This window comes from Anabas testudineus, chromosome 24 (assembly GCF_900324465.2).
Source record: "Anabas testudineus chromosome 24, fAnaTes1.2, whole genome shotgun sequence".
Classification (NCBI taxonomy): domain Eukaryota; kingdom Metazoa; phylum Chordata; class Actinopteri; order Anabantiformes; family Anabantidae; genus Anabas; species Anabas testudineus.
Genome location: NC_046632.1, coordinates 12,459,479 through 12,706,611, shown reverse-complemented (window position 1 = coordinate 12,706,611; position 247,133 = coordinate 12,459,479). Strand labels below are relative to the sequence as shown.

Here is a 247,133-nt window from a genome sequence, read left to right as displayed (position 1 = left end):
AACAAATTAAGCACAAAATAGCCCTGGAAATCAATCAGAATTTAATTTAATCAATTAAAGTTTTCTAAAATTAAAAACAAGTCTTAAGTAGATTTAAATTTGTTGAGTCATTCAACAATAGTTTATTTCACCCTCATTCATCATTCATGAATGAGGATCTCATTCATCCTAAAAGTTCTGGTTACACCTCTGAACGGGATATTAATATTTTAAGATCCTACGCCCTGTTTAATGTGAACCATTAATCTAAACAGAAGCTGCGGCTGTCAGATGAATTATAAAAGCAGTTAAATGTACTGTTGACTGTGGAAAATTATTTTTGGGCTAAAAATAAAAATACAGATATTGAAGAATGAGTACCTCAAACGGCGATCTGCTGGTCTTTTGTGTCACCGTCCACAGCTCAGTCCTGATGGGACATGAGGGGAAGAGGTGACCTTGTCCACATGTTTTGAATTCTTGTGGAATGATAAAAATCGGGTGACAAAGCGAAACCTTTCTCAGGCCTGTGAGTTGTCAGGGAAAAGACTTTTGGTTAATGTTTCACTGGCTGATCGCACTGGACCGCCTTGCAGACTTTGATCACCAAGAGTTGAGTGGGTTCGACCAGCAACAATTAATTCCCCACTGATTAACTCACATACACACTCATGCATACAGTAAAGATAAATTAACACCTGTTATGTGTTTTATGAGTTGTTATCACATACTTGACCTCTCAGAGTGTGAAGACTGCAACGCCTCATCACATAGGGCAAAGTTAAATATTATTACAATGGTGTGATTATCACTATATACATATAAGTATATAGTGATAATCAAATCATTGTATATATGTAATGATTTGATTATCACAATATATATACATATATATATAATAAAATACTATATTTAATATATTATTATTAATAATATATTATTGGATTATAATGTAATTATTGATGCTTGTCATTAATAATTTAAGAGCAAACAGGTGCATAATCTATAATAATCTATAATATATTTAGTACTTGGCATCATATTTTGAAATAATCTGCATTGAGTAAAAAGGACGTTTCCCTCTAAAGTGTAACACAAAATGAAAATACTCAGTTATTTACAAGCACCTCAGCTTTGTGTGTCTAGTTATTTTACACTGTGATAATTTAATCACGGCCAGATCTGGGACTCCTCTGCATTTTGTCGTGTGTCATGATGAAGCTGTGAACAGATTTTTGCTGTTACACAATGTGTTTGCTACTGTTCCTTCCTCCTGATGTCCCCCCTCCTCCAAGTTTTTTTTATGGTTCAGATTTATCTTTGGAAGGAAACACACCATCAAACGCTGCACTCACGCTGTCATGACTCACATGTTATCATGAGGGTGTGTGTAATAGCTGACAAGTTATTGTGATTCTGCGAAAACAGCAGACCCACTAGGATGAAGCTACTGTACCAGAACAGCACATCACTGACGTGTGTGGTTTGATATGTTCTTCTCTGCCACAGTTAAAAATAAAATTCAGTAAACGTCTCTCTTTTTCTCTCTAGATCGACATAATTAAACCACATTTAAACAGTTTTAACTGTAGCAATTCATTGTCTCTGTGGAAAAAAGGTTGATATGATCACTTTATTATCAGAAGCACACAGTAATTAATGCAAACGTGCACTGTCAACTTGTAACCACTAGTAGCAGCGTGGACTCGTGTTGCTTTAATTAGTTTAATTCCACTGATTGACAGACGGAGGCTGTGATGCACAGAAACGTGCAACGTTTTTTAGAAGTCAAGGAAGTCACACAGTGTCTGTTTTGAGAAATGCTGAATAGAAAAGTCTGTTTGTTTATCAGAAAACATCACATGGCACATTGAAGTCGGATCAGAACAAATGTTCTCTCCCTGTTGTGCCTATTTATTCTTTTCTTCTTGTTTTATTTTGGTGATTTGACCACATGCATTACCAATAAACCACCAGTGTGTTCCTACTCTAAGCTGGAAAACAGATACTTATCTAAAACATTCGTATACTTTGTTCTTTTTAAAGGGCGGCCTTGTTGAATGAACTTCTGGGACAGAACTCTGTGTGACCTGCGGTTTGCGATCGTGATGCAACTCCCGAAGATCTGATTAGCTGTTGAAGTTGAAGTTGTGTGCTAGCAAAGGTGAACAATAAATATGTATTGAGTCTTCATCTTTTCAAGTTGTAGATGAATGATGAAGGAGAATCAGAGTGAGAGTCATGATGGCTGCCTTTTACATTTTGGTTGTCATTGGTGCTGCAGTGTATGTATGAAAAGCTAAACCTGTGAGTCTATATAAAACATAACAGCTGGTTCCGACTGTAACCTGTGTGTTTCGGTGGGATCTTATTTTGCAGGAATCAAGCTGAGCTCCTCAGCTAAAAGTTGTTTTTTATATTCATGTACAAACTGTGCAAACACTTTCTCCATACTTGTGCTAAATGTTCGCCGCCTTGAGTCTTGTGTTTACTCAAGGTGCGGAGCTTTTCACCAACTTTCTTTTTTCGTCTTTTTATTATTCGGTTCATTTCTGTGAAACAGTTTGGACTCACACGTCTGCAGCTGCTCTCCCAGCATGCACTGGGTGGGAGCTCATCAGAAGACAAGCACACCCACTGCACATCAGCTCGAGGGGATTTTAGCCCATTTGCCTTTAAATAACAGCTTCAACTCAGGGATGCTGCATGAACTGCTGCTCTAGATTTCTATAGAATTCCATAGCAAGCAAGGGAAGCTAGACTTTCCCCTTGCCTTTGACCTCCTGGACTGTTACATGTTTTGCTCTTGGTGTTATCTTTGTTGCTTGACCCCTCCTTGGGAGGCTCACGTTGGTCGTTGAATGCTCTTCGTGAATACATGATCTAACTGTCAACTGGTGGAGCCTTTGTAGCCTGATAGGCATCCACAACTGCACTAAGTGATACAGCACATCTACAAATTAGTCGTGAAACATTTCCGTCAATAAATAAAGTTAATACTGAATATGAAGCTATTACTAACTTCCTGGGAGTAAAAACGCCTTGTTAAAACAAAATGTTCAGGATGTCCTGATTCATTAGAGAGAGACAAACAGAGAGAGTAAAGAGGTCATGAGTTCAATGTGTTATCTTAGTGCTTTTGGGACAAAGCAGTAATCCTCGTGCAGTTGTGCAGCAGGCACTGACTCACACTGCAGATAAATCAAGCTGACAATGTTTTTAGTGTTATCAAGACTCAAAGACTAAATAAACTGCCAATAATTTGGCAACTCCTAGAATTAAGAGACAACACTCAGCACAGAAAGTGAACTCGTGCAGGAATTCATTATATAACTCCGTTGCATTTCCAACCATCTGGTCATGCACTATATGTGAATCTGGCCTCGGGCTGTGTCGGCCAAACGGACTATCTGGCTGCAAGCTGGCACGCTGATCTCTACTCAGTCGGGTGAGCAGGAAAAACTGGGATGAGTTTTGTGTCATGAGTTTTTACGCTTACTAGTACCTGAAACATGTCACAACATGCAAATGAAAGTTAAACTGGTTTAATATAAATTAATGGGAAATACACATATTCACCTTCTACTTCAGAGTCACATGACTCTCATAGTGGTCCATTAAGTTTGGAGCTATGGAGCCTGGAGGTGAAATCTGTAGAGGACTATAAATGACACACCTCTGATTTCACAGCAGGATGTCCAACAGTCTTTTGAGGTGCTGGTAAGTGTGGTTTTGAACTTGAGGCAGTGCCAGGCTGGCTGCTTCTGTCTCTGTGCGAGCTCAGCTAATCACCTCCAGACTCTTACTTCATACTTACAGTAACAGTCAGACATGAGAGAGGTATTGATCTTCTCCTCTAACTCCTGCTAAGAAAGAGAATCATGCAGCATTCACGTCATGCTACATTTATCATCACTGCAACAAATAGTATTAACATCAACATTCAAGTCAGTACCACCAAATGGAGACAGAAAATCTTGAGAGTTGCAGTAAATTAACTGAGGCACAGTTAAGTTAATGGATATAATGTTATATGATCAGTTCATGCAGTTACATGCTTTCAAACATGGCACCTTTTCATATGCCAATAATTAGGTAACAATAATATGTGTCAGTATACCTGAAAGTGTAAAAGCTGCACCTATAGACCTTTATAAGGTGTCACTGAGCCTCATTCTTTATTCCTGACTTTCCAACAGCTCAGACCACAATGTACTATGAAAATATTCAGCTCTCAGTGCACATTCACCGGCTCTAGTCTGCAGTCCACAGAGGCTTTTCTATTGAAATGGGACACTGGACAAAGGCCAATGAAAAAGGCTATGTCAGCAATTCATAGTTTTTTTTTCACTGCACTCGTGATCTTCCCTGAACTTCCTTCTGTATCATCACACCAGAGGGCCGCTTGCTACTTTGCAGCCGAGCCGATTTCAATTCCAGTCAGACGTTAAGGAACACGTCTGTTGTTGCTCAGCTTTAGGATTATATAATGGAGTTTGAACAAGGGTGGCTGCTTATTGAGACAGATAAGGAAGAAGCAGCACACATGAAATAATAAGAAATCTTTAAAGAAACCTTTACAGCAGCAGAATTACACAGAGCGAAAAGCCACGAGAGCAGTTAATACCTTCTGAATGATTTTTTAAAGCACAATCCTTATGTTTACATTTATTTGCTTCAGTTTCCAGAAATCAGACGGCTTACAGTTTCTCATGAACTGCCCTTTAAATGTGACAACAGCATGAGGAAGTAGGGAGACACTTAGTAAAAGTAGTAATACTACAGCCTAAAAACACAGCACTCAAAAGTTTAGTAGTATTTTAAATACATTAAAATATCAAAAATGACTTAAGAAAAGTAAAGTAATGGAGGACTGCTCCATCATGTGAAGTGGTCCAGCATGTATTTGTAACACACAACACAAATCACTTGCATAGATAAATAACAAAAAGCGTTTTTCGACGTATTAGACCTTTAACATCCTCATATCAGTGTTTTATGCTTGACTCATCATGTGACTGTTCTTCAGTTCACTTCATGGTGGAGTGCACAAAGCTTGACATGTGTACAGCCCTGACAATCAAACAAAGCTCACATTCATTTCAGTCTGCATCTGTGCACATCATTTCACTGCTTGTTTCTTCACTGAAGGAACTAAAAAGGCCTGATTGTATTTTAATGCGCTCAACAACAAGCTCTGAAAGTTTAGGTCGTTTAAAATCTGGTGTTAATTCAGTGTAGACTTCAATGTAAATGCTTATCCTCTTCTGAAGCCCCTTCCTCTTGTTTCTTTGTTCATATAGCAGGAATGTGTCCGTGTACTATTATTTATTCAGTAGGCGAGGCAGCGTGTTGTATATTTTCTCAAACCTTTCAGGCCTTTCATCTCAAAAAATGTGAAGTTTGAGCTCTAACATCAAAAACGCTTATTCCCTCTGCACACCCAGGAGCTCCTTTCTCTCCACCCAAAACCCGTTCAACATCCCACACCACCTGTGGCGACCATCACCCCACCACACACTGAGATGTTCCAGCGGAGACAAAGAAAGAAGAAGGTCAGCGAGTTGGAAGAAAACCTCTCAGCAGCTACAGCGGTGAGAATCCACCCTCTAGTGGCGCTTTTAAGTGCTGACAGCTTCCTGGAGCCATAGAGGTTAATTTCCCTTCAACAAAAAGATGTCACATAGTTTGCAATAAAACCAAAAATGACATATAAACAGAAATTTGTGATACTGATATAAGTAAACAGAAAGGAGCTCTTGACAGTTTTAGAAAATGCACACCACCCTTAGATGTGTTGCTCATCTGTGCTTCCCTTTGACTCACACTGACTCACTGTTCACATAGACGTGTGCTCTCAAACTGTGGGAGTTAATCAACGTTATGTATCATGATGAGCTAATGCACATGATTAGGAAACCAGGGATTCACTAACAGAGAAAATGACTTTTATTCTCAGTTTGTACATCTGACAGAGATCTGATATCTCATGGTGATATGACGCCCTCTGTTGAAATTCCTAATAGCTGCATACATTAAAAAACACCCCTTAGCAAAATAAAATTAGTTATTATGTATTATTATTATATTAGTAGTAGTCACATTGAGAATATTTGGCTTCAGAAAAAAGAAGTATTACTATTACTATTATGTTTACTCAGTAAAGTCAAATTATTAATACAATAGAATAGAATTACAAGGTAAATCCTGCATTAAAATCCTAAATACAGTATTATTCAGTATCATGTATGTCTTTTGTCTTACACACATTTTCTTCCCCCTTGTTGTTAAAGTCTGGACTCTGTGGTGGCCTGTCCATGTGTATGCTCACATTAAAATCTTAGAATACGCCTCTGACATCAGGTAAGATAAAATCCACTGATAGAAAAACCTACACATAATGGTTTGCATCAATCATGTCCAGTCAAGTGCATTTTTCTGTGAAAAACCGTCACCGCTGCCAAATGCAGCACTCCACTGAACAGCAAACACACCAACACAGAGTGGCAGCACGGTGTGGCCCAGGACCCCGGATGTGGATGATGAGCACATTAGCTGATGGGAGGTGGGTGTTTAAAAGCTCTTGCCTTGCGTCAGCACACTCAGGTGTCTCTCTGTCATCCCCCAAACAACATCAGTGCCCGATGACGCACCGTCAGAGCCCCGTGGCTGCTCGCTGCGTGAGGTTAACATGGAGTTGATGGAGGGAATCACTTTAGAGGATTAGCACTGTCATCTGTTTGGATTACAACAGAGCTTACCTGCCCATCTGTCATCTTTAGGCTGAGGCAGACGCTCAGTCTGAAGCTTTTACATGTACGAGGCCTCACGCTCACTGTGTGAATATTTATTTATTCAGGCAGATTAAAAACACTTAAAGACACTTTGTCCCTGAACAGGAGCAGCGCCCATTGAATAAATATTTTAAATATATAAAACCTATTTCTGAAGTTATACAGAAGATAGGGGGTTGATCACAAACTATATTTAGTACAGTTTACACAATAAGAGGAGGATTGAGTTGATCGTGTGGGTGCTGGGTCAGGAGGGAGGTGGTCCTGGGAGGCTGAGCCTTCACTGTCCTGTGAAACACCAGTTCCGGAGATGCTGCCACACGAGTGAGGGTTGCTGGACTTTTGCTGCATCAGAATATTTAAATGACTTGATGTAATTTCGGCGAGTGTTGGCGTTTCTGCAGTTGCTAAGTAGAGTTCATAGTTGACCCAGCATTTTATTTAGCACTCAAGCAGAGGAGGAGGAGGAGGAGGAGGAGGTTGGTGCTGTGTTGGAGGTGTGATGAGGATTTTAAGGTTACTGTGAATATGTGCAGAAGGGAAACGCCTGAGGTTAGCTGTTCACACCTACACACGGAATAAACCAACAAACCTTGATAACCACCTACACAACAACAGCACATTCAGTTTCTCTCTCTGCTCCTCCATCGTCTGCACGTCACACACACAGTAACAAACACTTCCTTATGCAATTGGCACCTTTCCAACCCTCCTATAATTCGTGCACGTCTGTTCTCGGCCAGTGGGACTCATCATCTGTAGGACGTTAATTTACTCAGCCTGACCTCTTGCAGATGTTGCACCTCTGGCCGCCTAACCACGCTGTTGTGGCAACACAGTGAGCACACGCTACACTAACCTTGTCCTCAAAACAACATCCTTTGATTTCCATCTCACTGTTCAACCCACTCTGTCCTTTTTATCTGCCTCTCCATCTCCCTCTAGCTCCCTTTCAGCTGATGGAGCTTATTGTGGACAAATAGGCTTAGGAGCATCACTATGGCAACAGCGAATCGTAAAAAGCTACATAAGCACTTCATCGAGGGCCGTGATCCAATGGCTCCCGTTGGAGATGGTGCCCCCAACCTCCTGCAACAAGTAACGGCAGGCCAGCGAAGCTCCTGGGAGGAGGAGGGGAGAGACGGAGAGAGAGAGAGAGAGGTGGAGATAATACTCTGGGACTGAGAAGATGTGAGAGCACAGAGGGAAACCATTTCCCTTTTCTCTCTGCTTTTCATTCAGCCGGTCTTTCCTCCTAAGTATCCACCCAGCCATCTGCTTTCTGAAGACCTTCTCTACTTTGGCTTTTCAGTGATTTTGTTTCTTAAGACAAACTTAAGAAAAAGAGGCAGAAGAAGAGGTAAGACATGTTTCATGTTTTCTGGTTATTTTCAGTCTGCTTCGTTTGTTTTGTCAAAACCGGTATGTGCCAAAAGTGGGCAGCCATGGAAAAAAAGTTCAAGCTAGGACATTGTCCTCATTATGCAGAATAACAGAATTGTTTAATTATAATCAATTTGAGAGTTAAAGTAAAAAAAAAAATGCTAGTTAAAGTTAAATGAGAAAATGAATTGCTGCTTTTCTTAATCTTCCATCACAGTAAATTGAATATTATGGGTGTTTTGACATCAACTTGAGCTCTAAAAACAGTCTAACTGATAAATACTCTACCCGTTTATGCCTCCTGCAGAATAATCCACACGTTTGATGCCAAACTATTAAACAAATTGAATTAGATGAAGTAAAAAGCTACTGGTGTGGGCACTGTATATATTTAAAACACTGTACCGGCTGCCTGTGTGTGACTCCATTTTGAAGGCTCCGAGTTAAAGTGTTGAGTTGAGAAAAAAAAAGCCGGTCTGCAACTAATCTCAGTCTGTCACTAATGTTAAAAAGCTCTTATTTGCACATGCTGCTTATCTGACCTACTCTACAGTACAGCAGAGTGGCAGAAAACATGTCCAACTCAGCAGGTCAACAGATTAACTCAAGATTAAAAGAGGACAGTTGCAGAAGTAAATGGGCACCTTATAAAAGAGGAGTATTACACCATGAAGAGGTTACCTAAAAAAAAAAAAAAATTAACAATGATGTTTAATAAGAGAAAATGTCTGCTAATTAATTAATTCACTAATAATTTTCTGTTGGTTGACTATCTTATTAACTAAATAACCACTTCAGCTCTAATCCAAAACATAAATCTTCACACAGGATTCATTTGGATCAGTGGCCTTTTTCTGTTATGGTTTTGTACAGTATCACAAATAGAAAGACGAACGAAGGACTGACGACTGGAACTAATTGAATACAGAACCCGTGAGAGCGAATATGACACCTGCAGAACAAAGAGCTAGTGAGCGGGATAATAAGAGGACGCTCTGTTGGGAATACGTCCAGATGTAAAAGCAGGCTTCAGAGGATGTGGTATAATAACCACAGATGCTGAATTAGGCAAAGGTGCATATTTCCCATGTTAAAGTAGAGATAAATTAAAAGAGAACTAAAGAATTGTTTTCAAGCAGTGTTTATAAGAAAAAACAGCTGAAGTAGAAATTCAATGTAAATGATGCAGATTAACTGTGTTTGTTTTGTTGGCCTCACCTTTTTATTCAAGTTGTAAATCTCATCTGTAGGCTATTATCAAACTGAAAATAAAAGACAACACAACAACAGAATCAAGAGTTTAGTAGTAATATTCTGTGCTGTAGTTTAATCCAAGGTCATGTCTAATTATTTCTGTGTGATGATTCCCTGTGATTGTTCTTCCCTCATCAAAGGGCTGTGGAGGAGACCAAGGCCATGGCCTCCTGGTTCAGCTGGAATGAGCCTTATTACCGGAGCCCCCGGCGGGACCCGGCCGAAGTGGTCACAGACACCCTGATGCTGGAGTTCAGCTGGCAGCTGAAGGAGGCGGAGAAGCAGCAGAAAGAAAGGGAAAACGAATACCGACGCCTCAAGACCGGAGTGGACTACAGCTGGCTGGCCAGCACGCCCCGCTCCTCCTACAACATCAGCACCGCGGAGAGGCTCAGTCTGGAGGACCTCTGCTCCAAAGTGCCACCATCCTGCTGTGGGCTGGTCATACTCAAGTAAGGGGACAAAATCATGCATTGTCTCCATCCTGACAAAATGAGATTAGATCTATCTTAAGTGTAAAAACAGTACCATGTGGCACAATTCATCTGTCTGTAGGATCAGAAACAATGTGACTGCACTACACCTGGGCATTAATGTAAACTTTAAACAGAAGGAACCATCCATCATCATTAAAACATATACGTGTCTTTTAACAGAGAGAGGTTTCTTCTTTCTTCGCCCTCAGGCGACCCTCTCTGTGATTCAACGTGTTTTGTCCTCTAATCTGCAGCAGAGACACCCTGAGCTTGTTTGAGCATCTGTTCACAGAAAGCTGTTGATGTCCCAGATGTCTTGTTTGACAGTTTTTTGGAAGTAGCTGAGGAGGAGGAAATGTAAGGGATCAGTGAGGTGCTAAACAACAGCATGAGTGGAAATCACACATACATCGATCAGGGACTAAGTGGAACATGTTTTTATGATTTTAATTAGCTGCATGAAGGTGGAGTCCTCAGTGTAATTAACTCAGAAGGAGAGTTACTTCTGGGATTCTCCCAAGTGTAGGCTGTCCTTGTGAATTAGATTCTTTATTAACCATCTATGTCCCCGCTCAACTTTCATAATGCGATCGCTTTTGAGCTGTTCTTCCAGTTACTGTTTTATGTCTCTACAGCTCACTCACCTGTATTTGTCTTTGCTTTTCACAGGTTCAGGGAGGTCATGCAGGCCAATGAGCCTGAGGTGCAGGAGGTATCGGGCCTGTTCCGCTCCGTCCTCCTCGAGGCTCTGGACCACCTAAAGGAGGAGCAGGAGGCGCAAAGGCTCGCCCGGCAGTGGAACAACAAACGTGCCATGAGCATGTCACTCATGAACTTCAGGTCCCGGATAAAAATCAATCCGTTTGGAAGCACAGTGGGCCTGACTTCCACTGTGACTGACGGCGCGGGGCTGAGCGACCTCAAAACCGTGTCAGAGGATGTGGAGAGAGGAATGGAGAGTGAGGAGAGGTCACAGAGGGTGTGGAGCATGCCCGACTTCAGATACAAAGGAACCAGCAGCAGTAAGCCTGTCTGATGTGGACAGGGAAAAAAGGACAGAAGCCGAAGGAGGGTGAATCCCATCGTCCTCCTCCTTTTCCACTGTGCATTTGATCCTTTACCTTTTGATCTGAAAGGGTGATGTCAGGCGTTTTTCTGAGATCTTCTGTACCGTGACCTTAACAGTTTTTCAGCACTTGAAAGAGTTTCAGGTTTTCATGAGATTATCACCTCTTATGTCTCTTATATTGTTTAGAGATTTGACATCTACGTCAGGACAATTTACTGCAGTCAATTAGAGACATGTATTTTATAGTTTATTATTTTTTGTTGGAGGAGAAAATGGTCAGGTCTGGCTACACAAATTGCCTGAGAGTGACTGATGTTTTATGGCAGAATGTTTTGCGTGAGATTTCTTTATATAGATGTTAGTCAGTCTTAAACCAATAATAATCAATGAGTCATGATCTCGCCACAAGCAACGCTTTGTTTTCACTTGGAGACTCGGCACAATGATTTATAATCCAAGGTCTGCAAACCAAAAGCTTCTATATTCTTCCTTTGCTGATGGTTATCAAAGAGAGAAAGACAGAAATGAGGAATAAATGTCATCACGTCTTTCGGAGACAAACACAAAACCATTCCAGCAGTTTATTGCTGTTTCTCACACAGTAGGATTCAATAGTAAACAGTGGGTTTACTCCATCATCCATTTACACCTTATACGTAACTGCTGTAAGGGTGATTGTATTTTATATTTCAATTTACTGAATGACTGTGGCAGATTTTGGAGAATGAATGTTATTAATAAAAACATACAGTAACAAAACACAGTCAACTCTTCATTTTAAGCAAATTTTACATTACATTAAAAACTATCAGTTCACACTGATAACACTGTGGCTCCCACAGAAATGTTTTACTATAGAAACATAGCATCAGTTTTGTACAAAAAATAAACATATGGACAGTCCTAAATTAATGTTTGACAAGATCAGCAGGTAGAATATGCAACCCGCTGAACTGTTGGTGGTGGAGCTGCATTGGAAGTGGCGTAGGCACCAGGTTTTGACAAGAATGATGAATGCGTTGCATCGGTTTTGATCATTTTTTAAACTTTCATTTGTGAGTTTGACTATTTTAAATGTGTACTTCTTTAAAAGATCAACATGCATTCAAACCACAAGCAGGAGAATTTCTACAGTCCATCCACTTTCGATGCTCTGACTGATCATACCTGATGACAATTTTTAATCTTCCTTTGAGTAGCAGCACAGTAAAAATGTAGCTAGTGGTTTGAACACATCTCACTTTGCTGCTAGAGATACAGTTACCTCACTTCATTGAGTTTGTTGCTGTCTGTGTCGATGCACATTAAATTCATCATTTCTTCCTCAAAACTCTTTCATTTTGATCTCTGGCAAAGCTGTAGCTGTTGTTTCCTGAGATCTGCGGATGTGTCCAAGCCTCAGCACCACTACTGGCATCCACAGTGGGATCACAGGGTAGAGTTTAAGAACTCAAGAAGTTCTGCTCGATTTTTATCCCGCTGTAACAAACAAGGCAAATGTGAGCCAAGGTGAATAAAGATCCATGAAAAACAGTGTAACGTCACACCTGGTCACAGCAACAAGGTAAGATTACCTGTTTGTCTTTCTTTGACTTCTTTACTTTCATCTTTATCTTCTTCCCTGAAATCATGCTGTACTTGCCTTTCTTCCTGTCCTTCAAGTACTGAAAGAAAAACAACAGAACATTTAACAGGGCTAGAATCAAAAATACTTTTTAAAAAAATCACGTTGAATGACAAAATTTCACATGGCCTGTGATAGCAAGTGTAACAACACAAATGCAAGCAGGAAAAGCCTGGCATCATCTAAATATGAACAGAAAATTTGATAGTTCTCATTCACTCTCATTCATTCCCACTTTAAAGGAGAATCAGATGGGCACAACCAGGAGCAATAAATTCAACTATTGGTGGCTGCGTGAAACCAATAATGTTGATGACAACGTGGTGGTAGAGAAAATAGCTCTACCGTTTTTACTACAGCTATAGACCAGCATGTTACAAGTCATAGGAAAGGTTGGCTTCAAATCTATAGCCATACTTTTAACGATGGGCTATGTTTATAGTGCCTGGACAGAAAATATAGGAACTACATAGAACAATGCGGAAAAGCATTTCTGATTTACTATATGTATTTATGCTCACTATTGTATAGGACACATACCTTGGAGATCTGTACAGGTCCCGAGTTATCTTCTCCTCCTTTGGTTTTCTTGTCCTTTTTACGTTTATGCCGCTTCTCTTTCTTTCCTTTCTGCTCCAAAACGCAAAATAAAATACACTTAGTTTACAGTAAGTTGAAAATAAAATATAATAAAAACTAAATATAAATTACATGAACTACTATACCATACTTTTTTGTGTTGTTTCTCTTTTTTCCTTTTCTTAGAATGCTTTCTGGATTTTCTGCAGGAGTCTAAAAAAATGATAATACGTTAAATCAATTTATGATTTTATTAGTGTTACAGCAAAAGAACTATACACTTAAACTAAATGTAAAAGCATAAATTCTATTCAGCATGTATGGAGAAAATAAGGTTTGCCAGCTGAAGGTACTCAGCTGCTCTGCAAGATTAAAAAAAACAAAACAAAACAAAACACATACCACTACTGCTAGAGCTACTCCGACTGCGGCTGGAGGAGTGTGATGAACCTGATGAAGAAGAGGACGATGAGGATGATGACGATGACGAAGATGATGACGAGCTAGAGGAAGATGACGAAGATCTACTACGGCTGCGTTTCCGCTTCCTTTTTTCTCGTCCTGAAAAGAAATCAATGTATATCAACAATATAAACATATCCAGCTTCCACAGGTTGCTAAAATACAACACACTTCTATATCACAGACCCAGAGTGCTGCGTAGACATGTTCAAACTATTAGAAGAAAAAGAAAGGAACTTCATTATCCACTAAAAATGTGATAAATCACAGGAAAACATTGAATATACATTAAAAATAGGAGTAATTAAACTGTAAATCTTGCCTTCTTTTCAAGGATTTGGAGACAAAGTTAATAAATTAAACAATAAATCTAATTTTTGACCATCTGTACACCAAGTTTCGGTGCATGGAGGAAGTTTACTTGCACTAATCCAATGTTTGATGTGATGTGAGTTTAATATTTGTCTATTTCAGACTGTCCTACCTCTGCTGCTCGATCTCCTCCTTTCATCTGTTTTTGAGCTGGAGCTAGAGACTTTGCAGTCTCCTGTCGAAGACTAGAAGCAAAAAGAAGTGTTTGTAAGGGACGTGTATTTGTTAGCATCTGCCCTGATTGTGACAGGACACACATTGGCATTCAATAAAGTATATCATAAAAACATTGATGTAGATTGTCCGGTCCACTTCTGTTGTTATGTCACTTTTGGGGAGTCTGAGGATAGGTGGTGTCATATGCTGGCAGCTATTGTAAAGCTGATTTGCAGCAAGTTTGTAATACTGGGGATATAAAAATAATAATAGATACGACTTAGCTGTCGTTGCATCTAATTAAGTCACAGCTAACCGTTTAAACAAAAGGTTTATTGAGAAATTTCTTTACAAACTCGCCATTTGTCTGGTGCCTGATTATTCTTATAACAGTTAACAGGGCTAACGTTACGTTTACTAAGCTGAAGCTAAAGGTCGCTTTTTGCATTTACATTAAATGAAAAAGAATAAAAATGAGGTTATGTACTCACCATGGCGACAGCAGAATAATATGTTAGTTATATACCGTCAATACATCGACAGAAAAAGCTTGAATATATATTGTTATCACAGTTATCGCTCTTAAGTTAGCATTAGCTAGCATTCTTAGTAGACATTTTGTATCCCATGATGCACCGCTGCAGCTACAAAACAAATGAGCGTAAACGTGTAGCTAGAAGTGTCTGGGTGGAAATTAATTACTAATCTCAAGTCTTTCACCGTATTTTTAATCTAGTTGTGTTTCATGAAGCGTAGTCTGGCCATTTAATCGTAACCAGTTATAACTACAACACTACTTCCAAACTCTGGGCTCTAAACGTTAGTTAGCGATAGCGGGGATTGAATGAAAACGACATTCAGCTAATGTTAGCATAACAGCGCCCCTGCGACAAATCCTAGAAATTACATTTGTCTGTGTTGGACCACAATTAAATGAGGTAAGTTAAAAAATATTAGTACAAAAAATACCAGACAAAAATATTAATATTATAAGATACCAATGCTGCGCTTAGTTGTTAATATTTGGCTAGCTTAGCGTAGCTGTCTAAGAGTAACACCAGTTGTGAAGTGCAATACAGGTAAATGATCAGTCAAGTCACTTTCTAGAGTAAAAATATTACAGTTGTCAGTTTATCAGGTAACATTAACACTACACCTTGCCTAATTAACCATATTTAATGGCAAATTGTACTATTTTTAGTCACTGTGTCCTCATGTGTCTTTTTATTGCTGCTTTGTGGTTATTTGCATTCCTTTCGAAGTAGTTCTGTGTCTTCACTTTTTTTTTGCTTAGTTAAATCAATGTGGTGACTTTTTCTGGACGGGCAGTGTATTAAAGACTTCAGTATTTGCTATGACACTTAAAATTGAGCTCTGGTGCATCCTGTTTCCACTGATCATCCTTGATTGGAGTCCACTTGTGGGAAATTCAGTTAATTGGACATGATTTATAAGGACATGAATTTATTCAATTTTGGGATAGGACTGATAAGAAATTCTGACATAACAGAATGAGGGGGAAAAGTTAAGTGCTGTAAATACGTTGTAGATGCTCTGGATGCAAATTTTTTTGTTGCACCATCTGCCACTCACTGCAATCTAACGATTTCTGTAACTCTCGATGAGACTTGTGCACCTGTTGACAGGTAGTTTGGCCCACTACTCTTGAGCAAACTTCTCCAGCTGTCTCAGGTTTAAAGGGTACCTACTCCAGACTGCATGTTTCAGCTCTGTCCACAGATGTTTAATATGATTTAAAACCTTCATAGTCTTGATAGGTTGTCTGTCTCTGTATATCTGCCCTGCGATAGACTGATGACCTGTCCAGGGTGTACCCCACCTCTCGCCCGATGACAGCTGAGATAGGCACCGGCACTCCTGTGACCCTTCAGTGGCCAATCTGTTAGGAAAATGCAATGGTACCAAAAACCTTTTGGCCTATCTGTAAATACTGATATTAACGTTATGGTGTTAAACATTTATGCATATGTTCTACGCTCCACTAACCGACACTAATCCTGCAAATAATGACCATGTGTTTAGTTTTGTATTCACCAGAAGAAAATGCAGGGGGACACCGGTCACTAGCATAGGCCCTATATGCAACAAATCTGCTGATGTAATTAAGGTAATATACTGTTTACTTCTGTTTACACTGACTATGTAATTACTGTATAAGAAACTTAGTTAGTCATTAGTCTGTAATATATCTGCCTTTACTGCAAGATTGGAAGAGGTAATTGAAATAACAATTCAGATTGTTCTGCCTTTTATTAGGTTCAGAGTAATAATTAGAACAAGTTGTATTCCACATTTTGCGGTCTTTTACTTTGAAGGTGTGGTAAAGACAGGATGTTGTGACAAGAAGTCAGCCATCTTGTAGTTTCTCTCAGCAAGCACTTGGACTTAAGTTCATCCGCTGACATCTGCCCTTTGTGTTCATGCTTTTGACATCATCGTCTGTAAGTTGCTTCATTTTCACAAGAAGTACAGTATTGAATCTTTATTTGTGTAAAGAAATTCATGAAAAATGGGTATTTGTTGATAATTAGATGTTTGAATGATCGTGGGTTAAGTGCCATACAGTGACTACTCCATCTGCAATTCTTGTGTATGTGAGCTAATTTTAGCCATATTGTGACTGTTCTAAGGACAGGTTTATTTTCTGTTTTACAGTTTTTTACTCTGTTTTGGAGACATTATTGGAGCAATAAATTGGAGCTATGGACGCTACATCCTGACTCTGCACATGTTTCCGAAAGGAGTTAGGCTTACTGCTGAATTGTGTTAGATACACACAAGGAGAGCAGGACAGTAAAAAAAGACGATACACAACTAGCTAACAACAACACGGCAGCTAGATAACCTCAAACATGGATGAACCATTTCAAGATGGAGCATCAGTAGGAAGTCGGAAAAGTGCCAGTTCGAGTAGATCATCCGTGAGTGCTGCAGCAGCAAAGGCCAGAGCTGTAGCAGAGGCTGCCCGTGCACGTGCAGCATTTGCAGAAAAAGAGAAAAGTATTAAAGTTGAAAAAGCTAAGCTTGAGGCAAATCTAGAAGTACTGAAGTATGAAAGAGAGGCTGCAGCCACTAACGCCCAAGCAGAAGCATTGGAAGCAGCAGCGGAGCTAGAGGATGAAGAGGTGCGTAGCAGGAAAAGTTATCCCAGGTCACTTCAAAATGCACATGACCGTGTTAGCGACTACATTCAAAACCAAAATGCTTGTTATCACAAACGCCCTGAATCAGCCCACTTGCCAGAGCCATTGGAGCAGTCTATTGAGCCTCGCCACAATCTTCCATCACCGCTTGTTTACAGGGGAAAAGAATATATTGTCAAAAACTCCTGGCATGTTCTACCAAAAAATGAGTACAGACCAGGTTCCCCACATGCTCACCAGATGGGAATCAGCTACAATCCATCTGTTCAACCCGCTACTCGAAGTCACTCCCAAATCAGCAAAGAATCTGAGCCTAACAGTCCTAATCCCAGGGGAGATTCACCAAAGTACATGGATACGGTTCACACAAGTGTTCCAGAGTCTTCAGCCTTTATGGACATGGCAAAATATCTAGCACGGAAAGAGCTCGTTAGCACGGGCCTTTCACACTACGACGACCATCCAGAAACGTACAGAGCATGGAAGTCTTCCTTTTCCAACACAATCAGAGACTTAGATCTAACAGCAAGTGAGGAGCTGGACCTACTCTCAAAATGGCTTGGGAAGGAATCAGCCGAGCACGTCAAACGTCTAAGAGCAGTCAATCTAGCTAATCCAGTAGCTGCATTGAAATCAGTATGGAAAAGACTTGACGAATGTTACGGGGCTCCAGAAGTGATAGAGAGTGCTCTTTTTACAAAGCTTGACAACTTTCCCAAGATCACAAATAAGGACAATCACAAGTTGAGGGAGCTGGGAGATCTCTTAAACGAGCTACTTTCAGCCAAGGAGGATGGCTACTTGTCAGGCTTGGCATACCTGGACACCGCACGTGGCATAAAACCCATTGTGGAGAAGTTGCCATATAACTTACAAGAGAAGTGGCTTGCTCAAGGATCAAATTACAAAGAAACTTATCAGGTCAGTTATCCACCATTCTCCTATTTCACCTCTTTCGTCTGTTATCAAGCTAAAACCAGAAACGATCCCAGTTTCACGCCTGCAGTAAACAACCTCCAGACAGAACGCACACTTTCGAAACGTACCAATCCCAGAACTGCAATCTCAGTGCACAAAACTAAGGTCACCAATGTCAAAACTCCAAGCGAAGCAGCATCAAAAGACGACATAACCAAATAGTGCCCTATCCATAATAAGCCACACCCCCTAAAAAAGTGCCGTGGCTTCAGATTAAAGACTCTGGAAGAAAGAAAGACTTACTTAAAGGAACAAGGCATCTGTTTTAGATGTTGCTCGTCCTCTTCTCATCTAGCTCGCGACTGCAAAGTCATGCTGAAATGTGATGAGTGCGACAGTGAAAGTCACATAACAGCTCTCCACCCTGGTCCACCCAAATGGGCAAGCAAACATTCAAATCCCTCACAAGATGATGGCGGGGAGCAAGGGACGCAGGATACTTCGGCTTCTACAGTTATCGGCCCTTTGTGCACAGAGGTCCATGGAAACAAAATCAAGTCAAAATCCTGCTCAAAAATCTGTCTCGTCAAAGTCTACCCCAAAGACCACCCTGAAAAGGCTGTAAAAATGTATGCAATGCTCGATGACCAGAGCAACAGATCTCTTGTCCGGTCACAGTTTTTTGAGGCGTTTAAGATCAAAGTTAACGCATACCCCTACACGCTAAAAACCTGTGCAGGCCTCACTACAACATCTGGCAGGAGGGCAACGGGATTCCAGGTCGAAGCAGCTAATGGTGGTATTGGCCTTTCACTCCCAGAGCTAATTGAATGTGACGATTTACCAGACAATCGTGAGGAAATACCGACACCGGAGGCTGCTCTCCACTATCCTCATCTCAGGGATCTTGCTAAGAAAATCCCAGCTCTGGACGACGATGCCCAGATCATTCTTCTTTTAGGCCGTGACATTCTCCGCGCTCACAAGGTGAGACAACAGATTAATGGCCCTGGTGATACACCCTTTGCTCAAAGACTAGACCTTGGATGGGTATTGGTTGGTGATGTGTGTTTGGGGAAGGTCCATAAGCCAACAGTTTGTAGCAGCAAAACAAACGTACTAGAAGATGGCAGACCCACTCTTTTCAAACCCTGCATGAACCGCATCCATCTCAAACAAGCAATCAGCCCCAGTCGAGTGAATGGATCCATTCACATTTGCAGTAACGGTACTATGGACACCGACACTCTTGGCCTCACAGTCTTTGTGAGAACTCCAAACGATGACAAGCGTGCCTTCTCAATAGAAGACGAACAGTTCCTCAAAATAATGGATGAACAGGTTTTTCAGGACAAGTCCAACAGTTGGGTCGCCCCTCTCCCCTTCAGGTCACCGAGACCTCCTCTGCCAAACAATCGAAACCAAGCCATGACACGTCTCTCTTCACTACAACGCACACTAGAGCGCAAGCCAAAGATGAAAGAGCAGTATGTTGCCTTCATGCAAAAGGTATTCGACAACAACCATGCGGAGCCAGCACCTCCACTGCCGGACGGAAAGGAGTGTTGGTATTTGCCATCGTTTGGAGTCTATCATCACAAAAAACCTGAGAAAATCAGAGTTGTGTTTGACTCTAGTGCAAAATGCAACGGCATCTCCCTGAATAGCATCCTGCTTACCGGACCAGACCTCAGCAACAGCCTCTTGGGTGTCCTCATTCGATTTAGGAGGGAAAGAGTAGCTGTGATGGCAGACATTGAACAAATGTTTCATTGTTTCATTGTGAGAGAAGACCACAGAGACTACCTACGTTTCCTTTGGTTTCGAGATAATGACCCCAGCAAGGACATTGTCGAGTATAGGATGAGGGTCCATGTGTTCGGAAATAGCCCTTCTCCAGCCGTGGCCACGTACTGCCTCAGAAGAGCAGCAATAAGTGGAGAACAGGAGTACGGGTCAGACACCAGACACTTCGTGGAGCGTGAGTTTTACGTAGATGACGGACTTGTCTCGACACCCACTGAGCAAGAAGCTATTACTCTGTTACAAAAAACCCAGGCTTCCCTCTCAGAGTCTAACCTGCGACTCCACAAGATTGCATCTAACAGCATCAGAGTATTGCAAGCGTTTCCGACCGGAGATCATGCCAATGACATTAAAGAGCTATACTTAGGGGCAGAAACGGTCCCTGCACAGCGAAGTCTTGGTCTGAGCTGGGAAGTTAAAATGGATACCTTTACCTTTCAAGTATCCATCAGCGACAAGCCATTCACGCGTCGAGGAGTCCTCTCCACCATAAACAGTCTCTTTGACCCTCTCGGGTTCGTTGCCCCTGTGACTATTCGAGGAAAATCTCTGTTACGAGAACTCACATTAGAGGGAACAGATTGGGACGCTCCACTTCCCCAAGACAAACACGATGCGTGGAGGACATGGAGGGACTCGCTACAGGAACTTGAACACCTTCATATTCCTCGTGCTTACACCCCCACCTCTCCTTCCAGAGCTAAGCAAAGAGAAATCTGCATCTTCTCCGATGCTTCTACAAAAGCTATTGGTGCAGTAGCATATCTCAAAACCACAGATGAAGATGGTCGAGTTCACGTGGGTTTCATTTTAGGGAAAGCCAGACTTGCTCCCGTAAACGAACCCACCATACCCAGACTAGAGCTTTGTGCAGCGGTACTGGCTGTGGAAATGGCAGAACTCATTGTGCAAGAGATCGATCTCCCTCTGAACGCAGTCACACTCTATTGTGACAGCAAAGTGGTGCTGGGATATATACACAACCAGTCCAAACGTTTCTACGTGTATGTCCACAACAGGATTCAGAGGATTCGCCAGTCCACAGAGCCGAAACAGTGGCAGTACGTGCCCACCGAGGATAACCCTGCAGACCACGCTTCCAGATCTGTTCAAGCCTCGCTCCTCACTAAAACTAACTGGTTCACAGGCCCAGCCTTCTTGTACAAACCGCACACAGTAAGCGACCAGCACCAAGTATTTGAGCTTGTGGACCCGGACTCTGACGTTGACATCAGACCACACGTAACAAGTTGCATAACAAGCCACAACGATGAGTCACTCAATCCTAAAAGATTTGAAAGATTCTCCTCCTGGAAATCACTGCAAAGAGCAGTTGCAACCCTTATTCACGTGGCACAGTCCTTCAAGTCGACAAACAAGAACACCACTGGTTGTAGTGGATGGCACCAGTGTAAAAGACCTCACACAGTTGATGAGCTGTACAAGGCAACCACAGTGATCCAATGCACTGTGCAGAAGGCGTGCTTTCCTGAAGAACTTAAAGTACTGTCAAAGGGAGCGGAAGTAAACAAGAAAAGCCCATTGGCAAGATTGAATCCAGCTATCTCTCCAGAGGGATTGTTGAGAATAGGAGGCAGGTTCGAGCAAGCAGATCTGAATGAAAAGGAAAAACATCCAGTTATTTTGCCAGGCAAACACCATGTGTCTACACTCCTCATAAGACATTATCACGAGCAGGTTGAGCACCAAGGCCGCACATTTACTGAAGGTGCTGTAAGAGCTGCCGGCGTTTGGCTGATTGGTGGCAAAAGATGCATAAGCAGCATCTTGCACGGATGTGTCTCCTGCCGAAAACTCCGTGGGAGAAGAGAGAGCCAAAAAATGTCAGACCTCCCACAAGAGCGACTGAGCATCTCACCTCCTTTCACATACACTGGTGTAGATGTCTTTGGCCCCTGGTTCGTCACCGCCAGACGCACAAGAGGTGGTGAGACAAAGAACAAGCGCTGGGCGGTTCTCTTCACTTGCTTGAGCACACGTGCAGTCCACATAGAGGTTGTGGAATCCATGGACACTTCTTCCTTCATAAACTCCCTGAGAAGATTCTTTGCAATCCGTGGCCCCTCCAAACAACTACACTCGGACTGTGGAACTAATTTCGTCGGAGCTTGCAAAGAGCTGCAGTTTAACAAAGTACAAAAGGAGTTAGACGTTCAAAGATACACTAACAGTCAGGGCTGCTCATGGCACTTCAACTCGCCTCACTCTTCCCATAAGGGTGGGGTGTGGGAACGTATGATTGGAATTGCAAGGAGGATTTTGGACTCAATGTTAACGCACACTCCCTCTTCTAGATTGACTCACGAAGTCCTATGCACTCTTATGGGAGAAGTGATGTCAATCATCAACTCCAGACCTCTGGTCTCCGTTTCCTCTGACCCAGAAGTACCTCAGATACTCACCCCAGCCATGCTTCTCACCCGTAAGCAATGTGTGCCACCTCCACCTGGGGAGTTCACTGAGAAGGACATGTACAAGCAACAGTGGCGTCAAGTGCAACGACTGGCAGACCAGTTCTGGTGTCGCTGGAAACGTGAATACCTGCACACATTGCAAGTTCGACACAAGTGGCAAGAGTCCAGTCGCAACATCGAACAAGGAGACATCGTCCTGCTAAAAGACAGTCAAACCTGTCGTAACGACTGGCCTATGGGTCTTGTCACCAAAACCTTTCCTGGACGGGATGGAAAAGTCCGCAAGATCGAGATCAAGACAACTAAGGATGGGTACCTGAAGAAGTTTCTTCGGCCCGTCACAGAGATCGTTCTTCTTCTGACAACAAAGGACTAAATGTTTTGTGCATAATGTTTGTAGGTTTGTATGGTATCCTCACACATACCAGACGGGGAGTGTTCTGCCTTTTATTAGGTTCAGAGTAATAATTAGAACAAGTTGTATTCCACATTTTGCGGTCTTTTACTTTGAAGGTGTGGTAAAGACAGGATGTTGTGACAAGAAGTCAGCCATCTTGTAGTTTCTCTCAGCAAGCACTTGGACTTAAGTTCATCCGCTGACATCTGCCCTTTGTGTTCATGCTTTTGACATCATCGTCTGTAAGTTGCTTCATTTTCACAAGAAGTACAGTATTGAATCTTTATTTGTGTAAAGAAATTCATGAAAAATGGGTATTTGTTGATAATTAGATGTTTGAATGATCGTGGGTTAAGTGCCATACAGTGACTACTCCATCTGCAATTCTTGTGTATGTGAGCTAATTTTAGCCATATTGTGACTGTTCTAAGGACAGGTTTATTTTCTGTTTTACAGTTTTTACTCTGTTTTGGAGACATTATTGGAGCAATAAATTGGAGCTATGGACGCTACATCCTGACTCTGCACATGTTTCCGAAAGGAGTTAGGCTTACTGCTGAATTGTGTTAGATACACACAAGGAGAGCAGGACACAGATACTACCAGAAAAATGCACATCAACTCTGGTATTGTACAAAAACATATTTATTAGGACAGTATAAGTATATTATACACAGAAAAGCATTTGCCCTGTGTTCACTGCATAGTGTTGGGCATCATAAATCATTTGACAAACCAAAATATTGATTAACTCTAAATGCAGTCAGTTTTATCAAGCCCTGCTGTCCTACTATGTTTTGATGTTTAACGATGCCATCCAACCTTCCAAAGCCAAGCACCTTATTTGAGATGGAAAAGATGTAAAATAAATCCAACAATAACTCTTACAGAAAAAAGTAAGTGATGTAAAATAGACAAACAAATGAAAATATGTGTTATTTGTTTGTGTGCAAGGTCTGTTACATTCCTTTTAAAGATATCTGAAATATGTTCAGTACCGGTTGCTCTTATTTGACCTTGCAGGGCCATGATTAAACTGACCATGTCAATCCAGCTAAAAGCAATGTATGTACATACTATATTGGTACATTTTGATGGAAATAGGAAAAAAACGTAGCTTGCTAAGTCTAATATTAAATGTTAAATGCATAGCCCTGAATGTTAACATCCTTGCATTAAAAAAGTTTTACAGCTGCCCTCAGATAGAAAATGCTTAGAAGAATTAGAAAGTTAATTTGTTCATTAGAATATTGTGCGACTATCACTGCCCACATCAGAGCCACTTCCTGGGTTCACACAGTCTGACTCACTAACTGGGCTCCAGTGAGGTAATGTGAAGCAGAATATCAAAACAATGTTAAACTCCTTTCTTTGACCTAAGCTCCAGCAGAAATACTGAAGTCAGGTTTATCAAAATAAAATAATTGTATGAAAAATACACACTATGCTAATATCTCAGAACATGCTTTTGATAATATAAAATGACAAAGAAACAATTGTCAGTGTTCAAATGTCTGTAGATTATTTGTTTTTCCAACTTTAATGTGCTTTTCTTTAATATAAGTAGGATTAATTTTCATGTTATGAATTGTTTCAGTAAAACTACTTCAGTATATTTTCTGGTCTCTGTTCTGTAAACCTTTCACTACCCTTCCTAATAAAATTAATAAGTGTCTTATTACTCACATAAACTCACAACACTTTTAAACTTGACTGAAGTTGATGCATAAATCTTTAGGTTTTATAAATATTAATGACATTAATACAACCGAATATTGTTGTCTGTGGTCAATGTGAAGCTGATTAAGGATTCTACTTTAATTTTGAGCTTAGTGGAACAATGGGTAGATATTTAAGCCTCTGTTTTATTCTTTGAGTGATCAGCGTGTGCCAAGCTCTCCTCATTTTCCTCCTCTTCCTCGGGAACCTGGAAAAAATGCAGCCCCAAATAAGTGTACATGTTACATATGCAAAAAATAATTATATTACATTATGTATTAAACCCCATTCATCTCATATGAACCACAGATGTAATAACTACTGTAAAAAACCCACCAAGCTGCCACTACTGTTATTTTAAATTTTTGACAGTCAGAGAGTTGAAAGCATTTATAAGGAACAAGATTTCTTACCTCCCAGTAAACAGAGTCATCAAAGCAGTTCTGGTCTGGAGGCTGTCCCCAGATTGGCAACTTCATTATTAAACCTTAAAGTGAAAATTGTATTATTTGGTCACTCGGATGTAGTTCCTCTGGTAAATTATATGATATTTATGATATCATTTTTATCTCCACTGACCTGTAAGAGCACCTCCAACCAACGCAAACCCAAGGGATGAACCCAAGGCAGCAGCTTGCATGGTAGCTTCACCTTTTTTCTTTCCCAAGGCTACAGCCACAATACCAGCCAAACCTCCCAGGATGCCAGGCATGCCATGCAGATTGTGGACACCACAGGTATCCTGGATGCCCAGCTTGGATGCCAGGATGGGCTACAGAGGAGGGGAAAGCATCTTGTTAAGTGTCTTTCAAAGCTAAATAGTGCTTTGTATCTAACAATTTTGAGTAATTTCCTAATTAATTAATTAAGTTATGAAATTTTTAGAATATTTCTGGAACAATATTTCTGTAACATAAGCAACCTTTTGAAGGTAAATAATAAAGCACATTTCGGAATACAGCCATGGTCTATAGGGCTTGCACCTTAAATATAAATGTTCCTGGTTGCCCCCCTCCGCCCCCCTCCACCCCCCTCAGAATGGCAAAATATGGCAAAGAACACATTTCTAATTTGGCCTATCATGCATAACGTTTTGTGATGAATACTATCATAGTAAGTTATGGTTATTACTTATTGGTAGGTTAACCAAAGTATTAATGACTAATTCAAAAACGAACTGACTGTTTTTGACAGATATTTAAACAAATATCTTTATTAGTAGTTTCTACAAAATGATCTACTATATTTTATTTCTGACTTTGGACTCACCGATAGGTACTTGAACCCAAGGGTAGAGATGATGCCGGCCACAAATCCAATCACCATGGCTCCCACTGGTCCGATGCTCATGTCAGCGCATGTTCCCACGGCCACACCGCCAGCCAAGGTGGCATTCTGGATGTGCACCTGTGGAGCATAAAAGTATAAAAACAATTCAATTCAACAATTCAACAAGTGTGTGTTAATAAGTGTGAATGGTAGAAAAACATTGTTTGACCATGTCCAGTTTCCCTTTGTGCTCCACAAGGCTGGATATGGCGTAGGCAGAGAGCACACAGGCAGCCAGGGAGAGGTAGGTATTGATCACTGCGGTGAGCTGATCGTTGTCCGATTCAGCTATGGCAGAGTTAAAGCTGGGCCAGAACATCCACAGAAAGACTGTTCCTGTAGTAGCAGGAGATAACGAAGAAGAGTTTGCATCAGGACCATTCTACTACTACCACCAATACTTTCCCGCTTTATCATGTATGTGGTGTATGTGTTTCTGTCCACTAGGTGGCATAAATAATACATATCCTGGAGGCCAGTGATGAACCACTGATGTAACATTATAGCCAAATAAAGCATTCACTTACACTGTTGAAGATTAGAGATGGTTAATACATACAGTAAAAATGTCCAGACTTGCAATTTAACTAGCTCTTACCAATCATTGCAAACATGTCAGAGTGATAAACAGATCCATCATTTTCATGTCCGTTTCTTAAACCTGGTCGGTAAAGTACTCGTGCCACTGCTAGTCCAAAGTAGGCTCCAAAAGCATGAATGATCATTGACGCTCCAACATCATTAGCCTGTAAAAGGAAAGGTGAACCATGCCAATCTCCATTTAGTTAAGTTCAATTTAGACAGTGAATGTACTGTGTTTTTAGTTTGATCAGTGCGCTCATGAGTCCTTCTGTACTCACCCCCAATATGTTGGCCACCAGATGTTCATTGACGGAGAAAATGGTGATCTCCAGTATGGTCATAATGAGGAGCTGCACAGGGCTAGTTTTACCCAGGACAGCTCCAAATGAGATCAAGACTGTAGCTGTGCTGAAATCTGCATTGATTATTCTGCAACAGGAAGGAGGAAAAGGAAATGTTATTAAAATGTAAAATCTTATTATAAATACTATAAAACAATATGAAAAATAAATGATAAATAATGTTAATGCAGATGTTACTAAAAACTAGCACATGCAGAAGACAGTCATACTTGAAGATGTTGACTTTGATCTTTCCATCCTTCAGATGCCAAATGCCCTGCATGAGGAGACCCCACTGCAAGCCGAAAGCAGCCAGAAGTAAGTTGATGCCCACACTGCTGAACCCATATCTCTTGAGGAAGGTCATCAGGAACCCAAAACCAATGAAGATCATGACGTGGACATCCTGAAACACTGGCGCACATAAAAAAAAGGGGTCAGGTATGCTTGAGATACAGTGTCAGTACCCTGCTCTGTTGTAAAACAATCCCATTTTAGCTGAAGCTAAGTGTGGATATGAAATTTAATTAGATGAAACTAAAGACTTATTAAGCACTTGACTTCACATGAGTAGTTTATTGTCAGCTGAAAACACAATTCATGGGGATGGGATTCTGGGAAAACACTCCCCTGTTCCTGTTCAGTTTTTGGACCTTGCTCTGTGTCTGTTAAGTTCAGAGGAGCTTAGTAACTTTAGCAAACCCTTATCTATTAGTCTCAGTTGCTGGACTGACTCTGTTTTTATGACTTCTATGTTATTTAACTATACTCTCAACTCTAAGAACAAAAAAAGTGGACTCTTTAGTGGCTCTAAAAGTGGACATAGTGTGTAAATCTGGGTTACTGCCATGCAAGTCTGAGGAAGGATTTGGGTACGAAGGAGCATTCAATCATTGATGTGAGAGGAAGCGGGACTTTCCCTTTCCTAAAAACTTTGCCTGAGATGATGAGCCCTTCATGTGGAAAATGCATTAGTGTGGAGATATGCACAGTGTGAAACAATAGGCCTCATTTTCTTTGTTCATAATGAACATGAACGCAGCCGTTATTGTTGGACATGTTTACTTTCATCTTTGAATAGGCAGGACTGCTGCTCTACTGCTGCTTCACATTTGTACAATTGCATACCTTCTCTTGGCTTTGAAATTTCCATGGCTCACAGTTTGGTGTTTAGTTGCCACATAAGTGTACACATTGTACATAAGTGTGAGTATAGGCACAAATAGATGCGTGGCTCATTGAAAGTAGTACAAATTGAGTTGTCACTAGCCATTTCCTTCATTTCCAGTCTTTGTGCTATAGTAAGCTAACTGGCTGCTTTGAGGTAACATACTAATATTGGCATTCTTATCTGTCTGTGAGCACCTGTTTAAAGTGCAGCAGCTTTAGATTGATAGGCTAACGAGGGAGATTAAATTAATCTACGTATACTTTTCTACCCAGTAATTACATACACAGTGTCAGTTTGTATCAAGACGTTTAAAAGGAGTGACATAAAAACACCTACATCTACTGCAGAAATCAAAGATGGTTCCTGTTGATTGTTGGGATTTTTAGTCTTTTGTACACTTTCTTAAATAATATGTTTAAACAACTTTATACTTATTAACTAATATACTAATATGATTCTTGACTGCTTGGTAAAATTGTAATACATCAATTTAACTTAGTACTAAGTAGTACACTGGTAAGTACAGCATTGACTTGAGGTGGCAGTATCTGGTTTGCGTCACTCCCTGGAGTTATTTAGAAGAAAACTCAATTGAACTTTGCACTTTGACCCCCACAGTGCAGCCACAGTGGCTTGCTTGTTTTGGATAGTGGATATTTCTGCCCACTTTTTATGCATTTACAATGATTAAAGTTAAAGAAGTTAACGTAATAAATAACATGTTTTAGATGTGAGTTTTTACCGCAATTGATTATACTGTAGATTACTTTGATGGTTAAAAGTCAGGGCTGAGCTGAAAAGGGAAAATGCCAGTATTACACAAGTTTAGAAGCAGCTAATGGTTCAGTGTACAACTTACAGAAGTGCAATGTGGAAGATTAACACTTCAGTGAAGTGGAAGATATCCTCAACCTTATTGAGACTGCTCAGCTAATCTCTCAGAGTCACACCTGCCCCGCCCAGCCATGAGCAGACATTTGTACTGTACGGTCAAGATGCAGAGAAACCCACCAACTGTAGAGACCCCTCCAGAACTGAGTACACCATTTAAACAAAAACACAGCGCTGCACAATGTTCAAACAGCATTCTTCCATGTGGACCAACGATCTTTGCTCTTGTCTTTGAGACATTAAAGTAAAATGCACGTGACCTCCACTGGATGACACCTAACACACTCCTGGGCTGCATGTGTGCGAATAGACATGAGGGGATCCTGTGACTTCTTTTATTTCGTTCAGCAGACCTACTCTGTAACAGCATTTAAATAAGTCTCTTTCTGTTTGCAAGTAATTGGAAAATTACATCCTTAAAAGTGAATTTGCATTATCATAATAAGGTTTCATGACCTTTTTGAGTTCACTCAGTTCATTCAACACTGGAGAATCCAAGCTTTTACTGGGACTCTTGTTGTAGTTTTTTACACAACACAACAGACATTGTGTTTAAATCATTAGATAAAACTTAGATTATAATTTAAAATAAACATAGTCACACAACCAAACACTCAGACATGCAGCAGCACAGCACCTGCCAACATGCAGCCCAGGTAAACTTACTGGGGTAGAGGTCCATAGCCTTCTCAGCGTGAGTCTCATTGCTTTGTCCGTCGTGTCCGTCGTGTCCGTCGTGTCCGTGACTTTTGCCGTCATCATAGACCGCAAACACCCCAAACAGTATGATAGTGATAACTTCCAAGACTAAGGCCACAATGGGGAACTTCAGCCTCATGTTGGTGGAGTACACAGGCATCCTGAGTCCAACTCTGATTATCTCTCACGCAGTGCGACACACTCACTGACTCTGTCTGTTTTGTTGAGAGTTGTGAAGGGAGGGAAGAAAGTTGTGTCTGGTTTTAAACTGATGCATGTTTGGTGTTGACCAATGACAAGCCAGAAGACTGGGTCCTCAGTGGGGAACACCCCACTCATACAATGTGCTCACAGGGATGGGTTTCCTCTCTTGTTGTCAGAGGGGACAAAGTAAATTACCATATATGTATTGACACCTGGCCAGTGAGCAGACATGAGGGGATTGATTTTTCACTCAGTGTTTGTTATTTATTGACTTAAGATCAGACCAATATTTCAATAATAGCTTCCTCTGCTGTATTAAAAGTGCATGAATCGCTATTTTATATTTTAGTTCAGCTCTGCTGAGCATGGTTCCTCTTCCTTAGTGCAGACTTTAGAGATGACTTCCTTGACATTACAGTATATGATTTTGCAGTTGAGAGAGTCTTCACCGGTCTGAGGAACTGGGACTAAATTCTGCTCAGTCGAAGTAGATTGGGTCAGGACTCCTCTGAACCTGTCAGGTCTTGGGCCTGTGTCTCAGTTTGTGCAGGAGTCTATCGGATCTGAATGAAACCAAAACTGTGCATTGTCGGCTGCTGATGACTGCTGATTTGTTGCCATCCCCGTGGGAGAAAACAAGGAGAAAGGGAAATGGAACATGTGGAAAGGAGAAATGAAGGTGTTTGCAGATGTATGGAACAAGTTCAAGGAAAATTAGTGCATGGAAGTAACCTCTCTTCCTTGCTCTACTTGGGCCAACCACACTTTAGATCAGGTTCAATTGTATTCGGGTCTATTTGTGTTGGGTTTCTCTTTTTTAAAAATGAAACCTTCCAAGTTTATACCTTCTCCCACCGACCGGCAGGTTTTGATCCAAAGAGAATGTGCTGACAATCTGACAATCAGCAGTTACTTCACGTCAACAGTCCTCCATTTGTCCAGAGAGAGGTTTGAGTATTTCACTCCCTGACCTTTTGGGAAATTACTCCCAAATGTTGAGAGATATCTAAAAGCTCTGTAGCAGCTTGTGCTAATCTTGTGCAGATTCATTATTCAATCAGTTCGCACAACAGTTTTGCAGTAACATTTGGCAGACAGTGGAGGCTTTTTCAGGCTTTCATGTCAGCTAGTGGCAACTTGAACAGCATGGGAGGATTTGGTCCACTTGCCACAGTCAATCATTCATGACAGTTACAGACACTCCCTCACTCTTTTGTCCTTTTTAAAAATTTGAGTTAATATCCCAATAAAAAATGAATATTTATATTATTGATTTACCACAGAACCAACATTGGATGTTTGACACCCATTTAACAAATTATTTTTGCCTCTAAAGTAGCTCAGAAATGTTTATTTAATGTTTAAATCCAATCTTTAGTATTTGAAACCATTATTTTGTCTGTACAGTAGTTTAAAGATCTGAGCATTTATCATTTAACATTTAACATATAAGGCTTTCAGACAAAACATACATACCCCAGTTATTGACTTAACTTAAGACTAATATTTTAATAGCAATGACTGGATTAATTACTCAATAAAACAACCAAACTTAGCTTTGTTGCTTTTATTACTCTTTACAGAATGAAATGTTTTTATTAATTTGACTGAATTTGAATGATGACAATCGTGTTACTGTCCAACATGGACCTAATGTTAGATATGACTGATTATCTTTTATGCAGCCTTTTGTGGAACAAGTTGGCAGTTTCATCAAACAATCCCTATTATTGCTGCAGGAAATAAAAGTGTTGATCTTTCTAGCCTTACAGAATCTGAGAAAGTTTGAACATTAAAGCATGACACGAGGGGTAAAGAGGCAAAGTATTCTTTTATCAACTAAAATCTGTTTTTAATCTTGGCTCCTTGTGAACTTCACATTCCCGGAAAGCCATTAAGCATTTTATCTCGATGCACCCCGTCTTTTGTTTCGGATCCCCACGTACCATAATGCAACATACATGATGTGAGCTGACACACAGTACATGTATATAAGACTCACTTCATGTGATTCTTTTCAACTGGTTCATCTGTCGTAGTCGTGAGACTCGCTGTAATGACCTAATGACTTGGTAAATGTGTTGGATCAAAGAGTGAAGGACTCGGATGATAGATGACTGCTTTAGCTCGCTTTAGTCTACTGCGTCAGAGCATTCCTGGAGGTCTTATTCTGCCACATGTAAAGTTCAAACTGAGGTTCTCTGCCTCCTACATCATTATACGAATTTCTATTACATTAAACTCCCCATATACAGGAAATCTTCTAGATTGTTTTTATCTGACTAGTAAAAGCAGATAGTTTTACTGGAAAGTCAAATCTTATCATGGCAAAGATGAAACATTTTCTGGAAAAAAATCCTCCTATGGATAAAATTCCTTCTCACATTGTTTTTGTAAGTCGGTTTGGTGCATTTTTATTCACATTATCTTGTGTTGACTGTCGACTTATGGAAGGTGTACTACCTTGAAGTTGATAGATTTGTATTTATATTTCTCCATATGTCCATATTGTTTGTTCTGCTCTCATGTAAAGTTCACATTCATCATTATTGCATGCCCCAGCTTCTACCATATCACCTCCCTATAACTTATAATGAGGACCAGTGTGTCCTAATGTGTCTGCATGATATAGACTCTATATCTATAATGTCTAATGTCTATATAGACATTCGTGTGAAGCTGGATATATTAACATACTTGTTAGACACTCAGGTGATCAACACTGCATGTCTCTGTTTGGAGGGACTCCCCCTCCCGATGTGGAGATACAGTATGTAGCAGATTAGGAACAGAGACTAGTTAGTGTGACAGACACAACCCAGGCCTTTTCTCCAGGCCAGTTAATCAAAACTCAACAGCAATCAACTTTTTCCTGGGTGGAGTAACTGAGTAAAGTCACATACAGCTTTCCACATTCATGTGCGTGAGCTCCGCTCTGCTTCACATGAGCGCTATCTTTAATAATCCCGCTTTATTTATGAGGCTTGAAAAACAAGGCGGGTGCTGACCTTATCTCGAAGTGAGAAGCACTGGGAAATGTTGTTTTACTTTTTCTGTCTTCAGTATGTTTCAGACACTGCTGACTTTCTCCTCTAGTCCAGTCATAATTAATAAGGCTTGTCAAGGTCACCTAACTTTGTACCTACATACCTAATAACCTAAAACATAACTAATGCTTGTAATAAACTGCTTGCACCAGGTACCTGTAGGGTTGTTTTTTGTTTTCTTTTCTTACGGGAAGCGGACTACCATAACTAATTAAACTGTTTAGAGGGAATTAATTCTGATCATGTGGTCTTTAATTTCAGTGTTAAAACAAGGCCACATCAATCTTTTCAGCAGATGTCCCAAAACATCCTGTATTTATTTATTACTAAATTGATGAATTAACCCTTTAGCAGCTATAGCAATTATGACAAAAAGACACCAGCAAGTATTTGTTTCTTGTTTCGAAACCATGATTGTTGCCTAAATCTCTCTCCTTAAATATAGTGGTGATATAGGTGAAATGTATTCCTTGGGGCCACTGATAAAAAAATTGTCTGCACATCAAATTTGAGCTTTGTAAAAACATTATACATTGTTTTTAGTACACATGGGCTTTCTGAGACTCATAAAAATACTGTAGGTGTAGATGTTCAGTGTTTAGGCTACTGTTTTCAAACAGTCACTATATGTTATAGACTTTAGAGTCTTTTAGGAAACAGCTTCTTTCCCCAGTGTTGTCTTATATCTTTCTTATATACAGTATAGTACAGTATAATACAGTGGTATAAAGTACCACTCTACTATCAAGCATTTCACCTGAGAAATGGGACTGTATTCCTAACAGTGACTTATGAACGAGCAGAAAGTTTGTTATAAGTTAACTGAGAACAGCCGACACATAAATCAGAGCAGCAGGAAATTAGGAACAAAACACAGCAGCTTGATTGGTGAATGAATCCAATTAGATCAAAATTGGTCCACATTAGACTGGTTTAAGCAGCAGCTGCCTGAAAGATAAAAAGAAAACCTCAAGAATTCATGATAGACAGGTAGATGTCAATCCTTATGTATAGCTTAAAGAAAACCACACAGCTAAACAGTAATGTCGTTTTTGTATTTATGTTATCACCAGCACTTAGTTCATCCTATTAGTTACTTTGTTTGTATGAACGTGATAACGATATGTATTCAAAGACGATAATATCTGTTTTTGAATACACTGGTTTCTTTCCCAGAAATGCACTTTTTGTTTCACACCTATCATCTAACTTTAATATGTTTTAACACTGTTGTTAATACTTTGTACTAATGAACTAGGAGCATTTTGTGTCTACATGAAAAATTCCATGGTCCAACTGTAACTTCGATAATATGATGATGATAAGAGAACAGTTCCTATCAGCACCAGGAGGAGGATTATTGAGCAATCAGGCCTGTAGTTGTCAAGAAATATTGTTGCTGAGTTGAAACCATTCACTTCATGCACCATTAATAGCAAGGTAAAATTATCCAAATTCCAAAACACTGGGAAAGTAATATTTTATGTCACTGTGTAGATGTTTGCATTGGGGTCATTGGCCTTGACGCTTCGTTCCCAAACCACTGGAATGCAGAGAATGATAGCACATAGATACTCCTCCTATCTATCCCTGGCCCTCACTCACCACGCACCACGTCGCCCTGAACGTACCCCCCACCCCTCGTTTCCTGTGGCTGACGCTGAAGAGAACAGTTGCACACCCTGATAAGGCCGCTCAGAGGGAAGCCTATGCAGTGGTGTAATCAGCATGTTAGATAGTAGCAATCAAGAACAATCACAAGTTCTCATCATGTTTATGTTGCGGTGGCCCTTCATGCTATTTAAGTCAAGAACAATTGTTTCCCTATATAGCATCCCGCAGTGTTTTTCACATCACTTCTGTATGTGCTTGGGTTGAGATCGCACACATGGTAGAATTTCTGTTTCGGGTGCGGTGGAAAGGTACTGTGCCAACATATAGGGGCCAGATAGAACACTTTAAGTGTAAAATAAATTCTTAAATGAGGTCTGGACCTTTTTGTTAGTTAAATGTTGCACTGCTAGAACATGAACATGCCCTCTCACTGCAGCACCTGTCTACTTTAAAGGCTTTCCACACAACTGCAGATATGCTGATAGGCAGACAGTGTTGTTTGAATATGGCTGAGAGCACTCAAATGTTTAACAGGTGTGTTTGAAGGATTTAGCACCATGCCTATCATGTTACTGTGGTGTGTGCAGTGGGCATCAGTCAAAAGTAAATAAATATATATATATATATATATATATATATATATATATATATATATATATATATATATATATATATATATATATATATATATATATAAGTGTGTGTGTGCACACAGAAGTGCGTGCACACAGTATGAAATCTGTGGCACCAAAACCACATTGCAAAACATAGTACAGTGAAAATGCAGTTACAGCAGGAAGATGTACAGCAGCTGCCTCTAAGAATCTTATTCATGCTTTTTAAAAACATTGGATTGTTACTGGAAAGTTACTAGTTTAAATCCTGTAAAGTTAGAGATTTAGATCATCTCGTCTTTTAGCAGTAACATGTTTAATATTCGAACACATGGGTACTGTAAACAGCTACCATATGTAGCCTGTTTGACGGAGTAGGTGTAACAAATCAGCTGTAGAGACTTGGTACAGAGACGGTTGGGGTAGTTTGGTAGCTTTCGGGTGTCGTGGGACTTCTCCTATTTACTCAGAGATAAGTCTTTGCTTTGCTTTGCTTTGCTTTGTAGTTTCCTCAATTACAAAGATAAAACATTCCCAAGACACCTAAAGCACGAATTGTACGAAGCAGCTCTGTGAAATTTTAATTCTGACATTTCTTCTGGTGACAGGAGATGCAGTCAAACGGGGCCGAAGTGTGATAGGTGAATAGCTGGACTCATAATGTCACTGCTAAGTCATAGTGTTCTTTTAAATGTCAAGTTAATTGGATGCATAACAGAGCAGCAGCACGAGTGGAGCTGCGTTAAAGGACATGCTACGTCAGTCCTTATTCCTGCTGCACTTTTAAATCCCCCAGCCTAAAAGCAATTGCTGTCATATTATTACTTTGATATCCACCTCTGCAGCTTCCTCTGTAGCAGCACACCCTGATACCATGCTGCTTCCCTCCAGCCTCTCTGCAGTGATGTTGTAATGTCTTTATCTAGCACTGGCTTAATGCAATGATGCCTAATTGAGAGCCTTCGCCGCACCCTTTCCTCACGTGGTCGCGTTTGCCAAATGAGTTGTCATGTTATCACCACATCTTAGTAAAAACTTTAAAATTTTGGGCCACAACCCAGAAGTTCCCATAGAAATAGGAAAACAAAGCAGGAGGGGGTAAGAGAGGCAACCAAAAAAAAAAACAAAACATCCTGAGCTAAATGATGGGGAGTGGGCTAGTAATGAACAGGATGTAGCAAGATCTGTGGATTGAAGCATGTTGGTGAAACAGAAGAGGGAGGAAAAAAGAGAAAACGACTTGTCACGCAAATGATTGCACAGAGCAAACAGCTGGGAGGAGCTTTGTGTATATGATATGATTAATGAGTCTTGTTAAAACTACTGCATTTAAAATGCTTTTCCACTTGCGTCAAGTAAATGCGAACAATCATTCAAGCTGTGTAATGAAATCGCTCTTAAAAGTCCTAATTAAAGCAATTTACTGATCGTTTCAGTTAATCTTCAAATGTGTTTTATTATCCAGCTGTGCCTGCATGTTAATTACATAACGACTGTCCACGTGTGTGAAGTATCGATCCAACCGTATCCCTTCAGAGGATTTGAGAAACCATTTCTCCTCAGAGCTTTTCTCTTGATGCTTTTATACCTGAAGCAGCAACATAAATATGGAAAGACATGGTTTATTCCAGTCTAACAAATTGGGTCCAGACTGAAAAGTAAAAATAGTTTATAAATAAAATAGTTTGATGTGCATTTTTGTATGTGTTTGTATATGTGTGCATAAATGCAGTGTCCTGGCTGCAGGTTACAGGGAGGCGTACAGGAATGCTTAATGTTTTTTCCTGTTCAGTGAGCTTATCACCTGTGGTTTTCTTTTTATTTCATTTTATTGTTCACTGGATCCTCTTTTTTACATGCTACACATTTCTACTATATATGGATTAGTTTGTCCTGATGTCCCATCACAGGACAGTCATTGCTTGCATTTTATGCCCCCATATTTTATTTTATAAAAATGTTTATTTATTTGTTTTGTTTTAGTTTGTTTTAGTTTGTTTTTTCAAATTTGGTAAAAACTTCCACATAGATTGTGGTGATTAAAGATCCGGGTCACAGTGATTCTCTGTCAGTATACATCCAGTCCAATTGCCTACTTGGACTCATGGATGAACTGATTAGAATTTAAATCTGGATAAGCATGCATGTAAACAGCAACTTAACTGGCTACATGCAGATACTGCAAAAAGAAAATATTTCTAAAATGTTGCCAGTGGGTGTTTTGAACTGAAATGACTGTATATACATTCATCCACAGAGAATATTTTACATGCCTGTGGTTAAATACATATCGTAGTAACAGCTGCACAACTGTTGTCAGTCACAACAGAAGCATAAATTAAAAGAATATTGTGATACTTCACATCTTGTTTACCGAGCTCAGAGCACTCCACAGCTGATGACTGTAAAATCATTCAGGACTGAGCAGAGACCTCTGATTGTGCAACAAGGGACATCATTTGTCTATCTATTATGAATCTCTCTCAGCTCCGTATTCCCTATGAAACTTCAACCTGTCACATAGAAAATATATATTTTGACTCACAACAAGCTCCAGATGTGTATCCCATAAAAAATATATAAAACACATATGAGGAATTTCTAGTATTAAATGTATGTTCTCATTTGGAAGTGAAAGTAATTATAGAGTAGTTAAAATACTAAATGAAACACTCAAAATGTGAGTGAAGTCAAGAGACGCTTTACAAATATAAATAAAGATGCTTCACAACGAGGTGCAAAACACTGGTAACCCTCATCTTCAGAAAGATCAAGGTCAGGCTTTTCTAGAAAAGACCTTTAAAAGCATGAAAGCAGCAAGAGACAGCATTCAGTCAGGTGCAGGGGTCCCAGAGTTCAGGACGTCTGACAGTCACTGACTGCAAAGGATGTTTGCAAAGTATCAAAGTTAATTGTTAGATTTGTAGTGATGTTAGTTTGTTCCATTATTTATGAGTCCCCATAATAACTGTGAACCAAATAGGGATGTGTGTGAAAATGGCTGTAATTGCTGAATGATTAGTGCCACACACAAATTCAAAACATTACAACAAATAACAAATTCCAAAAATATTTTTAAATAATTTAGTCTAAAAGCTTAAATACTCTCAGGTTGACTTCATCCACACACTCTTAGCAGACTGAATTTAAAGATTTACCCACATTAACAAAGGATTGTCAGTTAAATGTAAGTTTAATACGGTTTCCTGTATCATTTGACCTGTTCACAGACTGTAACTGCTGTACCAAGAAAGCATCTGTTGCCCCAGAGATAATGAACCGTGACTGACTGACCCCGGCACGACCAAGTCATTTCTGAGTGAAAGTTATGGGTTTTCGTCCCTGCATCTGTTTGACACTGGCTAATGGCAAACAGATTTACCAGATCAAAAAAGGAATGTTCTCCTTTTCTGCTGTGTAAATGTCAGGCCTGGCAAACATCTCTGTTAGATTACTGTGGCAGCACAGATAAGCAGATGTAAGGACCTTTGGGCTTTATTTATTATTAAAGCCAAGAGTGGGGAGAAATTGCCAGAGAAACAGCAGTGAGAACAGTGCTCTGGAGAAAATAATGTGCTGCTCTCATGCAATATTTGTCAGGGTGTTAGGCCTCCCTTATGTAATACACCATGATATACAGCTCATGAACGTCTCCCAGACAATTTTCCAGAATTCATACAGGATATATGAAAGTTAACATGGACGTTTGCATGTGTTGTGCAGCTGAAGTACAGACTTAATTAAATCTTATCATTTATAACGTCCAAGGACTTATGTGTTGCTGTGAGACTGTAATTTTGTCATTAGACATTTTTAGAATACTATTTTGCAATAAAAGTTGCACAACAGAAAAAAAGATAATTACAGACAACAACAAACAAAATAAAAGCATATTTAAAATAGAATAAAAAATATAAATGTAGTCCATTCCTCCTAGTGCATTGTACTGAACCTTACTTAAAGTCTTCACTCGGTCTCTAAACTGTGCTCATAACAATGTGAGAAAACTAAAAATGACTGTATTTGTTGAGACCTTGAGTCAGTTGTTAGTTTTGATTTTATTTTTGCTTGTGTATGAATGGATGTTTTGCCATATATTGTTCTGGATACTCCTAATATAAACATTTCCTCTGCTGCAGGCCTGGGACCTCTCTCCAAATGTTTTTTTAAAACATTTTTTTATGCATGTTTGCTGCAGGACAACAGTCATTTGTTAATGGTTGACTTGAACCGGGCGTGTTTCATTTAACTGGGCATGTTGGGAGATCTCAGCCTTTGGCTACTGGTTGAACTTGAGCAATCGTGGGAGATCATAGAACAATAACCACTGTCAGAGTAAAAGGCACTTTAAGAAGCGCTGGGTAACCATGTTGTTTACAAAAGTCCATAGATTACAGGCTTCTCAGGACAATATAAGGAAGTATGTGGTTACTATAGAACGAGCTACCACATATAGATTAGAACTACAGTGTTGGCCATATCTACAGTCATCCTTCCTGGAGGCTTTTATTGATGAAAGTTATCTGTCAGTGCTTTGTCAACTGACAGAGATCAGTTTTCAGAGTGATGAAAGCTTAAGAGGTGAGCTGACGAGCCTGTTAGCAAGTTTTGTTGTACTGCACTTGTACCGTATCACAAAACACTTAAGTGACGGGAAGGAAGCAACACAACTACCAGTGGGAGGCCTGAATATTTCTGTGCAGATGATCATTACATCATCATCTTCACAGCACTGAATATGGACTATGTGACGCACAAAGGTGTCTGTCAGTCTGAACCACAGTGGTCAGTTCAGATTATGTTCTTGTGTTTTTGGTGTTAACTTCACTGCTGCTTACTGTAAAGTTTGCTTTTGCAAGGTGTAGTTAAACTAGATGCAATAAAAGATGTGAATAAATAATGAGAACTTGATGATTGGACAATCATAAGTGATACCCAAACACTTTCAGTGTCATTGAGGATTCAAGCTTGGTTTTAAAGTCACTTGAACATTATAAATCAACTTGAGTTTGTTCCACTGAGCTCTGAGATCTTTGGTCAGTTTCAACTCAAGTTTTTTCTTCCCAGCATCCTGTTTTAAACCCAAAGGGACTGTGATCTTGCGAGATAACAGCTCAGACTAAATGAACAGTTTTCAGTCTGGACAGACTGATTTAACTGATCTACCAGTGTCTTCCTGCCTTTGTTTTTCTGTTAGCTTGTTTTACTCCCTTACTTTCTATCTTTGTCAATCTCTTTCCTCGCCAGCATTATTTTATTAAAAGAAATTTCGAGGGAAAAGTGTCCTCTGAATGTGATTACTGTCACTACACGCAGAGAGCTGCCTGACAGAGCTGTGATAAGATGTGTTAACATATCTGATTTTAGTTGAGATTAGGTAACACAAGTCTGCATCAGCTTTAACAATGCAGAACATGTTCCTAGTCATCATTTTTTTCATATTGCATAATCTGCTGTTTGGGAAGACAAACAGACGCCAATGTCATAAACATTTTCTGGCTCTGGGACTAACTGTTGAGGCTCGCTGTTGGAGTTGATAAGCCCCACAGGATGGCACGGCCAGGCTTATCGAGCTCGGCCAAGCCAGAGGACCTCTGCTATCACTGGACCAACTGGCAGAGGAAAAACTCATCCCCTTATCTCCCCTCTGCTGGGGGAATAACACTCCTTCCAAGTTGCCTGTCCACTCACTTCAGGTGGTCCTCTCATCTGACACCTTAGTTAACCTCATGGGTATTGCTGTGACTGAGCAGAAACATTCGTAGGACTTGTGCACGCTGTGGTGTGAGGAGTGAGTTTCTCTTGGCATGTGGACAAGATTACAGACATTCAGCACAAGTGTTTATTTTCAGTGAAAGACTTTTGTTATCACATGGAAAGGGAGCTCATTTCAACACATTGGCAGTGCATGTGACAATATAGCAATAGGAAATCTCCTCTTTAAGTTGAGCGTGGAAACTCAAGACACGCTTACAAGAGAGGAGGAAAAAACCAAAACAAAATGAGGTCTAGTCTGGATTAATTCCAACCACTCGAGCCTGTAAATGCTTCTGGGTTTCTCAAAAGTACACTGCATGTGCCTAACACATAGAAACACAGCCTTATTTGAACCAGGTGTCCTCTGTGCCACCAACATGTGTAGTTGATGCCTGAAGAGAGGTGCAATCTCCCAGCCTTAGATCTGTGTAAAGATCCTATTTTCTCTTTAAATTGGTAGATAAATGCAGTTTGAAAGAGAAGTCACAGGCTGACGATGAAGGACGTACCAATAATGACAACATAACACATCTAATCATGTTGATTAATTCAAAATTAGAATAAAAGTAAAATAATGGAGTGGAGCAGTATGAACAATTGAGTGTGTTGTGTTAAATACTTGCATAAAGATACTTGTTGCATCTTGTGGCTGTAAATTTGTTGCATACAGTAGCTCAATTCTTCCTTCTACTGATGTTTTTCACAGCTGCCATCTTATCTCACTGGATGGTAATTTCTATGGCTTCCTGGCAGCTTTAATTAATATGCATCTGCAGTGTTCTCAGTGGCCTAAACCAGCAGTTACATGTTTAAACTAATATTACTGCACATTTCAAAATATCACAGGAAGTCAACCTTGCCTGTGTTGCATAAGACAAAAGAATAAGATATTACTAACCATGACCCTGTTTTAGACTGGCGACCTGTCCAGGGTGTACCAGTGACAGCTTGGATAGGATCCAGCATCCCCTGGAGTGAGTGATGAAAGCTCTGATGAAAGCATCAGAGTGATGAAAGCTTAAGAGGTGAGCTGACGAGCCTGTTAGCAAGTTTTGTTGTACTGCACTTGTACTGTATCACAAAACACTTAAGTGACGGGAAGGAAGCAACACAACTACCAGTGGGAGGCCTGAATATTTCTGTGCAGATGATCATTACATCATCATCTTCACAGCACTGAATATGGACTACGTGACGCACAAAGGTGTCTGTCAGTCTGAACCACAGTGGTCAGTTCAGATTATGTTCTAGTGTTTTTGGTGTTAACTTCACTGCTGCTTACTGTAAAGTTTGCTTTTGCAAGGTGTAGTTAAACTAGATGCAATAAAAGATGTGAATAAATAATGAGAACTTGATGATTGGACAATCATAAGTGATACCCAAACACTTTCAGTGTCATTGAGGATTCAAGCTTGGTTTTAAAGTCACTTGAACATTATAAATCAACTTGAGTTTGTTCCACTGAGCTCTGAGATCTTTGGTCAGTTTCAACTCAAGTTTTTTCTTCACAGCATCCTGTTTTAAACCCAAAGGGACTGTGATCTTGCGAGATAACAGCTCAGACTAAATGAACAGTTTTCAGTCTGGACAGACTGATTTAACTGATCTACCAGTGTCTTCCTGCCTTTGTTTTTCTGTTAGCTTGTTTTACTCCCTTACTTTCTCTCTTTGTCAATCTCTTTCCTCACCAGCATTATTTTATTAAAAGAAATTTCGAGGGAAAAGTGTCCTCTGAATGTGATTACTGTCACTACACGCAGAGAGCTGCCTGACAGAGCTGTGATAAGATGTGTTAACATATCTGATTTTAGTTGAGATTAGGTAACACAAGTCTGCATCAGCTTTAACAATTCAGAACATGTTCCTAGTCATTATTTGTCTCATATTGCATAATCTGCTGTTTGGGAAGACAAACAGACGCCAATGTCATAAACATTTTCTGGCTCTGGGACTAACTGTTGAGGCTCGCTGTTGGAGTTGATAAGCCCCACGGGATGGCACGGCCAGGCTTATCGAGCTTGGCCAAGCCAGAGGACCTCTGCCATCACTGGACCCACTGGCAGAGGAAAAACTCATCCCCTTATCTCCCCTCTGCTGGGGGAATAACACTCCTTCCAAGTTGCCTGTCCACTCACTTCAGGTGGTCCTCTCATCTGACACCTTAGTTAACCTCATGGGTATTGCTGTGACTGAGCAGAAACATTCGTAGGACTTGTGCACGCTGTGGTGTGAGGAGTGAGTTTCTCTTGGCATGTGGACAAGATTACAGACATTCAGCACAAGTGTTTATTTTCAGTGAAAGACTTTTGTTATCACATGGAAAGGGAGCTAATTTCAACACAATGGCAGTGCATGTGACAATATAGCAATAGGAAATCTCCTCTTTAAGTTGAGCGTGGAAACTCAAGACACGCTTACAAGAGAGGAGGAAAAAACCAAAACAAAACGAGGTCTAGTCTGGATTAATTCCAACCACTCGAGCCTGTAAATGCTTCTGGGTTTCTCAAAAGTACACTGCATGTGCCTAACACATAGAAACACAGCCTTATTTGAACCAGGCGTCCTCTGTGCCACCAACATGTGTAGTTGATGCCTGAAGAGAGGTGCAATCTCCCAGCCTTAGATCTGTGTAAAGATCCTATTTTCTCTTTAAATTGGTAGATAAATGCAGTTTGAAAGAGAAGTCACAGGCTGACGATGAAGGACGTACCAATAATGACAACATAACACATCTAATCATGTTGATTAATTCAAAATTAGAATAAAAGTAAAATAATGGAAGCAGTATGAGCAATTGAGTGTATTGTGTTAAATACTTGCATAAAGATACTTGTTGCATCTTGTGACTGTGAATTTGTTGCATACAGTAGCTCAATTCTTCCTTCTACTGATGTTTTTCACAGCTGCCATCTTATCTCACTGGATGGTAATTTCTATGGCTTCCTGGCAGCTTTAATTAATATGCATCTGCAGTGTTCTCAGTGGCCTAAACCAGCAGTTACATGTTTAAACTAATATTACTGCACATTTCAAAATATCACAGGAAGTCAACCTTGCCTGTGTTGCATAAGACAAAAGAATTAGATATTACTAACCATGACCCTGTTTTAGATTGGTGACCTGTCCAGGGTGTACCAGTGACAGCTTGGATAGGATCCAGCATCCCCTGCAACCCTTAACAGGAAAAGCTTTTAAAATAACAGATGGATTATTCAGAAGAAAGGAAGTGTTTTGGCTGATTGGTGTGCACTAGCATTTCTTACTGCTGCATTGTCACATATACCGTACTGCTGTTGTGTTGAAATGTATTTTTCATTGATGAAGATGAGTGTGTGAGCAGAGTGATTAGGCAGTGGCGTTTATACATTTTATCTTTTAACTGTATGGAGGGTAGGAGATATATTTCTGGAGTTGAAGTGGGGAGTGAATGAAGATCCTTTTAACATATTCTCATTTCAGATTTATGTGTTTCCTTTTCTTTCCTTCGTCAGATTTATTGTATTAAAACACAGCTATTTTGTGGGTGTGCTAGATGTTACAAAGATGCTCTTTGGTTCCACTCCCAGTAAGTTTCCCATCCTTTAAGCATCCATTAATTTTCTCCTGTCGCTACTCTGATCTGTAGAGCAACTGTCCTTGAGCCGAAACAACAGTGGGGCTGCAGTAACAAAGATGTAGCCTCTTGGCATCCTGCCTCCTGCAAGTGCTTCACACAGATTATTTAAAGGCCTCAGTCCACATGGGCTCTGGTTCAGTTAAGATGTTTATCTTTAAAGCTTGTGTTTGTACTCTGTATCCTCTACTTACTCACAAAAAAACACATCCTAAAACTGTCAGCTCTGTGTGCTCTATGTGAATAAATTCTCTTTGATTTACAATAGGACTTAACACTTTGACCCGTTCAGCAATCAGCAGAAAGTAAGGAGGGAATTTACTTTGGCCCAGCATCTCTCCGGATAAAAAAGACCTTTGGCTGTGTGTGGGGTGTAAACTCACAAAAAGGGAGGAAGACATACTCGATGTGGTGGACTTGGCACAAGTCAGGGGGAAAAGTTTCCCAAATCTGAGCCAAGAAACACACACTGAAGCCACACCTGCTGTCTGTGGCTAATAAAAGCGAATATTAACCTTTAACGTCATCACTATGAAAAAAAGCAATTTTGTTTTTTTACACTTACTGTACTATGTACTGTACTAATTTTGTGTATATATATATAATATAACAGACCTCACCCCAGTGGTAGAGAAGTTGACATTGACAGCTTTAGTTCTCATGTTAATACAGTGGTTCCTTTACTGTAAACTTCAACTTAAAATACAACTACATTATAAATTATAAAGTATTTTAAAATGTTTTTAGAGCCCCACTCTATTGTCATTCACAATCTTCCTTTGCCATGTTTGCTACAGCACTTACCACACAGAGACCAGCTGCTGATTTTCAGGAGTTAAATAATGACCTGATACAGAGAAAGGATTGTTGCCATGTGCATGTGGCCAAACAAGTGGTAATAAAGAGTCTTTATCACACAAAAATCTTTTTGATTTAACATTTTTATAACATAAATTTGACAAGCTGAGGCTGAAAGAACCTATAAATCTGAAATGAGAAAATGTTTGACCTTCCCATGCTCTCACATAAAAAGACTCCCCTTCCTCCTGCAAACATAAACAGTTTATACCCCCTTCCAAATAACTTTTCTACAGCTATGTAGTCATCTGAACTGTCTTCAGCAGCTACATTTTGTGAACACAATACACCAATGACCATAATAAAATTGGTGAAAGCACAGCCACTTCCTCATAAAGAAAACAGCTGCAAAATGTTTTATATCACACTAGATAGTAATAATAATTCCCAACCCTTCGTATGAGCATTCATAAGTGGAGGCTGGTGTATAATGACAATATACCGCATTGATAATTACTGACAAATTCTGCACATTAATAAACACTTAAATTACAACTAGATTATAAATTAGAAAGCATTCATTAAATGTTTTCAGAGCTCCACCCTGTCATCATTCACAAACTTTCTCTTGCCATATGTGCTACAGTATTTACGACACAGTTTGTTGTCACAGGCGTTGGAGCTGTCTGGACTGGATATTAGAAACATGTCAGTGTAGTAGAGTCTACTCATTGCAACTTCATGAACATATAATTTAACACTTAACATTATAAGATTCATAATGTTCATGCTTTAGATTGTTTATAATTGAGCATGTCAAGTGAGTGTTGCAGACTTTTACGCCATATAGCACATATTGTGTAATGTACTTCCTGCTGGTCTCTCTGGAGCTGGCAGGGCTGCGCGTCATGGAGCAGGAGCTGGCCCATCTCTGAGCATCGGCTGCTGCCTCGCTGTTCCAGCTCTGTGGGGAGCAGAGGACAGGCACAGTTAAATCGACACATGTAGACATATACATGATTTACACCATAAGATCCTGCAGGAAGTGCTGCTTTGTTTTGGTTTTTCATTGGCAGTTCAGGAGCCCTCATATTTTACTCATTGCAATTACACACTAAATACACTATAATATTTTGTTAGCCTCCTTTAGCTTTGATTACAGCACACATTCACGTGGCATCGTTGTGATAAGCTTCTGCAATGTCACAACATTTATTCCCGTCCAGAGTTGCATTATTTGCCAAGCTCGTCTTGATTATGGGAGTCGGACCGCTGCACAAATTCTTCTCCAGCACATCCCAAAGATTCTCAATGGAGTTAAGGTCTGGACTCTGTGGTGGCCAATCCATGTGTGAAAATGATGTGTCATGCTCCCTGAACCACTCTTTCGCAATTTGAGCCTGATGAATACACACATTGTCATCTTGGAATATGCCCGTGTCATTAGGGAAGAATAAATCCATTGATGGAATAACCTGGTCATTCAGTATATTCAGGTCGTCAGCTGACCTCATTCTTTGGGCACATAATGTTGCAGAACCTGCAGCAACCCCAGATCATAGCACTGCCCCCACCGGCTTGTACAGTAAGCACTAGGCATCATGGATACATCACTTCACCCACCTCTCTTCTTATGCCATCACTCTGGAACAGGGTAAATCTGGACTCATCAGACGAGATGAGCTTCTTCCATTGGACAGTTCTTAACCCAGTTTTAGTGGTTTCATTAATCTCCTTGATGTTTTGTTTTCCACGACCACTGGATGTGTCTTCAGACATGGTTGTTTAAGAAATGAGAAGCTACTCACTGCATCAGTTAGAGTTAAATAACTAGTTGCCAGCTGAAAAATAATCATTATTTTAAGTAGGAGACTCTTTCCTATTTGCTTAAATTCAGGTGGTGACTTTATTTTTGGACGGACAGTGTATTTACAGTGTGGCATCACTAACCAGGGATCTGAATAACAACTACCACCATAAATGTGTCTGTAAACCACTTTATTGTTTTATTGTTGCATTCGTCGTCTGGCTACTTGTCTGTTTGTGTACATGTCGGTGACATTATTATTTACCAGAAAAAATGTGAGCTGCTGCTGTGATGAACACTTGTAGGTGAACTCCCCACTGAGCATGCGCAGAGCCGCGGATCGCCTGCATTTGTTCCCAGACATCATCACAGGTTCAGCTGAGCATCTCCATCCACAAAGAGGGATTTCTCTCTCTCTCTCTCTGTGTGTGTGTGTGTGTGTCTATTTTTATATTTACCTGCTCTTTCTCTGTCGTCGGTGCCGCTGCTGCTGCGGTGTCACATCACCAGCACGGAGGGAGTCGAAGCCATAAGATGAAGAAACGATATGTGGACGCGACCAGGATACGGAAAATGAAAAAACTCAAAATAACCGAGAAGCTGTCCGAAAGGTAGCTACCGCTGCGAGGCTGCTTTTGTTGTGGTCTTTGTGTAAATGTCATCCGGGCTCACCTGTCTCGCCTCGCATCCCCATCACTTCATCCCCATCACTTCATCCTCGTCTCCCATTTTCCGGATGAAGGAGGCGAGAGCTCGCATTAATGTGGCGACTTACTTCAGCCTGCATTGTTTACAGAGAGACAGGAATCAGCAGCTGTGCAAGTTAACGTCGGCCTGGTTTCTCCTCGGGCTCCCAAGTCTGCTTTCACATCGTGCGCACTGGGCGAATTGCGTGCACAGTTGTTCCCGTTTTGTTGTTGTCGTGGAAAATGGGAAATCTCTGCAGCTTCTCGGTAGACTGGAAGAAAGAAAATTGATTTTGCACATGAAAGCATGACTTGAAAGCGTCTAGACAGAGTCCAGACAAGAAAAGAATACCCAAAGGAGGAGAAGCCACTTGTTTTAACTGTGCACATTTTGCACACAAAGTAAAACATTGCATAAAATAATATGGATTTTGGGGATAATGTACTGAATTAGCAGGACTTAAAGAGCACTGCTCCTCAGTGTTATTGTTTTAATTTACATATTTAGCAGTGATATAAAATCTTACACCAGGGAGATCATTCAAAACGCACTCAGTTGGTATTATTGTGTATATTTGAGCTCAGATGGTAAACATCAGATGCTGTGGTGCTGTCTTTGTGTGATTTAATATTTCCCTTTTATGCTCTGGAATAATTTGCATATCTAGCAATTGCACTTAAAAGCAACATCGATTAAAATCCACTGAATCAGTAACATTAAGAGGCTAATTTGAACTTGTAATTAGACTTTAACCTGCTGTAGTGCTCCCTCTTTGTACATTTTCCAGTAATAAAATAAATAACTTGCACATTAGCTACAATAATAAATACCAGAGGTTTGAATTGAGAAACACTTTCTATCTGTAACATTAATAGGTAGATATAAACTCGCGTGTGTAATGGGATGTTGTGGTGCTCCCTCTCTCCTCCAGATGAAATATTGCCATGGTTACCAAACAAAGAAGGGGTGATGTGATAGCAGCCTATGGATGAGCAGAACAAAGGAGGAAACCGCAGCTCCTGTTTGGCTTGTGGTCGCCAAACAAAACGATCGAGGGAACAATCGTTCTGTAGTGTCTCGGCTTAAATGCATTTTTTAAGATGCAGATACTCAATTATAGGTTTAGCACTGCGTGGTTGATCGCCCCTGTTTTATAAGCTACTGTGTGTGTTTAATACCATGGTTTAAGAGGCTTTGTTGTATTTTGTATGCATTTTATTTACTAGAATCAGTCATTTCCTTCCCACTGAACACATACTACTGCTGATATGTAACCCCTAATATATAAAACCCATAATAAGTGAAGTTTTTCTCATTTCTGCATGTTCTTGCAGTGCGTGCACCTTCCTGAAGTTTATTATGATGTGGACACTAGTGCTGCTGGCAGATTTCATCCTGGAATTCAGACTGGAGTACCTGTGGCCGTGCTGGCTCTTCTTCGGGAGTGTATATACCACTTTCCACTGCCACGGGCTGGTGAGAACCCCCCTGCTGAGTGATTTGAAATTGTGTGCAGTGGCCCACATGATGACAGTTACACACAACGGATGCAATGGTTTTACTGAAATGAAGGTTTTTCTCTGTTTGCAGGTGATTTGTGTTGTTTTTGTTTGTGCTGCCTTCACTCTGGACATCTTTTGTTTAATATTTGTTCCTTTGCACTGGCTGTTCTTTGTGGCGAGCACCTACGTGTTATTCAACTACATATGGCACACAGGTGAGTGTGTGGATTGTTTGTTTTGTGCTAAAGTATTTCACAGTCAATATTTTAAAAGATACTCCCAATTCATAATGAACGATAACTGTTGTTTCTGTTTGCTGTGATTTTATTTGATTAGATGCTGCTAGATGTCTCTTTATTTCCGCCACTTCACATCTAATTATTCCATATTTCCTTCCAGAAAAGGGCATCTGTATATCAACAGTGTTCCTGTGGATTCTTCTTGTGTACACAGAGGCGTCACTCAGACTCAAAGACCTTAAAACCTCTCATGCCAACCTTTCTCATCTTTTTGCTGCACACTGGTAAGTTGCCATAATAAAAGATGCCCTCTCTGCTTTTGGTAGCGAGGGAATTTACTCTAACTTACTCACAGTATGTGTTAACGTTTAAGCTGCTAGTTAAAGACCAACCAATTACGAAGGAGAATGTAAAATATGCAGAGTAAATATTAATAATAGAAATCAAGTGTTTATATTTTTATTGTGTGGCACCCGTACTCAACTCTTTCTCTTTCTCTCATTATTCACTTTCAGTATTGGATATCCTGTAGTGTATCTGGGGTTTGATGCCACCTGCTACTTCACCAACATTTTTAAGCTTCGCATACAGAAAGCTGTGCAGAGTGAGAACGATTTCCACATGCACCTTCTGCAGCACTCGCTCCCTCCAGGCCTGCAGGTTTATCCCAAGACCAGCACAGATGGCAGCAGCAGTGAGTCTGTGCACCTGCCCCATCGGTTCATTTACACTTTAAACTACCGTTCACACAATCTGCAGCATGTTTCAGTTTATTTTGTCCTCAGCTTTAGTGCTGCGTGCTGAGGTCATGAGATTACTTGTCATGTAGTGGTGTGTCCAGCGGTGTGATAATAGACATTCAACTTTCTGCAGGTGGTGCTAATGCTAACTTCTCTGTACTCTACTGTTTAATATAATGAACAGTTATTGTTTTTATACATTACATGAATTAATAGCATCTTTATCTCTTAAAAACAGCCATCATGGGAACAAATTAGTGTACAAGTTTTTTAAAAAACTTTCTCTAGGAGAGGAATTTCTCACATTTAAAGAGACAGATCTGTTTTAGTGAATCTGAGTGTTCTTGAATAGTGCAGAAACAGCTTTCTAGGAGTAAAAGTAGGTCAAAATGAACTTAAAGTGCCCATATTTTTCCTAATTATACTTAAAGAAGTCTTTGAAGCTGAAGATGATGTATTTGATGTATCTTTGTTTCTAGAGGTTTTCAAATGCTAGGTAGCATAGTAGCAAAGTAGCAGTTAAACAGCAACACAGAACATAAAGTAAGCACAAGAAAACAATATAAGACTATTGAAGAAAAGACATTGGCAGGTAATACAGTGTTTGCATTGGCAACTTCTTTGTTTTTATCTACACTTGCAGACTCAAAATGGAAGACAAAGCCTGATTTGACTCAGTACCAGTGTCAGAACGGTGCTGCAGTGGCCCATGATGAAGCACATACAGTGGACTGCCTCCAAATCCGCAGCGAGGAGAGAGCATCAGAAAAGGGAACTCAGGAGGTGAGGTCAGGTGAATCAAGCCGTCGACTGTCTTCATCCAAACACGCCGTCAGCGAGCACAGTGGGTCAGGAGGACCAGAATCCTCTACGACCCCAGATAATCTACCTCAAGAGGAGCATGGAAGCAAAGCCGCACGACTGGCTAAAAACTCCTCGCCAAAAGCTCGCAGAGGCAGCACAAACACTTCTTCACCACCCGCAAGCTCGTCCGAGAAGAAACAAAGATCCAGTCTAAAAACAGTCAGCCCCAACCGGGACGTGGCAGACAAAAGTACCACAGGGTCTCAAAGTTATCACGCTGAACAGATGAGCAAGTAAGGCCCAGCTAATTCAGCTTGTAACTAGGCACGTCACGGTGAAATCAGCGCTAAAGAACAGTCTTCATCCTCTTTTCCTGCTTTCAGGTTGGAGCAGGAGCTGAGGAGGCTGAAGGCTGAGGTGCAGACGAGCAGGCAGAGCGAGCAGGAGCTGCGAAGTCACATCTGCAACCTGACCAACAGCGAGAGGAGCCTGAGGCCAGAGGTGTCCCTGCTGAGACAGTCCAACATGCTGCTTCAGAGCAAGTGAGTGCTCCAAAACCCACTCACACACACTCACACTTTTTCTTTCCAAGCCACTAATGAAATCCAGTGTCGTTAATTATTGACTAATCATGTAGATTATCTTTAGGCCCCAGCTAATACAAGTGTAAGGCTTTATGTAACGTTAAGGCCTTTTCTGTGAGCATGTGTTAAGTGGTTTCTTGTTAAAAAGGTTTTTCCACAACATGTGAATCCACAGTTTGTCTGAAAATCACATTTAATCTCCAAGCTCATTACAATCTTAAAAAACCCTGTGTTGAAGAGACGAGTAGCTTCACCGGTTTGGATGAGTGTTTTTCATGACTATTAACGATTTGATCATCTTAGTTTATTTGACCCACTTCCTCGTGGTCTTATTTTTCACATTATTTAAATTGAGTTTCACATTTTTCCGTCAGGATACTGTGTCTGACTAAAACCAAGCAGCGGGACAAACAAACAAGCTCCATGCTGGAGAAAAAGACCAGAGCCGAGACGGACGCCAGACTCGCTGCTGAGAAACAGCTGGCTGAACTTCATGCCCAGAAGCTGGAGGAGGCTGCCTGTACTGCTCGTAATCTAACAAAAAGGTAATCACACCTGTACGACCTTTACATTTGCCGATCCTCAGTGAATTAGTGTTGGAAAAATAAGGCGGGAACTGCATTTGTATGCAGCTAATTACAATTAAATCGATGTCACTCTGATGCCTGTATGTTCAACATTAAACTGGACAGCAGATAGCTTAGCCAAGCCTGCGTCCGCCTGTTTCCTGGGTTTAAACTCAGCTAAGCTAAACAGCGGCTAGTTCCAGTTTCATACTGAAGCACTCACCAGAGTGGCGTCAATCTCATAGTTACATATATTTCAAATAAAGTCAAACTATTCATTTAATGTGACAGTTTTACAGATTGTTTTCCTCTTCCCTTGTATTCTATATACAGTAAGCGTCATCATCAAAACTGCAAATGAAATGTTTCCTTCTGTGTGAACGGGTCTTCCCTTTAAAGGAAACCCCTCTCTTACTGTTCCAAACTGTGATTTTCTCCATCTCCTACACCAGGCAGGAACACTCTGACACCCAAATGTTAAGGAAAAGATTTAAAGATCTAGAGACAGAGTACAAACAACTACAGCTGGAGTGTCAAGTGAAAGAGAGTCGTGTGGTAGACCTAGAGAGTGATATTGAGGTATCTTTTCCTCTATTTGGGAATGAACTTTTGTGCATCTGTCCTTGAGTCTCAAGTGGTCCAGTACTTGATTGTCTTCAGTTTCAGTCTTTGAGTTGTTTCTGGGTTTTTTGTGACCGTAATTATTTGTGTTTGTAAAATGTTTTAGTGACTTGAATGGTGTTATTGGGGGATACTGAGTATTATTAATTTTGTTTTGGCCTGAATTTTGCACTTTATCATCACATCAGAATGCAGTATTATTGTATGATTGTTTTTGTCTGACATCAGTTGTGCACATTGTTGTACTGTGTGGGATTTCAGTGGCATATTCTCCATGAAGCATGCTCAAACAAAAGCCAGGTCTTTCATAAAAACATCACACTGCTTTAATAATAAATGTTCCTGAGTGCAGGTTATCTCCTTCAAATGTAAGAAACACAGAAAGAAATCAGCTTTCACAGTATTTGTGTATTAATGTGTGGCTTCCATGTTTTTTGAATGGCTGGCCGGTTCATCATCCATGTGTGAAAACTCTTGTATCTCTGGTGCATTGGTTCCCTAAGTGAATAACACCCTAATTTCCTTAATACTTAAAAAAGAACTAAAGAAGAACTGACTGAATTTATAAAAGTACACAAAATATTTAGGAAACCAAAGCACTGTCTCCCTCAGGTGGTCGCTGGAGGAGGTAAAACTGCCGTGATGATGCGTTCTCACTCCCGTTGTGTTTTTGAATCCAGGCTTTGGGAAAATACCGCTGTGTGGAGAAAGACACGGACATGCTGCTCTCTACTCTGTCAGCCATGCAGGAGAAAGCTCAGCATCTGGAGTACAACCTGAGCGCTGAGACTCGCATCAAACTGGACTTGTTCTCGGCTCTGGGAGATGCCCGCAGACAGCTGGAAATCGCTCAAGGTTCGCACACTAACGCATTGTGCAGCTTCATTTTAATACTTCATAGGTTCCAGTTAGTGGTGGTGGTCATGTCTGTGAAAACATGTCATCTGATCATCTTGGCCCAGTGGCACCACCAAGTGGACACTCCACACGTAAACAATCAAGTCAAACCATTACATACCATGTTTTAGCATGGTTCATAATAAATATTTCATATTGTTATGAACATTTTAATGACCAAAACCCAGTAGTTATGAATCTGAGTCAGTTGAAATTATAAACAGCATACACGGTATCTTGCTGGATATGATTTAGGTGTCAAAAAAATCTTTTCTACGATCAGCCAGTGGGCACTGGTGACATTTAGGATGTGTGTGCAGACAACAGTAATCCACATTAGACTACTAAATATTTCAAAAATTATTATTGCAGTTTTTGAGACTCTGTAGTTTAATATATATTATTATTATTATTATTATATAATAAATATGTATATGAGGGTGGGGAAGAGTTCAAAATCATTATATAACTTTTATATAATTATATAACTTGAATCTTTTCATTCAAACACACAGCATTGCGTTCGCAATCACTAGAAATGTTGGAAATTTCTGTATCATTAAATCAAATTCATTTCTCCATACTACAGACAAATTGATGAAGCAGGACCGAGAGATAAGGGAAATGAAGCAGAGGATTGCTGAGGTGATGGCCGTCAGCCCCGGCGTGTCCTACATGGCTCCTCGCTCTCCGATGCCGCAGTATCTCACCAAGCTCCTCAACTCTGAGCGCTACATGCTGAATCCACGAGCACTGATGTACCAGTGTCTCAAGAAATAAGGGACGTCGTCGCGTTTTTCAAATCCTCCGACCTCCTCATCGGACCCCTCCACAATAAAACACAAGAGGGAGGGACTTATGGATTTTATTACAGGTAAATGATGCCATGAAGTCATCTGCTTCCAACCACGAGTGGAACCAGAACAAGCCTCCACAAGTCAAATGCCTTTTGTTGCACTGATGGTGCTAACTTGACTACACTCTGTATTTTCCTGTTTCCTTCCACAAAAACGGTTGAAGAGTCTCACTCCAAAATAACATGTGATATGCAGAGCTGCTGTAGACGTGATTTTTCTATAAACATACACATGACTTGACAACAATACAGAAAAAAGCACAAATTCTCTGGTGATTCAGATGCTGCACGTTTGTCTGATATATTTGGTGCTGGGTTTGGACACTTCTACACAGGAGTCAAACACACATGACTTGTCCTAACATAGCTCAAGCCAATTATTTTATTATTTACATTTAGTCATTTGGTAGATTCTATCCAAAGCGACTTAGAAGTAAGCCTAAGGACCTCTACTGGGATTTGAACCCCACCCGTGACAACAAACAACCAGGACACAGTCAAATTCAGCCGTTAGCTGTTATTTTATTTTCTAACTCCTCTGTGAAAAGTTATTGTTAAAAATGTGTTCTCACGTATTGAGAGTACTGATTTATGGAATTCTCTCTTAGCCCTCGTTAGTTGCGTTTATAGACCATCATTTAATTTGAAAAAATGACATTAGTCCAAACAATATTCTAAATACAGCTCTCTGAAGACTTGAGTCTAATTATTTACTGACATTAACATGATCCAAACTTTTAAAGCAAATATGCAAGAAAATGTTCTTGTCTCTAAATACTGGATTAAGATTATTTGAATTGTGCCGAAAGTGAGACGAAACTTCATGGGTTCATCATATAAAACAGTTTTTTAAATCTCAATGGCAGCGCTTTGGAATGAGACCCTTTGAACTTGGACTGTTTCTTCTGGGAAAGAGAAAAGCGTGAAAAGGTCGATGAGAGATTTGAGGGGAAAAAAAAAACAAAACAAGGAATGGCGTTGACCAAACATGGTTCATGAATTGAATTACCGTGCCTATAGACGATGCCGTCAAACCGAAAAGTAAAAACAGATTTAATGTGAAAGAGTAACGTGTTTGATTGAAGTGCTATGTACCGTTTTTGTAGGATTTTTCGTTTGTTTTTTTACTCACTATGTACAGAATTGAAAATACCCACACTCATGAACTGGATGTCACCATTTTGGTAGCTTTTATTTAGAGTGTGTTTCTAGGGTATTTTCTTAAAAAAAAAAAAAAAAAACTTTTTTAGTGTTGCTGTACTTTTATTATTCTGCTGTAATTTTGTACGGCAATGTGCTTGTCAGCATGAAATGTGTTTTATTCAGCTGTTATATGAACACACATTGTGACTTTAAGTATGTACATGAATATACTTGTACAAGGGCTACAGTTTCTTAAAATTTTGAACAAATAATTGTTAATTCAAACAGTGATGATCTGAGGATAGAGATCTCACTGATACACCAGGACGGTGTTTTTGTATAAATAATATAAAAAAATTTGAATTTTGCCTCAGTTGTGTGTCTGAGTGTACATTATTTCATATTTACACTTAAAGCCTTATTTTTTAATGTTAAAGTTAAATTAAACCAAAGCTTTACTTGTTGACAGTAAATGAACAACAGATATTTCGCCTCAGAAAAAAAAAAACTGAGGGGATCTAGATTATCTTAGGTAGAAGTCACCCTAACATAGTGGTTATTTATGCAAGTAAAAGTATCACAATGCAAAAATACTCCAGCAACGCATTATGTAAAAGTATCAGGACAATGTAGAAGTACAAAGCATAGAGCTCAGTAGTAGTCAAATTGTTACAACGTGCACCATCGAGGCAAAGTTTGCTTTGGAAGACGATGCAAGACACTGGCAGTTCAGTATAAACTGAATTTGTGTTTTGTTAAATGAGTGGAATTCCCCTTGATGAGCAGGTTTAAAGTTGCCACAACACAAGATGACACCAAACAAGGCCTTGAAGTGCTGATTGTGTCATTTTTTTATTTCAGGAAGTGAAAAAAGGGCTTAAATGCGTAGCAGAAACAGAGCACAGTGTCCAGCATACAGTGTACAAGATGGTTACAAGCATGCCAGGCGGTCTCACACTTGTCTCCTGCAGTATCTACAGACCCTAACAACAGGTGGTCACAGCATCGAGCAGTTAACTGGATCACTGACTAATGGTTTCAATGATTTCCAAAAAATCTAAGTTCCTCCTGATGGTGAGAAGAAGCTGGAGGCTACAGGACATTTCCAACAGGACATAAAAGTATACCGTAGTGCAAACTAGCAGAGAACTCATCAAACAGTTAACACATAGAGGTCTGAGCCCAAACGTAATTTCTCAGCGGTAAGAACACATTTTAGCGCTGGTGTCAAGCAGAATACCTCACCTATGAAGGGAAACTACTCAGAGCCACAAAATCTAAAGACTGTCAGGGGCCTAAGTTGAAACTATTGACAAATGACCTGAATCTATCACCAACGTTAAAATGGGAACTGAACCGACTCCAGAGGCAAGCTCGTCGCATGCATTAGTTTCCATTTAGATGTAGAAAAGCATACACATGTTGACCAAACCTGCTGAAAAATATCCTTCAGATCGTGTGCTTTAACACCAACGCTTTCAAACAAACATCTCCTGTGTAAAATTCCATCTAAAGACAACGCATTGACCCAATCGATAAGTGCTGCAACGGGCTACTTGAAAACAGAAGCTAGTAGTAGTTGGACCTCAGTCGACACCTTTGTCACAGAATATAACATGATTTAAAGTAGGAGAGCAAATAAAAGCATACATTCAAACAACCACCGGCCTTAGTGCTGGAAGTGAAGTACAGTGCACACTTGGGAAAAGATCCACAAATAAATAGTTTGATTTTTCATATTTTATCTGTAGCTTCAGATTGTTGCAGCTTCATGTTTCATGACCACACAGAGTTACAGAAATTTGAAGTAAAAGTGACAAATCTGTTGCATTAGAAGCTTGACCCGGTCTTCGAAAACCAATATAAAAGGTAGGAAGATGCCTCACCCACTGCTCAAGAGAACGTTTAAAGAACCAGACTTAACCTTACAACACCATAATACATACACTTCAGTTTGCCTTGGGACAAAGATGATTTTTTTTTATACAGACAACTATTAAACAGTTTTTAAGTAAAAATGTTTAAAATACTATTTTAATACTGACTTAAGGAAAATACTGCTGTTATCCAGTTTTATTTTGCTTACCTCTCCCATTTCTACGCTATTAACTGAAACAGATAAGCCAAAAATGACAACATGTGCATTTTCCTTTAAGTTGCAACTAGGATTTCCTCTTTTAAAAGAGAAGCAGATGGCTGTATTGGGTGGGACGAAAAATAAAAAGTAAGCAACAACCACTTAGTGGCAGCTTTTCCCACCAGAAGTAACAAGGACAGGTTGCAGGATATTTAATCAGACTAAGGCTTCCTCCTTTGTCCTTGCAAAGCTTTCCTGCAACTCGGAGGCGGAGCAACAAGCTAGTCCTGTCGTGGAGGACGAGGAGGGCTGTAAGAAGGCCTGGCGAGTCCTCTGCTATGAGGAAACTGTGACCGGATTGAGAGAATCATTCCGGCTATAGAACTTTGAGAAGGCCTCTTCAAGAACGGATGCAAGCCGTGGCTGATCTCCCTGAAATGCACAATCAGTGAGGTCAAATTATTATGTTTAGCTGTTTAAGCTTAAAGTTGTGATGTTGTCGTTGTTAAAATTGAGGTCAGCAGGGTCACGGTGATGAACACTACTTACCTCACTGATAAATCCAAGCTGAACTAACTCAACAGCCAACTCCTGCACATTCTCATCTGGAGAAAAATGCAAACCAGGTAGATTACTGTCATTTTTTAATGCTAACATGTTTAAACTATAAAATAATGTGCTTTTAAAGGCATTTCAGTTTATAACCCAAACAACCATTAGTGGATATCTCATGCAAAGTTTTCGTAACATCTTAAATCTACAGTATCATCATTCACACAGAACATACCATCACACATGACACATTGATTCACAGAAAGAAGGTAACGTTTGCTGATGCTAATGCACCATGAAAGTAGAAATTCATAAAAACATTAGAACAGAGGAAGACTACAAGCTGATCTTGAACAGTGAGGAACATTATTAAATGCTAAATTAGATAGAAAATGTTTCACAGATACATGACAAACTCTAAATGTGAATAAAACACATCCACAGAGTAACTACTGTATAACATCACCTGCATCGTCTTGATAAAGCAGTTCACCAACCATGTGAGTTGTGAAACACTTAAGTGATTATTAAAGTAACAGACTGATGGTTGCTAAATGTAACCAATCTACAAATGTTTGCACAAGCAAAGTCTAGAAACAACTACTGTGCAAATTGATCTGAAAGAAAATAAAGATACTCACTTGGTAACAAATCACAGCTCAAGTGCCTGTTTAATTTATCCTCAAGCTTCAACAGCAAAGTCAGCTACAGAGGAAAAATAATAAATGTATCAGAACAGAGCACTTTGTCAGACAGTACAATGCACCACAGAGAGCTTGTCATTATTCATTAGACTTACATGATGCTTAGCGCCCTCATCAACAGGCTCAATGTTACACTGCATCTGAAGGACCTGAGGAGTTATAAGGAAAATGTTTAATATTTGTCTTATAAACAAAAACTTTTAAGCAGTCGATAAAAACAGTAAATGATGGTATTCTAACATGTCTCTACACAATCACAGAGTTGGTGCAATTGAATATTTCTAGTTACTGTGAGAACAAAGACTCTTCACTGACACTACCTGCGCTCCACTTTTAGTTCTTACCTTCCTGGTTTCAAGCTCTGCAGGTTCAGGAGTTGGGGTTTTGACTGACGGGGGCACTATGGGTGACTTCACTGCCTCTTGCTGAGGTTGTTGTGGACAGGGTATTCCAAACGCTGTCAGAGGATAAATCCCATTCCTGGTGCACCAGAGAGAAAAAGTGATCAAACGTCAGCTGGAGACATTCTGAATGACTTTTTGACCAACTGCAAGAGTTTTCATGTTGCGTAGTTGTATCCTGAATACTGGAAGGAACGGGATAACGTTTACCTTCTCCACCTAATCTGAACAGCCACAATCCTCAAATCACAGCAAATCAACAACAATTTTGGTTTCATGTATGCTTGCATCTGCACTGTGGCATCATTTTTTTTCGTACCTTACATCTTCCAGGAACTTGTCCAACTCAAGAGCAGGAAACTGAGAGAGCCTAAGGTAGAAGAAAAAAAACTGTTAACATTCAACTCCAAGAACCGTCAGACAATTTGGAGCAGGGGAACAACTTGTGCCTGATATGATACTTACTTCATCTGAACTCCCTCCTTGCCTTCAACGATCACCAAGTTAGGGTCCATGTTCTTTGTCATCTGCTCTAAAGCATTTTCTGGAATCATATCTACAGGTAAAATGACAACACTGCAATCAGAGAGGAGCACTCAGCCTTGATATGAAGTCACTTCCCTAATATTCCCCACTGTTACTGTCTGATTTATTGTTATACTGAAGAGCTCACAGCTTTGTGGCAGCCAAGTGCTATTTTGACTTTAACAAAGCAATTGATGTCTTTAGAGTGTCATCTGCATGATGGGGGTTTGCATGACTGTCTTATAGGCCAAACTGATTTTTATTAGAACCAACAGTGATCCACAAATATTCAGTTAATATGTGCTCTGTCAACAGCTGAATCTGCTTTTTCATGTGTACTTTCACTCACGCTGGTGGCTGACGATGCAGTGTGCAGCCAGCAGCTTGAGTAGTGGCACCTCAAACAAGGCCTGGTGAAACAACAGCTCCTTGGCTGTGGGTCGTTTACTGGGATCTACCTCCAGACACTTCTGGATAAATTCCTGAAAATGTAATAAAAGTAATTCATTTTTATATTTTGTTTCAATAATTTGAATTTAAAACTTTATGTTCTCTCTTTAGTTTTTCTCTTTGGCTTACCCGCTGCAAAGGGTCCTCTAAGGACTGAATGGCACTGTTTATGGCTTCTTGGGACACGTAAGACGAATCTCCATTACTCTGGATTTCCAACACAGCCATCTGGGGGAGTGATTGTACAATGAAGGGTGTGGATTAGATGTGATTCACAAAGTGTAAGCCAAAAACAGCCACTCCCATATTACATAACTCATTTTGACAGTTTAGGCATTACTGCAAACCTATTATTAATCATAGCAAAGGTATTAGTATTTCCACATATCCTTTCTTACAAAACACAGCGATAAGGAACATCCTTAATTCTAATACTGTGACTTTCGGTGAATGACGGCACTAAGCATGGCAAAGCTGCAACAACTGGCAAGTCTGTTAAGAATGCAGCTTATACTCAGACAAACTGTGTGCTCTTATTGTTTTTGTGAATCAGGACAAATGAAGGAATAAGTAACTATGCTCATCTTTACATGACTAACAGCTACAAGGTTTCCTCTCACCTCTAAGGCGCACATTCCAAAGGAATAGATATCCACGGCTGTGGTGACGTTGGCAACAGCTGAACAGACAAACGCTGATCAGTTTCATAGAAACACCACTTCACACCATCAGAGAAAAGTGATAGAAAGGTAGAATCTTACCTCCATATTCTGGAGCAAAAAAGTGAAGGCTCTTCTGCTCTTCCCGACAAGTTTTCACATGGTTATTAATGGTGTCTGGAGCGACTAAAACAGGGGGAACAAAAAACTTTCTAAGCACCACTAAAAATAGGAATAGTTGTAATAGTGAAGACAGCAACAATATATAGAGAAAATCCTTTTACTCACATACTCCCTGCTGATAGAAACTACAAAGTACCAACTAAAGCTCCTGCAGAAATCAAGTTGCCACTGGCTTCACAATGTTGTATTTCACTTGTCTGAAAAATCTCAACTACTGAACAGCCTGCGTCCTACCTGAGCCAATCTTGATGAGGCCGTTATGCTGAATGAAGATGGTGTCACAGGTCAGGTTGCCATGGATGATGGGAGGTTCACACGAGTGCAAGTAGCTGGAAATAAGAGGAGGAAAGTATATCTGTTATAAGATGCTACCAAACCAGGCACAAGTGATGTATTGTGAACATAACTACATCAGCTAGCTTAAACGGATGTGTCACTTCCACATTATTAAGTTGATTAATGTAAAAACTATTAGATATGTGTTAAATATACCTGAGAGCAGACAGTATTTGTGTGCACCAGCGCTTCCAGGCCTAAAATTGGTTTAAAAAGACAATAGTAAAAGGTTTAAATAAACATTTATCAGAATTATTTTCAAAGAAATTCATTTTAAAATCCATTGGTGAGTTACAGCTGACCTTTTCATTCATTGTCTTGTGGTTTTTCTTAGTCTTTTTCAAAAACTGTTTGAGGCTTCCTGATGACATGTATTCAGTGATGAAAATGACCTGCAAACAGGAAAAGGAAAAAAACATGCAAACAGAAAAGCATTAAAGTCATTTTGTGTTTATATGGATGAACAGGGGGGGGTTTGATTTAATTTCCTACCCTCGCTCTGTTCTCTTTGACATCCGCCCAATACTTGTGAAACTTCACAATGTTTAAGTGTTCCAGCTGGATCAAATTGTCAAACACTGCCTTGACTTTTTCCTGCAGGAAATAAAAAACAAAAATATGAATTAATCACGTCTTAGTATTAATAAATCACATATTTACAACTGTAGCATGTAATCCTTATTAAAAGTGAGTGGTGCTATTTCCGCTTTTACGTCTCAAATTTGTCAAAGATTCAATATAATGCATTATCATAAACTATCAAGCAGAGGTTAGGTTCTTCAACTAATGACCTTTTGCTCTTTACATTTCTGAAAATAAATTCTGCAAATTCAGGGATAAGATGTACTTTGCTATGTTACTGGCAGCAACAAGCCCAACAACTTTCTAAGGAGCTTAAAGCCAAATAGGAAACGACTAGGTTTCCACATTGCTAGCGAGATCACAAAAAAGAAAGCAGCCTAACAAACAAGAATGCAATGCTAAACACCTTATCAAGGCATTTGGTATAAATGGTCTGGTTGCTCATAATGATCATTGTGATTAAACTTTAAGCTGCTGCAGTGTGCTAATATCGCAGACATACTTCCTGCATTGCTGTAGCTCTGCACCCACCTCTTGCAGTTTGAAATTTTTCCTTTCTGAGAACATGACCTCATTCCACACCACCTCAACTCCTTCCTCTGTGTCCATGGCCAAGTAAGCATTATCAATCCCGGGGACATTGCGCTGATTCACCTTCAGGAAGAAAACAAAATAATCCATCAACAGTTATTCATACATTAGTAAAGCTAAACCTGGCTGTTATAAATACATTACAGGGAAATGAATGCAGCTGATAGCAAGACCCTGCAAAAGATAATCAGTGTATTTTCACTACCTTTGGAACATATATCAGGAGAGATGCATGCAGAAAAGCAAAAGCATTGAGAGACAATTTTCTCTATGGGAGACAATATAAGAGCATCAAATCTCACCACTCCTTTCTTAAAACTAACTAAATACAAATAAGTAACTGGAGACAGTTCACAAGCCATGTATAATACACTTTTCAACCTTAGCACCAAAGATATTTAACTTCAGAATTTAAATTTTACTTCAAACATTTTACACTAATAGTAAAGGTTAGTTTCTTAACACTATTACCGGCGTTCAAACCTGCGTTTGCTCTGTGGAGGTACAGAACTTGGTTTTTCTAAGTAGAAATCTCTACATATGTGGCTCCAACAGCACAAGTGAATCTGAAATCTACCTCTTCTCTGCGTTTCTGCCAGCGTCCACACGGGCTTTCCTCCAAAATCTCTGACTCATCCTCGCTCTCCTCTTCCTCATCCTCTGTGGCAGCAGTGGGTTGAGGCTGGGTCACCACGGACACAGGGGGAGACACTGATGACACTCCTTGACCTGTGGATGCAGCTGCCATCGCCTCTGGTCTCCCCTCCTGGACAGGGTCCGGGCCCTGTTTGTTCTCTCCCTCAGACATCCTCTCAGTCCTCAGGCCCCACAGCCTGCTACATGACACAGAAATGCCCAAACACAACATCAGCCTCAGTTACCCCTACAATGACTGGTTAACTGTTTGTTAACGTTTACAAACAAGGTTGGCGACATCGATTGGCGATAATTCACATGATGGCTGTAGCTAACTAATATAGATACAAGTGATGAGCGACCGGCGAGACATGCATGAAATAAGTTAACATTAGCTTATTTAGCAGTCAACAGTAAGGGCCATAACAACCAGCAACACACATAGGAGTAAAAGTAGTAAATATAAATGGACATACGTGTTGAAGATGGGAAATGTGACGATCCCAGCTCCAGTTTAACAGGATCCCACGGTGGAGGTCCAGTCCCAGCTGTTTTAGCTTCGCTTGTTATAAATCTCCTCGGTTCCTCAGCGGAGTAGCAGCTAGCTCCTTGGCTAAGCTACGTTACTAACTTAACAGGCGACCGTTTAGCTAACACCGTCCCCAGCCGTGACTTTATTCGGTTTATATGTCGCTCGTTGTTTTTGTTTTTGTTTTTATTAACTAGCCAGCTAACTAACTAGCGAGCTGGTTCGCTGCTAACTAACTAGCTAGCGACAGCTCCAGCAGCCCACCGCCCCTTGCTGCTTCTCAAGACTCCAGCTCTGCTAATGTGTGTCGTGAAAATTAGCCGCGGCTAATGTGAGCACAATGCACAAAACTGCAGCAGCCCTAAACGCGTTTACTGGTTAATAACATCACAGCGGTTCACAGAAACTCGACAGAAGAAATAAAGACACGTTAATGATAGGAGTAACTTTATATTCTCGAATACAACGGAGGACTGACTTTAAACTAAGGTTAACATTTAGCCTGTTATGATGGCGACAGCTGCCAGATGCACTGTGCGCTGCAAGCCCGTCACGTCAGAGCCGAGAGAGGTTGCCAGGTAATCTTTGTCTGATCCCCCTTCTGCAGTGTTCACAAATTAAAAGGTAAAAAACTGTTTCGCAAGTCTGTCTTAAAAGACAGACAGGTGGAAATACACTGTGCGTCCTCCCTGCAGATTAAACAATCTCTAACCTGCACATAAGTCATATAACAACTACAAAATGCAACTGTTATACAGGCTATCGTGTAAGTGATAAATCATTACTGGAAAGTGTGGGTACGATGATGCAGATCCAACCTCATCATCAATCAATCAATGGTCCCCTGTCAATGTAGTTTATTTAATATATTATATTATAGTAATATTTTATTAGGATTCCAGCATTATGAATGATAATGAATGTGAATTTGCTGTATGCATTGTATCTGATTGCAGTTTGGAGCTCTAACAAACACACGAGTTAGTAGGTCAGTAGGATCACAACAGTAAATTAATGCTCTGGGGCCACTAAGATCTTAATCATGCCATGATGGTGTGATCTGAGTACATATCTCTGTACTAAATCATCGAAGACCTAAAACAATCAGTGGATATTTAAATCATAATGCTACCTTCAAACCTGGCAACGCACTGTGCAGCCTGTGCTTCTGGTTTAAAGTGGGAATAGACTGACAGAGAATTAGGCCAACTGCACACTGAATAGAAAAGAAGTCCATTTATATATGTTACCACTAGATGTCAATATATCTGATGTTATAGATGTAAAATTATTACAATTACTTTTGCTAAAGTTTCAGTATGTGCTGATCCTGCTAAAAAAAAAAAACATGGACAAAAAGGGGACAGCAAAAATAAGGTGGAGAGAGGGATAAAACAATTAAATAAAATAAATCCAGGTGTCACCAGGAGAGGACCAGAGTTAGAATTACAACACACACTAATAAAATCAAATTAAATGTGTATAATAATCTCTGCAAAAAGATCTGCACACTGTACTGTAAGCTCCCAATTTACTACATTAGCCTGTTTTTCAGTAAATGCAGATCCCTATAGGTTTGTGTCCACTAGGTTTAAAAGTCACTAAACCAGACAGAACAACAAACTCAAACTGTCCCAGTTATTCTGTTCAATTTAACCTACTTTATTTTGGTTATTTTGTCAGCTTCCCTAAAAATTACAAGCTGGTTTAAACACACTGTGAAACGTGCCAAATGACATTAGATGTGTTACCTCTAATATTTTGATGTCTGCAGCTATATCTGTGCGCTGTGCTGGGTCTCAGCTTGTGAACCTCATATCATGATTCACGCTTGGCCTTTCATTACGCAAGCACAAGGTTCCCACGGACTGCTGGATACTCAAGTCTCACACACAAGTCTCGACAAATAGTGATGAATATTTAGTTAAAAATAATCATGAAACACGCCACTGGATACTAGTTTTTGACCTACATAGCAATAGTCTTTCATGATATATCCCTCCAAAATTGTAGTTGCTGAATGTTGGGTCAGGGTCTCTGTGTTAGAAACTTCTGCCCCTCCTTTAATGAGACCTATATTTAGGTCTTGTCAGCTTCAGGCACACACGGCTGTGTGACTGCTGGTGTGAGAGTATGCTTGGTGACCGTCCATGAGCAGTGACTTTGTTTTCCAGCAAATAAAGGAACTAACAGTGGTCCTCGGAATCAGGGACGAGGCAGGAAGTTTCTCTGGGCTGTTGTGCAAGTTGAAACTCTGTTTTTGCAAAAGAAACGGAAGAACTTGAGAGTTTATTTCTTGCCACTTCATAAGCTGAAACAGCCTAAGACAGACACAGACACTATGGGGGACAGGAAACATAAAGAGAGAGCTCCTATCGTGGAAGAAACAGACGTGAAGGTGCTTTTTGAAAGTGAAGCATCATTTTGGCCTGATGACAAAGCTGATTACCTACCGGCTGGAAACTCAATCTACTCTGCAATTCTAAGCAGAAATGAGGCTGTCAAGGATGCCAAGCGTCTTAAGACTTTTTTGGAACTGAGAGACAAATACGTAAAGAAGAAGGTTTTGTTTGAAGACCCTCTGTTCCCTGCAAACGACTCCTCACTCTTCTACAGTCAGACGCCTCCAATGAAGTTTGAGTGGAAACGCCCCTCTGTGAGTGCCAGACTATTGTCATCATATCCTTTAGGCAAGGTTACACTTAATGTGAAAGTGGCTCTAACATGTTTACAAAAGCTCTTCTCTAAAATCTCCATGCATCTCATCACTTCCTCGGGTGGGGTGGGGTATCAAGTTGATATTGTGGCATGGCTGTGAGAACATAGCTCTGGGTTATCACTTTCTGCAATCATGGACAGCTGACTCTCATACTCGCTGCCAGCTGGGACAACGTTGTGTTGGATTTGAGATTTCATATTTGTTTGCTTTCTGTGACACTAGCTTGCAACAGGGTTTGTGTTTTGTCCAAAGCTTTGCCTTTGACAGGAAACAACATGAAGTCTTAGAGCAGAATTTAGCAACATGCATGTACTGTAGGATGGTTTGGCATGAAGAGGCTCACTCCCTTGACTCACAGTACCTGCCAATACACCGACACTGATGTAAACACTGACAGACATGACAAATATATTATGTTACAGTAACAGTCCTCTATTCAGTGCAGTCCTGCATTACCTAAACTACATACAGATAATATAAATGATCTCTTTCATTATTGCACTGGTACATTAACAAATAAGCAGCACAATGTTGCATTACCTAATACAATATATATACAGTATACTGTATTTTGAGTTAAATGTGGATTTACTGTGTAAATATTAGTTAAAGGTTAAAAGTAGTGTGGAAAAAAACTGCTTAACACTTAAAATTAAATGTGACATTTATTTTCTTTTTAAATTTTTAAAAAATGTTAAATTTGTGCCTAACTAAATATGCTGCTACAACCAAACACTGTAAATAAAGACTTACAATTTACTGAATTTTACAGGGGACGCTCGGTGGGTTTTCCACTAGATAGATTCAGACTACCTTTCGTTTCTGGTCTTAAAAAATATGATAACTAACTACTGGTTGTAGCTTCATGTTTATAATTAAACCAATTTGATTACAGCCACCAGTAAGAACAAAGCACAACGTGTACAATATTTTATGTTATGTTATGTTAGAAGCTGAGTGTAATACACTGAAGCATGATTGCTACCTAATGGCATCAACGATAAATGAATCCCATCCAAGAGTCAGCAGCTGAGCGCGCTCTAAATTCAGAACATGAGGTGTCACTTTTACAGCTGTAGTCATTCTCAGGCAAAGTTGAGTCGTTACTGTTATTTCTCAAAAATAAGATATTAACGACACCTTTTTATCTCCCCAGAAACATATTTTCTAACATCCAAAAACTATACATTTCTGATAAGAGCTGGAAGTCTGTGTTGGATTTAGATTGATTTTAGTTGAAGTAGTTTCCAACATTTTAGCTTGTGACTGTTCTTCACGTAGTGTGGCCTTGATTGTCGTAATGACATGAGGTCTTCACCACATTCAGCAAAGCATTATCACTTGTTCAGAGGACTAAGAGGTCATGACCAGGAGAATTTGTGCTTCCTTATAAACATGCAGTGAATGCAAAAGGGCGATTCGTGGTCCCCACTCTGCTCCATCCAGACATTTTTTCCAAGTGGCCTTTGGTTTCAGGGTCATAGTGTAAATTGTTTAGAATTTCAAATGTCAACCAACACCACAAATGAAACTGTGTCATATTCAGAAAGATTGGACACATATCCTGGCTCATGCATTTTGCAGACATACGTCCTAACACTGTTATTCTTCTGTGCCAGGAAATCTGTGAAAACCCTCAGTTCATCATCGATGGAGCCAACAGGACAGACATCTGTCAAGGAGAACTGGGTACAGTTTACATGTTTTCTGCTTATAGTGGTTTTCAAACACACCAGGCTGCCTGGTAAGATGTCACAGACTGAAAGGGGCTGAGAACACAGATGCAAGTTTTGTATTTTTTTGTAGTTTGATGTGTAAAATCCCTGACTTGACCTAACTTCTCTTCCCTCAATTTTTGTAATACATATAGTGGAATGCGTTTAAGTAAGGTTTTGTGCAGTCAAAAGTAGTCATATTGAGGGGCAGTGTAAATAAGAGAAAAAATCAGCCTTAGCTTACTGACACCTGCAGTAACGTGGTTTTAATCTTTGACAGCAGTGTTACTTTATGCAGCAGTATGTTTGGATCAAGTGTCACAGCTCATGAATCTGCCCTTGACAGGTGATTGCTGGCTGCTGGCTGCCATCGCCTGTCTGACACTGAACGAGAAGCTGCTGTACAGAGTAATTCCCCAGGATCAGAGTTTCACCGAGAACTACGCCGGCATCTTCCATTTCCAGGTTCTAAAGTGACATCTGAGAAAGTGTGCAATAAACAACTAGAGTCTCTTCAAACTCACAAACAGACTTGCAGATCACAAACATGAGCATGTTTGTGGTCACAGCTGTTTAAAATCCAAACCCAATTCTTTCATAGAAATGTTCGTTTCAATAATGCCATCAAGCCTTTATTGAAATATGAATATACAATTTATGATATAACATTTTCCAAGAGGGGAAAATAAAAATATGTTAAGGAAAGCTAAGAGAAGGCCTTAATGAATGTGTATAAATCAATTATTAGTTTAAAGTTGATATAATATTTATATGATTTTCCTCCACTCTCTCATCCCCATTCTATTTTTCCTCTGTTCTGCTTCCTGTTTTCAGTTCTGGCGTTATGGCGAATGGGTCGATGTGGTTGTGGACGACCGCATCCCCACCTGCAACAAGCAGCTGGTGTTCACCAAATCTTTCAGAAAGAACGAGTTCTGGAGCGCTCTTCTGGAAAAGGCTTATGCAAAGTAAGAAGAGTCTATTAAAAGTCCTCTGCAAAGTGGAGGCGTAAATCTCTCACCTCCCATGTGTTGCTGTTACTTCAGTCAGTCTGTCAAGCAAGCTGTGAAGCCAGTGACCTAACACCTCACTGGGATTCCACTATGTGACTTATTTTATGTGAAACAAACATCTATAATAAGACCCAGAACTGAACCAAATATCTTGTTAGGGTGCATATTTCTTTGCAGTGTAACTGAGTAAACATCTCAAGTACTCTCATACTTTCAAATTGGCTGTAGACACTGTGAAAACTCCAAGCCTCGAAGTAGAGACATGTCAGCGCATTTACCCTAATGATTGACCTCTCTCTCAGATTGCACGGCTCCTATGAGGCACTGAAAGGGGGGAACACTTTGGAGGCCATGGAGGATTTCACAGGTGGAGTGACAGAGTTCTTCGAGTTGTCCGATGCCCCGAAAGATCTCTACACCATCATGAAGAAGGCGCTGGAGAGAGGCTCTCTGATGGGCTGCTCCATAGATGTGAGTGGTAGTGGAAACAGTCACATAAAGCAAATAAAGTGCAGACAACATACAAAGATTTAGAGTTATTAAGGTTTTAACAAGTTACAAAAAGAAGTTAAAATGAATATTTAACAAGGTGTTTGATGAGCTGTATCTCTCAGGCTTTGTCAGCCAGTGATATGGAGACTCGGACTGAGCATGGGCTGGTCAGAGGTCATGCTTACTCCATCATAGGCCTGGAGGAGGTACGGTTATATCCACTTAGTGTAAATGCAGATTTTGTATTATTTGTAAGGCAAGAACTTTTCCAGTAACGCTAACAAGTTGTTGTTGCCAGTGTGACGAGGTTGCAAAGGACTCCAGGATTCGTCTGATACGACTGCGCAACCCCTGGGGTTGGGTGCTGTGGAAGGGACCCTGGAATGTAAAGTAATAACATACATAGTCATATAATACTTACATAAATATGTATATTATTGAACAGCTATATACTGTTTTATGGTGCAGTAGATACATATTCCAGTAGTCCACTGGTCTATATCATACAGTTCATAAATGCTACTATGAGTTTGACTTTTCATTGTTCATGTGGTGATGAATGCTCACAGGGGATTAATGTGGTTTTATCTTCATAGTTCGAAGGAGTGGTCGACCATTTCCACTGCAGACAGGGACAACCTTAAAAAACAGACTGTAGAGGCGAGCGAGTTCTGGTGAGAGAAACCAATTTATTTCATCACATCTATAATTTGACATGTCAAAGTCTCCTAACTGTTGAACCATGAAACGTGCTACCCATCAACACGTGGTGCTAAATGTTTAAGTTAAGTTTGACCAACTCTGAGGTGGAGTTGGACTTAGCTGCTTATTGCAACAACCTCTAGTTCTCTAGTGAGAGGACTATTGCTAAATTACAGGGCCAACTTTTGCCTCACAATTTTTGCCACAAGGGGCATCACAACATTTAAAGCACTGTTTCTGTCCTAATATCCTTATATTGGATAAGGAAAATCGTTCCCCACACATCCCTCAACAGGAAAAAAAACTTATTTCATAAAGTGTTTGTCCTTGTTTGTGTTCCCATCTAGGATGTCCTTTGATGATTTCAAGAGGAACTTCACTAAGTTGGAATTGTGTAACCTCACTCCCGACGCACTGCAGGGTGATGAAAGAAACACCTGGACGGTGTCGGTCAATGAGGGTCGCTGGGTGAGAGGCAGCTCTGCTGGTGGCTGCAGGAACTTTCCAGGTCGACTCTTTTATATCAACATTACTGGGGTCTCATTGCCCACCAGAGCTTTTGTGTCTTTATTCAGGCTACTGTCACATGACCCCCAGTTGTAGATTCACCTACTGTGTTTTACAGACACGTTTTGGACAAACCCTCAGTATCGGTTGCAGCTGTATGAGGAGGACGATGACCCTGAGGACGGAGAGGTGGTCTGCACTGTCGTTGTGGCTTTGATGCAGAAAGGTCGGAGGATGCAGCGCCATAAAGGGGTGAAATTCCTCACCATCGGATTTTCCATCTATGAGGTAGAGATCTGGTGACCCTCAGCACCTTTCCTTCATCATCGATAAGCTGAGTTGAACTTTAATTCAATTTTCTCTGTGTCTCTGCAGGTACCGAAGGAGGTATGCCCACCTCGGAGAAGGACGTTATTTTGAAGTCCCTGTTCCCTGTTTTCACCAGATAGTTGTGTGTGTTGAATTTAGCCTTACACACAGTAGAGAATGTAAACCTCACAACACAAAATGCCCAAAATACAAAATGGCATATTTATCCTCATTATCAGTTCAGCTGTTGATCTGTTTTAATTAACAGCAGTAAATGCTTAGTCTATTATTAAAGATCATACTTGTTATCTTACAGTATCTACACATTAACTGCCTTTTTGCCATCTGCAGATGTGTGGACAGAATCAACATCTGCAGAAGGACTTCTTCTTGTACACGGCCTCCAAGGCTAAATGCAAGACCTACATCAACCTACGGGAGGTAACAGAGCGTTTCCGCCTGCCTCCTGGAGAGTACGTCATCATCCCCACGACCTTTGAACCCCATCAAGACGGAGAGTTCATCCTCAGGGTCTTCTCTGAGAAGCAGAGCACATCTGAGTAAGGATCACTCGTGATGCAACCGATGTTATTTAGGGGATTGTTGACAATAAAATTAGCTTTTAAATGATGACCATTAACAGGGCATGGAAGGAATCCTAATGAGTTTATTTTTCCACACAGGGAAGCAGAGAGCACGATTGAGTCAACCAAAACGCAGGTTTGCAACATGACTGAACAATATCTATCTAATATCTTATTAATTCTGACTGATATTGCAAACACAGATGCTTGAACTTATCTAAAGGGAGTTTAAAGAAGAGCTTCTCTGATGCCCTAGATTTTAGGAGGCTCTTCACAGGGTAGATAGCTAAATATGGAATCAAAACACACCAGACATGATACATAACTAACAGTGTCCTTGACATTAAAACACAGATGATACTAATATTGTGTTGCCACTTGAAACATAATAATCACTGTAGTAATTACCCAGTGGAAGGATTTTAACCATTTGCCTATTGAAATCTAGGTAGTGACTTTTTTTATTGGCCAGTCAGTATATGTACAGTACATGAGTTAGGGTTCATGTTGTAAATCCCAGTTGTGTATCCTACATATTCCATCCTCTTTGTTCTTAGGATCTCTTGTTTGTCCCACTGTTCATTCCTTGTTTTTCCCCACAAGAGTTACTAACAGACTTGAATATCCACGTGTTTTCCTCTGTTTCATCTCATTTCATCCTTCTATCCCTCCTTGTCTTATTGGCCATCAGCAAGACAACAAAAAGAAAGAAAAGGTAAAGTACAGTATGTGGCACTAGCATTACTAGATTACTCTTACTTATGATTTTACCACTCCTATTGCTTCTTTAGATTATACAGGTTGGTCCATAAGTATTTTAACAGTCACAGAACTTGTGCTGGATTTGAAATTAAACGATCAGCTTTAATTTAAGGCATTGGCCAAATGGGATGATACTATACTCATGGACCTAACTGTATGTTGGCAGGTCTAAAGTAGTTTGTACCGTCATTCAATGTACAGATTATAAGCATATAATGATCTAATAATCTCTCTCTCATCTGTTCTGTTTGTCTTTTCTATCCCTCCTCTCCTCTTCCTAACTATCAACATCATCCTAACTATCAACATCATCCACACGCCAGCCTATTTTATTTGTGTCAGACAGGGCACACGCCAACAAAGAAATCGAGCATGACGGCATTCAGGGTGAAAAGAGGAAGAAACCAAAGGTAACATCCTTGCAGCAAAGAAGTCTTTATTGAGCAGAAAATAGCTCATTGTGACCTTTTACTCTGGCAGCTATGAAATATAATCTCCTCCAGGTCAAATAACATCACTGGGAATAAAACAATTGAGTTTGATGCCAAATGGTCTCAAGTGGCTCAACTGCACCTGTTTTCCTTTAAGGCCTCAGAATGTACAGGCCCAGACGTGATCTCTGCTACTAAAATCAAATATACCAGTACCAATCAATCTTAACATTATATGATATATATACATATATCATTTCAAAAAGTAGTTGAATGTAACTATATAAATGGTCTATGGTCTAAATGGTAGAGGATAATGCTCAAACAAAGTGTGTGTAGCTGTTACATACTACTATCAAATAAGGCCCTCAAACCTCACAACCTTTTTTTCAACTTCAATTGTTTCTGCATTTACGATAGATTGGCCTTCAAACTTACTGTTTAAAATACTTTCCTGTTAGTACTAATAATGCACAGGGTCTCATGTTCTTATCTGTCCCTCAGCACAAACTGATACAACCTGAGGAGGAGACTGAAGAGGAAAAACAGTTCAGAGCCATTTACAAACAAATTGCCGGCGAGGTGAGTGCAACACAGAGCAAACCTGACGCCTTTTATTTGAAACCTATATGAAACACGTCCTTCCTCCTTCCTTTAGGACATGCAAATCTGTGCCAACGAACTCAAGACGATCATGAAGAATGTACTCGCCAAACGTGAGTTACTGACAAGATCACATCTAGCTTTGCAGACTGTATCATGTGTGTCATCACTAAAATCAAGTTTCTATCTTTTTCAACAGACAGTGAAATTAAGACAAAAGAAGGATTCAGTCTTGAAACTTGCCGGAGTATGATCGCCTTAATGGATGTATCCTAAACGTATTTGCACCCATGTTTACTACCTTGCAAACCTGTATTGTAAAAAGTTCTCCTTATTGCCCTTACTGTTATTACAATAGATCATAGTACTACGGTGCAGTAGTCAGTTTTAAAAGGACAGATGTTGAGTTAACAAGTACTTTGATGTGTTATGTTTCTTTGAATGAACCGTCTCCAGACTGATGGGACTGGAAAGCTGAACCTGCAGGAGTTCAAACACTTGTGGAAAAAGATCAAGGAGTGGCAGGTTAAGATAACTGTGTATCCTCCTTAATTTCTATTCATGTTTACCTGACTTACAAATATTTTATCTGACTGTGTCCTCATGTGTTTGTAGCTGATCTTCAAACGTTACGATAAAGACAAATCCTGCTCCATCAGTAGTTTTGAGATGAGGAATGCTGTTAATGATGCAGGTGAGGAGAATTTCTTTTGTCATTTGATGCCTACTCATTGTCATAGTATCGTTGTTTGAAACATTTTACTATGTATTAAACTGTAAGATCATGAAACTAATCCCATTCTATCCACACCAAGGGTTTCACCTCAACAAGCAGCTGTATGACATCATAGCCATGCGCTATGCAGACGAACACCTCAACATCGACTTTGACAGCTACATCTGCTGTTTTGTGAGGCTAGAGGGCATGTTCAGTAAGTACAGACCACAACTGAGCTTGTGCATTCAAAATTAACCTAAAAAAGCCATACTCTAACACCATAGGTTACGTGGCTTGAAGCAAAAATATCTACCAATACCAATTATTTTAACTAAATTAGTTTTGATAAAAATATGGAGTTCTTGACATGTTTCATGAAACTTTGCAGAGCCAAATTCAAATGACAGATTCCATTAGTAACTACGGTTACAACTAATTATCTGTTGTGTAACTCGCAGGGGCTTTTAACGCCTTTGACAAAGATGGAGATGGACTAATCAAGCTCAATGTCCTGGAGGTACGTGCTGCTCTCTGCCTCATGCTGCGTTTTAGTTCCTGTTTATATTTTTTCATATACAGTATTACACGCTTGTGAAAAACAACATCAAAGATTATTATCAGTCTTCAAAGCTGCTAAAATGTGATTACACTTTAATGGACTAGAAATACAGAAATAGCTGTAGCCTACAATAATTACCAGCTCATTTCTAATAATCACCTTATTAAGCTTGACTATGACAAACAAAACAAGTGGCATTTTAGTTTAGTGTTTTCTGCTCACCCACTAAATGATGTAAATACATTTTCAAAATGAAATTCTTTCTGCTCATCTTTTATTTTATTTTTTTTTTCTTTCCAGTGGCTTCAGCTGACCATGTACTCTTAAAGTCACAGTTTGAGGTCGGAGTAGCTGCTCACAGTCTGCGACTCATGTGACACCATCTCACTCATGACTCTTTCTTAAACAAACTGTATTTTTGCACATGGCGGTGATGATTACAGCCAAATGATGTCAATGTCAGTGTTTTCATTTAATGCTCCAGTTTTATGTTAAAAAAGTTAAACTGTGTTTTAGCTGATTTCTAAGCAACTGACATCTTTAAGCATCTTCTGTTTCTTAACTCTGTGGTGCGACAAGAGCGACAGAATTTGTCTAATCATCACATGTTTAACGTTACAAAGAGTTTGCCTAGTGATCTGACACTATTAAACAGTGCTACTGTGAAGCAAGTCTCAGTTATGTGCATTCAGTGATTGAGTATCATGATGCTGAAATATATTGGAAGTGTACAACGCGAAATAGATTTTCCTTTATTTCTGTAAACATACAGTAAGTATTAATTTCAAATGAAAGACAAAGTGTACAGTGTAGCATACAAAAGTTAAGGCAAGCTACTCGCTCTGGCTAAACATTTTGATAACCTTGCCTCTTAGTCACCACATGACAAAATTATTTCTCATGTGTGAACGTGTGATGGAAGAAACAATCAGAGACAGGAGGAAATAATGATAGAGCTGTGCAGTCAAGAAAAACAACACACAAGGTCAGCATATGATGAAAGTCTGACATCTGAATCTGTTCATACAACAGGATCAGTGGTGGCTCAATAACTAGACGTCTAGGAAACAGACGTCAAACCAAAACCAATGCGATCAAGAGCTTAAATGCAAAAAACACGGCCAATCACAGTCTCACTGAGCTACGCTGTGTGTTACATTTTCACATCCACTTTAGGCAGCACTGATCGTGAAAGCAAAACTGAGCAGATGTGTTGTAATGGAAGCAAATTCACCCTTGTTCCCTGCATCACTTTACCTCCAGTCAAGGCTGCACCTTACTGTCGCTCTCAGCGTGGTTCTGCATGTGTTCAGGCAGCTCCTGCAGGAAAAACCAAACATAGGTGAAAAGCTGTTCCCATAGAAAATGTCAGATTTTACGGTAATGTCATGTGAAGGCACTCACCTCAGATAATAAAACTATTAGTGTGAGACAGTCTAAATTGTTAAAACTACAGAATACATTGGGCTAATGACTTTAAAGCTAATTCTGTGTAGCTGGTGTATTTTCATTACCTGCCGCACTGACTGTTGTGTTGGAAAAAAACTGTTGCAGCCTCTCCAGCGACATCTGACTGTCTGCAGATTCGGGTTACTGTGATCTCCCACAAGGTGCTGCACAAGATGCTCTGCTATGCCGAAGATCAGAGAGCAATTCTGCCACTGAACCAGAAACAAATGTGAGGACAAAAGTCAGTCAGAAAATAAAACAATCATTAAATTTTTTCAGTAACATCTTACTGCACTAGATTAAAATATAGTGTGTGTGAGACAGAGTCCTTACCCAGCAGCGGTAGTTTTTCATTAAGTTGAGCTTAACAGCCTGAACGCTGCCATCATAACAGCCTGTGTAAATCTGTGTGGGACAAACAGTGTGAATACAACAAAAATGGAGCCAAGCGCCTTTTGAAAAATAAACCTTAATGCTGCAGGTTTAGACTCAAACCCGTGTGTCGTTCTCAGTCTACTTACCACACTCTTATGGACAGCCATGCACATCACCATATCACTGTGACCACCATACACCTGCAGGCGGTCATGGGACTACAAAAACGAAAAAACAAAAAAGAGATGAATCAATCAATCAGTATGGATGATTTATAGTTTCTGTAAAATGAAAATGAAAAATGTTTATTAAGTATTTTACACTGGTTGGTGAACCAGAATGACGCAGAAGAGATCCACGTTCACAAAATTCAGCATTTCCTCAAACGTTTTTGGATTTTTTTTTTTTTAATCAAGAGATATTTAATGTTCATTAAAAATATTCAATATTTAAAACACAGGAATCATCCATTCAGAAATACTGCGTTGAAAACTTTGAGTCCAAATTTTGCAACCACAAATCACAGTGGAATGAAGTCATAAATACCTGGAGCTCATAAACCCGGACCAGTTTATCAAGACAGGCCGTCACCATCACTTTCCCCAAGATGACAATCGATGTGACAGCATGATCGTGACCTTTGTAGATACGCACTAACTCGCCCGTCTACACATAATAAAAATAATTGCAACAACACAAGCATGAAATATAAACAGCAGAAACAACATTGACATGTTACAAGACTATGAAACAAAACGTCTCAGCAACTAAATTTGTGCTGTAGAGGAAATGTTCAGATTAAAAGACGCGTATTAATAAAGCATATAACAAGCTGCTTAAAGTGAGAAAACAGCTAAACCCTCTACTCCCGATCTGTAACACTCACATGGATGTTGTGGGCATGAACTGATGTGTCACTGGAGCCGCTGAAGACCAGGTCGTTCACCACCTGAACTCAGTTTAAAAAACAAAAAAAAACAAAGCTTAACATTTATTTAACGTCATGCTAACTCATGCCACTCCCATTCTACAACAGTTTACATGTGAAGAATTGGCGTCCGACCCTCACCTTCATACATAGAACAGTTTTGGTGTGACCCTCCAGGGAGCGCAACAGCAGGCCACTCTTGGCGTCTCGCACGCTTATGGTACTGTCATAGGAGCCGACCAGCAGCACCCGGCGGGCGCCCTCCTGCGCTGTAGCCAGACAGCTCACTCCTCGTGGCCCATGGCACTCGAATACATCCAACTGCTTTAGAGTCTGACAAGAGGCGTTGGGTGATAGTGTTGATGTGAAAAAGAGGAATGGAATAATCTTTGAAACACTTTTATACAGCAAGTATGACTTACTGTATAGAACATACAAATGTTTACTCACCTTTAAATCGTGACTAGCAACTGATCCGTTGGCGAGTCCGGCATACAAAACGTTCCAGGCTATGTGTAAACACAACACTCGGTCTGATAGAGTGAGCTGCTCCAGACATTTCTTAGACTTGAGGTGAAGTAAAAACAAAATACAAGGTTCACAGAAGTTGGTGTGTAGATTAACATCTGATGATTACACATCTTAACTAGGAAATTATAAACATTAAATACTTAAAACTAGCCAAAAAGACGAATTGTGACAGCAGCATGTACAAAAGGGAAGTAAATCAGCATTTATAATTCCTTTTTTCCCATCAGTTTTCACACTCTACTAGGAAATGAAATGTAATGTACAAATCACAAGAATGACTTGTGAGTAAAAGTGTTTTGTACCTTTATACTGTAACAGCGGATGGTCTGGTCGCTGGATCCAGTGTAAAGGCGTGCGGGCATGTTCGGGAGGGACGACACCAGCAGACAGTTGACTTTGTTTGTATGACCTTCAAACACCGCTTTGCACTCTCTAGTCTAGATACAGACAGACAAAACATATTGCTTAGTATGTAACACTTTTACTGTTTTCCACTTTGCTCACTTATCTCTCTACATGCACTGATTTAACTTAATCACATAACATTTGTCTGTATATGCATTCTATATGTTAAGTGTGTATTATCTGTATAGCTCTGTGTGCGTCTCTGTGAGAGTGACATAAGCAGATTTTTCTGGGCATTATGGCATTGAGTATGTTTATAATGATTTTAATTTAGAATTAATAGAATTCAAACTAATTTTAATTTTGGATCAGAACCAACTTACAACCAGACTGTAAGCTCGTGCAGTGTTGTCCCCGGAACAAGTGTACAACAGGCCGTCATGTACTTGCAGGCCGTGGACAGGTCCAGTGTGATTTGCAAATGTTCCCAAGGATGGTTCTTCATCATCGACAGACTCTGCAATAATGGCGATTACTGTAATTTTAACATTTTTCTATCACAGCCTTGTCTTAGCATCATCAATGCAGGAAAAAAACTCACCTGCAATATTACTGGTGTCCTTCACTGGCACAGCTGACAGCTGAACTTTTCTGAGGTCAAGACAAACAGGTCAGTGACTTTTCTCGTTTGTTTAGAAAAACAAACCATAGAATATTTCAGATCCCAAGACTGGATCTTACCTGTCGTTCGCACTTTGCAGAGACGTCTGTGTGCTTGCAGAACTGAACTCCACACTGACACACGTCTGAGGAGGCTCAGAGTGGACCGGAACACTCGAGACTGTGTCATGCAAGTACTCGTTGTCCGACTCATCAATATCAATGACCACGGGGTTGGAGGGCTCCATCATTTCAACAGAATCATCACTTTCGTTCCCATCATCACTGTGTGGCGCTGCAGCTGATGCATTTTTATCTCTTCGTGGGACAAACTTTTCTGCAGCTTGCTCTTTACCATGATTACCATGACCATCTGTCTCTTCATTAGAATCAATTTCATCTGTTTGTGCTTCTCCAATAGCTGACCTCACCTTTTTTCCACTGTCCTTTAACCGCTCCCTTGTCTCTTGCTCCTGCTGCCTAGCAGGTGAATCAGAAGAAGGAGGTGTATTCACTGATGTTGAAGCAGCAGAAGTTGTAAGAGCTGGTAGATGCGATGGTCTGAGCAGCAGTGAAGGGAGCAGATTGGAGGGAAAGAAGGGCACAGGCTGGTTCAGGGGTACTTGAGGTGCATCAGTGTTAGACAAGACTGCGTTGGCAAACTGACTGGTCTGTCCAGCTGTTGGTGAATGGCAGAAATCTTGCTTTATTGACACAGCGAGGGAGGCTGGATGAGGTTGGTTGATACATGGTGATGCTAGGGCTGTGGCAGGTGGTCGCGGGTTGGCAACAGAGGAAGGAAGAGGGGACAGTCTTGATAAGGTGGTGACTTTCTCTGCTACATTAGATGTTCCAGAGTATCCTTCTAAAAGAGATTTTAAAAAAAAGAGAGAGAAAAGCTTACAGTCTGATGCATTTGAGGGAATTTAAAAACAACAGGTAAATGTAGTGTACCCTGCATCCCCTGTAGGATCTCAATGCGCTTGGTTCTCAGGCTGTTGACCTCAGCAATGAACTGAAACAACAGGGAGAACAATTCAATGCAAAACATGTGGAAACAGTAAAAAAAAAAAAAGGATACATGGGTATTTTCTGCATTAGTGCTGGTACCTGTTGCCTCAACAGAAGGAGTCTTTGCACTTCCGCATATGCAGCTTGCAGGGCGTTGCGAGCCTGGACCAGAGATTTGTCCAAATCCTGCAAAGAGTGGCTCAGCTCATCCTCCCGCAGAGAGACTGCTAAAAGCTGGTCCATTTGACCCAGGTCTACAAGTAGACAGAAGATAAACTTTAAATATTTTTTCTAACTCTACCCTCGCACTCAATTTTCATTTTTAGACCTCTATTCTCCAGACACAGCTGATGGTTATTTTAGTTCAGGTACTTGCACAAGCTTTCAATAATCTTTTCTTCAGGTGTGCAAGACTTGTAAACAGACTTTGCTGTGCTGAAGTTGTGGCGCTCCACCAAGAAAAGCGTAATTCCTGCACACTGACTCCAAACCACACTTTTTGTTAGATGAACAACATTTCCATCTCAGGTTTTTCCACCAGGTCAAAATAGTGTTTGATGTAAATTTGTGGTTGGGAGTCAGTATGAGGGCGTTACCCTTTTCATTGATGCCCTTTCCCGGTAGACTTGCACCTACAGGAAAGGTTTGTATAATTACACTGGAATGAAAATACCTTCCATAAATCTTCACTCATCTCACACACTTAAATTTAATGTGGGATTAGTCAGAGAACAACAGTTCTTATATAAAATATTAGAATTACCCTTGTTAGACTTTGTTTTCTTCTTTTTTCCAACTGGCTCATTGTCGGAAATGCCAGCATCCTGCAAGAATATGTGATAATTACAATTCAGCAACAAAATGTTATGAGCAACCTGGATGTTTCAGCTAAACCACTCACTGTTAATGTGTTGTGCTTCCTCTTGTTGGTACCACTGTTGCCTCCATTATCAATCTCTAGGTTTGGTTCCAGTTTCACAGAAGCTGCTGTGACTTTGACAAAGTTCCTGTCCATCTGTGCAGTACCTGGCTGCTCTAAAGGTTCCTGCTGCTGAGATCCTAAATGAGTCTCTGTGTGAGGCCCAGGATTTGCTGGGTGCTGAGGTGGAAAAGGTGGAGTCGGGCATTGACCCGAAGGAGCATCTGGAAATGACTCCCAGTGGAAGCCTTCGGAAAGAGGCAAGTCACTGTCCCGTGGTTGTGGTTGTGTTGAGATTTCTCGGTCAGTCAAAGGATTTGACAATTCAATTCCAAACCTGTAAATACACACAGTGACAGTAAACAGCAAATAAATCTTAGGTTAAATGAAATACCTCCTGTGAAGATGACTTTCTTACCTAGGCATGCCTTTGCCACTGTCCTGCTTCTTCCTTTTCATCCCCTCATGTGTCTCGCACCAGCTTAACCTATTCTTGTCTCCTGATAAACTCAACAACTTATTAGGGGTTGGTCCAAGTCTGGTCTCCTTACCCCCTTGAGCTCTGCCGGGTTCGTGGGCAATTCGAACCTTACGGCTAATGTTCAGATTGGGTTCAGAGGACATTGCTCTGCCCAAACTCTGGCTGAGTGAAGACGGGGTATCGAGGACTCCCCGAGTTTCTTTGCTGGTTGACGGACCATCTGTAAGCACTGAACTCTCCTGGCAACGGTGAGGTGTTTCTTCTGTCATTCTGAACATTGTCTGTTTTATGTTAGCAGGAGCAGTGTTTGAAGCAGTAAGAGCAGGGTGGGCTTCAGTAGCAGGACTGCTGACGGGTGGAGAGTGCACATATGAGGCCCCTGCGGGTGGCTCTTTCCCAGTTCCGGGCACCTGGACACCTGCCATGCTATTCTGCCTCCTGGCTTCACGATCTGCTCTACAAGGCTCCCTCACACCCAGGGCTCTTCTTATTTGCCTCAGCATTGCACTGACGTCGACATCCCGTATGGGAGCAGCATTGATAGATTTGTTTGCTGAGTCAGGATTAGCAGAAACCTGTGAAGTTTCTTCTGCTGGCTGAGAAGATCCTGTACTCTCATTCTGGTCGTGATCAAAGATGATGGCTCCATCCTGAGGGAGGTGATCACTGGTGAAGTCTTTATCTGATCTGCTATCGTACTGCATATTGTAATAATCCTTCTGGCTGATGGCTGATCTTTGTGCTGGTGCATTAGTGGGATCTCGTTCGGTTTTGTAAGGTCTTTTAATAACCCTGTCTGTTTGGGATTTCTCCACTTTGATACTAACATGCTGATTGTAAGTTGATTGGGTGAACTGATCCCGAACATAAGGCTGATGCCAACTTCTACCTCCAGGCGTGCCTGACAAATGGTGAAACTCGCCACTTTGATTCTGAAATCGCGTTCCTCTTTGGTGAAGCGTTTTTTGCAGACTGAATTCTTTGTTCTCTTTGTTTTGAACAACAACACTGTTGCTACATTTCCGATTAATATCCTGCGTCTGCATAGGTGCATTCATGTTCACTGGTCTGGATGCCACTGGGTTTTTTCTACTGGTTCTCTGTAGCGTTTCTGCACGCTTCTGACCAGCTATTTGCTTCAGTTTCTTTTTTTTCTTTTTCATTGCTTTCTTCCTGTAATGGAAATAGAATTATAGTTGTTTAAACCCAAAAAAAAACACATATTCCAATGTGAATAAAATGAAACTGATGATCTAATATTAACGTTTTAACCCAACATTAGATAAACAGATACAAATCTTACTCCTCTTTCTTTAGTGTTTTGTTTCTCTCCAAGATTTGGTTGATGGTCTCTTTGCTGAGAGACTTAAACAGAGAGAGGGGCTTAACATGTTTAGACATCAAGCTCTTCATTTTGGCTTTGTGTTGAGCAGTGGAGATATGCTGGGCGTACTCATTCAAACCCATGGAGGGTGCCTTACATGCTTGGCACTTATGAACCGAATCTCTGTTTGTGGAAAAAAACATGGAGACATTTTTTATCAGATAAGCAGGAGGGTCAAAACCTGTCACCTCTCAGAGCTCTATTTAAGAAATAAAAGTCTACAATCGGTAAGAATTACTGCATTTGTGTTTGAAGTATGTTTATAATGATAATTACTCACTTGCCAAGTACTGTCTCCAACTCTCTGTGATGCAACATACCATGCATATGCTCTTGAGCTTCCTGTCGTTCAGAAAGATATTGTCAAGATTAAAGATTTTTTTTGTAACAGATGTAAAAAATCTTCTTTTTTTTTTTTTACTTACATATTTCATATAGAACCTGCGACATAAAATACAGTAGATTCTTTTGGTTTTCTTGGTCGATTTTGTGTTGTTGCTGATCTTCACAGGCTTTTTATCCACCCTCTCCTGTGGGGTCTCACCCTTAGCCATTTCTAAACATGTAAAACAAGAACAGAGAAAAACACATCTGAAAAGACAAGCATACAGCAGCATTAAATGAAGCATGTAGCAAACAAAGCCCAAATCATATTAACACAGAATTAATACAACATCCAAAGGAGCACAACGTGGTTGTTAAGTCACATCTAGCCTCCGTTCACCGAAAGATTAACATGTTGGAGTTTGACTTTGAGAGTTTTACAATGACGTTTCCTGCTTATAATTTACACAAGCTGTTAGGCAAAGTTAATAGCATTTTTGCTTATTCTTATGGGATTATATTAAGCTAAATATTAGGTTTAATCTGTAACAAGAGCATAATTACCAGACATATTTCACATGGCAACAAGACTGCGCTGCTGTTAAGCCGCCATGTTTTCTACGTACACTACGTCAAATTTACGTCGCCCAATCGGTTGGCGGACTGTTTTCGTAGATCTTTAAAACATAGACTCAACTCGATCTATAGCGTTTGACAATGCGGATGTTTTGGAGCTCTGATAAGTTGCAGAGACCACCGTTCTGTGCGGAAGCTAACATCTGTTGGCTGTTTGTTAGCTGTTTACAGAGTGCTAGCATCGCTTAGGGAAAATGTGCAACGGTTGTGTGCAAAAAGAATATCCGGACCGGGTAAGTTGAGATTTGTGTTAACACACAAAAGCTAAAAAGCTAGTGTATTACTAAGTTAGTAGCCGCTGGCGTTTTAGGTAGCTTAGCCCCAGTTTATTATGATGGCTATCGTTAGCAATGGCTAAAGTTAGCCATCATTTAGTTTATAGTCACCCACCTGAAACGATGATGCTCTATTTTATTGTTATAAAAGAAGACAAATGTTGAATGCGATGATGTCAAACATGTTATCTTTGATTCCCTGCCCAGGGGAACACTTGTCTGGAGAATGGCTCCTTCCTGATGAACTACATGGGCTGTGCCAGCTGCCATCAGAGGGACTTCGTGCTGATCAGCAATAAAACCACAGAGGACGAGGATGGAGAAGAAATAGTCACATACGATCGTTAGTCACTACTGTTGTGCTCCAATAAAACAATAGAGCAGTAGCTAACGATTTTTAATGTAATAGATAATATTTATGCAAAACAGATGTAGGTTGATTTATTATTGTTGTTACTGTTGTTGTTATAGGATTTATTGTCTGGTTGTAATACAGTAATCCAGAATGTCTGACACCCCCATCCACAATAATAAACAATGCACTAATTTCCATTTGTCTTTCTAATGCAGATGTTTGTAAAAATTGTGACCATGTCATCGCAAGACACGAATACACTTTCTCTGTTGTTGATGAATATCAGGTGATTAATGATGTCTGGTTTATTTTCCATAAATAAGTACATTCATATGTGTAAACTATTAGAGATTTGTTTTCTAGTTTTCTAGTATTGTATACTTATGCATGTTTTTTTTTATTGTCCAGGAGTACACTATGCTCTGCATGCTGTGTGGAAAGGCAGAGGACTCCATCAGCGTGTTACCAGATGACCCCAGACAGTCTGCTCTCTTCTAGCCTCAGAGGTCATCAAGTTCTTAGTTGCTTGCTCACTTCATGGTTGCAGCATCCATCCATCCACATTTTTATGCATTTTGTTCTTGGCTGTTTATGAACTAATGTATGGTAATAGCAGTTGAGCAGGAAATATATTTTTATTACCCTTTATGACAAAAGCAACAGTCTATATGTCAGCTATGTCTTGTAAATAAAAAGATTTTCTTACTAAGAATCTTTATTACCCTCTGCAGTTTTACCACTTGACACATTTTATCTGATGTTACAAAAAATATACAAGAGAAGGGAACTTCTAGTTTCTAATTAAAATTAAAATGTATAAAGTTGCCATTGCTGGTCATTCTGAAAAAGCTTTGGGGGATGCACAGTAAAATGTGCAAAAAGTCTGACTACTTTCTGAAGCTATTGTGTTATAACAATGTTTACAAAAATTAAAGACGCACACAAAGAAAGTTTACTCAGAAACAAACATTCTGCTAGTTAAAGGTCAAAGTTTATTCTGCCCGAAAGCTTGCTCCAAAATAGTTCAGTTCAAAGCCACCGAACTCTGGAGCAACTAGTGTTTGTTTAGTTCTGTGGGTTCAGAGGTGCAGCGGTGCATTCCAGATGCGGGGAAAACATAATCCATAGTTTTCCCAGTTAAGAACATATTTAGTTCTATTATTTAGTTGCTTGGGAATGAAAGTTCATTCTTGACCTTTGAAAAAGTGCTCAGACAAAATGGAAAGTTTAACATTGTTAGCTGATGACCATAAAATGGAACATTGTGTGACAGTATGGCCAGTTGAAAGCTCTGTTTTCTGCTTTGTTCAGAAATTATAGTGTCAACATTTTAGTTTCAAAAATACAAATTCAAAAATATCTACCTGTGATGTACTAGACTTATCTTATTTAATAAATTATATAAAAGTCTGCAAAAGTCTTAGGCAACCATTAGATCTGTTTATTTATTTCTCAGTTTTTACAACGAAAACACACAAAGTGGTTTCTTGGATGCTGTTTTTGCACAAAGACCATTCCTGATTGAGTTTCTTCGGACTATGGAAGGATAAACTCTGCATCCAGATGAAGCTGCCACATGCTGAGCCTGGTTCTCGCTGGGAATCTTCTGATGTCTTAACGAAGAAACTCTGAGAAACATCTCGTCAGATTTCGACAGGCCTTCCACTCTATCCTCTATAAAATCTTTACACTCATTATCTGTCACTTTAGCCAATAGCCTACCATTTTTTCCTAATATGTTTAAGTTTCAATACTGTTTACACAACTCATATAATTTCTAGTTATATTCTAAGAAACTAAGAAATTGCTTTATATATAGTTTTTTCTCTTATTTGTTCTGCTAAACTGCTGGTTATACATTGTCATTGTCCACACTGGTGTTCACCCCAGCACCTCTAGCTCGACTCAGTCACCAGCTCCTCAGCAGTCCCTCTCATGCGCACAGGGACGTCTGTCATTGAAAGCTGCTACTTCAACAAAATTTGACAGATTGTTTTCTAGGGACGTGTCACAGTCTTGGTTTACTTCAGTTTCGGGAAATCTGCCTTAGCATTTTAGCACATTACTTTTGAACTCACAAACTTTGGATATATGTGTTTAAATTATTATAACTTCTGCACAGTTCTTCCTATATTGATGTAAACGTACTCAAATTACAGCTTACAGACTTAGTTAATGTCGTATCCAATATTTTATTTTACAGTACATGTGCTGAAGCACAGAGCCTGAACAACAAAAATGTGACTGTCCAAATACTTACACTCTGGACTGTAGAAGCTGCTATGGGAGGAAACAGTGAGGAGGTTTAAGTGAACTGAACCTTTAATCACAAAAACAACTATATGTGTAGCCAGGAAATTATACAGTTTTAAGATCTTGAATTTATGATGAGTGATAATTTGCATGTTTTTTTTAGCTTTGCTAAAAATAAAATGCAACAATCAGACATGATGAAAATGTTTTGTTTTGTTTTTTTTTATCAGTTTTTGTCATCTTGCCTTTGTCATGACAAATAAAAATGCACATGGTCATTGTTCTTCTCTGACATATTTGAACAGAAGCAATAAAAATACAGATGTTTTAACTGACTGTACAAATGAATAATAAAAAAAAATCATTTGCAATAATACTCATGCACTTTTCCAATCCTTACATGTGAGTGCACTTAGATGTACATTCTAATATGCTGATGCCTTTTGCATGACATATAATTTCTAGCAAAAAAATAAGCGCACCACTACACTGTGATATGTCAAGATGAGCAATTCATTGTTTCATACTATCATTAATCTAGCATCTTTACAGGAGTGAGGTCAATATGGGACTGCATGCCCTGGTTCTGTACATGAATGCTGATGTCTGTATAGTGCGTATAGTGTTATTTATTAATAGTGTTATAGTGTGACTACATGGTTTCTATTAGTGTATACCATTTTCCAATGGTACATATCTACAGTTAGCATCAATTTTACACCCCTCTAGTATTAAACAATATCTTTTTGGTCTCATAGTAGGCCTACATGGAGTGAAATGAGAGGTAAGAGTTGGCAATCTCAAGGTTTTCTCAGTCTTTTAGTTTCAACTGCAGGTATCAAGCCACATCGTCAAGTATTTTGAGCAACACGTCCAACAAATGAATAAATAAATAAATACAATTTATCATACATTTTACATTACATACAGTACATTCCCTTGAGTAAATACCATATTTACACGTGAACATGGACTGGATGTAAAGCAGCCTCTTGTTACAGTACCATCTGGATCAGTCATGTGTGTTGAATACAGTCATCGAGTCACTTTCCCAGAGCCTTTACCTTCGTGTATCAGGCCTCTTCCCCTGGAGCTGTGACCCCACTGACCCTGCACACCAGATCTTTCCTGCGGGTGAGCATGGCGAGGAGGAGGGGAGCCAGAGAGGCTTGATGGTGAGCGGCTGCGTCCATGCAGTGCCACACCATCTCGGAGCTCTTGGCGCGAGGGGGAGGAGCTTAGCGAGCGCTGTAGGGAGGAGGAGGAGCTACGCGGGCGTGGAGGAGGGCTAAAAAGTATCCCACTGCGATCCTGCATTAGCTGCGTCAGACTGGCAAGGAAGTCGGCATCACTAGTGCTGCTGGCACGCACTCTCAACCGCCGTCGTCTGGAAGAAAAAAAGAGAACATGCTCTTACTGTTGAATGTCATCTCAGTAGTATCACCTTCACTCTCTGCTGCTGCTCCCTCATGTTGAAAGCATTCATCTATTATTAAAATTCTTTTGTAGACATAAGGTAAGTTCAGTGTTTTCTGTCAGCAAATATTTATTATTTTCAAGAAGGTAATAGAATAAGAAGGATCTGCCACAGTGAGCTGTTAGAAGAGTTTCAGGTGACAGGCTGCACAACAACAACTCTAACTTCACAGAAAGGCAACCAGCTCCTGTTACAGCACCATGCATGATGGCATGGTATGCATGTAGGCATGCACATGGCATGATGGGCTGGCTTCGTCTAGTTGCACTGAAAAAAATGACAAACCAACTTATCTACTGCTTTAGCTAAATAATTTAAATGTAAACAAAAATCTTCACTATGCCTGACTCATACCTGTTGTCCACACACGGGCGGATGGGTGGTTTCCCAGGAGGTGGTCGAGGTAGAAACCTGCTTGTGAGTTGTTCAGGTAGCGCAAAGGTGGCGCTCACAGGTCGTGGGATCTTACTTTTGCTGCCAGATGAGGAGGACAGGGACAGAGGGTCTTCTCCTACACAGTCGGACCTGGAGCCTCGCTCAGAGCAGAGCCTGTCTCTCGGCAGAGCGCAGGGCAGGTTGTCACAGGAAAGAGATGGAGAGGGGGAATGGGTTAGTGAGCCGGGGATTGGACTGCTCCAGCGATGACGCCTCTCTAAGTTGAGGTCTCTGCTCTGAGAGTCCCGAGGGGAGCTGGGTTCTCGTACAGGAATTCGGCTCAGTCTTGGAGACAAGGGAGAGTCTCTTCGCCTGAGTACAGCTGGAGGTGGAGAAGAGGAGACGGTGCTCTCCACAGTGCCTCCTGCCATGTCAACTTGGGGTTGGTGATTTGGCTCTGAGGAGCGATCAGGTAGACCTGAATCACTCTCGGGGTCTCTATCATTAATTAGATGGGCTGTGGGGCCTTTGACTGAGCTTGGCACTGGAGCTAAATCCAACCTCCCACGATCCCTTGAAATTTCCTCTACAAGTTCAGATTTACCAGATGGGGCCTCCGGTGGTACAGCATCGCTCTTCTCCTGTGCAGGGGACTGTGGCACACCGCTGGAAGACTAGAAAGTGTTTAACAGTTAATACAGTGTCTGAATAGCTTGCAAATTTGGTCTGGTCAAGTCTGAAAGTATTTAAATGATTAGGAGATAGTGTGTCTTAAGCTGAGGTATGCCTTATATTGTCAAATGTCTTTCACAGCATTTGCAGCAGAATCTGCAAATTAACTGAGAGATTTGTGAAAGAAGAAGCTTCTAAGAGCCCTTTACTCTCCAGATCCATGATTTCCCAAAACTTGCTGGAATTTGAACAGTCCTTCAAAGCCATTAACAAAATGAGAAAGGGGGAATCACAGCCATCATTAAATAAGAAACGTGAGCTGGAGTGCCAAGAATGGATCACAAAATACCTTAAGGCTGATTAGTCAAAGGCTCTATGGAAGTGGATGACATACCAGGAAACTGAGGTCTGTTCATTGCAGCAAGGAGACACATTTTGTTTCTCTTTCACTAACTGTGTTTTCACATAATGTTTGGAGGTGATACCGAAAAACTATGAAATACCAGGTACTATCCAAAACTTTTTCTCCATGGAATACAAAAAAGACAAGTGAAGTCGGTACCATGACATGAAAAAGTGCAATATTTGCAAACAGTTAATAACTCCAGAAGAATCTACTAAGTAGTTCCTTAAAGTTTAGATTGTTTTATCAAATGTCGTCAGGACTGTTTTAGATTAAAACATGTTGGGTTGGCCTTACCTGCTCCATCTGGGGTCTTCCCATGATGACAGATGGCATCTGTCCCAGCATCCCCGGCAGCCTCCTGTGGCCCAGCAACCATGTGCCAGGCATGGCCATCTGTGACAGGACAGGGCTGCCCGGCACTGCACGGGACTGGCCATCCTGCTGCTCAAAGGAGTGGTTTTCAGTTTTGACAGGTATGTGAGAACCCACTTTCTTCTCGTGCTGGGCTTCTCCTGGAGGTTTGCTTCCTCCTGAACCACTGCCATGCTCAAGCTCCAGCATCACCCACTCTTGAGAGTCTCCCTCCTGGGGCATAGGACTGAGATTTACAGCCACAAAGCCACTGCTCGCTGCACCCTCCTCTGGATCAGGAGTTGCTGTTCCAGAGTGCTCCTCGTTGAAGGAAGGTGTCTGCGGCCCATGCCCCCTTTCAGGAATGGAGGTCTCTCCAACTTGAGAAAGTACAGGACGCTGTTTGCCAAGGCTGAAACAAGAAATTGTAACATTAAGAAAAGCTTCTATTTGTTTGGTTGAATAAAAAAACTTTTGCTTTTTTGTTATTTGATTTGTACTGAGTACTTACTAGGCCTCAAGAAAGCGTTCGATGGTAGGCTTCGGTTCGGGTGCAAGTCTCTTTTCAAAAGCCAAGCTCTGACTGTGTCTCATTCTCCTGAGCAGTGGTGCAGCTCGTTCCAAGAACATGGTTTCCGATCGCACTCGTCTGGGGGAACTCTGCACGGAGCCGGTGTTGGGACTCTGGTTCCCCTGGTTTTGACTGTGTTCATCTTCACTCACCACCTGAGCAAAGTAAATGACAAGGCTTAAAAACAAAAATACTGCATTAATAAGACATTTATTTCTCTAATATGAACTTAGGCGGGACGTTTTATTCTTTAGTAAAATATCAGGGTGACAATAGGTGAGCTCCAGGGGGCCAGAGGGTATAGTAATAGAAGTCAGCAGGATGTTTGTACAGTATTTATCATATCACTAGGCGTGAATGTAGTTTTCTATTCAGGTGTATGTAAAAAAAACCTCCATTATGATATCCAGTTTTGTTCGTCTATCTACACCTAGAGACTTACTGTGCCTGCACTGCAGGTTAAAATATAATCACACTCAACACAAGTAACATAACCAGAATATTACAGCAGTAACAGTTTCTACAGTGATCTGCATTGCCCTGACCTTCCTGATCATTGGCTGGGGGTGTTTATGGTTTCGATTGCGGTCCATCTCTTCCCATACATCTCCACCAAGGGTGGTAGGCGTGGGGATGGGGGGGCAGTTGTCAGCATCACTGAGGCGCTCTCCTTGCAGGACATCCTCAGTGTTTTCTCGCTGCAGCTCGCCTGGCAGCACTGAAGCATTGGCCATGCTGTGGAGGAGAGGGAAGGTTACTCTACAGCTCATTTCCACAGCACAATTTAGAGCAGTAATTTCTAAGGGATCTCTGACTAAGCAGATTTCTGGTCTAAAAAAAGCTGTAGCTATACATCTGAGCACATATCCAACAGAATATAAAGGAAGTCAAACTTCACAATAAGGCTTAAGCAGTTCATAAACTACATAGTTATACATCAATGTTGTTTTTTTTTTAGTACCCTAAGTACGCTGGTGTGAGGCGAGTGAGCTGCTGAGCAGTGGTCGCTGCGGCAGTGATCGTCAGCATATCCTCTGAATCACATTTCTCCCAGTCGTAAGGATCATTCTCCAACACATTGTGGCTCTTCATAGCATTCTCAAACACTGACATCAAGAGCTGTGACAGAGAAGCGATGGGCATCAGTGTTTGACAGCCAGAGAGAAATAAACAGTACGTGCACAATATGCCAAGCTGCAGATAAACAACCTCATAGTCAGGCTTAGTATAGTAGTCCAAGGTCAGGATATGATCCAGGAAAGTACTAAACTCCGAGGGAAGGTGCTTCAGCATGAGTCTATGGTCATATGTCTCTTTTAGATTTCCCACTTGTTCCTGAGAGCAGAGAGGGGAAAGAAAGGAGTGTAAATGCATTTTTGCACATACAATAATAAAAAAAATCTATATGCAAGGACATACTTTGTCTTTTATCTTCCTCCATGGTAGCTGACCAACCAGGAACTCAACCAGCATGTAAAAGAGGGACCACAGGTCGTCATGACGACCCATTTCCTACCGATTGAGATAAATAAAGATAAGCAATCGAGTGGACTGAAAGTACATATCAGAAAGACCACTGTCAGAACATCTCTTGGGTCCATACTAACCTTATTCTTGTGAGCATTGATTGAAGCATATCGCACAGTTCCTCTAAAGCCTGCCACAGGACGAGGCTGAAAGATAGAGAAGAAAATAAAGAGAGTGACTGAAATGCAAATAACACACTTTTTGTCCATTACACAGATTTTACAGACCCTCGGTAAGAGCTTCACAGTGTGTCTATAGGTAAAGCTCTTAGTGAGGGTCTGTAAAATCTGTCCATCTCTATGCTGGTAGAAAATTAGGACAAAAATTACAAATCATCAAGTCATTCTCACTATATAAAACTTCTCTACAACATTTTGTAGTAACATTTTATTTGGTGTTTTTACTTTAACAGCTGAAGGACTCTCCTTTAAAAAGTTTTCAGCCAACACGTAACTTGAAACTTGGCTTTGATGAAAGAAGCTAAATCAATGCCTAGAGGAAGTTGGCACAAAATACTCACTGGACGGACTTCCTGGCTGGAGTTGGTGAACTGACGGGCCAAACCAAAATCAAGCATATAGCAGCATCTGCAGGTACTGGCTAGTCTTCCCATGGCAAAGTTAGACTACAGTTTCAAAAGAGATAATGAAAAATATATTCAAGTTTAACTGTTAGTCACAACATGTGCTTTTTAAATGTGTTTGTAATGTAATGTAGTAAAAAAAAAGAGAGAGAGATAAGGAGACATAGATGTAAAGACCATAAACGATCTAGTCTACAGGTCAACTTACAGGTTTAATGTCACGGTGCAGAAAGCCGACAGAGTGGATGCTTTCAATTGCCTCCAAAATCTGCTTGCCAAGTCTCAGAGTTGTGGAAACAGAGAAGGTGCCGCGGCTCATAGTTCTGCGCAAATCTGCCAGATTCCTCCCCTTTTTAGACAAAACGGCACATTCACGTTCATGACACAGAGTCATATGCTGAAGCTCATTCAATACTTGACTAGGTACAGATCTTACCTGGAGTTCCATCACCACATAATTGAAGCGATCATTTCGGCCACAGCCCACAAAGCGACACACATGGTCTTTGCCTGTTATAAAATAATAAACTGAATTATATCAGTGTGTACATTTTTTAATCACTTGGTGATTTTGCTGTTCATAATGAAGTTGACTACTGCTATTTAAATCACGATAAAAAACATTTACTCATCGTATAAGATTAAAAAAAAACCTGCATCAAAAAACTGCACAAAAGCTATTTCATACAGTCAAAGTTATTTGTTGAATGCAGTTTCTGCAGAATTCACAAAAATTTTAAAAAGACTTATTTAATGCCACATTTGATGTAATTTAATAACGATAGAACGAATGATAGAACACTAGTACAGAAAATATAGCCAAGAATTATTGTAGCATTAAGATTGCACACCCTCCTGAAAGGAACTTTGACTGTTTTAAAACAGATTCAAAAACATATTTTAACTAACATTAGCGCCAATGTAGGCAAGACAGAATATATTCAATAACTTAGTAAGTGGATTTTAAGATGCTTAATGTATTTCAAGACCTGCATGTCTTACTATTAGAAGGCCAAAATACTAAAACAGACAAAGTTCTTAAAAGAAATCATGTTATACTAGTTTGAGGCGGGGGGGCTGCAAACTCACCCTGAAGCTTCTTCAGCACAGCCACCTCCATCTTTAGCACCTGTTTGGGTTGTTGAGCAGACTCCACCTTTAATGCAACAGTGGCCTGACTCAACTGATCCAAAACCTCATAGATCTCCCCAAACCCACCTCCACCTATCTTCCTGGCCTGCAAAGAAGGATTTATTCACTATTAGACCAAACAGATGTGGAGGCATGCACACTGCAGAACCTGCTCCCTAAGTTTTAGTGAAATGACATGATTTTGTAGTTTCCTGCAGTGACACTCACCACTTTCCATCTGTCTCTGACCACGTCTGCCACTGACAGGATGTCTGTGTGCTCCCCAGCCCCACTCATCCTGAGTGCTCTCAGCTACAGCCTGCACCTGGCATCAGTGACGCAAGCTCCTCACTGAAAAACAGATTTTAAAACTGATTTTGAACTGAATACCACGTTTTACAATCACAGTCACTGCAAGTGACTGAGCCTGCAGCAGAGGGGAAAGGCACCGCAGGATGCAGCCAGTGCTTGTTACTGACTGCATCTTGTTGTGCTAACCAGAAACATGTGGAGAACACAGTTTTAACTACAAAGATTAGCAAACTTCTAGCTCATGTCTTCAATGTTTGTGGAAGATGCTAGCCAATGCTAGCTAGCTGGTCAGACAAATAACAGCTAGCACGACCCTGTGCCAAAACACTACTATACCCAGAGCAGCTACAATTACTGGTCATAACATATGATTACCCTATTATTCTTATCCTAGCGTTTGGGAAGATTAGCCGATACCAGGCTTACCCCTCTAGCTGACATTGTTCAATGCGGCAGCTCCGGTGGTCCTGTAAACAAGCTAACTAGCATGCCTGCTGATGAGGACTGTTTGGGAGCGAACCTCCCTGACCTCTTACCTCGCTTCGCTGCACCATTTCGATCCCGGTTAGCGTGTAAAATCCCAACAGCCTCCATGCTCACGCTGGGTTCTTAGCTCAGGCTAAGCGGTTGTTTATTTTAGAAATGGGATGGTGGTGATGGACCATAGCTGACGTTAGCCAGAATTAGCGTGCTAGCTAACGGATGGAGCGCTCTGGCTCACGGCGGCGGCGGCGGCGGTGACGTCACGGCAGAGCAGTAAAACTCCCGCATCCCCGCTAGTGAAGCGTGTGCTGCGGGAGGGCGCAGACTGCATCACCGGGGCTCTGTGGTCACTGAAAACTGATGAAGCCTCATTTTCAGAAAGGGCAGAAGGATCAGGGCTGCAGTGCCCCCTGACACAGGCCACATTCCAGTTGTCATTTTAAACCCTACCCTCATATTGCAACCCTGCAAATGTGTTTATGTTATTACAGCACATGTAACCATCCTGCAATGCAACTTTATTAGGCAACAAAAGCCACTTAAGGTTTGAAAAGTGTGTGGTTTAATACATTTGTTGTGTACTATCAATATATTTTTCTCTATAACAATATTTCTCTAACCTTAACCAAGTATTTGGAGTGCCTGAACAAAATCATAAAATGTTTCATAACACTGTACAAAACTGGATGTTTCCCTTATTAAGACTAATCAAGACTAATATATTTCAGATTGAGGGGCCTTGATTATTATTTTGGCAGGAAAATCCACTGTCATGTTTGTAGAGAAGACATTTGTACAGATTTTCAACATATCCTCATTATAGCTACAGAAAACATCCAGTTGAAATTATATTCCCTATGAAAACATTGTGATGGCAGTACAGTCGTATTGAAATTTTACGTTTTGGCGACAGGATTGGCAACAGAGTAATACTAGGTTGTAGTGGAAATGTTCCCTTGTGAACTGTATAAAACCCTTCAACCCTTCTCCTGTACAATCAGTAGTTGACAAGCACAAGTTGTCAATACACTTTATATCTCACAATCCCATATTCTATTAACTGTAATGATTGTTTCTTTTGTCATGTGGCTGCTAAAGTCATGTTAACTTTTCAATAGCTGTCTGAGATATATTTCCCTTATTAAGACTAATGAAGTTTAATATATTTCAGTCTGAGTGACCTTGATTCATTCTTTAACAACTATGACATGATGAAAATTAGCCTGCAGATTTATGACAAATCTGGACACATTTAACAAGTAAAACTATCCGATATAATCCTTTTAAATGATCACAGAGTGGAGGAGCTGGCTCCGGCCTTGCTCTAACAGACTGTTTCCGTGTGATGGGCTAGACTCCGCTCTCCGGAGCAGCCTTGACAGCAAAACAATCGTACACCGACACGCCGAGGGGCGTGTCCAGACCCTCGGATTGGATAACAGGATGTCCGTTGCGCTGTTTCGGGGTGAGGCGGTGCGTGAGAGGATGCACAACTTTCTGCGTGTTTGCGCAGTTTCGCTGCGTTTCACACACTCTGGATAGACCCAAATAGTGACTCGAGACCCGCGGGGGTCGATTGCAGACTATTAAAATCAGCGGAGGTACCGGGGCAGTCCGCTGCACGGCAGACTTTCCACGCACTCGCTGTCTGTTTGGAGAGGTTTACTCGTTGTTGCGTGGAGAAAGTTGTGGACATGTTTTCCTGGAAGTGCACGGTCATACGGATCCAGGGTGCAACATTGTAACTACAGCGTTAATGAGCGTTTCCAGCTTGTCCGGACTTTGGAGTATTTTTTTCCGTGGGGACAGTAAAAAAAAAAATCGCCTGTTCGCCATATTGTGCGCCGTGAAACTCGAGGGAAAGTTGTCATAGTTATGACATTTGCTGCGCAGAATCCCTTTATGGAGCTGCATGCAGTCGACTTTGATCGAAACCAAAATGACTCCATGGAGCTGGCCATAGAGAGCTCGCTGCACCACTGATAAGGTAAATACAGTGTGTTTAACGAGGGCTCGCCGATCTGCTGTATTGCCTAACCCCACTCTGCTCTTGAGATGCTTCCTTGTTTCTGGTTTTTGACACAGCCTCACTGGCTATCACTCGGGTGATTGCATGAGCCCCTTCGTTTCCTGTATTTCTTGTTATGCCAAATGGCAGCTACACCGTAAGCGCCTCCTTGTTGTTGATGTTGGCCGTCGTTTCAGAACTTAACAGCTTCTGACCTCTTTTCTGCAAACACCTGGACGTAAATATCGAAATCTGTCTAACGCGCAGTCCCTCTCTGGCACTGTTTACTCCTTTGAGGCATGCTTTCATTAATTTTCACTTTAGTGACTGGGCTGTTTGTTGCTGTAGGCCTCTATTTCCTCTTTGCTACAGACGAGTACCAAGTTAATGTGCTCTTGTTTCTATAAAAAGGGCAAAAATGTTTAACTCCTCCTTTCTCTCATAAGGTCCTGCGCCCTAAAGAGGATGTGAAGAATGGACGGCAAACTTCAGATTTGATTCTGGAAGGAGGGTTGCATGCTCCCCACCTAGCACTTTCCTTTGGGATTTATATTTCCTCCCAAATACCTCTGTATACACAATTAAGCGAAGAATTTCTTAACAGCAGGCAGTGAAAACACTACAGAGGCAAAAACACAGTTTTGCACACTCAGAGATCAACTTTGAGAGCTCAGACGTTAACATATTACTATGAGTCTTCCTCCCCAAGTTAATACTGACAAGAGTGGCAAGCATCGGGCTGCAGCCATGAAAGAGCCTGTGCAGCATTCAGGGGAGGTTTATTATGGTATGGGACCTCCGGCTTTAGAGTCGAGCCACAGTGACTCTGCTAGCAGCTCTGCTGTTTATAACCAAGAGAAAGTGCCCCAGAGCCTACCGCACTATCAACAGGCTGCTCCAGTAAAGTGGATGCAGCAGGACTCCATACAGGCCCCAAGCTGGCCTCAGGAAGCTCCTGTGTCAGCCTGGGGACAAAACCTGACGTTCACGCCATCTTACATGGGTGGAGTGAATGTCAGAGGTCAGATGGCGTTCCATAAAGGAGTGCACGAAGGTGTCGCCCTGCCGATGGGAGGAGAAAATCAGCTGCCAGGACCTGTTGAAGTTTACAGAGATGCCTCCCAGGCCCAAGCTCAGGGGAGGGGGCTTGAGTGGGATCAGCATGCTGCAGCCACCATGCACCAGGCTCAGATGCAAGCCTATCAACATGGCCACAAGGGTGTAGAGCTTCAGGGTCAGGCCCACGTGCCGTCTCACACTTTGCAGGGGTCCATGCTGCAGCCTTTTCAGACAACATTTAGACCCTCCAAGCAACAGTTTCCCTCTGGTTTTTATTCTGTTTTTCCTGGAAGCAAGGCACTGCCAAGCCTGGCGTATGGTGAGCAGCCTAAAAATCAACAACAGTTGATACACCAGATGCAGCAGCAGCAGATGCATCGTCAACAACAACAGCAACAACAACAGCAACAGCAACAACAGCAGCAGCAGCAACAACAGCAACAGCAGCTGCATCAGCAGCATCAACTTCAAATGCAGCAACACCAAATGCAACAGCATCAAATACAACAGCAACAACTGCAACAGCAACAACTGCAAATGCAGCAACAGTATCACCAACAACAGATCCAGGAGCGACAGCAACAAATTCAGCAAATGCAACAGCAGCAGCAATTGCAACAACAAAGCGTACCACAGCAAGAAACAACACAACTACAGATGCCAGCAAAACAGCCACAGACCCAAAATTTTGCATCTTATCCTCCTTCTGAGCCGTGTCCACCTGATACTGCATCTAAAAAAGAAGACGTCCAGCCAGTGGAGCCACAGCAGGAGCCAGAGGCTCAAACGTGCACTGTGTCATCTGCACCCGTTCCATCTCCTGAAAAGGTGGCCACGAATCCTGCGGAGACTTCTGATGCGCAGCAGACGGCTCCTCGTCGCTCTCGCCGCTTGTCCAGAGACGGACAATCCCCACTGGGCCCCCCTTCCACAAATATCTGGTCTCAAGCCTCAAAAGAGCCTCCACCATCTCAGAATGGAGTAGCAGGCACACAGAGGGGAGGGGAAAGTCAAGTGACAGCAGGAGGGGTCATCCAGATCACCCGAAGGAGAAGGAGGGCATCTAAGGAGATCAACTTGGAGACTTTAGCCCAGAAGGCATCAGAAATGGAGTCTTTGCCTGCCAAAATTGTCAAGGTTAAAAATAATTCCCTCATTATATAAACGTAGTTATTTCCATTTTATCTTTTGAGCAAAACAACAACTTAAATGCTTTAAGTTTGAGTTCAAATCTGTGCAATGCGAGAAGAATTTCTTATCTGGTAAAGTTGGCAAGCAGCTGTGCAAAGAGGAAGAGCCCTGTTTCAATGTAGTACTTCCCTATGGTTTTACAAAATCCTTTTCTTGGGTCTGTTTACTTGACTTCAATAGCTGTCGAACCTCAGCTATAGCAGGCAGTCTTCATGTGTGCACAAATCATACCGTGCAGCACGTTGTTTTGCACCAGCTACTGGTGCAACCTGAAAAACAGCTATTATTGAAGATTGCTACTTTTGTATTTGGAAGATTGCGCTCATTTTATCAATGTTAGAAAGATGATACTCTTAACCTTGTTATTCAGGATTTATACTGTTTACATTCTAAATGGCACACCCACTGAAAGCAGCTTCTTTAATTTCACTGTAGCAGTTTTGTTTAACATGCAGCGAACATGGAAAAATAGTTTTTATCAGTGTTTTTCCCTCAGCGCAGGGACCTTTACTGCTCTTATCCACAGGACTGCCACAGGTTTTAATACAGAGTTTACATGCTGGATGTACAGTTGGAGCCAATGCATGTCTGCACACCTCCACATTCCTCAGGCTTTTTCTCAGTCATTCTGCAAAGCTAGGGAGGGGCCGGACTGTCAACCTGCACAGTTACACTCCTGTACTCCCTGACACACACCAAACAGGTTTCATATTGCTGTTCACAACCCAGAGCCATTGTATTGTGGTCAACAAGCAGCACTTTTCTGGTTAAGGAGATTCAAATGTCTTATCTCTGACTCTTAACTTAAACGAAATCGTAAATCATTAATCTAACCAAATCTGATTGGTTTAGTTTCACTGCCACTAGCACAAATTAGCACTGTTGAAATGTTTATCTGCCAAACCAGAAATACCAGGGAGACGGTTTGCAATTATATATATTGTAAAGTGTAATATGTACTGCAGATACAAGGATTTTTAATTAATCGATCCTTTTTTACTCAGGCTTTTAACTTTTAAACAAAAGTAGCTGGCAATTAATTTTTAATTTGTCATATTGTACAGAATAAATTGAAGAAAAAAAAAATAGATGAATGCCTAAGAGTAACAAATAGAGTTCAAGCCCCGACGCCATTTATGATGAAACACGGCATATGTATTTTGCCCAAGAAGTAAGCTAATGCTGTTGGTGATTTGAAAAGGAACTTTATGTGTCAATAACCATGTGCACTCACCCCATCTTCCTCTTTTTATATCTCAATCCCTTTTCCATTTTCCCTTCTACTTCCTCTATTTCCCTGTTACTTTTCTTTTCCATCTCTCCTCATCTACTCGCTTCTTTTTCTGGCTCAACAGGAAGAAGGTTCCTCAGGCAAGCAGGCAACTATGATACCCCTGATTATTCCAGTGTCTGTGCCAGTACACAAGAATCAAACAGATAGTCAGGGTGGCTGGACTCAGGGGAGACTTGGCCAGGGTGAGCGACCTGCTGGACAGTCTGACCGCAAACCTTCTGTCATTGTGGCTCGTCGGCGATTGAGCAGAAACTCCGTGGCTGAGAGTTTTGCTCAGGTTAGTCCTGTGAAGAGTTGAGATTTGCATTGCTGTGGTTGCCAACCATTGCTGCTATATGACTAGTAAATAAAAGTTAACATGAGTATGTAATGTGACCAAAAGACAAGTTAATTATTCAAAGCACCTGAGGAAACCCCGTGATTTCTAGACTTTACATGGCACAATAATACAAGCGTTATGATGATTACAAGGAAAATAGTTTTTGCAGATGTTTATTCCGACTCAGACCACACTATGTAACTACTTCAAGACCCCTTACATGTGGTGAATTGTTCGAGATGACAATGTAATCATATCCAGTTGCACAAGCAACCTCAAAGTTCAAGTTCTCATGAGTGCATGCTGGCTTTGCAGACGCTAAACTTAGGCGAGGTTAGTCTAGGAAACAACTGCTGAGGAGTCTTACTCCTCTGGGCACATAACCACGTGTAGGGTGTCGATTAGAAGAAAACTAAATTATGTGAACAGCTGTTACAAAGTGAGCATATACAGCCTTCTTCTGCAATCACAATTATGATGTAACAAGGAAACTAGTTCATATAAAATCAGAAATTATGATGGATGACGGTCCAATAAAAGGTGCTGTAATCGGGTGCAGTTCTTATGTTTCCTTTACTCTGACAACAGAAAGAAATTTACAACCTAAACTAACTTTACTTTATTTACATGAAGGAAGACAAATGAGTGATCAAACCTTGAAATAAGTCTTAATCTTCCTTCTATCCAGGATGGAGAAAACAGTCCGGGACTGGATGAGGATGGAAAATCCAAATTAAAACGCAGACCTCGTCCAGAGCCTCTCATCATCCCGCCTCCAAAACCATCCACCTTTATCCCTCCATCCATTTACTCCAGTATTACTTCTTACCAGAGCAACCTGCGTTCTCCAGTTCGCCTACCAGACAATCCTCTCACCCTGCCCCCTTACACACCTCCACCCATCCTGTCTCCTGTGCGCGAGGGCTCAGGACTCTATTTCTCCACCTTTCTGACCAGCATAGCTGTAAGCAACCAAATCCTGCCACCAGCGGCTACGCCCAAGTCTGCAACACGCAGCCTGCTGCGCTCCAGTAAGTCTTAGGAGTTACTGTTGCCGTTCTCTACTTACTGCAAGAGAGTAATTCCACCCACCAGAGTCTCTCATATTAAATGTAAAAACATTTTGATTTATGTGTTACAGCGAGTTCAGAAATCACACCTCCGGTCCTGCCCTTGATCACTGATGCTACACCTGTTAGCATTGAGCCGTGAGTACTGTTTCATTATCTAATTAGGCGCCTGAAGTAATTCATATTTGTCTTAAAAAGTCATAGTTTAAATCTCCATAACTTAGCACTTTGTGTCCTATTTGTTTACATTGTTCAGGCGTATCAACATCGGGCAGCTGTACCAGGCAGAAATTCCCGAATTGCAGGATCAACCTTCCTCCCAGCTCGACCAGCACAAGGCCGACCTGGTTTGGCTCCCTGTGGATAACTCGCACCTTAAACATGGTGACAATGAAAGCAGTGGGTATTTTACTTCTCCTCCCCACTTACTTCTACAAACACGCATGTTGTTCCTATGAACTCATTCGATTTTTGTTTTCTAGTGGAGGATTTGATGAACATGGCCTGTTCCAGTGTGCTCAGAGGGGGAGGAACCAACCAGGAGCTGGTTTTACACTGTTTACATGAATGTGGAGGTGATTTCCTCGTAAGTATAGAGACTCGTAGCCGTGGCCATAGCTGCAGAATTTGATGAAAATGTAAAATGTATTTATGCAATCACAATGTTAGTGGTTGATGCACTCAAATAAAGTTGCATATTGACATTGCAATATGAATTTTAAGGAAACACTGGGACGTTTGATGCTTCAGGACCCAGTTTTCCCCAAAGGCCATCACCTTGCAGGTTATCACTACTCAGGTGAGTATCAACATTGCAGGAATTGATTTAAAGCTACTTTCACAGTTTTTACGATTCTCGTAAAGACACTTTTTTAATTTGAGTATAATTTAATTACAGGCTCTGACAGTTGGACTGCGGAGGAGAAGCGCTACTTTAATAAGGGGATCTCTGCTTATAGGAAGGACTTCTTTCTGGTGCAGAAACTGGTATGCCTGTTGGTGTTATCCTGTAGCACAAACAATTACAAATCACTGTGGATAAATCTAAAAATATATTAGAATCTAGAGGTTAAATATGCTCTGTGTACATAAATAAGTTGTCACAGCACTTGTTAGGCAGATCTACAGATTTAAACAACTTATCATATACTCAGTCATGGACTTTCTTTTTAAATAGAAAACATGGTAGATTATGAGGCCACAGGTCTTATAGCACTGAGCAAATTTTTTTTTTATTGTGTGAAAGAGAAGAAAATTAGACTAAACAAGCCACATCCTCTTTGTGACAGGAAGTAACTGGATTTATGGGAATAAAATCTTCATTTCATAGAAACATTAACAAATATAGCACTGGCATGAAGCAGAGGCCGTTCAGTGTTGTAATTTATTAACTGTGCATAGAAATGATCGGAAACAATATAGTGTGAACTGTCACATTTCACATTATGCACATTAAAGCTGTTTTCCTTCTTTGAGTAACCTGGGGCTGTATTCACATACGTTCTTAGAAAACTCTTAGAGTCTCAGACTAAGAGTGATTTAGGAAACCTCTTAGGGCCACTCAGAACTGGGAAAGGACAAAATCTTGTATCTTAGTGAGGAGGTCTGGTTGACCCTGTTGCTAAAAGCTGTGATTAGTTGATCAAAAATGTGTTGTAAGAACATATTCTTAGTCACCATGATGGAGGTTCCTGTAGCATTTAGTGGCGCCCAGTCATTGTTCATGTTACCATAATTTAATATTGATATAAGTTATGTTGGTCTTTGTGATCTATAGTGTGTGTTCTCACTGTTATCAATTGTTTGGAGAATATTTTATCCTTGAAATATTGTGACATCATTTTGAGGCTATATCACCCATCCCGTGTGTGTGTGGCACATTTTAAAGGTGCGGACTAAGACTGTGGCTCAGTGTGTAGAGTTCTACTACACCTACAAGAAACAGGTGAAGGTTGGTCGCAGTGGCATTTTAACCTTCGGCCCCCCTTATTCTCCAGTGGAAAAGCACACAGAGGCTGTGGTGGACGTTAAGGTACGGTGAAGTACATTGTGTTGTTAAAGGGAGAAGTTGCGTCGAAAGTGAATTTTAACACGTTTTTGATTCATAAATGTAAACAGAGTTCACAGCAGTCAAAAGTGACCCAAGGAGAGGGCGATGACGATAACAAGAAGGATGTTTCTTACGACCAGAGCCATGAGAGCAGCCAGCAGGCGAGAGTCGCTCAGTCACTACAGGCTCATGACTATGTAAGTTTTATTCAGTTTACTGCCAGAAGACTACAGAAGCTAATACCTGATCTTTTTCTCACATGATTAGTAAATTGACAAATTATTGCAGCTCTACCACAAATCTCATGTCTACAATTAGTGTATTAAATGTGTTAAAAATATCAAATAACATTTATTTACTTGTTGGATGCTCCAGGCAGGTACAGTGTTGGTGATTAAAGAACCAGAGAGTGTGAATAATCCCCCTGCAGCACCTCACAGGCCTCGGGCCGAGCCTGCAGCAAAGAAGAACCGAACACCGGTGAAGCCCCCGCAGGATCCTGACGCAGTGTTTCCATGCAAAAAATGTGGCAGGTGAGGCTTCGTTGTTGTTAAGCTGCATCTTGATGTCTCGATCCTTGTTCAATTAAGCAGAACAAAAAGGTTTTTATTAGCTTTTATTGGAACAAATTCAAATGTAATGCTTATGTAACATCTGTCATATATGACATACAGTGTTTACTTATATCTTAAAAAGCTAAATATATGATTAAAGTAATTTTAGAACACTATAAAAATTACATTTGAGTTTAACAACAAGATGGCATGGGCATGTTTGTTTTCAGGTGTAAACACAAAATCCAATATTAGTTGAGCAAGAGTTTAAAAGTGCATCAGAGCCAATGCACTAACATAAATCCATTGTGACTGTGTAATAACACAGGCCACATAAGCAAAGTTAGTATCAAACACGTTCACATGGTTATTGATTGATTGATTGATTGATTGATTGATTAGTGACATGGTTGCACACGTGATGCATGCTGTGATTCCGAAGAGGTCTGCAGAGTTTCACAAGTTTAAGGCATGAGTCATTATTTAGGTGCATGTTGATAAGTATGCCTGAAAGTTCAAAGTACTCCTTTGCAGTAGAGTTCAGCTGACTTAATCTTTCTTCTGTCATTTAGTGCTGCATCATTGCCGACAGCTGCTATTGTGTTTATCTTTGCATCATTTTCTTCCCGTATTTAAGGGTGTTTTATAAAGTGAAGAGTCGGAGCGCCCACATGAAGAGCCACGCTGAGCAGGAGAAGAAGGCTGCAGCACTGCGTCAGAAGGAGGAGCAGGCAGCTGCCGAAGCTCGAGCCAGGAAGGCGGCAGTGGCAGCGGCAGCGGCCGCAGCAGCAGCAGCTCATCAGGAAGGAAGTGGGAACGGAGTGACGGAGCAGGCGGAGGTCAGCAGCCAGGAGGACTCATCTGAAGGAGAGGATGATGACGACGAAGACTGGCACTGAGAGATAAAAAAAAAACAAATCCATGAGTAAATGGAGGGTAGTGATTGAGTCAGAGAGGAAGAGAGAGGGATGAAAAAATATGTAGTGCTCTACGGAGAGCAGAATAAGCACAAGAGAAACGCTTTTCAAGTCTTCCTGTTAATCTTCACTCCTTTCCTGCCTGGACCTCTGTTTTTAGCTTTATGCCATTCAGCCAGGCAGTTGTACTCCACATTTTCACATTTGTACCTTTTAAATATTCAGAGGAAGTTTATTTTTTTGTAAATGCACTTATAATGTATGCTTCTGCTTTTGCCAACAATGCTTTTTTATATCCTTTATTTAATTGAATATATGTCGAAATATATAACATTTTCATTGAGGGGACTTGATGGATCCGTATGATGCTTCAAAAGAGAATGTCGCTTTAGCGATCAAACAAATCTCACTTTATAGAAGCAGCCCTTTTAGGTAAAGATCTTTTTCTTAGGAAAATACTGTGCTGAGTTTTGCAGATTTCCATCAGATTTTTTAGGGTTGGTTGTGCACTTCTACAACTAAGGGACGTTTGAAATGAATATGTAAAAAAAAAAAAAAAAAAAGTATAAGTGAGATTGTCATATATTTATGATACTGCATTTTCCAATAATTTGGTAATATGAAAACTAATCATGTCAGCTGCAATAAGACTTGTATATTGAAAAGTTTATTAAAATCTCTATTACTGTTCTGAAAGATGTCTTTATTTTGTAGAGTTGCAAGGCACTTCTGAACCAGCAGGTGGAGGTAGAAGTTGAAAATATGGTGTTGGACATTTTCCTTCACACACAGTTCTTAGCAGACAAATGGGAATTTTGTTGCTGCTTGTATAGATTTACATCATCTTGGCCTTTTGTGGATTACATTAAGATTTGTTTATTTAAGGAGATAAACTGACAAAGTCTTAAACCTTCTTAAATAAAATGCTGTCCTTACACAAATATCTATTGTATGTCTATGAAGCAAATAATTGGCACAATAAAATGTATCTCCCAATGCTGTAATCAGGTCTTTTTCAGTGTGCTAGACAGGCTAGACAGGACTATTATTCTCAGATTAAAGCCTGAAAAGCCAACTCGTCTTAAGAGAAGGGTGTGGCGAAATGTGGCACTGATCAGGGTTGACATAACTCAGCCATTTAGAAAACATGCACAGTAAATGGATGTGTAGCTTGTTGGCCTCAGGAGATAAGATGTAAGGCATATTGCTGTGAGATCACAGAGGACAAAGTGACCCTGCTTCTGTCTCCCACTCATCACTGACAGATTTGACTCTTGACAGCTCTCATTTACTGTCCTGCAAACTGCAGAAATTCGCTGGAGGAGTATGAAACGGCTTCCTGTGCCAAGACAAGAACCAAATTAAAATTCACTGACTCGTAGTCAATGGACTTAATGACAGGATAGTCGAACACAGAATGGGAGAAAAATTCCTCATCTGACTTCATCATATCACCATTTTCAACAGTGTTGAGATTCAACAATCTCACTGTACAGTATATGTTAAGAAATCCTTTAATTAAAATTAAGACTTTTGAGACTTAAAACACATTGCAAGACTCTTTCTAATGTATAACACTGTTTTACTGTTCACCATAACTAAAGTGGGAAAATAGTAATTAACAGCTGATCTGAGACGGGGCCGACCATCCCTACATTTGCATTTAACTCAGTTAATTTCAGTTTATCTATATATCACCAAATCACAACAAAAATCATCTCAAGGCACTTTAGAGTGTAAGGTTTCAGGCCTTACAGAATATAACAATACGTTATAAAATAAGTTATTTAGAAACAATCCCCCTTATTCAGTACTAGGAGACAGTGGAGAGAACACAAGACACCTCCAGCAGAACCAGGCTCAGGGTGGCTGGCTATTTTCCTCAGTTGGGGTGAGTGGAAAAGGAATAAGTAAAGAGCCACAAGCAGCCAAACAACAACAACAATAAGTAGCAGACAATACACTGGGCGGGTGGGAGTGCCAGTAACTGCACATGGGCGTCCTGCAGAAAGGTACAGAGGGAGGGAGCCGCAGAGGAAAGAAGAGGACAAAGTTAACGATAGATTTGTATGAAGAGAGGAGAGGAAGTCAGTGCATTGTGTTTATCCAAGTGACACACAATCAGCTACATGCAAGGAAACTTGAAGCTCAGTGTCTTGTGTAAAGCCTCAACAAGCTTCAAATCTTGCAATGGACAAAAAGGAATCTGGTGAGAGCAATGAAGTTAACGTCTCCCTCTGCTCTCCTCAAAAAAACACAATGTACTATTTTAGTTTATGAGTACAGCTGCTACTTAGTCAAGTGTTATGGATCTGGTGTTAGCAGTTAAATGCAGCTGATAATGTGGTGTATCGGTGTCCTCAGAGAATCCGTTATTAGAGGTTTACAGTGAGGATCAAATGTCTTGAGCACAGAGCAAGGTCCCATTAGAAACCCGGGCTACATGGACACTGTAAAATAGGTTAGAGATAGAAGAGAAGATGAAGACATTACAAGGCAGACTGGTGAAGAGCAATGGAGACAAGGACAAAATGCTGGATCAATGTCACTAAATGTCGGGAAGACAAATGAGAAGATCAATGGCTCTTATGAGGCTGGGGTGGGGTCAAATCTGATGCAAACCGAAAATGTATATAAAGATTATTTATGTTCAGCCACTCCTCTATAAAGGCTGGATTATTTTCTGGATGTGACCTTTGAAGCTGCAGGTCAATGTCGGTCTTAAAGCGAGTACATAAAAAGAAGCAGAGGCTACAACAGACACGCAGGAGCAGAGCACGAGTGCAACTAAAAGTAGGAATAAAAACTGAAATTATTCCTTTAGGATGTGTTCAAGATGAGTGGCTAAATTTAAATATTTGGAAAGAACACAGATAAGAAAAGACATCTTCATCCAAATCTGTGCTGTTTGGTGCACATACAAACCTGAAACTAACTAACCACTATATTATTATTATATATACTTTTATTATAAGTGGATAATGTATTTTGTTAGCTGAACTTAAGTTTAAGGTAACAATAAAAGGCTTGGATTCTTTCTCTTCCTTTCATTATTTATTTCATTATGTTGGTTTAAGTGACTGTGAAAGCATTTTTTTCATTTGTACAAAATGGTACATTGATTTCTTGCTCACTAACTGCAGACTGAGCTATTTTCTACAATTCTATCAATCAGACCAATTTGCAGCGTTTGAAGTCAGGCGCATAATGAGATAAACAACTTCCTCTGGATGCGTCCTGCTGTGTATAACTCTCATTACATTGCATGTGAACCACTCGGCTCAATTTCAACGTGCGGTCAGTGACATTGAGGGGTGTAATCTGTAAGGCTGACCTCTTGGCCCGTGACGCCTCCTTCTGAGATTGGTTATCTGTCTGTCAGCCTTGTCCGCAGCTATTCACTATTTTACAGTCAGGTCCATTCTGCCACAGATCAGCTGCTGGTCTATCCTCATCCTGTGGCTCACTTAATGAAATTAAACCCATTTGTCAGTATTTTAGCCGCAGTCAGCAGTGTTACTTTTTTATGGTGATGCAAAATGTTCCTTCACTACAGTTCATTCATTGCTGATCAATGGAGTGAGCCTGTGGTGCTTTAGAAACATAAAGTGTTTGTGACTCACTCTAGTTTTGTGTGGTTTGCTCCTTTTTCTTGTTTTAATTTCATACGAACAGTAGATCTTGCCCTCCAGCTGCATCTTGAAGTGTTTCATCTGATTAGATTTGGAGTGAAGAGGATCATCTCTCTTCTGTGTGTTAGGGGCAATATTGGATTCCAAAAAGCTTAAAGGCCTCGATCAATATTTCAGGAACAACATGCATATTCACTTTCTTGCCGAGACTTTTATGGAACTTTGATGTCACTTTCATGTCTGTGCAGAAAATATGACAAAACACCAGTAGCCTTAACTAGCTTAAAGACTGAATCATGTGGCAACAGCTGGCTTGGGCAACGTCTGAAGGTGACAGTCTTTATGCTAAACTAATGGTCTCCTTATTGTAGCTTTAAAGTGGCAAGAAAAGTATGTGATTATTATTACGTGTCTTAAATTATAACACAACAAAATCTATCTTTAATGTCTTTATGGGAACAAATATAAAAACCTTGCTGGTGGAATAACTATGTGAACCCTAACCCTCAGAATATCATCATGTTTTACGACACATTAATGCAGAAAACCACAGAGGTTCACATACTTTTTCTTGTATTTTAATGTATCAATATTATAGTTGTAATAATTTTTCCTAAAATGTCAAACTGTTCCTTTAAATTTGACATTGCAGAGGTAATGTGCTGTGATGTGAAGAGAGGGGCTACGTGACATTTAAATCAAATAATGCAGTCACCAGGTGTGGACGACGAGGGAATGAGAATTTAATCTAGCTTGAACGGTGAACAGTGAAAGAGAAGGATTCAAATCAATGCGGCGACTGTGTCGGGGAAGCTGTGCCCATCTGCCCATCTCCGCCCTCATAAAGTCACTCTTAGTTTATTACAGCAACCCTTCCTTTGTTATGACTCTGCAAAATAAGCAGCTTGGAAGGCCACCTTGCTGAAATTTGAAATTGTGAGGAAGAGAGGTGGTGGCTGCCAAATGCACTCACTCACTGTAAGTGCTCTCAATTTAGTCCTCATTTCCTGAACCCTGCCAATCTTCCCATGAGAAAAGCAGCAGCTTTTGGCTGATCCTAACCAAGTCACCTCTCTAACAAAGACAATCTTCATATACGGGCATTATTTAATGCTTACTGTGCAATAAATCAAGCTCGCTTCACTAGAAATGAGAAATAGAAAAACACAAAAGCACACTGGCATCAAAAAGTGACCTTGATACAGGTATCTCTTCAGTTTTCTTTCAACTGCTTGACGCAGTAATTGTTTGCCAAATCCATCATCAGAAATGTGTGGGTGGAGAAGGGTTTCCAAAGCTGTTAAACAAATGGAGAAACATTGCTGACCTGGTCGCTTTAGTCTTGTTAATTAATATGATTAATGCATTATGAAAAGCACTTTTCATTCGTGTATCATAAATGTGCCATAAAAATAAAGACAGCCTTCCTCCAACTGCTGATCATCACGGTTTTATCACCCACAAAGCAGTAATTTTTACAATATTTATTTTTTATACTTTAATGAAAGTGCTCATATAGTTTGTAGCCGTTTCTTGGTCACGTTTGAATAAAACATTAGTTTAATGTGTTTTATTTGTCCTAATTTTATCAGCATTTGTTTAGTTGATATATGATAAATGATTTAAAATAAATAAAAGCTTCACTGAATGCACATTTCAGTGACATAAACCACATCAGCATCTTTTCGCTCTGCGTGACGACGTTTCCTTTAAACCCCTGAGCTGACAGTTTTCAGCTTGGCCACTGTCCTGTTCAATCTCGCTGTGATCCATCACCAGATCTAATGGATACTGAATCAGTCATCAATCAGAAAGTCATCAACATGCAGCCTTCTCCTCTTAGAGTGGAGGTGATGTAGTGGACAGGATGCTCTGATTCATCTCCATGAATCACGACCTGCTCTGGTCGCCCTGTGTTTGTCTGTCTCACCTGCACCTGCCCTCCCGCAACACCACTACCGTGACTGGGCAGCACTCTTGCATCCAGATGTGATGTGTGTCAGCCTGCGTCAGCAAGGGTGGAAGCTGGAGGAAGGATTTGTTGAAATCAGGAATTCTTCAGCATTACAGTCTTGCCATTGATCCGGGAACACAGCCAGAGCTCCATTAGAGAACAAGCTGAACTGACAGTTGCATGATGGGGCTGCAACGAGGGGGCACTGCCTTTTCTCACAGGGACTTTTCTCTATTTCCATCTGACATTTTCAATTATTCATTAGATTCTAAGCAATATCTCTAACATTAAATCATGCAATCATGAGATTAAATGGGCACAAGCTACTTCAAAATAACAGTAAAATAACTGCTTTAATTTACACAAGTGTCTGCAACATTTTAACTGTGAAATTTTTAATTTTTGAATTACAGTTTGATTAATGATTACAGACTAACTTAAGATAACCTAAACTTGAACATGTCACACAAACAGTCATTGAGAAGTGCTTAATCTGTATCAAGTTTCAAAACCAGAGCTGGACCTGTTACATAAAGAAGCAATATGTATTTACACATTTTAATTTAAAAATCATATAATTTAGCATCAATGGATCCCAGAATAGACTATAAATAAGATAATACACCTAAATTAAGCATCATTTAAGTGTGTATAAGGTCTTGAAATCAGTGTATTGTTTGTATCTTGAATGTCTCTACTAGCTCTTGTAAATTAGTATGTTGATACTACTTAATGACCTTTTGTTTTAGTATTGGATTTTGTCAAAAATTATTTTTAAAGCTTTAAATAAATACAATGCAGAAATTGACTAATTACAGTTCTGGCTCATCAACATCTCTTTATAAACAGTGGTCATTTCTTTGTTTTGATATTTCTACGCAGAAATAAAGACAACACAGATCTTTTGGTTACACTTTATTGTATGTTAGATCAATAGAAATATTATCACTGGTGTCTGGGAGAGATCTAAGTCAGACTTATTGTCTCCTAATGACCACACAGAAAGCTGTTAGTTCACTTTACTCGGCGGCTACATCGCTCTCCCTGTGTGTTATTAACCAGCCAGTTCCTCTGTCCAGGAGGGCTTTCTCTGTTTACACGTTCAGGTGTATACATTGTCACTGTCCATTACACAGAGGCTCTTGTTCAGCTTATTTAAACTGAACAAACAACTCCAATATTGTTCCTATCTAGACGCCAAGATAAACAGTCATGCTCATTCTCCGTAGCTACGAAGATTTGATGTTTATAACAGTGTATGGATTTTGGGAACATGTTATGTAATGCACTATTAACATTATGAGGATGAAGTGACAACTGTTCTACACAATCCTAACCCCAGCTTCATCTCTGTTCTCTTGCAGACATGAATAATAAGCAGGTTGTTTGATACAAGCAAAGCAAGTTATGAATGTCAAAATACTTTTCTGCAATACAGGTTTGATTTCCCTTAAGTAATTAAATGCAAGGAAAAAGGTCGTCTCCGTTTGCACTTGTGCATTTCAGTTTCACTTTGCTGCTCATATATGTAAATCCAGTGCAGGGAGCAGGACAAGAACCTTGGAGTCATTCTCAATGCTGATCTCAGCTTTGAAAAACACATTTGTGCCATAGCTGGGACAGCTTTCTACCACTAAAAGAATATACTGTGAATGAAAAGTGCTGTATGAATAACTGATTTGACTTCAAGTCTGAAATGAATTTAAATCTGCACCCTGCTAATAGATCAATAACACTGCACTGTGCTCTCTCTTAGGATTCAGGCTATGTCTTAAAACATTATGTATCCTGTAGATTAACTTATTAATCACTGTGGCAAGGCCCTCAGAAATAATTTTATGGACCATCAGACCAGAACAAGAGTCAAGAGTGGGTGTGCTTTACTTTAAATGACGTTACCGTTTCAGTTATTAAAAAAGAACAAGGTGAAAACGCACACAGCTGCAACAGCGAGGCTTGAAAATGAGTAAACAAGTAAACACTAACTTTATGAAAACGGAGAGTTGAAAGAAAGAAGCCATGACTCCCCCAGAGGAACATTGCTGTCAACCTTTAGAGAGGTTTGGCTGGAAGATTGTGCCTTAGACAGATGATTTGTTTGTTTATGACTAAACTCTGGATTCCCATTTATGTATCATGGTGATGACAGTCACCAGGAGGACTGAAGATACTTCTGTCACACACAAATACTTGGTGTGTAGATTTTGTCTCATTGTTAAATTGGATTTCTGATCACGTTTTAAGTCATATTCATCCAGAAATAGAGAAAAAGGGTTCATAAATTTTAAAGCACCACTGTAAGTATACCTTCACCTGCATTAATCTTCTTCCAAGAAATAAAATTCACACATCAATTATCCGCAAGGTCATCTCGGGTTAATCAAAGCAATCGCTGGGCGCAATAATGCTTAGCAATGCGGCGGCCAATTACTCACTGAATAATGTCTTCAGTGCTTTCTTAAGTGCTTCTGGTCTCACGACACACCAAAGTCGATTTCCATGTTAATGTCAAATCGACACCGCCAAGCAACGCTGCTTGTAACTGATACTGACACACTGAAACCTGATATTGCAAAATAACCACGAGAGCTCGCTGCATGATAACAACCGGTCTAAAGAGAAGACTGCAGCAGCAAATTAGTCTGAGAGTGAGAAGTAGAGCCCCACCTGCCCACAGACTTCCACATGAAGTTCTGAAGCTACTGGAGACAGGATTTCCTCTGTTTGTCATCATTACTGTGGTTAGTGGGGAGATGCAGCAGATGTGCCTGATAGTTTGTCACCATTAAAGTTGTCACTTTGACATTGGCTTCGTGTGATTTATAGATTGTCTTTATAGCGTTGAATTTATCACTCAGTGACAGAAGCACTGGCTTTTCACATATTCTCCCATTTTCATCACATTTTCATAAACAGATAGATGTTGAGACTGCACTGTTTCAAAAATGCTCTTTAATGTTCATCTGTCTTTGCATCTTAAGGCATTTTTGCAAGGTTCACGTCATCATCAACATCTATTATTGAATTGATCAGATTAATATTCCCAACTATTTGTTTATTCACATGCACATCATTGTTACTACTGCCTACTACTCTCTATAGTCATTGCAGCTGCATATACTGCTGCCAAATGTCAATAACTCAAAGAGCAGATTGCTATTCCCATAAAACTACAGCTTCAATAAAGCTGTAGATTCTTAATGATTTCTAATTACACACATTTATTAATGTTGTGAAAGGCTGAGCGGACACATTTGCATTGCACATGCAATTCATGCACATGCATTTTTTATGCTTTATGGCGAAAGGAATCCTGCTGCAGTAACTTTCAGATGCAGCACTGATGGGTTTTGTGAATGCATGGATGCATTTAGCCATTATAGGTTAAAATCTTACATCTGTGTGTCAACTGCATGCAATCAGAGCACGTGATGAACTTTGGATCAGGTGCACAATCAAAGGTTTTAAGGAAAATCTACAGACAAATGTTGATATTTTGGCCATGAGAGCTGTGCAACAAACTGTAAAGACATTGGCAAATCACTTTCCAACAGATACAGAGCAACATGTTTTGGAGTGATGGTGAGGGCAGAAGATTTCCGTGTGTCTCCAGGTCAGAGTGGTGCTCACAGAATGTGGTGTTTTCATCCTCTTATTCTACTCAGTCTCTCTCTCGTCCTCTCCCTCATCTTCATCTGATTCATTAGCAGGACTTGTAGCCCTTGCGCACTCTTTTACTGCCTCCATTAAATCCCTTGCTCTCTCCATTGCAGCTCCCCACAGATAGCGAGTGCATCAGTTTATCATCCGAACAAAGAGACACAGCAATGTACACAACATTCTTCATCCTACCCACTTTATCTTTACTCAGGGCCCAGCTCAACACGCTCTGTCAGCGCTCTGTCACTCTAAAACACATTAATGAAATGTAAATTCAGCTCATATAATGCTTGCGAGCCTGTGATTAACAGTAGGAGCCATCCAATATGTATGAGACTTGTTCAGCAAGTATATCATGCCTTTAACCTGGTGTGGACGGAAACTGAAGGGATAAAAAGAAATAAATAAAATATTCATATTCATAAATTTGCACAGTTTATTAGCGTAAATAATAAGGTCAGACTGCAGCTAATTAAGGGTCATGTAAACATTACTTAAGAGGAGTAAACATGCATTATTACCCAGTCTGTTTCAACTGATAGGCATGACCGTGGGTCAGAAACTCCTGTGCACAGAGACAAATCAAAGCTTATAATAGATGCAAAATAGAAGTACTACATCCAGAGGATGCTGGACTTCCAAATAATGATTGTATCAGTAGCAAAAATATTGACTTTTTTTTACCCTCACTAGCCTTTTATGGGAAAAGAGGTCAGGTTAGAAGAGAACACATTTGTTGATGTTGATTTTTGGCTAAAGCAGAACTTACACATGAATTTGAGCATTATAGTTTCTACTTACTGTTTGTATACTGGGATGTTTTAAGATCTGCAACAACCTTGCAGTGTTGCAGGCTGTAACCTCACGTAACCTGTCCAATCAATCTGCAAAGGCAAATACCGCAAGTCCCAGTGGAGCTGATGCTGCAGGAGCAGGAGCAGAGGACTGAGGTCAGGCTGTGTGAAGGCCTGACGCCACCTCCCTGTGAGATAGATGCCAAGCTACACATGGGACACCAGATTATCTGCTTGTCCCTGTGTTCATAATTGCTGAGGGTTTCCTGGTCACGAGTGTAATGGTGGAAAAAAGGCACGGACAGAGAGGCTAATTGAAATGTTCCAGCCTTCGCTTCATAATGGGATCTGTCACACTGCAATGTCCAAGGTGAGGTAAAGGTGAGTTTGGCCATAGATAGTCATATTCCCAGACTGGGATAATCCATCCATGTCATGCACTACCATATTCAGTGTACATTTTAATCCAGTATGCTTTTACTTTATCTTTGTAAGTGTAACACTTACAACTACTACATTAAGAAAGTGTTACATCAGAAGCTAATGAGCCACAGAACTGCCACTTACAGCAATGCAACAATTCTGTCTAGGGACCTTTGTTGAAATCTACACTGACACTATCACATTAAAGCAAACATCTTCAGCAGTATAATATATTATGTGAGTCTATGTTTGATTATGATCTAAGAGTTGAGAAACATGCAACAATTTGAACATTCATGAAGATGGAATCCATAAAAACTGATTGAAATAGAGTTGAAATGAAATTGAGGTGAAGCTAAATTAAATATGTTTCATTTTTTTGCATTTTTTTTGCATTCAAATTTAATGGTTTTAATAATATGTTTCAATAGATAAAGTAATTGTTAAATGTACTATTAAAAGCCTAAACCACCAGGCTTTTCAGTGGAAGTGTGTATTTGTGTGAAGGAGGGACTAGTGACGGCTATAACTGCTGTGATATGTTACTTTGGTCCATGAGCTCATACCTACTAAAATAAACCTTAAAATAAAAATACAATCTGTGCCTTTGTGCAGGCTGCAGAGCAACCACAGTTGACTCGTGCACAATATATGAATGTAAAATAAAGGTAAGAGGCTCATGTGACTCAGTTACAGTTGATTTACGTGTTGCTCAGCCAACAACTCAACCTCTGTTACTTCAATAAATGATTATGGACATGCACAATATCCATCCAGCCTCGGTGCAATAAACCTGCACGGGAGAAAAAAAGCTGGATCCAAATATAAACAAAGTGGCTTCGCTGTTGTAGCTGAACTTGAGCTGAAACCACACATCTGCTGGTAATGGCTGAGTGAAAGTGATGTACTCAGCGGTGAGCAGCACCGTGTAATGACTCTGATCAAAACATTACAAATGGGCAGAAGCTAATGGAAATATTAAAACTGCCTCTCCCTGCAAGGCTCTGTATTTTACTTGCAGGAAAAACAAAAACATCTCCACTAATCTTTTTTTTTTTTCAGACAGGAAACCTTTTTTTCAAATGTAGAAACAAGTATTTTCTTTTAAAAGACGGGTTATTATCTGGCCAAATGTTGATAAAGTATATCACCACATTCCTCACAATATGTTTCTGATACAGCTGCGTAGCACCAGCTGGTCCATTAAAAAGGTTTGTGGGCAAAATTACTTAAGTATCTTCCAGCTTCAAGTTAATTTACTGAAATGGGTGGGAACATCTCTTCATACTTAACTATTGTATTTCAAATTTTGTAATTTAGTCATTTTAAAAAATATTATTTTAAAATCTTCCCAAATTACTTTGATACTAAGTGTCAGATCAGATACAGTGCATGAACCATATTTCACTTTTTAAATGTTAGTGTTAAGTCTTTACCTTGTCAGATTCAGATTTGCACTTTGCTCTTTGTTTGTTTGAATATGTAAACGTTAATTACATTACATTTAAATGAATCTCTGTGTAACAATTAGTTTGTGTGAAACATACAATGTAAGCAAGCTAAGAGCTGCAACCAGAACTTCCCTCAACATAAAATTCCCATTTGACTTTCACACATTCATCACTGGATGCAGTGACCTTTTCCTCTGGTATGGAGTTCAAGAATAAATGCCTCTGCAGACCCTGAGGCTTTATGTAATACACAAGTTCATACTCTCACCTGTGAAAAAATGTCACATTTTGGACGCAAAGATTTATGTTTTCTCCTCAAAAACCTGAAGTATACACTGCACGCACGGGGATCAGTGTGAAACGCTGCTGTTTACATTCTCTGCAGTGACTTCTGTCGAACAGCGTCCAGCACACTCTGTATTAGAACGCCTATCCCCTCCTGACAACTGCGAGTTGAGAAACATCACTGTCTTCTCTTTGCACAAACAACTCACCTCAAATCAGCATCAAAGTACTGGGCAGTGATTACAAATGAAAAAAAAAAAAGATTACATTTATTTTATTGATTAGTTTTTACTTTTGAACACTGTGTTTCTGACAGTAATCCAATTACTCTGTGGCACCTTTTATCTCAGTAGTTTAATGCTCCAGCACATCCAGTCAGCTTGGATTAAGACTTCATTTGACCCAGCAGAAGTATTGTAGTAAGCAACTTCAGCTAAACATAATGAAGGTTTCATTTAAAGAGGAAGAAACACAACCCTCCCCCTCATTTCACAGCAACAATAGTGCCGAAACACACACACACACACACACACACTGTGACCTTTACAAGTTTTCACCTTTTCTTTACATTATCCGCACTCTATCCACTTGATGATTCAATTCTATGCAACCGAAGCAAATAGGGCATTTAAAGTATTTACTTCTGCTGTGACTAAACCTCCATGCTGAAATACCACCCAGCCCAAGATTTGATATAAGGATTCTACTTACTTGGTTATCAAGACAAATACGCATATTAATAGCAATTGATAAATGTGTGTTTCTCAACTCAAACAAACAATGGGGATAAATATTGGTCGTTTCAGCCCATTCACACCTCGCTCACACTTGATTCTGGCTGCTGCAACAGCGGAGAAGTCACAGCCACCTGAACATTCACCAAACAAATTTTAGCAAGTAGCCTCGCAGAAAGTCGTCAATATCTGGCCACAAAATGATTAGGTATGTCACTAGTTAATCAAAAACATCGGATGCTCTGGGAAATATAAGATACACAACCGGACCCAATAAGCAAATGCATTTTTGCTGGCAGCAAAAGTGAGAAAAATCAACTTCCTTCAGCTGAACCCATCACAAAGCCATGAGGCCGAGAGTGATGGTGAGGAACACAAAATGATCATTATCTGTTTCTGCTGGTGCTGCACTGCCATCAGTGACTCCTGTGCTGGAGTCCTCGACACAAAAACTATTCCCACAAACATTGAATAAAGATTAGTGTCTTTAAACTCAACTATATTTGAGAGGATATCAGTTCAGGATTGATGATTCTGATGTTTTTACAGATTAACAACATTATTCAAGGTTTCGTTACGGCAGAAGTAATGATTATCATATGCATTTATTATCTGTTCATGGCATCCGTAGTTTTGCCTTTTAAGCCCTCGAAAAGAATGAGGTTTGCTTTTGAACACTGATCTCAGGTTATGTGTGGACATGAGTTAGGAGCAGTTTAACCAAAGATAGACTTTGCTATTTGGTTAATTTAAAGGATATTTTGTGCAAATGTTAACTCACAATTTGCAGAAAAGTTAGGTGAAATCTTTACTCTTTACAATCTTTAGGTGCTGACCTCCTGACACAGGAAACCCAGTGATCGGAACTCATTTATTACTATTAACAAATAATTGAAGGGTAATGTGCATATCTGTTCAGGTTAGACTGCTGGTAGCCTTAATACCGGCTCTGTATTACTTCACACTCTCCTCTAAAAGCAATTTACATTCATCAGTTAAACAGGTTTCGCTCCCTCAACTGCCATTAAATTCATCCAGCAGATAAGAAACGAACTGAACTTTAAAATAAGTAGTTCACGCTACATTTTGTAGTGTTTCGCTTTCAGAGAAGATGCTCGTAGCCAACTGCATAAGCACATTTGAAAGGCCCTGCAGAGAAAAGATTTTTTACATCCCTGCCTCTGGTAAGACAGCAGCTCATCCAACCGGAGACAATAACACAGGACAGGAAATCAATGCTTTCAGGGAAGGAAAAGACTGAATAGGTAAAGAAAGTTCCCACTACATTTTCAGTGCATTTCAAAACTGAAGAAAAGACATTGTTAACGATTTCCATTTCGATTTCGGAGTCATTTTGAGTCAGGAAACGTTACAACAGTGGAATCCCAAACATGGTTATGAATGTGGCGCAGTGAACGTTTGAATGAGAGAGCAGCTTGATGTATGTTCTGTCACAAATAGGAGGCATATCTCTTGTGATTGACAGAGTTTTATTTCATGTCCACATGAGTTACCCCCCCCCCAGGAGTCATCCCATGACTCATGCCAACACAACCGCCCAAATACAAGAAATCAATAACAGTAATTTGGCATATCAGTGCTTTCCACAGTGCTCTGAGAAACATGCGATGCCTCTTTTACTTCAGCAACAATAATTCTGCATCATTCTTTACAACTATTTATAACTATCTACTTTCTTCCAGATTTTATTTTTGTTCATGCAGACTGTGTAATATCAGTCAACTTATAGACCTTAAATACCATTTTAAACATCAAACAGTGCTGTTGTTGTCATTCTAGACTTCTGCGTTTGCCAAACTCCCTGTCTCAACTTTCAGAGAGCAGACAAATCAATACACTACATTACTTTGAAAAAGATTAACATTATGGCCTCCTACATGCGTCATTGCAGTTTTCTCAAGCAGAAAATGGGCTTTCAAACCTCTAAGCAAGGTTCAGATAATACCCGTTGGATTTCCTGGTTTTAGTGATGCTGTATATTTCACAAGCGACTCCCGTGTAGAAAAAAAAAAACACATCACATGCCCCGATGTCTCTCTGTGAAATAGCAGGAGGAAGACAATATAGGAAAGCAGGGTCGGTTATAGAGCATTCTGCCCTTAGGGGCGAGAAGTGATCAGCTCTCACAAAGGGGGCGACCCTCAGTGAAATGGCAGGTATTTCATTTTGCTGCACAATTTTCACAGGTGTTGTTATCATACACCTCTATGTCCTGGAGACTGGAGGCATCTGTATCGTCCCCTGCACTGCTCGCACTATTCCTGAAAGCCAGACTTCCTATAAAGGGATATGCAGCCTCGGTGAACAGGTCTCTGATGTTATAATAAGGGAGTTCTGGGTCTTGTCTTTCAGGCTTGGTGATACATTGTCCCTCCATGGCTTTGTTTCTCTGATAGTACTTTGAAAACTTATTAAAGATAATGGTGATGGGCAGGGCCACCACCAACAGGCCACAGACTATACACAAGGTGGCCACTAATTTCCCTGCCAACGTCACTGGACAGGTGTCCCCATAGCCGACTGTGGTCATGGTGATTGTGGCCCACCACCAGCCTGAAGGAATGGTCCCCAGATCTGTGTGCTCCTCCTCCTTCTCTGCAAAGTAGATGAGGGCGGAAAAGATGGAGATCCCCACAGACAGGAAGAGAAGAAGCAGTCCAACCTCGTGGTAGCTGTGGCGGACCGTGGCTCCCAGTGCACGCAGCCCGATGGAGTGACGAGCCAGTTTGAGGATCCTGAGAACCCTCATGAGGCGCAGGACCTGCACCACCTTCCCCACATTCTCTAGGTCCTCATTCTCCTCAGCGGCGTCCTCATCAGCTGTCTCCAGAGCTAAAGTGGCATAAAATGGCAAAATGGAAGCAACATCGATGATGTTTAAAGGGTTTCCGAGGAACTTCCTGCGGGAGGGCGCAACAATGAACCTGATGATGAACTCTGCAGAAAAGCATGCAATGCAGATCTCCTCCAAGACGGCGAGGACTGGGTCCTCGATGGGCCTCTCATTGTCGTCCACCCGCTGAAATTCAGGCATGCTGTGGACACACATAGCAACAATAGAGGTCAACACCAAGCCGAGAGAGGCCACAGCGATGACCTTCGAGGCTCTGGAGTGACCTGGATCCTCCAGCCTGAGCCAAACGTAACTCCTAACCTCTGCACACCAAGCTCCTTTAAACTTAGCCAGGTCCTTGTCAAGAGCAGAGAGCTCCTCAAAGGAAGAGTCAAAGCTTGGATGCTGCTGATCGTCACTCCTGACGTCCCAGTCTCTGTCCTCGATGTACTCCTTCCTCTCGTGGTACCAGTTGCCGCAACAGGGGCTCAGGTGAATCTCCTGGATGCCCCAGTACTCGATCTCCTGGCTGAAAGAGAAGACACAAAACTCCTCCATCATGTGGATACGTCCTGTGTGGTAGAAGTTGAGCACACAAAGGAAAACCCGGGGATTCCTGTCAAAGTAGTACTCCTTCTCAGCTGGGCTGTAGTCATCACACAGCTCCAGGATCGCTGCCTCGCTTTGGCAGCGCAGCAGACGAGCCAGGCGTGTGTGAGGGAAGCGGAGCAACGTGTTCGGATCCACTTCGTGTCGTACTCCTCCCACATTGAGGTGGACCGGGTCCTCCTCATTCCTATGCTGGTGGAGGATTTGCCCATATCCCATGGTCCTGATGATGAGACATACAGTGGCATTGAACAAGAAATAATGTCATTTTTGTAGCTTTTTCATGACCAGAAATGCCCCAGGAGCATCTGCAGCCAGGTTTATGAGTGGTGCATTGATGTGTGCAGATGTCTACCAAGACATATTTGACTGCACTGTTTGTAGAACACATTAGTCGTCTGAAGGACAAAAAAACCAACAGAGCACACACAGGACATGGCTTGTGCTGGGGTGAGTGAAGAGGCATAAGGTACGTCACTTCTTCGACGGGTCAAGAGTGGGAATATCACCAGAAGAATCATATTACAGAGCACACTAAACTAACTCTCAGAGGAAAAGGGAGGCAACAAGTTGAAACTGAACTCAGGCATCATTTGAAACACTGTTATCCAGCATGTAGCTCTGTGTATGATCTCTAATAACTCTTAACTATTCTATGCATTCACTTTAACCTGCTGGTTTGCAAGCTGACTTTAACATTAAAAGTGGATCTAGTTTGGTGTTTTTTCCCTTCACCAAACCCTATTTACAAATAAGTGCATTACTTTTAATTTCACTAAAACTGAATGTAAGTAAAGCTGGAACGTACCTGCACTTTGAGCCTTTCTTTCCATGAAAATATCTTTAATTCGGGTGTTTTAGTTTTGAGATTCTTCCTTCTCAAATGCGGCACCCAGCAGGTCGGTGGAGAGGGTGCGCTGCTGCAGCTTCACAGACGGGACAAGAAGCGCTGGAGGCGGGACAGCAGCAGCAGTTTGTTCCCTTTTACAGGGAACAGGGAGGGGCGAGAGAGGAGGAGAGGAGAGGGAGGGAGGGAGGGAGACTGCACACATGTTGGAACACCCCGCTGCAAAATGACATAGTCCTTTAAAGGTATATTCTTAAAGAGAAGTGTGGTTGGATGGTGCTGGATCACAGGAGTGTGTCCTCTAAACAATAACTTGATGTTTTAAAATGTACTTGTTTCATATTTGAGTGAAACTACTGCAGCTTCTCTGCACACTGAAATCAAACTCACACTCACATTTCACTACTCTGACAAAGCAGGCAGGGAAAGTGTATTTGGCAGCAAACACCATTGCATCTGAATGCAAACCAAATCACATGGAAAATGTACCCATTTTATCTGGGAGGGGTTGTTTTATCTTTTTTATAACCTCTGTAAAATGTCCTCAGTGTCTTCCAGATGTGCCGCCTGTGAATAAAAGCAGTTCTGCATCTCTCTCCCTCTCTCTCCATGATTCCCTGTTTTTAGTGCTATACAGTAAAGGAAAAATGCCCAAAATGAGTTACAAATAAAATGAAATGAAGAAATAAGAATAAGGAGCTGTATTTAAATATACAGGATATTTACTGTGCATTTCATTTTTATTTTCTATACCAGTAGTTATTAATTAAGCTCTTAATTATATATATATATATATATATTTTTGTAGCTCACTGACTTATCTGTATGGTCATCTGGATACAGAGAAACAGCTGGATCTTGATTTTAAAAAGTGCGAAAAAGTAATATGGATGTTGGGACAACAAGACACTTGTCCACACAATTACCTCAGTCAGGCTTTAATGGGATCCACCTGTGTGTGGCTGGCTTAGTTCAGCAGGAAGTGGCTGCAACACCTGCAGACTTTACTGACTTTATAAAAACTGCAAAAACAAGGGTTTCAAGCTCACGTGTTCTTCTCCTCTTGTGTCATGAGGCGTTTCATTGGAGTGGGGTGTGTAGTTTTGTTGTTATCTGTACGTTCTGCTACATCGCCGTTTTGATTTCTTTGAAACTAATTCGATCTGTTTCAGGTTGCTCTTGCTCCTGATGGCGGTTGTCAGCATAGATGCTCAGAACGAGTCTTCTCTAAGTAAGAGTTTGACAAGTTCATGATAAGCAACTGTCAAATGTTACAGAGCCATTTTTAACAAAACTTCTCAATATAAACTTTAACTCTAGAGATCAGCTCAACATGTCTGGGGAACATCATGCGTGTGGACGTTGGTCCTCTTGGAGGGAAACTTCTGGAATTTGCTGCTGTCATGAGTATATTGACCTTTCTGAATTTGTCATTTCGTGTGTTAACCATCTCATTTCTTTATCTTCCTGTCTTTCTTTTTTTTTTTCCCACCTCCAGATAACTCTGCCATCCTCATAACACCAAGTTTAGCGTCTCAGTGTGGCTTCAGCATGAAGACGGATCATCTGGGGAACGCCATGATTTATGCCTCCCTTCAAAACTGCTTTGCTCAAAATGTGGTAACAAGACTGTAGATGTCATTCTTTTCTGTGGAGCGATGCTGGAGCACTGAGTGTATGTCCTAATGTGGTTATTGGTTCGGATTTAATATCTGTGTTTGTAGGAAGATCACGCATTTACAACAACTCTGAACCTTCGACTGCATGGAAACCAGATGGATGAGGATGAGCTGTACCAGGTGGCCGAAACCTGCCAATACACTGCCTGGGCCTCCAGGGAAATTGTCTGTGACCACAATTATATGGAGGCAAGTGAATGCAGCAGGCCCCTCAGAGGTCGTGTTCCAGCCTATATAAGACAAATGGGTCCTGTATTAGCATCAAGGCCAGTGCATTTGGTATCACTACAGAGAGGAGAGTGAGAGATGGATCATCACTTATGGTGTGGCCTCATCTTCAGGTGTCTGTGAAAAGGGCAGCTCCACATGATTATGTCCTGCCTAACCATCTCATCCCAAGCGCTAATTCAAAGTGGGGTAATCCTCGACGAGCCGCAGAGGTTAGATGAGCTCATTCTGTTTTTATTTCTATATTTTTGTCTTTTTCTGTTTTTAATACCATGTTTTAAACTTTGGCTCACAGAAACGACCTGTAGAAGCAGGATTCAGGATCACAACACTCGTGTTTTTCACTCCTGAAGAGAGGATAATGGAGGTGAAGGAAGCCCTGAATCGTGGTTATGGGATTGCCAACACTCCTTCGAGGCTGGTCCTACGAAGTCCAAAGACGACACCTGAAACATACATCCAGAATGTGAGTTGGCTTTGTGCAGGCTGCTTTATTTTACTACTTTAGATCACAAAGTAATCAAGTTGGCTTTAAAGTGATTTTGTCGTCTGGTAGACTACTCTTATTCACGTTTCGGTACAGCATTAAACACTGCTTTTGGACCGAAAAGCATTTACAAATGATGGTCTCCCCCCCACAGGTAGCAGGGGTGCCCATGACTGTGCTCAAAACCTCAACAATCTTTGAAAAGAAGTGGCTGGCAGTTCAAATTGATGCAACAGCTGCTTGTCCACTAGTGGAGGGTAATGGAATTTAGGTTGTGAGGAGACTAAGGTCATGCACTTAGCATTTTCTTTAGGAATTGGGGTGTTTTTTATGTTGATTCATGTATTTTTACACTTAATTATGACAACAAACCTTGGTTTTGTGTACAGGAAGTGTTTCCGTCAGTTCAAACACGATCGCCTGGTACCTGCCCTGGCACATCGACCCACTGATTTCCTCCAAACAGTTTAAACTGCTGGAAGTGCACATGGGCATCAATGGCCAGAGGATCACCACTGCTGAGATGGCTGCCAGACAGTACTCGCTGATTGTCAGTAGCACGCACATTGTCATCAAAATTCCCATAGGGGCTGTCGGTGGGTACTTGAAGGTCAGTGGCACTCGGACTTATTATTAAATCAATTTATTTGACTTCAGTTTTTAATATGCTCACAAGACATGCCCCCTTTTTACCCCCTGAGATTAATGTTAAGCATAAAGTCCAAAAAACTCAATCATCCTGATAAACTTTATTTTACAGAGTAACGTACAGGACAATCAGTACTTCACCTCTTACACAGTTGAGCCGATGGTCGAGTTGCACTGGATTGAAGATACCACTCACGAGGACACGAGATACAAAGTCCTCTTTCCCATCACAACACCATTCCTGCCTCAACCTCTTCAAGTTATTGACGGTGAGTCGCGTCTTGTACTGTGATTATTAATAAATGTATTTACAAGCTTTATTTTTAATTTTTTTTTTCTCGTCTCCCCACAGAAACTGTTCCCAATAAGCAGATTTTTAAGTTGATACTTGGGCCTTTTGGCACTGACGTGGCACTAATCAACATTACCTTCCCCTCTGAGGTTTTGTCCGTGGCAGAATGCAATGTCAGAGGCTTTAACGTCATGGAGCTCATGTCCCCAAACAGCAGCTCCAAGGTCTTCATACTTCAAGTGCCCTTCATGGATCCTGTTGTACTACAAATGGTAAGCTGGAATGCTGCTTTTTTTTTTTGTTTGTTTTGTTTTTGTTTTTTGCTGCTAATTCTTTGTATTTTTCCCAACAGACACAAAATGGTTTTACACTCTACCGTCTTCAGCTGACCTTTGGCTTGCTGGTGCTGCCAGAGTTGGCTCCACTTTCTCACACTGCTCATCTGGAAGCTAAATTAGTAAACATTGGTCTGTACAATTGGAATAAGTTCAGTAAAAATGGGAATCATCCATCTAATTTTTAATGTCATTGGCACATAAGTTCAAAACGATCAGTTCATTGCAACTTACACGAACCTTAGTCATTTTGTACCTACTCTTTGTTTAATCATCTTCTGCAGCTCCTCCTAAAGTCTTTGGTGGCTGTGATCATCAGAACTTCTATGTCCTTGTGGAACACGGGAGACGAAGCTTTCAGACCATGGTGGGAAAACAGATGTTAACCCCAGATTTGGGTCAGAAGTACGGTTTCATGGATAACGGAACACACTTCAGTCTCGTAGTGCCCTTTTCAGCCCCTGATGTTGTGTTTGAGGTACAATCGGAATCAGTTTCCTTGGCTGAAGATGTAAATATGCAGGAATCTGTTAGCAGCATTACTGTAAAGATTATGGCCCTTCATGATATTTTTAATTCCTGTATATTGTCAGGCTATTGAGCAAGCGTCCATTAGGGGCAGAATTGATGTGATTATGAGGAATCCAGAAACCAACACAGAGATCAAAAAGTTCTCTATGGCTTGTAACTTCCACTCAACACTGACTGGTTTGTATAAAGTAAAGATTTATATTTTTGGTTGCTCAATGACAAAATTCACAACACATATTGATAATGAGCGATTCTTTTCTTTTAGTGTGTTTTCCCAATGGAACCATGACGGCTTTGGCCGTGAAACTGGAAGCGGTTCCCAGCCTGAATACCAGTCGGCTTACCCTCAGAGACCCCACTTGTGGTCCCTTATTCAGTAATGACCGCTTTGCTTATTTCATCTTCAGTGGGAACACCTGTGGAACAACCAGAAAGGTTCGTCCACTGACTCTTTTTCTAATGAACACTGTTCACATCAACTGACCTAAAAAATGTAGTTTTATTTATTTTTTTATTTTTTTATTTTTTTTCTAGTTTTTATCCAATGTGATGCTGTATGAAAATGAAATCTCTCTGCCAGATGAATCGGATAAATCAGATGAATCGGATGAATCTGAAAGGAAAAATGAATCGGAGGAACCTGTGTATGAGTGCGTATCTTCAAACTCAAAGAGCTGAAAGGATTTATTAGCAGATTAATTGGCACCAGATGTGCTAACTACTTGTCACACAAACGTTTCCTTATCAATTTCAAAACTATTATAACTTACTAGAATACTTATGTGAAAATTGGGATTAGTTCTGCCACTGACTACATTTTCAAATCATGTGTTTGTCTATAGGTTAAAGGTTTCTTGTTACTATGACATCAACACAATCCACACTCTGGCTTTCCGTACCAAACCCCTCATGAACCAACCTTATGCTGAAAATGGAAAAGGAGAGCTGCAAGTTGCTATGAGACTTGCTTTGGGTAGGAAGTTCTGAATTTATTGTTCACATTTATTTGTATATAAATCACAATAGAAGTAGAAGTAATAGTGTTTAAGACTTTACAAAATATAACTGTATACAAATTATATTTTGTATAGTTAATTGCATACTAGGCGACAGTGGAGAGGGAATAAAATGTAAATCTTTAGGTTCAATTCACACACTTATTTTATACAGCTTTTAAAATTGTATACAGGCTGTTCTGTTCCTTAACAATTCAGGTCAACATGTACCGTCTCTCTTCACTCAGACAAATCCTACAGTCTCTTCTACAGAGAAGAGGACTATCCTATCTCAAAGTACCTACAACAGCCGCTGTATTTTGAGGTGGAGTTGATGAGGTCCAGAAATCCTAAAGTATCATTGGAGCTGGAGAACTGCTGGGCAACACTGAAGGAGGACAGGATGTCTCAGCCAAGATGGAACCTTATCATTGATGGGTAAATGTCTAATCTTGACCTGCTAAATCTTGGTGTCAAACTAGGTCAGTTTTGGAAATGGATTGGTGGATAAATTGAAGAGTAACGATTTAAAGGTTCAGCCATCAGCAGCACTGTATTTATTATGCAGGTTTGGACCTCTTCTCTAAGCCAATTGTGCTCTGTAACTTTTTTTTTTTTCTTCTTCTCAGGTGTGCAAACAAAGTACACCCATACCAGGTGGTCTTTCATCCAGTTTGGGTGGATGCTAGAGTTGAGAATCCCTCTCACTTTAAACGCTTTGAGGTTCAAATGTTTTCCTTTGATGATAAAGAAACCTTAAGCCCCCAGGTAGTTTGAACAACTTTTAATATTCTTTCTAGATGGTCCAGGTAAGTGTGTAAAGATGCAACAACACAAAAGCAATGAATCCTTTTCTTGTAGCTTTTTGTCCACTGTGACGCAGTGATCTGTGATGCCAGAAATCCACTGGGTGGAGTATGTAACAAGAAGTGTCCAAGCAAGAACAACGAGATAAGAGGTTTGACATGCATGGGTATCACAATTATGCACGAGATTGTTGGTTTTGTTATCTGACTATGGTAATTATTGGCTATGATGTGTTTTTCTTCCACAGGGCAAAGACAGGCTCTTTCACATGTGTCATCGGGGCTCATTAATCTAACACAATAAAAGATTTTTACAAAGAACTCGCTCTAGAATCATTTTAAGAAATATAACCCAAAAAGTGCTTGGTACTTTTTCTCAGATCAGTGATATTTCTTTTCAGCTATTGAGGCAACTAGATGTTTGGAAGTAAGGACAGGAAGGATACAGCTTAACTTTATCTGAGCAACTGATAGCAAGGACATGGTCATGCCATGTAAAAATGTGTTTGAGTTGAACTATTATATAGTAATACCGTGTAAAGTAAGGTCTTCTACCCCTTTGGGGTTCGTGCATATCCAAATTCAAGTTGGCATTTGGTCCTGGTTATATGGAGCAGCAGCATAAATATCATTTCAGTGATTCAGTGTGTAATAGTCACTGTCATTAACTTTTCACCAACACAGTACAATCTGCAGATGAACACCAGACAACACCCTTGGAACACTTATTTCCTCCTGCAAATGACATAATACAACCGCTTTGTCTGACCTCTCTTAAACAGCTTCTTCCACATAAATCATGCTGAATTAATTTCAGTAATCTACACTAGCATTTCTCTTAAACTTCATCCTGACTAGACTGCTCAAAGATGTTTCACCTTTGATCAGCATGTCCATATTAGCTCACTCTTTACTAACAAGATAATTTCAAAGCAATTGTGTGACCACCTGTGCAAGAAAAACCTGTATAAAGATTTCCAGTCTGGATTTGGAACAGTACAGAAATGGCACCGGTAAAGAACACTGATCTTTTATTGGCATCAATGGACTTCTCTCTAGTCTTGTTGGACTTGAGTGCTGCATTCAATATAAGAACGTTCTGTTACAGACTAGAACATGTTACTGGAATATTAAACACTAAATTTCTATGCAGATACCCAGTTGTATCACAACAAACTTCAAGCATGCTTACAAGACAAAGTCGTGGATGTCCTTCAATTTCTGAGTTCAGACAAGACAAGTTTTGTTTGGTCTCATTCTTAATCTAGATTTAGTATTGGCTTCAACACAGGAATTTGAGTTACCAGGATATCTACTTCATACATGAAGATATCTAGAACTACCTTTTCCTATCTGAGAAATATTGCTAAAATTAGGTTAAAATTAAACATTAAGGTCTGTAATGTGCATCTAAATCATGTCAAATGCTGTTTCTCCAGCAGTTAAACATCCAAAAATACAATTTCACTGCCCTTCCTCTTGACACCTGTTGCCTCAGCTCATTCATACAGGCAACCCTAAGAGGGGCATAAGAAACATGCACCTATGGTACAGTATTCACCAATACTTCACTTTATAGTAGTCAAAAAACAATTATTATTTTTTTTTTTTTAAACTAATTTCTTGCAATTGGAAGCGCATTTGTCTGTACACAAGTGTCACTGATTGTTGGTCTGGTCAATCTGCACCAGCTCTCAAGGAACAGGAATGCTAGTCACAGTAGCCAAGGTCATGCAAACCTCAAGTAAGCACAAGTTCACTGAAGTTCCCAGAGTGAGTGAGCTGATGTAATGCAGGCTTGAAATGACATTCAAGGGTTGACAGTCTCATGGACAGAGAAACTGGAGAAGTTATAAGAAACATTTGTTTATTCAGAGGGTTGCGTGTTTAATAGAATAATGGGTCCAGAAGAGAGCTGCTTATGGTGACTGTGACTGGAGGCTGTACTTCTTCGGTCTGGAAAGAAGTAAAACGGATCAACTGCATGTCACATAACAGCTTTACATTAGAGATCAGCCTTTGACTCTTACCCCTTTTTGTTCCTTTAATCTCCTGAGGTTCTGACTTAGTCACGTCTGTAGGATGGACACACTGGCCTCTGCAGGTTCCTTCTATATGGCTGTTTACATCACAAATCACTGCATCACAGTGGACGTAAAGCTGTGGACAGGATAAATAACAGGGTAGCTGGTTCCATATGCCATATCCAGAAGTTCCTCATGAATGTAAAGTACAAGTATTTCACCTCATCTTTAAGAACCTCTTCATCTCTTGTGAAGGTGAACATCTTCACAGAGAAGCGCTTGATGTGGGATGGCATGGTAACCCTCGCATCGTTTACAACAGGATGGAAGATGGTCACATGGCGGTCGTCACCGTTCTCACAGCTGGTAAAGAAATTAACAATTTCACCCCATCCCAGTAAAACTTAGTGGAAGTAAGCTTGACTTTTGAGATTACTTTCAATAAAAGTAAGTCAAGTAGGGAGTCAGCTGGATGAATCATGTTTTATATTACGTGTCAACAATGATGTCCCAGCTGGGAAGAGATGTCCTATGTTCATGGAGAGTAGCCCAACAGTTCTCCAGGATAAGTTCCAACTGGGGGTCAGTTGACTGCATTAGTGCCACCTCAAAATACAGAGGCTGCCTCAAGTACTTCACGACTGGATAATCTTCTGCTTGGTAGAAGAGCTCGTAAGAAGAGTCTGGAGGAGTCCAATTAGAAGAAAAAAAAAAAAAAAAAAAGTTATTGATTAACATCAAACCTTGAAAACTACAAAGTTTAACCTTACCTTGAGCTAGCCTCATTTGCACTATAAGTTGTCCTGAGCCAATCTCTGCTGCAGGTTCACTGCTTCTTGGTTTGTAGCTGAATGTGACCGTCTGAGTCTCATTGACCACATAGAAGCAGGAAACTGTTTGTCTACAGAACAAATTAAAGGTGACAATCGAAGAAAACAAAAGACTAGACAGTTTCATGATAAACACTGCAGGACTCTTACCTGTAGCCACGATTAAACGGTGAGTAATGCATAGGTTTGTTGGAATGCAGGCCAATCACGTTTTCATACAGCATATAGTGGTCAAAGAACTTAAAAAGAAACCTGGTGTTATTTACAACATGTAACATTAATAGAAAATTCACATAAAGGTGACAGTAAGCTTACTGTTCTAGTGGTCCCACATGAGTCAGCATTGAAAGAGAAATAGGCAAAGCGATCGTTGCTGAAAAGCGGTTTGCAGGATTTGTCTTTTAAAGTCAGAGAACTTAGAACAAGATTAGGCACCGATTCCACCTTCACAGCCAGAGCAGTTATTGTTCCATTGGGGTAGCAGTCTTAAAAAGGCAAAATTAAATATTAAACAATATGTTTTATAGTTGAGCAGTAGAAATACCAGTTTGAGTCTACATCTTACTAGTTGTCATCAGTGGAAAGTTGCAGGTCAGATAGAGATCACCAAGCACCCAGTTGTTGTTTGGAGCCAAGAGCAGGATGTCAAGTCTTGCTCTGACTGAATCAGATGTAATCGTCTGCAAAAAACAGAGTGCCATTATCCACTCAAGACGATTTTTAGGTTGTTTACAAGTTTGATACTTGGCCTACCTCAAACACTGAATCCTCAGCTGTGTATGGCACCACAAGGTGGAAATGGGTGTCATTCCCTTGCATGCTGTAGACCTCTGCAGTCTCTGGTGTTAGCTGTCGGGATCCAACCATGGTCCGGAAATTGGGACCTCGACTCCCATACTTTGCAATAATGTAAAACCTACTCTGGTCACAGGTACCAGTGAGGCTGGGTAGCACTAAGAGCAGAGAAACCATTATGACAAGTTTTCTTCCCATAGACATTTATAAAACCCACACCAAAAACAAAAAAGATGAACAAATATTAGAAGTAAAAAAAAAAAAAAAAAAAAAAAAAGATCTCACCGACATCCCGCAGAGATGCCTGTAAATTAACTGGATGTGTGAACTGAGTTTCGTCAGGCAGGATGATAAACCCAAAGACCAGAGGGAGATCGTAGACTGTAACCAAGAGTTCGGGATTCTGCACACAAATAAAACAATCGCGTCACAGGCAGAAGAACAACATTTGTATATAAAGGAACTTGCATCTCAGTCACATACACTTTTCATGACAACATCAGCATCAAAAGGCACTTCAACAGAGAAGCGTTTTGTTCTGTTGGGGAAGCTGTACTCCCGGACAGTGAAGCCTCTGGCGTTGCACTCTTCCACAGTGAGAATCTCAGTAAAAAATGTGATGTTCCTGAGCACCACATCATAGAGAAAGGTCCCCAAGTTAACACTGAACATCCTGTCTTCTAGGACAGTGTCTGAGGAACATAAAGTGGCAGGTTTATTAATGCATCAAGTTTCCACAAGCTTGACTTTCTGTAGTTTGTACAAGAACATGAGACTTAACTGTCTTTGTCTTCGGGAGGTAGAGGCGTCAGAGGGGTGGTAATGGGGAACAAAACCTTGTATCTGATATCATCTTGGGTTTTATCAGCCTTCCACAGTACTTCAAGCATGGGCTCCACAGAGTAGGTGATGTGGTACTGGTTATCTGGGGCATGGCTCTGTAATTATTTATGCCATTTTAATAATACATGCAAATGCACTTGTGACCCAAGCCTTGCATATCAACTTTATACACCTCCCACCTTGTAGTAACCATCAGGAGAGCCCATTGGGATTTCAATGACAATGTGAAAGTCTCTGACAGACAGCGTGTACCCCCGTGCGGCCATCTGAGATTTTTCCAGTCTCTGCCCATTGATGCCCATGTGCATTTCCACGATTTTAAAACTGCCATCTAGGAGGGGTGTCACACGTCGCGGTATGTGCCAGGAGATTACCTCGTCCGTGAAGAGAACTCCACCTGTTAATAAAGCAGCCGACTTAACTGTGCTGAAAGTTTCATAGCAACATTTACTATGATATCCACAAATTGCTCAACTCACCAGTGGGACAAGCAGCTGCCAAGTTCATTATGTTCAAACCACGACGTGACTTATAATAAGTGCTCACTCGCAAGACTTCCATGGGTATTCCAGCCACCTTTTAAAAGGGGACGTGTCATTTAAATGAAGGAAAGAAAATTAAAACAGGAATGGGAGATTTTTGCTTACATTCTCAGAAGTTGTTTCTGCTGTTGTGTAGGGGCTTCGTACAACTAGTCGGTTTGAGGTGGTCATAGCACCATAACCAGCTTGTTGGGCCTCTCTCAGAACCATTGACACTGGTTCTGGAGTATAAAATGTTATCTTCCAGATATCATTTGCTGCAGCAGAGGCCTGTAGTAAGGATACAAAACACACTTTATGTTACATCTCCCCTTCAGGAAGGGGATACCAAATGGTGGAGGTCAAGTGTGAATCAAGTGAACTATAAAGTTTAAGTTAGCATACATCAGGGATGATGTTCAGTGTGTCATCTTTAATATCCTGGGTTTGCTGGCCCTTAGCTTCAGCTTCAGATGTAGCCATGTAGTTTGACACCTTTAAAATAATAAAATAATTATTGTGTAAACACTGAGCAATAGTACAGCCACCAATGTAAATAGACTTACTTCCATGTAGTTCCTGTCACAGAGGATCTCTCTGGAGGCCCACCGAGAATAACTGCACGTTTGTTTCACATCATGACTAACAATGTCCGATTTGCTCAGTCTGTACAGTCGGAGTCTCAAGCCAACATTGAATGTTTTATCTTCCTACAAATAAATGCAGTAGTGTGAGCATGACAAGAAACTTGAGTTGGAGCACTGGAAACCATTTTGTAATCAATTAATCGAGTTATTTCAAGCATGAAGACCCAAAGATTACTTTGGTTTCAACTTCTCAAATGTAAACATTTGCCATGTTCCCCCGATTAACATATCAAGCTATGATTAAGAAACTAATCAAAGTTTTTGCACTGTCCTCATAGATACATGTACACAAAGGCTTAAAAACCTAATTGGAGATTTGATTTATCAGTCCTGAAACAACTTCAGCATGTTGACCGTACTATGCTTTATCATTGGGGAAATTGCAATGGAAAAAGACATCTAAAATTACATATCTAAACATACGTTGTTGTCCACATAACAGCCCATCAGAGATGTGTAGATTCTGGTGTTTCCCCACGGGTCAGACTCCATGCTGTATCCACACTGAGCAGCCAGACTTGGTGTTAACACTATATGCTGGCTGCCATCTAGGGGAAAGAGGGCAAACATGACTGATCGTATCTCTCAGTCATGGGACAATCTGCTGAATAATTAGCAGGTTTGATACTCACTGATGGCTTCTACCTCAAGTTGGTTCCCCACCGCTAGAGCCTTGTCCAAGGATAGTCTCATTAGATTACCCACACAATCTGACTTCATACCATTGCCTGTTACAAGAAAAGGCTGGTGAGAAAAGGCAGAAACCAACTGAATGTGAAATAGACTCATTTATGTGAACTTCTCTTACTTGACTGCAACTTGAGCTCCTCATTTGGCTTTGCCTGACCCAAGACGATTACTGCAGCCATCAAGTTCCATAACAAACTTGAACACAAACAACAAATTGCAGTATACAGAAACAGGGAGCTTGCAGTCATTAAAAACAAGAGACAAAATTATTAACTTACATGTTCTGAAGCCTCTGCATGTTACAGTCTGAACATGCAGCCAAAAGAAAAACAAGCACTCCACGAAACCAAACCACAATCAGAGGTTGGCCCTGAAACCCTGCATACAAACCAACTCTGAAGTGGTTCACTGCTTTACTGAGCAATCACCAGCTGCCTTTATATCAGTTAATCACAGTGCACAGGTGAGGTGCATCAGTGATCCTCTACCTGCCACCGTCCAGCCTGGGTCTGCTTCACAGACTATTGTTTTATGTTCAAATAAATACACATTAATCCATAATGTGTAATCAAATCATTTATTGTTCATCAGTTTCAAATACATTTACATTTGTGTTCAACATTAAAAATACACAGGAAACATAATAAATTACTTTTCATTAAAACCATAATCCAACTGATGCTTTAAAATTTCCCTTTTAGCTGAAAAACACCTCATCATTAGTCATTGCTAACAGTTGTTCATAGTTTGTTTATGGCCACACACCTCCTCCCAGGAAGGTGCACTAGCATTTATTACTCTCTGTAAAACCCAGACTCATCGTTTTTCCGTGTGTGCCTGGGTCGATGAGTCGGCAATGTCCGCTCACAGATTTATATGATATCCTTTAATGTATGAGGCTATCACATTTTTATTCAAAAGAGTCTTGAATCAGTGCAGAAAAGGAATCATCGAAGCTCTGCTTAACAAAAACCTATGTTGGCATTGCGCCTAATCCATCTGCTGTGTTCACTTCCTTTCAGGAGTTCAAGATTTTGCATCTATTGTGTTTTTCAGCTTTGAATTTGTTTTTGCAGATCATATTATAATGTTTATGTGCCATAGAATAAAAGTGAGCATCGCCTGAATAATTTACTGTACATTTACGTGTTAGTACACCTATTTTTAACAGGCTGATTGCGATACAAATTTAAATATGTACTCTGGAGTTTATGAGCTTGTCAGTATCCCCTGTTTATCTTCTGCTGTTGGTCAAGAAGTGTTTGTTGCAGGCTCAATTTGGCATCTTCAAAATCTGGATTGAGTTTTAATGCTTGCAGGAAGTCCCTCTTGGCATCGTCGAAAAAACCTGAGAGATAATAAAAATGTGAATACATAATTGCTTTAAGTTTATGATGCGTAATATACTGCCAGAGTGGCTCGTTAGGAGTCAGAGGTTTCATACGCCGAGCACGAGGGCTGTTATGCATTTGATTTAGTGAATGCTGGGCTCCATCTAGTGTCCTGTGAGCAACCCACCAAACTGAGGCCACATACACACAACATCCTGCCTAACACTGTGAATATAACAATTGATTTAAACAAATAATCTCACCTCTGACATATATTAAAAGACAGCTGACTGATCACATAAGCAGCAAAGGGTACAAAAGAAATAATCACTCACCACTACATGCATATTGAAGTAAATGCATCAGTATTGTGTAAAAATTGCATATTACTAAATATACATCAGTGAGGAATTTGCACATGTGTTTTTAAGGTTTCTGTCCATCAAGACTGTGTAAATCTGAATATAGGTGACGTGTTTGGCATTCATCAGAAGCAAACACTGTCATAAATTATACATTTACAAAGGTGTAATTATTAATCGTTTGGGAGTTAATGTGTGTATTGCAGATTGCTCTTCTTGTCACTTCTTACCTAGTCTATAGTGGATGAGTCCTCTGTTGTAGAGAGGTATTTCAAAGTGACTGTCAGCCTGTATTGCAGAGGTATAATCCTCTATTGCTTCATAAAAGTCCACCCGGAGGTACTTTATCTGTCCACGGTTGTTATAAGCAGTAGCCACATTTATCGCCTCACAATCCCTGTAGAAATGTAACACAGCGAATGGAGTTAAATTACATTTAAACTAGAGAAACGATGTCAACATTAGCTAACAGTTAGCGAGGACATACAATCCGATGGGTAACAGAAACCTGTGTAACGTGAACGCAGGTTAGCTAGCTCATTTCGCTCGCCAAAAAAAGCACAAATCCTACCTGGACTGTGAGCAGGAAGAGATAAACTTTGTGTACAGTTCCTCTGCCTGCTTGTGATTCTGCTTTTTAAACTCAGAGTGGGCATGTTCAAGTATTTGACAAATATCTTCCTCCATGGTTAGATGTCTGCGAAGGTTTGGCTGCCGTGTTCATCAATGACGGATGTGACGTCGCTGAACGTAGTCATCCAATCACGTTCTAGAGCGTCGTAAGTAGGCGTGACTTAGCCAGGCTTCTATTCCACTTGTAGCAATGACCTTTAGATAGAAATAAGAACAATTCAATTAAACACATAACTTATAATAAAGTAGAATAAAGAGTAAAGTTCTCTCTTATCTTAGTATATCTGACTATTCATTACGATGATAACTGTTAATTAAAAGGTGCATAAACTAATTAGAATAGTACTTCAAGATTATCCTTCTATTAAATAGGCCAGTATTGTAGGAACACATGGTTTCTGAGGTTTAAAATAAAATTTAAACAGTAGGTGGCAGACTTGACTCAGATCATTAAAACAACATTCAATCAATAATCTTATATCTACAGTTAAATCTTGAATTCAAAGTCTTTCCTATCTTATCCTCTCGTCAGAATTAAAACACAAGGTCCGATTACAGTTTGGACCAAAATGTTATCATGTAGATGGAGAGGTTAACGTATATTAAAGTATAAATGTCACACACTCTAACATACTGCATGTTACACCACTGTTGGGACAACGTGGACACACATTGTAGTAAATACTCATCGAGGAGTCTACCCATAAACAAACTGGTACAACATTCTCAGACAGTCTCCCATGACACCTTGAAGAAGCAGAGGTCACTCAGGACCAGTGCACTTCCCTTTTACGGCCCATTTATCTCCAGACAGTGTGAATGAGTTAAAACCAGATTGAGCCAGAGGAAGAGGACGACTGCTGACACTGTTGAGGAGAGGGTATTAACACGCAGTACAACCTGTGAAAATGTACGTTACTACTGGCCAATATGTCAATCAGAGGATTCCTACATCACTAAATATTCTGAAAAAAGTTACCTGGTTCCATTCTGTGCATTTGTCATTAAAGCGTTTCCAAAAGTTTTTACATTTTTATATTGACAGGGACCACCTGCACTTTTAAAGCTGTAGTTATGTTCAGTATCCTGGAAACTGTTCGAGCTCTTTAAACATGAAGGTTTGCTGAGAGAATTAGCACCAAGTATCAAAGTCTACTTCGGTCTGGCAGAACTAGGACATGCATCACGCACCTCCATCTATGGGGTCCTCACTGACAGACCCACAATGCTGCACTTATCTCACAGTTCACCTCTCACAGTGCTGTCAAAATGTCTCAATGCTTCAAGTCTTATTTTCAGTTTAACTAGAAACAGTCTGTGTACTAATACAGATGCCCCTCACTAGAATCCAGTCCAGAATTTACTGTATATCCAGTTTAATACCACCTTGACAAAAACAAAACCCAGCATCCAGTTACTACACTGGCCTTTTTCCAGAGTTTTCATCCACATTTTCTTCGTGGAATGGAGCTGCAAATAAATCCTGAATCCTGAAAACTGAATCCTGCTTGTCCACTTATGTCTGCCCTTCCAGCTTCTGGTTAGCTGAAAACACCTGATCTATGTCATGAGCAGTGGTTGGACAGGGATAGGGCAGTGCATCTACAATTGTCTAGGTATTGAAATATTGTAAAAGGTTGAAGTTGATCTTAAGCTTCTCATACTTAAACCTTCAAGAACACGTTGCACCAAACTTTGTGAGTCTTTTCCACTTCTCAGAGGTGTGTGAGTCCCATCCCTCTTCTTTCACCGAGACACCGGTGGGCTCCCCCTCTCTGTCCGACTGTGTGTGTGTGGTAACTGAAAGCCACTGAAATAGCAAACAAACATAAAACAGATGCTTGGTTAAAGGAAGGAGGGAGAGGATCCAAACCAGACCAGAAGTAAACATTAGCGAGTTGACTCTCTACCTCACACAGACATCGCAGACAGAGGGGCTCTGTTGTCAGTGCACTTTCAGGCAAATGAACTCTTTCCAGAAGTAACTCGATGACTTCTGTCTGCTGCTTTTTGGCAGAGGTGAAAATGTAAAATGATGATGAGAGCTGCAAAAATAGATGACGGTTTTGATAAGTTGTTAAAATAATTCAAATTGATATCACAACTCAGTCAAATTACAAGTCTTGAGGGAAATATTGCACATTGTTTATGGAAATTTCAGAGCTGTATCACCATATACTTTTCTATTTTGACAATACAACTATTTTGAAATACATACTTAACTTGGCATAGAAGAGTACAGTTACATAAGCGAGGCTGATACAATACCCCCTTTGTCTACAGAAGTATTTGTATATATATATATATATATATATATATATATATATATATATATATATATATAATTTACTACATTATAGTACCAATTCTTTTACAAGTTTAAAGGTACATGTCCTAAAATATTCATGAAATCAATCTGTCTGTTTCATAAGATCAGACTGACTGACATTCTTAAGCAATATTATGTACTGTACTTTATATTCATACCTCACTATATTGTAGATGGTGGCATCCACTATTCAAATTCCACATGAATAACTGATTCACAGGAAATATATATATGTATATATATATATATATATATATATATATATATATAGATTCAATACTTCACACATCCAGAGTGAAGTATTGAATCTGATCTCTTTACTCTCAGTACAAAGATTATAAAGTGTCATGTAGAAATGAGTGCACAGCAGACTTCCTTCTGGGGTTTTTTTATTGTCCAATTTGTCTGTTTTGTTACATTTATAGATATTAAATGTCACATTTACAAACACAGGAAATCTCCTCACTACATCATACAAACTTTGGATTATAAAAAATTGTAACAGATAGTATTTAGTAAAGAAAATATGTAAATAATTCTTAGTTATTTTTCCATCTACATAATCACTACTCAAATCTAATTTGAAATTTTCACAGTTAGGTACTATTTACAATTTGTACGAAGAAGACACCAATACAGTACTGCCGATACTACACAAGTAATATGCATCTTCTTTGGTTATTTAACATCACACCCTGTATATACTGGGGTTAAGACAGAATACTATAAAGAGCTTTTACAGCAGTTTTGAAACATTGCATTAACTGATTAGCTGCAGATAAAGTTGCTAACAGTCGACAGCAGTCAGTAACTTGAGGGATGTTGGTCAATGAATCACAGCTTCACTCGATCTGTGCTGGTAATCCATGCAGTAGTTGCAGGAGGTGGATGACAGCACACACACAGTTGTCCATGCTGTGGTGGACCGTGGCTCTAACAGGAAGCTGCAGAAAGGAAATATGCAAAGATTTGATGTGGGTGGGATCTTTTTTTATCACCAGTGTCCCCAGAAAAGACTGTCAAGACTTACAAACGTTCCCGTCTTTAAGCGCGGCCAACCATGTTCTCCAGACGCTCGATTCTGCCAGACACATCTGCGAGTGACGTCAGTCAAGGAAACACATTTACAGACACAACTAAACAATAAAACAAAAAAAGAATGAGAACGGGTGGTCATATTGCTGTCTTGAAAATATACAAGACCCACAGTTAAATTATATTCCAATATCAACACCAGGAGGTAGAAATAACCAGCTGTCAGCTCAGTGAAATGTGTTGCAGAGACTGTTTATAATAAAACGCATTCCACCTGAAACAACAGAAAGGATATGCTTAGCTGTGAGCTGCTGGATGGCTGCTTGAGCCTGCTTCTGGAAAGCCAGTCTGGCTTCACATTTACAGGGATCCTCAACCACCTCCACCTTCACCGCTTCACCAGGAAAAATATGTAACAGATTATAATGAGGAAAAAAAAACACCTATTATCAAACTAGGCTTTTGGTCAAGAACACAAGAAATCCTGAGCAAATAGAAACACATTTAGACATTAAAATTATTGACATTATTAATTCGTAGTTGCAATTTTGCCACAACTTTTGCAAAGTAAGGCATGTTTTTACGTTTAAGGGAACACGTTTTCTTGTCCGGATTCAAGATATATCCAGTCCGGCACTTGCAGTAATAGGACACGTTGCTGTTGATACAAATGTGTTCGCAGTCATGTCCCGAGGCACAGGGGTCCAGACCTAGAATAACACAGGATTAAGATGGCAGCATGGGTGCAGTTTCATGTCCTAGCATACATGCATTGTAGATGGGCAGCTTGTGTTAGGTAAGGTAAATTTGTGCAGATGGAAAAAAAACTAAACCAGTTGAACTGCATTACTTTCGAATGGAGAATATATATGCAGATAAACCTATGTAAGATAAACTATGTTTAGCTATTTTTGATTATGCTTATAATAAAATAAATATATAATTAAATATTATATTTGAAATTTGTCCTTGACCACATGTCACTTGTGGAAAAATCTGGTCCAGATCTCAGCCAAGATCATTGTGAAGTGCTTAAGTTCACTGTGGGTCGGACAACACAGGTGAAAATCACAGAACCCTGAAGTCCAATAGTAATGACAGGTCAACAAATGATTCTGAAAATAACAAAACAAAAAATCACTCGGGACAAGATAAAACAAAAACAAAACAAACAAACAAAACAATCACCTTATCTATTTTTGATTTTAAAAAGAAGCTGAAAGTTTAGGGCTGCATGGCCCCAAGACTTTACGCAGGTTTAACTTGGCGACTACAAGCAGGTTCTAGTGCCGACACCCCCCCCCCCCCCCCCCCGTAGACTGTAGGTGCCCCTTACTGAGGAACTAGAACCAGGGTTAATGGTGAGGAAAACATCTTGCAGGCTCGTTTTTGTCCTACCGCACAGGGTCTCCCTAAACTTGGAGGTGAGCTTCTCGATAACACCGTACGTCTCCACATAGAAGACGTGGTCATCCAGAGGGATGCTAGCCATCTGCTGCAGGGAGCGCATGTCAGCACGGTCCACCCCCACAGCATAGATCTCAATGCCTGAGGCCCGAGCTGCAGCAGACACTTCCTCCACCTGGTCTTGAGGTCTCCCATCTGTCACAATGATGGCCACCTTGGAGATGTTCTTGGACCGAGGTCGGGCTCCAGACAGCTCGGTGAAGGCCTCATTCATTGCAGACTTGATGGCGAGTCCAGTCATGGTGCCAGCTGCCAGCGGTTCAATGCGGGAGATGGCTTTCTTCATGTCAGGTTTGTTGAAGTGATCTTTGAGCAAGAACTCAATCTTGACTGTGCTGGCGTAGTTGACCACAGCCACTCTGGTGCCCTCTGCGCCCACATCCAGAGTGTCGACCATGTGGGCCAGGAACGTCTTGACCTTCTCGAACTCTCCAGGACGCACGCTACGAGAGCTGTCAATGATGAAGACCAGGTCCAGGGGACGGCTCCTGCACTGAGAGTCTGTCTCTGGTGATCAACCAAACCATGTCAGGATTAAATCCATTTAATACTCAAAACCCAGTTTGTTGTTTAGACAGAAACATTTAAGTTTCTTGGTAAAACTTTCATAGTGAGGCTAATACAGTTAATACTCCAGAACAAAACACACAAGACCTTGGGATGCACAATAGATGTTCCCAAAAGGAAACTGTTGTGCATCAATGCAGTGGAGAAATACAACGTTGTGGTCCTGGTGAAATGATGTACAGTAGTATGTCATAACACATACGAGGCATCATTTCAGCGTCTCAGTAGTCCATCAAAAACTTCTCATAGTTTTTATCCTTTCATCTTGTTTCCCTGAATGAAAAGGATTCTTGATGCCCACACAGAGAAAGTAACACAAATGGAGACAGCGGTAAGAGCCCTGCCTGTCAGACTACACACAGCGTCTATGGTGTCACATGCTCGCTGCTTCTTTGAGTGCAAAATAAGTAAGCTTTAGCTGTGTATATTCAAACTTCAAATAAACTATATGGACTATATGGCTACCTGTGATGAGCCAAAAATGAAATAACTTTTTTTAACCTTTAAGTTAAACAATGCTTAATGTGATTCCAACATTTTAGGGAAATATGCATTTTCTTGATATGAGTTAGATTAGGGTTGATATCACACTCAGATGCACTTTTAATATAAGTGTACAGATATAGAGTTGTAAAAAATTATTCTTTTCAATGAAATAACACCTGTTCTAGTGACTATTTAATCATTTCTATCATTCAGCAAGGCAAGACAAAAATATATGACCTGAAAAGATTTGAGCAGCATTGCTTGAGTTGGAAATCAAACCTGACTGATAATATTCTACCTGTCTCCACAGGACTGACGGTGGTGATGAAGCCACTTTGGGTACTGACCGGTAGCGTCACAGGAGCGGCGGTCTCCACTAGAGGCACAGTGGTCACCAACACTGGCGCGGCGGTTGTCAGCGGTGCCACTGTAGTTGAGGGCAGAGCTGGAAGAACGGTTGGCTCTGGTAGAGTTGGTGGGATGGTAGGGAGAGGTACCACAGGCACGGTTGGTACTGTGGGGTCTGACTTTGTCGGACATGGACCTTTGAATTTGTAAGCAAACGGGCCTTTGACTCTTTGATGAGGGTGGTGAGCTACTGGTGGAGACAGACCTTTGTATATATGATGCATTTGTGGCGCCACCGGCCCTGTGAACCTGTGGTGATAGGGCGGCATGGGGATTGAGGGTCTGTAGTAAGTCGCTGGAGGAGATAGAGGAATAGGTCGATACACTACCGGTGGAGTGATCCTTGGTGGCTGGTAGTGGTAGTGATACCCTCCTCTATACGTGTAATCACTTCTGTGAACTACAGGGCCACCAGAAAGGAAAAGTGAGAACATTAGTAGGTTGAAAGTGGGAACAGGAAAGTAGTGTAGGTAGACACAGTAGTAAGTTTTAGTGACATACTGTATACAACAACTTATTAGTGGAAGCATGAGATACGTTGAGACACATGGGCTGTTTCCAACAAGCTGGGATTATCTTGTGAAACACCCAGTGAGGGATTCTGATTTCATGCATGTTTGAGAAAAGTATAAAACATCGTTGTTATACTCTTGGTTAGATTAAATTAACGAAATATTAACTATTCAAAAATATGGTAACAAATGTGTACTTTTAAATATAATGTGGCCTTAGAGCAGGAATGGAATGTAACAAGGAAATACTATTACTTAGGCACAATGTTAAGGTACTTGTACATAATATACTTCTTCCTCACTATAGTTGAGATTAAAATTTTGTACTTTTTCTTCCCCTACATTTATCTGATAACTACATTAACTTACTAGTTAACGGTAAATCTAATAAAAATAAAAAATAAAAAAAATACACCAATACCAGTCAATGACCTGAGTTAAAAATCTTACTTAAGTAAAGAATAAGTAAAGAAATATTCTCAGCAAATGTACTTTAAGAAACAAATACTGTACTATTTCCCTCTAAATTGACTCATGATAAATGAGGGAGGGTGTCTTTCATAATATTAACCCTTTGATGGTTATTCAAATTTAAATTTTATTTTAAATGTAGAGTAGAAAATTTGGAGCAATGAATAAAAGAAAACAGTGTTAGGTAAAGTATTAAGTAAATGTATTCTACTTTGTCGCTTTAACCACTTTTGCTTCGTTACTTTTACTTGAGTAAACTTCTTCCATCACTGGTTTAAAGGAAACTTGTGATTCAGTCACACTTACTTGCTGGGTTCAGGGTCCTGGGCGGTGGTCGGCCATTATTTCGAGTTTGTGCGTAGCTCTGCGCAGCGCTCAGGTGAGGGTCACCTGCACTCAGGTGATACGTGGCCAGTACGTCAGACAGCAGCAGCGAGGCGCAGTACACGAGGCTCCGGAGGAAAGACTTCATCGTATCAGCATGCGGGGACGAGAAGGAGCTGTGTCCGCCGTTTTCTCTCCGTCGCTGAGGGTCCTGCTCATTTGAGGAGCTCTTAAACGCACCACGTCAAAACCATCTGCCCAATCCAGAGGCGAGGCCACGGTGGACGACTGGAGGATGGTGCATCTGCACCTCCACTCACACAGCCTGTGCTGTCTGTACATTGTGGAAGCGTTTGACCAGACTAATGCAAATTAAATGCAACTTTTCTTAATGGCTATGTCCTATTTAACTCCTGCAAAGAGTTCACAAATGAATTTGCTCAGTTGGTTGAAGAGTCAAAGCTAAATGTTATTTTCAGTTCATTTGCCTGTTAGTAACCATTAAATCAGGTGTTTTAGAGAGTATTTCAAGTATTGGCATAATAATCTGTGATGACTTTTTTTTAACCTGCTCTGGTTTGTTTAACTAATTTTTAATTTTAATTTTGTTTAACTACACAAGTTCTTCCTGGTAGATATGATGTCTTCAGTATTGACGTGCAATGTTGAAAATAAGAAAAAAAAAAACAAACTAAAAAGACAAAGTGTGTCAAAAGCTTTGACTGGCAGTGTACTTCTCAGTCATATGGATAAAGTCTTAAAAACAAAAGAGTGTACGTCTTTAGTCTGCTAATAAAGCTCATGTAATAAAACCGAAAGCTCCAACTCCAGGTAGTTGTTTGAGATTGAGGTTGAGATTTGAGGAGACACACCAACACATTAGAACCCTTTGCTATTCACCTCTCCCTTAAATTTACACAAGAACAAAAGACTGAAATAGAGAAATAAATGTTCTGAAATGTTTATTGAAGTCAAATGATTTTCCACCAGGATAAAATCATATTACCAGTAAAGTAATGAGGGAGTAAGGCTGGTAAGCATGCAACTACTAATGTTCACAAGACTAGCTGTTTGCTCCAGATGTGAAAAAGCAGCAGAGAAAATGATCCATCATCAGTGCCCTCTGCTTTCTCTCTTTCAGCCTCAGCTGGATAACTATTCACTAGCTTTGCTAACACTTAGGGCAGCAGAGAGTGTTGAACATGTTGAGGGTGGTGGTGAACTGGACCACAGCAAAGCTAAATAAATAATAGACAAAAGTGCTACAGACTCCATTCAAAACCGAGATGGAATAGTCTATATCTTAATAACCGGGGGGGATAACACAGTTCAACAATGAGAGATAGAGTAAGTGGGTTGTCATAACACTTTGACACTTCATACTGTATATCAATCTATAGATAAGATGGTGCTGGATTTATGAGAGCATTTCAAGCTATTTTATTTTTACACGTATCCCTTTTACTAAGACATAAAAAATGGCCAGAGGAAAAATAAGCTGGTAGCTTCCATTGCTTTTCAAACATCGCATTCATCCATTTCTCACAGATTTCAATCTTTCCCACCCTTCTCCTGTCACACCTCTACAGACGCTCCAGAAATATTGCAGGTATGGTTGAAGAAAGTGATTTCAGTGGCTTTACACATACACAGTAGGTCAGGGGAGGGTTTGAGGGTGAAATTGTCTTAAGAAAGAATTAGTGAGGGAAGATAGGAATGCATATGATGGTTGTGTGTGCATGTGTATGTGTGTGTTTTGGCAACAGAGCTGGTGCTTAAGCAGGCATGTAAGGGGGAGGTGGTTCCTTCTCTGGCATCTTCATTGCCATCTCGTAAGTGGGCAGGATGTACTAGAGAAGAGGGAAAAAACATGGTTAGAGCCACTGTGCACAACATACACTAACCAGATTAAACTTTAACAAAAGGTACACAGCACAATAACCCACGTGCACATAACCATGAGTAAATCTGGGTAAACCCTTATTAACGTCACCAGTTGTTTTTTGTTTTAAAGGCATGATGCCTGATGTACTGAATCATAACTATTACACAGTAAGGTAGAAAGCATATTCTGTGTTGTCCTTGCAAAAAACAACTGTTTACTGCAAACACTGGAGTGTCCTCTTAAGCAAAAACACAGTGTTTGATGTATGGGGAAAAAATTTGTGAAAAGTTGAAACCTCTCAAGTAACTCAAAGGTAAAAAAGTTTGTTTTTAATGCATTTTGAAAATATATTGAAAAGCTGAAATTATAAACCATGCATTGTGTTATATTCTTTTAAGACAAGTAAACATGCCTTTTCCTAACAGGTTAAACCATCAACAGCAGAAAGTTCATGAATGCTAAGCCTCAGCTTTTGGCTGTGAGGATGTGCAGGCCATGCCACCTGCTGTCTTTAGTGAAGTATTACACACTGTAATAATTGATCGACACTTGAACTGAAGTCAGAGAGACAAGTAAATAGTTCTTTTTGATCATGTAGCAGATTAGAGGAACCAGATTTCCCTTGCTAATTTAATCTAAAGTCAAACTAAAGATGAAATTACCACAATGTCAAGACTTGTCAAGGACCAGCACGGTGTCTTCTATCACTAATATGGTAAAGTAAGTAAATCAGATTATTCTGAAATCTGATTACTGACCTGCTGCATGTATACAGGGATTTAAAGTAACCAGGTTACTATTGTGTGTGTAATGTTGTGTCAATGTATTTTGTGTTCATAAATACTACTCAAAAAATCTATCACAATCAATCAGTGCTTGCATTAACTAGCGTATTGACTTGCATACCTGGGGAGGAGTCTCAAAGGCAGGGTACACGGCAATCTCTGGCATGTTCCGATTGTTGATGTACTTGTAGCAGTTCCATACACAGTTGATCAAGTAAGCCTAAAAACAGAGAGACAATTACAGTTTTGTGGTTTACTAAACAACCAGTAAACAGATTCCATCTCAGTTTTACAAGTTGAATACACCAGGAAAAAAATATGTATCTGTGATGTCTAGTGAGTACACAATCAAAAAAAGTAATATCAGTTTTTTAATCACATCTTGTCCCCAACACACTGGAGAAACAAGGTTGGATGTGGAGAAAAAAAAAACAACTTTACTTTACCTTGAGAATGATCAGGAAGGCAAAGAAGACCAGCACAAAGAGCAGCAGGCAGCTGGAGTCCAGAGAGAGCAGGTTATCCTTGTATGGGAAATCCGGCTGAGGAAGAAAAGACAAGTGGACATCAGACAATCAATACAACCTTTTTAGACTAACTCAAATTCAATCACAACAGAACCACATGGTCAATGAGAAAAACAGCTGAACTTTAATGGGCTCTATGGGACTGTTGTAGTAGTAACATTGTGCAGGTGGGATTCTTTAGTATTAGTACTAATTTTGGTTATTAACATTGTGCATGCCAAGTGTTGTTAAGATTGTCTAGTATTTCAATTAGGATCTGTAGACAGCTCAGACTGACCAGCTGGTCGAGGTAGTCCTTGATCCTGGGTAGGTAGGTGAGAGAACTGATGGCAACCAGGCAGCTCAGAGCAAAGTCAAACAGCTGGTAGCAGAAAAATGGGATGAGCCAGCCATCACGATGCTGAAGAAATCAGACACAGGCATAGAAACATTACTCAATTTAGGGGATTATATAAGAATTAAAATGCACCATGCAGCATTTTTTCCCAACGTTATCTCTACAGCCTTCACGTTTTGATTCACATTCTTACATGTGGGTAGGTTCTATTTCGATCTACAGACAGCGGACAACTCCTCAGCAGAAAAAAAGAATACGTTTTCCTTTAGCTTAAAATCCTAAACTTTGGTTTCATGGTTTCAATGTATAATTACAGTTTTTGACATTAAAAAAAAAATCCTACTGCCAAGGCTGTGACTGTATTGTCAGATGTGGTTTGGGGTAAATGAAAAGCTACGATCTTCAAAAACAGGAAGAGTTAATACTAAAACTGTGTATTAGCCAAACAGTCACACAATACATAATGATGGTTCAAAGTCAGTTTCTCTTTCACTGGGTCACTTCTGCTATTTTATTTCTATAAAAAGCACATCATAACCCAGCTTTTACTACTTTTGTAGCTATATTTCTACACTATCTAGCAAAACCAAATAACTTTGGTACATGATGATACTGGTTCACATTTAGGGACATTTTACTGGGACACTACAGCAACAGCAGCTCTGAACAACCACTAAACTGGAAAGGCTACTGTATCTACTACAGTTGTGTGGGAGCACATACACAGCTAAAGCATAATTCCTGCACACACTGCTAGCATGCACAGTGAACCCAGCCTGCAGCTGTGTGTCATAACTGTACAGTCCCAACTAGCAGCTTTATGCAGGTCCACGTCAGAAGGCTATCAAACCTGTCAGTCTTGATGCCATCAGACAGGCCTGTGAGGTAAAGATGACAGGCAGTGAGAACATACCATTGTGTGCTACACACCTACCGCTCATTTGAGCATGTTAAAAACAAAATTCAAAAGGAGGCTGCCTTGGAACTTCCTGTTATATCTTGCTTATTGCTTGAAAGTAATGCTGTCTCTTGTGGGTATTCACATTTGGGGATTACACATTTGCATAAGAAACTGTGAGAGTGCTTTAAATGAAGTGTAGCAGTCAGAGGAGAATTTTAAAAAGGCACACTTACAGTAATGGCTCCATACACCATCATGGCACTAATAGTGAGCATCAGTAGAGAGATGGCAAATCCAACACAGGCATTCTCTGAATGAGACAAAAATAAAATACACTCACAAAACACAAGCAGAGAATAGTTTCTACTTTATTTCAGCATTAACCTTCATTGTAAATGCTTGATGAATGTGGGTGAGTTGATATTTGCCTGTGTGCTTTGAGACAGTAGTAATCTGCATCCAGTGTAAAGTAAGCCTCCAGGGCTTCTCTCCTTGCAGCTAACTGCTGCTTTAAAGACCACCTCTGGAGAGCTTGAAGCCTCTCTCACTATGCTGAGTAAGTGTTGGTTAAGACACAATAAAATGGAGTCTGGGATAATTAAAAGACCCGTCTTTCATATCCTCTTTTACTTCTATTTACTGCTATCACTCACTCTCCCACTTGCAAACGGCTCTGCCTGTTGCACTGGAGAGATGATGCTGCGAGAGAGCTGCTGCAGCAATGCGGTTCACACAGACTGATTTGTTATTCAGTATTTGAAGCAGAACAACTTGTACACACATATATATATATATATAAAATTGTATTATTTATTTCTAGGTTAGGTAGGTTAGACCTATATATTACGGTTAATGGTAATACAGCTTTTATTGTGAAATGTTATCACAGTTTCCAAATTTAAGTCCAAATTTTGTCTCAGAACTGAAAGATATTCTGTTCACTGTCCGATAAGATTAAGAAAAGCACAAAACCTTCACTTCAGAGAAACTGCAGCCACAGAGCAGGGACACTGTAATTGACTATAATTACCTTAAAACTAAACACTCCGCTAAGTCTAAACAAATAAAAAAGCCAAAGGCTATTTAAACATGTTCTATCAGTTAAATTACTTTAATACATGGCCTGGATTGTGGAATTATTGAGTGCACTTTGATGAAGCTGCACTTAAAGTCACAAGTAACTGAACCAGACTGAATGCTAACATTGTCTCTGCAGGCTGTGGACATCCCCACTGCCCTGTATGCTGGCATGAGCCTGCTGTGGGAAGGTCAACCCGCTGCGGTCATTTCCCCTCTTTTCCCGCTGAGTCACTGGTTCAGAAAAATGAAGAGGCCTTCATCAAGGCAACCAACAAAACAACCACCAGCTAGAAAAAAATGGACCCTCCTTGTCAACCAATCCTGCCCTGGCACATACAAATACAAGCACCTAGGACACACTTAAATCCTTAAAGAAATACAAATGGACAAAACCACTTGCATGACACCGAAAATCACAATTTTCAGTATATAAACAACACAACAATGTTCCACTGTCGTCATCAAGTTGTTTTGTTCAATGGTCAGAGGGGAGTTGTAATCCCTGTGGAAGATGAGTCACTTGTTTAACCTCAGCAGCCCATGGGTTAGTTAAAGGCACTTAACAGAAAAAGGCTCCGAACCACTTCTAAATCCAACAAAGAAAGCTTCAAGTTCAGTCATGCTTAAATCAGCCATAAACCATCAACAGGACATGAAATATAAAGGCCCAAAAGAATGAGCTGTGTTTGATTAAATTAAGTGTGTAGACCAATAGCTCTACTTATAGTATGTTATGAAATATCAGAAAATGGTTTTAGGTTAATGTTATGTTAAACAACTACTGTAGCTCTAATATAAATATATCATATACAAGTTAATAAACATGTAAGTGGTTTTATGATTACAATATTTATTAGTCATTACAGTAGTTGGTAAACAGAATTTACTGCTTACCAGACATCCTGTCAGAGGCAAAGTAGTGGTCGATGACCTCATATTGCAAATCGATAGTGGGCACATTCTCAGGGTGGGTCACAGCTACAGTCAGCAGGATGCCCATCAACAAGTTGACTACCTGAGGAGAGGAAGGAGTGGGAAAAGAAGCTTTTATATGACTCTACCAGTAGTCTCATAACAGACAATTAATGAATAGTTTTATATATTTACCACATTTGGAAAATGTTTTAGATTGAGTTTTAAGTTTGCTGGTAGTCAATGTATGATACTTAACTTGCAGGGACATGGCAGAGATATGCAACATTACAGTAAACAATTTATCACAATAATTTTGTCAAGGTTAATTTATCACCATGAGGAGAAACCTTACAAGGCTCCAAGGACATTCCCAATATTCAGGCTGAAGCCAGTGCATTCATAGGATACAGTGTACTGTTTAACAACAAAAATCATGCAAGCAACTGGAAATACTGTGAAATTATATTATAGCCTAAAGAATGCTGGTATGTAGAAAAAATAGTGTTGCAAATGCTGAACTGATTTAATTGTAATTTGCAGTCAATGTTATGTACTAAACTGTTCTTTCACTGTGATGCAAGACTTTGAGAAGTGGAACATTTCAACATGTGTGTTGTGTGTATCAGTTTATATATTTAGACAACCTACGTGGGAAGAGTATTGGTAGTATCAATCTTTTTGGTTATTTAGGTCAACAAAACATAATCATGGTGAGAGAAAGACCTGTGGCTAGTCAGTCAAATTCAGTACATCCTGTACCTTTACTACTACTGTAAACCTACATGGGCATTTAAAGCAGCAGCTTTATCTCCCTAATCATCAGGAATATAAAGGTGTAACATTATCTTTCCGCACCTACCCAATGAGGCTTAAAGGCTTAATGTTAAATTGTGGTTACAAACATGCTCAACAACACAATATAAAAATAACATATTTATAATTGAGCTATAATTGATAACTATTTTCACTATTGATTAATCTACACGTTATTTTCTCAATAAATTAATTACCCCCACAATTCATAGAATAACATGAAGAAATTAATTGAGCTAAAGCAAAAATCCACTTAATGATTTAACCACATTTATTAAAATTTTGTTTTGTCCCAGTCTGGTGCCTAAGTTATCAATACTGATTTGTACTTTAATCATATTAGTATGGCACTGTAAACATGTTAGATGTTTTCTAAATCACTGGTTTAGTGGGAATAGGAGAACATGGTTTACACGTTTTATGTGTTAAATAGTGTCCAGCTGACAAAATCTCAGGGGGGATGTCGAAACAAAACAAAAAGCATCTGTTTTGTGACGTGTGGAAACTAGGGGATTACCTAGTATGGCTGTCAATTGGAGTGCTGCAAATAAGCATTAGAAAACTAGCAAATAGATGCTTCTGCGTGCTTAACTTACGACATAGAGCTCCTTGTGTTAATCTACAACCTACAACAACAATCTGACTTATTAACTAAATGTCTTAAAGCAATGGATACAGGATTCAAATCTGCGTCGTGCTGATAGAGATGTATGTGCATGCGGATTTCCTTTCCGTGAAACTTCTGTTGTGACAACAGCTACGTTAGCAAGTCACACGGCTAGCTAACGTGTTACTGAGGACATATGTCACAATCCTTAACCTTCACAGTTCACCTAACAAGCGGTGATAGCTAACTAAGAGTTAATGCTAAATATCGTCTGTTAAAACGGTAGTGAGAGTATCAACGGAAGCACTTAGCAAACCCCAAAATGACAGCAAGCTAATGCTAGCGTTCAATTAACTTGGTTTGCAAAGACTGTTGAAAAAATAATAAAAAAGTAACATCTAGCTAATAAATGAATTGATAGCAGCAAATATAACAGATTGATAGAGTCATCTAACGCCGACGGGCCGACATTCATTATGTAACTTGCTACTTTAGTGAACTTAACACAATTGATAATCGGTGGCAGCTAGCTAACATTAGCTTGCTAACCCGCATCAACCATTTTACGTACCATATACCATGTTCCCAGGATGATAGTCCCCGTCCGGACATGGCAACATCCACAACACCTGGTGGTGTACAGTCGGTCTCGACTAGGCTTGAAGTGATGCATGTCCTCTACAAGCGTAGGGAGAAACATCGGGAGAGCTTCAGGACACGGAGGAGAAAAATGTTCTCAGCATCAACAGTCAACGAACGAACGCGGAGAAACGCCCACACCACTTCCACGACGACGACGCCACACGGTGGATAAAAACAAACGCTCTGTCGGGAGGAAGAGCCGGTGCTGGGTTTAACTTTGACTGACACGGGTCTCAACCAATGGCCCTGAAAAAAAGTCACCGTCAGCTTATAACCACCAACGTGAATATTTCTTAAATGATTAATGACCTAAATAAATAGAATAACAACAAAAAGGCAGAATGGTGAAAACGGGGGAAATACGCTCCACGTATTGTTCAAGGTGTTCAGTGACGTCTTTGGCGTCATAACGTCGAGCCTCGTTGCCATGGAGATTAACAGAACTTTCTGTCCCTCCATAATCTACTCAAGAAAATATAGATCAACAAAATATACGTAAGTACAACTTTAAAAGGTATTAGTATTAAAAAGTAAACGTACTCATTGTGCAGAATAGTATACAGAATAATGTTATTCCTGTTAAATAGCCTAGCATTGTTATATTAAACGTATTATTGCCTTTAACTTGGAATTAGCTTAGTGTTGCAGCTGGTAAAGGTGAAGCTAATCTTAACTACACAGCCAGGTGGGTGATCCAAAATAATCCATAATAATTTATTAGTTTATTATATTTTGTATTGAGAATCTGCATCCTAAAAATGACCGAAGCTGTCAAATTCATATGATGAAGTTGTTTTGAATTGTAGTGAACTTAAAAGAAATGCAAGTGAAGTTCTTACAAATAGCACTAAAGTGTAGAACTTCAATGAATTTATCTGGTCATATTCCACCTCTGTACATGATGTATAAACCTGGTACATCACACCAGAGCTATCTATTAATAATGATGACAATGCAAAACAACTACACAATTGTGTAAAATAACCACTTATTATATTAACATATAAATCGCCCATGCACATAATATAGCTGCAGGCGGAAACTACAAAAAAACAAACAAACAAACAAAAAACACAGGGACACAAGGACTGCAGAGAGATGCAAATTACCACAAAGACAGTGGTTCTGTGGGTTTTTTAGTCTAGGTGCATTGCTTCTATAAAGGAAAGGAGGATCCATATATATGTCAGTGTTCATTGTCTCAAAATATAAAAAAGTAATATTTTTCAAAAGGAAAGTGTGATCATGCACATTTATTAACAATTATTCAATACAAAAATAGTAAATATAATTTCATGACACACATTGGAGCAACATACATTGTAGCAGCTGATCATCTTCATTTATTATGTTGGTCTTATTTACATTTAATCCTTCCATCTTTAAATTAGATGCTTCAGATTCTAGTTATAAATAGCTCATATTACACTGAGATTTCACTACTTTTTTACCCTATGTAGAAAAAAAGGTGTGAAGTATAAACACTGCTACAACTTGTCAGATGTCTTCTGTAAAAAAACAAGAATTTTATGTACACATTAAAATTGTCCTGACAAGTTTAACTACATGCACATAGCTGTGCTGCTGACTAGTGGTTAAGTAGTGCTTTTAAGGTAAAAGTACATGTACATCCTTCATTATTTTTTGACTATGTGTCAACAATACGCAAATTAATGCAAAGCCATACACACCCTTGACCTAAGCCTAATTAGCAAAAAATTATTTAAATTAAGAGTTCTGATTGTTTTCTTGGTCTTAGCGTCTGACTTCAGTTTAAAGTAATACAAAATAGTCAAAAAAGATTTAGCAGAATATCACTCAAGAGGCCTCAATGGCAGCTACATGACCCTGGGTAAAAATGAACATATTTTAAAGCTTTGTAAAAAAACATGTCAAAGAACAGTCATCAAATTAAGACAATTCTTCATGTTTCATCATGTTAATAAATAACGTATCCATAAACAACAACAGATACATTTGCACAGGTAAGAATCCCTGGCACTCCCACTGTCCCCCCCTTAAAAATATGAGGAAAAAATACATTTACAGTAGCTCACAAGGTCAACACTGGGCTGACAGTTAAACAACAATTTCGTCCCTGTAGGTCTGCTGTCCCTGAATGTATTCTCTATCACCTTTCTTCTGCCACATGATTATTATTAATGCTGTGAGTATTGCAGCCAGTATAGCTCCTGTTACCCCTCCTGCAATTATACCTGTGAACACAAAATAGTAACAATAAAATAAATTATAAGTTGGAATACACATTCACAGTGTTTAAATTAGTTTAAATTCAGTGTAATCTATGCAAGAGTACCTGAAAGGATTTGAGGGCTTTCGAAGAAGCTTTTGCTGCTTCCCACAACAACAAACTCTGATTCTATGTCTATCACGGGCCTGTGTAGGATATCAGTGGCCTTGTCTTTGCTGTCTGGGTGTACCTTCATATCTATGAAAACAGGGAGCATGACTCATATTATGAGCAGTTTTGTAAATAATGAGATAGCTTATGATGTATATTCTTTAAAGCAACCTGGCGCATATTACCTTGTTCTGACCAATCCCCTGAACCAGAACCAGAACTGTCCAGGTCCGGACCTGATCCTTCCACATCTTCAGGAAGGGCATGAATCTAATTTTAAAAAAATGTTTGAAAATGAAAATGTTTACAATGAAGAATGGCTATTTCACAACATGTCAGACATAAAAACAGACAAGGTGAAGAGGTTTATGAAGGTACTTTGCTACAGAGGGTAATAAACACATGAATCATGTGAAATAGCCAACTGCTCAGAAGCGCACAATAGCTGACAAGCCCACAGTGACGCATGTGGCCACATCATCATCAACACTAAAATGTCATAAGTAGATTATAGCTCCAATTAAATTGTAATATATCACCCCTCTCATTTGGCAAACCACCTAAGGTAAAAGAAAACTTCTCTTTTGTTTGAAGTCACACTTTTTGTGGAGGAGCACAAGATCAGGGTGAAAACCATTTATTATGTTAAGTTCAAATGTGCTGCAGTACAATGTTCAGTAGCATAATTTGTATTGAAAACAGTACTAAATATTCACAAGCTAAACTCTCTGATGGTAAGCTAAATGTCCTGCATGCATTTGTACATACAGATGTAAATGTAAAACCTAAAGCTCCTGTTGTTTAAGAAACTAATAGTTATAGTTTTCAATAGTTGTATGCCTGTGAATCATGTTTACTACAACAAGTATTTTAAAGCAATTACAATGAGAAACAATGCAGAAAAACCTGTATTTAACTTGTTGTTGATTAAAGACTGCAGCATTGGCTGTAATGTCTACACTTAAATGCATCAACAAAGTGACAGCAAATGTTGCCAATGAACAAAAAAACATAGAGCTTTGTTATCATTAACCATTAATTTTAATGTAGTTAGTTTATTTTCTCCCACTGTTCACATGAGTTTTCTTTCATAGTAAACAGACAAGAAGATAGGTAAAGTGGGAGCATTGTTATTTCCCGTTTTATTATACTCCACTAGATTTCTAATTTATAGTAAGTATTAAATGTAAATACAGTTTACACATTAACGCACCAGTAACAATGATAATAATAATAATAAAAAAATCAAAAAATAACTACATAGTTATATTGCAGTGGTGGAGGTCTCTCTCTCTCACACTCACACACAAACATACAAAATGGGAAATGTAATATATTTAGACACTTCAACGACTTTCATTTCTTTTTCACCATTTTAAGCTGTCACTGCTATTATTACTTTATAACCACAGTTAAAAAAAAAAAAACATTACTAAAATAAAAAAGAAACTAATTCGACTGGCCAATAGAAGAAGAAGAAAGTCTGAGCTAAACTCAAACCTCTGCAGAAGATCAAGCAGGCTAATTAAAATAATTATACTACTATAAATACTATATATACACTATAAATACTGTACACCTTGACATTTCTCGCTCGCCATCTTCCTACTGTAACATCAGGAAATGAGAAAGGTGAGAACGGACTGGCCGAGGTACACTGTTCAAAAATGTATGTCTACTATACATTACCAGGCTGGGGAAGACTTACCGACACGCAGAGTGGATGTATAAATCCCAGAGTTAAAAACAAAGACGCTGTCACAGAAATCCTCATGTTTTAGTGAAGTGTTTTAACACTTTTTTCTGCCTCTTCCTCGTCGCTGAACCTCCGCAGGTGTTGAACCTCGAGCCTCTGGCCGCACAAGCCCCGCCCACCGACACCATAAAAAAACGCATTGTAAACAACTTCTGAAGAAATCAAATGTAAAGTGTGATTCATCTGCAGATTTAAGCAGAGAACGACTTCAAAAACTTTAATTTTAAAACAATATGAATTAAGATTCAACCAGAAACGTTCCCTTTTGCTATAAGGAATTTAAAAAGTGCATGTAGCGAGTGGCATATTAATGCAAAATGTGATTTTCATTCATCTTTTCACAAAGCTGCTCAGGTGGTTTGTGTTTTGACGGTGGAGATTTATCAAATCAAATGTTAGACACTCTTGTTGCAGGGATATTTATGCTATCATTGCAGCTGATCCTCATTTGTAAAACCAGCTGGCTGCACCAGTCATGTGACTCCTATTAAAGGGAGTAAATATATACACACTCACTAGTAGTTTATGGTTTATATTTGAAACTCATTTTGATTATTTTGTAGATATCAGCCTTAACTTAAACACAAAACTCCACTAAAAATAAACCTCGTTATTCACCATTACTTAAATTCTAGCTTCTGAAAACAGTGGTTAAAATTATCCCTAAAGCTACCACAACATGGGAAACACCACAACAATGAAGGTCAAATGTTAGAAGAACAGTTTAATCATACATAGTCACAATTCTGCTTCCAAAAATGAGTTTGTTTTCTTCATCTAACATCTGGAAATGTACATAAGGCCACCTGAAAATGTACATGACTTTGACAGTGTGACAAAACTCATATGTTCATATTTATATAATTGACAATATTTTACATTGCTTTTGCTTACAAGGTAGGAGCTGTTCCAAAATACAGCACTCTTCTGTACAAAAATAATTCTTGTCATATCCTGTGAAGTTTCCATGGTAGCAGAGGACTAAATACAGCCTCAGTTTTAGTACAGAGTGTTTTTTTTTTTCCTTTTTAAACTGTCACACATCAGAAAGACTATCAACAGTGGATGTTACAGCTCCAGTACAAATAGAGGCTGGCCTTTCCCATCACAGATTAAAAACAAAAACCATGCCAGATTGTGAAGCCATAAAGTTTTTCTTCTTTAAAATAACACTTGATCAAATAAAACTGTATACATTATATTCAAGGGGAAAGGAGTGATGAATATACACACATCAAAATGCACATTTTTGCCTTTTTCTCCCCAGAAAGTGTAAAAGACATCCCATTTACAGCATAAACGTTTACAAATGTACAACTGTACAGACAAAATAAAAGCATCACTACAAATTTAGAGCAAGGCCTGTCAAACACCACAACTAGACATTTTTTTCAATTAAACTAATAGTCTTACACTTAACTGCACATATACTACATGTATTCTACAATTATTCATATGAAGCAAAGAAGCCATCTCTACAAGCATTACAGGTGAATGGTATAGCCTTTGATGGCCCCACCAGCCTCCACCAATACATTTTCATTCCCAATCAAATGAAAAACAAAATCTAATTTTAAAACAAAAACAAAAAAGAACCATTAAAAAGGTTCTTTTAACATCCCTTTCTTCAACTTGTACCACTAGTTCTAGTTTATATCACTTTAGATGTACAAAGCTGGGACAGGCTCCATTTCACAACATATTTTTGGACTACTATGACCTTCAGCCGGTGGGGGTCCCATCATTGCTGCAAGCCCCCTACCCAAAAGCAACAATTCAGTAATACATAAAGATGCTATACATCGCTAAACTACTTCTACGCAAGAGATGATTATTCAGTACATAAAGATACCATTTTCTAGGGCAGTGTTCATCTCATACTACAAGACAGATTAGATGTTACACAAAACATGATAAAGAAAAAAAAATTCATTCCAAGGAATAAAACCTGTCACAGCATGCCAAAGCATAGCCCACTCCCACCCCACTATACCCACAAAAAGCCCCCCCCCCCCACCACTACGGTCATTTAATGTTAAAATTAGACCAGGTTACAGGGCCCCTGTACAACCAAACCTCATGCTCTACTGATGTAAAGAATCATAGCTTTTATCTTGCGTTAACCCCAAGTGATCACCTTGATGAGAGAAAGCAAAATGGCTCAAAGGGGGCTCAGTGGATGCAGCAGCTCAGGTTTAATCAAGCTGTAATATTAAGTACCGAAACAACAGGCAGACTACAAGCTGCTGGGGTAAACACACGCCCCCACTTAGCCTGGAAAAGGATGCAAGAAAAAAAAAACCACTGCCGGAAAACACTACCCTAGACTAAAGCACCAATCCCCAAGGACAAGCTCGCAAACCAGTCTTGAAGACCTCTGGGTGACTGTGGCACATGACACACAGTACTCACCTGTGGACGGAGGGTGAGAGGGGTCTATATTCATCCATATTATTTAGTGCTATAGATAACCTAATCCATTGGCTGATTTGGCATGGGAAAACTCTTGCACTGTGCATGGGATAATATACAAATATATTATTCCATCGCCAGTTGACATATTAAGTCTGGTTACAAAAACAAAAGGGATTGTTATTTTAAAAGGATCACTCAGTTTAGCCTTATAAAGTCACTTGCTGGTGTTAATTGTAAGAATTGTAAATTTCAGCAAATGTGTAAAGTTTTTTTCCTACAGAGAATTTACAAGGTAAAAAACTACATGTACAAGATAATATGAAAACCAGTCAAATACATCAGTTACATCATTAACAATGGGCTTGTGCTTTACCCAGAAAAAAAAAAAAAAAAAGTCTGCTGACTGTGCGTCCCCTGGGGGCCACACTTGGGACCTGCACCAGGGGTAGCAGAGTAGCAGGGGTCAGTTATCACAGCGTTCTTAGGTGAAGTTGACTTGTCTTTTTTGTTTTGTTTTGTTTTTTGGTAATTTCCCAAAAAAATGGGATGTCAGAGGGTGTCAAAGGCTAACCCCTATGGCTAAGGAGCATCTCTCACAGAACACAGGGTTTGGCGCTCCCACTCCTCATCTTCTTCAGGGGACCCAGGATGTAAATGTAACTACATAAGGCCATTTGTGGGGCCGCCGATGGGACCTAGTTCAGATCCACTCTTCATGTAGTACTTTTCTAGCTTGGCTAGAATGTGCTTCCCGTAGGTGTATTTACGCAAAGTAGCAATGTGTGGCCGGATCTATAAAACAACAACCAAATAAAAACTTTTGTCAAATTGAGCCTTTATCTTACCACAAACAAAAACAAAGTCACAAGGACAAAAGATATATATAGATCTATCGATCTATCTATCTAGATATATATATGAATGCCTTCTTTTAATTTTAACTATGAATCCTTTTAATATGCACACAGAACCTGTGACCATGTAGTCAGTGACCTACCTTGTGCATGATGATTTTGCGCTGAGCAGGTTCTGCCATGTCAATCATTCTTTGAACAACATAGTTGGCGTACTGGTCTTTCATCATGGTGTAGAGGGCACTGTGAGGCCCGTCTTTCTGGCAGCACACTTCATCTATCAGCAGAGCTCTCTCTGCACGCGAAGAGTGAATCACACACTTCTCAACAACATTACTGAGGAAGAACAGGGAGGGAAAAACTTTATTATACTCATACAAATTGAAAACTGAGCCAAGCTGCCATGTGTGTTCTAAAAGGATCGGTTTGTTTGCATTTGTGCCATGTTCAGACATTAGAGCAGCTAAAATTAGTACAAGTACAAAAAACTATTATAAAACAAAGTTATAATCTATAGAAAAATATTGAACAGAGGTATGACATGTACACACCTTGCCCCTTTATTGGTATTATCTAATGCATTCCAATATAGCAATTCTATGGAAAATGTAACAAGCTTAACACTGTCATTAATCTAAGTTTAAGCTTTTTTTTTTTAGCTACTGTGTTTTTAGTGACCCTTTATAAGGAGATAAGTAAGTCCAAAAAAAAAAAAAAAAAAAAAAAAAAAAAAGCTGTGGACAAAAGGCAAAAGACATGATTTAATGTGGGGAAACTTCAGGGTGTGCCATGTAATAAATGACTCAGACCAATACATGAGAATCAGAAATGTTAACTGTCCTTGTAACGTACATGCAAAATTAAGTACATGCTATACATTTAAGTAGTAAAACTAACCTGCATTTTTAAAGTTTCTTTTTATTATTAAATAAATGTTCTGGTCACTGAATGGATGAACTTTGCCACCCAGTAGTATATAGGGATTTTCATCATCATCTTCATGTACACAGTAAGATACCATTAAATCTAAGAAGTAGGATAGGGAGCAGTCTGTTTTTTTTTTTACAACATAATCCTGAGAACAATTCGCCTAATAAATTGGTGTACTAATTCAATAAAACGTCCTGAGCTTAAACAGTAAAAAGATGCCCTCACACATCAGTATGATCTCTCCTGGCAAACAAGCACCGCTTACCTTGCAAATTTGTGCTGGCTCAGGACAAGAACCTTTCCACGAACCTCCGCCACTATCTTGCTCTTATCTTCTGGTCTGCCATGCTCCAAAACATGTTGAATGACGTAATTACCATATTGATCCTGCAGGAGGCAGTGGAAATGTAAGCTTAGAATAAACAGCCTAAACAGTGCTCATGAAATCACAAATTAAGCAGTGTGACCCTCTTTCCTCTGATCCTCATGCACTACAATTCACCATTGGTCTTAACTGGTGTAAGATCAATCATGCAGGTCTACAATGACAGATGAATGAGTGACACCCCCCATTTGTAGTTTTATGAAAACCCTTATGTCATCACTGCGGAAGGTCAGACAAAACAGATGCTGCTGGTTTGGAGTGTTGTTGACCAGACAACACAACCAATAGCATCTTTGCCCCTTCAGAAATGGGTGATAGACAGGTATGGGTGTAATTTTTAGCATGACAAGATGGAGACAATAACTCACCTGACCAAGCAACAAATAAAACCACTCCTGAATGTATCCTTATTAGTAATTTGCTGGGTTGGTAATGTGATCTCCACCTTAAATTTGGAAGTATTTGCCTTTAAATCCATTCCCTATCAATCTGTTTAACAAGAGCTGTTTTTTTTTCCCTAATCTTGACTTTAACTAAAGTACTATGAAGTTGCAGGTGTTTAAGCTAATAATTAGCACTTCATACAACCAAAAGACTGAAACACTTTTGGATAAACTATCAAACAATTACAAATACTGAAATCCAAAGTGGAAATTAGAAAAAACAGATTGATTTGGAGATGCTGTAGGCAAACGAGAGGGCTCAGGCCTCAGACAGCAGGAAAACAAGTGCCCTATGAATGTGGCAGAAAGCAAAACGGGGAAAGGTGAGAAAAAGACAACTCAGTGGGTTAGGAGAAGGCCTGTAAAGATTGGGAGTTGGAAAACTAGGTAATGTTAAATCAGATTGTTTACAAAAGAACAGATTAAAAAAAAGGGAGAGAGGAAGGGAGCACGGGAACATCCGCGAGAGAGAGGCAAATTGCTCTGACCTTGAACAGTGCATCACGGGACACTGTATAATATGTTTTGGGTGTCATCTCCAATGATACGCCTTGATATTTCTAGATGGAATAAGTGGGGGGCAGGGTGGATGTTTAAATAATCACATATGGCAGATGTAAAGATAGCTAACAGTATAATAACATTAATCTGTACACAACTACACAGGTACACTGCCTGTCCACAAAAAAAAGTCACACACTCTAATATTTTGTTAGCCCGCCTTTAGCTTTGATTATGGCACGCATTCACCGTGGCATCTTTTTGATCAGCTTTTGCAATGTCACAACATTATTCCAGTCAGGGTGGCATTATTTTTTGCCAGGATCTTGTATTGTTGATGGAAGAGTCGGACCGCTGCACAAAGTCTTCTCCAGCACATTCCAAAAATTCTCAATGTGGTAAGGCCTGTACTCTGTGGTGGCCAATCCATGTGTGAAAATGATGCATCATGCTCCCTGAACCACTTTTTTTTTTTTTTTTTTTACAATTTGAGCCCAATGAATCCTGGCATTGTCATCTTGGAATATTCCAGAGACATTAGGAAAGAAAAAAAAATCCATCATTTTGTCTGGAATAACCTGGTCATTCAGTATATTCAGGTAGTCAGCTGACCTCATTCTTTGGGCACATAACGTTGCTGAACCTGCAGCAACCCCAGATCATAGCACTGCCCCCACAGGCTTGTACAGTAAGCACAAGGCATGATGGGTATATCACTTCACCTGCCTCTCTTCTTACCCTGGAACAGGGTAAATCTGGACTCATCAGCCCCCATGATCTTCACAGGACAGTTCTTAACCCAGTTTTAGTAGTTTCATCAATCTCCTGATGTTTTATTTGCTTGATTCATGACAACAGTTTTACCCTCATGAAACAGATTAGTATCTTTTCCACAACCAGTGGATGTGTCTTCTGAGATGGTTGTTTAAGAAATGAGATACTACCCACTGCATCAGTTAGGAATAAATAACTTGTTGCCAGCTGAAAAATAATCATCCACGCAGAAATTATTCAGTGGGAGACTCTTTCCCATTTGCTTAGTTATGTCCAAGTGGTGACTTTTTTTTGGACGGGCAGTGTACAATGAAAGGCTACCATTATGAAACATGAAGAGGACATGCAAATACACAAGACAAGCACACAGCTTAACAATGAGTCACATCTAGCAAACATAAAAGTCTAGAGCTGCCATTAATGTGGGCTTGGAAATGAGAGACATGCTCACCTGACCCAGCTGTTCAGAGTGCTGATGCAGCTCTTCCAAGATCGGCAGAGTTTGCTCTTGGGTGCAGTGCTCCAAAATCCTTTGGATCACTCTGCAGCCATAAGGGTGTGTGGAGAGTACAAACACCTGAAAAAATGGAAAAGCATGAGCAAATGATGTATTTACACAAATATTACACCGTTACCACAAATTACAGTTGCCTAAAAGGTTTAAGGCTTTTTTTTTTTTTTTAAGAACATAATTTTGCATATTTGACATCTCTTTGGAATTGTTTTGTGTTTGACATCTGAGCTGCTTGTTTCTTGTTCATATTAAATTCGTTCTGACCATGTATGAACTAGCAAGGTTGGTCTATAACAAATGGTAGCTTGAGTGGTGATTCAAAAAAATCACCTCCAACTCAAATTGTACATTACACAGACAACACTGTTCAACCCGATAACAATAATAAACCCACCTGTCCCTGGAAGGCATCAATAATGAACTGCAGTGCTTGAGGCTGGACACACTCAATGCATTTCTGCACCACATGGTTCCCATTCTGGTCCTTCACACATTTTAACACATGGCCATCTAGCTCACGAACAATATCGCTCTGAAATGAAGAAATCAGGGACACAGTCATAGATGTCAGTGTATTGAAATTCAAAATAGTAGCAGTATACTAGATTCATAAAAAATTCAATATAAAAGCAAAGGACTTGTTAAAAAAAAGTGAAATCTCACTTACAATTACCTGCTGGTCTGAGGAAATAGACTCCAGGGCTTTCTGTATGACTCTGCAACCATACATCTGCAAAGCCAGGGGAAGGACGTGTCCACGAATACGTGTTGCCAAAGCCAACTTCTGGTCTGCACTTCCAAACTAAACAGCACAAAAAACACAAACTCTATTGAATACATACAGGAAACAGAATCCATGTTACAACCTCTAGTTCATACTGTGTGGCTATTAAAACTTTAACAGTGCCAACCTCAAAGAACTTTTGGATGACATAGTTCCCAAATACATCAGTCATCAGTTGGTATGCTGCTTGCAGAATTTCTCCAAACACCATCTGCCTCTCAGCAGGAGTGGCCCTCTCCAGTTTCTGTTGAATAAATCTGGACAGACAAGATTGGAGAAATTACTTAGATTTTGGTATCATCATAATGAAATCAATTTGCTCTACAGTTGAAATTTCACAATAAAGCAGTATTTTTATTTGTGAAAGCACATCTCAGCCACCTGGATCCATGCTGGTCTTGAGAGAACTCCACCATGTGTCCTGGAAGGTCACGGAGTTGGAGATTCGGGAAGCGGTTGTTCCTAAAGTCTTCCAGTAGTCGACTGCGCCCAGATGGCATCACGTCGGACCGACTGTAACGAGGCCGAGATGGAGGAAACAGCTGACTGCTGGAATTGAACAGACTGGATGCCCCGCCGGTGCTTCGGTACTTTGCCTCAGCTCCAGGTGCTGCAGAAATGTAACGCCCACTGCCATTCGTCAGGCCACCTAGGAAAACAGAATGATTGAAATGATGATCAAACATTACTAGGGTCATAATGTAACAGCTTTTAGTTTTTCCTTTTTGTGACTGCCTAACGACTAACATTTGGTGTTAATTTAAACTGAAGGGCTTCTGTGTGAAAATAAATACTTTTACAGAAGCCCTATTACATTCACATATACACTTTACCACACCTAGGTAAAAATGATTTATGTAAAATATCCTTTTAATACATTTTAAAGTAAAGGTTAATTATTCTTACCAAGGTGAAGGCTAGAAGAGGATCCATGAGAAGAGGGCAGAGAAGGTGGAGGGGTGAGTGGGGAGTGACCAGGTGTCAGGCCAATTGGGCTTGGTGAAGAGGAGTAACCCAGGCTGTTGTAAAAAGGCTGGCCAATTGGAGTTAAACTGCTGCCACCACGTTTGTATATGTCTGAACTTGCTAACAGGGACTCCCTACGAGATACACTGCTACTGGTAGAACTGGATACTACAAAGAAGAGAGAGGAAAAAAAACAAAAAACAAAAAACAGAACCAGTGTAAGAAAACAGGTTCGTAAAAACACTTTCTTTGATTTTCATGTACCTTGTGCCTGAGACACTAACCAGAGGAGCCGAAGCCTCCGAGAGCAGAGCCCAGGCCCACACCAAGAGAGCCACCAGTGCTGCTGAACCCCAGGGAGGAGCTTGGTGGTGGGGCAGCAGAATTGTGTGAGAAAAGAGAGCTGCTTTGAGAAGTGTTGGGAACTGATCCAGAGCCATAGAATGAGCTGGAGGGCAAGCCGCTGCTGGGTGGAGGAGGCTGTTGCTGCTGCGGCTGGGGTTGAGGTTGAGGCATGGAGCGATACAGTCCATTAGTTGGAGGACCAGACATGTTGTTAGCAGAGCCAGATGCAGACGCTGCAGCTGCTGGTGGAGGGTGTGTGAGAGGTGAAAGGATATGTAAGGTCAGAATTTCACAACTTAAAGTACCAATTTGGAAAGGTGATAGCCTTTCATTTATTTTATGAAATAGAACCAATTCCACTAAAAAAAAAAGTTGTTAAAATGTGCAAATGGCTACATCTATATATTAAATTGAAACCAAAAAGTGCATTAGCACTTACCAGCCTGTGCTGCTGCTGGGTTGATGATGAGAGGGGTCTGGACAATTCGAACCGGCCCACCTAGACCAGTTCGGGCACCAGGACCCATTACAAGGGCTCCAGTCTGATCATAGTAAGCTGCAGGAGCCAAGACCTGATAACCTGAAGTAATAAGGATAAGGAATGATAGATTACTAATAGTCAACGATTTATATGTGACAATTACGAGGAGGAAAAAAGACTAAAGAAAGTGAGTACTAAATATTAAAAGAAGCTCTTTCTCAAGGTACAATAACTGTTGTTATAACAACCCCAAATACTCAGTACATGAGATAGTAGATGTTCTTAAGTGTCTTTAGCTAAGTGGTAGTTGTGTGAAGTAGTCTACCAACCAGGCATTCCTGTGTATGCCAATGCAGGGTTTGCAGCAGCAGCTGCAGCTAAAGATTCTTGCTGACTCTGCTGGCCTTGTCCCGGTGTAAGAGGTCGCTGGTTGGTTCCAGTTCGCATCACCTGGAGAAGAAGTTAAGAATGCAGTTACTACCACAGTCTGCCCAATGGATTCTGTAATTAATGTTCCTCCTAATTTTTATGTCACATTAAATGTTTGTGGTTAAATGATGATCAGTCAAAGTTTAGGTGCACTGAATCTGCAGCTGCATTACTATGTTTGACCGTTGCTTAGCAACATCAACAACTAACCCTACAAGTGTTATTAGGTTTTGATTCAAATCTTGCCCAAACTGCTAACTGCACATAAATGTGACATGTTTTTCCACATAACACTGAATCTGTCGTGTGGAAAATGTTTTGTTTTTTTTTCCCCAATAGAAAGTTCAAGTTGGTTATAGTAAAAAGCTGAATGAGAAAATACATTTTCATACAAACAAAACATTCAGTGACAAAAATTCCTACCTGTGGTTGGCCTGGCCCTGGTCCCTGATTGGATGCTTGCTGATTAGCTGAGTGATTGGCAGTAGATGCAGCTTGTTGCTGGAACAGATTGGCTGGGTACACACCCCATGGAACTCCATAGTACTGTGGTGGAACCACTGTAGGGCCTGATGAAAACATTTTGATGATACAGACACATTTAACACAACTAATCAAGATTAGAGTCGTTTAGTTGACTGGGAAATCCTCACCTACCCAAAATAAGGATAATCAATTAATTTAAAAAAATGTATCAATGAAAATGTTTACTTAGTTGCAGCTCTAGTAGACCCTGGCACAATCGTATAATTTATTAAATATATACCTTCAAGACAAAGAGCTTAATGTGAAGAACACAAACTATGGAAATGTTCTGTGTGATCACCTGCAAGTGTGGCTGCTGCTGCCAGCCCAGCAGCAGTGTAAGGATCAGCTCCAGGGGGGGCAGCGTTGATGATGTAAGGATTTGGCACAAATGCAGGAGTGAGGCCCGCTGGGTAATATGAAAATGTAATTAAAATAATTATGCAATTAACTATGAAAAAGCTCTCAATACAACTTTAATGTTATCACAAACTGTGCTAAATGCAATGTAAATAAATTTAACAGCTTCACTAACCAAGATGCTGCTGCTGAGCTGCAGCCAGGGCATACTGTTGCTGCTGTGCTGCAGTGAGTTGCTGAACAGTCAGAGGATTTGATCTCTGGAACAACTGGGAGGGGAGAAAAAAAAAAAAGGACCGGTTGCTCAACCTGCTGATCTAGCTTACTCTTAGGACTTGTAATAGATATGATTAGTGTTTCAACAGACCTGCTGCTGAGAGTTGTAGTCAAACAATCCTACTGGAGTCCCAGAGGAGTCCACTTGAATCTGGTTTCCAGCATAATCAAACTGAAGGGACTCCACACCAGTAGGCTGCTCCATACCTCCCATGTTTTGAGCCTCCTGGTTCTGAAAGTCCTCAGATGGGGCCTTGTTTTGGGAGGGGTTCTGCTGTTGGAGGACATGGGGGTGGTGCTGTCCCATCATTTCCAAACCTGTCTGACTGGGTCCCATTCTCTCCACAGCCTCTGTGGGGGAAGCTTGACGACTTCCAGGGGTTGGACTGGGAAAGTAAGACAGACAAGTCCTACGTGAAGTAAGAAAAACAGCTACCCTGGCACTTATTGGACATTTGACTGCATTTTTTTTGATACACTGACATTGTTTTGCGCATGTGAAGATGTTTTGGTACGTTTATTATGACGTTTAAATGTACATATTTGCATTGTCCTTAAAACTTTAATAAAGATTTGTTAAAAAGGAAAGTAAAGAAGTTTAACTTCAGCTCATATGCCATTTTAGAACAAACAGGACCCCTAGCAACATCAATCAGCCTAAACATGACCTACTTGAAGTCTTTGCAGTCTCTGTCCAAGCCATTTAGTAGACCTCTTCCGTTGGATTTAGATGGGTCACCATCCTCCCCCACCTTCATCTCTTGGCTCTTGTCCTCTTCAAAAGGCGACACTTTCTCTTGGGGATCACTCTTCTCTCTCCCATCTTGGTCAGCATCTCCTCCACCCTGCATTCAAGTACAAATAGGTAACTACTAAGACTATCTGCCACCTTGGAGAATAAAGTTAGAATAAGCAGGCAAAGTGAGTCAGAAGCTTTACTTACATAGCCTCCATTCCTGTAGCGACCGTCCATCTTGTCGCCAGGAGAGGAGCTCAGGACGTACTCCACCATGCTCACCCCCAGACCTCCACCTTCTGAGCGAGGTGAAAGCACAGAATTGGCATCACCATTCCCATGGAAACTCTGGCCTGGTCGCCGCTGCACCATGATTGGCTGTGACACTGAATGATCTGAATGAAAAGCTGTGATCAAATATCTAGCAACTGTTGTGTATATAAAAGGTATAGCTTAGTAAATAACCCAGTCAGATAAAGGCAACACTGTAAACCATGGTCAACAGACGAGGCATAACGCCAAGTTAAGTCATGTGATTGAACAGTTATTTGCATATGCTGTAATGAATTATTCGTTTTGAATAAAGACAAGAGAGGATGGGGAGTGTCAGACATCTATACAGGAGCCACTCACGAGATGATCCCCAGGCATTGTCCCTCCATTCCTCTCCAAGAAGCATCCCTTTCCTTCCATCTTTCGCCAACTCATCAGAATCCCACAGCTTTTTTGCTGGTAATAGCTATTAAAAATAAAATCACACAAATTTTCTCAACGTCTGTCTCATGATGATGCACTTCTCTGCGGCCTATATAATGCTGCATTTTTCTCAATAACAAATATTTATATGTGCTACAGTTGTATAAGTTGCAGGCATGAGTGTGAGTTGGTTTGCATCGTTAAGCGTGCCTGTCTCTGAGCTTCCAGTGGTGACAATAACCTTTGTGATTCTGTAAAGTTGTAAACTACAAACGTTTACAACAAGATTTTCATTTTGACTTAGTGTTTGACAAAACAATGGATATTAAGACCAAAACCACCTACCTCTCCCATGCCCCTTGATTCCAAAGCAAGGGCTTGAAAGTCATAGTTCATTTCATCCACAGCACGAACCTGAGTCATCGGGTTAGAAAAAGGATAGTGAGATAAATTGTGGTTTCACGGTATTCATTTAACTACAATTACTGAACTGTGAAACTAAAAGCACAAGACAGAAGATGACAAAATGGAGAAATATTACACGTTCAAGTACAGAACCAACTAACCTGTGGTCTTTGATTTTAATTTGATCCTGGCTCTGAACTATTTTGGGCCAGTTAAATAAAAGCATTTCCAAGTTTTAAGTCTTGTAACTCTAATGAGGTATAAATGTATTCAGCCCTTAAAGGACTCACTGAGTTATACTCTGTATAATTAAGACAGGTAATTATTAACACATATCTTGATCACCTAAGTTACATGGAACATAATTAACTGGGAGAAAAAAACAGTATTAATATAGTTATTTACATTTGGAGATACAAGATCTCATGTTTTGTTGACACAATAGCTCAATGGTCTGAGGCCCTTTTGTGATGACTTGTCACTTGAACCCCCTCCCATGCAGGTTGGCTGACGTGGGTGTTCTGCTACGACTAAAAACATAAAATCTAACCCAGGAACTCCAGTTAGACTAGGAAAGCCATGTTAGGTTTATCAGATATCAAAACAATGCAAAAATGTTTATAATAACCATTGTGTGTGCATAAAAGAAAATGGTATTGGTGTATGGACTCAAAATATTTGTCATCAATAAAGACTTCATTTTGTTGTGAGAAAAAGGAAACAACTAACAACTAACAAAACATCTAATAATTAACAACTACAGACAAATAAAATCACTAAGCCGGAAGCAGTTAATACATCCATCTTCTGGAATTTGTTTTGAGATTCTGCTTGTGAAACATATTTGATAAACTTCTCTAGCTGAATTACAGTAATAGACTAATTATTTTAGCAGTAGGAGTTGCTGCCTTCTGTCTGCTATGTTCTTTTAGCATACACCATCTGTGTTTCTGTTCACTCACAGTAGGACAATCACTGGTCATAAAGGAAAAAAACATAGCTGTGATTACAACTATTGTTATTTTATATTTTGTATTGATTGATACCATCATTAAATAACGTTTAATGTATTGCTACATCCCACAGCATGAAGTTCTACCAAGGATATTTTCCCCATGCTCCAACTATATTTAAAAAAAGCTCAGAAGAGAATGTTGCTGATGTACGTCAACAACAACAGATCAACAGATCACTGCCCGTTCGCAACAAAATACACACACTAATATTTTTGTTGGACCTCCTTAGTTTTGATATCGGCAATAGTTCGCCACAAGATTTATTCCCGTCCAGAGTTGCATTCATTTTTTGCCAGGATCTCGTGTTGATGATGGAAGAGTCGGACCACTGTACAAGGTCTTCTTCACATCCCAAAGATTCTCAGTCGGGTTAATTTGTTGGCCAATACATGTGTAAAAATGTCATGCTTCCTAAACCACTCTATCACAATTTGAATCCTGGCATTGTTATCTTGGAATATGCCCATGCCATCAGTGAAGAAAAAAAAATCCATACAAGGTTTGAGTCATGAAAATGTTACTGAGCAGTTACAAGCCCAATGACAATTTATCCTGCAGATTTTACATGTTTAACAAGGTTGTGAAAGGTTTTTCTAAAAAAGGAGGGTATACTCAAAATCATCTGTTAGTAATCACCAACAGATAAATATCATATAAACAGTATGCAGCATGTGAAATTTGTGTAGTGCAATATGTTATTAAAAATGTAATATTTAATTAAACTTGGCAATGCAAAATACCGTGGTATGGCCATCTAACATGTACTTAATTGGATAACACTGCAATAACTGGCCTTTCAATTAAATGTTTACCTGGTCAATGTGATTGGCATCTCCAGTTGGCCAGCGATGCTTGCTGGGCGTGCAACCACTGAGCTGCTCTCCAGGCTGCCTTTGAAAGAAATATCCAACTGTGGCATCATCCTGAGATCTTCCACTCAGCAGAGGTTGTGGAGTACCTGGGGTAGGGTTAGGACCCCTGTCCATGCCCTGTAAATGTGGGCCTCCAGGAGCCTGTCCAGATCCCCCAACGGTGGCTAGGGGTCCCCCACTATGAACTCTAACACCTCCAGTCTCAGGAGCACCATTTGCATGCAGCATCCCACCTCTTGTCTCCTGCCAGGCCACGTCATTCATACCTAGGATGCTGCATGGAACGCTCATTCCACGGGAAATCCTAAACAAAACAAAATAACATGGTCAATAATTCATATATGTAATTTAGTCTTGCATGTATCATGTTTAAAGATGCAGATGAGATATTGTTTTTATTACATAACTTTACAGGCTATAGCATTCATTGAACTATTGCCGCTGAGTCAGTCAATAAACATTAGTGTATGGAATATAATATAAAAATTAATAACATATAACTGACTATATAATTTCCTTCGGGACACGACTATTTCCTGAGTTGTTAGCTCCATGCCAAGGGTGTTAAACACTACATCTCATGATGCCCTGAATAGACAAATCTAAAGGCATTGTTAGGCTTCACAAGGGGGTATTCACGTTACACACAAAGTCTTATTTACCGGCCTGCTAATTTAGAATCTAATAAACTAGCATTACAATATCTAACCGACAAAGATGTTGATGTCTTGCATTACCAAGAATGCTATCTAGGTAGGTAACGTCGTTAGCCTAGCCTGGCTTGTGACTATCAAGCTAACGTAACGCTACTATTAATATAACTGTTAGCGAATAAAGATAGACACAAATCAATAGCCTGATTTTGCTAAAATAGTGGGTGTGACCATGACATTTCACAATTAGCTTTTTAACTAGCTACTAGGTTGTATTCAACAGCAGCTAATGACTGGTCGTTGTAGGAAGCCAACGGAAAACCCTTTGAGCAAGTTGGCTAGCTAACCTAGCAAGAAAGTCCGCTGATAAGCAAGCTAACATAGCGGCTTTGACTTGGCATTAAAGTGAATGCTGGTTTTCAAAATGCCAATGGCTATTAATTCATATTTATAATTCACTGTTACCTATAACCATTTATGCCAATTCATTTATTCGCACATATGTAAATTAAACATGTTTAGTGTTAGCCCATGCTACTTGACTGGAGGGAGCATTAGCAATCTCCCTAGATGACTAGCTAAGGCTAACCACAACGGGCCTGCTGTTTGTTATTGGTTAGCTATGCTAGACATCAAAGTTAAATTCGTGAATTCACCGCCGACTTACAATAAAGCATCGGGCTATCGTGTTAAACAACAAAACAAGGTTTTGGACTCGAAATAGCGCAATGGTCGTGTGCAATAATCCAAATAACAGTAGACGCAGATGGCTAACGTAGGAGCGAGCTAACGCTAACGATACTTGCCAAGTTGGTGTTGTGTGAGCAAAAACATTAACCAAACACTCAGTGGCTAAACAACATGGCCCCCCTTCAGGTTCCAAACAGAGGGGCCTCGCCGCTAAACAAAAGGGGAAATACTCACAACCACAGCAGCCGCGTTCAAACCAGTCGCTTATCAGCCTTTGCTTCCGATGTGAACAATTAAAATGAGATACTCACGCGTTGTCGTGTCGAGAGGGTCTATGCTTCTTGCACGCCGTCAACCCGATTCTATATTGTTTTGTTTCCTTGGAGAGAGCAGCGATTTAGCGAGGCTTGGTAGTCACAGCTAAGAGTTTGCCTACGCTAGTGCCCCCTCCCTGCAAATAGCGTGAACTACGCAGACATGCGGATAACAATGTCAATGTAAACCTGCCGCCCCCGACATACCTTTTGTACACCATACGTGAAGATGACACAAATTAGTGCGGTGATGTGATTAGCAACCTGACATCCAGCATATTAGAAATTAGGACCTCAACACCAAGAAATAAAACAAACAACAAAAAAAAAAGAAACGCACTCGTATTTCTGCTGGATGATTCAGGAAATATATCAAATGTGTTGGAGTGGATGTTTATTGAATATTGTCTATTCACTTTTTGTGGTGAGTGTTGATATTGTAAAAAAAAAAAATAAAATAAAAAAAGATCAGTGATTCGGGTGTGTTTCAATTACAATGAGCTCATATTGGAAGTGGCTTTTACAAAGAAATGTCGCGTAATCCTTCGTCATGTAGTTAGATTTGGTAGATTGGGGCTGATCCTGGGTCCGTGACCCTCCTCCACATGAGAAACCGTATTAGATCCAATCACCTCCTCCATTACACTCTGTGAGCTCACTTCCCCATTTCCGATTGGATTGCTATATTTAGGAAACCACCCAAAGCTTTATAAAGAGATCGCAGTGGGAACTGGTAAAGGTTTTGGAGGCTGGGTCGATTTACGGGACTGGGCTGTTCAGTCCCATATATATATATTGTAAACTAAGCGGCTGCTGGTACAGCGGGTACCTGTGTGTTTTTTGGATGCTACGATTGAGCCAGTGAGTTAGGAAGAAAGGAAGACATGGCAGACATACGCAAGAAACTTGTCGTGGTGGGGGACGGCGCATGTGGGAAAACATGTCTCCTGATTGTGTTCAGCAAAGACGAGTTTCCTGAGGTCTACGTCCCCACAGTGTTTGAGACATATGTGGCGGACATAGAAGTGGACAACAAGCAGGTCCAGCTTGCTTTATGGGACACCGCCGGACAGGAGGACTACGACCGCCTGCGCCCCCTCTCCTACCCGGACACCGATGTCATTTTGATGTGTTTCTCCGTGGACAGCCCGGACTCGTTGGAAAACATCCCCGAAAAGTGGGTCCCCGAAGTGAAACACTTCTGTCCAAATGTGCCCATTATATTAGTGGCTAACAAGAAGGACCTGCGCAACGACGAGAACGTGAAGAACGAGCTGTCCCGGCTGAAGCTGGAACCAGTGAAAGCGGAGGATGGCCGGGCCATGGCCATGCGCATTGGCGCATATGACTATTTGGAGTGCTCTGCCAAAACCAAGGAGGGGATCTGGGAAGTGTTTGAAACGGCAACACGAGCAGCCTTACAAAAACGAAGAACGCCGCCAGATGGTTGCCTCAAATGCTGTGTTTTGATGTGAGTCGACTGCTGCCTGGTGAACCATGACGCGCAGACGTTTCCGAACACGTCTGGACGTGTAAGGGCAGTGACCAGTCTGGGTACGCCTTGTAATCAGACGACCTTGGCTAAACCAAAACGAATGACAGTAAACAGATGACTTGTTTTGAGCACAGGCGATGATCATCTAATGCCAGGGTGTGGGAAAGGCGCTGGTTATAGCGTGGTCTATGTCGGTCACATGGTCCCAGTCTGACTCATGGAGGGGTAACAAGGACAATGCTCGACTCGGCCCTGTTAGCCCCTGCACGGCCTTTGGAGAAAGGCCTGCTTTTGAGCCAAGACTTTAATTGCTTAATGTTTGTGTTTCAAAGTATTTGCATAGGCCACTGCCTTACTGCCAAGGTTAAACTGTGTCATATGCGAAACAGTGGAAAACTGCACTTTTTATTTATGTCTGCTTTGACAGTAATAACGTTTAGTACATTGCACAGCATCTGGACACAATAGTGTTCTGTAAAGCAAACAAATGAGTCTAAGGATGCCCACGGTGTTGTGTGTATAGTTCCTGATTTATATGCCGTTTTGAATAAAGTTACAGATTGGGGTTTACAGCTAATGAAATCAGTTGTCTCAGGTTTGCTTGTTGGAGCAACATCCAAAATGTATGTCTAATTTCACAATTGTTATGCAACAGGCCAAATTTCATCACAGGTCTAGAGACTCCACCTTGGCCAGTGTTGAAAAGGGCTCATCATACTGTCCATTTTAGTTGTACAGTTATCACGTGTTAATAGACATATTTAATTTTAGGCTTGCTAAATATGCTTTTGTTCTTAATTTTCTACTTGGTTGTGGCAAGTTTTGGGAGGACATCAATGAAAGAGGTGCTCATTGATCACTAATACACTGAAAAGAAAGACAAGTCACCTGAAAGTACAAAAGAGGAGAAGTATTATTTCCTGATCCAGCTGATTTAAAGATCATAATGTACAATATGTCACCATATTTCTGAGCATTTTCACAAGCTGACATATCTCGGTGTTGATTTTCCCAAGAGAAGATTGAGCATGTTTCTTTATCAGGCATACAAGTTATGTTATCAGTAAAACACAATTCATTAAAAAGTAAAATGAAAGAATTGGTTATGACAGAGCTCTATGAGCCACTAACATATCTCATATGGGATTAAGCCATCTGACAACATTTCAGATTCAAGTTTATCATGTCATTACTTCAATCTCACAATAAAGACACACTTAAATAAAGGGTATCCCTTTGATTAAAATATAGTATTTTTCTGAAGTTGTAAAAGATTTTCAGCTCTACAACTAAATTATTAACTGATTGAGAATTTTTTTTTTCCAAACTGAATTGATTGTGAAGGAACATTGTTGATGCTGTGACGTTATCAACAGAGATTAATGTATTTTCAGCACGTTTGGTGTTCTTGTACAATAAAAGCAGCTCACGTTTGAGTCGCGTCTGCACAGAAGTGTCGTGTAAGTGACTTTGTGGGGGTGATTGTTGAAATGATACCTAGGAACATCAATTACACAGGATGTTGCTACACTGGAAATCCTGGGTAAAACCCAGTTGAATGTGCACTATGACACTACACAAAAGTTCAGTTTTACTTTGAAACATGATCAAATATCTGTGTGGTTCCATAAGGAGGAGTGTAGAAACTAGAGTATCTTTCACCAATCAAACCAGACTTATGGTGGTGTAAAAGTCACATTCCTGCCTGCCTTCTGTTGCTGGGCTTTCTGCTGACTTCCACAACAGGAATGCATTGTGCTGGACTGGTTAATTTCCCACACTGGCCCCCTTCATGTGCCTCTGATTTCCAGTGTTGTCAGGTTTCACTGATCAGACTGTGAAGTTTGAGTCTTCTTCAGTTTTTCACTGCAACATTTGAACCACGGAGAAATATGCTGAAAATGTGCCATTTCTATCTGCTCCCTAGAGTTTATCAAAGTGCAGTCACGTCATAATACTTGTTTTAAATGGTAGATTGCAAACAGTGGAAGTCGTTGTGAGGAAAAACAACACAGAATGTAAGGGAACAAGATGTACTGTTCTGGGGAAGTAAATAAAAATCAGTGCGTATCACCATCTCTCTTATGCTTTATCCTCTCACACTACAGAGCAAATGATACTATGCTGTTGCAGCTACATATTAATACATGAACTTGATCTGTAAATTTAATTTCAACCTTTACTTTTGTGATTTGTTGTTAACCTTTACCCAAAAGTTCACTTCATTAAGTATATTATAGCTCAAAAAACACATATAGATGATAATGGAGTAATTTTACACAGTTGTATTTAACATTTATACGTATTAAAGGATTTGAATCCTACTTTCACCACTTCCACTAACTCTCACTGTTCATTCTCATTGTTTTGTGATAACAGTGATATGCTAAATATAAACCATACATCACCAATGACTAATGGGCATATGACAGAAGTGTATAGTTGAAATGGCAGTTGTAGATCAGGACATACTGTGGGTTGTTCATTAACCACAGTGTCAGTTTGACTGTCACTTCCTCCGCTCTGTAAGTCGAGGTGTCTTTGAACAAATTGTTCTTAGTGTGTATTCTTCTACTTGTGAGTCGATTTGAATAAAAGCATCTCCTAAATGACTGTTAATTTTAAAAATGTATTATTGGTCAAAGGCCTCATCAAAGACAATATTTTACTATGTCTGTTGTTAATAAAGAAGACAAAGAGTCCACAGTGAGTCTGTGGCTACAGTAGTGGCTTGACCTAAATACTAATGTCAGCATGGTAGCATGATTAACTTGCTGACATTTGTAAATTAGTACTTAACACAAAGTATATCCTGATGTGAACCTACTATCATTAATTTAGTCAAAATTAATTAAATATTTTTTTCTGGTAATGCAACTAGTGGGAAGTGGGAATGCTAGAGCACCAAAGTTATAGAGCTTCATCCACTGGGGTTAAAAAATGTTCCAAATTTAATTTCAAACACTAGATGCTGAGATTCTGTAGATGTGATGAACACGCTGTCGGATATGTCAGCTAGAGAGGCTGCACCAGCAGTCAATTTGCATGATGAATTAATGGTTAAAACATATCACTCACAATCACTGTGCAACCCAACACCTAAATAATACCATATCTATAGAAATAAAAATCTAAAATGTTAATTTTATTTAAAAGCACATGTGGCACTGTAAATACACTATTTGTGAGTTTAGGGGAACAGTTTTTAATCAATTTAAAGTGTTCAAAGTCATGAAAATATTTATATATACATCATTACACTATCTAAGAGGGATATATAGTAGCTTCTGATGAAAATTGTAATAATGTGTAAAAATGAATTCACACCAGCTTTGTTTATGCTCTTCGATTTGACGTTTATGCAAGATGGTGAGTGATTTGGCATCAATGCTGAATTATAAGTAAGAAACAAGACAAATGCAGATAGATGCAGTACAAATGGTTTTATTGAAGCCGTCATATTTCTTTTAAATAGTACAAGACACAAACAGTAATTATTACACTGAAAAACAGCAGAGAGACAAGCATTTTGAAACAGATGACACCTGTAAGCATGCAGTTATGTATTTTATTTTGGTAGAGCATGTTAACTATTGTCTTGATGGTTACACAACTGATGCAGTCATTGCAAACACTATGTTTTACATAATTTTTACATTATCACTTATTGGAATTTGGTAATAACTGGCAAAGGAATATCAACCTCCACCTGTCTATCACTTACTCTCACAAACTGTTTAACATTTCTACTTTTCTCCTTAAAGGTCCTAATGACATTGTTGTGGAATGAATTAACACGTTTTACCAACTGGTCAATCCAGGACTGGATGTCAGCTTGAAGCTGTTCACTAGTCATGTCAGTCAAAATATTGTGGAGTTTAGATTTCACAACTTTAAGGTATTCCATAATAGTTCTGCAGACCTCTGCAACCTGCTTGGTAACATCACCGAGGATGGGAGAGTTGATAAAGTCATTGTACATTTCACTCACAAAGGTGAACAGCTTCTCGACATTCTGGGATTTTAGGGTTTGGAGAAACTTCTCGTTTTGCTTAATGGTAAACTGCATGAATGCCGAGAGTTTCTTAGTCACATCTTCCACTCTGATCTCTCCTAGTTTCCTCACAGTGACTATAACTTGGTCCTGGATTTTCCTCAGAGCTACAAACAAATCATCAAGAATTTCTCTTCCGCTGACAATGTAGGTAGAGCCAGGAAGGGTGAATTCAATGGCTTGTAAATAATCAAGGACAACCCTAAACATGGAGGCAAAGTACTCTGGAATCTTTTGAACAGCCTCCTCAGACACATCAGCAACAAAACCAGTAAATTTCTGGTAGACCTCTAGCCCAGACAGCTTCTGTTCATACCCAGGGATTTGGAACTTGGTCTCTTTCAAGAATTTAACAACTGCATCAAGTACAATTTCAAGTTTCTTTTGATACTCTTTGAGAATCACAATGGTCTTATCTGTGGCAGCTATAATGGCATTAGAAGGATTTACTATTGTAAGATGCTCAACAGACCTCTTAAAAATTTCTTTAGCCTTCTCTCTAGCCAGTTCAGTGGAATCCCTGAGGATTCTACCTTGTCTGCAGATTTCATTATATGCCATGAAAGCAGGATCAGACAGCATTTTCATGACGGTGGGCACCTGTTTCTTCAGTCCCAGCATCACCTCATAGGGCATCTCCATATTCCAGGTTGTCTGAATGTTCAACTTCTCAGAGTTCATAACAGACATCTTCACACCCAAGATATCAATGTCTGTAGTTGGCTCAGACTGCGGGAAAAAATAAACATGAAATTAAAAATAAATTACACAAATATAAATACACTATTTAAAATGGAATCGCAATCATAGGCAATAAGGAAGTACATAACTAACCAAAAGTTGTCTTACCGGGTAGCGACCATAGAGTCTTGCTTTCACTTGTGCTGGGCGCTTAGTCTGCATCTGAACTGCAATGAGTCCTGCAGATGGAGTGGACATAGAGACAACAAGGCCTTCCTCTGGACTTCCAGTAATCTCCTGGTAGATTTCCACTGTCATCCTATCAGGTAGATTGACTTTTGCTGAATTGGTGATGGAGGTATCCACATTTTCATAACTTACTGCAAAGGTGCTGTTATGGTTTCCCTCTACCACTGGATGTTTTAAAGACAGCGCAGAGGCCATTTTGAATCCACCTGCTGTCTTCACATTGGTGTTGGCATGGATCTTTCCTGTCAGAATCTCAAATTCAGAGGATGAAGAAGCATCAAATTTCATCACAATACTGTCCTGGTTGAGGATGCTGGCGTCAGTCTTGAGTGTGATTACTGCTGTTTTCATGGAGAACTCATATGTCAGATCACCCATTAGTGGGATCTTAATGCTCTGAATTTTTGGTATAGTAACTTTTGGAATAGTCAACTTGCTGAGGGCAGATGGAACATGCATAGTAGGAACTGTGACGAGGCTGAAGTCAGGCAAAGGAATGGTAAATGTAGACACCTCAACATTCATTACTGGAACTTTATAGGCAGGTACTGTAATGGTTTTAGGCAACTCAATGCTGTATTTGTCATACTCTGCCTTTGCTTTGTTGTAAGATGTAGCAAGCATGGAAGCAGCTTTGTCCTTGCTGATGAGTGCTTTCTTGTGCAGAGACTTAATGTTAGTATTGATGAAATTGATGACTGGAGCCATATTAATGTCCATGGTGAACACCTCAGGGTTCTTCATGTACTTCAGCTTGGAGTTCATGTCAAATGTCTGCTGAGTTGTGGTCAAGAGGTAGCTCAGGCCAGTATCTTCCCACAGTGAGAAGTCTTCCACTCTAGCTGTTCTTATCTGGACAAATGGCACAGTTATTGCAGGAATGGTGATTGGTTGCTTCAGTACATCAAGATTTGCTTCTCCATTAATCTGTGAAAATATGTTAATTTCTGTATCGCCATTATCCATGGTGAAGTAATGTGAGTATTTGTACTGGTTGAATCTTGCTAGGCCTGTCCAGCTGGCTTGTTGAGCTTTGGAGTTAAGGGTAAGAGCGATGTCATTCTGGAGATCCACTTTTCCGAACAATTTGAATGGAAGAACAACCTTGGCATTTCCCTTGTTCTTGGTGTCAAACATAAGCTCATTAGGTGTGACCAAAGCCAGGGCAGAGCTTGAAAGAGTTCCCTCCACCAGTCCAACTAGCTCTGCAGTGTGAGAGGCAGTGAAATCAAACTTCATATCTTCAACTTTAGCCTGCAGCTTGACCTCTGCTATGCTGCCCTTCAGGAAAGGTGTTTCTGTCTCAACCTTAGCATCAATAATTATGTGGCGGAAGATGCACAAATCAGCAACCAGACTCTGATTCATTTTGAAGTGGCTGCTGCCTGTTTCTCCAGTGAAAGTTACTTTAGCTGTGTGGAAATCCACGACCACTTCCATGTCACTCTTGTGGGTTGCCTGATCTGAGAAGTCCCGAACTGCATATTTGTCACTGGCCACATTGTTAACGGTCAAACGGGCAGTGCCAGCCTCAAGCAGAAAAACAGTCTTCTGTTTCATTGATGTTTCACTGAAGATGTTGAGGAATGGCATGTTGAGATCATGTTTGTAGCCATTCTCTACAGTGGCGGAAACACCATCTTCCATGGCGAAGAATGCATTATTAATCAGTTCTGCCCCATAGAACTCAGTTGTGATCTTTGCTTTAGTGTCAACAGAAGACTGAGCTGAAAGGCCATACAGAGTCATTTCTCCCTTGTGGTCAAGTGTAAAATACGACTGGTCAACGTTGATGTTCTCAGAGATGGACAGCCGACTCATCTTGGGTGCAGCAAAATGTGCACTGGCCTCTACATTGAAGTCAAGGACCTTCAAAGTCGATGTTGCCTGTGATTTCAGATTCATTTTGAATTCTGGTGTGACTGATGTAGTTGTGGTGTTCTCTAGATCCGCAGTGGTCCTGAGTTTGTAATGAGGTGAGGTGACTTTGAACTCTCCATAGAGTTTTCCAAAACAGGGGACCTTGCTCATTTCTGCAACTTTTTCTTTCAGCTCCATAGTGAGTGTGTCATAATCAAAAGATTGGATTTTCTGGATCATTTTCATGAAATACTCACTCATGTCTTCAATCAGCTCCTTGATGTCAAATGAATAGAGTTCATTCATAAACTCATGAACAGGTACCATCGCTTTTTGGATCAAAGGCTGGATGTCAATTGACCTGAGAGCAGCAAATGCAGACTGAATCTTTTCCCTTACCTGATACTGTTTCAGAATTTGAACAACCTCCTCCATGATGGCTCCAATCATCTTCTCAATTTCATACCTGGAGAGGAGTTCTTCTATTTTATCATACATCACATTAAACTTGTTAGAAATGTTATGCTTCTTGATCCAAGCTAAAACAGTATCCTTGATAGATTTCAGCACGTTCATGATTCTGTCAGGTGGGAACTTGACTGCCAGGTCTGTCATGACATTTTCCACTGTCTTGCTAAACCTTTTTAGGTCTTGGACAAAGAGGCTAAGGTCAAAGTTGTCAATGATCTCCTTCAGTTCTGACACTTTATTCTGAAACTGGGTACTGATCTCATACTTGTTGTTCATTTCTTTCAGCATCTCAATGCTGTGATCCATTAGCTTCATCACTGTGGTCTTTGCATTTTCAATGACTGCAGACAGATGTTCAGAGAATGGGATCTGGATAAAGTGGCTTTCACTGTTCTTGTCATATTTCACAAATCCAGAAATGGCATAGTCTTCTTTGTTGTCACCGAAGAGGTTAGTTGAGATTTCTCCTTCCATCTCAATACCCATTTTCTCTGCATTGTTATAGGCACTAATTTCCTGATCTAAAGTGTGCTCATTAACTTTGGATTTCATCTTCAATGTGACACTTTGCTCTTCTAGACTGAGTATGCTGTTGAACTTGTTCTCCATGTTGGTCTTGACAGTAGGTCTGTCTTCCAGTTCATGTGTAGTGGAGGCTCTGTATTCAAATGAATGTGTGAACAGCAGGGGTTCTGCCTTCAGGAGGAACTTACTGTACAGGTCACCACTCTGCTGTCCATAGAAATACATTGCACCATCTGAATTGAAAGTCGAATCGATGTTGAGAGTGAAAGGGGCAGCAATAGTTTTGACTTTGCTGTTCAGGCGAAGAGATGGTGAGTTGAAGTTAGCTGCATTGTTGAATTTTATGGTGAGACCAGCAATTTCCATATCAGTGGTATGTGCCATGTGAGATCCCAGGAGTTTACCATTGGTATTGCACTTTGCAGACAGGACCATGTCTACAACCTTGATTTCATAAGTGTGCTTGAGCTCTTCTTCTGAGTAAAGTCCCTTCATTGTCCCAGTCATCTCCATGTTGTATGGCTCTGCCTTCAACTGTGCATCATTCACAAAATTGATGTCCATGATCTTCAGGTCATTTTTCACAACCATTGAGGCGATGAAATGCTCCATGTTAACTGTGATGTCATGCATATAGGAGTTCCTCTTGTCAAGGACGTTGTCAGTCTTGGATTGGAGAGTGAAAGCTCTTGGTGTAATAGACAGTGAATGGGTATTTTCAGTCCTCATCTCAATGTAAGATCCAACCACGTTGTTGGAGAGGATCAAACCATCTTCATTCACCCGGAAGTTTACTCTGTTCCTGGTGTTGATGTCAAAGAGATTACCACCAAAGACACCGTTGAGATACACTTCTGTGGTTGCAATCTTTCCTTCCACACTGAGCTCAGCCTTGTTCTCTTTAATGGCTCCCTTGGTAGAGAGAGACATGGTTGCACCAGAGGTATCAATTCCACCATGGAAGACATTCTCAAAGGTCAGTGGGCTGTGCTGAGCAGTTGTTGTACAGCTGGTGGTCACACCATCCATGTTCAGGGCTAAGGTTGCCTTGTGAGAGGCAAGGCTTGAAAATATGTTTATAGAAGCATCAGTGTTGATCTCTAAGCCAGAGGGGTTCATGGACCCAGTAAGCAAAGAGTATGCACGGTTCACTGTATCTTCAGCTTGATTCTCTATCCTGAGACTGGCCTGTTCTCCGGAGGCAGAGAACTCCACCTGGCTGCGAAGGATTCTCTCATCAGCTTTGGTCACAGAGTCAGACTGGATGGCAAGCTTGGCATCCTTGTAGTTAAGGCTCATTTTTGTGGTGTGCTTGATGGGCTCACTATTCATGTTGCTGTTAGACTCAATTAGAAGTTCCTCATTAGCATATGATGCCTTCAGCTTGTTCGCCATACTCAGGATGTCAGAGTTCAGCCTCAGTGTACTCTCTAGTCTTGCTTCCTCCTTTGCAGGGTTAACTGAGAATGTGTGCAGGTAGGTGGTGCTAGCAGTCATGGGTCCAATAGAAACTTTTCCATCTGTGTTGATATCTCCGGACAACATGTTTGAGTCTAGAGTGAACTGGGTGGTAACAGTCAGAGAAGTGTCCAGACCCACAGGAGCGATGGCGTAGATGTTATACCTTCCAGTTGTTAGTACACTGTCTGTGACAGCAATGGTTTCCAGCACATTAAAGCCTGTGTTCATGAGCATGTGTTTCAGGGAGCCATTAGTGGTGAATTTGATAGTCTCCTCAGCAGTGTCAGTGAGTTTTGTAATTCCTTTAAAAAAGAGAAATCAGGAAAATATCATTTAGTATCAGATTTTGTGTTATATTCTGTGCTTAATAACAAATGCATATTTTCAAAGAAAGTAAATTAAATTACCCTCAGTTGAGAATGACAGAAGTTTGATTGGACTGTCAGCCATGACACTGAACCTGGCTAGGTAGCTAGGGGACTCCTCAGTGTCATTGCCAGCAGAGACCAATGCCTCCCAGTTATAATAGTTGCTGTTGACCTTGGCGGACACTTCCACCATCCCCATCAGAGGCACAGTGAGATCATATTCAGAAGGGATGGTAAAAGTGGGGATTTGGATTTCCCGTGGGGCCCATTCCATGCCTATCTGGGGCACTGAGATTCGTGGGGAGGTAACCATTTGTGGTATCCTTAGATCCTCAGATGATTTGCCTCCAAGAGGCAGAGGGAAACTGATGGTCAAACGTTCCTGGTTGAACTGGTATTTGAATGTGCTTTCACTGGGGAAAGGATGAAACATAAACATTTCTTAAGTTTGTTGTAATTTAATTAGGCCAAAGTTGAAATTTACTTATAATGTATGTGCAATATTATGTACATTCAAGTTCAGTTTATTTGAAGCACTTACAGGTTGAGGAATATGTTTTCAGGCATGGAGGGCATTTCCACCTCTGCTATACTGTTCCTTAGAGTCTCAACATAGGGAACATCAGTAGTGATCTTATCCATCCAGATATTGCTGGCCTGATGAAAAAGCACCCCGTTATGCACCCCGTTTATAAAAATATAATTAAATAAAGGTCTCCTAAAATTGTTTAAGTTTTTTTTTTTTTTTTACCTCAACTGCCTTGTTGAAGATATGACGCAGTTTCATGTCAGTCTTGACAACCTTCTGGTCCATGACATCTTCCACGGACTGACTGAGCCAGACCTTGAGTGCTTCGGTGTAAGACACCAGGATCCTAGTTTCAGCATTCATTTTGGACATCAGTTGGACCTCAGCCTTGTCTTCACCTGAGATACAAAGCAGAATTAGGTTTATATCAGAAACTGTGTTGGACAATTTCCTCAAACGATTAAGCTCTAAAGTGTGCTAGGTTAATTTTTTTAACAGACATACCATATTTGAATGTGACTGCCTGAATGGAAGATGTTTCCGGCAGCTTGACATCACTTTTGAGCTCAATTGTGAGACCATCAGCTTTGCTCATGGTAGCAGTAATGGCAGCATCAGTCTGGAGTGAGGGGACTAACAGCTGAACCTGCAGCATGCTATCAGTCATAGCCTGAATCCTGTAAGTAAAAGCACAATGCAGTCAATCTCATATCAAACATTAGCATGAAACAGTTTTGAGCAATATACATTATTTTTTGACAGTGCCTTTCAAAAAAGATAGCAACAGGGTTTACTCACTTGGCACGTCCGATCAGAGAGAGCTGGGGCACATTCTTGTTGGAGATTTCAAAAATAATGGATTTGCCTTTGGTGCTGCTGTCTGTCATGCCAACTTTTACACCAGCCTCAACATCAAAGTCAGGTATCTGGATCTGTGTAGTGAAGACTCTCCTGTTCCTGTTGTATTTCATGGTGGCTGAAGCTTCAGTAGGCTGAGCACCTAAAGTAAAAGAGAGTTAGAAAACTTAATTTCAAGAATACTTAGGCTTAAGAAAAGAAAAGTCGGTTGATTTATTTCTTGCTAAATATGACGTTCATACCTTCAGCTTTCAGGGTCATCTTCAAAGAATCAACCTTCTGCCGGCCGTCTTTCCCTTCACTAAGGAGCTTATAGGCGATGGTGGCTGTGTACTCAGATACTTCATTAGTTGGCTCAATGTCTACAGCAAACCTGTAAAATTGTTAAAATGAAAGTGTCTTTGATAAGTTTTCATATAAATCCAATCAAACATCTGACTGAACAATTTTCTTAGTTTTTCTTTTTGTATGTAATCCATGCATTTTACAGCTTAACCTCATCACATTACTTTCCATTGAACAAACATTCACTATTGAATTGAAATATGTCTCACTGGAGGAAAGAGGTGATGCATTGTTACCTTGTGACTTTAGAACTCAAATAATTTAAACAATGACAAAAAAATTAAAGATTCTTGAAAGGACAACTTACATAGTCTCTCCATTCAGAGGGAAGTAGGGAACAGTAGACTTGTCACTGGTGTCAGCAAGTGTTGTGGTGCAGTATTTGATTCCAGTAAAGAGAGGGCTGCAGCTTGATCCACCCATTGTATGTGGGATCACTGTAGCCTGGCCAGCGCCCACAATCAGCACTTTATTGCTGTTAAAAAACATAAAAATCAGTTTCTATCTTGTCATGTTGAAACACTGTATCACCACACACAATGGTATTGACTTTGTTTAATTGCTGACAAATATGTTTTATGTTAATTGTTACCTGATACTGAAGAGCCTTGTGGTGCCCTGTGGGGCAGGGATGGAAAGTTTGACCTGGCTCTGCTCCATGGTGATCTTGGCATTGAGTGTGCTCTCATGGTACATGTTAGTATGCATCTCAACACTGGACACAACAAATTCAGGGACATGAACTCCCATCTGAGTCAGAAACTCAACTCCGACCGAGGGCATGAACAACAGCTCCTTCTGTAAACAGAAGAGGATCACATGAATTAAAATATTTTGAAGTCTTAAATATTTTACAAACACAACTGTTATTGTAATCCCAGAAAACAACAATTATTATTAAATATTTTACAACAAATCACATGGCATTTGACAGCACTAGTTTTTTTTGGTGGAGCATGAAGTAAAAGTTAAGAAGATTTACCATGTTTGGAGCAAAGCGAATGCCTCCTTTTGCTCCAGGAGTGAAGGTACCAGACAGACCAAATTTCAGAGGCAAGCCAGATGCTGTTGACATGATGAATTTGTTGTCCATGAAGATGTAATGGGCAAACATCTCATTGTCAGTGGTGGACATCAGGTTAGCCACCTAATAAAAATGATGAACAGTCAATGTTAATGCTATCTCACTGTGGCAAAGAAAAAGTAGTTTGTATTTTAATAATATGGTAACAGTAGTATAGAACAGTACCTTGGAAGGAATCATCTTCATTACAATTTCTGCATACATCATTGCAGTATCAGCAATAGACTTCAGTTCGTTGCCCTTGATGTAGCCAAGCTCATCTCCCATGATCCTCAGGTAGGCCATGGCCTCTGGGGACTCTTGACTTTGCAGATCTTTTACCAGCTTGTTGAAATTGTGAAAAATGTCTTTTGCAAGATTCTTGGGGACCTTAAAAAGAGTTCCATGGTATTATTAGTTTAACTGGTATTAGTGGAAAAGATGAAATAACTAATAGAGCTTAACAGAACTACCACATCAGATATACCTCCTGTCCTTCGGATTTCAGGGGAGCAACCCATTTTTCCAGAACCTCTTTGATCTTTGGTGGCATCTTGTCCTCAGCCCAGTACAGAGTCTTGGACACAGTGTCAGGGAAGAAGCCGTTCTTTCCAAACAAAGCATCAATGGTTGGCTCAAAGCCTTTTCCATCCATGCCAACCTGCCAGGAAAATAAAGCAGGGTTAGTATGTTCAAGTGTTAATCTCTGCAAACCTATAGTGTAAATGTAGTTTTCTACTGTTATTAGCAAATAATTTTCCTTTGGCACAATTCCGAATAACTGTATTAGAATTTGAAACTGAAATAAATGACTGACCAATATGAGCCACAGTTTTACATACCTCCCAAATGTCCATGTTGAAACCAAAAGCTTTCAGGGTAGTTTCCAGCAAGACCTCCCTAGGCAACTGACTGCTGGGATCAAAGACAATGTTGCCCTGAATGCCGGCGTGCATGTTTTCATATCCCACACCCAGCTTGTAGTTTCGTGACTTTGTGGTGTAGTCATGGTGTGTGGTGACATCTGTGTCCTGGAGGGCATCCAATAACTTGGTACGGAGCCTGGGGTAAAAAAAATTATGTTAAACAATTAGTTGAATATAAATCAATACAGTGTTTCTATGATATGGATCATAAATTATACTGTCAGAATTCTTACTCTTCGGTCTCTGAATCAGTGGAGGAAATGATATTGTAGATGTGGGATGTTACAAAGGCCTTAATCTGCTGGTTCTGTTCCTGCTTGAGCAGCTTCTTCACAAGCTCAATGTCACTGTCCTGGGGATTTCTCATCAGAATAAGATAAGATGCCAGGCGCTTCTGCACAGCACCCTTAGGGTACTGGCTGACCCTCTGAAGGTTAGAACGAACCTGGATGAAAGAGCAACAGTTACTTGTATATTTCTGTACTCTGGAAAATAAAACTAAAACTGGGATACATGTTTTTTGTTGACTGGGATGTTACCTCTTCTGTCAAAGACATGCGTCTGAAAGCCTGGATGGCAGCCAGCTGCACAGACAGTGTGGTTGCAGGCTGTCTCATACACTTTACCAGGGTGGTCTTAATGGCAGGGTTAGCAGCTTCCACTGCATCTCCCATGTTGCCAATAACCTGGACAGAAGAGCAATGACAGTTAGAAAACAAAATCAAATTGAAAGTTGCCATGAAACATTTTACTGTATTTCCAAAAGAGGTGCAACAAAGCTCCAACTGTTACTAACCCTCAGGGTCAGGAACATCAGCTCTTTATCTCCAGCACAGTCGGCACCCAGAAGAGAACCCATGAACTCAGAGACAGCAGTGATCTCAGGAGTGACTCCCTCAGCCTTGTAAAGTCTAGTGAGAAAGTTAGACATTCATGATCAGAAAGCACCACTCACTGTTACAAAATCAACAAGCGCTTTCTTCAAAGTTAAAAGAATATGGTAGGTTGGTGTACTTACTTCTTGACTGTATTACTCAGGGCATACATGATGGGTTTGCTCTGCTTGTACTGAGCCATGGCCAACATGTCCTTTACCATGAGGCGGGAGGGGTTAGGCAGCATTCCAAGGGCGTAGACAGCAGCATCAACCTCCAGAGCACCTTCGTCGAAGGTCCTGAGAACCTTCAGCATGGCGCTGGTGCACTCTGAGGTGCCACACTGAACCAGAGCTTGCCATGTAAGAGAGCTGGACATTTCCATCATCTCAACAACAGCAGATCCCAGGATGTCAACATTCATGTCACGCAGCTCAGAAACCAGTTTGTGGAAGAGAGTGGCACGCTGCTCGCCCTTAGTGGTCTGTGACAGGGTGTTCAGCTGCTGCATTGTGGCAATGGCAGCATCCTTGGTCTGAACAGGGGACTTGTCAGCAGCAACATCCATATGCAAGTACCTGATGTTATCTCCATCTACACAGAATTATACAAATAGTAAGAAATGACAAATTAAAAATACTGAGCATTATTATTATTGTTATTTTGGGACCTATTTTAAAAACTGAAACACTTACTGTAGTCAAAAATTCTGTCATTGATCTTGGCACTCTCCCTTAGGGTCAGAGACTGCTTCACTGTGGTAGCAATTCCATATTCATTCCTGTTTACAGAAGAGATGAGAGAATTATGTAGATGCATATAAAGTAGAATTATTAAACCTACAATTCAAAGTCTATCTAAATATTATCAAAATATCTAAATATTTTGCAGGTACTTTTTCTACTTACTGATGGGAGAGGGGCAAGAAGATGTGTTTCTCTGTGCATGTGCCACTGGTCATGTGCTTCTTCTGATTGTCAAACTTGTAGTTGCAGGTCTGGGTGCTGCTAATCAGCTTGGAAAGACCTTTGTTCTGATGGTGGAAAGACATGATCAATGTTCTGCTAGATTACGAGGAAAAGCAGACTGCTGACAAGCATGAAATATCTAATGTGAAGATATACAGTATATAGCTGTTTTTTACATTTTCATGTTTCATTTTTTTAAGGCAATACATCACTCAGTTCATGTAGTGTAAAGGTAATTCCAAAAAGAGGATGACTACTTGAAGAAAATCAGCTTTTACAGAGGAATGAGTGCTAATATTTTGACTTTCAAAATCCTAAAAACAATATAATAAGTTTTGACTTCAGTTTTGGTGATAACAGCATTGGGTTGATGTTTAATCTCATACCATGCCAGAGATTAGTGCCAGGGGACTGGTGACCTGCCAGCGAGGTGTGAACTGATCACATTTGGAAAGGTCCCTGTTCACAGTCACATCAGTAGCAATGTCCTCCCTGGAGTTCACATTGAAGTTGGTGGAGCAGATTCCATGCACAGTGGCCTGAAAATGATGAGAGAGTCGTCATCATCTGTTCAATACTATGGCAATGGGAGAAAACTCAGAAAGCGTAACTGTAATCGCTGAAGTAAGTAAACATGCTTTTTATTGTTTAGCAAGCACCCTGGATATGATTATCAATGATCAGAAAGATTGCCCCCGTTATAAGATCAGGTAATACCATTAACAAGATAAACTTATCTAGGACTTTGACATGCTGGCAAAGATTGCCATTGTGAGGACATGATGTTACAGGATTGGGTTTATCACCTGTGACTGGGCCAGCTTATCTACCCATTGTGTAACGTGTTTATCTTTGCATGACTCTTCTCCGCAAACAGTCATGCTCTACTAGTTAACTCTGGCCTCAATTGATTGATACCTATGTACTGAAAAAATAAAAAAATAAGGCAATAAACAGGCAGGGCAGGTACCATTTCCTTGTTCTTCTCCTCCTCCATTACAGGCACCATGAGAGCAGAGAAGATTCCCCTCTTGATGTTCAAGATGTTGACAGGCTCATCGTCGTCAGGGAAGAGTTTTACAGTAAACTGTCCTTCAACTATGATCTTCAAGGAGTTCCTGTTGAAGTGGACAGATCATCATTTACAACCTGCTATTTAGTTAAGCTTCAATTAATAAATCTTTTCTGCACATAAAGGAACATGACTCACTTGGCCATGGCAGCTTTGAAATCACTGGCTCCGGCAGCGGGCTGATACACTGGGTTGCCCTCTGCATCCACACCAGAAATCTCGCTCACAGAGCATTCTGTTGTGCGGAGGATGAAGCTACAGGTCTGGGGCACATCAACCTCAACCTGTGCAGCACATCAAACATTTTTGTTAGTACTGCTGTTTTCTAATCAGGGTCACCACACTGTTGTGTTTGCGGTATTGATTGGGACTCTGAAACATACTTTGCAGGAGACTTTAGGGCCGCTCTTATTGTTGGTAGCTCCGTTCACACCATTGATGGTCTCAGCTTCATAGTCGTACACAAAGCGCCTGAAGTTCTTGAATCTTTTAGCCACTAAAAAGCATTATAAACATAAGTCAGAGTACTGTAATGGTATTGTTTTATCTTACATTCTAGAGTAATATTAGAAAATGACTTTACAGATTTTTATATACTTCAAATACTTCAAATCATACATTTAAGAGAACATTAAATTATTTTTTTAAAACTTAAATCACATTGCATAAATGTTATTCAGCAATCAGTGAAGACACAATGTTGGCAACAGGCAAACAACTCACAATAACAAACTGGGGCTTGTTCCTCAGCTTCATTTTTCAACACTAAATCTTGCTCTGTAAAAAACACATGAAAATGCCACAATTTAGATTTAATTTTACTTTGAACAAGACATACTTAAATAATGTATGTAAAGTATGGTCAAAGCAATATTAGAACTTTTTTTTCATATGGTGCTTAAAATGTTCTGTCATTTATAAACTATTTAAGCATCACAACTGAACAAACTGTCAAATCTACACATAACTTTTAAAACATGCCTTTAAATATTATTGCTAGAAATTATCAGCTTTTCAAAAAAACAAAAAAAAAAAAACAAAAACAAAACAAAACAACAACGATAAATATCAAGTTGCTTTTTTTCTCAGCCAAATTTACTGTTAAAGTATAAAAAACTAAATCTTTAAATTATATAAATTTCAAGTTGAAAACATGATACTTACGGGCTAGTGTGTATGTGCCCAGCAGTAGCAAAAGGCAGAGCTTGGTACCCCCCATGATGGGCTTACTAAAGCTCCAAGAAGCCTTAAAGAGAGTCCCCCTCTTTCTGTGAAGACTAATCCTTGTGCTTTGCTCTTCTGGCTTTTATAGTTCTCCTCTCTTAGAGTATGTTATTATCAGGACTTGCAAGTGTGTTGCCCTGGTTCCAAAGTCTGAGCAGTCCTTGTGGCAGGCCAAAGGTAAAAAAGTTTCACAAACCAAGTCTGTCAGCACTGGGTGTGGGTGGTCTGTGTGATTACATTAAATTACTTCTCCGGCTCGTGTTATTATTTGGGGTTGTTTTCTTGAGACTATACACTGATGCCTACGCCATTTTTAAATAGAGAGATAAATATATTGATGGTTATATTAAAAAAAAAACAAAAAAGCAAAGAAACCTTAATCTCAAAAAACATCTTGTAATCAAAGTCATATAATAGTTAATATATACTCAATCAGTAACTTTGATTGCTTGTTTGTAACACTCAAAGGGCTGAAACTAATTTAGTAAGAAGGCATATTTTACTTTTAATTGTTCAGCTTTGTGCGTCTTTTTTAGTTTTACTTAAAAATATTTTAAAATTCTGTTTCCAAGTAATGTCTTCATGTTAATTGATTGATTGTTGATTGTTTTGAACTGAAAGGTGACAGTTCAGCCAGTTTAAGGAAATTAAGAATTAAGAAAATGACTTTATTTACTGAAAGGTTTTAGTGTAAAAAACGGTACAGTGTTCTTATAAACAGCCTCAAATACATAAAGACCTCTTACAGAAAGTTAAGTAAACCTTTGCCCCTTAATTGCTTAAAAGCATGAATCACATTGACAGAATTGAAACCTGAGTCACCTGGTTCATGTGTTACCTACAGTACTGTACATCACGGAGTGTGCTATCAACACAAAGTAGAGCTTGTCGTAAAGCATCAGCTCTTCCATAACATGCTGAGACATTGGATTTTTAGGCTGTTTCATGTCAGGCCAATAAGTAGATTTGAAATATCGTGAAATATGGAGTTGCATATTTTATTGTAGCATAGGAAGCATGGGAGATTAGATAACAGTTAATATTGTCTGCCTTCACTCTATGTGCCATGGTATAGTTCATTGTGTCTAACTGGCTAGCTGTTAAGCTTTGGGTCATCTGATATAAAAGGTGCTATGTTCAATATTGCAATGGATCTAGGTTTAAATAACATCAAACAAAAGTTGAACCCAGACCCAGGCCTTGCCACTCCAGAAAACTGTGATGACTGTTTCTCACAATTTTTACTTCTCAAGAAGAGAAAATGGGTCAAATATATGAGAAGGGCTGATGAGTAGATCAAGTGTACACGAGGATCATTTTAATGTTGCTACAGTGGAAGTACTACAGCTCAAGGAGTTAAGACCTTTTGTACAAAGGAGTGAAGATGAAATAGTTAGTGCAGAATCTTATGCATGTCTTCTTTCGTTTTGCATCATAAGTTATAGCGCTTCTTCCTAAACCTTGATCATTATAAGGAATTCCATCAATAAGGTGATTTCATTTGTAGCCTTTATAAGCGAATAATTTGTTGAAATTAGGCAAACAGTGCCTTTGTCACCTCTGATGATTAAGACAATGCTGTCTCAACACTGTGTTAACATACATGGCTCACCTTTCACCTCCTAAGCTTGATCAAGATTACCAAAGAAATGAGCTCATGCAAAAGAAAGACCGTTTGATGCTGCTGCATAGGAGTTAGTACAAAATAAGTTATCTAGACAATTTGATTAAAGAAAATTTGGAAGAATTAAAATAGGCATTTAAAATCTGGGTTGAACTCGCCTCCTTTGGGGTTGTTTTGATGCTCTACAAGCTTTTAGACAGTACCCTGATAACAAGAGGATGTCACAGCACATAAAATGTTAATGGCTCCTGTAGATATCTAGATACCTCAACAGCCATTCATTCTGGTGGGCACAGAAAACACAAAGAATATATACTTTAAGAACAATGTTAACTGTATTTTACACAGGGATCACTCAATTGTGAGAAGAGTAAGAACTTCCCAGATCAATATGAATCAATAGGTTACACGTGGTGTGACTGTACAAAAATAGTGGCCCTTAAAACTAACATGTATGCACAATGTGTGCAAAGGTGTGCAAAATGTAAAAAGCAGGAAGTGATAATGACATTTAGCAAATACTGTTAAGGTGATTATATCAAAATGCACCAAACATAAGCAAAATATATATTTTATATGTTAAAAATGTAAAGCAAAAGTGAGACGTTATTTTTAAGACGTTAAAAAACTCCTACATAAAGTAAATATATTCTTACTATGAGTGAACATGTGAACATACAGTATAAGTGAGTTTATAGTGTGAATTCTTAAATGTAGGTTTGATTTACCTGACTTAAAATGAGTCAATAATGCCTGATGACGTCTTACTTGTAATCTTCGTTTAGACTGCTGATGACCCTTACAGAATCAGCTGGAGCCAGACTCATCAAGAGTTCAGCAATCAGCTCATTGATCAACTCTTGTTGATGCAGCTTAGACTCATAACTACTGGACCTGGCACAAAGTAAATATAACATCCCGCTAAAATACGGAGAATAAAAAAATGAAAAAAAACAAAACAACAACAATCATCAGTCATGGTAACAACCCAATTAATACAGATTAAATAATATGAGACCTTAGATTAGCACCAAAAAATACAGACTGATCTAATTATGACTTTCTTTTATGAGTGAACATTATAATTGAGTGTTAATACATGGATTTTCTAGTCATAAATACTCGAGCGGACACTATAACCTACATGAAATGTTTGCTTTTAGCTGCCAGTTTTAATTTCCTGTTAACTGACTGATGACTTTCATGTTATGGAAGAACAAGCTAGAAAAGTTCAGCTAGGCAATATGGATAACGAATATCATGCTTTAACTAATAAATAAATATTATGTCAGGTGTCAATTCATGCAACATCTTCCACAACAAAAACACAACTAATAATATAAGATAAAATATGGGAAAACAATACAAATGTAGTTAAGCCTTTTTTCCTTAAAGCTAGCACAATAAAAGGCAGAGACAGCATGTAGTCTGTTTTTAAAGGAAATGCTGTACAGGAGATGCACAAAACAGTTAGCTAGTTGCTAACTCACCTAGCATCCATCTGTAAACGTATAAGGCTTTAGTATTTAGAAAATGGGTGTGCAGGAGTCAGAGTAGGTCACTTATTTAAAGATTTTAAGCGAATCATATTAATGTTTTTATTATTATTATCAGGAGCTAAGGTTAGAGCACTTCAACCAGGTAGTAGACAGTTAGCTAGCCATTTGGTAAGGCTAACATAAGCTATACCATGCTAACAGAACAACAACTTCAAGTTAACTAGCTACATTTAGCTTGTTGTGAATGATGTTTTAAAATAAGTTCGCAAAGATTGTGATTTTAGATGATGTTATGTTAGCTGTACAGGGAGGTAGTTAGCCTACTGAAACAAACAAACAAACCAACAAACAAACAAAAAACACTCACTAAAAACCCACTTGTTTTACGATAACAGAGTTAACGTTACCTTGAGTAAAATACAAGGAGCTGATGGTCATAAAAATATTTACAAACATTTGTGTTGCTTCTTATTTATCATCACAATGGATAAGATAGATCAACTTGGTGGGTTGAAATTAACCAGACAGTCCTCCACCTGTCTACACACATTAAACTGTTACTACAGAACTGCTTCAATCACGGCTCTCGAAGTTTCGGTACTGCTTGATGAAGCTGTCACGTAGATTTTTCTATTTCCTCACAATAAATGGCAGGATGGGGACTGAGAAGGTAATTCGAATGAAAAACCTTGGGTGCAACAGTGGTGGCAGAAAGACATTGCAGAAAAGACGGTGCAGATTACCCAAAAGAGAAAGAGAAGCTAGGGGATTGTAAAGGTTTATGGCCACAGGTAGAAAGGACCTCCTGTGGCGCTCTGTGGAGCACTTGTGCCAGAGACTAATCGCCATTAGTTGATTAGTGGTTGAAAGAGATTGTCCAGGAGAGACTAACAGACTAAAGGCTGTTATTTAGATGTCCTCCAAGCAGCTGGACTGCCTAATGTCACACCACTATAAAAGAAATGTCTATTGTTGCTATCTGTGTCTCAGCAAATAGAACTCACACAGGATAAACTATTAGAAACTTAGAGTTTTCCTTGCTTTTTTTGTCAGTCACTCCAGAGCTGGCAGTTGCTGTGGAAAGTCAATAAGATCAAAATAACTTGCATAGTGTTAAAGTAGGAACTTTATTACCCTGTAGCTGCTTAAAGACAGAGGGCAGCGCCCTTAAACTATTGCCCTACATCTCACTGGCAGGTATCTTTTAGTATCTTTTGGAACTACGTGATAACATGTTCCTGTAATGTTAGGGAAAGACAGTAATGTATCAAAGGTTTCAGACAGTGTTCCTTAAAAACTAATCAGGGATACTTTTTTATTGAATTATATTTATTATTATATTATTTTTAGTAAGGTAGACCTAATGGTTACGTTAATTTTTGAATAAGCAGACGTGTATAATGTGTTTCCTTCCATAATCCCCAAGTCCAAGCCCTAGTCAGGGTTTTACAAAACTATCTACTGCCATGAAAACATGTAGTAAACATGGTTTCTCCATGATATTACAGAGCTATAATTAATTAATCGATCCCAGCCCTCTGAGAAACATAAAAGCTCCATGACTTTTTCTCTTTAAGGAAGTTGTTTATTCACTGCTGTGTTTGACTTTGAAAGTTGAACAGTCATGCAGCAGTAAGAGTACAGTTTATAAAGTTGTTCCAGTGACTCCCTCTGGATGCTAGATGACATTACATATATACAAGTACTTACTTACAAAGTCTCTCTTTCCTTTCTCACCAAATTTGTATGTCGCTTGGCCATCACTTAAATCTGATTATTCTGGTTATTTTTAAACAGTAGAGCTTGTTTACATGTGCACACAATTCAGTAGCATTGTCATTTTACTTGCATCTGAGGAAACCTATGTAGGATTGTCATGCTGAAATATTTAACTTCCAACTGTTCAAGCCTTTATACACTGAAATTCATGTCATATAAATCTGTAATTTTGCTCTCTCAACATCCCAATCTTTCTGATCAGTTGTGAAGATTGGTTTGGGAGGCTGAGTATCATCCATTATATAATCCATACTGTTAAAATGCTTATTCAGAACTGTGGCCATGTGTCCCTAGTCATTGATAAGAAGTGAACTGAACCTGAACAGGTTGTTATCAAGCCTCTTGTCAAAGGAGCATTGGACTACAGCCTCTGTCTGCTGTGTAGGCATAATGTTGTGTACATTAAATATGGGTTTTATGTTCTTAGTACTGGTGATCTTATTTAGATAAAATACAGTGTTATCACTTAAGGCCTTATCAAAGGTAAAGTTAAATCAGATAACTCACAAAATATGACACAAATCTTTACATTTCTTAGAAAAACAAAACATAATTTTTATCAAAAGTATTAGTTTAACTCGCCTCTGTAGAAAAATATCTTATACTAGGCTATTGTCAGCATTGTTACCAGTTTGTATTCCTTAGATAGACTGGGACATACAATTCAGAGCTGATGAATATTTTAATATTTAAAATATTGTTATAATATTTATTCAATCTAAAGATAAGTGTATTCAAGAGCAGATTAAAGAGCAACAAATAACGTTTATATTGTGAAATAAATCATCAAACAATTATTGGTCATGACTAAAGTTAAAGCTGTCAATATCTGATCTAAGAAGGTTAATCATGTCCAACTGCATTACTTTTTGATGTTGGTCAAGAGATGGTGTGGCTTCTAGTTTCACTAATCTCAGTAAACACCACTAGATGGCAATAAAACCAACAATGAGTACAAAAACCAAAAATGTGATCAGGTTCATGGTTCAATTGACCTGTGAACTTATCTTCTTATGTGACGCATAGCATACTGTACTGTACAAATCAGCTGCACATTTGTTTTTCACAGCAGCTTCTCAAAGCATTTATACATTTGTATGGTGCTCTTGTTTAAACAGCTATTGAAATATCAGAGTGCTGACAATACTCAATAGCATGTTATAGTAAGCAGTTTTAGCCATGTATGGCTTGATCTTTGTGATAAATATAAATATTTCATTTTTATTCTTGATCCCCAGATGGTGAATGCTAGTGACTTTAGAGATCCCCTGCAGTTTCTGCAGATTCCAGCAAATTGTCATTTTTACTTTTCTACCAGCATTTCTAATAATTAGTTACTGCTATTGATTTGGGAGATCTTTTGCTATTCAAATGTACAAATAACCTTTTGAAAGGTTGATAAATAGGTTTTGTGAGAATCATGCAGGAGTGGTGTAATGCTAAACAATGTCAACTAGATTTTATTATAAATGTAAGAAATGATGACCATACACGTCATGAAGAAGGAAAACACACATTTACAGAATGTATTATTGTGTTTTATTAATGGTTTTCCGTCTTTGAGGAAAGGTGGTTTTTAATGAAAAGTTACATATTTAATGTTTCAATAATACAAGGTGTTTCTGTTAATTAATTATCATAAATATGGTTAAAGAGCGAATTGTCCATACTTCTTCCAAGCATGTGTTTTAAACAGATGGTGGTGTTTCACAGACTTTCTTACTGTTGGAAGGGATATGCAAGGTTAATCTCAAGCTTTCCTTCACTAACTTTGATGTAAGCTCCAGCCTCCTCTGAAACTTGCCTCAGCTCACCAACAACATATTCAGCAATTACTGTGTACAATTGCTGTAGATAAAGTAAAATGTCAATTATTTGGTCATATGCATTGTTAAACTGCTCCTTATTTTGCTCAGCAATCTGGTAAATAATATTGTTTATCGTTGTGACAACCTGATCATAGAAGACATTTATGTAGATGACTACTTCATCTAAATAGTCAGACTTAACAGAGTCAACAAACTGAGATGTTTCGTAAACAGCCATCTCGATTTTAGCAGCAATGTGTTCAGTTAGGTCTGCTAGGAACTCATTAGAGATTACAAATGTAGTGAAGATGGAATAGAGTCTAAACATTAGCTCAGAAAACATTACTTTGGATGCTTCCATGTCATAGACAATATCCAGGTGCATCTTATCAGCATCCTTAGAAGATGATCTCATGACCAAAATGTCAACATCAACTTCATCGGCAGACTGTTGAATAAAAGAATATAAAATATAATTTGAGCTTTATCTTTTAGATTTATTGTTTAATTTGTAAAACATGTAAAAAGGTAATGGTAATGACACTCACCGGATGACGACCATAGACCCTTGCATTAATCTGAGATGGATCTCCGGCATTGAACTGGAGGCCAAGTAAGCCAGTGTACAAGGTAGATACTGAAGTGCTGAGGCCATTACTGCCAGCATCATAATGAAGGTTTCCATAAGTGACAGTAGGACTGGTGATTTCTACATTCAGAGTGTGGCGAGATACACTGTAAGAAAAAGTAAACAAAAATATTTCAGATTAAAGAAGCAAGATTAACTGTTGACTTCATTTGATTTACACACATTAAATAAACGTCAATGTGGCAATGTAGAAAAACAGTAGTTATATTTACCTATCGTGAGTCTGGCGCTCCATTCTAAAATGTAAAGAAAAGTTACCAGTTAAGTACTTCCCACCTTCATGATAAGAACAGTTGAAATATTTGTAAAGTGAACACAGAGTGCTACCTCAGGGCCTGGGTAATGACGTGATCAACTTCCATGGTAAGGTCATTGCCAGTCATGGTAAACTTGCTAATCATGCTCAGGGCGTCATTTTCAATGTTTGCAGTAGAAGAAGCTATACAAAGACATTTGCATAAATGTATTTTCAACATCTCTTGCACTTTTAAATTAACAAACAATTTTTTTTAACTCACCCTGCATATCATATTCAAGGAGCACAATGTCAGAGGAGCCAGAGGACTTAAGGTTCATTTTGAAGACTGGGAGATGACCCTCTAGGTCAGCTTCCAGATTTATGGTGTACAGTGGACTAGAAAACTTAGCATTGGTAGATATCTTCTGCTTGGGGACTGTCACTTCAGCAACAGTTTTCTCCTGGATAATTAGGTCACCCAGGTTGCTTGGTTGAAAGATATCAATCTCAACATTAGCAGTCAAGGAAGAGGTTGGTGCAAGATCAATGGTTGCCTGGGCAGTGTGCTTCCCCTTGGTGTTGAAATTTGGCAGTTTTGCCTCATTGTTTCCAGTATACTTCAGCACTGCATACACATGACTCAGGGATGCCTCAATGTCAAGATTCTCATTCACATATATGGCAATGACTTTGGTAGTGCCGTGGTTAAGCTTGAGATCGGCAGCAACCTTGGAGGTAGAGCGAAGGCCTTCATGATTAAGGTACACATTAACCTCATTATCCAGGAATTCCCAAACTAGAGAGTTTGTAAGTACTGTGCCATCCAACTTTGCTTTGGTTGTTGATTCCATAGAAATATACTTAAAGGTTCCATCTAGCTTCAGATTGTGGGCTGCCTCAGCTGTTCCAACAGTGTTGATCACAGGGATGTTGAAATCACCCTTCATTGTCAAGGAGGAGATAGCATTTGGTTTGGTTTGGGTGTTTGCAACTAGAGATTGTTTTGTTTCTAGGTTGAGTATAGGCAGGTCAATCTTTGCAACAGTAACCACAGAAACTGCAGTTTCAAACGTCTCAGGACTTATACTGATGGTGCTGTTATGACTGCATTCAATGTGTCTGTTTTCAAGAGACAGGGAACTGGCCAACTTGAGTCCTCTCTTGGCGGTCAGACTGGTGGTGCCATGAAGTTTCGCCTTTAAACCCTCAAACACAGAGACTGTGGTAGCTCCCAGACGGAACACAAGATTATCCTCAGCATAGAGCCCAGCATTGGCATTCAGATTGATAATGGCAGACTTGAAAGACAGCTCTGTGATCACGTTACCTACATGGGGAATCTGGATCAGGCCCATCACATAAGCAAGTGGAGCAGCCTGGCTTTTCTGGTAGACAATCTTGGCATCTGCATTAACAGTTTGCTCAGTGGAAGTGAAAATGCTCTGCAATCCAATGTGCTCATACAAGTTCAGATCACTGATAGCTGGAGTATGAAAGTCGATAGAAGGCAGGTCAATCTCAGGAATGCTGAATGGGACTGTCAAGAAGTGAAGATTACCAGCACTTTCCATGGCAACAAAGATTCCAGCCTCGTTTTCATTATTATTAAGAGTGAAGTTGTAGAATATTTTGTAGTCATTAAGGCGAGCAAGAGCTACTGTGGCCACCTGTTGGCTCTCAGGTCTTAAGATGACTGAGTAGTCATTCTGCAGATCTATCTTAGCAATCACAGATTTAAAAATGCTAACCATGACATTTCCTTTGTTTTGGAATTCATACACAAACTCAACAGGACGGGCTACAAAGTTGATTGAATTGGATAGGACTCCACTGACTTCACCATGCAGTTCTGTGTCATGGTTTCCTTTCAGCTCAACCTTCATATCATAAAGGTTGCCGTGCCCAGATACTACAAGCAGACTGTTCTTAATTGCTGGGGCCTCTGCCTCATTGCGGACATTAAACTTGAAGTAGTTAAAGGTGCCAGATTCAGCAGTAATTTGCTGCTTCACCTTTAAGATGTTTGAGTCTGTGTCGCCAGAGAAAGTTAGTTTGACGGTACTTGGAGTGAGAGACAATTGCAAATTGCTCTTGTGGTTGCCTTTATCGCCATTAATTGTGCTTTCCCCTGAATTATCAACTGTTAGAGTAAAGGTGAGACCATGTTGGTGAGCAATTGATTTCTGGGTTACAGTGGCCTCACATCTCACATCAATGCATGGAAGGTCCACTTTATGATTATATATTGTATTGAGAGAAGCAGACATCCCTTCTTCCACAGCAACAACGGCTGTGTTCACAATGCTAGCAGTATAAGGTTTAGTTGTAACCTTAACTGTAGTCTTGGCCTGAGCCTGAGCTGATTGCCCATAGAAAGTAACAGATGCCTGATGGTCAAGTCCAAGAGCAAGATGATTGAACTTCATAGTCTCAGTTAAGACAACACGGCTCATTTTAGGGATTGCAATACGGGTAGTGGAGTCAAGTTTGTAATTAAGAATTTCAAAATGTGGCGATGTGGCCTGGGAACTAAGGAATCCAGTGAACTGAGGTGCCATTTCATTCTCCGTGGAGTTCTTGAATTCAGCAGACATCTTGAGTGTGTAGATGGGAGTGAGGAATTTGATCTCACCAGAGAGTTTACCAAAACATGGAAGGACAATGATCTCAGTTGGAATGGTTGGCAGCTTAATCTCAGGAACCTGAAGAGAATTGAAAAGCCTTTCTACAGGGACGTTTGGGATGGTAGGGAATGAAATCTCTGGAATAGTGATTTCTGGAAAGGTTATCTCAGGTATGGAAGGGAGGTAGTTCATCTTCAGGTCTCCTAAGAAAGCATCCACATCAAACCCTTTAATGTCAATGTTTACAATGAAGTCAATTAGTTTAATGATTATCTGCTTGATGTCATCAAAAGAAACAGTTGTAGGTTCCACAAGGAAGGTGCCCATGATGGTGAATTCGGGGATTTCCAGCTGCATTGGGATTTTAAGATCACCCATTTGGATCACTGTGGAAGGCACTATGAGGTCAGTGAGAGGAATGGTGAAGGATGGCACAATGAACTCAGCTTTCTTCAGTTCCTTACTGAAACCATTTATGATCTGCTGTATCTCCTTGGTGATTTTTTGTTTAGGTGTTACCTCCTCAATCCTTTCAACTATATCAATAAATGTATCTGTGATGGTTGTTATGAAATTTATGTAGCACCTGTTTAGCACCTCCAAATAGATGATAATACCATCTCTAACATTCACATTTGCAATTTTCTGTTTTAAAAGTTTAGCAAATTCCTTAATGTTTCCAATCACACCCTTATCAATGATATCCTGGACGATTTCAATTATTTCTGCTATTTTGATTTCTCTCAGGTGTTCCATAAAACCTCTAACAGAGGATAAGACAAAGTTGACAAAATCTTTTGTTGCCACGAGCTTCTGGGGGATTTCAGAGGTCATGATCAGCTTATTTAGTCTAGCTGTGCACACAGCAATAACTTCATTGGTACTATCCACAAAGTAATTATAATTCAACATATTCAGTTGTTGCACCATAATTTCAATGAACAGATTGATTTGTTGAATTATATCCTTGACCTCAATTGATTTAAAGTACTTGATAGCACTTTCAAAGTCTTTCATGTTTAGTATGTTTGCATTATACACTGAAGTGAGTACAGCGCTGATGGTTTCTCCAATTCTGAATTGTTTGTTGAGCTCCACAGACTTGTCCAAAGCAGCTTGAATAATTCTGTCAACCTCAAATTTTACAATCAGCTCTTTTATCTTGGCATGGAATATATTGATTTTACCTAAGATGTCAAGATCTTCAGCCACTTCTATGACATAAGCTACTGGATCTTTAAGAAAATCTTCAGAAATCAGATTCGGTAGTTCTTCAATGCAAGGTGAAATCATCTTATCTATGATGTCTATCACATATTCAATGTTTCTGATTATGACAATAGAGATGTCATATTTTTTATCTAAGGCTTGCAGGTGTTGCTGTATCTCCTGTACGACAGCGTTGGCCGACATAACTTCATTTATTCTAGTAAGCACGTGTCCCGTGAAAAACAGGGCACCAAAAAGTAGACTTTCAACAGACCTCTCTAGGTTTTTCTGAAAGGCTTTTAAATCCTCTATAGAGATCGATTCTTGCATAAAATCATTGAAATGCTGCTTCAACCGATTTATCATGCCTTCTATATTCAGTTCAGATATTAACTCACTTACATCCCGAGGAAGAGCTTCAAGTAAATCCCCTAACTCATCATAGTCGATGAATAGCAGTACCTCTGCAACACTGCCTTTAATGTTTTCCAATATGGCAGGTAGATTTTCAATTAGGGGGAACTGGATTACATTTGTGTTCTTGTCATACTTGAGGAAACCAGAGATTGTGAATTCCTGGTTCTCTGGGGAGTCTGTGTTGAGGATGTTTGTGAGGATGGTGCTAGAAATCTCAATTCCAGTCCTCTCTGCAGTGTTGTAAATACTCATGCCATGATTAAAGGCATGCTCATTCATTTTAGATGTTATTCTAAAACTGGTCTTCTGCTCTTGGAGTGAAAGAACAGTGTCCATCTTGTTGTCAAAAGTGGTCTCAAGTGAAAACTCATTATCTAGAGTATGCGTTACTGATGCTCTGCATTCATGCACACTAGCAAAAGCCAGAGGGTGTGCTTTCAGAAGAAACTTGCCATAGAGCTGGCCACTGTGTTTTCCATACAGGGTGATTTCTCCATCAGCATTGAAAATGGCATCAAAGTTGACATTAAAAGGAACAATACTGCAACGGATGGAGTGGTCAAAGCGCATTGACTGTGAGTTGAAACGGGCAACACTGGTGAACATTGCAGCAAGACCAGCAACTTCAAGGTCAGTATTTTGGTTCATCTTCATTCCAAAGACATTTCCAGTGGTGCTGAATTTCGCAGTAGCAGTCATATCAACATAACTTAGCTGATAGGTGTGCTTGATCTCGTCATTGCCAGAGGTGGCTTTCAGGCTTCCAGTTAGATCGATGTTGGAAAGCTCTGCCCTCAGCTTAGCCTCATTAATGAAATTGGTGGCCAGAAGTTTCAAGTTGTTATCAACATCTGCAGAAGCAGAGTAGGGTTTCAGGCCAATGGTGATATCATGAGTGTAAGAGGCATACTCACTTGCGGCAGCTTCAGATTTAGAGTTGAAGTCAAGGCTAGAGAGTGTAATGGTCAGGATGTTGGCATTGTTAACCTTGACGTTAGCCAGTGCTGCCCTGTTTGTGATGGATAATGTAGCTTTTGAAAAATCAACTCCAACATTGAAGGAATTTTCCAGAGACAGGGGGCTCTGCAGAGTGGTTTTTCCGCTTGCGGTCAACCCATCCTTGTTGATTTTTACAGCAGCTTTGTGAGTAGCTTTATTCTCAGAAAACGTCACAATGGCGTTGCTGTTTATTTCCGACCCATTAGAATCAAGAGAGGCAGTCAGCAGATAGTTGGCCTGGTTTTCAGAGTGCTCTGCATTTGTCTCTATTCTCATGATGACTTCACTGGCACCAGCAGAGGCTTCAGCCTGGTTGCGGATCTTCATACCAAGAGCACGGGCATTTCCATCCCATTTCAGTGACAGCTTGCGGTCTTTGAAGGAAAGCTCAGCAACATGTGTCAAGATGTCTTCAAAGGCATTGGTGTTTGACATAACTGAGAACTCACCATTGGCAAGGGCTGCAGCAATTGTATTCTGAGCCCTAATAATTGTGGAGTCAAACTGAATAGTAGAATCAAACTTTGCCTCTGGTCTGAATGGGAAGATGGCAAATGATTGGTTTGAAATGGTCTTGCCATACATGGGTCCAGCTTTGAACATTCCCTCAAAGTTGTTATCAGCAGAGATTTCATTACCATCGATTCCAGTCATTCCAGTGTGCTCTAGTGCAAAACTGACCCCAAATGGACTCATAGCTTCAATCTTGCTGCTCGATTTTAAATAGATTTTGTCTGTGATGATTGTCTCCTCAGCAATACTGAAACTGGCTTCAATGAATTTATGGGCTAAAGAGCTTTTCAAATGGGCCTTAATTGAATCAGCAATGGCCAAAACTCCCAAGCCTAAATAAACACAAAACAAGAAAGAATTAACATGTTATTTTAACTGTGATATAAGGACAACAATGTAAGAAATTCTACATTTATTATTAATATTTTCTCTGAAATACCTTCAAACTTTATTGAGAGGATGTCAAGTGGGGAGGTCCCTTTAAAATCGAATGTAGCTGAGTATCTTGGCTTTTTAAAAGTATCCTTTCCCACAGCCATTGAGGCCTCCATGTTATACAGATTGCTCTTCATCAGAGTTGACGCCTCAACTTTGCCAAAAAGAGGAATAGACAGACTAAGACTCTCAGGAATAACAAACTCTGGGAGGGGAATCTCCATAGAGACTATCTCCAGTCCCAACTGAGGCAAATACATGGTAGGTGTTGTCAAAACTGGTGGGAAGTTAAACTCCTCTGTTGATTTTCCTCCAAGAGGGAGAGGGATAGCAATAGTGAAGTGCTCATTGTTAAAGTGGTAAGCAGCCTTAGCCTCACTGTTTAAAAAAACAAATTAAAAGCATTGTTTGCATGAATCTTTTGGGAAAAAACTTACTATTAATTACTTAATTAATTCATATTAACTATGTTCCCACACTTACGTAGTCAGGAACAGTGTCTCTGGCAGAGAAATCTCAGGCATGTCAGGTACTCTAAGGTTCTGAATGTAAGGGATATCTGCGCCATATTTTTCCATATAGTTGTTTGCTGCCTAAAAAAAGGACAAACAATGTTTTATGCAAGCTTCACATTTTACCAAAGACACCTGAATACTTACTTACGCAAACACTCATACCTCCACAAACTTCTTGAAGATGTGACGCACTTTCACGTCAGTCTGCCCCACCTTTGTATCCAGAAATGTATTGCCATACTTCTCAAACACATTAGCGCCTGGCAAGATGCTGGTCTTAGTGTTCACATCAGACTTGAACCCAACTGCAATCTTTTTGCCATCTACAACAGCAGAGATTTATCAAGTGAATCTTTTGTTGGTTTTGGAGCCCATATTTTTGATTCAAAATTCAAACCAGGATTTTTGCAGTGCAAGTTGTTGCTGTGATTAGGACCAAAGCTCATGCATCATAGTATGGGCTATTTTCTTCTGGGCTAATTGTATAATATTCTACAAAAAGGTTAAGGAATGAATACATACCATATGTCATTGCGATTTTCTGCTCAGTTTTGGCGTTCATAAACTTGATTTCACTCTTAAGCTCCATTGCAAGTTCTCCATCACTTTTCATGTTAGCTGTGACAGTGGCATCAGCGTTTATTGAGGGGACAAGAAGTTGTCCTTGCAGCATACCTTCCTTCATGGCCTTGAGACTGAAAGATGCACCAGTCAATCAGCGTCATAATAATAATAATCTCCATGATATGGCCACATTATTGTTATTTCATGAGGATTTATGGTTAATGTCTTACTTGGCACGGCCAACCAGGGAGAGCTGTGGGATGTTCTTGTTTATAAAGTCAAGTGAAATTGAATGAGTTCCTTTTCCTCTGGTGTTTCCATCAACAACACTCAGCCTGAGTCCAGCCTCCACATCGAAGTCAGGGATCTGGATGTCAGCTGTGATTACATTCTTCCTTCTGTTGTATTTAAAGATCGCTCTGGCTTCAGTGGGTTCTGCACCTGTTGTTGGCCACACAATAGATTAATAAGTTTACACTAGTACTTTACAAAGTTTTCCCAAATTGAGCAACTAAAGAGGAGAGAGAAAGAAAACAGAGAGATTTTACTATATTGTTACCTTCAGCCCTCAGAATGAACTTCACAGAGTCAACTCTCTGTCGACCCTCCTCTCCCTCCCTGAGGAGTTCATAGCCAACAGTGGCTGTGTACTCTGTAACTTCACCAGTAGGGTGTAGCTCCACAGCAAATCTATAAAGATTAATTAACGAGTCAGCTTTTTCTAATTAAATTATTTAATTTCAAAGACAGTGGCTGGAGGTTCGGACAGTCTTTCTTACTTGCTGTCTCCAGTGAAGGGGAAGTAGGGGGAGGTCTCCTGAGAGAAGGCGTCAGTGTACTGCAGAGCGGTGCAGTAGTTCATTCCAGCGAAGACCGACGTGCACTTACTAACATCTATCCTGTCCATCACTGATGGGGGAATGGTCTTTAACTCTGTTCCAGTCACAGCCACCAGAGTATTTCTAAATTTGAAATGTAGCAAAGTTTAAATCTATCTGTTTTTCTTTCATTTAGGTGTTAGAAAGTTGCTTACACATAGAATAAAGCTTCGTACTTAAGCTACACACAAACACTGTGTTGCTTTCTGCTTTAATGCAGTTATCTGGATCAAACTAGAATTTGAAGAAAATTAAATAAAACAAGTCCTATTTGGGTCTTACGTTATTTTGATGAGCTTTGTAGGACTCGTGGGAGCAGGGATGGTTAGTTTGACTTGGTCACGTGTTACAGCGATCTTAGCATTGAGTCCACTCTCATGAAAAATGTTGGTGTGCATCTCTAATCCGGAGTTAACATATTCAGGGATGTGGGAGCCAAAGTGAGTTTCAAATTCGACGGCAGCTGAAGGCATGAAGGTAACTTCATTCTGTGTGGAAATACAGGAGAACCATTAGTTGATACTGAGTTGATGCTGTGAAAATATTTTGATGGCATTTAAACACATGAATAATTACCATGTCACGGGCAATCTTAAGACCACCCTTGATGCCAGGGGTGAAAGTACCCGACAGTGCAATTCTTAGTGGCACACCAGTGAGAGTAGGAAGGAAGAATTCATTGTCCATAAAGATGTAATGAGCAAAGATTGTGTTGTCACCTTTAGTCATCAGTGCTGCCATCAGCTGCATCAAATAAAAAAACACACAGTACATTTACATGTGGAACAAAATTGTTCAATTATGACCAATGGTTTTCAAAGTATAGCTAATGACTTTTCCTTACATCAGTTGGGAACATCTGGAACATGCTCTCAAACATCATGGCTGCAGAGTAGGCCATCCCCTCCATTTCGCTGGTTCTCAGATATCCCAACTCATTTCCCAAAAGTCTAAGGTAAACCATTGCCTCGGGAGACTGTGAATTCTCCAGTTCTTTCATCAATTTGTTGATGTTGTCTCCAATCTCCCTGGCCAGGTTCTTGGATGTCTAAACACAATGGCAGCAAACTATTACAATATTTCTATTTCTCAGGTGACCAAACTGAATAATCACAATTAGAGTGGCTTTCGTCCTTTTATGGTTTACAAACTGGCACTGATTACCTGTCTTTTCATTCTGTTCTTCTTCAGAGCAGGCAGCATGTTCTGCAGGATCTCGTTTACGCTAAGTGGCACGTTGTCAGAGACAAAGTACATTGTCTTTAGGGCAGTGTCAGGAAAGAATCCATTCTCTCCAAACAGTGCATCTACCGTTGGCTCAAACCCTTTGCTTTCTATACCAATCTATAAAGGTGAGACATTTTTTCAGTTCCAACTTTACTTGACTTTACTTGAAAATTGACTCAAAGAACAAGTTGAATTAAATGTTACCTCCATCATGTCGATGTCATAGCCAAATGCTTTTAGAGTCATTTCCAGCATGACCTCCTTGGGCAAGTAACTAGTGCCCTCAAAGATCATGTTGCCTTCCACAGATCCTGTTTTGTAGTTGTGAGAGAACTTAGTGCCGTCCATGAGAGGCCCGATCTCATTACCCTGCAGGGCATCACGGATTTTCTGTCTCAGTCTGTGGTAAAGAAAAATATAATTGTTACAGTTTCAATTGATTGTGGATCAAATCTGAAGACAGTAAGGTAAATTTCAAAACGTATGAATATAGATTATATAAATATAAATCACATACTCTTGGGTTTCTGGGTCAGTTGAAGACAGAATATTGGTAATGTGGGAAATAACAAAGCTCTTGACTTGTACGTCCTGCTCACTGGATATAGCTTCAGTCAGCCGAACCAGTTCACTTGGCTGTGGGTCCTTCATAAGTACTAGATATGCAGCAATACGTTTCTGCACGGGGCTAGCGCCGTCCAAAAGCACCTGCATGAGAACCTCTCTATCCTTTGACCAAAAGACATCAATAAAATCAGCATACGGTAGAAAGAATAATTGCCAGTAACAATTTGACAGTGACGGTGAAAGTAGATTAACTTGCATTGTCGGGGACAGGAGTCAGTCTGTACACTTGGATGGCAGCCTGCTGTACAGCAAGAGAAGCTGAAGGCTGGTTCACACACTTAATCACAGCAGCTCTCAGCGCAGGACTGGCAGGTACCACAGCTGGAGCCATGTTTCCAATAACCTACGGTCAAAACAAAAGCAATTATTCTATAGATTTTGGCAGTATCTAAATTCAGACATTAGGGAGGTTACCAAGAGAAGTCAGATTTTGATGTTTTTACTTGTTCTATTCCTTAAATATTTGAATGTATGTTCCCCATACATTCATTTGTTATATTTGAAGTCTGACTTTATTGGTCTCTGTTAGCATTTTGTGTTGTTCGGTGAGATGCCTACTCTCAGTGTCAAGAAAGTGTCGTCGTCATCACCAGAACAGTCGCCCAACCTTTTGGCCATAAATTCAGCCACAGAGTGAATCTCAGGGATCAGTTTTCCTTCAGCATTGTAAAACCTGTGGAAGAAAAAATATTGAAATATAAACGTAAAACTTGTTTTTCTAAACGTAGACTAAAGATTATTGAGCTATTCTTTCTAGAAAGGTTGGCTTCACTCACCTCTTGACAACATTGCTCAGGGCGTACATTACAGACTTGCTGGGCTTATATTTGGCCATCTCGAGCATGTCACTGATCAGGAGAGCAGAGGGATTGGATAGGAGTCCCATAGCAAAAACAGTAGCGTCGATCTTAAATGAAGAGCTGTCGAAGGTCCTGAGGATCTGCATGATGGCACTGCTGCACTCAGGGGTTCCACATTGGGCTAGAACCTGGTAGGTCAGGACATGGGACACGGCAAGAGCCTCAGGAATGGCGGGACTCAGGGTCGCAGTCTTCATTCCACGGACGATGGTAACAAGTTCGTGGAAGAGGTTGGCCCTCCTCTCGCCCTCAGATTCAGGCAGAGTAGCCAGTTCTCTCAGGAGTTTCAGAACTGCATCTTTATCCTGGATGACACTCTTATCCTCAACAGCCTCCATGTGAAGCCCCTTAACAATGTCACCTTAACACATAAGCAAACACAGACATGATGAGTTAATGTTGCTTTTATCTTACCTTTAATCAAAACATTAGGAATTAAATAAAGGTCTTACTGTGCTCAAAGACTCTGTCGTTGTGAGGAAAAACCTGAACCAGAGTCAGTTCTTGCTTTCCCACATTTGTCACTCCATATTCTCCTCTGTGGGAAGAAAACACAACATTAGAAATATTTGTTAAAGAAATAAACTAATACACGTAAATAACAGAGCATTTTAGGGTCTCGTATACAGCTCGACTTACTTGTGAGAAAAGGGAATGAGAATGTGGTTCTCAGTGCAGGAGCCAGACGTCATGTGTTTCTTCTCATTGTCAAACTTGTAGTTGCAGGTTTGGGAGCTTCTGACCAGCTGAGCTAGAGGGTAACGCTGGAAATGGGCAAATGATGATGTTACTGTTGTAGAGTTTTTTAAATTCGATATTATAAAACAAAAATAAAATTCTTTAAAAAGCTGTCCTGGAACACAGTAGTTTCAATCAATTCTTTTATGCTGTTACACCATACCGTGTTTGTTGTATGTCTTACCATGCCAGCGATTAGTGCCAGGGGGCTCGTGTAATCTCCTATTGGTACAAATCTGTCACATCTGGACAAATCCCTATTTAGGGTGATGTCAGTTGCAATGTCCTCTCTTGCATTGACTTGGTAATGAGTCTTGCACTTGCCGTGGATAGTGGGCTAAAGTGAAGATTAAAAAGATAATTAGAGAAAAACATACAGTTTGTTTGTGACTCACTACAGAATGCCTTTTTAAACCTTTATTCTATATCACTGCTTCGTCACTTTGATACTGGTACTAAAAGGTTTGCTTGCCATGTTCTTGTTCTTGTCTTCTTCCAGCAGAGGTACAGCCAGGGCAGAGATAATACCCCTTTTGATGTTCAGGATAGTTGTTGTCTCACCGTCCTCAGGGTAGAGTTTTACATCATACACACCCTCAATGACAAACTTTAGAGGATATCTAAAAGAAAATAGTCAGGAAAGAAAGTTATTAATGCAAAACCAACAGAAATATCACATTGGTAATATGTGACATCAAAGATATACATAGAGTAACATACTTCTCCATTTCAGCAGCAAAAGCCTCAGAACTGGGTGCAGGTCTGAACACAGGGTTTCCCCCTGCGTCCGTGTCAACCACCTCAGTCAGGCTGCAGCCGGTGGTGCGGATGATGAAACTGCAAGTCTGTGGCACTTCAAGTTCAACCTGTGAGAGACGGTGAATGTTTTGTTTATATCACTTTGAGAAAAACCCAGAGATGGAGAATGATTGGGAAACGAGTTTCTCCTACAATGCAAGACGCCTTGGGTCCGTTCTTAAGTGGCGAGGCTCCATTTATGGCATTCATAGATTCAGCTTCATATTGGTATTGATACTTGTGAAGGGCCTTGTACCTTTTGGCCACTGGAAGAGAAATCAACTGTTAAGAACGCCTGATAGTCATTTATAGCATTTACTCCCATAAAGTTATTCTAATTCAATTTTTGACTGGCAAAACTTACACAGGCAGGTTGGTTGATCTTGGGCAACTGTTTACAAAAAAAAAAAAAAGGATACGAGATAGACAGATAATATTTTCTGTAGTTGCATTTTGAAACAGTACGAAATAAACAAACTAAATACAACTTAGAATATGCCCTGCAACAACTTCCTGAACAACTTCAAAGAAAATACTGGGGAGATTTTAAAAAACCTAACTGTTACATTGTGTGCAGTGTTTAAAGAAACATTAGTAGTATTAGTATTACTCACACGCCAAGGCTGATATGCTGAGGAGCAGCAAAAGGCAGAGCTTGGAGTCCCCCATGATGGGTTCATTCAAGCTCTCTCTCCCTTGGGGTTGGTGAGCGCTGATTTCTCAGCGTCAGCTCAGGGGTTTTATACCCTCAGCTTGACTGCGTTTGAGGACTGGGAGGCACAGTCAGTGCTTTGAATGCTCAAAGTCCAGCTCACCCACCTGAGTGGAGGTACAACGGCAAAAAAAAGTAAGGCTTAAAAAAGTATTAGTAGTTATGCTAAATCTTTCATATATCCCCTTTTAACTGCCTTATAGCTGCATTTTATGGTAATTTACACCATTGCCAGTTTGGATAAGATATATTACACTGATTAAATCATATTAAATGTTAGCCACATCAAATTCTATGAGTGTTACAATAATTAAATATTATAAATAATTAGATTTATAGATATTTTAAGGGAAGCTGTGTGATAAAAATTACTGCACACAATAGTTTTTCCTGTTTTCAGTCATATTGAGGCAAATTTCTTTGTGTTGTTTATTTATTAATAAAGGAAGTAACTCTTGTAGTTTGTAAGTAAAGTAAGTAAAATGATTATATTTCCTGTTATTTGCGTTTTTTTACTGTGACTTCAGTCAATGATAGACACACATTAGTGAACAGGGAGTGATCAAGGCGTGCTCCAAACACAAAGTCCCTCTACATATGAAAAAGACATATATATAGATATATATATAGATATAAATATAAAGATATATATATATACCAAGGTTTTATATATATATATATATATATATATATATATAACCTTGGTGATATTGACCAAAAAACAAATACAGTGTCATTAGTATAACACGAATAATATTAATTAACTTAAATGTACCCGATGTGTAAATGTGAGTTATCCAGGCAGTTACAGTTGTAGTGAGTTTTACTCTAATTAAAGCGCATTTACTTTATGCTGTAGACATTATAACTATATAAATATATAAATATTTTAATCTTTGCAGTTAAAAGAATGATAATTATAAGACCTACAACACAGTACCTTGAATTAGAGCTTGAAGGTTGATGCTCTTCTTCCACTGCCACAGGCCAAAATGACCACAGTTAAAACATTCGCCCCGCTTTCACTTGGATTAGATGATGAACTTTGACTTAGATTCAAAGGTTCCTGAACAGTTTGATTTGTTGTTTAAATTGGAGCGCTGGTCCAGTTTGAGGCAGGTACACCGCATGCAATAAATGAACTAACAGTGATCAAGATTTTGATTTCATTTGATTTATTTAAAAGTTCTTTTCATTAGCACACAAAGTCTGAGAGAAGATCACTTTTAAAATAAAGAAAATGTTCCTTTTTCCTTTTATTCACCGATAACTTAGCTATATCTGAATGTTGTGTAACGGACTTTTGCAACATATCCCCATCAGCACCTTTCTGGAAGTTTTTCAGATACTGACAGTGTTTGCACTGACTGACATGTACACAGTTAGAGTCCAAAGGGAGATTCGCCTCTGAATTCTTTGTGTTTCATTTGCACGTTCGACTTTTAAACTGCATTTAAAAAACAACTGTTTTTGCCGAATTTAGCCTTGTAATCTTATAAATGGTGATACAGGCTTTCTGCACAGAGAAAGAGGCCTCTTTAATACCAGTCTGTGGTTTAACCCACCAATTGTCTTTGAAGTTAAGCAGCATTCAAATTTTACTGCGGTGTCTGCATGCATCAGTGTTTCAGGGGAAATTAAACAACAATTTTAGATGCATAACAAGTAATAGTTGATATGTTTGACTTACTTTACAGGTTTGCAATATTACTAATGCAAATCAGCTGATCATAATTTAATGATATTAATATTGATAATAATATTATTGCACAAATCCTACCAGCCAGTTACCAGCTGTTGAAGTAAAAAGGGTAAAGAAGGTGAAGAAATATGGCAGACTGCTGTCAACTGATGATCAAACCAGTTTTGTTCTTGTTATTTTCAGTCAAAATAAATAAAAGAATGGCACAAACTGTTGCTAACCTGATGAAAGTGATTCTAAACTTTGTGACCCATGCAGGAGAGAGACATGTGCCCCCATCAGGGCAACTGCAGAATCAATCGTTCAGTGCAAAGGTCAGTTGCTGAAATCACTGGGACCACTGATGGTGCTTTATAGATATTGTTCAACTTAATTATTTATTTCTCACTGTTGGAAATATAGTCTTGGACGTGTATGTAACTTGATAATAAAACTGAATGTTAACGTAATAAATTGAAAGAGATGAAAAACATCAGCTTACATAACATAATACATTTTATTTTGCTTTATATTTCCATGCATTTTCATAACTCCTTATTCTCATTATATATATCATTATAAATCCATCCATAATATCTAAAATATTTTCTTCAAAAATCCACATCGTTGTGTGCCTATGCATCTCATCAGTATGACATCTATCCACGTGCTTAACTTGCGGTCCTGGATTGATACTTAGAAAGTGTAGACTGAATCTTTTTTCCCAAAAAACTGCAGCACCACCAAGTGCATTATAGTGTTTGTAATGGTTTATTGACCTATTAGCAAATGTGGTTGAGCAAACATTGGCTGAAAGTCCAGACACAATGAAGTCATGCACTTGGTATCGCTGCCATAAACCACCATGTTCGCTCAAAGTCATATTATTATTCGGCTTTATCAGGAACTGACAGATAGCACTTTTGACCAAACCTAATAAATACTTCACTGATATAGCCATTTTGTGAAAACAGGTTGAAGTTTCTCATGTACAGTGCAGAAAATGCATGGAGACATGTAAACAATATAGAATCTCACGTGCAAGAATCCCACTTAATTTCATTAATATATGTTTTGGGTCAATATACAGGATGGTCACCAAACTGGAAATATACAGGAATATGCTGTTATTTTAGATTGTGCTGGTTTTTTACTTTGTTGGATACAGACTAACTGAAGCACTCCTGGACAGTGGTAATAACATTGACTGTCGTCCAAGTCATCAAAACATCAGTGGATTCTTTCTCAGCCATATTGTGACAGAAACATTGCACTGTGACACTTTCCGGCCTTGTGAAGTTTACAAAGTTATGTTGCACTGTCAGGCAAAGGTCACTGTATAATGACATGTTGCTGTTGAAAGGATCTGCATGATGTTGTCATCTTCTCATGGATATGTTGAATTGGTATCGTTACCTACTGAATTATGCTTTACATCTAAGCATTTTTTTTCACAATCAAGTCAGACCTAAAGTGATGGACCAACAGACAGACAACCTGCTGCCGTAGCACTTTTATACATCTTCACCACAGGGTTGCCTCTTTAAAAATTTAACACCTCATGTTGACTCCAATTAAAATGGGTTTAGTGCTTTCGAGGTCTAGGTTTAAACTAATCCTATAGATAAATCTACAATATCACCTGTAGTCATTTTGATTATTACTTAACTTTGGATCAGCTAGATAAGATGCTGCTTAAAACAATACATTTACTATACATATAATCAGTAGCAGTAAGTTCAGACTTTTATAAGGTGCAAGGGTGACAACAGAGCTTGAGATAACAAGTTGGGAACCAGGGCAGCACTCGCGCTGACCTTAGGACTTGGGCCAGCAACTGGGAAGCATAAAAGAACCATTAGCACAGGAATATTTAAATATATTTTTAGTATTTTAATATTTAGTTTTGATTGATGTCTACTGCAGTCTAAGAAACTAAAGTAAAAAATAGCTGCATCTAATACAAATGTTGGTCAAGAGGAGTCAAAACAAACATAATCACCTCAAGTATAGAATGTGGTAATCATCCCTGCACTGTATATATAACAAAGTCAATGCTATTTTCTCAGTAACAACTAAAATCAAATCTGTAAAATGTAAGCATTTGACGTAAATAACTACAAGCATTTCTTTATTATTACGTTCTTGTTGTGTATTGTGCTAGGTTGTATCACAACACACTGTCTGTGTATTTAAGACATACAGAGTCATGAGTCATGTACAAACAGTGGCTCTACATCTAGAATCTTCTAGGAACGTGTTTCCCTGCGATGCCACTATGAGCACAGCACCGTCGAAAGTGAAGTCGTGCAAGGCTGCAGGTTTTATAGCACACGTGCAAAGATTATCAGCATGTGCACATGATTCTTCTGTTCTTCTGTCTGCAGCATGATCATGTCCTTTCAGTTATAGCATGTCCAATAAACCTACATGTGGAGACATTTAAAATGAATCATTTGGAGAAATTGCTTTTAGGGTCATAAACACAGAAGATTATCATGACGCTGATTCACATAGTGTAGCTTAGCGGTCATCTCCAGTATCCACTTAATCTAATAGAAACCCCACAAAATATAATTAATAGAAAACCAAAACAATGTTGGAGTCCTGTGTGAAGTCAGGATGAACAACACGTGTGGACCCATCCACACTGTTGACAAACACGGGTTTATTCCAGAACCTTTTTTATCTTATGAGGTTATTCAACCTTGAGAAAAAACATGTATTTCACAACAGGAAGCTGAAGTATTTATGCAGGTATATGTTTTGATTGTAATTATGTCATGTTGTGTGTGTAAGTGCTGCTCTGTTTTAAATTCTATACAAGCACCCAGGACTCCAGGACTCTGTGGAAAATAGTTTGGATACTTGGAATAAACTAAACTAATAAATTGTGGGTCACACATTTACAAGCATTTAAATTACAAAGTTTTATACTTCAGTTAAGTTTAACCTTTATTTTGACGCTATATGTTCCCTAAATATTGACAGACGACTATAGAGGAGAGCATCGTCCCTCACACTGTTAAATGTAAAGACAGACAGATCAATATTTCAGGACTGTGTGCACTGCTCGCAGCTGCAGGAGCTGGTTGTACCTAGTGATGCAGCAGGTTATATGAATGTGTGTCATGGCAGAAGGACAGTGGGTTAACTAGTCTTTATGAAGAAAATTACTTGTGCAGCATGCATAGACTTGAACTTCAGTGCAGTATAAAGTACTGCTGGGTGAATCGTAGGTGCTGTGTAGCCAGGCATGCTGAAAATAGTACATGAAGTAAGAATAGTTTCTGAAACTTGTAATGCTTCTTTAAGAAACTCACAAATGTTTTTACATTCAATAAACTTGTGTGTTAAATACTTTATGCCTGTAATTGTGAAAAATGGGTAAATGAATAATATTCAGTGAAGATATTTAGACAAAATCAATAAATGGGTGGAGATTTGTTATCACAAACAAAAGGTTACAAAAGTTGACAGGTTCTGACTTTTTCTTTTTTGTCAGTTTTTGTATTTGTATTTTGTCTCCTTGCAAATAAACAGCATTAACAAAAGCAAAAAAGCTGTACTCAAGGTATGAGTCCTGTGTTTGTGTGTGTGTGTGTGGCTGTATACATGATAATGCACTGATGTCTGCATGAACACAGCTGCATGAAGTAAGAACAAATTACACAATATGGCACCACTACATCCAAACACAGAATTCTCCTTAGTCATTGGCTGGAGAGGGACTGTGACCATAAACACCCCTAGTACAAATAAACAGGCCTGTCTGATATCACACAGCCCATCCATCAGCTGGGTTCAAGCTTTGGGAAAACTCTCTGAAGGGCTGTTAGTGGCATCTAGTGGATCAGCATGTTTCTGCAGAAGCACACGAAAGCGCTCCATCAGACAGTTTTCCGCTATAACTACACTGTGTCTTTTATTTGTAATGTCTCGTTGTAGTACCCTTGAACAAGACTTGTAAACAAACTCACAGCTACGTATCTGAAGTAACATGTGTCTACTATCCATTATTACTGCACTTTGATCTAGGAAAGACCAAATGTAGAATCCAACAGGGCCTCTGCTGGAAATCCTATAAATATTATGAGAAAAACTTAGTTTGGTCATCTTACAAGCACATCTCGCTGACTTTATCAGCATATGGAATTTGCTCATTGTGTCATGGTGATGGTTTTGCATCATCATGTAATGTCTTTAAGTTTACATTTGTGGAGGAAGTGAATGTTTACTCTAATATTTTCAGTGAGTGAGTGAGTGTGAGTGTAAGTCCCATCATCGAGGTCCATATACTTTACCAGCTTTTTCCAGAGATTGTAACTGCATCTCAAGATCTTTATCTGTGGAGGCGCTTTAGAAAAAGCTACTCGATGTTCGGACGTTAATTACATGCCATTTTAAATTGGTATCTAGTCCTTTAAACATATATCTAATGCTCATATTTTTCTTTTGTAAGTGAGTGTTGACAGTGTTTTTCATCAGCTACGCTCCGGCACCGTCAGGCTTGTGGCAGTATTAAGTTGCAAACTGGCATCAGAAACAAAAGCAACCTCAGACTATTTTATCACTGCCTCGAACCCCCTCCTCGTCTGTATTGTACTCACTCTTAGGCAGAGAAAAACACTCCATGTGTGTATAGAAATAGGTGTCAGGCTTCAGGAGGACACACACACACACACACACACACATATATACGCACACAGTTAATAATTTATCCCCTCGCTGAAATGCTGACACACCACCCTGGCTGCAGCTTCACTTAATCCTACACTGGAGAAGTTTCATCTGCTGGAGTATGACTCTTTAGAGACACTAACAGAACTCATAACTGGGGGACAGATAATAAATAGGGTTATTACTTCAGTATGTATAACCAGTTGTGCAGCTTGTATGTGTACTTGTAACATTTCTCTGTGTGTGTGTTTGGTCCCCTTATGCATCTTTACAGGCTCCATCTTATTAATACAAGTGTCCCAATGAAGCTTATTTCCTACAGGATGTCAAACTGTGACTTATTCTAGTAGAGCTTTGTCAGTTGTTTCTTAAAATAAATCTCTCTATGTGCATATTTGATAGAGTTGCGAAATATCTCTTCTGCTTTTAACAGGATTTTTCCTGCCGTTTGTTTTAGATATTGTGCTAATAATAGTCACCAGTGATAATTTTCCACAGGACGCTGCTTCGACTGTTTCTACGATGGAAGCAGCGGGTGTGGACGGAACCAAGCTGAGTGTAGGGGGAGTGTTTCTTTAAATAACACATACATTACAAAAAGGTACGAATTTATTAACGTTATTTAAATAACAACTATATTTCACTTTGACACTCAGTGTAAATATGGCACTTTACGCAACGTGTCCACCTCTATTGCAGCGAGACGAAGTCAGTTTAATCGTCCTGACAGTGGAAAGGAAACCCTTCAGCAGTTGTTTGGTTGAGTCGGATGAAAACCGAGCTCTGTGCCACATCTTCCACTAATGATAAACCCGCGACACCGGGAACTGGACGCAGATCGGACCAAGATCTCTCAGTGAGGATAGTTGATCAAAGCGCAATTGCGCACTCCGGTCCAACTTTATATATATTGATAAATCAACAAGTGTGATCCGACTCTGAAAAGTCAGGCGAGCATCTTAAATTATTCTCGTGCTGGACTTTTACAGTTTTATCAGTAGGAGGAGGTGTTAGGTGTTTCTGGAGACTCATAAACAACTGTTACTCCTAACACAGGTAAGTGCGCACGACTTTATTACAAAATACTTTGGTGCGTTAAAGCTACTGTCACGTCCAGTCTGCGGTGGAGGAGAGTGTTACAAGGGCTACACCCATAAAAGACCAAACTGCACCCTAGCCACACTTTAAAATATGTTAAAATATATGAAGACTCGAGCATGTGGTTTTAACCAATGCAAACTGTGCAAGTAAATACAAATATACTGTAAATAAATCCCGACTAAATGTAAACGATATGTATGTGTTACAAATAGTGCTGGGAAAATATGGTAAAGATTATTGGGTTATGACTATTTATAATGTGTGCACGTCAATTTAAAGTGGTTTAGTAAAACTGTTGATGTTGTTCTCCACTGTTGGAGAAAACACATACAAACCACAACAATACTTCACTTGGTTGAGGTCAGCACACCACACAGCTCCATCTGCTATCAGCAGTGATGCACCTTGTGTTTTGACTGCTGTCATGGCCAGCATTAACTTTATCCTATTCTGCCCACCACAACATTAAAATATTAAAATACTAAATACTTAAAATACTAATTTATTGATGGAGGATTGACAGGTAAAGGTGCATCAGGCTCTTTTTCTCCATCCCTTCAAATGTAGTCTCGCCATAATTGCGCTTGCCAGGCCACTAATTTCAACTACTATGCTGCACTTGTGATTGTTGTATCTCACAGTTTTTAATAACAGGAACAAAGCCAACATGTGAAGAGCGTGCATCCAGAATTAAATAGGCCCACTCACCAGTTGAGTAACTGATGACAAACATTCTTACAAACTCACAGCTAAAATAAAAATAAGCATAATACATTTTCAGCTGTGAACTTTTGCTTAAAAAACAGTTCAATTTAAAATATGTGATTTAACAATTATCACCCTGGACATTATCAAGCATGTGGTTCATTCTGAACACTGTGAGAAAAGTGCTGTTTTAGAGATGAGACAGAATTTAAAACTCGCAGTAAACATTTTAAATATGCTCCCACACCGTAAAAAAGTACTTGTTTCCACAGTCTCGATATATCTCCTGCCCCGTGTGTGCCCCAGATTGATAGTTACACCGCCTCCTCCTCATAAACCTTAGCACTACTATCCTGTTGCCTTGACTACTGGTGTGTCAGGGGACTTCATCCTGATCCACTGCGTGATTTTCTCTGACACGCGTTCAGAGAGACTCGCCACGAAACAGCGCTGCAGGCAGGAATAACTGGAGAGCTAATTTTCTCTTTTTCTTTCTTATACACTGCACCAACTCCTCACCCACCTGATGGGATCTTAGTTACCAGCACTACACTGTAGTTCTGGCTGCAGAGCTGCTCTGCTCCTCCACAGCACAGCAGGCTACACGCACCACTAAAATGGGAAGGCTGCTTTCTCTCTGTTCACTGAACCATAAGAGTGTGTTTGATTTACATTCCAGTCAAAAGAGGCACGATACTGACAGCATGAAAACAATATTTCCCCGGTTATGTTTGTGCCAAAAGGGAAATGAACCATGTTAACCATGGTAATCAAATGTATGTTCAGTCTGTTCAATTTGAGGAAAGCAAATCAAAAATTGGAGGCATTCAAGTGATTAATAAACTTTGTTTGAGGCCTGCAGTTGTCTTGCTTTCTACATTCACTAACTGATGTACTGTCAGACGCATAATGAGCTCCATCAGCTGTGTGTCATGCTTTATGGATGCGCTATGAGGAGTTTGGCTGTGCAACTCCCCCCATGTGCATCTGTGTGCTCATATGTATCAACAAAAACACCCTTCCTCTCTTCTGTTCTGACTATGTTAGGAATTTCTTCCTTTGCTGCACATGGCGTACTGAACATCTGCTAAAAAGAAGGCCTTGTTTGTTGTGACAAGCCATCGCACAGGAAATGAGGTGGGCCTTAAGAATGGCAAACAGCAGTGCGACTGGCCTGGTCGGATATTTTCGGGGAACCTCCATGAAGTGGGTGGGGGGGGGGTGCATGCTGCAGTGAAGAGTGTGTGAAACAGTCTCATTAAGCCGGGAACACGCTGGAAAAAGTGCATCGTGCAATACAGTGCTGGGGGTTGGGGACAAGGAGAGAGGCTGTTTCTGTGTAATCGAGGGGAATTGTGAACTCTGAATATGGAATGGTGATCTCGGGCTGTTGTGTAAAGTAGAGTATGTAGTATAGAGCACAAATGTGCATCGAGATGACCACTGTACTCAGGAAGGTAACAGCGAACCGCAGAAGCCCGAAATAAACACAGCAGTTTGCTTGCAGCAGTATTTCATCAGACAACTGTTTACACTTAAGACTTGCCCAGATATTTGCTTCATCAAATGCCCAAATATCATCCTACTCCCCCTCTGTTATCCTTAAAAAGAAATAAACTAAAAGAATATAGAATAAGTCTTAATTTCAACCCACGTTTTACTCTTGGGAGTTGAGGCTTCAGTGAGCACATTTCACTGGAACCTTTACAACTGTTTTGCAATTCAATCTCTTTGATAAATGTCTTTGTATGATTTTAACTAACAGTGTTTTAACACTGTCGTGCTATTTTCTGACAGGACGCGAACTCTCAATTTAACCCCAGAACTTCTTGAAAGCAGCCCTCTGCACTCGTCCAGACTGGAATCTTGTAGTTTCTTGTGGTTTTGTGTGTTGGAGGGATTAAATAGCAACGCCCATATTTATGTCTGCTCCAGCTCAGCCTGCACACTGAGTTGTCCTGGAAAAGTCCATGTGACCCAAAGCCGAGGAGGTGCTGTCGCTTCCTCATCCTGTTGATAGAGAGGAAGGACTATGGTCAGGCCTGCAGTCCTTTTACGCAGCCTGGACTCAAAGTGTTCTGGAAGTGAGCATCACTTTTGCTGAAGTACGTCTCTCCTGCAAGCTTGCTACAAAAATGACTTAGACATCAAATAATCCTGTTATGTGAGAGCTTATTTAAGGCGGTTTTATGGGTGACAGTGGCAGTGGGTCAGAAATATCTCAACATCCGTTGAAAATATTGAAATTAAATATTAAAAAATGATGTTAGTGGAAAAAAAGCTGGTGATCCTTTAACTCTAGCACCACTATAAGGGTACCATTTCAGTTTTAATTCAATTACCATACATGCATTTATTTTTAGGTCCGAACATTTTTTAAGAATTCGTGTCACTGGCTGTTTCTCACCCTATTTGATGACCATGATTCATAAAAGTGCAGGAAATTACACCCGTGCGACAGTCCTGTGAAATGAGGGTGTCTGCATGTCAGAAAAGACCTCATCCAGATTCGTACTGCTCCCATTTGTTCGGCATCAGAATCGTTCAGGTGCCAATAACGCGGGAGCAATGGGATTTCAATAATTGAAAGAGAGAGAACATGAGGATAATACATCTCTCTCTCTCTCTCTCTTTTCCATAAATTCATTAGGGGTAACAGAGGGGTGGAGGTGTTATTCAGAGGGACTAGTATGTAATTGAACTACTGGCACTAGCAAAGTGGCTCATGCAGTATAGCTGGAAATAGTTTTCCTTTCTATGTGTCATACTTTTTCCATTCTTTCTTCCTCCCTGCCCACGCACATCTCTCTCTCTGTCCCTCCCACTCACTCTTTACCAGATACTGTACATGTTGTGAAAAATGAACTCAGGTTTGACTATTTTATTCCTTAAAGCTCAGATTTCAAGTTGTAGTCATTTGATTTTCACTATTGATTTATCAGCTAAAGCAGGTGGATTTCTACTTTTTTTCCATGTTATCAAAAGTCATGACCGATATTTTCTTATCCTTTGTGAGATAAATAAATAAATTCTCTGTCGTATTTCTTCAGCTTAATCAGTGAGATGCAAGTATAATACTTATTATGCTATTATGGCTTTATTCTGGATGTGTTGTGCTTATGCATCCTCATATCCCCAATGAATACCCCTGCATACATGAATAAGATAATAAGAATAAGCATACAGATTTTACTAAATAACCATGGAAACTGAATTCACACAAACCACAGAAAGCAAAGGTGAATAGGCCCAGGTGGTCAAATGCTTCGTGTGCTTGTTAGCTTTGGTATTTTTTAGCCATCTTTTGTGTTTCTCTTTCATCAGTACGTGAACTCCACCTGCTTAAAATCAATTAGAATATCCATTTTCACATAAAAGTGGGGATTATTGTCGAGGTGGATGCCTGGCCGTCTCGGTAAGAGTCAGTATCAGCCTGACCTTTTAGGAAGCGGATTTGCTGAGAATTACAAAGCCCCAGGACACTTGTCCTCCACCGGTGAAGGGTCGATAAATTATCACCGAACCATTGGATTAATACTGTATCCACGGAGACCAGGCAAACTCCAATCACAGACACACGTGCCCACATGACATCTAGGTTGTAATCTTATCTCTATTTTTCCCCTGTGTGTGGACATGGTGTCAGTTTTCCAGGTTTTCTCCCGCAGCTTGTTTACCAAAGAAGCATCCTCAGCACATGTTTAATGATAAATCACCGCTGCAAACTGTGAGGAGTTATTGAACGCATGAATCATTTATCATATTCACACACAGTTATTAATGAGGGTTGTTGTTGTCCTGCAGGGGGAGAGGACGCGGGCCAGCCTTCAACGTGAAGAGCAAAAAAGCACAGGAAGAGAGGGAGAAGTGAAAGGAGAAGCTCGACACACCAGCCCAGCCACCTGCCTGTCTGAGAGAGTGCTGTGTCATGGGGAAGCAGAACAGCAAGCTGCGGCCTGAGGTCCTGAACGACCTGCGAGAAAACACAGAGTTCACTGACCACGAGCTGCAGGAGTGGTACCGGGGCTTCCTCAAGGACTGTCCCACGGGCCACCTGACGGTGGAGGAGTTCAAGAAGATTTACGCCAACTTCTTCCCCTACGGAGACGCCTCAAAGTTTGCTGAACACGTCTTCCGTACGTTTGACACCAACGGCGACGCCACCATCGATTTCAGGGAGTTCATCATTGCCCTGAGCGTGACGTCTCGCGGAGGGCTGGAGCAGAAGCTGCGCTGGGCCTTTAGCATGTATGACCTGGACGGCAATGGGTATATCAGCCGGGCAGAGATGCTGGAGATAGTTCAGGTGAGGAAAAACATCGTGAGGTCAACACATTTTAGTCTAGTCTCTAGGTGAAATCTGTGAGTGTCTTGCTTTGTCAGTCCAAAACTTAAAGATATTTAGGATTTAACAATCACAAGACAAGGAAAAGGAAAAGCAGCAGGCATAAGGGGCTGTTTGCTGCAGAAATGACAGCCTATGCTAAATATATGCATTTTTGCTGGCTGTCTAATAACTGCTTTTAGGCTTAGCATTCATTTGCACATTCATCTTCACCTCACCTCATGGATACAGGCTGCCCTTTCTGTTTTTTTCTTATCACTGTGGCTATATTTACTCTTCCAATATGGTGAGCTGAGCAGCCTGCAGAGCCATATCAATATTGGCTCAGTCCTTTGTGTTTGTGGATACAAATGAATGCGAAAACACACGCACGCACAAGGTGTACTGTATAGCGTAGAATTCCCTTTTTCATCAAAACACCTTTATCTTATGAAAGACAAAAACCTTTAGATAAAATGCATGTCCCATTTTAAAAGATGGACTAATATGCACAGTCTTTCCATGCATCTGACTCTGCTGTTCAGATTTACATACAGTGAGTGCAATAACAGGATGAGCTTTAGTTGCCAGAGCACCGTCATTACCAGGTAGCAACAGAAAACAGGTCAAAGCATTCATACAATACATGTGACAAATGTGTAGCAGGTGGAGGAACATGTTGTTTTTTGTATCATTAAAGCTCAAAGGCTCCAAACAGATAAACAAGAAAATTAACTTTCATGTAACAGCAATCATTTTACCCTCTTTTGAAGGCAATTTACAAGATGGTGTCGTCAGTGATGAAGATGCCTGAAGATGAGTCAACACCAGAGAAAAGGACTGACAAAATCTTCAGACAGATGGACATTGACCATGATGGTAAGACTGGTGTTTTATACATTATACTTTCATACAGTATGTGTGTATTTCTGGAGACAAATAACCAGCTTTCATTTTTAATACTGAAAGTTTAAAGTGTAAATTACACCTTTTTTCTTTGGTTCCTCTTACAGGAAATTTTTTTAAATAGAGTTTCTTGCAGCCCAGATGTGCAGCACTTTGTAAAATCATTCCGTCCTCATTTTTAGTGACTACAGCTGCAAAGACTCAGAACGAAACTGAAAAAGTGAAACGACTAAATACGGGCAGTGAGGGAAAACCTGCCATCACATTAAAACAGCCGAAAATATCAACATATCATGACGCATCCGTTCTGTAAAAGACCTGAACTACAGAGCAATTGTTGGAGTCAGCAAGAGAAAGATGATGTCACATAACAACATGGCCTTGCATGAATATAACCCACAAGATCATTATCAGTCTTTATGGTTAACCACTTCAGTGCATACAGGTTGACAGTTAGTGATAAAAAAGGTGGCACGACTCTTGTGATGTGCACTTACGTATTTCACAAGTTCCAGATGCATTTGACACCTCGCTAAGATATTTAGGGCACGAGGCAGCAGAGCAGTTTGTTTTGTTTGGCAGCAGAAGATCCAGAGAGTCTGAAGGTTACATTATATTATTATTATTATATTATAGCGTACTATATTTGTGCGTATGTTTCTTTATAATCTCACATGCAGCAGAACAGGCCTACAGCTACAGCTGTAATGGAGGATAAGTTCATCAAAACCCAGTAAACCCTCCTTCCTAATGCAATTTGCAAGATGTTGTGTGACAGAAAGGTGAAGTCACTTCCAACAAATTATTCTCTACTGTTTTATTTTATCTTTGTGGTGGATTAGTCAAAATTTAAATGAAGCCATAGAAGCATTTGCAACACGTATTGATTTTATTTTGAAGAGCTTATTATTGGCTGCTCAGAAACTTTACTTGCAGAAACATTAAGTATAAATGTAGAAATGCTCATTACTAAAACAGTGCAAGGATGCACTTACTTGCAATGGTTCATGGATCTCAAAGTCGTGATGAGATCAGAACTATTAATGTAATAATTACATTTTAAAATGTGTAAATTAAATATTTTATTAATGTCTTAATTTAATATTTATAGAGCTGAAAAATACCTGTATTCAGGTTTTAATCAGCACAGTTAATTACATGACAGCAGCACAACAGCACCACCTGCTGGTTGACAGAATCATTCAGTCATGAAATTGTAAATGCAATTTATTGTAAGTGTCTTTTAATTTAATTTGTCTGTAAAATAAGTTTAGGACAGCAGTGATAACACTGAGCCACCTAAGTTCAAATGGACTTATTTCTGTGGATTTTGGTGGGTGGGTGGCTCTTGAATGATTCCTCTGTCACGTGTTCGACTACTGGTGACGGAGAATCTTTTTTTGGTCTCTGCTTCACAGGAAGATTGTCTTTGGAGGAGTTCATTAAAGGTGCCAAGAGCGACCCGTCCATTGTCAGACTGCTGCAGTCCGATCAAGGAGCTTCTCGTCAGTTCTGAGGGCAGAGACAATGACACACATTCACAGCCACATTCATCCAGCTTTATGCTGTACTCCTGACAGAGGCTTGGTCAGCATCACACCCACCTAACCAGACAAGCTTTTCATTTTAAAAGCACTCCATGTTGAATGTTTACATTAACAGATGCGTGTCTTTTGTTAGTGTGGCTCCTCCGGGGACTACGATGTACTTTTCAGTTGTTGGTATACTCAGTTTATGCATTTCCAAAGCTCTCTTGCCTTGAAACGGTTTTCACCTGTTCTCCATAAAGAAGTGCCATATCATAAATTTACACTGATTACAATACGTGCTTGGTAGTATTATAAGTATTATGTCTCCCAATATGTTACAGCAAGAGGAAACTAATTACACCACTTGGTATAATTTGATTGGACTTGTGTTATTGTTGTTCAGCATATCAACAGTTGCTAACTAAGTTACAATTCGGAATAAGCTCTGTATGATTTGGTATTGCATGCGCTCAGTGATATGCATTTTCTGATATTGTAACAGTTTACGTTAATAAAGACGCTGTGATTGTTTTTATTCCTTTTTATTTTTGTAACAAAAATGTCCTTTTGTTTTCACACAATTGAAATAAAGTCGTGTAAGAAAAATCTACACAAGAAGTCCCACAGTAACCCCTTGTCCTGTACAGACATTATGCAAACTCACCAAGATTCTCAGTCACTGATTTAAAAAGGAGAAAGAAAATATATTTAGTCACACCATTGGACAATGAAGTGTTACTTTGACAAGTCCACGTTAAAAGTATGTGCTCGAGGGGGCGGGGGGCTGAAGAGGGACCAATGTTTGGAAAAAGACTCGAATGAACAACTGAAATGCCACTTTCAGAACCTCCTCTCCTCAGCTGGCGACAGCCATGTAAATACGCAGCTTCTAACGTTCAGCAGGTACGTGAGGCAGAGTTCACTCCAGGGACACCACACACACACTACCCCCTCCCTCCTGACCCTGTGTGAAAAATGATGTGAGAAACTGCAGGTGTCTCTCATGTGTCTTTTCTTGAGTATCTCAGTAACGGGGCGACCGGGCCTCCCATTCGTCCACAGGAGAGGAGAGGCGGGTCACGCGGGACCAGACCAGATCCAACCAAGGAAGTCTGGCTCAGATCCCGCCCCATTTGGGCTCATAACTCATCCTTGTCGAAGTCATCATCCAGGTCTACGTCACTAAGGTCGTAGTCCTCTTCCACAGGAAGCTGAGGATGACAAGAGTTTAAAATAAAAGACACAGTGACCAAAGATGGAGCTAAGCATGAAAAGTACCCTGTGACCCGTTTATAGACATCAAATAAGACATTTTTAGAAGCAGAGCTTGAAAGGAAACTTTTTATTTTTTATTTTTTAAGTGGACTGCCAAAGAATCCTTCTGAATTGATTTGAGCTCTTGAACCAATATGCAAGAGTTTGCTAAACGTTTCCTCTCGATGCATATTACGTGTAGTACAGAGGCGTCAGGAAGAGCGTTACTTTAGGTTTATCTGACGGGCAGATATTCAGTATATCAACTATCCTGAATTATTAGTCGATGGGCAGCTATGCAGTATTAATTCCAACATGGATGCTATAAACTGCATTCACAGCTATTGCTACATAGCAGCTAAATTTACCAAACCACTGTGCCTCTCCCACTCACCTGTCCATCCTTGCCGTCCCAGGGTTCAACGCTGTAAATCTTAGGCATGGTGCCACCTCCCAGTGTGGCCGTCGAGCCACGGCCCACAGACAGCTCCCTGGGGAGCAGATCAACAACGTGAGCCCCACCTATCAGCCTACGCTGAAGTTTGTGTTTGTGTTTTATTTTCAATAGTTTTGCACAAAGCGACAACAGCACCACCTACCTGAGGAACTCGTGAATGCCAGTCTCACTGAAGGAGCCCCTCAGGAGAGCAAACTTCATCTTGCGTGTGTTGATGGCCGCCATGGCAGGGTAGCCAAATCCACCAATACCCAAAGAGGCCTCCAGCTCCATCTGAGCTCCTGCCTCCGTCCACAGCCACCTGACGAAGGGAGAGTAGGTCATTAGTCACAGTCACAGTTTGTCAAACTCAGTGATGCTCCGTGACTGGTCTAACATCCTTACCCCCACATCTTCTTCTTGTACTTCTCAGCCATCTTCATCATCACCTGCAGATAGTCGTTTCTACCAGCGGCGCCTGTTCAAATACAAAGACCGTGGATGGTGAGTGTTTTGGTAATGAGAAAGAGTTCATCTGTTCATTCAGCACCTGGCATCTCATCTGTGCTACTGTTTTTGTGCTTCGTGTGATCTCACCTGTGTCCAGGATGTGCGGCAGGACACCGATTATACACAACTGACTGTCCTCACAGGTCTTCTTCAGGACGTCTTCATTCAGGATCTGAGAGACAAATACAATTCACCATTAATGTTTGATGTGAATTTGCATTAATTACATGTCAGTATTACACAAGGGGAGGTAAAGTTTATGTTCATTGTCCCTTCTAATGCCTAAAGCTGATACTATACCCAAACCATACAACTGTACTGACCTCCAGCAATTCAGGAGGAGGTGCATTTTCAGAGAACATATCCAAAGCTTTCTCAATAATGTCACCCCGGGTGCGTCCCCCCTGGTAGTCCTCTGGCTCCTCGCCTTTGCGGAAAATCTTAATGGTGGGAAATCCACGGATCTAGAAACACACAAACACATTTTTTTTAGGTTCTGTATTTAATTTGGGATTCCATATGAAACATTTACTAACATATAATATAATCTGAGTGGCATGTCATTATATTTCAATACAAACCACTTCAAGACTTTGCTTTTCATCACTGCATCATATCCTTTATTGCAACTAAAGAAGCAGAAGAAAACTAGGGCTATATTCACAGGGAAAGATTTACCAGCTGCAGAAGCATGATATGAATAATGTACTGCTTTTATAAAACAGAAACACTGATAAGAGAACATCAAGAGTTCAGCTTCTCTTTGAAGATGGATTTCCTCGGGTCAAGTCGCACGAGTGGGAAAGTCAAAGCCACATATGCAAAAACACAATAACTACCCATCCCAAGACTCACTTTACTGGTGCCCAGTAGATCATGTTCAATTAATTTGACTATTTAAATTTAGTTAAACTTGCCCAACGACTTACCCCATAACGACTGGACACAACCTGGTGCACAGTAGCATCCACAGCTCCAAGGCGCACTTTGCCCTTGGTCTGCTCCTTGACAGCTGTAGCTGCAGCCGTCCACTCAGGCTCCAAGCTATTGACAACAGAAAAGAGAGATGATTAGGAAAAAACATAATACTGATACTAATATACTGATATTTATTTTACAGCACTTTTGAATGCTTTGAGCAATTCAAATATATTATCTCTATTAACTAGTACTGTGTTGGCTGAAATCTTACAGATGAATATGGTCACTCTTGTTCTAACTTTTATCTACAGCGCAGGATGGACTGTATCAAACGCCAAACTCACTTCTTGCAGTGTCCGCACCAGGGGGCGAAAAACTCCACCATCCACACGTCATTACTCTCCAGCACCATCTTGTCAAAGTTGTCATCAGTGAGCTCAACCACATCCTTCTTGCTGCCGCCGCCGCCGCCACCACTCTGCTAAAGAACAACAGGGTTACTTGACCACGCTTACTTGACCGGGTGTTTCACCGTTCCAATTTCATTTGACTCATTTCGTCTACCTGCTTGTTGTAGCCAGAGCTCCCAGACTTGCCACTCAGCCGGTCTTTCACCAGGCTGCGCAAAGCGTTCATGGCTCCATCCACGATGGCCTGGCTACTGCGTCCACCTGAGGGTCGAAAAACATGCAGACTTCTGTTATTATAACACTTTATTATACAACTAAAAGTCTGCCCAGGCCTAAAAACAAGTTATTTACTGAGAAAAGAAAGTGCAAATGTGTTGCCTCTCTGACACTGCACTGCTGTCAACTGTACCTTGGTACTCCTCTGGTTTGTTCTTATTTGCTCCAAAGATCTTGATGGTGGGGAAACCTCTCACGCTATATTGACCACCCAGTGACTTGTGCTGGTCTGCGTCCACAGCACCAACCTTGACAATCCCCTGAAGAATTGCACAACAACAAACAGCTTAATATTTCCACTGTCAACTTTTAATTGCAGTTAAATATAGTAAACGTGTTAATTTTCCTTACATAACATTCACACTCCCGTCCAGAAAAGTGTCAGATCATACTTTCCTATGCGTTTTAACATCTCTCCCCTCTGTTTGCTGTAATTCTCACTGCTCATTTACACTTCTGAACATTTTAGGAGCCCTGATATTCCAGGAAAGACTTGTAGTTGAGTGATTCTTTGTTGTCACACTTTTCTAACTCAAGCAATGTTTCTCTCAACTAAAAATAGAACCGTTCATCCCACAAAATACCAGAACCAGAAGCATTAAAATGTAAAAATGCAACTTGATAACAGATTTAGTCTTTTTTATTTACTTCTACTGTTTTTTTTAAAAAGGTAAGAAATGCCAAGATGACAAGAGATGTTGTGTTTACCTTGAGGGCTGTGGCCGCTTTCTTCCATTCTGGAGCCAGATTCTGACAGTGGCCGCACCTGCGATGATAAACAGAGGTGATAAAGTGAATACTACTCCTCATTCATACTGATGTTTAGGATTTTATGCTTACGATTTAATTTTCCAATAGACACTCTGCAAAAACGATGACAAGCAGTATTCAAATACTGAATAATTTATAATAATTGACCAGAAAATATTCCTGTTGTCCTTTAGTGCTTTGTCACTTCAATTAGTCACCAAACGATGGAGTCTTAACACATCAGGCGAATATTTAACACCCTTCATTTACATAGACTTTAGCTGTGCACATATTCACTGGCTACTGCTGGTCCTGAGCTATAAAGCACTTTATGGTCTGATTCATGAATATAAACTCAGTGTAGATTGCCCAATCCAGGTTTTGTTCAATTCAAATCTGGGAACATGCAAGAACACACTATTCAGCTTATAATGTTTGTCACTAGGTGTGTGTGTGTGTGTGTGTGTCCTTGCTTCTTGCCTGTATCTATGATAACACTTCTGTAAAGTCCTTTAAATAGCCGTAGCATGACATCCTTCACCCGGATAGACCAGCTTGCTTTTCCATAAGACTGCAGAGCTTCCTCTGATCATGTCTCAGGTTCATGCTTCACTTTCTCACATCAATTAATATGGGATGTATGTAATAAAGAGATCACTGTGTCACTACTGTTCCTGATCTGGTGACACCTGTTAGCTCTGAATAAATGTCCACCACAGCTGCACGGACTCACCAAGGAGCGTAAAACTCCACCAGCCACAGGCTGTCACTCTGGATCACCTCCCTGTTGAAGTTGGAGGGGGTGAGCTCGACAACATCATCACTAGAGGAGTACATAGCCTGGATGGACAGGACCAGGGAGCAGCCCAGCACTCCTGGAGGAGGAGACAAAGCAATGAATGCTCAGTAAACCAGCTCAACATACATGCATGTAAATGAGATTTAAACGCACGATTAGTGCAAATAAAGAATAAAGTGTGAACTGAGTGAGTAGTTTATTCATCCATTGACTAAACGACAGCTGAGGCCTGGCTCTGCTCCGTGCATCTCAACTCCCATGTGCAAGCCACAACTAGCGCAACAGCAACAGCGGAGTGGAGGACTCCTACCGTCAAGAAACGCGCACACGTTGCGTTTTATACGAAAGAAAAAAGGTGGTTGAGTTACTCACCGAGAAGAAGCGGCCTCATGGTTTCAGCTGCTCTCGACGTGTCTCCTCAATCTGCAGCAAACAACACACAAGAGCGGCCGGAGTCTCCCGGAAAAGTACATCGGAAAGTCTCACCGTGGCCCGCGCTGATTGGTCCGCTGCTGCCGACGCCGAGCCTCAGCCAATCAGCGTGCGCCGTGTAGTTTAGTAGAGGGGGAGGTGGGGGGAGAGAGAGGGAGCAGCCAGGATGTGAATGGAGAGGAGTTTGGCAAAATGAAAGTGATGGATCAGGAGAATGGAAGGAGCCTGCAGGCTGCAGGGCTGTGCAGAGAGGACTGACAAGAGGCCACATCTCAGAAGATAGATCAACAAACTCAGATTTCATAGTTGAGTCAAGGCACAGGTGGGCAAAGTGAGGGTGGAGCAGGCTCCAGGCCAGAGACTGTGCAGTGGAGCTTTTCAGACATCTGCAGTTGCTGCCGTTCAGGTTGCAAAGGAAACCGCTGTGATTGAGGAGAAGGAGAGTGAAGAGACCCGGTTTACAAGCTTTGTGATGACATGAGCTGCACACAGTAGAGTCCAGCAGTACTCATAATGGCATCACTAAAAGATTGTATAGAATTACTTAGAGCAAGACTTTGGAGGAGAATGTAGTGTTTCTTTATAGATGGCTCAATAGATCTGGAAACTGGATGTACTGCAGCTGCATACTGGATTTCAGTACTTTAAAAATATAACATTTTCCCTCTATATCAGGACTTTATGTTCGTGTTGCTGCAGATTTTATCTCTCAATGTGATGATGCTAATTAGAAAGGAACCTATCGGTGTGTAGACTACAGTTTTACTGTACAATAAGGGGTTGACTGTTTGTGTCCTTTGGGTTACTGTCAAATTTACAGTAGAAGGAAGTGAAACAATCCCTTAAATCATAGTCCGTGAATATGCAAATCCAAAGCTGAGGAAATATGAAGGTAAAACAACCAAAAAAGCAAGTGTGGCAGACGTTTTGGGGTGCGATTGATGCTGGAAGACGTCTGTATAACATTCAGATTTTATGTTGATTTAAGAAGGAAGGTGAGCAGGAACCGTAAAGAAGAAATAAAGGACACACACGCCTTAAAAAGTCGCTTTATAAAATAAGCAGACATCCGAGTGGAAGTTGTGTTCTTGATCTCCCCAAAACTGAAACACAGAACGCAAGTAGAAAATCATTGATCCATTTACAGGACGGCTGGGCACCTGGACTACAGCTGCTATTTTAAGCTGCTGGTTGTTTATGCAAAACAGTAAAGAAGCAAAATATTCTCAAGAGTCATAATAACAACAATGGGACCTCACATAAAAAGACATTTCTATAAAGAGATGCAAAACAACAGTAGAGGGATGAACAATGACAAGGAAACACAAACAGCTGTGTTGTTTGTACAGTGCCCTCCATCATATATACCTTAACCTCTACACTCCATAATTAAAGATAATGTTATGTAAATGTAGGCAGTGATGTTTAGTACTTAAAAAGGAATATACCTAGTATTTATAAAAGGAATATACCTAGTATTTATAAAAGGAATATACCTTTCCAGTGTATCCTTTTGGCTACTGTATTGTGAGGGTAGTGTCACTAGGTGGAGACAAACAACAAAGCAAAGTACAGTAGAGATAGTGTGATCAGTGCCTATTAATAATTCAGGGTAGTTTGCAGCACAACTGAGTCCAAGTTGTAAAAAATGTTATTGTGCAGATGCCTGATGTTCTTAATGCGGCTACTGATTGTATTCGGCGGTGAGACCAGTTGTATTATCCAATCATCCCTATTGGCATCACTCAAGAGCCACAATACCATGGTCTGATATTGTAAAAGCTTGAGTTAATTTTGGAGTTATTTTGTGATAGTCCATCTAATAAAATCTAATTGGATGGTGGATAACGCGTCTTGGGGATGGAGACAGGTTTTATTCAGGCTACAGTTGTATAAAGGGATGATTTGTGCTGCATTTTAATCGATTACCTTTAACTAATTGTTGTTCTTCGAGCAGCCACCGAAAACCCAGCGGAGTGCGCATCCCTGATTTCCCTGTTTGCTTCTCAATTCATCACATGTCGCGGAGATTTATGTTGTGCTGTGCCTGGCTGCACTCTGCAGCATCAAGACAGCTGCAGACACACGCTGCACCAACGGGAAACTCGCAGCCAGGCTTAAAATTAAAAGCATAGTTTGGGTTAAATCATATTGTCACGTGTGCACGTGAGCACTAAAGAAAATATTTAATATATAATAATACAATTCAATAATTTGAAGACAAACCAGTTTATCCACCTGACATATTAATGAAGTGGCATTTGGGGATTTGGCTGTGAAGTAAGTCCTATGTGAGGGAAATTAAGGCTGGAGATTAAACGGCAAGTTTATTATGTACCACTGGTGAAAGAAACACTTTCTATTAAAACCTGCAGCTCAGTTAAAATACTTTATTTGCCTGTATGTGTTTTGTTTTGAAAGCGGTGCTCAGCGTTCCTCTGGTTTGATTGCGGCTCACTTGACATTGCGCGCACGTCAGTGCCAACTTTCCTAGAGCGCACAGGCGCACTGTTCACTGCCACACAAGGCTGCACTGAAGTGAGGACACTTCACGCTGCAGCCACTTCTGGTCAAACAAATGTATTTTTTGACATAAAGCACAGGGGGCTGGAAGATTTGTGGGGATTTTTACGCACAGCGCCAGAGCTCATGGTGACTTGTGTTGACTTTGCCAGTGAACAGTTGTGAAAACCTCGATCAGTTTGGCTGTTTTTTGGGCGGACTTGTTGCCAACAAAAATGTGGGGGATTCAGAGGACGCGCTATGCAGATTGCAACGGATCAGAAGCCAGTGAAGAGACAGAAATTGTGGTGAACATCGGCGGGGTAAAACAGGTGCTGTATGGGGACGTGTTGAGCCGCTACCCGGACACCCGGCTGGCAGAGCTGGTGGACTGTTCACTTAAGTCTTCGGAAGAAATATCTTTACTGTGTGACGACTTCGACCCTGACACTGGAGAATTTTATTTTGACAGAGACCCAGAAGCGTTCAAGTGCATAATTGAGTTGTATTATTATGGAGAGATTCACATGAAAAGAGGCATTTGTCCGATTTGCTTCATGAAGGAAATGGAGTTCTGGAAAATCGGCTCTGATTTTCTGGATGACTGTTGTAAATACCACCTGAAGGAAGTTGAAGATGAACTTGCAGAGATTGCAGAGAAAGTGAGAACTATCCTGGTGGATCGAGAAGGGGATCCGTCTGCAGGGGGATGGCAGCGCTTCCAGATCTGCATCTGGAGGCTGATGGAGAAGCCGGATTCCTCGCTGCCTGCGCACATAATCGCTATAGTTTCTTTCATCTTCATCCTCGTCTCCTCTGTGGTCATGTGCGTCGGCACCATCCCAGATCTACAGGTGGAGGACTCAGAGGGCAACCTCACGGAGCACCCGACTCTGGAGATCATCGAGACCGTGTGCATCGGCTGGTTCACCATTGAATACCTCCTGCGTCTAATTTCCTCCCCTAACAAAATCAAATTCGTTCTGTCTTTCATGAACATAATCGACTTCTTGGCGATCATGCCCTTCTTCGTGGTGCTGATTTTGACCTCTTTCGGAGCAGGAGTGATGGAGCTGGCTAACGTGCAGCAAGCTGTGCAGGCTTTACGCATAATGCGTATTGCGCGCATTTTCAAGCTGGCACGCCATTCCTCGGGACTCCAAACCCTCACATCTGCCTTGAAGAGCAGCTTCAAAGAGCTCGGTCTTCTCCTCATGTACATGGGCGTGGGGGTCTTCCTTTTCTCCGCACTGGGCTACACTATGGAGCAGAACCACCCGGACACCCTGTTCACCAGCATCCCACAGTCGTTCTGGTGGGCTGTGATCACCATGACCACAGTGGGGTATGGAGACGTCTACCCCAAGACCACTTTAGGTCGGTGCAACGCGGCCATCAGTTTTCTGTGCGGCGTGATCGCCATAGCGCTTCCTATACACCCCATCATCAATAATTTCGTGTTATTCTACAACAAGCAACAGGTGCTGGAGACTGCGGCCAAGCATGAGATTGAACTGATGGCGCTGCGCTCCGGCGACGAGGAGCTGAAGGCTGAACCCGGCGCCCATAAACACGTTTGCGGTACAGGCGAGTGGGGGAACGCCATGCACTCCTGTCACAGTGACACATACATCCCCTTACTGAAGGATCCCAGAGGAGTGGCAGGCATCCACACCCCCAGCATGGATACAAGCTTTGAAAGCACAGCCGAAGCCACAGAGTATTTCATCTCGTGAGCACTGTAGAGCCAGACCGTATGAAGACAAACGTCAAAATCCTTATTCATGTTTGACTCCAAACCCTAATCGCCAGTTCTGGGTTAATGATACCACGATGACTTGAGATTGTAAATAGTGTCATAAAAATAACTGGATAGCAGTAATAGTCTCAAAGTACTTTTTAAATACAGTGTTTTGAGAAATCACGGCTGTTAACGGGACTTGTGCTTTGTCTTGATGAGCTGCGCCTTTGCGCAGTGAGTCTCTGTAGGCTGAGGGGTTCTGTTTGAACAGCCAGTCCACTGATTCCCCCCATGCAGGCTTCTTATATAACATCCCCCGATCCCTTCTTCACACTCACGCTGTAGACAGCACTGTAGCCAGTTCCACTGTACAGAAATATATCACTAGGATCTTTTTAAAAATAATGAAGCACCTCAAAGAACCGAGAGAAATGTAGTTAATCTTTGATTCTCTTATGAAAGACTGAGAATTATAATGGCATAAATGTCACTACAACGCATGATGTGAACACAACAGACACTAGAGACTGATGATGTGTACTGTAGAGAATATAAAGGTAACTAATCCAACATAACATATACGAGGTAGACAGGATTCACATACAGATATCTGCAATGTATTTATGACTAGTCAGAACTGCAGTTGAAGACATCCGCAACTACAGTTTGACTAGTCACAATTCAAATTATAGATATATGTAATTCTATTTTGATTTCTATTTTGATCTTTAATTACATTATGACTAGACAAAATTCAAATTACACATATCCCTAATTAGGGACATTCTAACGTTATCTTAATGACCTTTTCTGATATCTTAAACTACTGAAATTTCTACTTGCAATTTATTTCTTGATAACTTTAATTGGATTTTTGACTGGTTAAAGCTGTGTTGTAGATATCTTAAATTTAGGTTTTGACTAGTCAAAAGTTATTTTAACATGTCTACAAACACATTTAGATATCTTGTAAAGGTTTAACATAAAATGGTTAGACTGATTGAATATACATAAAATTATATGTAAAATTATATTTCAGCACAACTGTATGCTGATTAGCAAGAATTACTGTTTAAGATATCTACAATTAAATTTGGACTATTTTAAAATTTCATTTCGGACTAGATGACATCAGTGATATCTTAAACTAGTTTCCCATTCAAGTCAATGAGCCATTCTGACTTGTCAAAATAGAATTATAGATATCTTTAATTGAAATTGTCAAAATATAGTTGCGGATGCCTTTAATTACAGTTTTGACTCAGTCAGAGTCATGATTACGTTACAGATATCTGTAATGTACACTCTAAATTGGAGCAAAGGCATTGATGACATCATTTCTGAACTCACAAAGGTATTGTGACTAGTAAATATGTAAGTGTAAATTTCTTAAAATGGGATCCTTACTGGTCAGAATTCAGTTGCAGATATATTCTAATTTTGCCTATTTGCATTATAATTTCAACTAGTCAAATTGCCATTTTAGATATCTTAAATGTGATTACGAGTGTTCAGTTTAAAACTCTTAAACGGTAAAACGGCCTGCCATAGGCAACATATCATCATCTCTCTATGAGCTCCTTGGCATCTGTGATTTCTTCTGTAACTGACACTCAGTGATTGTGAGGTAATATATCAGATATAAAACAGGAATGTTAAAAGCAACGACTGTGCCAGTGAGTTGCAGCTCTAGATATGATCATGTTGCTGACACCAGGACCTCAGAAGCTTCCTTGGCTGCAGGACACGTCCCTATAATGGGTTTAAATTTTGCATCAGCCGTCACCACTCAGCAACTCCCTGAAGGGTTAGTGGAATAAACTTGACCACCAAGTTATGAGCAAAGGAAAAGAAGCAACAAGCTGGAGGTTAAACGAAAACAGTTCTGGCTGAGCTATGAAACTTCAAAATTAGTTTTTCAGGTTGCAGGCTTAAAAATCTCTGTGGCGAGGAAGAAAAAATAAATAAAAATATCTAAACATAACCTAGAAGGTGTAAGAATATTAATAGGGCTGTATCTGCCTGTCAAACATGTGTCTCAGTACATTACTGCTGTTATTGTGATGGAACATAAAGGGATGATGTTTTTCACACTGTGTCCCATGTTTAAAGAATGAACTTTAAATTGGCCTAATGGGTGCTATTTTTGAAGGTTACATTTTCACAGTTTGAAAGGTCTCAACTCCTACACCATTAGTTTGAGTGACGTGAAACTTGCTGCACGAACAATCCTTAGAAACAACAGTGGCTGGCACAGTAGGGGAGCTATAATTAAAAATTGACATGTTTAATTCAAATGTCACGTCTCAGATGTCACTGGTTTGTGTGGCAGCCCCGGAGCGGTGTCACGGCTGTGTTCCTGCGTTGTCTTAGAGAAATTTTGTGGAATACTGTACGTTTAATGTCTTAAATGTAAAATCATAAAACAGAAGACTAGAATAATTCCCGCTGCTACAGTAATAGAAGCAGGTTGTCTGAAAATAAAATGGTGCAACAGGAGTTGGGTGATTGATAGGTACATGAACGGATTAGGAGGAAATGGTGCACTGGAGACCGCCGAGTACAGGAAAAGGCCCCCCACCCCTCCTTTAAATGACCTCTAGACTGAAACAGACATTTAATAACTACAAATCACATTGTTTTCATTTCTTTTTAGTCCCTGTGCGTCTATTTTTGGTCAGTTTTCTTTTAATGGTTCTGACTCAGGGGCCCTCTACCTCTTAGACACCTGGGTGTGTGCCTGGTTGACCCATTAATCAAGCCATAGACATGTCGGTTTGTTTGAGTTTGTATTGTGGGGTGCATTTTCAATTTACCAGTGACTTTTTTTTTTTATTAAGTCGCACCTTTCACTTTAGTCAAACTTTAGTAAAACTGTATCATAAACAGACTTTCAGGAAGTTGGTTTTAACTATTAATAATATAAAATGCTACAATTGCATATATTTTCCACTCAGATAGTCAATTAATCAGTTTGGTTAAGTTTGCATTTGTACTTTGAGCTGGAACAGTAGTGGTAGACGTTGATTAAAAAGGCGCGTACCACATGATGTATTAAAGGCTCAAATTGCTAAAAGTAAATATGTATCAGTACATTTTAGGTAATGTGTACATGTTGAGGCTACCATGACATGTACTGTACATATCTGTCACACCTCAGTCATAGCAGTGATCAGGTGTGAATGTGCAGGGATCAGTATGCAGATTTAAAAAAATATAATTGTACTTTTCAATCAATAATTGATTCAATCTATTATTTGGCTATACCTCACAATCTTGCACCTGCAAACTTAAGTGCTGCACAGTTTAGGTCACACATAACTTAACCATAACCTTCACCTAAAGGAAATACACATTTTCATTTACTGTAAAGGTTAAAAATGTCATGTACGCACTCATGACATAATCCAATTGTAAGCGTCAGTGTAATCTTCAATAATTTTCTTTTGGACTTGATTGGCTGTGGCATATGTTTGGCCTGATGGGGGAGCTAAAAGTAAAGGTCAAGAATATAAAAGTTGAAATACTGTTATTGCTACATCATATGTCACAGTGAGATGGAGAGAAGAAGGGTGATATCTTACTGCTGCCTTACTGACAAGGTGTCTGCATCAATCCCTGGGACAAGAAGTCGCTTTGTTTGATTAGTGAGAGGGCACAGATTCAGTACTAGCTACCTCTTCAGTAATGTTTTCCACTTAGCTCTAGTCTAAGTTATGTAGCTTGAAAGAAAGATCAAGAAGGAGGTTGGCCAGTACCCTCAAGGCTGTCCACCCACACGTGTCCAACACAGGACTCTGCTATCTCTCCTGGCCAGCAGCACATTCACACATGTCAAAGCCTGAGAGAAAGGCCTTTGTGCACATTGAGAGGTGGAGCCGGAATGTCAAAGATGTGTATTGTGCAACGGAACAATGTTCCTGCAGCAGACCCACATGCAAGTACACAAGCGCCTTCACGTTCAAATTTAGATTTACGAGCACTCTTGCATGCAAACATCGTCCCACCTCTCAACCTTCAGGTTCATACTAATTATTGCATAGACACACACACACACACACACACACACACACACACACACACACACACACACACACACATACACACACCCATATACCCACAGCCATGTGTGATCTACACTAGTGGCCCACAGGCTAATCACCACTTTTTACACCTACATTGTGGATATCTGTGGCATTCAGTGGGTGTTTAAGAAAACAGGTGTTCATGAGCATTTGCACAATGTACTCATTCCAAATAAGCTAAATGTATAAACAAAACAGTCATGATTGTGAGAATTGTACATTTGCTGATGGTTGTTCAACTCATTTTTGATTTAGAAAGCTGAGACAGCGAATTCAAGTGAGGATGGATCCATTGATCCATTTTTAAGACATGGTTCACGGCCATTTTGTTGTTTTGTTAGTGTGACTGTGAATGCAGTTGTTTACATTTATGTGCATGTGCAAAACAGATTCTTCTAAATCCTCAAAACTGGATTACAAACTGTGTGCATGGGTGCTGGGGGAAGGTTATTTAACCCATCAGCTACGATTCAATGGTGTCTCTGTTTTATTTCTGGTGTTTACATTATCTTGCTGAGATTTCATTTCACTGCTAAGCCTCCTGTATGTACAGTTGAGAAGAGAAGAATGACAATGTAAAGACTGAAGCATGCCTTGTTCACCTCAGTACGATACTGCTGTGTGTGCACTTCAATATTCAATTAAATCTTGTGTTTACTCGTGGATCATGCTTGTAGCATGCTGTAAATAATCACAGTTTGACTGTCAGTGTCATGGTTCCAGCCTCGTTGCTGCTGGTGCTTCCCCCCGTGCTTTTATTTTGGCGGTTTCCTGTTTCCCTTTCCCGTTCTGGTCACATGCACTCACCTGATTGGTCACACCTGGCTTTCCCCTGGAGTATAAATACCGGCCTGCTCACCTGTTTCCCCTGCCAGATAGTCTGTTTTCAACGCCTGAACACTATCCAGCAATTATCTTGGACTGACTCTTTTGGATATCTTGGACTCTGCCTGATCTGGACCCCGTCTCTTGCCTGACCCCCTGGTGCTGTGAGTTCTGTCTTTTCCCCCCTGCTCACGGTACCTAACCTGTACCTGGACCTGCCTGATTCCCTTTCCCGGACCTGTCCCCTTTCTACTCTGTCTACCCTGGATTCCCCCTTATTGGACCAGCCTGACCTGACCCTGCTTCCCCTCTGGTTCAGTGAGTTCTCCCTCTGTTCTGTTTCGCTCCCTGGTTGTCCCCTTTCCTGCTCTGTCTGTTTGGACTGCCTTTGTGTATGACCTGGATTGTCTTTCCGTTGTGGATTTTGCCTGCCGGACTTAACTTTGAACTGCCTGCCTGTGTATGACCCGGATTGCCCTCGACCTCCGAGCTAGCTCTGTGGATACTGTTTGGACTATTGTCTCGTTGTGCTTGTGTGACTCTGGTGTCTCTGTCCATGTGCTCTCTGTCAGTCGGCCATTTTGGTTTTGACGTTGTCTTCCATTTTGCCCATGTGCTCTCTGTTGGTCGGCCATCTTGGTCTTGACGTCACTTCCGGTTTTCACCCAGTCCACCATAATCACCCGACGTCATCTCCGTGCATCTAGAGACTGTTTCATCCAATTCATCGATTGACTGTTGTTCTGTCCTTTTAAATAAAAGATTGACTACTTAGTTCTGTCCTGTGTTATCTCTGGCCATGGAGTCCATCCTCCAGCTCATGACAGAACTATCTGGCCACAAAATGGACTCCGTCAGAGACCTGGCCTGGGGGGGACTTACCTACCCGCCCAGCTACCGGGAGGAGTACTCGTACCTGGACGATGATGATTACCTGGATTCTCCATATTACGGTACACGTCTGGCCATTGCCCCGAAACCTGTCAGTTATATTAAATCCAGATACCTGCGGCGTTTCCGCCAGAAGCGGCGGAATCTCCAGGCCACAGCTCCAGCTTCAGTACCTGCCTCCGCAGCTGCGCCAGCCACAGCTCCAGCTTCAGTACCTGCCTCCGCAGCTGCGCCAGCCACAGCTCCAGCTTCAGTACCTGTCGCCGCAGCTGCCTCAGCCTCAGTTCCTGTCGCCGCAGCTGCCTCAGCCTCAGTTCCTGTCGCCGCAGCTGCCTCAGCCTCAGTTCCTGTCGCCGCAGCTGCCTCAGCCTCAGTTCCTGTCGCCGCAGCTGTCTCAGCCTCAGTTCCTGTCGCCGCAGCTGCCTCAGCCTCAGTTCCTGTCGCCGCAGCTGCCTCAGCCTCAGTTCCTGTCGCCGCAGCTGCCTCAGCCTCAGTTCCTGTCGCCGCAGCTGCCTCAGCCTCAGTTCCTGTCGCCGCAGCTGCCTCAGCCTCAGTTCCTGTCGCCGCAGCTGCCTCAGCCTCAGTTCCTGTCGCCGCAGCTGCCTCAGCCTCAGTTCCTGTCGCCGCAGCTGCCTCAGCCTCAGTTCCTGTCGCCGCAGCTGCCTCAGCCTCAGTTCCTGTCGCCGCAGCTGCCTCAGCCTCAGTTCCTGTCGCCGCAAGCTGCCTCAGCCTCAGTTCCTGTCGCCGCAGCTGCCTCAGCCTCAGTTTCCTGTCGCCGCAGCTGCCTCAGCCTCAGTTCCAGTCGCCGCAGCTGCCTCAGCCTCAGTTCCAGTCGCCGCAGCTGCCTCAGCCTCAGTTCCAGTCGCCGCAGCTGCCTCAGCCTCAGTTCCAGTCGCCGCAGCGGCTCCCGCAACAGCTCCAGTTCCGGCCTCCCCCACCGCAGCTGTTCCAGTCACAGTCTCGGTTCCTGTCATCATGGCGGACGTCGCCCCCCGCTCCTGTCATCATGGCGGACGTCGCTCCCGCTCCTGTCATCATGGCGGACGTCGCTCCCGCTCCTTTCATCATGGCGGACGTCGCCCTCCTTCATCATGGCGGACGCGCTCCCGCATCTGTCATCATGGCGGACGTCGCTCCCGCTCCTGTCATCATGGCGGACGTCGCTCCCGCTCCTGTCATCATGGCGGACGTCGCTCCGCTCCTGTCATCATGGCGGACGTCGCTCCCGCTCCTGTCATCATGGCGGACGTCGCTCCCGCTCCTGTCATCATGGCGGACGTCGCTCCCGCTCCTGTCATCATGGCGGACGTCGCTCCCGCTCCTGTCATCATGGCGGACGTCGCTCCCGCTCCTGTCATCATGGCGGACGTCGCTCCGCTCCTGTCATCATGGCGGACGTCGCTCCCGCTCCTGTCATGGCTACTGTGTCTGCTGATCCTGCGGTCTGTGTTGCGGCCACCGCCTTGACACCTGTCCAATCCCCGGGCTTGCCTAGATCAAGAGGATTGACACTGTTCCTCCCGGCTCCTGCTCACGTGCCCCAGCGGCTCCTGCTCCTGCTCACGTCGCCCCAGCGGCTCCTGCTCCTGCTCACGTCGCCCCAGCGGCTCCTGCTCCTGCTCACGTCGCCCCAGCGGCTCCTGCTCCTGCTCACGTCGCCCCAGCGGCTCCTGCTCCTGCTCACGTCGCCCCAGCGGCTCCTGCTCCTGCTCACGTCGCCCCAGCGGCTCCTGCTCCTGCTCACGTCGCCCCAGCGGCTCCTGCTCCTGCTCACGTCGCCCCAGCGGCTCCTGCTCCTGCTCACGTCGCCCCAGCGGCTCCTGCTCCTGCTCACGTCGCCCCAGCGGCTCCTGCTCATCCTGCAGCCTCTGCGGCTCCTGCTCATCCTGCAGCCTCTGCGGCTCCTGCTCATCCTGCAGCCTCTGCGGCTCCTGCTCATCCTGCAGCCTCTGCGGCTCCTGCTCATCCTGCAGCCTCTGCGGCTCCTGCTCATCCTGCAGCCTCTGCGGCTCCTGCTCATCCTGCAGCCTCTGCGGCTCCTGCTCATCCTGCAGCCTCTGCGGCTCCTGCTCATCCTGCAGCAGTTCATGATCTGGTTCTGCTTGCCACGGCTGCTTCTGCTGTCCCAGCTGCCATCATCGCTCCGACAACCGTAGCCACCACAGCTACGGTTCCTGTCACGGCTCCATCTCCTGGGACCGCAGTCGTGCTGGCTCCTGCCCTAGCTCCAGCTGCTGCAGTCATCCCGGCTTCTGGCTCTGTTCCTGTTCGTGCTGTCACCACAGTCGCAGCTACCCTGGTTGCTGCAGTCACGGCTGCCCTGGTCACGGCAACTAATCCAGTCCGGTACCCAGACGCGTCAACACAGAGGTCAGCTTCACCATCTGTCCTTTCTCCAGGCGGGTCGACGCAGAGGTCGTCGTTACCGTCTCACCTGTCTCCGGGCAGCACGACGCAGAGGATGTCGTCGTTGCCGCCTACCCAGCCTGTTCCTGTCACGGATCCGGCTCCTGTTCCTGTCACGGATCCGGCTCCTGTTCCTGTCACGGATCCGGCTCCTGTTCCTGTCACGGATCCGGCTCCTGTTCCTGTCACGGATCCGGCTCCTGTTCCTGTCACGGATCCGGCTTCTGTTCCTGGTCCTTCAGCTGTCGCCGCAGTTGCAGCCACCTTGCTTGCTGCAGTCACTGCTGCTCTGGTGTCAGCTGCTGCTCCGGTCCCTGCAGCCGCCAGGTTCCCAGGCGGGTCGACGCAGAGGTCGTCGTCGCCGTCTCTTCTGTCTCCAGGCGGGTCGACGCAGAGGTTGTCGCCGCCGTCTCCGCAGTCTCCAGGCGGGT

The 247,133-nt window shown here is 40.4% G+C and overlaps 24 protein-coding genes and 1 long non-coding RNA gene across 39 annotated transcripts; 10 read left to right on the top strand and 15 right to left on the bottom strand.

Annotated features, from left to right (window-relative positions):
* Nucleotides 1-7,825: 7,825 nt before the first annotated feature.
* Nucleotides 7,826-11,641, top strand: rd3 (retinal degeneration 3, GUCY2D regulator). The gene is made up of 3 exons (XM_026340716.1): nt 7,826-8,133; nt 9,551-9,862; nt 10,556-11,641. The coding sequence occupies exons 2-3, from the start codon at nt 9,573-9,575 to the stop codon at nt 10,920-10,922; spliced, it is 657 nt and encodes a 218-aa protein (XP_026196501.1). The 5' UTR covers nt 7,826-8,133; nt 9,551-9,572; the 3' UTR covers nt 10,923-11,641.
* A 144-nt stretch (nt 11,642-11,785) lies between these two features.
* On the bottom strand, nt 11,786-14,979 carry si:ch211-22i13.2 (uncharacterized protein LOC553945 homolog). The gene is made up of 7 exons (XM_026340717.1): nt 14,640-14,979; nt 14,105-14,177; nt 13,561-13,719; nt 13,310-13,371; nt 13,120-13,209; nt 12,530-12,619; nt 11,786-12,434 (listed from the first exon to the last, which is right to left on the bottom strand). The coding sequence occupies exons 1-7, from the start codon at nt 14,640-14,642 to the stop codon at nt 12,384-12,386; spliced, it is 528 nt and encodes a 175-aa protein (XP_026196502.1). The 5' UTR covers nt 14,643-14,979; the 3' UTR covers nt 11,786-12,383.
* Nucleotides 14,980-16,419: 1,440 nt separating this feature from the next.
* Nucleotides 16,420-18,452, top strand: LOC113149628. Its single transcript, XM_026341838.1, has 2 exons — nt 16,420-16,610; nt 16,825-18,452. The coding sequence occupies exon 2, from the start codon at nt 17,022-17,024 to the stop codon at nt 18,450-18,452; it is 1,431 nt and encodes a 476-aa protein (XP_026197623.1). The 5' UTR covers nt 16,420-16,610; nt 16,825-17,021.
* A 5,045-nt stretch (nt 18,453-23,497) lies between these two features.
* rhag (Rh associated glycoprotein) lies at nt 23,498-29,849 on the bottom strand. The gene is made up of 9 exons (XM_026341352.2): nt 29,568-29,849; nt 27,070-27,253; nt 26,777-26,927; nt 26,515-26,662; nt 26,086-26,252; nt 25,857-25,994; nt 25,167-25,359; nt 25,001-25,074; nt 23,498-24,795 (listed from the first exon to the last, which is right to left on the bottom strand). The coding sequence occupies exons 1-9, from the start codon at nt 29,758-29,760 to the stop codon at nt 24,721-24,723; spliced, it is 1,323 nt and encodes a 440-aa protein (XP_026197137.1). The 5' UTR covers nt 29,761-29,849; the 3' UTR covers nt 23,498-24,720.
* A 17,717-nt stretch (nt 29,850-47,566) lies between these two features.
* On the top strand, nt 47,567-56,044 carry si:dkey-12h9.6 (macoilin-1). The gene is made up of 11 exons (XM_026342194.1): nt 47,567-47,665; nt 49,076-49,217; nt 49,332-49,458; nt 49,643-49,766; nt 49,998-50,176; nt 50,866-51,319; nt 51,410-51,568; nt 51,985-52,155; nt 52,629-52,755; nt 53,478-53,652; nt 54,284-56,044. The coding sequence occupies exons 1-11, from the start codon at nt 47,589-47,591 to the stop codon at nt 54,472-54,474; spliced, it is 1,926 nt and encodes a 641-aa protein (XP_026197979.1). The 5' UTR covers nt 47,567-47,588; the 3' UTR covers nt 54,475-56,044.
* A 476-nt stretch (nt 56,045-56,520) lies between these two features.
* On the bottom strand, nt 56,521-64,468 carry nrbp1 (nuclear receptor binding protein 1). Its single transcript, XM_026341506.1, has 18 exons — nt 63,866-64,468; nt 63,331-63,589; nt 62,694-62,816; nt 62,073-62,174; nt 61,883-61,972; nt 61,737-61,777; nt 61,479-61,573; nt 61,164-61,247; nt 61,023-61,081; nt 60,532-60,630; nt 60,302-60,434; nt 59,893-59,983; nt 59,747-59,797; nt 59,371-59,506; nt 59,122-59,175; nt 58,964-59,027; nt 58,320-58,375; nt 56,521-58,202 (listed from the first exon to the last, which is right to left on the bottom strand). The coding sequence occupies exons 2-18, from the start codon at nt 63,559-63,561 to the stop codon at nt 58,107-58,109; spliced, it is 1,605 nt and encodes a 534-aa protein (XP_026197291.1). The 5' UTR covers nt 63,562-63,589; nt 63,866-64,468; the 3' UTR covers nt 56,521-58,106.
* A 1,564-nt stretch (nt 64,469-66,032) lies between these two features.
* capn3b (calpain 3b) lies at nt 66,033-75,992 on the top strand. 4 transcript variants are annotated; one of them, XM_026340994.1, is made up of 23 exons: nt 66,033-66,574; nt 68,257-68,326; nt 68,699-68,817; nt 69,187-69,320; nt 69,668-69,836; nt 69,980-70,063; nt 70,156-70,247; nt 70,454-70,531; nt 70,907-71,067; nt 71,185-71,354; nt 71,442-71,453; nt 71,727-71,935; nt 72,059-72,095; nt 72,651-72,674; nt 73,045-73,131; nt 73,657-73,734; nt 73,811-73,868; nt 73,955-74,022; nt 74,212-74,280; nt 74,371-74,449; nt 74,571-74,687; nt 74,932-74,990; nt 75,333-75,992. In XM_026340994.1, exons 1-23 carry the CDS (start codon nt 66,260-66,262, stop codon nt 75,357-75,359), a joined length of 2,316 nt encoding a protein of 771 aa, XP_026196779.1. In that variant the 5' UTR covers nt 66,033-66,259; the 3' UTR covers nt 75,360-75,992. The 4 variants fall into 4 exon arrangements, with proteins under 4 accessions (XP_026196779.1, XP_026196780.1, XP_026196782.1 ...); XM_026340995.1 differs by lacking the exon at nt 72,651-72,674; XM_026340997.1 differs by lacking the exons at nt 66,033-66,574; nt 68,257-68,326; nt 68,699-68,817; ... (4 more) ...; nt 70,454-70,531; nt 70,907-71,067 and having other exon boundaries at nt 71,081-71,354; nt 71,442-71,487.
* On the bottom strand, nt 75,769-84,582 carry znf106b (zinc finger protein 106b). 3 transcript variants are annotated; one of them, XM_026340992.1, is made up of 21 exons: nt 84,466-84,582; nt 83,541-83,671; nt 83,396-83,457; nt 83,035-83,238; nt 81,669-82,904; nt 81,233-81,587; nt 81,095-81,155; nt 80,431-80,585; nt 80,275-80,335; nt 79,402-80,185; nt 79,262-79,311; nt 79,044-79,177; nt 78,618-78,752; nt 78,235-78,351; nt 77,926-78,117; nt 77,743-77,805; nt 77,403-77,522; nt 77,003-77,074; nt 76,815-76,886; nt 76,547-76,693; nt 75,769-76,352 (listed from the first exon to the last, which is right to left on the bottom strand). In XM_026340992.1, the coding sequence occupies exons 2-21, from the start codon at nt 83,667-83,669 to the stop codon at nt 76,296-76,298; spliced, it is 4,206 nt and encodes a 1,401-aa protein (XP_026196777.1). In that variant the 5' UTR covers nt 83,670-83,671; nt 84,466-84,582; the 3' UTR covers nt 75,769-76,295. The 3 variants fall into 3 exon arrangements, with proteins under 3 accessions (XP_026196777.1, XP_026196776.1, XP_026196775.1); XM_026340991.1 differs by lacking the exon at nt 84,466-84,582 and adding an exon at nt 84,004-84,060 and having other exon boundaries at nt 83,541-83,706; XM_026340990.1 differs by lacking the exon at nt 84,466-84,582 and adding an exon at nt 84,004-84,059.
* churc1 (churchill domain containing 1) lies at nt 84,174-85,417 on the top strand. The gene is made up of 4 exons (XM_026340998.1): nt 84,174-84,308; nt 84,558-84,693; nt 84,921-84,991; nt 85,114-85,417. Exons 1-4 carry the CDS (start codon nt 84,270-84,272, stop codon nt 85,201-85,203), a joined length of 336 nt encoding a protein of 111 aa, XP_026196783.1. The 5' UTR covers nt 84,174-84,269; the 3' UTR covers nt 85,204-85,417.
* A 1,466-nt stretch (nt 85,418-86,883) lies between these two features.
* Nucleotides 86,884-96,122, bottom strand: ttbk2b (tau tubulin kinase 2b). Its single transcript, XM_026340878.1, has 15 exons — nt 94,900-96,122; nt 94,280-94,402; nt 94,010-94,157; nt 93,357-93,430; nt 93,129-93,269; nt 92,858-92,962; nt 92,418-92,483; nt 92,230-92,322; nt 92,020-92,145; nt 91,772-91,929; nt 91,356-91,545; nt 90,751-90,965; nt 90,183-90,651; nt 88,790-89,484; nt 86,884-88,345 (listed from the first exon to the last, which is right to left on the bottom strand). The coding sequence occupies exons 2-15, from the start codon at nt 94,346-94,348 to the stop codon at nt 87,994-87,996; spliced, it is 2,901 nt and encodes a 966-aa protein (XP_026196663.1). The 5' UTR covers nt 94,349-94,402; nt 94,900-96,122; the 3' UTR covers nt 86,884-87,993.
* Nucleotides 96,123-96,320: 198 nt separating this feature from the next.
* mideasa (mitotic deacetylase associated SANT domain protein a) lies at nt 96,321-106,251 on the top strand. The gene is made up of 13 exons (XM_026340877.1): nt 96,321-96,833; nt 97,301-99,050; nt 100,460-100,675; nt 101,406-101,748; nt 101,859-101,925; nt 102,044-102,186; nt 102,270-102,373; nt 102,511-102,586; nt 102,686-102,774; nt 103,676-103,819; nt 103,906-104,034; nt 104,213-104,370; nt 105,029-106,251. Exons 2-13 carry the CDS (start codon nt 97,545-97,547, stop codon nt 105,288-105,290), a joined length of 3,237 nt encoding a protein of 1,078 aa, XP_026196662.1. The 5' UTR covers nt 96,321-96,833; nt 97,301-97,544; the 3' UTR covers nt 105,291-106,251.
* A 14,172-nt stretch (nt 106,252-120,423) lies between these two features.
* On the bottom strand, nt 120,424-121,923 carry kcns3b (potassium voltage-gated channel, delayed-rectifier, subfamily S, member 3b). Its single transcript, XM_026341685.1, has one exon. It carries the CDS (start codon nt 121,921-121,923, stop codon nt 120,424-120,426), a length of 1,500 nt encoding a protein of 499 aa, XP_026197470.1.
* A 1,606-nt stretch (nt 121,924-123,529) lies between these two features.
* LOC113149007 lies at nt 123,530-128,871 on the top strand. Its single transcript, XM_026340813.1, has 21 exons — nt 123,530-123,644; nt 123,724-123,782; nt 123,872-123,958; nt 124,050-124,171; nt 124,276-124,419; nt 124,572-124,670; nt 124,754-124,924; nt 125,100-125,202; nt 125,335-125,555; nt 125,706-125,862; nt 125,946-126,157; nt 126,238-126,352; nt 126,505-126,698; nt 126,814-126,928; nt 127,017-127,186; nt 127,286-127,401; nt 127,594-127,724; nt 127,995-128,184; nt 128,376-128,514; nt 128,608-128,704; nt 128,801-128,871. The coding sequence occupies exons 1-21, from the start codon at nt 123,622-123,624 to the stop codon at nt 128,854-128,856; spliced, it is 2,721 nt and encodes a 906-aa protein (XP_026196598.1). The 5' UTR covers nt 123,530-123,621; the 3' UTR covers nt 128,857-128,871.
* A 1,427-nt stretch (nt 128,872-130,298) lies between these two features.
* On the bottom strand, nt 130,299-135,306 carry zpax1 (zona pellucida protein AX 1). Its single transcript, XM_026340746.1, has 21 exons — nt 135,181-135,306; nt 135,021-135,097; nt 134,845-134,940; nt 134,636-134,760; nt 134,132-134,275; nt 133,971-134,060; nt 133,692-133,856; nt 133,524-133,620; nt 133,224-133,441; nt 132,983-133,139; nt 132,685-132,893; nt 132,487-132,604; nt 132,160-132,359; nt 131,972-132,086; nt 131,722-131,891; nt 131,557-131,645; nt 131,347-131,477; nt 131,070-131,259; nt 130,798-130,939; nt 130,583-130,712; nt 130,299-130,508 (listed from the first exon to the last, which is right to left on the bottom strand). The coding sequence occupies exons 1-21, from the start codon at nt 135,198-135,200 to the stop codon at nt 130,420-130,422; spliced, it is 2,772 nt and encodes a 923-aa protein (XP_026196531.1). The 5' UTR covers nt 135,201-135,306; the 3' UTR covers nt 130,299-130,419.
* Nucleotides 135,307-135,465: 159 nt separating this feature from the next.
* ttc32 (tetratricopeptide repeat domain 32) lies at nt 135,466-137,321 on the bottom strand. The gene is made up of 3 exons (XM_026340785.1): nt 137,167-137,321; nt 136,826-136,992; nt 135,466-136,250 (listed from the first exon to the last, which is right to left on the bottom strand). The coding sequence occupies exons 1-3, from the start codon at nt 137,280-137,282 to the stop codon at nt 136,123-136,125; spliced, it is 411 nt and encodes a 136-aa protein (XP_026196570.1). The 5' UTR covers nt 137,283-137,321; the 3' UTR covers nt 135,466-136,122.
* A 2,624-nt stretch (nt 137,322-139,945) lies between these two features.
* matn3a (matrilin 3a) lies at nt 139,946-145,168 on the bottom strand. Of its 2 annotated transcripts, XM_026340817.1 has the most exons (6): nt 144,810-145,168; nt 143,411-143,920; nt 141,991-142,566; nt 141,177-141,302; nt 140,888-140,986; nt 139,946-140,657 (listed from the first exon to the last, which is right to left on the bottom strand). In XM_026340817.1, exons 1-6 carry the CDS (start codon nt 144,973-144,975, stop codon nt 140,602-140,604), a joined length of 1,533 nt encoding a protein of 510 aa, XP_026196602.1. In that variant the 5' UTR covers nt 144,976-145,168; the 3' UTR covers nt 139,946-140,601. The 2 variants fall into 2 exon arrangements, 1 of the variants encoding a protein (XP_026196602.1); XR_003297535.1 differs by lacking the exons at nt 141,991-142,566; nt 143,411-143,920; nt 144,810-145,168 and having other exon boundaries at nt 139,946-140,501; nt 140,588-140,986; nt 141,177-141,698.
* A 604-nt stretch (nt 145,169-145,772) lies between these two features.
* On the bottom strand, nt 145,773-153,478 carry laptm4a (lysosomal protein transmembrane 4 alpha). Its single transcript, XM_026341570.1, has 7 exons — nt 153,249-153,478; nt 151,237-151,357; nt 149,496-149,572; nt 148,302-148,424; nt 147,944-148,039; nt 147,619-147,717; nt 145,773-146,677 (listed from the first exon to the last, which is right to left on the bottom strand). Exons 1-7 carry the CDS (start codon nt 153,375-153,377, stop codon nt 146,603-146,605), a joined length of 720 nt encoding a protein of 239 aa, XP_026197355.1. The 5' UTR covers nt 153,378-153,478; the 3' UTR covers nt 145,773-146,602.
* A 4,668-nt stretch (nt 153,479-158,146) lies between these two features.
* pum2 (pumilio RNA-binding family member 2) lies at nt 158,147-173,953 on the bottom strand. 8 transcript variants are annotated; one of them, XM_026342054.1, is made up of 23 exons: nt 173,799-173,953; nt 172,085-172,448; nt 170,197-170,265; nt 169,789-169,894; nt 169,363-169,550; nt 169,092-169,264; nt 168,511-168,805; nt 168,319-168,412; nt 168,085-168,192; nt 167,682-167,827; nt 167,159-167,279; nt 166,788-166,928; nt 166,288-166,590; nt 165,944-166,171; nt 165,419-165,686; nt 165,165-165,294; nt 164,927-165,055; nt 164,648-164,785; nt 164,191-164,316; nt 162,953-163,024; nt 161,902-162,023; nt 160,850-161,042; nt 158,147-160,644 (listed from the first exon to the last, which is right to left on the bottom strand). In XM_026342054.1, exons 2-23 carry the CDS (start codon nt 172,433-172,435, stop codon nt 160,513-160,515), a joined length of 3,633 nt encoding a protein of 1,210 aa, XP_026197839.1. In that variant the 5' UTR covers nt 172,436-172,448; nt 173,799-173,953; the 3' UTR covers nt 158,147-160,512. The 8 variants fall into 8 exon arrangements, with proteins under 8 accessions (XP_026197839.1, XP_026197838.1, XP_026197844.1 ...); XM_026342053.1 differs by having other exon boundaries at nt 164,921-165,055; nt 166,288-166,587; XM_026342059.1 differs by having other exon boundaries at nt 164,921-165,055; nt 169,363-169,454.
* A 561-nt stretch (nt 173,954-174,514) lies between these two features.
* LOC113149782 (rho-related GTP-binding protein RhoB) lies at nt 174,515-176,753 on the top strand. Its single transcript, XM_026342060.1, has one exon. It carries the CDS (start codon nt 174,686-174,688, stop codon nt 175,274-175,276), a length of 591 nt encoding a protein of 196 aa, XP_026197845.1. The 5' UTR covers nt 174,515-174,685; the 3' UTR covers nt 175,277-176,753.
* A 1,971-nt stretch (nt 176,754-178,724) lies between these two features.
* LOC113149323 (apolipoprotein B-100-like) lies at nt 178,725-192,961 on the bottom strand. The gene is made up of 26 exons (XM_026341376.1): nt 192,766-192,961; nt 192,325-192,378; nt 191,985-192,097; nt 191,740-191,885; nt 191,500-191,647; nt 190,916-191,068; nt 190,470-190,594; nt 190,257-190,342; nt 189,705-190,155; nt 189,483-189,597; nt 189,226-189,372; nt 188,920-189,131; nt 188,603-188,822; nt 188,248-188,421; nt 187,947-188,150; nt 187,680-187,844; nt 187,290-187,495; nt 187,005-187,172; nt 186,595-186,725; nt 186,293-186,494; nt 185,999-186,171; nt 185,717-185,892; nt 185,507-185,622; nt 185,005-185,378; nt 180,200-184,899; nt 178,725-180,079 (listed from the first exon to the last, which is right to left on the bottom strand). The coding sequence occupies exons 1-26, from the start codon at nt 192,818-192,820 to the stop codon at nt 178,961-178,963; spliced, it is 9,933 nt and encodes a 3,310-aa protein (XP_026197161.1). The 5' UTR covers nt 192,821-192,961; the 3' UTR covers nt 178,725-178,960.
* A 6,282-nt stretch (nt 192,962-199,243) lies between these two features.
* On the bottom strand, nt 199,244-213,086 carry apobb.1 (apolipoprotein Bb, tandem duplicate 1). The gene is made up of 27 exons (XM_026341083.1): nt 212,980-213,086; nt 212,749-212,894; nt 212,501-212,648; nt 212,213-212,365; nt 211,930-212,054; nt 211,743-211,828; nt 211,207-211,651; nt 210,989-211,103; nt 210,627-210,773; nt 210,321-210,532; nt 210,008-210,203; nt 209,741-209,920; nt 209,421-209,624; nt 209,153-209,320; nt 208,859-209,064; nt 208,478-208,660; nt 208,258-208,388; nt 207,929-208,139; nt 207,657-207,829; nt 207,297-207,457; nt 207,103-207,212; nt 206,624-206,997; nt 200,703-206,516; nt 200,512-200,623; nt 200,397-200,420; nt 200,084-200,270; nt 199,244-199,396 (listed from the first exon to the last, which is right to left on the bottom strand). The coding sequence occupies exons 1-27, from the start codon at nt 213,034-213,036 to the stop codon at nt 199,376-199,378; spliced, it is 10,089 nt and encodes a 3,362-aa protein (XP_026196868.1). The 5' UTR covers nt 213,037-213,086; the 3' UTR covers nt 199,244-199,375.
* A 104-nt stretch (nt 213,087-213,190) lies between these two features.
* LOC113149178 lies at nt 213,191-214,570 on the bottom strand. Its single transcript, XR_003297561.1, has 3 exons — nt 214,479-214,570; nt 213,441-213,645; nt 213,191-213,217 (listed from the first exon to the last, which is right to left on the bottom strand). It is a non-coding gene; the product is annotated as an uncharacterized LOC113149178 (long non-coding RNA).
* Nucleotides 214,571-220,694: 6,124 nt separating this feature from the next.
* Nucleotides 220,695-228,999, top strand: hpcal1 (hippocalcin-like 1). Its single transcript, XM_026341396.1, has 4 exons — nt 220,695-220,955; nt 225,510-226,011; nt 226,803-226,908; nt 228,354-228,999. Exons 2-4 carry the CDS (start codon nt 225,634-225,636, stop codon nt 228,449-228,451), a joined length of 582 nt encoding a protein of 193 aa, XP_026197181.1. The 5' UTR covers nt 220,695-220,955; nt 225,510-225,633; the 3' UTR covers nt 228,452-228,999.
* On the bottom strand, nt 228,991-234,304 carry pdia6 (protein disulfide isomerase family A, member 6). Of its 2 annotated transcripts, none has more exons than XM_026341393.1 (13): nt 234,193-234,211; nt 233,755-233,896; nt 232,980-233,037; nt 232,405-232,531; nt 232,150-232,256; nt 231,930-232,066; nt 231,594-231,708; nt 230,988-231,128; nt 230,752-230,836; nt 230,560-230,632; nt 230,318-230,476; nt 230,113-230,209; nt 228,991-229,675 (listed from the first exon to the last, which is right to left on the bottom strand). In XM_026341393.1, exons 1-13 carry the CDS (start codon nt 234,209-234,211, stop codon nt 229,604-229,606), a joined length of 1,332 nt encoding a protein of 443 aa, XP_026197178.1. In that variant the 3' UTR covers nt 228,991-229,603. The 2 variants fall into 2 exon arrangements, with proteins under 2 accessions (XP_026197178.1, XP_026197180.1); XM_026341395.1 differs by having other exon boundaries at nt 229,604-229,675; nt 231,930-232,063; nt 234,193-234,304.
* Nucleotides 234,305-236,791: 2,487 nt separating this feature from the next.
* LOC113149330 (potassium voltage-gated channel subfamily F member 1-like) lies at nt 236,792-239,592 on the top strand. Its single transcript, XM_026341392.1, has one exon. It carries the CDS (start codon nt 236,991-236,993, stop codon nt 238,488-238,490), a length of 1,500 nt encoding a protein of 499 aa, XP_026197177.1. The 5' UTR covers nt 236,792-236,990; the 3' UTR covers nt 238,491-239,592.
* The last annotated feature ends 7,541 nt before the right edge of the window (nt 239,593-247,133 follow it).

Excerpts from the sequence above, each read along its gene's own strand:
- laptm4a (XM_026341570.1), bottom strand. The coding sequence starts at position 153,377 with ATGTTTCTCCCTACGCTTGTAGAGGACATGCATCACTTCAAGCCTAGT. Across the intron at positions 148,425-149,495 it reads TGGTGTATGGAGCCATTACT|CATCGTGATGGCTGGCTCAT; the intron begins GTAAGTGTGCCT and ends TGATTTCTTCAG. Across the intron at positions 146,678-147,618 it reads CCTTTGAGACTCCTCCCCAG|TACATCCTGCCCACTTACGA; the intron begins GTATGCAAGTCA and ends CCTCTTCTCTAG.
- si:ch211-22i13.2 (XM_026340717.1), bottom strand. Across the intron at positions 13,372-13,560 it reads GAGTAGCTCTAGCAGTAGTG|ACTCCTGCAGAAAATCCAGA; the intron begins GTATGTGTTTTG and ends TCATTTTTTTAG. Across the intron at positions 12,620-13,119 it reads GACCTGTACAGATCTCCAAG|TACTTGAAGGACAGGAAGAA; the intron begins GTATGTGTCCTA and ends TTTTTCTTTCAG.
- apobb.1 (XM_026341083.1), bottom strand. The coding sequence starts at position 213,036 with ATGAATGCCATAAATGGAGCCTCGCCACTTAAGAACGGACCCAAGGCG. Across the intron at positions 211,652-211,742 it reads CGACAGAGTCTTTGAGCACA|GTGACATTGTTAAGGGGCTT; the intron begins GTAAGACCTTTA and ends TTATGTGTTAAG. Across the intron at positions 209,921-210,007 it reads ATGACATCGACATGATGGAG|ATTGGTATAGAAAGCAAAGG; the intron begins GTAACATTTAAT and ends TCACCTTTATAG.
- LOC113149782 (XM_026342060.1), top strand. The coding sequence starts at position 174,686 with ATGGCAGACATACGCAAGAAACTTGTCGTGGTGGGGGACGGCGCATGT.
- znf106b (XM_026340990.1), bottom strand. Across the intron at positions 80,586-81,094 it reads GAAAACAAAGTCTAACAAGG|ACCTGGGTCAAATGGACCAG; the intron begins GTAATTCTAATA and ends GTCTACTTGTAG. Across the intron at positions 77,523-77,742 it reads TTCATGCCCACAACATCCAT|ACGGGCGAGTTAGTGCGTAT; the intron begins GTGAGTGTTACA and ends TATTATGTGTAG.
- capn3b (XM_026340994.1), top strand. The coding sequence starts at position 66,260 with ATGGGGGACAGGAAACATAAAGAGAGAGCTCCTATCGTGGAAGAAACA. Across the intron at positions 74,023-74,211 it reads GTATGATCGCCTTAATGGAT|ACTGATGGGACTGGAAAGCT; the intron begins GTATCCTAAACG and ends AACCGTCTCCAG. Across the intron at positions 74,991-75,332 it reads TCAAGCTCAATGTCCTGGAG|TGGCTTCAGCTGACCATGTA; the intron begins GTACGTGCTGCT and ends TTTTCTTTCCAG.
- kcns3b (XM_026341685.1), bottom strand. The coding sequence starts at position 121,923 with ATGGGATATGGGCAAATCCTCCACCAGCATAGGAATGAGGAGGACCCG.
- pum2 (XM_026342051.2), bottom strand. The coding sequence starts at position 172,435 with ATGAGCGTTCCATGCAGCATCCTAGGTATGAATGACGTGGCCTGGCAG. Across the intron at positions 170,266-172,084 it reads ATGCCAATCACATTGACCAG|GTTCGTGCTGTGGATGAAAT; the intron begins GTAAACATTTAA and ends CCGATGACTCAG. Across the intron at positions 163,025-164,190 it reads ACTCTGAACAGCTGGGTCAG|AAATATCAAGGCGTATCATT; the intron begins GTGAGCATGTCT and ends TATTCCATCTAG.
- hpcal1 (XM_026341396.1), top strand. The coding sequence starts at position 225,634 with ATGGGGAAGCAGAACAGCAAGCTGCGGCCTGAGGTCCTGAACGACCTG. Across the intron at positions 226,012-226,802 it reads AGATGCTGGAGATAGTTCAG|GCAATTTACAAGATGGTGTC; the intron begins GTGAGGAAAAAC and ends CCTCTTTTGAAG. Across the intron at positions 226,909-228,353 it reads GATGGACATTGACCATGATG|GAAGATTGTCTTTGGAGGAG; the intron begins GTAAGACTGGTG and ends TCTGCTTCACAG.
- LOC113149323 (XM_026341376.1), bottom strand. The coding sequence starts at position 192,820 with ATGGGGGGTACCAAGCTCTGCCTTTTGCTACTGCTGGGCACATACACA. Across the intron at positions 191,069-191,499 it reads AGGAGAAGAACAAGGAAATG|GCCACTGTGCATGGAATCTG; the intron begins GTACCTGCCCTG and ends CATCATTTTCAG. Across the intron at positions 185,379-185,506 it reads GAAAACATATTCCTCAACCT|TGAAAGCACATTCAAATACC; the intron begins GTAAGTGCTTCA and ends TCCTTTCCCCAG.
- LOC113149007 (XM_026340813.1), top strand. The coding sequence starts at position 123,622 with ATGAGGCGTTTCATTGGAGTGGG. Across the intron at positions 125,203-125,334 it reads TGCTTGTCCACTAGTGGAGG|GAAGTGTTTCCGTCAGTTCA; the intron begins GTAATGGAATTT and ends TTTTGTGTACAG. Across the intron at positions 127,402-127,593 it reads TCGGAGGAACCTGTGTATGA|GTTAAAGGTTTCTTGTTACT; the intron begins GTGCGTATCTTC and ends GTTTGTCTATAG.
- ttc32 (XM_026340785.1), bottom strand. The coding sequence starts at position 137,282 with ATGGAGGAAGATATTTGTCAAATACTTGAACATGCCCACTCTGAGTTT. Across the intron at positions 136,993-137,166 it reads TCTTCCTGCTCACAGTCCAG|GGATTGTGAGGCGATAAATG; the intron begins GTAGGATTTGTG and ends ACATTTCTACAG. Across the intron at positions 136,251-136,825 it reads ACTCATCCACTATAGACTAG|GTTTTTTCGACGATGCCAAG; the intron begins GTAAGAAGTGAC and ends ATTATCTCTCAG.
- LOC113149628 (XM_026341838.1), top strand. The coding sequence starts at position 17,022 with ATGGATGAACCATTTCAAGATGGAGCATCAGTAGGAAGTCGGAAAAGT.
- matn3a (XM_026340817.1), bottom strand. The coding sequence starts at position 144,975 with ATGAAGTCTTTCCTCCGGAGCCTCGTGTACTGCGCCTCGCTGCTGCTG. Across the intron at positions 141,303-141,990 it reads GTTTAGGGAGACCCTGTGCG|GTCTGGACCCCTGTGCCTCG; the intron begins GTAGGACAAAAA and ends GTGTTATTCTAG. Across the intron at positions 140,658-140,887 it reads CCAGCAGCTCACAGCTAAGC|TCGCAGATGTGTCTGGCAGA; the intron begins ATATCCTTTCTG and ends GACTGACGTCAC.
- ttbk2b (XM_026340878.1), bottom strand. The coding sequence starts at position 94,348 with ATGAGTGGGGCTGGGGAGCACACAGACATCCTGTCAGTGGCAGACGTG. Across the intron at positions 93,431-94,009 it reads TGTGCTGAAGAAGCTTCAGG|GCAAAGACCATGTGTGTCGC; the intron begins GTGAGTTTGCAG and ends ATTTTATAACAG. Across the intron at positions 92,484-92,857 it reads CCAGCCAGGAAGTCCGTCCA|CCTCGTCCTGTGGCAGGCTT; the intron begins GTGAGTATTTTG and ends TCTATCTTTCAG.
- pdia6 (XM_026341393.1), bottom strand. Across the intron at positions 230,633-230,751 it reads GCCGCACATCCTGGACACAG|GCGCCGCTGGTAGAAACGAC; the intron begins GTGAGATCACAC and ends GTATTTGAACAG. Across the intron at positions 230,210-230,317 it reads GGCATTCACGAGTTCCTCAG|GGAGCTGTCTGTGGGCCGTG; the intron begins GTAGGTGGTGCT and ends TCTGCTCCCCAG.
- zpax1 (XM_026340746.1), bottom strand. The coding sequence starts at position 135,200 with ATGCAGAGGCTTCAGAACAT. Across the intron at positions 133,140-133,223 it reads CTCCTGATGGTTACTACAAG|AGCCATGCCCCAGATAACCA; the intron begins GTGGGAGGTGTA and ends AAATAATTACAG. Across the intron at positions 130,713-130,797 it reads AAGAGGTTCTTAAAGATGAG|CTTTACGTCCACTGTGATGC; the intron begins GTGAAATACTTG and ends TCCTGTCCACAG.
- si:dkey-12h9.6 (XM_026342194.1), top strand. The coding sequence starts at position 47,589 with ATGAAGAAACGATATGTGGACGCGACCAGGATACGGAAAATGAAAAAA. Across the intron at positions 47,666-49,075 it reads ACCGAGAAGCTGTCCGAAAG|TGCGTGCACCTTCCTGAAGT; the intron begins GTAGCTACCGCT and ends ATGTTCTTGCAG. Across the intron at positions 51,320-51,409 it reads CACGCTGAACAGATGAGCAA|GTTGGAGCAGGAGCTGAGGA; the intron begins GTAAGGCCCAGC and ends TCCTGCTTTCAG.
- nrbp1 (XM_026341506.1), bottom strand. The coding sequence starts at position 63,561 with ATGTCTGAGGGAGAGAACAAACAGGGCCCGGACCCTGTCCAGGAGGGG. Across the intron at positions 61,082-61,163 it reads TTTTGCTCCAGAATATGGAG|CTGTTGCCAACGTCACCACA; the intron begins GTAAGATTCTAC and ends TTGTCTGTTCAG. Across the intron at positions 59,507-59,746 it reads AAGTTCCTGGAAGATGTAAG|GAATGGGATTTATCCTCTGA; the intron begins GTACGAAAAAAA and ends CTGGTGCACCAG.
- LOC113149330 (XM_026341392.1), top strand. The coding sequence starts at position 236,991 with ATGTGGGGGATTCAGAGGACGCGCTATGCAGATTGCAACGGATCAGAA.
- churc1 (XM_026340998.1), top strand. The coding sequence starts at position 84,270 with ATGTGCAACGGTTGTGTGCAAAAAGAATATCCGGACCGG. Across the intron at positions 84,309-84,557 it reads AAAAAGAATATCCGGACCGG|GGGAACACTTGTCTGGAGAA; the intron begins GTAAGTTGAGAT and ends TTCCCTGCCCAG. Across the intron at positions 84,694-84,920 it reads AGAAATAGTCACATACGATC|ATGTTTGTAAAAATTGTGAC; the intron begins GTTAGTCACTAC and ends TTTCTAATGCAG.
- rd3 (XM_026340716.1), top strand. The coding sequence starts at position 9,573 with ATGGCCTCCTGGTTCAGCTGGAATGAGCCTTATTACCGGAGCCCCCGG. Across the intron at positions 9,863-10,555 it reads TGTGGGCTGGTCATACTCAA|GTTCAGGGAGGTCATGCAGG; the intron begins GTAAGGGGACAA and ends TGCTTTTCACAG.
- mideasa (XM_026340877.1), top strand. The coding sequence starts at position 97,545 with ATGAGTCTTCCTCCCCAAGTTAATACTGACAAGAGTGGCAAGCATCGG. Across the intron at positions 101,926-102,043 it reads ACACCTGTTAGCATTGAGCC|GCGTATCAACATCGGGCAGC; the intron begins GTGAGTACTGTT and ends TACATTGTTCAG. Across the intron at positions 104,035-104,212 it reads CACTACAGGCTCATGACTAT|GCAGGTACAGTGTTGGTGAT; the intron begins GTAAGTTTTATT and ends TGGATGCTCCAG.
- rhag (XM_026341352.2), bottom strand. The coding sequence starts at position 29,760 with ATGCCTGTGTACTCCACCAACATGAGGCTGAAGTTCCCCATTGTGGCC. Across the intron at positions 26,663-26,776 it reads TGGTGGCCAACATATTGGGG|GCTAATGATGTTGGAGCGTC; the intron begins GTGAGTACAGAA and ends TTCCTTTTACAG. Across the intron at positions 25,360-25,856 it reads TTGGGTTCAAGTACCTATCG|CCCATCCTGGCATCCAAGCT; the intron begins GTGAGTCCAAAG and ends CCTCCTCTGTAG.